Consider the following 278,108-nt stretch of genomic DNA (forward strand, 5'->3'; position numbering starts at 1 on the left):
ATCTTATTAATTCAGGCTGTCAAAGTGGGAGCATTCAGCTCCAGCCCTTCCCTTCTAGGAAGCCTGCAAGGAAGAAGAGGAGGGGATGAACCTAGAACAGAGAACAGTTTCTCTGCTCCAAAATCCAGCTTCCTTTCTTCTGTTGCTCCTGTCCCTGTCCCCATCCCCCCAAGTCCACAGTTCAACATTCTTTTTTCAGCCCTAGTGTATACTGTACATCATAAAAGTATGCCTTGAGAGTCTGATTCTATATATGTCGCTACAAAATTGGCGCCAAATGGTGCAGTGCTAAATGCAATACTAAGCAGCATTACATTTCACTAGGTGTCCTATCTTTGAGATGCATCATATTTATGCCAGGGTTTTCTCGGACTAAACGCCTGTGCCTAAGTTGTGCACACAATGATGCCTAAGTCAAAAATAGGCGCATATAATTCAGAAACATTTCCATGATCTGTCCCTAACCACACCTACTTTTAACTATGTGCTTTGGACTAGGCATACACCACTGTGTTAAGCACACGCTTAACTTTCAGATGCCAATAATGAGGTGTTAAAAATTGCCGATTATCGGGGCTGATTTAGCCCATTAATCAATTAAGGCCTCCTTTTATCAAGATGCGTTAGGGTTTTTTTTATCGCTGGCCCCTACAGTAAAAGCTCCAACGCTCGTAGAATTCCTATGAGCTTTGGAGCTTTTACTGCAGTGGCCAGCAATTTAAAAACACCCTAATGCGGCTCGATAAAAGGGGGCCTAAGTTAGGCACCTACATTAGCTAGGCATGCCAATGTAGACGCCTAACTTTAGACAGAGTTTATAGAATTTGGAGGAACGATCTGAGAATTTAATACACTCACTTCTCCATGGAAAAAAAAACCACTTTTGCAATCAAAGGAGGCTTATAAAATTATCCCACAACATATACTATTTTAACTTATGAACTTTATTAGCTTCGCAAATAACTCTTTTCTATGCATTGTTTCATGTTGGCACTGGTCTTATTTGCATATAAGTTCTGGTAGCAAAATGCCATCTAAACAATGGAAATACTGTACTGCAACTGTTCGAAGCGTATTATTTCACTAGGCCGAAAGACCTAAAGAGAGAAGAAGGGTGAGCTATAGAGGTTTAAATACCTCGGATGTAAATGACATCCAAGGGAAATATTTTATAAAAGTAGTCATGGTATGAGGCTGAGAAGTGATGGGCTCAGCATGAGATAGGTGCAGATCCTTAATTGCAAGTAAATAAGCTTAGAGCTAGGAGAGTTCAAATGGGGAATGCATCCAGGAAGGGAAAATGGGCATCTTAGATGAGGCCTTGCAGTCTTCATTGGATGTCATAGTTAGTTTCCATGCAAACATTTTGATAAGTGTTAAGTCTCAAATCATCAGTGTGAATATAACATTTTTGTTGTTGTTGTTCTGCTGACACTCGTATATTGGAAAAGAGTTTCTAATTATCTTTTTTCCAAACTTTTCTAGCAGATGTTCAAAGTAAAGTTAATTAATATCATACAACGTAAAACATCTTTACAGGTGTGGAGTGGATTGTATTGATTCTTTCTGTTTTTCCTTCCTTCCTTCGACCCAGCCTTTACTCATTGATGCTTGCTGTATCGTGCTGTGCGCACCCTTTTGTTTTTAAGTTTGAACTAAAGCAACTACCTGCTTTTTAATCTTAATTATTGTTTAATTATGCAATCTTGGGACTCTAGCTCAATCCCTTGTTTTTGTTATCTGCCTTAGCCTGAATTGGTTAAGTGGAATATAAATGTCCACGTTAGATTAGATTAATTTTCTTTAGCATGCACTTTATTTTTACCACACATCAAAAAAGCAACTTTAGAAAGGTTACATGTGTGAATTGGTGTACATATGTAAGAAGTATTTTTAGAAGAGGTGCTAATTATATACATGTACACAGGGAGCAGGCATAGATGTAAGGGACGTGTGATCTGGGCATGACGTGGGTGGTCTAGGGAAACATACAAGTGTTTCAGATTTTATAATAGCAATACACTTATATCTGGAAAAATGTCAATGTCAGCATTTACATCTATTCTGAGTCACACATAACTGTCAGCTATCTTCTCCTTTGGACCTAAGCTTCAGAGGAGACAGTTGTGTAGCCAGGTCTGATTTCTAGTTTGGGGCCTGAGCAAAACCTGAGGGTGGCACAAGGCAATGCCAGATCCTGATACCAGTTCTCCTCTCATTGGGCTGCCACTACCGCTGACTGGGTGGGCTTGATTCTAAAGTGTGTGTGTGCAAGGAGGAGCCATGGCTTAATGCTTATATAAGCACACCTTTGGCCATGCCCCTGGGAGGAGAGCTGCATATTCCTCCCAACATTTTCTAGGGTGATTCACAGGGCCACCACCTCAATCCACTCAGAACCTCTGCTACAGGTGCCCAGAGCTCCCACCGGCCACTTCTCGGGTGCTGAGACGGTCTTGCAGCCCATCTGCATATTCCTCCCAGCATTCTCTGAAGTGACTCACAGGTCCACCCCAATCAACTCAGGGCCTCCACTCTATGACTCTTATGCCTCTAGATTTCTTGCTTTAACATCCTCATTCAATCTTCAGCTGTGTTACACTACCCCTATGCACCAGAATGGCAACTGCCTTGATCTTATCTTCTGCTCCAACTGCTCAATCATCAATTTCTCCACCTCAGTTCTTCCCCTCTCTGACCATCGATAACTTTCACAACCCTTCCCCGCCAGAACTTCAAACTCCACCAATTCATTTAGGAATCTTCAGGCTCCACTACTTACTTTCCTGTGCTGAATGTCTTTGGCTCAAATCCCGTACTCATGCTGACTTCCTGCATTTTAGATTCCTACAGACTTCATTCCAGTCTGCTCTTCCACTTACCAAGCAAGATTACTATACTCGTTTGACTAATTCTTGTGGCTCCAAATCTCATCTCTTTGCTACACTGAACTCTCTGCTCAAACTGCCCTCACCTCCAACCCCCCCCCCCCCCTTTACTTTCTTCCCAGACTATGGTTGAGTACTTCCATTACAAGTTAGTTCTCAGTCAGGCCACCTCCATCTCCCCTTCCTCAGCCCATTCTGTCAGCCTTCCTTCAACCACTGCCACTTTTTTTTCCTTTTCTGAAATTACTGAAGAGGAAACTGCACAATTTATTTCCTCCACCAAACTCAGTACCTATTTTCTGATCAGATTTTCACCCGCCAGCTCAGCACTCTCCTACTGTCATCCCTTCTATCTGTTATATCCTCTGTCATTAACTTTCCACTGCAACTGTTCCTAATGCTTTCAAACATGCTTTAGTTACACCACTCCTCAAAAAAACCTTCACGACCCTACCTGCCCTTCCAACTATCACCCATTTCTTATCCAAGCTACTTGAATGTGCTGTTCACTGCCATTGTCTTGACTTTCTTTCATCTCAAGCTATTTATTACCCTCTTTAATCAGGCTTTCGTCCTCTACATTTTACAGAAACTTCCCTTGCTAAAGTCTCCAATGACCTGTTCCTGGCCAGATCCAAAGGCCTCTATTCTATCCTCATCCTTCTCGACCCATGTGTTGCTTTTGACAGTTGATCACTACTTACTTCATGATATATTGTTCTCACTTGAATTTCAGGACTCTGTTATTTCCTGGCTTTCTTCTTATCTCTCCCATCACATCCACTGCTATCCCACTATCAGTCAGTGTACCTCAGGGCTCTGTCTTGAGACTTCTTTTTTCCATCTATACTCATTCCTTTGATCTCCTCCCATGGTTTTCATTATCATCTTTATGCTGATGACTCCCAAATCTCTCTACTCCAGAAATTTCTACAGGAATCCAGGCCCAAGCCTCAGCCTGCCTGGATGTCTCACCACCATATAAAAAAAGAATATGGCCAGATCTTTCTTCCTAAACCTACCTTTCCTCTTTCCCCCTCTCTCTGTTTCTTTGGATAACACTCTCATCCTCCCTGCCTTGTCAGCTCTCAACCTCAGAGTCATCTTTGACTCCTCTTTCTCTCTCTGCTCAAATCCAACAGCCTGCTACAGCCTGTCATTTCTTCCTCTACCAAAATCCCACCTTATCTTTCTGAGCACACTACCAAAACCCTTATCCACATTCCTATCACCTCTCATTTAGATTACTGCAACTTCCTTCTCGTAGGTCTTCCACTAACTATCTCTCTCCCCTTCAATCCATTCAAAATTCTGCTGCATGACTTATATTCCACCAGTGTTGCTATGCTCATATTATCCCTTTCCTGAAGTCACTTCATTGGCTCTCTATCCATTCCTCTTATTGACTTACAAGTTTATTCATTCTGTAGCTCCTCAATCTCTCTCCCTATACTCCTCCCCAGGAACCCCTAAACTCTGTCCCTTCAGTCTTGCTGCACCGTTTGCCTGGAACAGATTGCTTGAGTCAGTACGTCAAGCTCCATCTCTGGTAGTATTCAAATCTAGGTTGAAAGCCCACTTTTTCGAGACTGCTTTTAAACTTCTAACTCTTGTAACATTCTAATGTCTATTTTATCATTCCCTAAACCCTATTTGTCCCATTTATTTTGATTAGATTGTAAGCTCTATGGAGCAGGGGTTGTCTCTTACATGTTTAATGTATGGTGCTGTTTACATCTGGCAGCACTATAGAAATGATAAGTAGTAGTGGTAGCAAGGTTAACGAGTCCTTGAAATGGAACAAATTGAAGTTCCTTAATTGATTCCACTAGGATACAGAGTTTTGCAGTCTTCCACAGGCCTTTTCTACATGCAAGTGATGCTACTTCCATGCACAAAGCCTTGTGTGGTGCTGCTAGTTTTCTGTATGTGTATTTTGTACAATGGCTGTTTTCCTTGCCCCTGTGCATGATGCCAAATATATTTGTGGCCCCACTATGGTCTCAGAAGGTGACACCTTTTCCTCTACCCATATTATATGCCCTTTGAATAAGGATGATATGCATTGAATTGGGTTAAGCATAGGAAATTGTTCGTTACTGGTCAATAGGAACTGTTTTAATATTGAATGCTTTTGTCTAAACTAAAGTTGCCTGAGGTTGTTAGCCAGAAGCTACACAATTAACATTGACTGCTAGGAAAAATGTTCACATGAAAATAAAACCAAAAGACAACCCGGCCAATATTCAAAGCCATTTAACCAGTCAGAATCAGAGCTGACTGATTAAATAGTGCTTAACCGGTTAAATGCAAATATTCAGCAGAAGATAACCGGTTAGCTCTACTGAATATTTGTGGTTAGCAGCTAAGAGTTAATTGGCAATTTTCAGTGCTGAACAGTTAAGTGTAGTCCTATCTTTGACCACTATAAATTTAGCTGGTCAGTGCTGAAAACTGACTTAGCCAGTTAACCTTTTAATGGCCAAACCCCCTCCCAGGATATTTAATGCTGGTCACCGGAAACAGCCTGGCATTGAATATCTGCAGTCAGCACCAACCGCGAGAGTTTTGGGGCTGCCTCCCAGCAGCTGAATATCAGGCCCAATGTGTTTCTTCATGCATCTTTTGACTTTCTGAGAGCCAATAAAACTGATTTTTGCTACCAGATCAAAGCATTGGGAGAGAAGGAGGAACAGAAAGGACTCACAAGGATTCTGTGAAGTCTCAAGGGGGAGATGCTCAAAAGCTTGCTGTGGAAGTAAGACTGACTGTAGCCAGTCTTACTTGCAAGGCAGCTCAGCCTCGGATGCGCTAAAGGGTTGTATCAATCGTGGTAGCAGCCACCGAGAATCCTAGGTAAATGCATTACAACAAGCTCATTAGTATCAAAATGAGCACTCCTTATAATGCACAAAAGGGAATGCCCACCTTTCACCAAGCAAAATTTTCCAGAAGGTCTGGAGCTGCAGGTAGCTATTTGTGTGACTATTGTGTGAGTATATGTCCCGCGCCTGTAGTCAGAATGCAGCAGTTAGGTGAGGGACACACACTCACACAACAAACGCACATCTGTGTCCATATTGTAGCCAAAACAAAAAAAGAGTACCTGGGTAGGTACTCTTCTCTTTTCTTCTCTTCTTACAAGGAGCTCCAAACATTTCCCTTTTTCTCACCTAAGTAAAATCTCAAAATGTGCACTTCTTCTCATTTCATGAGTATGTTGCATAACATGCACTAGATTGTCAGGGTGGATTCGGTTTGGGCTCTAAACTCTGTAATATATTAATGAAGTGAGGCTTTCCAGTTGATTTAGATTGCCAGTGTAATTTTGAGATAATAAGACAGTGTGTTATTGTGTTACAATTCCCCTCGACCCTAAAGAAAGTTTCATATTGTCCATATTGTAGCCAAAACACACTAGAGCTCCCACAATCGGGAACTGTACTGGACCTACTCAGAACAGCTGTGCCTACCATTAGCTCTTCTGAGCAAGCGCTAGGTACAGTTCCTGCCCCATTTACTGAGCTACTCAGCACAAATAGTGTGCATATAATTTGCATGCTACTTGTGCTGAGTATACTCCAGAAAACCAAAATCCTGCCCTGAGAAAAAAACCAAAGTTCATCTAGGGCCTATCATCTGATCTAGAGACCCAGATACCATCCCCAACAACAAAAAGAGGAAGCTGAACAGACTTCAGTCATTCATCAGGTCAATAGGACCAGACAGGGAAGGAAAGACTAGCTGCTGCCTTATCTGCAGATTGTGAGTAAACAGATCCATAGGTAAACTCAGAGTGCTCCCAGCAGAGTACCTGATAAACATACAGAGTTAGTATTCAAAGGGATTCAAGTGGCCAGGAGAGGCTCTTGACCAGGGGTGCCCACACTTTTTTGACTCGCGAGCTACTTTTAAAATGACCAAGTCAAAATGATCTACCAACAATAAAATTTAAAAAAAACACAACGCACACTGTACGCATAGAATTGTTAATTATCATTCCTATTCCGGGGTTTTTTCAAAGAGGTCAAAGCAGATGACTCTATGCACTGTCACCTCAGTAACAACCATACAAAAATAGACAAATACCCACCCCCTCCCTTTTTACTAAACCACAATAGCATTTTTTAGCGCAGGGAGCTGCGCTGAATGCCCAGCGCTGCTCTCGACGCTCATAGGCTCCCTACGCTAAAAACCACTATTGCAGTTTAGTAAAAGGGGACCATATTGTAAAATATAGACAGCAGATATAAATTAAGACACATTTTGATCACTAAATTTAAAATAAAATCATTTTTCCTACCTTGTCTGGTGATTTCATGAGTCTCTGGTTGCACTTTCTTCTTCTGACTGTGCATCCAATCTTTCTTTCAGCCTGCATGCTTCCTCTCTTCCAAACCTCATTCCCTCCCCCAACTTTTTCTTCCTCTCTCCCTGCCCTTTCTTTCTTTCTCTCTTCATGCCCCCTTTCTTTTTTTCCTGTTTCTCTTCTTTCCTTCTGTCTCCCTGCCTGCGCCCCTTTCTTTCTTTCTCCCTACCTTTCCCCAAGCCACTGCCACTGCCGCTGCCATCGGGGAACAGGACCCAAATGCCACCAATGGATAACAGGCCTCAAAGCCGACACCGACGCCACCCCATGCTCTCTCTGCTTCGGGCCGATCAATCTTCCTCTCCCCGACGTCAATTCTGCTGTCGGAGAGGAAGTTCCGCCCAGCTAGGCAGCGATTGGCTGGCCCGAACTTCCTCTCCAACGGCAGAATTGACGTCGGGGAGAGGAAGATTGATCGGCCCGATAGATCGCCAAGGCAAAGGGAATCCTGGATGATCGACTCACTTTGCCTTGGCGAGCTACCGGTCGATTGCAATCGACCTATTGGGCACCCCTGCTCTTGACCATTTAAATTACTCTCTAGGGCTAACTGGGTATATTCAGTGGTACTTAAGTGGATAAGTTGTACAGGGACTCTGGCTACTACTGCAGCTGGCTTTTTCTTTTTAATGTTCACAATTTTATTAGTTTGTTACTTATTAATACACAAAACAGCTCAGCAACCTTTAAATAATATTGCCAGATGGTGCATCGCTCTTCATCCCTCTCCTTCCCCCCAAACACAGCAAGGGTCCACCCAAACTAGAGACCTGCACTTCACAGGCCCAAAGGGTACTCAGGAACAGTTTGTTAGGCTGCCTGTGTGATAGCCAGCTCATAGTACCACTATCCCTTAGCTGGGTAGGTTTGAAGTACCAAGTTATAAGCTTATCCGAAGGACAAGAGGTGAATAAGAATAAAAAGGTCCATGGCCTGGAGGATGAGCCCGAAGGATGCAGTAGCCCAGAATTCAGCTGACTGGAAGATGCGTGTTTCTCAGTACAGTGAATTTTTATGCAACATTTTTAATTTTGATGATATCCTAATGTTTATGTATTATATGCATTGGAGCACAGGTAAGAACCCTGAGTGGATAATAGCCAATAATATCCTGAAAAATGAACAATGAAAAATTGGCTAATACACCTAATCCTTGGGGAGAAAAGGTCTAAGGGAATGGGGCAAATTTGTGAATAAGTGAACAATGGACATCAGTATGAACCCTTAATGAATAAATAAACGTAAACCTCTGGCTCAGGCGTTATCTCACAAGGTGACCAGCACCAGACCACAGTCTAAATGAGAATAGCCTCATACATCATATAGTCCATGATATACACCATAAAAGTAAATTATAACACACTCCCAAAACCAAATAGACTTTTTTTACACCAAGGAGAAGGGGTTAAAGGCCTAACATATACATTCTCCCTAAAGACCCACCTTGTGAATAAAAACTTACAAAACAATACATATAATGAATGAATATTATAAATAAAAAAAAATATGTAACAGTGTCTGTGTTTAAAGTGCAAGGAAGTAGTAATAAATAATATTGAATAAATACCTCATAAATAGTTCCGAATAAATACTTCTAAAAGAGGTTCTAAAAAAATATATACAAAGTGCAGGGTGCTTTGTGCAGAGTGCTTTTTTCCCCGGTCTTAGCGTTTTTGATTTTTGTACGCTCTGGAACCGTGGGATTTTTTCAACCGACAGATTTAGCAGTCCATGTCGGTTTTTTATCCACTTTAATTATACTTTTCAAATACATCTCTGCTCCTGACGAAGTGGCGAAACGGAGCTCTGTCGAGTGGTGATTTGTAGAGTGGTGATAAGTATCAGTGACTTTTAAAGTCATGACATTCTTGAGCGATTCAAGATGTTAGAATTTTTTGATTTTTGATTGGGCTCTATCCGAGCCGCTGTGTGTCTGTGCCTGTGTGAGTGTTCAGTAACCAAAGTTATTTTTCATTTTTTGCTCGATGTGGGTGTGTGTATGTGTGTTTGTGGTGCTTTAAGCTCATGAACTTTAATTATTATTAGTATTATTAGTATTAGGTATGGCCAGTTAAGATTTGTACTTGCACTATATATTACAAGATCTTTATAATGGATTGTTAGTGAGAATCTGTACCTGCACTTTATATTTATACTCATATTTATACTTATATTGTTTTTCATGGTGTTATAGGTTACTCTCCTATTCCTAGTATGACATGATTTTTAGGTATCTATAGTGGGACCTTTTGCATCTGCACTTTGTGTTTCATTCCAGCCATATACTTTGCATTTGCACTTTATGTTTTATTCTTGTCATATATGTTATAGTCCACAAAGCACTCTGCACAAAGCACCCTGCACTTTGTATATATTTTTTTAGAACCTCTTTTAGAAGTATTTATTCAGAACTATTTATGAGGTATTTATTCAATATTATTTATTACTACTTCCTTGTACTTTAAACACAGACACTGTTACATATATTTTTTATTTATAATATTCATTCATTATATGTATTGTTTTGTAAGTTTTTATTCACAAGGTGGGTCTTTAGGGAGAATGTATATGTTAGGCCTTTAACCCCTTCTCCTTGGTGTAAAAAAAAGTCTATTTGGTTTTGGGAGTGTGTTATAATTTACTTTTATGGTGTATATCATGGACTATATGATGTATGAGGCTATTCTCATTTAGACTGTGGTCTGGTGCTGGTCACCTTGTGAGATAACGCCTGAGCCAGAGGTTTACGTTTATTTATTCATTAAGGGCTCATACTGATGTCCATTGTTCACTTATTCACAAATTTGCCCCATTCCCTTAGACCTTTTCTCCCCAAGGATTAGGTGTGTTAGCCAATTTTTCATTGTTCATTATATGCATTGGGTCATGGATTCTTTAGCTTCATTTCCAATTCTCAAATTAGAAGGTAGATTTTTTTTCAGACCTATTTCTTTATCATACTGTAATTATACAAATTTGATTGATAGTCTCATTCGATGTTATCATTGCACAATTTCTGTAAGTCTAGGAAGGGATAAATTTAATGGAAGATCTTCAAGGTATAAAGAGTCCATACAAAGTTTTAGATACAGTGGTAGGCAATTAACTATGATAAAACCAACTCTGGTACTGTTGATCTCCTCTCATACTCTGATACCCTGCTCATTGATTAATGCCAGATCAGTTTACTATAAACTAGAGTTAATAAAGAATTGGATGGAGATTCTGATATGGTCCTAACATCTATCAGGAAGTCTTGGTTTACAGAGATTGAAAGTCCTCAAATAAACTGTATTTGTCCTTTGGGATATAAATTGCTTCACTGTCAGAAGGGTAAAAATGTTTCATTGTTCTATCACAGCTGGTTGAGTATCAAATGGATTTCATCTGAGAATGGACTAGAATTTATTTTTTGGGGTATATGTGTAACTGGGTTCAGTACCCTCAAGGAGGTTTAGTGGGAAGTGAAATTAATGGCAAGAGTCATTGCATAAAATAAACAGTACAGTGTAGAAATAAGCTTAATATTACATGGAAGCAAGACTTAGAAGAAAGATGACCATACATATGCTTGGTACTAAGGTATAGAAAGATATTTTGTAAGAGCTATTTCTCTGTGTGTGTAGGAAAACATGGCTTTTCCAGAAGAGAGAGAAACTGTGGTTTACCTGCATAAATGTATGTGTGTCTTAGGCCTGGATAATGGGTGTATAGGTGTGAATAGGCAGAAAAGGAGAAAGAGGCAAAGAGAGAAATCAGTAAGAGAGGAGGAAGCCAGAAAGCAGGGGGTGGTCAAGAGAGGAAGCTTTTATAGGTTCTAAAAATAGCATCTATTGTTCTTAAATACCCATTTTCCAGTATCTTTCTGTTCATAATTTGGAAACTGTTTGAAACAATGGTAAGCTTAATTGATAAGGAAGGTGCGACACATATAGGAATGTTAGATGGAATTTGTCTGGCTTCTTTGTCCCATTCTAGTAGCATAACATTTTGATAAACAATCCAGTCTGGCTGGATGCTTAATGTATGTGGATTCTATGCAGGAGCTTTTAGGGTCTATCTGCATCAACATTCCAGAGTCAGATCAATATAATGTCCCATAGGCCTTTGCAGATATTGGTTAGGCCAGCAGAAAATGCTGACAGCTAACAATGTAAGGCTGATAATAGACTCCTCAAATTCTAAAATTCCCATCGATTTCTTTTCAGTGTATCATGCTCCTATTTGTCCACCTTAAATTACTTTGCAGAAGCTGTATACAATTCAAAAATAGCATTTTTTTTTTTGTGATTTTAATTTAAATTTAGAGGATTTGAATGATTTAAATGCAAATTATTTTAAGGAACTAATGCATTTGACCTTCATTGGCTACCTATTCCAGCTATTCAAAGTCAGACTGACAGTGAGCTGGGCCCCCAGGCAGCAAGGGTCCTGGGCCCCTAACCACTTATCAAAAATGATTAAACAAGAGGGAAGCTGGGAGAGAGTGAGCACCTAGTGCTGTGGGCCTTGTCATGACAGTGGTCAGTCGACTCATGGATCATGCAATTAATAATTTATTTCTAATCTCTCATCTGATTAAACACAAGTTTCAAGTTTTATTTTGGTTTGATAAATCGCTTATTTAATTTACTAAGCGACTTTAATAAAAAGTATAGGCATGTGATTAAATATACCATTTAATTTTTAAAATAATAGGTTAGACTGACAGACTTACAGACTAATAGATATATAAGGTAAGAAAGGGCAGAACTACAATTCAATCTTTTAGAATTTAAAAGAGAACATGAATGGAAAGAACATTAGGGAGGGGAGAGGGAAAAGTTAAAATAAACTTTGAACATAATTAAAGATTAAAAGCATCTTTAAAAAGAAAACTCTAAGTTACTTTTAAAACGACTCAAATCATTTTCCTCTCTTATATGTTGAGGCAAGGTATTCCATAGTTGCGGAGCCATTACTGAGAACATATCATGTTGACGAGTTCCAATAACTTTCAAGGAGGGGACTGCTATAAGTTTTTGATTAGTGGACCGAAGGGAACGCGACGTATTGTGAGCAGTGTTCCCGCTAAGCTGCGTTGGCCTGCGCTCGCGCACAAAATATTACATCGCAGCGCAAAGTTTCTCTTCACAGCGCACACACGCGTCGGTAAGGTAAGGGGACGCATTGGGGGGATTGCACTTCCCCACAATTGCCATGCTTCGGTTCCTCTTCTTCCTTCCTTCCTCCCCCCCCCCCCCCCCCGCGGGACCCTGCGGCACCATCAACTCTTACTCCCTCTAATGTCGGCCCTGCAGCTCCAGACTTCCTCGCACCTTCTCCCCTCCCCCTTTGGATCGCTATTATTTTAAATGTTATAGCCGCGGAGCTGTATCCATCAGTGGAGATGTCTAACCTCGGCCTGCCCCGGAACTCTTACTGCAACAGTGACTTCCTGTTCCTGCCTAGACGGGCGTCTGCTGCAGTAAGAGTTCCGGGGCAGGCCGAGGTTAGACATCTCCACTGATGGATACAGCTCCGCGGCTATAACATTTAAAATAATAGCGATCCAAAGGGGGAGGGGAGAAGGTGCGAGGAAGTCTGGAGCTGCAGGGCCGACATTAGAGGGAGTAAGAGTTGATGGTGCCGCAGGGTCCCGCGGGGGGGGGGGGGAGGAAGGAAGGAAGAAGAGGAACCGAAGCATGGCAATTGTGGGGAAGTGCAGAGCTGCAGGGAAGAGTGTTGCGGTACCCAGCTGGAGGGAGAAGGAAGATGAGGGAGGGAATTAAAGGAGATGCCAGGGCTTGGAGCGTAGGAGGAAGGTATGCCAGTCTAAGGGAAAAGGAAGGGGGAGATGTGAGAGCATGGAGGGGGAGCGAAAGATGGAAGAAAAGGAAAGGAGAGAGATGCCAGAGAATCAGGGAAGGGGAGATACCAGACTATGAGGAGAGGTGTGGGAGAGGGAAGGCGAGGAGAGAGATGCCAGACCAATGGGGTGAAAGGAGAGATGGAAGGGGGAGGCATACAGTTTCTGGAAGGGGCATAGAAGGAGAGAAGATGCCATATAGGGGAAGAGAGACGGCAGACAGTGGATGGAAGGAAGAGAGTTACAAGAAGATGAGGAAAGGAGAAACCACAGAAGACAAAGGTAGAAAAAAATTTCTATTTATTTATTGCTTTAGGAGACATGTGTCACTGTTTCTGTGAAGCATTGTATGCAGAGTCCAGCTTCTTGCTGGTTCAATTTAACCTTTGTCTATGTATTTTTATTTTATCCCCCCTTTTACAAAACTGTGAAGCGTTTTTAGCACCAGCCTTGGTGGTAGCAGCTCTGATGCTCAGAATTTTATGAGCATCAGAGCTGTTACCTCCGTAGCTAAAATCCACACTACAGTTTTGTAAAAGAGGGAGGGGTTAGTTTGTGATTACATATTCCTTACTAGGCGAAGGTGTTTTCTGTGTTCTGTGTGTTCGAAAGACATGGTTTTCTGTTAGGATTGACGGTGTAGGATTGATCTGTGCTGGTCTGGCTTGTTTAGTTTTACAATGGGTGTATTGATGTACTGCTCACTGCAATATGTAAGATGCTGCCTTTTCCTAGGTACTCATGTGTGACGTGTGGTTTGTTACTAAAAATCATGTTTTTCTTACAGATGGGGGGGGGTGCCAAAAAATGATGGGCCCCGGATGTTACATATGCTAGGTACGCCACTGTATGTAAAGATACCAGAAAGCTGGCGTAGCAAAAACTTCTAAGTTTTGAGTATTTAACCCTCCCACAATCTCACGGGCACTCGTTTCAAGTTTATTGAGATTTTGATTTAAACGCAATATCAAATATTTTCAATGCGTATAACAAAAATAAATTTGGGGAAATAAATAAAACCATTTGAACCAGTGTTCCCGCTAAGCTGCGCTGGCGTGCGCTGGCGCACAAAATATTACATCGCAGCGCACACGTTTCTCGTCACAGCGCACGATCGGAAGAGGCGTACGGCAGATGGCAGGGCGGCGAGAGGAGAATCGGGCGAGTTGGCTCATAACTTGCTGGCGCCCGATATTTTTGGCTCACGGTGAAAAAAGTTTGCTCACAACACCCGCCCGCTTAGAGGGAACACTGATTGTGAGGGATAAGTAATTTATTAATGAATTGAGGTTCATTAGTAGACAAAGTTTTAAATACTAAAAATAAGATTTTAAAAGTAATGCGGTGATTAACTGGGAGCCAGTGGGATTTGATCAGAAAGCGAGTAACACAATCATATAATGGATTTAACCGTTTCTTAACTAATTTGGTCTTATCATGCTTAGTTAGAAATTGTTTTATTTTATTAGATGATGCTGTAAAAGGCATATATTATGACAATTTGTTTAATCAGTCAAGGAACTCTTCCAAATGTGTTTTCAGGATCTTTAACTCACTAATAGCCACTGAAGATATAACCACAGACTCCTCTTCACAACAACCCGATGAAGACAGTCTTGCCCGTTATTTCCAGAACAAGATCAGGACAGTAAAAGAATCATTTATTCACACCTTAGAAGACTGTATAGAGATAAGTTCTGTAAATACCAATGGAGAAGAGGATATACCAGGTGCTGGAAGGAGTTCTTCACCATTACCACAAAGGAAGTCTCTACCTTACTAAGGAGACTCTGAGAGAAAAACTGTCACCTAGATATCTGTCCAGTTATCATATTCCCCCTGATTTTCTACGATGGTTGACAGATCCAAAATCATTGTCAGCCATCTCACTGACCCCCATACCTAAGGCCTCGGGGCTAGATTTGACTAAAGTCAAAAATTTTAGGCCCGTGGCTGGTATACCATGGCTTGCTGAGTTGTTACAAGTCTGTGTTAACATACAGCTATCTGACTTCTTAAACCAGGTTAATGGAGTCCACAATTCACAACACAGCGTCAGGCCTATGCACAGCACAGAATCCTTACTGCTAGAATTAACATCAAAAGTGAAGTTTTACCTAAGCAAAGGCAAACAAACTGTTCTGCTGCAGTTTGACATTTCAGCTGCCTTCGACACAGTTGGCCATTCTCTATTACTCCTAAAACTAAAATTGGGTGAGCTCAAGTGCATGGATTGGTATTGAAATGGTTTGCAGAATTCTTAGGAAGTAGAACGTACGAAGTAAAAAAAGGATGGCAGGAAGTCGTAGTTACCCAAATGAGACAGACAAAGCAACATAAAGAGATTCTAGTCATATTCTTCCTCAAATGTAGTATGTATTATTTAATATAGAACATGTGAAAGAGTAGTACTATGTTGGGGAGACAAGCCAGATGCTAAAAGCAAGAATCAACCCATACAGGCACTACATCAGACAAAACAAGGCAAACTAGGTTACACTATTTGTCTTGAATGTGATTGTTTCCACATAGTATAATCCACACTGGATGCAAGAAAACCAAGTGATTACTCTGTGGAGGGAAAGAAGACCCTTCCCCCCAAGTACAAAGAAATGTGGCCTAAAAATGCAGAAATATTTGTCATAGTTTTGGATGCCACAGGCTTGATCAAAAAGAATTGCCAAGCATACCTGGATAGGTTACTTGCACATGTTACATCTTATAAACTTCAGAGGGAAGCTTTCTTTGGCATGATGTGAGTTATATGGCATGTGTTAGCAATAAAATTGAGAGACTGAAGTCATACTCACATATCCTAGCTTAGGAGAAATTGCCCCAGAGAGAAACCATATAAATGTTCAGAATATGATAAAAGCTTCGCTCAAAAAGAAAAACAGAACCTCAGAATTCATAAAAGAATCTACATGAAACTTTTAAATGTTCTGAATGTGAAGTCTCTTAATCACATCTAAGAAAACATGAAATAATTCACACAGAAAGGCTCAACAAAGTGGCAGGTTTCATTTATTGTAAACTTTGTAAACATTATACCACATTGTACTGGAAAAGCATAAGAACCATTACTCTAAGAGAATTTTGGAAAATGAAGAGGTTATGATAATCTGAGACATTAACATTCTGACTGATAAAATGCTAGATGCAAAGAAGCATAGTGGTAAAAGAGGAAAACACTAGATGACATTGATTATAGAGGTGTAAAATAATATAGAATATATGGTATATATTCTATATTATGTTACAGTGTTTATTTGAAAAACTCAGGGTGTTAACACTTTAGGCTATACACTAATTGATTATAGAGGTGTCAGTTCCAAATAATAACTCTGTAAATTGTGTGTGTGGGGGGGGGGGGGGGGAGCATATCCTTAGGGCAGTACCAGGAAATGCAGTCTGAGCCCAAGAACATATAACATAAAAATAAAGAAGAATTTCCCATTTGGTTGCCACATATATGATAAAATAGAATTTCCAAGTCCACTCCTAAAACTCCTGACAGTAGATTGTAATGGTATTTGGATTCCATCTAACTCAAATGTGGAATAGGCTGATTTTCTTCCTCCTACCCAGATGTTATTTCCAAATTTATTTTTAATTTATGAGCAATTGTTCAGTGAGAGATTTTATTAAAATAAAAGCCCTAACAAAGAAAAATATCAGTAATTGAGGAAGTAGAGGGGAAATAATTTTTTGGCCCCAAATAGTTCCATAAATCAGTGGTCTACATGGCTTGCTGGCTACCTGTGGCAGAGCATAACCTCCTGCAGGCAGCAGGGTGGTATGGGGAATAGTCTTGGGGCTACAGTCTGTATGCCCATGACCGTCGGCTCTGCCAGTCCCTTGCCTAGGAGCAGAAAGTTGATGTCAGAGGACCTGGGGCTGATGGCTGCACACATGTGGACATTGGCCCTGTGATTGCTTCAGCATCCCCAGCTCCCTGCACTCAGGTATGCTCCCTGCACTCAGGTATGTGATTGCTTCAGCATCCTCAGCTCCCTGCACTCCTTCCCCTCTTTTGGTATGCTAGAGCCCCCCAAATACATTATTCATATTCAGTTGAATAGTGGTTTAAATTTGAATAGAAATAATCTGGGGCTCTACTGTGCTAAATCCTAATGAAATAAACACTTGATCTTTGATTTCACATTACTTCTTTTATTATTCTGTTAAAGCTCAATGCCCATTATTTGTATTCAGTTAAATAGTAAAATATGCTATTTGGTTCAGCTCTACTTTGTACTATCATCTGCATATACAGGGTGGGCCAAAAGTATTTATTTTTATTGTACAAGTATTGAATATGTATAACACTACTGATTAATAAGTAAAAGCAAAATTATATAATTGATACAAAAACTTCACATGAATGTTATTTGTGACACCTGTAAAATATAATGAAAAAGTCATAGGCCCAGATTCTTGAACTGGCGCCAATTTTCTAGGCCCCCCCCCCAAACCTCCATTAAAAATGCTATCCAACCGGCATTTATAACTGAGATTTGAGGCACATACTGGTGCCTAGAAAATTGGCACTGGAATCATACTAAGTAGGTGCTTTAGGCTGCCGAAAGCCAAAGTAGGCATGGTCAGTGTCGGAAGTGGTATTAGGCAGCTGAGAGCGCTTACATAGGTGTGATTCATGTGAAGATAGGTGCCAGAAATATAGGCCTGGAAAACCCTGGCCTACATTTTCAGCACCTAGCTTTCACTTCATCGCAATTCTGAAACCAGCATCGGTGTACGATTGACATACAATCGATGGCCGCTTTTAAAGCAGTTGCTGATATTGGCGCTGGTTCAAGAAACTGGGCCATAATGAATAAATACTGTATATCTACTTTTGGCCCGCCATGTATATAAAATGATAAATTCAGAGAAAGTGATATAGATCATAAAGAGCTAAAAAAAAATATTGAAAAGCTTGGGAGGCAGAGGAGAACACTAAGGTATTTTGAGTATCAGAAAGAAGACAGCTTTCTGTATCTTTTCATATGATATGAAATATTTCTCAAAAATCAAAAGAACCAATTCCAAGCCATCCTGGTAATTCCTATACTTTCTAACTTACTTAAATAAAGGAGATACACCAAAAGAGGCAAGGAACACAAAGGCCTTGTACTCTAAGAAGAGCCTTTATGGAACAAAATTCCAGTGAGATACACAAGCAGATGGCACAGGGATCAGATTTGACACAGCTGTGTTAAACTAAACTAAAACTTAGCTTTATATACCAGGTCATCAACCAGGGGAAGCTCGACTCGGTTTTAGCAATGCCTGGCTTAGAATCAAAGCTATCCGTAGAAATGCGGTTTTTCAAATTCATGACCCTTTCATTGTAGTCTGGTTTTCGTACAAATCATAGTACTGAAACAATTTTAGCTTCCATGATTGATCATCTTTTTTATCTGTTTTCCCTGGGATAAAGCGCACTGGTACTGCAGTTCAACCTGAGCAGTGCCTTAGACCTTGTTGATCATGATATTTGCTCAGATACCTTGATTTCATTGGCATTTCCAGACAGGTACTAAATTGGTTTACGGGTTTCTTTAAAAAAACGCATTTACCAGGTTTACAGCGAAGGAACTTTCTCTCAGGCTTGGTGTAATCCCTGCGGAGTTATACAGGGCTCCCCACTCTCCCCTTCACTTTTCAATGTCTATATGGCCATGGTGTGCCCTCACCTGGAGTACTGCATCCAGCACTGGTCGCCGTACATGAAGAAAGACATGGTACTACTCGAAAGGGTCCAGAGAAGAGCATCTAAAATGGTTAAGGGGCTGGAGGAGTTGCCATACAGTGAAAGATTAGAGAAACTCGGCCTCTTCTCCCTCGAACAGAGGAGATTGAGAGGGGACATGATCGAAACATTCAAGGTACTGAAGGGAATAGACTTAGTAGATAAACACAGGTTATTCACCCTCTCCAAGGTAGGGAGAACAAGAAGGAACTCTCTAAAATTGAAAGGGGATAGATTCCATACGAACGTAAGGAAGTTCTTCTTCACCCAAAGAGTGATAGAAAACTGGAACACTCTTCCGGAGTCTGTCATAGGAGAAAACACCTTCCAGGGATTCAAGACAAAGTTAGACAAGTTCCTGCTGAACCGGAATGAACGCAAGTAGGGCTGGTTTCGGATAGGGCACAGGTCTTTGACCTGGGGGCCGCCGCGTGAGCGGAATGCTGGGTGCAATGGACCACTGGTATGACCCAGCAGCGGCAATTCTTATGTTCTTATGGCTAAACAGCAACTTTGCTAGATGCCTCTTCTTCTTTCTGCCTCCTCCTACTGTTCGCATCAATTCTGTTTCTCAATTTCCTTTCATTCTTTTTCCCATCCCTGAAAATACCAGTTCAGGAAGAGTGCAGAATGACTCACATGACATGAAAAGATATGCATGGAAATCTACCTCCTTGCCCATCAGTCAAGACCCCTCTAACTAAAAAAGTCAATTTACATTTTATTTACCAAGCATATGGCTATCCAGACTGGCGAAAGAGATTAAAAGAAACAAAATAAGATTTATGGCTTGACCTTAGCTATGCTAAGATTACCTGAGTTAATGAATATGCATTTCTCCTACTCAGTACATGTTACTGAGAAACTTATAAAAACTGAACTCCTCCTAGTTTCAGCAAAGGGGGGGGGGGCCTTGCTCTCACTGACACACATGTATTTCTGTGTTGGGAGAGCAACATCACCTATGGACTTTGCTTTCTTGCCTCAGAGAACGTTTGCCAGAATTACAGATCCCTTCTCTGTCTTTGTCGGTCTTTCATTTGTAATACCTTTCCTGAAAGATCTGCATGTGCTGTATTAGTGAATGCTACTGTTCATTTCTATTTTGTATAATATTTCTTCTATTATTGTATGAAAATGTAAGCTAACCTTAATAAAGGAAGTTATAACTGTGCACAGGTTGTGTGTATCTTTGGAACTGTTAGTCTAACATAAGTGTGTGAGGGTAATGACACCTCCATGGCTATTTGCCCTCTGAAGTTTGACTATTATTCTCTCACAGTCGCTACAAGCGGGAATTCCAAGATGTTCTTTTCTGTATACTCAGTAGGTTTGCTGTAGATGTTTTAAGTGAAGAGGCAATCTTTCTAGAGATCATTTTGGGGCTGTAACCTGTCTGTTGTAAGGAGTCAGTCGGATTTTCTGGTGTTCATCTTTATTCCTTTGGTCAAAACATATACAATATTGTGTGGTTTGATAGTGCAGAATAGGCTTTTTTGTATGTGAAAAGAAGCTGGAGTGGTGGAAGTAGCTGCCTGTCAATTGGTTTCTTGCACAGAGATGTTTCTATCTAGTGATTGTTAATAGAAATTGTTATGAAATTAAATTAACATTACATTTGTAGACACAACTCATATTCTGCACATTTCAGACAATAAATTACACAGATTACAAAGTTTTAAAACACAATAAAAGTATACATTAGCTTATCTTCCCTATCCGAAGGAATCAAGGAAGAGACTGGACGTGGAGGTGGAGGAACTGGGCTGCAGCAGTATATAGGTCCTAGTCCCTGCCTCATAGGAACTTCAGCAAGCAAAGCTAGAAGAGAAAGTTAACTTTTTCAGTGAAGAAGCCAATTTTGAATCTGATTGAAGGATGGAATGCATTTTAAAAAGACCTGTGAAATTGAGTTCTTCTCCCTCAGTCCAAATCATAGTAATAGTTAAAGGGTTTAGTCCAATATGTATTTAAAATGGTCTCTTCCAATTCTACCATGAAAAGGTTGGCATGGGGTTGTACAATCCTGGGGCCCACAGCACAAGTCGTGATGTCCTTACTGAAGCAGAAGTAATCAAGGGTTTGGAGGATGACAAAGAAAAAAACATCCTAACCCACATCTTTTAATCCCATATTCATACTCTCTCCTTTCCTTAACCCTTTCAGGACCATAAGGATCGTAGGCCAATTTTTGTGGTTTTGACGACATTTTTATGGTAAAAAGGGCTTGCAGATGCCAAAAAATTGATTTTTTTTGTGAAATATCATTATTTTTTTTTTAAAAAATCAAACTTCTGGCTTATTGACAGTGTGGCAAGTGAATCTTCTCATCAATCTGGCAACGACGCTAATGAATGAATGTCGGAACCAGTTTGTTTACATAAAGGCAGTATCATATGGAATCCGTACATATCAAATTTAGAACTGTAGACTATCCCAATCAAAATTTATAGGATTTTAAAGTTATGGGACAAATATGTCCCTTGGTCCTGAAAGGGTTAACATATCTTAAAATAAGTTATCACCTCTCTTTATTTCATTTTCTATTTTCACCTGTTTGCACTTTAGCTTCTTTTCCACATTCTCTGCTTTTCACAGCCATTCTAGATATTTTGCGCAGTGTGCGCTTTTGACCCTTCACCGTACATAACAGTTACAGTAATGTCCATGGTCAAAAATTTCACCAAATGTCCCATCAAGTCATATAGATTAGTAAAGTGCCTCCTTATTATGAGCTTTTCAGAATAGTGTCAGTTAATATTTGTCAGGTACAGTAAAAGCAAAAGGCAAAAAAAAAAAAAAAAAAAGAGGATTAGAAAAATCTGTTATAATAAAAGTCCCTCTAGTGGCCACTTCCGTAATGTACAAATATATACAAGATAAGAAATATGAAAACAATAAGACAAACAGTCCACCAAAAGCTGTGTTTGGCATTAACACAAGCCTAATGCTGCTTAAAAGGGCTTACCGCAGGACACATGTAAATGTATACAGGCACCTTTTCTGTCCCTATTGGGTTCACAATGAAAATTTTTGTATTTATGGCAATAGTTAAGTGACTTGCCCAGGGTCATGAGAGCTTCCCCTGACTCAGACCACTGCACTAACCATTAGGCTACTCCCTTGGTAAATAAATAAATAAATAAATAAATAAATGCTGTAATGATAAACCTATTTATTATTTGACTAACCATCAAGAGGCTAATTTTACAGGGAGGTGCCTACTTAGTTGCTATTTTATAAAGAAAAGAAGGCTCCTACTGTTCTTTATAAAATGCTTGATTTCTCAAAACATTTTGGGAGCTGTGGCTTTCTAAAATGCTAGCATATGTAGCTTAACCTACATTTACACTGCAGGAACAGATATTTACATAAGCCCTAGAACTAGTGTAAATGCAAGGAGCATATGTAAATCAAGGTGTTAGAATCCACACATGTAACAGTGCATTCCATCCACACTTCACTCATGTGTAAACTCACCGGTTGAGTACATGCCATGAGTTCTATACCCATACTTATAAAATTGTACCCATTTACATGCACATGCGACTACAATATATGCAAATGACTAAAGTACAGCCATTTGTGTCTGTTCTTAGTGCCAAAACCCAGGTGTCTCCGTATAAAATAACCCTTCAGGTGTTCCAGAAGAGACCGCAAAACCAAAAAGTAGGGAAGTCCAAGGGACATCCAATGCACAAAAAAAAAACCGGCAGGTCAGAAGTAAATGTCAAATTTTATTAAGGATGCACCAAGAAGCAGATAAGACAGCTTCAACACAGAGCTGTGTTTTGGCAATACAGTGTCTGCTTTAGGAATCCATATGTCCATCCGTAGTTCAAAAGAAGCTCTGACAAAACTGAAATGAACAGCCACAAAAACTTCAGGTTTTGCCAATGATTTCTGCAGGTTAATAGGGAGACAATATAAAACAAAGTGCAATATCAAACAATCTGATAGATATTTACAATGCTTTAGAATTTAGTGTAATAAAAGAACACATTCTTTTTTTTTTTTAATCATTTTTATTAGAAAAGGTTCAACAGGATAACAGGAACAACACTGAGACCAAAAGTGCAAATACAAAAATGCAAATAGAAAAGGCAGGTTATATACAAGAACTTCACCCTCTTTGGAAATCTACAGAGATGGTACAATTACAGTAGAGCAACAGTGGAAAACTAGCCTCTCCCAGCAGATTGAAACTAGGAAAGAGCTGATACAGAGGGACAAGATACAGACAACTCCTGCAACACAAGTAGTGTGGAGAGGTGCAAAGCCCCAGAAAAATCCCCCGAGGGGGTAGGTAGACACAAAGAGTCATCCCATGGTACCCTGTCAGCCCCTAGCAATTTCAAATATTATTGTACGAGAAGACAACCAACCGAAGCAGCTCCCCATACAGGGGACTGCCTGTCACTACACACAACCTCAACCAACCGTACAAGCAGACATACCACAGCCACACACCCCATTCAATCTCCCCCTCTCCCCCCCCCCCCAATAATGTGCGACCAAAGGTAGCTGCAGGAATACCTTCCATAAAGCTTTATAGGCCAGCATCTCAGGATTTAAAGAGTGCTGATAATGACTGAGCTCAAAACGAGCCAGATCAGACATCTGACCCAGCTGACTTTCCTGTGGTATAGCCCCCTCCTGCGTCCAGTGAAGCAATATGGTTTGCTTGATAGCCAGGAAAGTCAAATATATAAAGCGTCGCTGAGGCTCTGTTAGGCCCTGGTCTTCCAGCAAGGTTTGATTACCCAAAAGCAATGTTTTATAATCCCACTCCAGATCTTTCTGCAGAACACATTCTAATAGGTTCCCCACTTTTCTCTCATCAACCTTGAGATAAACAATGAATAAACAATTCAATTACACACAAAATGGGTTGCAGAGATACCTGCTAATATTCAATTCCCTCTGATTCTTTAGTTGCCTATTAAAATATCATTAGATCATGAATCAACACTGGAAAACAAAAATATTACATCTTATTTGCATGTTCAAACAACTGGGTCTTAATGCAATGGTGAAAATCTAAATTGTCTGTCACAAGGTGAATTTCCTTTCTGCAATTGTTCCAAAAATATGGAATAACTTAGGAAAAGGCTTTATTACAAGCACTGAATAACTATACCCCTAAAAAAATGGCATGGCCAGCAAGCATTCATCCTGCAACCTTTAATGACTACTGAGAAAGTGGCTACTGAGCTGGTTACTAAGCAGGTTAGACCAGAAAATCCTTTTAAAACTTTTTAAAAAAGCAATAGACAAAGCTTTAAACTAAGCTTCACAAAAAAAAAGGGGGGGGGGGGACTAATGTAAATCTCTCATGAGGGAAGAGATCTGGAAAAGCACAGTCAAATACTAGTTGACCTGCAGCATTTCATAAAAGATGTTACAATTTAGATGAAAGCCCAAAATACAGCACATCGTGGTAGTCAAGGTGAGATGTCACAGCAGAATGAGTAAAAGTAGCAAGACACTGCTCACTAAAATAAGTCTTTAATTGGTGCATCACATAAAGCTGAAATTGGTCTTCTTTGCAACTCTGGTGATCTGAGAGGTCAAATCCAGTTTAAAATCTATAAGGCTACCAAGACTGTGTGAACCTTAAAAAAAATGTAGAAGCATTCAGAAACAAGTCAAGAAAATTAGACTGAGGATTTAAATGAAGCAAATGCAAAAAACTTACTTTAACTAGGCTGAATTTTATTTGCAGATTATCAGTTCCAGACCTCAGACAGATACACTGCATAAAAGTTCCAAGTGTAGCAGAAAACCCTATGGTGTCTGCATACAAATGGAACTAGATATAAAAACCTCCCACAACCCTAGCCTCTCTTTAGGAGTTTCAGGCATGTATTGAAAAGCAAGAGAGATAATATTTTGGAAATACCATAAGGTAAACATCCAAGTAAATGAGAGCAGTGACCCATAATCACCTGATATGATTTTTCTTTCCCAACTGAATAGAAGCAGTCAAGTCTCTAGCAGTTTGAGAACATAAGCACATAAGCACAGTATCTGTTTCCAACAGTGGTTAATCCAGATCATAAGTACCTGGCAAGATCCCTAAAGAGAAACAGATTTCTTTTCCCCCAGAAATTCTTAAGACACCAGAAATTTGGAGCTATAGGTCCAGAAGGGCCTAGAGGAGAGTGGAAGGACTAAGGAGCTGGGGGGAAGGGTGCTTTTTGGAGAGGGGCTATGTTGGTATAATCTTTAGAGGTTGTGTTTGGGGGGCTGTACACAAGTGGAATCTTTTGAACACAAAGGTGAGCAGAATCTTTTTTTTTTTTTTGCACTGGACTCTTTAGGATGCTACCTGGTAACATCAGGCTACAGGTTAGCACCCCAATACTCCCAGGTAGAAAAAATAATGCCAGTGTACGTTTAAAATACCTTAATCTGAGCATCTGCTTCAATTTTAAAATGTTAGATATACAGTATGTGCTATTTCAAAGGTTAGCCTATTTATGTTCTTCTGTGCGTGCCTTAGCATATGCCTTCTCAGTAACAGGTGGAGAAGCCGCTTGCGTTCATTGCGTATTTTTAGCAATATAGTGATGTGAAAAATCCTCTCCCTCTTGATTTCCCCTATTATTGTATATATGTCACAGTGACTGGTTTCTGATCTTTAAAAAAATATAAAATTAGACATAGGGAGCCTGAGTTCATATATAACACTTTTTTTTTTTTTTTTTAAACAAAGGTACCCTTTTAATAAAGCTTAATGCATATTGCACATCTTATTTTATACCTAGTGCATATTAAGCTTTAATAAAAGGACCCCAAAGTTATGTAAAAAGTACTGCCCCCCTTAGTTAATTGAACAACTGACCAAATTTGATAATTAGTTAATTGAACACAGCCAGGTTTGACTTTAGCCAGCCCAGTTCAATCTAAATCTCACTACAAATTCCGATTCTGCACTCTAAGGGTTCAGTGACAGCTCATCTAGGAAGTCACAAAACATCCACAGAGATCCATTTCCTGCTGTTGAATCTCAGTTCCAAGCAGTAAGAAGTAGCATTTCCAAAGTCTCTACAGCTTAGCTCTAAGAAAAAACACACTTACAAACTACAAGTTTTAAAGTATGATATTTTTCATAGTAAACTTTCTTTGGCATATGGCTTAATTGCAAACTTATTATGATAATGCGTGACAGGATTTCTTGAGGCTACGATTATTTACCACATTTATATGCCGCTTAAACCAAAGCAGCCTACATTAAAACATACATAATCAAAACCAGAAATAAACAAAAAACCTCACAAAACAACCTCTAATACAAAACAATTACCCATCAAGGTAGTCATGCTCAGGGGAAAGAATACAAAAACAAATAGGTCTTTAATACTTTTTAAATTGCTGGAAAGATTTTCTAAAATGTATGTACCCTGGCAGATTATTTCATAAAAACATGGACCTAGACAAAAAAAAAAAAAATCCTATTTTTTTCCTCCATTTTTGTTGCGATTTACCCCCTTTATACAAAACCACGGCGTGGCTTTCAGTGCAGTGGCCAGTGCTGAAAACCATGCTACCCCCTTTTTATAAAACCACAATAGCAGTTTTTAGCACAGGCCGGCACATTGAATGCTCTGTGTTCCTCCTGATACTCAGAGTTCTTATAAGCATTGGGAGCAATTTGCCCCCATTGGAATGGTGTTTGTGGAAAAATTGTATAGTGCCATATAACAAAATAATACCAGATAACATGAGGCTGGTCAGTAATGAAGAGGCATAGTGGAATAGGACAAAAAGCATCAAATCAAAACTACTACACACAGTAGGATGTGGAAGTTGAAGGAAGTTTAAAAAAAAACAAGTTATGCAAGGCAGCAGAAGGTGCGGCTTCGGAGGAGGCAGATATTTTTTCATTTTGATTTTTTTTGGAGGGGGGTTTCTTTTTGTCATGGATTTATTTTTCCATTTGTTCCATTCATGAAATAAAACAAACAAGAAGCCAAATAAAAAAGAATGACAAATTAAATGAAAAAATATTTAGAGGACACATCCCAAATATAAAATACAGACAGACAAAGCCAACTGAAAAGATTACTTAAAGAAAAAGAATGTTCTGTTGAGGGTAGAGAGTTGCACGGGGACAGAAATCCCACCCATCCCCATCAGGATCCTCTCCGTCCCCCCGATCCCGCCAGGATCCTCTCCGTCCCAGCCCGTCCCCATCAGGATCCTCTCCGTCCCCACCCATCCCCGCAAGGAATTACCTCCATCCCCGCCCGTCCCCATAAAAAGCAGCAATTAATTCTGACAGGATCATCAATTCCACAGTTTCTTTTGTGTTTGCGCTACTGTTTTTCTTGTGCAATCTCTTTGGTGGAACCCTTTTTTTGTTTCCTGTTCAGGTAATTAACTTATAAACCCCCTCTTTTACTAAGGAGCGTGTCCATTATATAATATGGACGAACCCTGCTTCCAAAGCCTTCCATCCCCATGAGAGTCTTGTTGGCTAGAGGGGGGACCCCGTGGGAATGCTATGGGCCAGAGAGGGGTCCCCGTGGGAGCCCCGTGGGTTAGGGGGGATTCCCACGATCCCCATTCCCGTGCAGACCTCTAGTTGAGGGGTGATAAAGAATGTGGACTATTGAGATATCACAAGGTAACAGAATATTGATTTCATGATCATTCACTTAATCTATTTTGATTTCTTAAAAAATGTTTACTTGTTTTGAAGTACTGTAATTTCCCATTGATGTGGACTATTATTTCTTGTATTTTACAAGATGTTAAATATTACAGTATAATAAACTTAATAAAAAATAAATAAGAAATAAAATACAGACAAAACCCAGAGAGCAACAAATGAAGACCCATGGTTCAAGATTCCAGGTCTAGTACTGACTGAGTTGCCAATGTGCTGAAGCATTCATTGCAGCTGTGCACTAAAATCCAATGTACAATTTAAAGCGTGCCTAAAAAAAAAGTTTTACACTTGATGCAGTGAACAAACGGCATTCAAATAGAGGGGCAAAGTCTGATTTGGATGTATGGTGCTAGTCGCTCAAAGTTAGCAGTGGGAAAATGCCCATTTTTGAAAAATACGTCTAGAATTTTTTCCCCCAGCTGCTGGTGCCGCTGAAATAGACTAAGTTGATCCGCGCAGCGGAACAGGAGTTCAGAAAGCTTGCTCCTGCCCGCTGCACCTCCACCAACGATCGGCAGAGGGCCCACTGCACCTCCACCAGATCGGCAGAGGTAGAAAGATAGGGCAGGGAGGAGGAGGGAGCAGAGCCTGGCTGTGGCAGCCTTAAAAAATTCTGGGAGGGGGCATTGACCCGAGTTGCCGTACAGTGAGAGATTAGGGAAGCTGGGCCTGTTCTCCCTTGAAAAGAGGAGATCGAGAGGAGACATGATCAAAACATTCAAGATAATGAAGGGAATAGACTTAGTAGATAAAGACAGGTTGTTCACCCTCTCCAAGGTAGAGAGAACGAGAGGGCACTCTCTGAAGTTAAAAGGGGATAGATTCCGTACGAACGTAAGGAAGTTCTTCACTCAGAGAGTTGTGGAGAACTGGAATGCTCTTCCGGAGTCTGTTATAAGGGAAAACATGCTCCAGGGATTCAAGACAAGGTTGGGCAAGTTCCTGCTGAACCGGAAAGAACGCAGGTAAGGTCAGTCTTAGTTAGGGCACAGGTCTTTAACCTGGGTGCCGCTGCTTGAGCGGACTGCTGCGGCAATTCTTATGTTCTTATATAAACTGGGACCCCCATTTTTGGGCCAATTTTTTTGGCCCAAAAATCACGGTTTATATTCAAGTATATACGGTATATGTAAACAAACTCCAGGGGACCAATCACCATGGAAATGTGTGCATTTCAATGTGTGAATGTGTATTAACAGCAGAATCAATATAGCCAACATACTGTCCATCTTTTCCCAGGTGCAACACCTTTCCCCTTAATCCTGCATTTAGCAACACAATCACCTCTGCTCCTTTTCCCCCTTCCTCCCTCCCAGCCTCCATTTATTCACTAAATTTTATAATCATGCCCTTCAATTTAAAAAAAACTGTTGCAGGCAGTTCATGTTGGTATAATAAAGGATACTGAAACAAAACACCAAACTGACATTTTACTGCTTCTTAGACTAGAAGCTAAATCTCTAGCATTAGAAATCCAAGCACTTGGGCTTCAGGTCATGCATGCATTTCATTGTAACTGTGTTTAATAGCTAATGCCTTCATTACCATTGGATTTAAATGAACAGCATGCTGATGTCTGCGCAACTCTTTGGGCACAGTTCTCTTGTGTATTAAACTCCTCTCTGCATATGGCAGCCTTAACAGTGCAGAAAATTATTCACAGAACCATATCAAAGCTCTGAACTAAGCCTCCCAAACATTGTTACACTGGCATCTAAGTTGTAAGCGCAAAACAGGAAGCAGAATTATATGCTTCAGTAAAGAAATTCTGGGTTTGTAACTCTCACTCTCCAGGGGCTGGTTGGGCCTGGGTACACTGAGGATCCAAGAGGAAAGGCAGGTGGTCAGAATAATGATCTTCAACTCAGGCAAAAGTCATTTTTCCCTAACATATGAATTGCCATACATAGTCCAATGGACAGTAAAGTCAAACTTCTCGGGGTCATCCTTGACAAGGACCTCACCTTTCATCAACAAATTAGTGCAGTTATGCAGAAATGCTTTCATAAGCTTAGGCTCATCCGCTCTCTCTCTTCTTTTCTTGATCCCCCTCTATCAACATCCTGATTCACTCTCTCGTAATTTCAACCATAGACTACTGCAATGCTCAATATCAAGGTATATCCCAGAAAGACATCCATCTCTTACAACTATTGCAAAATACTGCTGTTAAATTAATTTATCATGCAAAAAAATTTGACCATGTTACTCCTCTCCTCCGTAAAGCACATTGGTTACCCATTGCTCATCGTTTTACCTATAAAATACTTCTCCTCACCTTTAAAACAAAAAAAACTCTAACCGAACGGCATTCATTGACAAACTACTGATCCCATACTCATCATCCAGGGCCCTCAGATCTAGCAACCAAAACCTACTTTCCATACCATCAATACGCAAACTGTTCTACAATACCACTCGCAAATCCATTTTTTTCGGTCACCGCCCCCTCTCTGTGGAATGCCCTTCCATTAGATCTTCGATTAGAAATCTTTCTTGACAAATTTAAAGCTAAACTTAAAACTTTTCACTTTAAAGACCCCTATTCTCTTTAGTACCAGCTCCTGCTTCTAAAGCAATTAATTCTCATGAAGTACTTTGGAAAACAACACACTGAACTGTCCTGAAATACCAACATGCTTCTCTAGAAGCAATCCCCACCCTAATGTATCACCATTCTCCATTAACCTCCCCTTTTTTATTAATTTTACTTCGATGTATTTAAAACTTCTCCTCCCCTACTTCCCTTTTGTTCCATATTTGTCTAGTATTTTTAATAGTTGATAAGATATTACTTTTATTCACCCTTTTTTATTTCCTTTTTTAATCTCATTATTACATTAGAGATTTCTATTCCGCCATTACCTTGCAGTTCAAGGCAGATTACAAAAGAGTTATAATAGTGGATTACAATGGAAAATCATTGGTGAATTCAACCCGGAAAAGTGCCATATTTTTAATTTGTTTTTATGAAACTTTTTCACTCTGTACACCGCCTAGAAATTTGATTAAGCGGTATAAAATTTTTTTTTAATAAACTTGAAACTTGTATTTTGAAAGGATGTCCGGGTAAATCTGGACATCTGGTAACCCTTCTCATACTCATTGAACCAGATGTAGTCACAGCTTTTGAGTAAACTGACTTCCTGTCTAAAAGCAACTCAGAAATGGGGACCCCTCCCCCCCCACCCCCACCCCCCCACACACACACACACACCTTTACTGGAACCCAAAGGTTGTGGGTTCCTAAACACAAATGAACAGGTACCTGACTTCAAAATCCCATTTGGGACATATGAACTAAAAATTACAGGTCAAGGATATTGCTACACACTTATCACTTTGATCCTGAAAATTCAGATAGCCTTTAAAAGCTGCTTCCATCACTTGTGGCAACTACAAAAATCTTTAAACATCTTTAAGTATCTGTGGAGCGGGAAGAAGGTGGGAGGAGGGAAGGTATTTGTGATGTTAAGAGTGTTTCAGTGATTTCTTGTACACTGTTTAGATAGACGGTATATCAAAAATAAAGAAACTTGAAACATATAGATGGTCTATCTACTACTATTTATCATTTCTATAGTGCTACTAGACATACACAGTGTTGTACATCAAAACATAAAAGAGATTACAATCTAGTAAAGATAAACTGGACAAGAAGGTACATCAACACACTGTGCTCCAGGTGGGAAAATTACAGAGGGAATGATAAGACAGATATTGGTGCTTAGAAGGTGGTTTAGAGTTTGGAATTGAAAGCAGCTCCAAACACGTGGGCTTTGAGTCTGGGTTTGAATACTGCCAGAGACGGAGTTTGATGTACCAAGTCAGGTAGTTTGTTCCAGGCATACGGTGCAGCAAAGTAGAAGGGACAGAGTCTAGAATTGACCGTAGAGGAGAAGGGTAAAGATAAGAGAGACTACCCAATGAGTGGAGTGCCCGGGGTGGAGGTAGAGAGGAAAGTTATGAGGAGTTGCAGAGCTCTGATGCAAATATACTTGTAGGTCACCAAGAGGAATTTGAACTGTATGCAGAAATGGATAGGAAGCCAATGAAGTGACTTGAGGAGAGGGGTAATGTGGGCATAGCGACATTGGCGGAATATGAATTCTGAACAGTAGAGTTCTGAACAGATTGAAGGGGAGTGAGATGGTTTAGCGGGAGGTCAGTTAGAAGCAGGCTGCAGTAGTTTAGGTGAGAGGTGATGAGGATCTTAGCAGTGCATTCAGAAAGGAAGGGCCTGATTTTAGCAATATTGTAGAGAAAGCAATGACAAGTTTTGGAGTTTTGGCAGTCTGTTGGATATGTGAAGAGAGAGATGAGTCAAAGATTTCCCTGAGGTTGCGAACCAATAGACAGGGAAGATGAGGGCATTGTTCACAGAAATAGAGAATGGGGGAAGAGGAGAGACATAAGAACATAAGAATTGCCATACTGGGACAGACTGAAGGTCGATGAAGCCCAGAATTCTGTTTCTAACAGTGGCCAACCCAGGTCATAGGTATTTGGCAAGATCCTAAAGGAATAAGCAGTGGATTTCCCCAAGCCATCTCAATAGTGGCCTATGGACTTCTTTCTTTTTTAGGAAATTATCCAATTCTTTTTAAAATTCTGCTAAGCTAACTGACGGAGATGGAAAGATAAGGAGCTTAGTCTTGGCCATGTTTAATTTTAGATGGCACTGAGGCATCCAGGTAGCACATGTCAAGATTTCAGGTGTAGAGAGATAGATCTGTGAGTCGTCGGCATAGAGGCAATACTGAAAGCCATGGGAAGAGATTAGAGCACCATAGGAAGAAGAGTAGATGGAAAAAGGAGTGGTCCCAGGATAGAGCTTTGAGGTATACTGACTGACAGTGGGACAGCAGTGGAAGATGATTCACCACAGCAAACGCTAAAGCTGTGATAAAGATAGGAAGAAAACCATGAGATAACAGAGCCCTGAAATCCATCTAGCCCAAGGATTCTAAATGCAGTCTTTAGGATACACCCAGCCAGTTAAGTTTTCAGGATATCCACAATGAATATACATTAGATAGATTTGCATACAAAGGAAGTAGCGCATGCAAATTTATCTCATGCATATTCATTATGGGTATCCTAAAAACCTGTCTGTTTGGGTGTATCCTGATCTAGCCCAGTATCCTGCTTCTAACAATAGCCAAGAGAAGCAACATTTCACACTACTGATCCCACTGTGTTTGATGAAAGGGATGAAGGTATCTGACAAAACAGGTGTAGATTTTTCTGCCTGCACCAGTCAAGTCATGGTGCACTGTGCTGTTTGCAAATGGCTTGTGTGAACATTATTTGCATGAAATTTGTTTACTACATCAAGTGTAAAACTTATTATTAAGGCACACATTAAAACACTGTGCACTGGAAATGTAAGGGTTACCAGACAATCAGAAATAACCTATAAAACCTGTTACTACCATCTGTGTCAGGACACAGCATAAAACTGTGAAAGAGGTAGCAGCCCCTTACACAGCAGCAATAGCTCCAAAATATAATTAAGGTTTGGACTCATTTCACCAGAGCTATTACAATTCAATTTAATACAGTCTGACAGTGAATTATTAATAGAGGATACATCGTCAATTAAACCAGTGTTAGGTTTGTTTGGGTTTGTTTTTTTCCCTTAGACCTGAAAACTCAGATATTGATCAATTTGACCTTTAATAAATAAATAACAGAAGAGCAAAATCAGACTCTTCTGATATTGGAGGGAGCAAGGCAAACACTGTCTTTTCTTAGATGCACTCATCCTCCCTTCAGAAGTGCTCTAAGCACACAGGTGCAGCCATTAGGAAAAAAAACTACACCTGTTTTGTCCAATACCTTTATTCCTTTCATCAAACTCACTGCAAGACCTTTATGCTGGCTGCCATTTTAGCACTTTAGCAACCGGTGGGAGGTCAGGCAAACTGTTTTTAGCTAGAAAAGTGTAAGATCTGCAGAGTTCACTCCTCCTTCTCATAGAGCATGAGATGACAAAATATGAATATTTTTATTAAAAAGTTTGGATGCAACAGTTTAGAAAGAAGATGCTACTACTGACAATGAGAAGCAAATCCCTGTGTCAGACTGCCATCTGCTGCACAACACAGGAGAACTTCCAAAAGACTGCCCCGACACTAATGCATATCTTTCTACATTTCATCTCTCCCATGACTTCCTCTTCTGGAAGATACAAAGAATCTCAGCAAAGTACTAGAGTGGGTAGAAGTTTTGGTTATCATTTTTCAGCCCTGATTTATGCCAACCCCTAAATACTTCCCCTGTTTATAAAATATTTATGCCAGTGTAGTTTAACAGAATATCAAACATTTTAGCAGTGTAATAACAAACCCAGTTTATGCGAACCCTAAGAAATAATATTCCTGTATTTGGTAATAGGGATGTGCTTTTATTTTGATTCATCTAATTTCTTAATTTTATTTTTTAAATAGATTTAAAGTATACCATCACTTCAAAAAAAAGCCATGATTCAAGAAAAAAAGGAAAATTAAACTATGAGCTCCTTTTCTAAAGCTAAACTAGTAATTCCGGTGCAACAAATGCAATAAAGCCCATAGGAATTGAATGAGCTTTGTCGCATTTGTCATGCCAGAATCACTAGCATCACAATGTAAAAGGAGCCCTATGGAAAAACAGCCAAACAGATGAATGTTATAACAGACCACAAGAATGAGAAATAAGAAGAAAATCGCCAGCTCAGCACACCCCCCTTACTAAATAGTAGCACCCATAACATTGAGATATTTATCCAATGACATTAAGGTTCTCTTTTACTCTAGAAGCTTTGTAGGATTAAAAAGCTATAAACCACACCTTCAAAAACTAAGAAATTTCCTTGTGTTTGTGAAAAAAACTTTTTAAATGAATGCTAAATCATTGAGTAGCAGCAGGCTTACAAAGCAGAGAAGCCAGAGTTCAAATCCTACTGGTAGCGCTTGTGACTTTAAAAGTCAGTTTACCCTCCACTGTCTCAGGTAGCAGACTGTAAGCCTTCTGGAGTCAAGGAAATAGCTAAAGGACTTGAAAGTAATCCCCCTTGAGCTACCAGTGAAAAAGCATAAGCTAAATAGAAAAACATGCTAATAATGAAAAAAAGTGCCCTTCCCATTGGGTTATGCAATGAAAACAGCTGAACTACTGCCTTATTGCTCCCTCCATGGCCAGCATCTCTTCTGTGTCCCTTCCCCGAGCTACTATCCCTCTCTCTTGCTTCCTCCCCCCTATAGTCTAGCATTTCTCCCTCCCTAAGTCCAGTGGCTCTCCTTCTTTCCCAACCTGGTGCCTCTCTCTCCCTCCCTCCCTCTCCTTCACCCCTCCACCCCCAGTAGCACCTCTCACGCTCCATCTCCCCAACCCCCCCCCACACACACACTCCTCCAGATCAACAACACCTCTCTTTTCAAGCCTGTAATTCTCATTTACTTGATCACTGCCAGCACAGCAAAAGATTGCAGAAAGAGGCTGGTCGAGTAGTCAGAAAAGCAAAGATGCAAATGGAAGAAAAAAAAGCTGACATAGTAAAACAGGGGTAACATTTGTTTAGATATATTAGTGATAGGAAGAAATACAAAGGTGAAGCAGAGAAATATGTAGAAGCTGATAAAGGTAAGGCTGACTTGCTTAACAAATATTTCTGTTTTGCGTTCAAAGCTGAAACGCTAGGAGCAGGACCGCAGAAGACAAACACAATTAGAGGTAGAAGTGTAGTAGATCCTAATCGATTTTGAGAGGATTGTGTTTGTGAGGAGCTAGCTAAACCAAAGGTGGACAGATAGATGGGACCGTATGGCGCATATCCAAGTGTACTGAAGGAACTTAGGGAAGGTCTGGTTGCTCCACTGGCTGACCTTTTCAAAGTCTTTCTAGAGTCAGGAATGGTAACGGAGGATTGGAGAAGGGTGGATGTTGTCCCTCTCTACAAAAGTGGAAGTAAGGAAGAAGTAGAGAACTACAGGACAATAAGAACATAAGAATTACCGCTGCTGGGTCAGACCAGTGGTCCATCATGCCCAGCAGTTTACTCACGTGGTGGCCCTCTGGTCAAAGACCAGTGCCCTAACTGAGACTAGCCCTATCAGCATACGTCCTTGTTCAGCAGGAACTTGTCTAGCTTTGTCTTGAATCCCTGGAGGGTGTTTTCCCCTATACAAGACTCTGGAAGAGCGTTCCAGTTTTCCACCACTCTCTGGGTGAAGAAGAACTTCCTTACATTAGTACGGAATCTATCCCCTTTCAACTTTAGTGAGTGCCCTCTCGTTCTCCTACCTTGGAGAGGGTTAACAACCTGTCTTTGTTTACTAAGTCTATCCCCTTCAGTACTTTGAATGTTTCGATCATATCCCCTCTCAATCTCCTCTGTTCAAGGGAGAAGAGGCCCAGTTTCTCTAATCTTTCGATGTACGGCAGCTCCTCCAACCCCTTAACCATCTTAGTCGTTCTTCTCTGGACTCTTAAGTAGTACCATGTCTTTCTTCATGTACGGCGACCAGTGCTGTACGCAGTACTCCAGGTGAGGGCGCACCTGGCCCGGTACAGCAACATGATAACCTTCTCCAATCTGTTTGTGATCCCCTTCTTTATCATTCCTAGCATTCTGTTCGCCCTTTTCACCGCCACCGCACATTGCACGGACGGCTTCATTGACTTGTCGATCAGAACTCCCAAGTCCCTTTCCTGGGAGGTCTCTCCAAGTACCGCCCCAGACATCCTGTATTTCTGCATGAGATTTTTGCTACCGACATGCATCACTTTACACTTGTCCACGTTGAACCTCATCTGCCATGTCGATGCCCATTCTTCGAGCCATTATGTCACGTTGTAGATCTTCGCAATCCCCCTGCATCTTCACTTCTCTGAATAACTTTGTATCGTATGCAAATTTTATCACCTCGCTCATCGTACCTATGTCCAGATCGTTTATAAAGATGTTGAAGAGCACGGGTCCAAGCACCGAGCCCTGTGGCACCCGGCTGGGGATGCTCTTCCAATCCGAATATTGTCCATTAACCCCCACTCTCTGTTTCCAGCCAGTTTTTAATTCAGGTGAGTATTTCACCCTCGATTCCATGGCTCGCAATTTTCCGAAGTAGTCGTTTATGTGGAACCTTGTCGAATGCCTTCTGAAAGTCAAGATATAAAATGTCGACCGGGTCTCCCTTATCTATTGAGGAATAGTGGCTCATGGCCAGTAGGGGGCGATGTCTATGGGACGGTAATGGAATGGACATCAGGACATGAGTAGTGCAGTATCTTGTGGAGTTTTTCTACAAAAATGTTTGCTTTTCGTATGATTCTGGGTAACTCTAGTTAGATACAAGCATATGTGTTAGTTAAGGCCACGCCTAATAGAAGCGTACGAAAAGTTGGTGAATAAAAATCTAAATATGGATGTAGCCAAGGTCAGAAAAACACACTACAGATTAATATTAAGGAAAAGCATAATAATATTCTTTTTATGTACTTTGCTATTAAGCTAGATCATAGAGGAAATCAGGATATACATGAACTCCATCTTGAGGTAGTGACTCCATTTTGTTCTCTGTTTTTCTGTGTCTTCTGCTTGGCTTTACTCCATTTTATGTTCAGCCTATATCCCTAGTCTTTGTTCAGTTTTTTGCCCGCCTTGAGCTTCCCTCATGGTCTAATTGATACCAGATGGGCTTGAGCTGGGTATACTGGGCATAATAGAGAAAGTTTTCTTGCATTAAATATGAATGAAATACATGGTATGGATGGATGAAGGGGCCCCGACCGAACGGACGAATGAATGGATATATGAAAGAATTTGTATTTAAAATGAAATGTTTTATATAAGGAACACTAAGGAAAAATCCTAACGCAACATCTGAAAATAGTTAAGTTAGAATCAGAGACCTGTATCAGTCTTCAGCTAGGAAGGGGGCATTGGTAGCCCAAACTTAGGAATGTGTCAGTTTCTGTAAAGCTCAGAGCAGGAGGGGGAACAGCCCCTCCTTTCAATGGTACTAACAGGGCTATGACATTTTCAGCACTTCAAATGCAGTTTCTCCTGAAACAGATAAGTAGGTTTAGGTTTAAAGTTTTTGGCTATGTTATAATATATTTATGTATATTCAGAAATGAATGTAAACAAAAAATATGATTTTATGGAACTTTTATTCCATGTTAAAGAAAATTTCTTTGTCCAAATTTCAGGACAGCCTCTGTTAGTGGATTGGCTGACAGCCGATGATGTCAAACTGGACTGAAGGTATATATTGGGGAGCTTCGAAGTATCGGGTTGAGATCGTTATCAGAAGGCCAGCATTTTGGCAACTATAACGACCTCCCGGTGATGCAAAATTAACCCTTTTAAGGTCCATTTTGACAATAAACAAAATAACTATTTTACTTAGCGTCATGTGTTATGTGTCATTTTAATTTGCGTCATGTGTTATGTCTCATGTATTTTATATACACCGAGAGCTAGTGCGCGTGTGACCCGTGGTCACTATCTGCCTGTTTACTCCCTCAAAGAAGCGCAGCATGTTTGTTAAACAAGATCTGCCTTTGCTGAAACCGTGCTGACTGGTCCTCATCAGCCCGTGTCTGTCAAGGTGATCAATGATGCGGTCCATTATCAGCGCCTCTACCATCTTTCCCGGTCTGTAGTTTCCCGGGTCTCTCCTCGAACCCTTTCTGAAGATTGGCGTAACATTTGCTACCTTCCAGTCCTCCGGAATCTTTCCCAATTTGATCGACAGATTGGCTATTAGTTGGAGCAGTCTGACTTTGGTGGTAATTAAATTAATGAATATGCTTTTAAAATAGAATAATGATGTTTCTGGAATCCAGTAGATTACAGGACCCAAGGCAACATAGATTCACTAGAGGTAGGTCTTTTCAGACAAATCTGATCGATTTCTTTAATTAGGTACCCTGAAAATTGGAAACAGAGAGTGCACTAGATGTGATGCATTTAGATTTTAGCAAAGTCTTTGACAGTATTTCTTTCACACCGATGTCTAATAAATAAGCTAAGTGCCCTTGGTATGGGCCCCAAATTGACCAACTGTGCCAGGAACTGGTTAAGTGGAAGGCAACAGAAGATCGTGGTCAATGGAGATCACTCTGAGGAAAGGGATGTTACCAGTGGTGTGCCTCAAGATTTGACTCTTGGGCCTTTTCTTTTAACATTTTTGTAAGCGATATTGCTGAAGGGCAGTCAGGTACGATTTGCCTCTTTGCTTATGATCCCAAAATATGCAATAGAGTAGACACCCCTGATGGTGTGAACATCAGGAAGGACCTTGTGAAGCTTGAAATATGGTCTGAAATTTGGCAGCTAAGATTTAATGCTAAGAAATGCAAGGTCATGCATTTGGGCTGCAAAAACCCAAGGGAATGGTGCAGTTTACGGGGTGAAGAACTTTTGTGCATGAAAGAGGAGCAGGACTTGGGTGTTATAATATGTGACGATCTTAAGGTAGCCAAACAGGTTGAAAATATGATGGCAAAAGCTAGAATGCTGGGTGCATAGGAAAAGGTACAGACAGTAGGAAAAAGGAGGTACTGATGCCCCTGTATAGGACTCCAGTGAGACCTCATTTAGAATATTGTATACAATTCTGGAGACTGCACCTACAAAAAGATATAAACAGGATGGATCAGTGAAGACTTCTAAAATAGTTGGTAGTCTTCGTCATAAGGCGTACATAGACAGACTTAAAGAACTCAATATGTATACTTTGGAGAAAAGGTGGAAGAGGGGAGATATAATAGAGATGTTTAAATACATATGTGGCATAAATGCACATGAGGCGAGTCTCACTTGAAAAGAAACTCTGGAATGAGAGGGCATAGAATGAAGTTAAGAGGTGACAGGCTCAGGAGTAATCTAAGGAAATACTTTTACAGAAAAGGTGGTAGATGCATGGAATGGTTTCCCAGTAGATGTGGTGGAGACAAAGACTATGTCTAAATTCAAGAAAGTGTGGGACAGGTATGTGTGATCTCTTAGGGTGAGGAGGAGATAGTGGATGCTGCAGATGGGCAGACAGAATGAGCCATTTGGTTTTATCTGCCATTTTGATTCTATGTTTCTAATTACTCTTTAAATAGTTCTATATTCTTTCACAATGAAAGTGTAGAGTATGGCATGTAGACCAGTGGGAAAAACCCTTCTGATTTAATGCATTTTGAATTGCATTTTTATAGAACAGAATACAAAAAATGTGTAAGGGTGTAAAGATTTTTTTACAAGATACTTTAGATATCTTTTACCTCATTTATCCTCTTATCCAATCCTCCTTAAATATCGTGTTTCCCCGAAAATAAGACCTACCATGAAAATAAGCCCTAGCATGATTTTCGGGGTAGGTCTTAATATAAGCCCGATCCCCGAAATTAAGCCCTAGTTGCAAGCAGCAGCACTCCCCCCGACCCATCTCTCCCTCCCATCCAAACCACTAGACAGAAATAAATATCTTATAACAAACCACATGTGTCTTGGGAGGAAGAAACCAATATTGGTTCACCAGAGGGAATTTTTGAAAACAAAAATAAAGGAAGCATTAACAGTAGACAATGCAGTTGTTTAGTTCAGCAATACTACTGTGGAGAGCAATACTACAGTAGAGAGTTGAACTTCAAAGATACAGCAATACATCAAGTTCCGTCTCTGGCAGTATTCAAATCTAAGCTAAAAGCCCACTTTTTCAAGGCAGCTTTTAACTCCTAACTCCCACTCACTTGTAAAATATCTATGTCTGTTTTATCTTTCCCTCTGTAAGAATTTCCCCAACTCCTATTTGTCCCATTTGTCTGTTTTGATTAGATTGTAAGCTCCACTGAGCAGGGATTGTCTTTTACATGTTCAATGTACAGTGTTGTATAATACCAAGACTACAACACTATACATTCTACACTCTTCAAGAAATCCCTTAATAAAGCTTAATACCATGATAAAGCTTAACCCCCCCTCTTACCATCCCCTCCCTAACCCCAGATCCTACTTTTCCCTCTCTTGGAAACCTTCTCTGATCTAACATTGTAACCCTTTTTCCATAACTCTTTTTGTAATCCGCTTTGAACCGAAAGGTAATGGCAGAATAGAAATCTGTAATGTAATGTAATATAGTCAATCTACTCCAAACCATATGTCATTATCATAAACCTACACAAACCAAGTTATCTATGTCATGAACCCTAATGAAATAATGTAATCCCTAGATATAGCCAGGCTCTTCTAAATTGTAAATCACACTGAACTCCACCTGAGGCATATTAGCAATCCACAAATACTAATGTAACGTAATCTATCAGCACTATAGAAATAAGTACAGTAAAACCTTGGTTTCTGAGCATAATTTGTTCCAGAAACATGCTTGTAATACAAAGCACTCGTATATCAAAGCGAATTTCCCCATAGGAAATAATGGAAATCAGACGATTCGTTCCACAACCTAAAAACTTTAATACAAAATACTATAAGTACTTGTATTGCAAGACCTCACTCATTTAGAACAGTCACTACACTCCCACAGAATCAGAGAAAGAAGAACCATCGGCTCAGTTGTGATGTGATGAGTGTATTCTGTATGTACTTGTATTGCAAGACATTGCTTGTATATCAAGTTAAAATTTAATAAAATGTTTTGCTTGTCTTGCAAAACACTTGCAAACCAAGCTACTTGCAATCCAAGGTTTTTCTGTAATAATAAGTAGTAAAAGTTTCAAGTTTCATTTATTTTTATATACCATGTGGTTTACATCATGTTGGCTATAACAGGAGAAGATATAGAAAAGTGTTGAGGAGGAGGGAGAAAAGAGAAAGATGAAATACAGTAAATGATAGAAAAGTAATAGAAGGATGGTGATAGGAGTGGTCCTGTGTTGCCATGCAGGCCAGTATCCCATGTCTGTAAGAATGGAAGTGAAGATTACTTTAGCCAAATGCATCCCTGATTAGGAAAGTCTTTAGTACATTGATGCCATTATCTTTAAAACTTCCCACAAACTGGAGAGATCTCTTCTGACATGTGCTACAACTCAGGACATTCTGAGTGACAACCAAGATAGCGTACAAAGTCCACTTGAAGAACTATACTAGATATCATGCAACTGCAAGATGTGACAGAAAAATTCTAGTATAAGCCAATTAATGCCACATTGCCTAAAAATAAATTACCTAACTTTACAGTACAAAAAGTTGAAGAATCTAACCAGGAATTGTATCCATGGAAAGGAATATTAAAAATAATACAACTGAGAAAATAATAATAATTAAATAATAATAATTAAAAAAGGCTGAAAACCAATAAAATTTAATTAAAATTATTACAATGAAAAGTGTCCATGAGGAACCAAAGGAAAATGGACTGAATGGAATACCATGCAGTGGCAACAACATATGCTTAGTAACACCATGATTCTGGGATCCACTATGAAGACTTACTACACTGCTTGCTTTTGGAGAAAGACATGATCATGAACCAGTGTAATGCCTTACCAGAGGAGAGGGGTGGTGGGGGAGTGCCTCTTTAAAATGAAAATAGATGCCTTTCTAAATAAAGACTTGAATATAATAAGATGGAAAACTACCTTAGTTTTAAGGCAATGCTGAAATTTAAATGAATCCTTTTTCAGTTGAATGTCCCACTGAATCTGTTCCATTCTACAAGAGAATTGTTATACAGTAAATGTTTGAGACATTTGTTTCCAAGACCTAACATACAGTTTGATTTCTAATATAATAAAGCCTTAAGCGCGCATGCGCACTCCCGTTTTCCGTGCACTGTAGGGCACCGCAGGTAGGAGAGCACATGTGCGAGAATCCCCCGAGGCGGATGTCGGCCGCCGCGGCTGTCAGCGGCAGATGTCGGCGGCTGAAGGCTGCGGCGGCAGATGGCTGAAGCCTGGCTGGAGGAGGACGAGGAGGAGCTGCGACAGCTTCGCAGAGGCAGGAGGTGAGGAGAGAGAGACAGAGACAGATGGATGAGAAGGACAGAGGAGCTACTAGGGGGACCAGGAGAGATGGTAGGTGATAGGGAGAGATAGACTTCAGTGAGTGTGGAGGGAGCAGGAGAGAGAGAGGACAGAAGGGGACAGGAAAAGGAAAGATAGCAAAAGAGGTGAAACAGGGTCAGAGAGAGATAGTAGAGGGTGTGAAAGGGGGAAAGGGAGAGATGGAAATGGTAGGACCACTGCTGCTTTGGGGCACTGAGGGAGGAAAGGTTGGTACGTCAGGACTGCTGCTGCCGCCTCGGGTAAGTAAAAACCCTGCAGGAGGGCCAAAAGGGTACAAAGGAAATGGTGAAAGGTGAGGACTGGGATCAGTGGGAGGTAGGGTCTGGCATGATAGAGGCGGGGCATGGGTGGGGTCAGGGTATAGGTGGGGCTATTCTAGCACCCATTACTGTAACAAATGTAACGGGCTAAAACACTAGTCTGATTATATTTTGGTGGCTTGAATTCAAGGGCCAAGACTGCCTACATTTTGGTAGCTTGGTAGAATTAAATGAGAATACCAGTTTTCATTGTGATCCTATAAGCTTTCATAGGAACATTATGGGAATTCATTGAGACTCCAACACAAATTTCAGTAGTTTTCACTCGTAGCTCCATAAACTGATGAGAATGCCACTGGTTTTCATTTCAATGCCAAGGCCTTGAATAATAATAATTTCTTTGATTTACATTGTAGCTTTAATTGGTTTATATGTTAATACATAGCAGAAAATTCTGCAATCAGTTTTTAAGTTTATTTAAATTAATACAGTATAAGTCATAAACGGCTAATAAGCATTAGTATTGTGCATTTGCACTTCAATGATTAGTTTAAAAGGTGGAGATAAAGGGCTCCTTTTACTAAGGTGCGCTAGCGTTTTTAGCGCACGCAGGAAATTACCACGCACTACGTGGCTAGAACTAACGCAAGCAACTTGCGCTAATCTAATCATAACTTTTAGATGGTTGAATTCTGACTTGTTTTTATTAAATTATATTGACTGCATAAATATGATTATTTGCACTTGATTCCATTTCTCTCAACTAAGTCTGTTTGCTTACACTTACATTTAAAGATTGAACTGTATTGAACTGTATTTTTCCTTCTGGTTTCTTGATTGTTAATGTTATGCAAGCAAAAACAATAAAATAAAATTTGGGGGGGGGAAAGATAGGCAAGTATTTTCAGGACTAGGTTGAGCACACTTGTTTAGCAAAGAGAAGAAAAAAAAATCAGCCTATACTGTAAGTGAATAACTGTTAAAAGTAGGGGGGGTGCTACATTAAGACAAACTGTGCTGTCAAACCCTACTTCAGGATACAACCACATGAAGAGAATGACAAATCTTTCTAGTCTCCAGTGCAATATCGAAGGAATGAATGATCACATCTATATTCCCCAACAACTTAGTCTAGGCCTCTGATAAAATTATCTGCATCCTTCCTATGACCTCTATGATACCAAGAACTGAATTTGCCCTCCATCAACATTGTGAATCGTCAGCAAAATACTGCCGTAATCATTTTCAAATACTTTTCAACTAGCCCTGGGGCAGTACAATGCTATTTATAGAAAGCTCAATGAAACCACAGGTGATAGCTGTCAATTGCTCTTGCCACAGCTACTTTGCCCAAATTTTCTCCTTTGTCATTCACCACAGGAATTAGGATTATCCTTGTTTTTGCTTTTCATATTGCTATTTCAGCTGTCTGCAAACAGTTATACAGCAGTATGTTTTTGGTGGTCTTTACACTAAAATCAGATCCTCTGCTTTAATGGTCCCCCATCAATGAGGCTCTCAGTTGAAAAATAAATCATATGGATTTAAATTAGCACTGTAAAAGATGCTACCAAATATTTGTTACTATAAAGAGAGGCTTGATTTTCAATAAATGGTAGAGCTCCAGCTGGAATAAATTCATTTATAAAACTAGTCGAGAATAAAATAGCAAGTTTTGTGGCCTGCAAAAATGGTCACATGATGTGACACAAAACTCTTGGGATATACAGCTCGACAACTAGAGATTGTTAAACAATGGAAAAGTGGCTTTAGCAAAGCTTATAACATTGCAACACACTCTTCTGAAAAAGCAATCGAGACAGCTCAACTTAAGTTTAGTAATTGGTGCTCACAATCTTTCCCTCTACGACAGGGTATGCGACAGGGATGTCCAATATCTCCCCTGTTGTTTATTTTATCTCTAGAACCATTAGCTATTAAAATTTATTCAGCATCGGAGATTCTGGGATTGAGGGTAGAGAACAGAGAATGTAAAATCACTATATTTGCGGATGATATGCTGCTGTTCCTCAGGAGGGCCAGGGAATCGGTCCCTAGGGTGGTTCATCTTCTTGAATTGTATGGGGCCTTCTCGTCTTTGTATTAATTTTAGCAAATCCAAAGCTATCCTGAGGCTAAGGAAGACCCCCCACAGACCCCCAGTTCCATCTAGCTAAATACTAGAGTTAGTATTAAGAAGAGCAAAGAAAGCATAATTACTTACCTATAACAGGTGTTATCCAGGGACAGCAGGCATATAGTCTTACAGATGCGTGATGTCATCCACAGAGCCCTGGTATGGACATCACTTTAACTTCTTTAGAAGTCTCAAGACTGCCTGTACCGTGCATGCACAAGTGCCTTCCCACTTGATGGCTCGTGGAATTATCAGTTCAGTAAAAAAGCTAAGAAGACAACTAGGGGAAGCGGGAGAGTTGTGCGAATCTCAGTCTGCTGTCCCCGGATAAAACCTGTTAAGTAAGTAACTGTGCTTTATCCCAAGACAAGCAGGCAGCATATTCTCACAGATGGGACTCCCTAGGTACTAAACAAGGGATGGAAGGAATTTGGCATCTAAACAGAAAATCAATTTTGTAGAACTGCTTGGCAGAACCAACTAGTCTGGAATGAGTCTCCATACAATAATGGGATGTGAAAGTCTGAATTGACCAGGTAGCTGCTTTACAAATGACCCTCAATAGGAGTAGAAAGGAGAAAAACTACCGAAGTTGCTGTTGTCCTAACTTTATGTGCTGTAATACGATCCTCCAATCGTAGGTAGCCCAGCCCAAGCATAGCAGGAGATGATACAGCCTCCAAACCATTTAGAGATTGTTCTCTTGGTTACAGGAGCTCCCAGTCTGTTGGGATCAAATGAGAGGAATAACTGAGCTGAAGTTCTATGAGGCTTGGTCTGATCTAGGTAATAAGCAAAAGCACATTTATAGTCCAATGTGTGGCATGCAGTTTCACTAGGATGGGAATGTAGTCTTGGGAAGAAGACTGGCAGAATTATAGACTGGTTGAGACGGAATTCTGAAACTACTTTTGGTAGGAATTTGGGATGAGTATGCAGGATAACTGTCATGAGAGAATGTTGTATAAGGTGGATCAACAACAAGTGCCTGGAGTTCACTGACTCAGCGTGCTCAAGTTATGCAGATTAAAATGATCACATTCCACATGAGGCACTTGAGGGATGAAGATGCGAGAGGGTCAAATGGTGACTTCATTAAAGTGGAAAGTACGTTAAGGTCCCAACTGGTGGAGGTTTGATTGGGGATTTGGAGTGCAGGAGGCCTTTCATGAACCTGGAAACTAATGGGTGTGTAGCCAGAGGTTTATTGTTCAGAGGTATGTGAAAAGCACTGATGTGCACCCTCACTGAAGTGGTCTTTAGGCCAGAGTTGGAGAGAAATAAGAGATAATCCAGAACTGAGGACAGAGGACATGTATCTTTGAGTAAGGTTCGCTGTTTACACCCGAGAGTAAACCAAATCCACTTGTAATGATAATAGCATTGTGTGATGGTTTTCTGAAAGTGTCTATTATAGCTGATACAGGATCAAAGAGATGGAATTAATCTATTTGTTGGGAGAGAGGTACCAGGCTGTGAGAGCTAAAGAATGTAGATTGGGCTAGAGGAGGGACCCCCTCATTCTGATTCAAAAGAATTGAGAAAATCTGCAGTGGAATAGGTTCCTTGACAGTGAGTTGTAGTAGTAGTAGCAACAGGAACTAGAGTTGTCTTGGCCACCTTGGAGCTATGAGAATCATAGTGGCTGGTTCCTGTCTGAGTTTGAACAGAGTTTTTCCTATTAGAGGGATTGGAGGAAAAGCACCCAGAAATTTGTTTGTCCAATTGAGCAGGAATGCATCGGATTCTAGATGATGAAGCAAGTGTAGTCTGAAGTAGAAGTATGGAAGTTTGTGATTAATGGAAGTTTGTGATTAATGGGAGATGCAAAAAGATCTATTTGAGGAGTCCCCCATGCTAAGATTTGACATACAATCGTTGGAGCTAGTGACCACTCGTGAGGTTGAAGAAATCTGCTCAGTCTGTCCGCTAGCATGTTCTGCTTGCCTGCTAACACAGCTTTAAGATGAGTTTGTGGACATGGCCCATTTCCAAATCTTTGTTACTTTCTGACAAAGGAGGCAAGAGCCTGTGCCTCCTTGTTTGTTGATGTAATACATGGCAACTTGATTGTGCAGATTAGTACTATCTGATGAGGAGGCGATCTTGAAATGTGTGCAGCGTTCTTTGAATTGCTTGTGGTTCAAGGAGATTGATGTGAAAAGATTTTTCTTGAACAGTCCAAATGCCTTGCATGTGAAGACTGTCTAGATGAGCTCCCCATCCATGGACACATCTGTGGTTAATATCTTTTGATGTGGAGGTACATGGAACAGTAGGCCCCTGAATAGGTTTAGCCACCACTGTAGGAATTGACGAAGTAAGAAGGTAACCCTGATTGATGGGATAGTGGTTCTATGGCCTGAGACCACTGATAGGCAAAAACCCATTGAGGAATTCTGAGATGAAGACGGGCGGAATAGGGTAATATAGATTGTCAAAGCCATGTGTTCCAAGAGTTGCATCATTTGACATACAGTAATGGTTTAGAGCAGTGGCTCCCAACATTGTCCTGGAGGACCACCAGGCCAATCGGGTCATCAGGATAGCCTAATGAATATGCATGGAGCAGATTTGCATGCCTGTCACTTCCACTATATGCAATTTAATCTCATGCATATTCATTAGGCTAGCCTGAAAACCCGATTGGCCTGGAGGTCCTCCAGGACAGGGTTGAGAATCACTGGTTTAGAGAGTAGATATGTGCTTGCAGAGGTGAATCAGAATGTCTAGTCTCTACTGGGGAAGGTATGCATGAGACTAAGTCGTATCTATCAGTACCCAATGAGTTCCAGGTTCTGAGATGGTTGAAGATCGGATTTCCTGGCAGTTGATTGCAATCACAAACGCTTTAGAAAATTTATGGTTGAGTTCATTGTTGATTGAGCCACTTGAGGTGAGGATACTTTTATCAACCAATCGCTCAGATAAGGGAATACATGAAAGCCATAAGAGTGGAGTGTTGCAGCCACTACAACTAAACCACTTTGTGTATACTCTGGATGTTGATGCTAAGCCAAAGGGTAGCACCCTGTATCGGAGATGATGTGATCCCCTATTTGAAATAGCAGGTACTTTCTGTGGGCTGAAGAATAGGAATATGTTGCGTATGCTTCCTTGAGATCAAGAGCAAAAAGCCAGTCATTCTTCTCTAGAAGGGGGTACAAAGTGCCTAGGGAGAGCATGCAAAACTTCTCTGATTAAATATTTGTTGAGAGCTCGGAGGTCAAGAATCAGGTGCAGCCCTCCGGTCTTCAGTATGAGGAAAATATTTGGAGTAGAACCCCAGGCCCCTTCTGCTGAGAAGATAATGGTTCAATATTATTGCATTGCACGGGGGCCAAGAGTTCTTGTTGAAGGGAGGTCTGCTGCGAGGTAAGAGTACTCTCAGAGGATTGTTGGGAGGTTTTTCTCACTGACGAAGGGTATAACCTTCCATTTAGACTTGTAAAACCCAGTTGTCAGTTGTAATGAGAGTCCAACGATGGTGGTAATGGGTTAGTCAAACCTCTGATTGGGGTGAGGAGGTGGTTGGGTCTGATGGGGTGAAGGAGGTGGTTGGGATGGAAGAAACGCTAAGTTCTGGATGAGTGAGACAAAAGGACTGAGTTTGACTTCTGTTGAGGTTGTGTTTGAGGCTTCTGGGAAGGCTACTGTTTGGGGCACTTCTGTGGAAGAGCCCTAGAGATAGAAGTTGCTTGAGTGTAGTGCTGTTTGTAGGGTGCCGACTGGTATCAAGGGTTATAGTAACGCCTAGGAGGCTGAGGTTTTGATGATTTTGTAGATGACAGCATGGTCATGCTTTGCTCAAGCCTGGTAATTTTTTGTGTGGCTTCTTCAAATTTGTCCCTGAAGAATTCATCACTGAGACAAGGAATATTTGCTAGATGGTCCTGGACATTAGGGTCCATTTCAGACATTCGTAACCATGCCTGTCGGTGCATAGCAATAGATAATGCTGATGCCCTAGAGGTGATGTCAAAGGCAACAAAGACAGATCGGGCCATTAACTTTCTAGTCTCCAGAAGATCATGGGTGTTTTTCTGGAATTCTTCCAGCTAATCTCCTGGAATATACTGTTCATAATGCACTAGTTATTGAACCGGTTGCTTGAAGTAAAACGTCATGTAGAAACTGTAGCTGAGAAAGCAACTGGTTAGCATTGTATTCCGACATAACCTGCGGCTGAATTTCTCCAGGTTGTGGCCTTCTCTTACTGGTGAACTGCTGGCGTAGGGTTCTGGTGCTGGAGAACTTTTTAAGAACTGGTTCCACCAGTAGGGAGTGATGCTGTAGTTAAGGTTTGTCAAACCCTGGGCAAGACTGGACTCTATAAAGGGAGTCTAATTTCCTGGGTGCCACGGGGATGAGTAGAAGTGTTTCCCAATTTTTAAACATGGCTTCCTTCATTAAGTTGTGCAATGGAAATTTTAAACAATCTTTGGGAATTTGCTCAAAGTTTAGGGCAGGAGTAGGCAACCTTTTTACAGCAAAGAGCCAATTTATCCAAAATGTTTGACCCAAGATTTACAAAGAGCCGCAAGGTATTTCTTCTCTCCCCTCCAACCCCTTGCAGGTCTCTGCTCCTCTCATCCTTCCTTCTCTCCCCTGCCCCTCCTCCTAACCCAAAGCCAAGGTCCCCTGACCCTTTAATCTCCATCCCAACCCCACGATTCCCCTCCAAGGTACTTACCAAGGTACCTGGTGGTCCAGCAGGAGTCTTTGTGGCAGGATTGTCGCCCTTTCACTTTTGCCTCTTCGCTGCTGCCCTCTATAATGGCTGCCGCAGCAGCTCAAGGTATTATATGAAATGCCATGAGCAGCTGTGAGAGATCGTGGCAGCTATCTGAGAAGGTAGCTGTGAGGTGGCAGGAGTGAGGGCCACACTCCTGCCACAAAGATGCCCGCTGGACCACCTGGTACCTTGGTAGGCTTGTGGCGGGGGGGATTGTGGGGTTGGGAGGGAGATTAAAGGATTGGGGGTCAGGGCCTGAAAAGCTTCAGCTGGCTCACGAGCTGCAGGTTGCCGACCCCTTGTCTAGGGCATCAAATAGCTCAGCTCTCACTTCAGATTCTGATTTCATTTTGACCGTCAGAGCTTATCCCATCTGATGAATGATTTTTTTTTTTACCTCCTCCTTCCATAAGACTCTGAAGCAGACAGCTCTGGCTCAGAATAGGACCAATCTGTAAGGTCTGAATCGAATTCTTTGATGCCTGGAAACGGGGTATGTCTGGAGTATCAGTCTGTAGAAGCTTGACATTGCTGAGAAGATCGGCGCCTCCAATGTCAGGTGGAGCGATGAGAGGAGCTTCTATCCTTACCTTGATGCCGATCTGATATAGATATGGAAGAGGTACTGGATCTAGTAGTACGATGAAGGTACCTGAAGGCCTCGTAGAACAATGCTCGGTCTAGGCCGGTACTGATGGAGCCAAGGGAGGAATTTGGGCTACCTGTAACATAACTGCCAACTCCCTTTGAAGCAGCTCTTTTATTTGGTCCTGGATGGACTGCAGGTGGATAGTACCACAGATGTTGTCGATATGATTGGTGCTGTAGGGCATCAAGGCTTGAAGACCCCGATGAAGAGGCATGTCTCTGAGGGGACACCAACAGCAGAGACTGAGAGTGAGTCTGCTTACATCGGTGTTTGGTGTGCATCAACTGACTCGATGCTTGAGAGGCAATGTGTTTCTAGCAGGTGAGGCATGAGAATGCTTCTTAGCCTTTTTAAGGGGCGATGAAGCTGATGGTACCGCAGAAGCTGACACCAAGTGGGACACTGATGCTGGTGTTGCTGTTGACACAATCCGAAAATGGTGTTTTTCAACTTTTGATAGGGTTGATGTTGTTGATGCATTGAGTGCCCTGAATAACTTTTCCTGTTGTAAAAGTCGAGCCTTCAATAAATGCTTCTATAGCTTGGAGCAGCGAACACAAGACTCTACCCGGTGCTCAGGAGCAAGCACTGGAGACACTAATTGTGTGGGTCAATGACCGAGATGGTCCTGTAGCACAGAGTACACTTCTTGAATCTAATTGAAGGTTTGGACATTGATGGAAAAATAGCCGCAGTGAAGTCGAAGGACTCAATTGTACCAGATGCCAAGTGGGCAGGAGTCCGAAAAAGGCTCGATACTGCTGGCCTGAAAACAGGTTTAGTGGTGGCCGAAGGCCCGAAAAATGATTAACAAAATTAAAGGAAATAAATTTAAACAACAGGAAGGCAAGAAAAAAAAGACAAAATATGTGCACTTGGAGAGAATCCAAAAATACAACTTCTTAGCTCCGCAGAAAACAAAGAACTGATGGTCCTGTGAGCCAACATTGGATGGGAAGGCAATCATGCATGCACAGTACAGGCGGGCTCAAGACTTCTAAAGAAGCTAAAGTGACATTAGACTTTTGCACTGTCTGTACCATGGCTCCATGGATGACAATACCCATCTGTAAGAATATGCTACCTGCTTGTCCTGGGGTAAAAAATAAATCTACTTTGCTAACTTTCTTACATTCCTCAAAACAAATGGGACAGACTAGAACTGCACAGACTGACCACCTCCTTCTGCTGGAGACTGAGAATAGACTGACTTTAGGAGGACTGCACAGCCCACTTACACCTATTTCTGAAGTCATCTCAGTCTCCACCTGCTGGTAAAGGTGCGTAAACCCATTCATCTGTGCCAGTCTGAAGGAACGCTAGAGAAAACAGAATTTAAGTATAAACCCACAATCTCTTTTCAAACACAAGCTTTAAGTATCAAATTCAAGCTTTAAGTATCAAATTTCCCAGAAAATTACCCACAGAAGCCTTGTCTGCTCTTACTACTCCACAAAATGTTTAAATATTACATCATGTCTCTTTACAAAGAAAGAGCCACACATCTCTGCGATTCTCACTAGCAGAACAAGGCAACTCATTGCTAAGAAAGGGACGTCTGCTGATGCCATTGTACCATTACATAAATGGGTGGAATCGCTTCAAAAACTTCATAAATTTTATAATTACAATGAAAGGCAAAACATATACAGTAAGTGGAATGTTAAAAAAAACAAACAGGTTTATGTAACAAGAATTGACCCAATACAATCTGAAATTGTTATAAACAGCTTGTGTGTTTATTCTTTTGATTTTTATATCATCATATGATTTACAACATTTCAATTATTGAACAAAACTAGCATACTGGAACAAAATCTCAAGAGGACCATATGTACATAAGATCTTTTTCTATTTTGTGACTAATATGAAAAGTGCTTAGTACATTTGGCCTAAACAGAAAAATAAAGAATACAGAAAATACTCCCCCCACCTTATAAACTCCACGTGGTAGTTCTGCAATATCAGAGTCCATGTGTAATTAGTGTTTCATACCAAAATGTCTGAATCATTCTTGATATGAGGGGAAAAAAAGACAGTTCTAGGACATATAATCAGGCTTGAACAGCTTATACTTTTAGAGTTTGTTGGTTTTTTTCTAGTTGTACACATTGTGCTGCAACTTAATGCTGATCAGCTTTTCAAGAGTTTGTACTGCAGCTAAAGTCCCAGAAAAACATTAGTGCAATCAAGAGGTGAACCTGGAATACAGCCTTTAGAATTTGAACAGAAGGTATAAATTGCATACAGTACAGTACAATAACTGCAGCTAAACCTTAGCAAGCTTATTGCAATTTTCTCTCAATTTAGCAAGCCAAGCTTCTTCAGATATCTCACTGCTGGGGGAAGTAAGACTGCTGGGGGTAAGGATAGCCAGGCTGCTGAGGTCCAGGATATGGTGCTTGTCCAGGCGTTGAATACATATATGGCATGTTTTGCTGTGCATACATGTAAGGATTATAAGCAACTGGCATTGGCATGCCGAAATACCTGTGGAAAAGAAATATTTTCAAGCATGAATGGAGACCCCCATTATTTTATATAGCATTGTTGTTCAACTGTAGCAGGTACTTGCTGTAGACAGCGGGATTGATCAGGCACACAAGTGAGTGATGTCACCACAAGTCACTGAGTGAAAACAGCTCTCTCAGAAATCAGAACTTAAGCATAAAGTTCTAAGCCTGCACATACCTTCTTGCGAGTAGTAGTTTCTTCAACTTCTCAGTTTTTAAGGAAGCACAACACAAGCACATTTTTTTTCTTTTTAAAATCTGGGGCAGGAACAATGCTAAACTAAAGATTTGTTTGTTTGGGGGGATTTTTGGTGGGGGGTTACACTGGGAGCAGGGCGTGGGGCAGGGGCAACTTCATTACCAGGAATTTTTTTTTTTCCTTTAAATGACAGGAGCAGGGAAATTGGGGCATTAGACTACCAAGGATTTTAGGGGCTGATGCAAAAAGCTATATTGGGGGTACTGGGTTCAGGAATGGGTGTAAACTTGGCAACCAGGGATATTTTTTTTTTTTTATGTCACCCTTCCTATTTGGGCAAAAGTTAATTATCATTCATATATTGAAAGGAAGGAGGATATAAGAACATAAGAACTGCCACTGCTGGGTCAGACCAGCGGTCCATCGTGCCCAGCAATCCACTCATGCGGCGGCTCTTAGGTCAAAGACCAATGCCCTAACTGAGACTAGCCTTACCCCCTGGAGATTTCTGCTGCATTGTTTTACATGGCGATAACTTAATGCTCATTGATTATTGCATCGTCACATAAATTTTTTTTGCTACTTTTGCAGTAGAAACTGTGTGTTCAGCCATGACATGCACACTGTCCATTTACCTTAGTCCAGTTGCGACTTTTATATAAGTTTGTTCAATGTGAACATACAGTAGTTTGTTGCCTGTCCAGCAGCAGAAATAATATGTTAATGGTTAGATTGTGAGTCCACTGGGACAGATAGAGAAAACATTTAGGGCTCCTTTTACTAAGCTGCGTTAGGGCTTTAACACGCAGAATAGCACGCGCTACCTTGCCGCGCACGCTAGACCTTAACGCCAGCATTGAGCTGGCGTTAGTTTTTCCGCTTAGCGTGCAGTAACTTCCTGCGTGCGCTAAAAACGCTAGCGCACCTTAGTAAAAGGAGCCCTTAGAGTACCTGATTAGATTGTGAAACGCTCAGATAGCTGTACTGATGGGCGGTATATCAATAGCAAATGAAAAAAAAAAAAAAGGCTCTAAGCTCAAACAGATAAAGCACTTAAAACAAGTATTAAAGTTATGGATCTTTCTGCCACATTGAAGGCAGAGCTGGAAACCAGAATTCTAGGACATTAGGGAGGTTTTGTTTTTTAAGAGAGAAAATAAGGAAAATAACAGATACTATGAAAAAAACAACAAAAAAAATTTCCAAACACAAAATTTTTCAAATAATTAGGAGAGTTTTGTTTCATATCCATAGCAGAACAAATAAAATGAGCAGATGAAAAGATTCTGTGAACAGAAAGGTGCACATGCTCAGAACTTCATGTGAGTTTTCAGCTCTGGGAATGCTGTCTCATTATGTGACACACAGTAATATTAACCATTTGAGAGTGTCTGGCTTCATACAAGTCATAGACAGAAACATATATCCGCCAAATCTTTTCACCTAAAAGTTGTAGCTTTCCTTTAAAAAAATTTGTAAAATAGATTAAAATAAAAACATTTGTGCATCCAATTAATTATTGTTGTCATTTATAAAAGATAAATGATTTACTAGAAAACTTTATACTCTATCTATTTGCATTTATAACCAAGAACCTTGCAAATTTGGTCCCACTGACAGCCCAACAGGAATTTCAGGATATCTATAATGAATGCGCATTAGGTAAATGTGCCTCCAGTGTAATGCATATTTATTAGAAATAAACTTAAAAACACAATTAGATATGAAGTTACTAGGACAGTGTGTTACAAGGGGCACTGCAAGGTTTCTATTTGTCACCATGTTCCCCAAGACTAATTTCATGGTTATGCGAAGACAGTTGGCACTGGTTCTGCATATGTGTACTATATTTAGTATAATGCATACAGTCAGAAGACAACTCATGGCAACTTCTGTGAATAAAGATTAAAAGTAAACAAGTGTTGATTACTGTAAAAAAAAAAAAAAAAAAATATATATATATATATATATATAATGTATTTGCTGAAACATCTAAGAGATGGTCTACAAAACTCCGTGAGTATACTTCAGTTACTAAAAGGCCATTCTATGGTTACCCTCTTGCTCCCGCCAAAAGAATCTGAGACATCTCCATGCAAAGCCTCAACAAATCCTGAATTGAAAAGTTACAGTGTCTGTCTAAAGTGCATATGTGACCCTATGATATCAGGGAAACATTTAGGCAAAGGGGTGCAGATTAATCATTTGACCTCCCTTCCTGTTCAGATCTACAAAAATCAGTTGATTACTGCCAATAACTATTACTTGCAAAGACAATGAGCACAACTTTACTTACTGGCTACAAATGCTTTCTGTGACTGAGTGATTACAAATAGCCCTTACCTGCTAATTTGCTTTCCTTTTGGTCCTACCAGACAGACCAGACCAGAATTTATGTGTTATGCCTGCCAAACAGGAGATGGAGCTGGGAGCTCTGCCCTATGCAGGCATCATGCCACCTTAGTTTTTCAGTATTTTGCAAGACAAAGCAGTGGAACTGTAGTGTTCAAGCTACTACTTTTATTTTTTTTTTTTAATTCAACCTGAAAAAAAGTGAATGCAGAGGAAAAACTAACTAATGGAGTAAGACTACAATATGTAACTTCAAATGAGTTTAAAACTGCTGACATAGTAGGGAGAGCCACTGGTCTGGTCTGACTAAAGGAAAGAAAATCAGCAAGGTAAGGCCTAATTTATCCCTTCTTATCATCATCAGACCAGTCCAGAAAATGTCATCATCAGACCAGTCCAGAAAATGCGAGATATAGCAAATCAAGTCCAAGAAGGGTAGAAACTCAAATTACTGTCCAAATAAGATAAGGATGAAACAATTTTCTGCTCTTGTTTCTAGACTGATCTAGTGGTGCCTTGCAAATGCATGAAGAGAACCAGGTCGCTACTCTGCAAAAGTTTACTAGGACTACTGCACACAATGCTATCTAGGAGGTAGCTGAAAAGGCCCATTCCTCCATGTCCCCGCCCGAATGCGAAGGGAGTCAGAGAGTAGCAGTGGAGGCAGCTGAGGCCCCCCAGCACTGCCTTGGGGGAAGGGAGAGAGACGAGTGGAAGGCCGGAACCAGCTGCCACTGCTGCTAACGTAGCCGCTCGCTCTAGTCAGGGCCAACTTCCAGCGGTTGCCGGTTCTGATGGCTGCTGCTCACGCCCAGCCCGCGGGGAGTGTGTGGGAAGCAGGACTTGCTATCTCCAGCAGCAGAGTGGCGCGCAAGGCTGCCTGCCTGGTCAGCTGATGCAGCTGCCTCCTCTTCCCTTCTGTAGTGCACAGTGGCGAATAAGGCTGCCTCCCTGGTCCCACGCCACTTCCCACGAGAATGGAGATGCGGTGCGGAACTAGGCAGGCAGCCTTGTTCGCCACTGTGCCACTACAGAAGGGAAGAGGAGGCAGCCTTGTGCGCCACTCTGCTGCTAGAGAGGCAGCCACCTCCAGCGAGGGAGGGCATCAAAATTAAAATAAGGTAACCAAGGGGGTTACCCTTTTTTCCACCCACTTTTTTGGATGGAAAAAGTGCGTCTTATGGAGCGAAAAATACGGTATACTCCTCTCCCACTTCCTCTATATGAAGAGCAAACTGATTTAGCTAGAACAAAGTGATGAAACTTGGAAGACAGGACTGAATTGTCTTGAAGGAATATCTACTTCTTATATGATTACAGGAAATTTCTATACAATAAGCTTGCAGTTCTGAATCCATCAAGCTAAAAGAGACAGCTACTATAATAGCTGTCCTGAAAAGAAAATCATTGAATATTGTTCTCAAGTGCTCAAAATGTCGGAACCCAATTTGCAGCGGTCAAACTGATTTTCGGACTGAAGTTCGATCATGTGACACCTTACTACCGACAGCTGCATTGGCTGCTGATTGAGGCACGTGTGAAGTTTAAGTTTTGGTTGTTTTTTGCTTTAAGGTACTATTTGGTCTAGCCCTAAATATATAACTGACCTTTTCTCTTTCTCAGCCAACAGACATTAGAGAGATAGCTCACATTTGAACTCTGTTTCCCCTCCAGTTAGAGGATGTAAACTCAAAAACATCATCAACACTTTTTCTCACATCAGGCAGACACTATGGGGTAAAGATCTAGAACAATTGCTTACGCTTACTACTTTATGATGAATTTAGGAAACGCCTAAAAACATATCTGTTCCTGAAGTATCTATGCAGCTGACCCGCCACAACTCTTTCTCCACAATAACTGATCCCTAGAGCTGTTAATCACTAGCTTTTAACTCTGTTAAATTCACTCATTCTGTACCATCATTTAATCATTGTAAACCGCATAGAACTTCACGGTCCTGCGGTATATAAACTGTTATTATTATTATTGACACTTCATAGAAAACTTACTACGCCAGATGAGCTACGATATCTTCCAAAGCAGCCTTAAAAACCAAAGGTAGGTGGATATTAAAGAACCCTAGAGGTAATCCACTTAAATAACATTTTACAGACACATAAGGCTGTGAATCAATGACGGCAAGGCACCAAAAAAATATGGTCTGTATATGGGTCAATGATATTGTAGATTCCTCACATATACTCGGGAGAAGGAGCATCTCTTAGCCAGAAGCAGCATGATAAAGATATATCCAAGAAGCCATATCTTAAGTTCATAAATAAATAACAGATACTCCCACTTTGTTAGCTGAAAAGTCAGATCTAATGGAAGAAAAAGCCTCAGGTCTCATCTGGCAGAGCTTAAAGATCAAACCACCTCTGCCCACATCACTGGCTCAAAATACTTCCGTTTAGAATGACCTTATGCCACTAAAGTTCTTAATAGGAACTGAGATTTTAAACAACAGTGCTAACTGGTGTGTTGCTAGACTTTCATGACGTCCCACAAGCAGCCAACGTTTCACGGGTATTAGCCGTTTCTTCAGGGCTCCCAGACTGTCATTTACCTTTCACAATTCTGTAAATTTAATAAAGGGTGTTTCACTTTCATATTCCTAATCGTATAAAATATATCTAAAGTTTCTAAAATGATGTTACGCACTGAGCTGTTGCTTCTTCGATCTCATCAGCATCCTATTCTGAAAGTGGCATCTCACATTTACCGCATTTTTTTGCTCCAATGGACTTTTTTCTATGATGCCGGTACCGATCTAAAGACGACGAAGAACGTCGTCTGGAATGTTTGGAACTGGATCTCTGATGAGAAGAGGAAGGATCGGTATTGTGCGAAGCTCATTTAGATGCAGAGGAACGAGCATCAGTATGATGCAATGTCTTCCTAGGCTATTCTGATGGAAACCGTCGATGTGTCAATCGATGCCTCAATGCAGATCAACTAAAAGTGGATGTAGATTAACAATGTGTCAATTTAGAGTGGCGCTGCCTCGATGTAGACCTTGAGTCGGTACCGTGGGGCATGCATAGGTGTACAATAAATTTAAAAATGTCACAGAGATCCCTGTTAAGGAACTTCTTCAGCTGGTCACAGAAGATCTGCACCAGTACCATTGGCTCAGCCAATACCATTGGTGATGCAGGGCGTCTAGGGGTGGGTGACCTCAATGAGGATGCACGCCCAGTAGGAGACACTGCCTCCACTGAAAGAGACCATTGGTGTATGCTTTTGGCTGGAATCGAGGGACTCGATGCAGTAGAAGCCTGAGATGCTGACTGGGAAGATGGCTTCTTAGCAGGCTTTGATGGAGGTGTGGCATCCGATGTTGATGCTGGTACCGATGGACCAGCCTTGTCGCCACACTCCATCACCGAACCAAAAAGCTTCTGCTGCTGGATCCACCGAGCCTTCAATGAGCACTTCTGTAAAGTGGAACAGTGAGCACAAGTATCCAACAAGTATCCTAAACACTATAAACCACCAGCTGTGTGGGTCAGTGATGGAAATTGGGCGCTGGCACTAACACTTTTTAAAACTGCTCAGAAGTCTCACATGGATGGGAAAATCACAGCAGCGAAGTCAAAAGACTCAATGATGACTGGAAAACTACGACAACTAAGATAGAAAAAGGATCCGAAGGCGCAACCGAGAAACTGAAAGAAATTAACAATATTTTGGGATTTTTTTTTCTTTTTTTAACTATGAAAATTAGTTATACTAAAGAAAACAAGAAAAAAACAGCTAACAGGTGAAAAAACCACTGACAGGAAGGCAATTTTGGACAGAGTCCAAAACAACCGAACTTCTTCGCAACTACGAAAAACAAAGAACTGAGGAACTGTGAGCCGGCATTGGGTGGAAAGGTAATTGTGCATGCGCAGTGCGGGTAGTCTCGAAGCTTCTTAAGCTTAAAGTGACAGTGCACTTTTCACTGTCCATACTGGGATCCGTGAATGACATCACCCACATGTGGGAATATGCTGCCTGCTTATCCTAGAATAATCCAGGTTTCTCACAGTGTCTCAGTAATAAGGTCCAGCAAAGTCATCAATGCAAACAGATGGGAGTATTGTCAGGTCCTCTTCCTGGTCAAGAGCTACTACTGTCCCTTGGTCCATAGTCTCTGCCTGGACCTCTGAATCTTCCACAAGGGAAGATTCACTCTGGGACAATAAAGGCATAGAATCTGATCCTCAGTCCGGGGACCTATTCTGGATATGTGCATTTATAGAGGGCAAACCCCCTTGCGCAGCACCCAACAATTCCCCAGTGCTCCCTCAGAAGATGCCGGAGAAACCCAAAAACTTAAGTAGGCTTTCCACATGGGGCTCATAAAATCAGGGGTAAAGTCCTGACTAGACGACCCCACAGACCCATTCGGGGCTTCCCATGGTCTCCTCTCAGGCTCCGTGGCATCCACACACCTGCGCTTTGCCCGATGACATTCAGTCCCAGGTTTCAATCTGGTTGTCTGACATCACTACCTAGATGTCTCCCAGCCATCTAAAATTAAACATGGCCAAGACTAAGTTCCTTTATCTTTCCATCTAAACCAGGGATCTCAAAGTCCCTCCTCGAGGGCCGCAATCCAGTCGGGTTTTCAGGATTTCCCCAATGGATATGCATTGGAAGCAATGCAGGCCCATAGATCTCATGCATGTTCATTGGGGAAATTCTGAAAACCCGACTGGATTTCGGCCCTCGAGGAGGGACTTTGAGACCCCTGATCTAAACCTATTTCTTCCCTTCCCCGTTCTCTATTTCTGTGAACGCCACCCTCATCCTCCCTGTCTCGTTGGCTCATCTCTCTCCTTCTCTTCACATATCCAACAGCCTCCAAAACCTGTCATTTCTTTCTCTACAATATTGTTAAAATCAAGCCTTTCCTTCTGAGCGCACTGCCAAGACCTTCATCACCCCTCACCTAGACTACTGCAACCTGCTTCTCACTGACCTTCCGCTAAACCAACTCTCTCACCCCTTCGATCTTTTCAGAAGTTTGCTGCCTTATGTTCTGTCAAAATCGCTCTGCCCACATTACCCTTCTCTTCAAGTCATTCATTTACTCCCTATCCGTTTCCACATACAGTTCAAATCCCTCTTACTGACCTACAAGTGTATTCACTCAACAGCTCCTCAGTATCTCTCCTCTAACCCCACCCCCCAATGGGCACTCCGTTACTGAATAAGTCTCTCTAATCTGTACCCTTCTCCTCTACAACCAACTGTCCCTTCTACCTTACTGCACCGTATGCCTGGAACAAACTCCCTGACTCAATATGCCAAGCTCCATCTCTAGCAGTATTCAAATCCAGACTCAAAGTCCACTGAACTCTGAGGACTTTCTTAAGACATCAGATTCCACAGTGATCCTTGAGGGGAGGAATGCTGGTCTAGTGCCTAACCCTCAGTACACCTACCTGGTTCTAAGAGAGGTTGTAGAGGATCTGCATTAAAGATAGTTTTCACAGCAACCTGTGAACTACTCTCTGCACCATAGTATGGCTGGAAAACATCGTATCACCAAAGCTGCTGCTCAGGCTACAACTTCTGTCTCTGTGCAGACAGAAAATGTTACCCTGGCAGATGTCTTCAGTTTGTCTCCCTCATGAAGGAAGTAAAAGAACTGAGAGAGGAGATAGCAGGACTAAGAAGCATCCATGAGAATGAGAGGTACATCGATGAAATGGTTCTTGAGGAGTCAAAGATTTCCAGCAATGGGGAAGAAGAGGCTGTGCTGAGGAAAGGCAGCTGGAGTCAGATTATGGAACATTGCAAGATTGGTACTGTGACTCCCCCCATCCTTGAACTGAAAAACCATTATGCTGTTCTGGAAGTGGGGGAAATGAAAGCATCCCAGGGAGAGGAAGGACCAAAGCTTGAGTTCCCAAAAATTACTGGTTCCGTGAGTACTAGGAGGTGTAAGGTAGTGGTGGTTGGTGGTTTCCTTCTGAGGGGTACCGAAGCGTCCATCTGAAGACCAGACATGATGTCACGAGAGGTATACTATCTACCTGGTGCCAAAATCCAAGATGCTACGGAAAGCTTGCCAAGACTCATCAAGCCTGATGACTACTATCCGATGCAGCTCATCCACATTGGCACTAACAATACTGCCATGGTACCCCTGCAAAACGTATCAAAAGTGACTTTATGGCTCTGGGAGAGAAGGTGAAGCAGTCAGGTGTGCAGGTGGCATTCTTGTCCATCCTTCCTGTCGAGGGTAAAGGCCAGGGCAGAGAAGCTCGCATCCTGGAGATGAATACGTGGCTACGTGGACGGTGTCATCGAGAGCATTTTGGCTTCCTGGACTATGGGATAGATTTTCCAAGGGCTGCTAAGCAGGGATGGTGTGGATTATTTAGCCGTATTTAAAAAAGCATTAAAAACTTTCTTCTTTAAAGATGCGTATGATTCTTAAAGTTTTGTGTTTTTTTTGTTCTTTTTTTTTACCAAATTTAACTTCCCCTCCTATTTGTTTTTTTACCATAGTTGTAACCCTCTTTTTCTTGCTAAAATATTGTAATTTCTCCCCCATTTTTCCTCACAATTCTTGTATGTACTGTGTCTAAAACTAATATTTGTTTTAATATATAAGTATTTTTGTTTGTCATTTTTTTTTTTTTGTTTTGTTTTAATCTATAACAAAAATCAGTTTTTATATTATCACCATTGTTTATTTTACATGATTTATGGTTTTGTACATCGCCTAGTAATTTATAATAGGCGATTCATTAAGAATCAATAAACTTGAACTTGAACTTGGATCTATCAAAGAAAGGAAGAAGTGTCTTTGCCGGCAGGCTAGCTAATCTACTGAAGAGGGCTTTAAACTAGAAGTGATGGGGCAGAGTATAAGCCCAGAGGTAAGTAAATCACTGAATACCTCTACATGGATGGGAAAAGGGGGTAATGTCTGGAAAGCAGTATATACTAATGCTCGAAGTATGGGAATCAAGATTCTGGATCTAGAAGCTGTGATGGAAGAAAAGCAGTTGGATATAGTGGCGATCACGAAGAACCATGACTGGGATGTAGTTATACCGGGCTATAATCTGCTCAGGAAAGACAGGGTAGGAAGAAAAGGAGGGGGAGTAGTGTTATAGGTTAATGATCATATTAAAGCCACACAGTTGCAGGATCTGCAGGGCAAGGAAGAGGCACTGTGGATCAATTTTGGAATGAGGGAATGATGACTATATTTACATTGGTGTGATATACAGGCCTCCTTCACAGACAGAAGAAGCAGGTAGAGATTTAATAGTAGACATTCAGAATATAAAAAAAAAAGGGAAGTCTTAATAATAGGTGATATTAACATGTTGGATACTGATTGTGATATTCCTATTGTGGGGTCCTCTAGAAGTAGGGAGATCCTGGATTCTCTACAAGGAGAACTATTCCAGCAGTTGGTAATGAAACTCAAGTGGGATGGGGGTCATACGCGGACTTAGTGCTTACAAACGTGGAGTGTTTCTGATGTTACAGTGGGTAACCATTTGGCATCCAATGATCACTGCATGGTACAGTTTAATATTAAGATGGGTATAGAGAGGGCTCATTCAAAAGCAAAGGTTCTAGACTTTAATAAAACTAACTTTGTTCAGATGGGAGTTTATGTCAAGGAATTGTCTGGGTGGGAACGTCTGGAAGGAGTGGAAATGCGGTGGGCAAAACTGAAAGGAGTGACTGTAAGGGCGAAAAACCTTTTTGTTAGGCAAGAAAGTAAAATTAAGAAGAACAGAAGGCTGCTGTTACTAAGGTCCTCTTTCCTCACCCTTAGTCCCCTCATCCCTTCTCATATAATCTGGTTATCACAGCAACAGTGGACCTAGAGCCTCTCTCCCTCCCAGAAGCCATGAACATTGCTTCCACAGCATTTCCAGCCATTATTAGTTTGAGGAACAGGAGCCTGCTCCAGGAGCTGAACCGCAGTCTGCCCTCCCCACCCCCCAGTACTGTACACTGCCACAAAGCCACAGAAGCCAGCCCTCGACAGCTTGCATTTTAAACATGAAGTGGCCTTATATAGCTATCATCTCTATCCAACTAATTTGTTGGGCTTTTTATAACTATTTTGCATTTTTCCCTTCTGCTACAGGCTGTTTAATGTTGGGCATTGCGGTTTATAAATGCAGGGGAAGAGAATCCAAGCAGATGAAGTCCCAAGAGGCAGATATGTACACTTTTGTGCCATTACTCAAGCCATTCAAAAGTTAAGAAAGTAGAAACTAAAATATTAAAATGTAAGACAATAGCTAGCAGGAATTGTTGGGATTGAAAATAGCTGGGATTGAAAAAGAATACATGAATGCAGTAGAAAAATACCTGTAACCATTGGTTAACCAAGATTTTTTTCTAGTGACTAGACACTATAAAATTCTACAGCAAATGTAGCTGTGCTGTACAGTACTGTAATTTGTATTTATAGGGACTGCTACATTACCAGGGCTGGTGTTAGACATGCTGGAGCCCAGGCGGAAATTCCTCTCTTCCCTCTCACCTCCCATCCAGCATCTCTCCTTTCTTCCTCCTTCCCCCCACCCATGGATCCACCCAATGCCCTTCCGTCCAGCATCCCTCTCTTCATTTTTAAAATCAGCAGCTCCAGTGGTCCCTTGGTGGACTGGGATGTCCTTCCCTTCCCCCCACCTGGTTCCAAAACCCCCCTCACTTATAAAAATGCAAGGAGGTTGCCAATGTGGCAGCAATTATCTAGAACAGGGCTGTCAAACTCAATCACATTAAGGGGCCGAATTCCAAAACACAGGCTAAGTCGCGGGCCAGACCCGCCCAATCTCTGCTCCAGACCCCGCTCCCATAATAGTACGAATTATAACACCATTTTTCCCATTCATTTTTCATATATACACACACATAATCTTATTAACACATAATGGTTAACCACAAAATTAAACTACACAAAGCACACTGTATGGAGCAGAACAGTTACAAGTTGATCGATTTTTCACTCCGTCAAAAATTACAAAGACTAGGGGACACTCAATGAAGTTACAGGGAAATACTTTAAAACCAATAGGAGGAAATTTTTTTTCACTCAGAGAATAGTTAAACTCTGGAACGTGTTGCCAGAGGATGTGGTAAGAGCGGACAAACCTTTTTGTTAGGCAAGAAAGTAAAATTAAGAAGAACAGAAGGCCGCTTTGATTCTCAAAAGTAGTAGCTGAGAAGGTAAGGAATAAGAGGTTAGCTTTCATAAACTACAAAAGATTGCAGAAGAGGAAGACAGGTAAAAATATCTGGAAAAGTTAAGAGGGGCTGGTCATGTAGTCAGGAAAGCAAAGATGAAAATGGAAGAAAAAATAGCTTACACAGTAAACCATGGAGACAAGACATTTTTTTTAGATATATTAGTCTTAGGAAGAAGTGCAAAAGTGGCATTGTGAGACTCAAAGGTGAAGGGGAGGAATATGTAGAAGCTGATAAAGAAAAGGCTGAATTGCTTACCAAATATTTCTATTCTTTGTTCACGGCATTGAGAGGGCATAGGATGAAGTTAAGAGGTTATAGGCTCCAGAATAATCTGAGGAAATACTTTTTTACAGAAAGGGTATTAGAAGCATTGAACAGTCTACCGGAAGAGGTGGTGGACTGTGACTGAATTCAAGAGGGCCTGTGATAGGCACGTGGGATCTCTTGGAGAGAGAAAGAGATAATGGTTACTGTGGATGGGCAGACTAGATGGGCCATTTGGCCTTTATCTGCTGTCATGTTTCTATGTGTCTAAGCTTCTTTGAAGATGCTTTCAATTCCAAACTCCAACTCTCCTTCTAAGCACCAATATCTGTCTTATCATTCCCTCTGTAATTCTCCCATCTGAGTACAGTATATTGATGCACTTTCTTCTCCAGTTTGTCTCTCTTGATTAGATTGTAAGCTCTTGAGCATGGACTGTCTCTTTTGTATTTTGATGTACAGCGTTGCGTACCTTTAGTAGTGCTATAGAAATGATTATTATTAGTAGTAAATAGCTATCCAAAGGTTCTAAAGGGTTGTTTTTTTTTCCTGTACAAAGTAGCCCTCTGCAATCCTTTAGCCTTAGAGGTAACAGGAGAGGCTAAACCCAAGGTTCTTGTCCCTCCCTCACATGTCCAACAGCAAATGGGTGCTCCTCAACTATCCAACACAAACCTAGCATGAAATAGGGGTATCATAGCCTGAGGAGCCCATCCCAATTGATTTTAAATAAAATCAAATAGTTTTGAGGCAGATGGAAGCTTTAGAACAAAAATCAGGAAATCCAATATGGCCGTGCCAAAAATGTCCCAGGAAAACCAAGCCAAAGGTTGAAAAATTCTGGGAAAGGATTTTTGGTGGTGGGGACCCCATATCCACCACCCCCAGAAATGCTCCAAAACATGCACTTTAGGCCACCCCACAATTTTCTCATAGGATTCAGAAGCCTGCACTCACAGTCTGTCTGTGCTGGTGCTAACCTGCTTCAACTTTCTCAGAAGCTAGTATCCAGAGAAGACACTGCCTCAGTCAGGCAATTTAAGCCCACATGCTGCCATCTTTGGGATGCCAGTTGGACTGAGACCTCAGCCCCCACAAATCCACGTGACAATGGGGGGATGAAAACACAGCTGATACCCGCTAAAGCCTGAAAGGACCACTACAGAGGCCAAATAACCTGCACGCAAGTACCTGATAAACCAGGTTGTGAGCTAGCTTCCAAGGGAACAAACCCTGAACTCAACAAGTCCTAGTGCAGGCCTGCCAGACAGGTACCCGCAGGGTTGTCCTGCTAGCTGCAGACTTCTTTTACAGAGTCTATGTCCTCTTCTAGGCAGAGCTGCCCCAGGGCCACTGGGAATTCACTGCAAAACCTCCCGCATTCAGATAAAAGCCCAAAAAATAAGAAAGAATGAGCAAAGCAGATCAAAACACCTTCTCAACTTGCTTGCAAAAGAAAAATTTGATGGGGGGCACTACAGCCAATGTTGAAAGAGGCTAAGTTGAAGAATGTAAATTTCATCCTTCTGCAACACAACTCATGAGCAGGCGGATATTACTTATCGTCAGAACTCCTATACCCTTTGACTCAGAATTATAACTGTTTTTAATTCCTTATTATGAGTTTGTGTGTACATGCATTATTTATTTTATTCATTTAGAGCCCTGAGTTAGGCCTCGTGGGATTTGCGAGAACTGACGGCAGCCATTCAGGGAGCAGCGTGGGGGCCAGGCTTTAGTGCAAAAAGCTTGCTCCTGCCTTCTGCACCAATGGCCACAAGATATGATGAAGAAGCTGTCCAGCAAGGGAGGGGCATGATCGCGGAAAGCTCCCTCCTGCCGATACACCGCTGGACCACCAGAATTTTAAAACGTACCCAGGGGTGGGGGGGGGGGGGGGAGAAATTGTTATATTCACTCCAAAAAACACACAGACATTTTCACCCATTTTTGGGAGGCGGAAACAAGTGTGTCTTATGGAGAGACAAATACGGTAATTTTAAAGATATTTTTCAGACTATGGCATCAAATACTGGCTTAATCCCCTCCTGCTCCCCCATGTCTTTCCAGTACAACAACATATTAATTCTGGTGACTACAGGACTGGAGGAGAAGGACAAAATATGGCTATTGCCTGCCTTTTATCCAGCTTTTATCCACCTGCTGTCAGCTGGGACAGGAGGCGGGAAGGATTTCTCCTGTCCCAGCTCACCACTGGACCACCAGGGCTTATGATAGACCCAGGTGAAGCCTGCAACAGGTCCAGGAGGGGGACAGGTGGGCTCCAAGTTGAATATAAACAGAGAACCCCATTTTTGGCCTAAAAAGTCTAAGTTTATGTTCGAGTATATACAGTATTTTGTGTGTGTGTAGGGGGAAAAGGGGGAGGGGAGTCTCTGCCTATGTCTTGGGTAGTAGATCTGTTGGGAGTACCACTGTAAAAAATTCTGCTTATTTTAGACAGATGAACGGCAAAAAAAGAATCTTTATAGGGTTTTTTTTCCCATTATTCTACATTGCAAATTATATATGTTAAACAAATTACATATGTTGTATAAGTACAAAAACAAACTCCTTGTCTAAATCCCAGGAAAATGAGCAGAGTAAATCCTTTGAATAAAATTTGAATAATAACTGGTCATAATACAATTCTCATATCACTGCCAAAAGTGGTGAAAGCTTACCCAGGATATCCTGGATAGGTTGGATAGGGAGGTCCTTGGGCCTGCGAAGGTAAGGTACTGGATGCAGGTAGTGCAGGAGCTGGGACCGGAGCAGTGCCACTTGCAAGAGGTGTTGTTAGAGGAGCTGTTGGTACAGGAGCAGTACTGGCATTCGATACAGCAAAATTTGGGGGGGGTGGACGTGCAGGTGGCTGGGGCTTAGCAGACTTAGGAAAAAAAAGAAAAAGAATTCAAAATTAATAAGGCTTGCAGCCAGAACAAACAAAAAATATAATCTGATTGATCAGAATCTAAATTCAGACTAATAATGGTAAACTTTGAACATGTTGGGGGTAATTTTGTAAACAATTTTTTAAGTGCGAAAGGCTTTTATAAAAAAAAAATTACCTTAAGGATAACACATGTAAAAGTATGCATGGCATCAAGAAGGTATATACTTTCAAGCAAGAAGAGGTAGAGTTTTGGCAGAGCAGCTATTTGCATGTGCACTTTACATGAGCATGGAAAGATTAGGTTCTTACCTTGGTAATCTTTCTTGTAAACCACACTGTTTCTGAACTCTCGAGTAGTCAAATCCCATCTTGCGAGATCTCTTGTAGAAAGCCTCATTTGCATAGTTTTGCTCCTCCTCTCTTACTTCTAAATTTTCCTCCAACTCAAGTGTGTGACAAAACAGATAGTCATTCCTATAGAGAACACAGAATAGGGAGCGGTACGGGGAGAAATCTAATCTGCTCATATCAATAATCACAACAACTATCAAACATTTTTTAGGGAAAATAGACCAAACAATGAAACAAAGAGACTCGGCCTGCAGTAACATTGTGGGGGCACACGAGAAACCCCCGTGGAGCAAAGTGCACAATATTTGCAGATGGTATTCTTGGTAAGGCAGGTCAAAGAAGTCCAACCGACGAATCAGAATTCCAGGCGGCTTTAGCAATAGCATATGGTTTATAAGAAAGAAAATTACCAAGGTAAGAACCTTCCTTCTTCTACAACCCTGCTCTATTCTTGAACTCTTGGGATGTAACAGAGCAATTCTTCAAACTTAGGGTAGGACTGACGAGCCTGTAATCAATCGAAGATCTAAATATGGAATCCCTCTTGGCCGCCATATCTATTCTGAACTATTTCATGAAAGTATGCAGAGAAGACCAAGTGGTGGCTCTACAAATCTCTTCTGGGGAAACCACTGAAGATTCCGCCTACAAGGAAGTAATGCCTCATGTGGAGTGGGCCTTCACCAAAATGGGAGGCCACTTTCTAGCTCTGATATGGGCAGATAAAATGGCCATCTAAATCCACCTAGAAATGGTAGAGTTCGATGCTAATCTGCCCTTATGGGCAGCTCTAACCAGCATAAACAGATGATCTGACAAAAGAAATTTGTTCATGACTTCCAAGTATCTCAGCAAAATCCTGCGTCCATCCAGAGATTTTAACATTCTTTCATGTTTACTCGACACAGAGGGTGTGTAGGCTGGCAACAAACCTCTTGATAGATGTGGAACAGTGTGCAGGGTCATGCATGAGTCTATAATCCGAAGAAAGGGATCCCTGCAGGATGCCTGAAGGACACTCTCCAGACGGAGGTAAAGGCCACCAAAAATACCACCTAGACGGTGAGATCCATCAGAGACACTTGGTCCTGAGTACCAGGTTAAGATTTCAAGTGGAAAACAGCTGATGCAGCGGAGGGCGGAGCTGTAACATGTCCTTTAAGAAACCTAACCACATCCAGATGGGCCGCAAAAGAGCCCCCCCAAAAAAATAAAAAAGCAAGAAAGCCCAGCTATTTGAACTCTCAGGAAGCAAACTGCCAGGTCTTTTTCCAGGCCTTCCTGAAGAAAACTGAGTAACAATGGGATCAGTGCCAAGCTCTGATCTTCACTCTTCCTAGCGTATCAGGCCTGGAAACACCACCAGGTCTTTGAGTACGCTGAAATGATAAACCTCTTGCTGTGTAAGATGGTAGCAACTACACCATCTGAGTAGCTCCTGAATGCTCAAGAGCCGTACCATAAGACCAAAGAAGTCTGGATTCAGTAGAGCTATTGGGCCCTGAGTTAGAAGTCATGACAGGGAAGTTTGAGACACTGATGTAGTTGCAGATGAACCAGATCCACATACCACAGGCACCTCGGCCAATTGGGTACCACGAGAATCACCTGAGCTCAGTGAGACTTGATCTTTCGCAGGATATGACTTATCATGAGTCAAAGAGGAAAGGCATAGAGGAGACCGTCTCATGGTCACAGCTGGACCATGGCATCCAACCCTTCGCTTCCTGGTTCTCTTTGATGGTTGAAGAACATAACATAAAAAACAATTTCTAGACCACATTACCAATGTGGTTTATGAACGTTTAACTAAAATTATATCCAGGAATAGAAAAAGAAGTTAAGGGCCCAAGAATTTTAAGAATAGAAAAGCTTTCTATTGTCTCCTGAACTGCAAATAGATCCCAAAGTGCTGCCTGATATGAAAGTTTATAATCATGATACCTTTTAAATTTACATCCCCTCACCAATGGAAAAACATTAAAGAGCTTTAAAACTTTGAAAACACCTTAAAGTTGAAAAACAGAATGAATCAATTAAAGATAATCCGAGCCTCTACCATCAACCAATGCAATTCATGATAGAAGGACGTTATATGATCGAATTTCTTCAGACCATATACGAGTCTCACTGCAGTGTTCTGAATTATATGCAATCTAGCACAATTCTTCTTGATATCTGCCAAGTAAACAATGTTACAGTGCAGAGTTCTGAATTATACGCAATCTAGCACAATTCTTCTTGATATCTTCCAAGTAAACAATGTTACAGTAATCCAAATGACTTAGCACCAAGGATTGAACCAATGTCTTGAAAACTGAAAAATCAAAAAAGGCTCTTAGAGTATGTAATTTCCACAAAATATGGAACCCCTTATGGACAACCATATCAGCTTGATTTTGCATAGTTAGATTTTGATCCAAAGTGATACCCAATATTTTAACAGTTGAATGAATCGGATATTACCCAGATTTAAAAGTAATAGAATTCTCCTCAATGCTCTTGTCTAGGTGAAACAAAAAATAATTCTGTTTTCTTTTCTCAGAATTAAGCATTAATCTAAATTCTTGCATCCATTCCTCAACCATATTAAATACTGGACAACCCTACCTCCTCATTATACATATGAATGCTCTCTGGGACAGCAACAATTCCCTGGGATCCAGGGTTTAGCAGCTAAGATAATCCACTTGTATGTTGCTCACTCCTGCTACATTTGCTGCCGAAAGTGCTAGAAGATGAGTTTCTGCCCATCAAAAGAGCATTTGGACCTCCAGACGTAGGGGTATACTCCTGGTGTTCCCTTGGCATTTGGCATACGCTGCTGCTGTGGCATTGTCCAAAAAGACTCACACCACCTTGTTCTGGAGCGAACTTTTGAATTTAAGGATAGCCAATGGAATTGTTTGAAGCTCTAAGTGACTGATCGACTGTCTTTTCTGGGAAGGAGACCAGCGACCCTGGACCGGACAGTCCTCACAAATCATTCCCCAGCCATAAAGGCTGGTGTCTGCCACCAAGATCACCCATGTGGAGATAGAGGGGAAACCCCTCTGGAAAGAGAGGATTTAACCACTAGGCTAGACTGCGACGAGCCTCCACTGTCTCAGGGAGCCACTGATGCAGTGAATCCTTTGGAAGACGCCACCGGGAGATGAGCACTTCTTGAAGTAGGCGCAAGTAAGTCCTTGTTCAAGGAAATATGTCTATGGTCGCAACCATCTATGGTCCTCACCATCAACCTGTACAGGAGCATCAACACCTTCTTTCTTCTACTGATCACGCCTCTCTCTATACAGCCTAGCATCCTTCAGGCAACAGCCACTGTCTTGTCACACTGTTTCTTTGCCTTTAGATCTTCAGACACTATCACCCCAAGGTTCCTCTCCCCATCCTTGCATATTAGCCTCTCACCTCCCAGCACATATGGCTCCATCTGATTTCTAATCTCCATATGCATTACTCTGCACTTCTTTGCTTTGAATTTTAGTTGCCAGATATTAGACCATTCCTCTAACTTTTGCAGATCCTTTTTCATGTTTTCCAGTCCCTACTTGGTGTCTACTCCGTTACAAATCTTGATATCATCTGCAAAAAAGGCAAATTTTTCCTTCTAACCCCTCGGCAATGTCGCTCACAAACATATTGAACAGGACCGATCCCCAAGGGACTCCACTACTCACCTTTACTCCTCTGAGTGAATTCCATTAACCACCATCTGGCATCTGTCCATCAACCAGTTTCTAATCCAGTTCACCAATTTGGGTCCTAACTTCAGCCCATCAAGTATGTTCAAGAGCCTTCTATGAGGAACTGTGTCAAAGGCTTTGCAGAAATCTAAGTAAATTACATCTAGCATATGCCCTTGATCCAATTCTCTGGTCACCCAATCAAAAAATTCAATCAGGTTTGTTTGGCATGATTTACATTTAGTAAAACCATATTGCCTTGGATCCTGATTTTAGGAATTTCACTGTCCTTGCTTTCAGCAATGCTTCCATTATTTTTCCAATAACCGAAGTGAGGTTTACTGGCCTGTAATTTCCCGCTTCATCTCTACCACTTTTGTGAACAGAGACCACATCCGCTCTTCTCCAATCCCCAGGAACTATTCCCGTCTCCAAAAATTTGTTGAACAAATCTTTAATAGGACCCGTCAGAACTTCTATGAGCTCCCTCAATATCCTGGGATGGATTCCGTCCGGTCCCATTGCTTTGCCCACCTTCAAATTTTCAAGTTGTTCATAAACACTTTCTTCCGTGAATGGCATGGTATCTACTCCATTCTCGTGTGTAACTTTGCCAGATAATCTCGGTCTTTCTCCAAGATCTTCTTCCATGAACACAGAACAGAAGTATTTAACATGTGCACTTTTTCCTCATCACTCTCCACATATAAATACATATCTTTTAGTCTTGAAATTCCATTTAACATCTTCTTCCATTCACTAATATATCTGAAAAATTTTTGTCTCCCTTTTTTACATTTCTAGCCTTTTGCTCTTCCACTTTTCATCAGATGTATCTCTCTCTTGGCTTTGTTCAGATTCACCTGGTAGTCTTTTCTGTACTCCTCTTCTTGGGTATTTTTATATTTCATGAACGCCAGCTCTTTTGCCTTTATTTTCTCTGCCACAAGTTTAGAGTATCATTTTGGATTCTTTTTGTTTCTCTTATTTTTATTTATTTTCCTCACATAAAGGTCAGTAGCCATTTCTATTGCTCCTTTCAGCTTAGACCATTGTTTTCCACTTCCCTTATAACCTCTCATCCTAACAGCTCTTTCTCTAGATTTGCTCCCATTTTACTAAAGTCCGTACGTTTGAAATCTAGGATTTTGGCTCAACTAAGATGGCGGCTGGTTGCTTGTGCTGAAACGCCATGGGACTGCCGATGGAAATTATTGCCTTCACCATCAGTACTTTTGATGGTTAAGAGGAAATCAAAACTCTGGGTTTTCATGGAGGAATCTAATATACCAGCAGGCCCGATGGACCTCTACCTTGAGCGTGGAGCTCAAACGCAGGCTCCGGAGGATTCCTTAGCTGTGGGAGATGCGCAGGCTGAAGTGTCGATCATCTCTATTGAGGGCACCATCCTGTCTCCGGAGGAGTCCTCCGAGTCACCCCAGGGCGTTAGAGAGGAGACTTGAGGAAGAATCGTACTGGAGCATTATCTTGCCTTCCCAAAAGAGTTCGGCAAAAGAGGTCAGTGAAGTCTTTGAGACCTGAGCACTCAGAGAGTGAGAAGCAGCAGATCTCAGAAAATTTTCTTAAGCTGAAAGCGACTCCTGCTGAGGCTACAGGTACTTTGAATCAACCAGTGGGTCTTGGAACAGAATTTGCAACCTTGCAAAGACCCAAGGTCTTTAATATGGAAACTTTGTGGGAAGCAATATCTGATTTACAACTCTCCCTGGGGACCCAAATGCAGAGTTTTACGGCACAATATACTACAGTTGTTTCAAAAAATTTGGACTTAAAAAAACAGAGTATTAAGCCTGGAAAATAAGACGGATGGTCATGAGACCAAAGCTGTTGAATCTCAAGCCTTAACTTGGGTTAAAGACAGTGGGAATCTTCATTTCAAAGAAGAAATGCTGGCGAATGCGTCTAGAAATGTAATCTTCAGATTATAAATTTTCCAAAGTTAACACTTATGTCACTGCAAGAAATTTTTAAGAAATATCTAACAGAATTTTGAAAGTAGCCCAATCCTTCTATCTGCCTCTCTCCAAAATTATTATTTACCTAATAGAGATAAGGCTCAAAATCCAAAACAGCAGAATTTATCTGCTGATAGTTTGGACTTAACGAATTTCCTGGATAGTGAATTATCGGCTACTGTTACTGCTAACGTTGTATGTACAACATGCCATTGATTCCAACAGGGAATGGAAGCTTAAGCTTTTTTCCCAAATATAAGGATGTTCCATTTAGGTCTAAAGTAGTGAAAATGTATCCAGACGTGTCATGTTTAACCCAGAGGAGAAGAAAACAATTTCTTATTCTGAGGACCCAGGCCATGCATTTGGGTGCAACATTTGTTTTGAGATATCCCTGTAAATGTGTTATGCACTATCAGGGAATACATATGTATTTTTCGAACCTCAGCAGTTGTCAAAATTTATTTCCGCCAAAGGGCAAACTGTACATATCAGATGAGATCTGCTACTTGTATATTAGCTCAAGGAAGTTAAGTTTAGAGCCAGCCACATTTTTGTTTTCTTCCTTTTAATAATAATTATCTGTGAAATATTTCAGTTCAATTTGCAATATCAGAAATAGGTATTTCTACCCAGTTCTTAATTTAATAGTTTATTTTGAGGGGGGATCATTTTCTATATACTTTCATAACTGTAAAAGTTTATACTGTTACCTGTTACTGTTATGTAGCTCTTCGTGGAATTACAGTTAAACTGCTTTTCATTATTATAAGTTGTTTTTTATGTATCCATTGAAAGAGGGAATATAATAATATATGCCCCAATTATGTTGTTATAGAGTGTTAAATAAAGAAAGCATGAAATAAAATAGTGAAATGGAACTCAAAAGGAGTCTATCTAGAGCTGCGGCACCCTAATCTCGGGGCTGCAGCTGGAGGGCACCCGGAAATGTGCAGACATCAACACGATATCACGTGCATGCGTAATGTCATCACGTTAACATCCACACATGCACGGATGCCCTCCAGCCGTGGACCTAAGCCTACTATTACTGTCGGTGTGTTTGTGGGGGGGGGGGGGGTCTGCAGAAGGAGAGATGAGGAGAAGGAGCAGAGGCACCAATAAGGAGAGGCGCAGGCGCCAGCTGACTGACTACAGTCAGCACCAGCACCTCTCCTCCTTGTCGGCATCTCGCAGCACATCTGGAATCTGATGAGACACAATTTACAATATACTGATATAGAGGAAGGACTTAGAACAGTATTCTGCTCCCTATGTTAAAGAATCTATGTTGATTGCTTGAATAGCAGAATATTTCAAATCTTAACTCCAACCCACTTGCAAAGCACCCATCTGTTTGTCATTCTCTTTTTAGTCGCTTATCCTATCTGTCTTATCACTCCCGTTGTAATTCCCTACCAGAGCAGTGTGTATAGATTCACTCTTTTTATCCTATGTTTGTCATAATTAGATTGTAAGCTTTTTTGAGGAGAGGCTGTGTCTTGCGTGTTTTATGTACAGCGCTGCACCCGTCAGGTAGTGCTATAGAAATAAGTAGTAGTACAGGCAGTCCCCAAGTTACAGACACCGAACTTAAGTACGGCTCATACTTAAGAACGCAGTTGCGGCTTCATTTGATTTCACTGAGCAGTATTTCGTGGCATAGACTCCTACACCTCTCTCCTGTAGCAGATTCAGGAATGATGCATAGCCATATTAAAAACAGTGTGTGGCAGTGGATTGTGTACCTTAAAGGGAACACAGGTAGGGACAATTGGCCCTTTCATCAACTGAGAGCAGAGGTAAGCAGCAAGAATCTTGAAGGTGTGAATGAACATGTGGATAAAGGTGAACTGGTTGATGTAGTGCAGGGGTGCCCACACTTTTTGGGCTTGCGAGCTACTTTTAAAATGACCAAGTCAAAATGATCTATCAACAATAAAATAAAATAAAAACACAAAGCACACTATGCAGAGAAAATGTTAATTATCATTTATATTCCGGGGTTTTCTCAAAGAGGTCAAGGCAAATGACTCTATGCAATGTCACCTAAGTAACAACCAAACAAAAATAGACAAATATACCCCCCTCCCTTTTTACTAAACTGTGATAGCAGTTTTTAGCGCAGGGAGCTGCGCTGAATGCCCCGCGCTGCTCTCGACGCTCATAGGCTCCCTGTGCTAAAAACTGCCTGCCACCCCGAATCTCTCCTGCCCTTCTCCACACTGCGAGCCTGTGGTTTTAACCTGCGGGTTAAAACCACGGGCTCGCTGGGCTAAAAAGTTAAAAAAAAAAAAAAGTCACAGCTCTGACGGGCATGCCTAGACCATCTACAGATGGTCTGCGCATGTGTTGGGATCACACACCAGTGATCCGTGCCGGCAAATGGGGGCGTTCCTCCGATCGCCCCCATCTGCATATTGGAGGTTGAAGAATTCATCGGACCTGCCTGGATCGGACACGGATCGGTCCCAATCGGGCAGGTTCGTGAATCTAGCCCTAAGTTCTGAGTTACGTACAAATCTGACTTAAGAACAACTTTAAAAATATAACTCGTTCTTAACCCGGGGACTGCCTGTAGTAATATTTATTTTTCACTCATGCAATTGATTCCTCTCTTCAATTTGCTTATAATCTGAAGTAGTTATAAAACTTAACATGACGATTACTTATATGTTGAAATGACTTTCTCCACTTTTTGTACTTACAAACACAGTTCTAGGTGCAGGGGTTGGTGTGCTGGATGCTGTTACATTCCCACTTCCTGGAGCAGCCTGGTATGCAGGAGGAATAGAAGGAGCACTGGGTTCTCTTGCAATACTTTGCTGTAAATCCCTTAAAATCAATGGGTGGAAGGTTATTTCAACATAACAGACACAGCAAACAATTCCTTGCAGCAATTTACATAAGGTTTTTTTGTTGTTGTTTTTTTAATCAAACACAAATTCTGCATATAGCATAATTACTCACCTGTAGCAGCTGTTATCCGAGGGTAACAGGCAGATATTCTCACATGTGGATGACATCATTCATGGAATCCAGCAGATAGTCAAATAAGTATACTGTCACTTTAAACCTTTAAGACTGCCCATACCACACGCATGCTGGTGCCTTCCTGCCTGAAATCAGCTTGTGGGACCATCAGTTCAGTAAGAAAGGTAAGAAGCCAACTAGGAGAAGCGGGAAAATTGTGAGAATATCTGCTGCTGCCCTTAGATAACACCTGCTATATTTGAGTATGCTTTATCCAAGGACAAGCAGGCATCATATTCTCACATGTGGGACTCCCTAGCTGCCATGATCATACCTCTGAAAAGAGGATTATCAATAACTACCAAGAGCCTGGTAAACCAAACAGGTTGGAGGGAAGTTGGCATCCAAGTAAAGAATGAATTCTGTAGAACTGCTTGGCTGAACCGATTATACCGTCTGGAATGATTCTCCAAACAATGTGAAAGTATGAATTGAGGACCAGGTGGCTGCTTTACAGATGTTCTCAATAGAAGATAAACATAGATGAGCTATTGAAGTTGTCATTGCTTGAACTTTATATGCAGTGACACGGCCTTCAAGCGACAGCCCAGCCCAAACATAGCAAAAGGAGATACAGTCCACTTGCCATGTGGAGATGATTCTCTTGGCTAGGGTTTAGCACTAGAGAATGATATGGGGACAAAATTTACCCCAAAATCCACTACCTGCGATCCTGTGCCGAATCTGCTGAACACGTTTAGCTTAAATTTCACACATATGCTGATTTCATACACTTCAAATTCCTCCTGACATCCTTCCAGTCTCGCTTGCCAAAATATGAATACTACGCCTATTTAACTTACTCTCTTAGCTCTAATCCTTGCCGTCTCTTTGGCACATTTAACTATACTCAAAGTGCCCCCACCTCCAATTCCTCCTGACATCCTTCCATCTCCTAGCCCAGGCATGTCCAACTTCGAACAGGTCGTGATCTACTTTTTCCGGCCAAAAGTGCCAGTTATCTACCATGAAAATTAAGTTTCAAATTAATTTCAAATTAAATTTTAACTCAATAAAGTTTGAGGATTACACCCCCCCACCCCATTTTTAATGAACCTTCTGTCATTTACTTGGATGTGATCAGCTGTTAAGCAAAGTAAGCAAAAACAAAACAAGACACAAAGATCCAGTACGAACTGTGAGGGGAAATGGAAAGTACATTTTTTCTTAATTGAGTAATAACTTTCTTTAACTGTCTTAATAACTTTCTTTAACTTTTATTGAGTAATTCGTGTTAAATTTAGATCAAATATTGATCCAGGCTGATCTTGCATAATCTTTAATATTTCGCTCTTCCTCTAGTGAGACATCGGAACCTGCATTTCATCCACCAACTTTTTGAAGTTGAGTGAATATTGCGTGAGGGCCAGTTTCAGGAAATCCTGGAGATGTTCATCTGTCATGTTGGAACGTTGTGTACTCTTTGTCATGTTCAGATGGGAAAACGCAGATTCACACAAATAAGTTGAACCGAAACAGGAGTGTACAGTTTCACTGCATCTTCTCAAGTTGGGAAATTTGTCTCTAGGCACTAGCTTCCAAAATGATTCTTGCTCAGCATGGGTCTTGAGAAAAATGCAATTTTTAAGGGTTAATATTTCGTTTTCAAGAGATGGCTTGTTCAATGAGTAATTTTTATTGATAGCAGATGCAGTTCCTTTAATGTCCACATTTACTCTGAATAGGTATGACAGGTACTCCACAACTGTTCCAATTTTTGGGAAATCACAAAATCTATTTTCGAATTCCTGGATAACAGAACAGATTTCTGTCACATACTTCTTGTTGTGAAAAACAAAATTTGGATATTGTCCCAGATGGTCCTGTGCATTAGGAAAATGATCAAAAGTGTTAATTGCAAGGTCAGTCATCATTAGCTCAAATTTGCTCTTGTAGGATAAAACTGTACGCATCATCACTTCGTTCGCCCTTAAAGTCGGCGAGAAATGCCAGATCACATAACCACTCCTCATCTTCCAACTCTGCTTGGTCATCAACCCTCTGCTTCAAAAAACTTCTGATCTCATTCAGCAAATCATGAAATCTTTGCAGAAATTTGTGCCTACTTAGCCACCTTACATGTGTGCAAAATGATTTCCGCTGCCCCTTCATCAAGAGTAAAATTGAAAAGCTATCTTTGAAATGATCTTCCACGAACTGAATTTACAATTTTGAAAGTGATGTCCATGACAGTCTTTGTATTGAGTCTCTTGCTTGGCAAAACTTGCTGATGAATGATGCAGTAATAAGTAAGGAAATGTAGGAAGTCGTCATGCTGTCTACGGAGGGCTATGAAACCCTTAACCTCACCTGTCATTGCTTTTGCTCCATCAGTAGTGATGGAAACAAGTCTATGCAATGGAAGATTACACTTTGTCACAAAAAATAGAAAGAACTGAATATTTCCTGAACGGTAGTTCTCCCTTTTAAAGTAGTTCTAGGGAGCCCATAGCGTCGGGGAGTCGCCCGTTGGATCCGGCGGTGTGGAGTGACGCCGAACCGGAAGTCCCAGGGCTGGATACTACTCTGAGTCCCACCTCCCCCATCGCTGAGTGCGAGCTCCCCACGCAAATGGAGTGGGTCAGAAGCAGCAGCACTCCCTGACCGAGAGGCTGTAACACCTGGGAGCCAGCAAGGAGAAGTCTCCATGGCTTTATCAAGCCCAGAGATAGTTCCAGCGGATAGGAGATCTGAGGGAGGAGAAAACCCGGATCGGCAGATAGAAGGCAGTCAAGGTGAGCCTTCCTTAATTTTACATGAGACTTCCTTTAAATATGAAAAACCAGCTGAAGTGACTCTGGAATCAATATGGGATTTGGTTTCAAAACTGGGAGACTCACTAACTAAACAGATTAAAGAAGGAGAAAAGAACATGAAAATTCAAAAACAAATAATAGAGGAAAATAAACAGGAAATTTCCAATATTAAAGAAAAAGTAGGTGAAATTGAAAAAGAAGTAATAATGATTAAACAAGTTCAATCTACAATAATAAAAGATAATCAAATTATTAGAAGAAAATTGGAAACTATGGAAAATAATTGTCGGACTAATAACCTGCGCTTACTGAACTTTCCAAAAATTCCATCCATAAACCCAAGGGAGATGATAAAAAGGTATTTTATTGAAATATTAAATATTCCTGAGGAATCAATACCCCCTCTCACTCGGGTATATTATTTGCCTATTAAAGTAATGGATCAGCAAGCGGAGGATCAGAAACAGGAAGCACAAGACCTTCAACAAGATTTGACAGCAATTCTGGAAGCATCAGATAAAGATTTGGCTAAACCAGCAACTCTCTTATTATCTATGGCGTTGTTGCCAGATAAGGATTGGATATTAAAGATGTTTTTTTAAGAACAAGAATAAAGAATTTCTGGGTTTGAAAATTCAAATGTTTCCAGATGTTAGCAGAGAAACTCAGAACCGTAGACGTCAATTTCTTCTGATGAAAGCAGGAGTTACACAGCTGGGTGGTATTTTCTTTTTATGTTTCCCATGTAAATGTATAATAAGGTATCGAGATAATCAATATGTGTTTTTTGAACCGGCTCAACTTACAGCTTTCTTGACGCTGAAACGTTTGGAAAAGGAAGGAACAACATAATAGTAATAACAAATGGACTTGATTAAATAGAATATAAGCTCCTTAATCCAGTCATTAGATACTTTTTTCTTGTATAGAATTTATTAATTGATTTCCTTAAAGCTCACTTAAATTCTTGGATCATTTCATTGAGGACTTGAGATTGTATGATTAGAGATTTTTAGTATTATGGAAATTATTTTTCTTCTTATTTTGTGTACAATCAGACAATCTTTCTGTACAAAATGTTTGATTTTGTTAAAAATATTTAAAATGATAAATAAAGAATTAAAAAAAAAAAAATAAAGTAGTTCTTCTTTAACACTGAAGGCTTCAAAAACCATCCAGATAAAGACTAGTAACTGGGCTATGTCTCTTATGTCTGTAGATTCATCCAGTTGGAGTGAGAAAGTAACACAATTTGAAACATCCTCCAACAATTGTTCAGTTGTGTCTCCACACATCTTTTCTATTTGCTGAATGATGGTGTTTCTTGACAATTGTACATCTTGAATAGCAGCTATGATCTCTTTCTTATTTTTAAATCCTTCAAAAAGATTGTCAGTTGCTTCAAGAAAACAATCTTTTACATATTCTCCTTCAGTGATCGATGCGCAAAATTGACATATACCAAGATTCTGAAAAGGGTGCAAAAAGAATCGAACAAAAGACCCAGCATGGATAACCAAAGAAGTGAAGAAAGCGATAGGTGATAAGAAGAACTCATTCAAGAAATGGAAAAAGGGCAAAACTGAGGAGAACTGGAAAGAGCACAGGAAGTATCAAAAAGAATGTCACCGTGTGTTAGAAAAGCCAAAAGAGAAGATGAAGAAAGGCTAGCCAAGGAAGCACGAAATTTCAAACTGTTCTTCAGATATGTTAAAGGGAAGCAGCCGGCTAGGGAGGAGGTGAGATCCGCTGGATGACAGAGACAGGAAAGGAGTGGTGAAGGAGGACAAAGAAGTGGCGGAAAGACTAAACATTTTCTTTTCGTCTGTATTTACAAAAAAGGAAACATCGAACATACCGGATCCTGAGCAAATCTTCAAAGGAGCCCAAACAGATAAACTAACATCCATGGAAGTAAGCCTTGAAGACATACACAGGCAGTTAGAAAAATTAAAAACTGACAAATCACCAGGCCCGGACGGAATCCACCCAAAGGTTCTGAAAGAACTAAAGGAGAAAATAGCGGAACTACTAAAGCAAGTTTGCAATCTATCCCTGAAAACAGGCGAGATCCCGGAGGATTGGAAGATAGCCAACGTTACGCCCATCTTTAAAAAGGGATCGAGAGGTGACCCAGGGAACTACAGACCAGTGAGTCCGACCTCGGTTCCGGGGAAAATGGCGGAAACGCTGATAAAAGACAGCATCGATGAGCATGTTAAAAGAAATAAACTTCTAACCACAAACCAACATGGCTTCTGCAAGGGGAGATCGTGCCTAACGAACTTACTGCACTTCTTCGAAGGAATTAACAGATGGATGGACAAAGGGGACCCCATAGACATCGTATATTTAGATTTCCAGAAAGCCTTTGACAAGGTACCCCATGAACGCCTACTTTGGAAACTGAAGAACCATGGGGTGGAAGGAGACGTACACAGATGGATCAGAAATTGGTTGGCGGAGAGGAAGCAGAGGGTAGGAGTGAAAGGCCACTACTTGGACTGGAGGAGGGTCACGAGTGGTGTTCCGCAGGGGTCGGTGCTCGGACCACTGCTATTCAATATATTTATAAATGATATAGAAACAGGGACGAAGGGGAAAATAATAAAATTTGCAGATGACACCAAACTATTTAGTGCTGCTTGGACTAAGGAGGACTGTGAAGAATTACAAAGGGACCTGAACAAGCTAGGGGAATGGGTGACAAGATGGCAGATTAAGTTCAATGCAGAGAAATGTAAAGTATTGCATGTGGGAAGCAGAAACCCGAGGTGCAGCTATACGATGGGAGGGATGTTATTGACTGAGAGTACCCAAGAATGGGCAAGACAATGAAGCCGTCAGCACAGTGCGCAGCGACCGCTAAGAGAGCGAATAGAATGCTGGGTATAATCAAGAAGGGAATTACAACCAGAACAAAAGAAGTTATCCTGCCGTTGTATCGGGCGATAGTGCATCTGCATCTGGAGTACTGCGTCCAATACTGGTCGCCGTACCTTAAGAAGGATATGGCGATACTCGAGAGGGTTCAGAGGACAGCGACACATTTGATAAAGGGTATGGAAAACCTTTCATACACTGAGAGACTGGAGAAACTGGGGCTCTTTTCCCTGGAGAAGAGGAGAATTAGAGGGGATATGATAGAGATTTACAAGATCATGAAGGCATAGAGAAAGTGGAGAGGGACAGATTCTTCAAACTTTCGAAAACTACAAGAACGAGAGGGCATTCAGAAAAGCTGAAAGGGGACAGATTCAAAACCAATGCTAGGAAGTTTTTCTTCACCCAGCGGGTGGTGGACACCTGGAATGACCTTCCAGAGGGCATGTTAGGACAGAGTACAGTATTAGGGTTTAAGAAGGAATTGGATAATTTTATGAAGGAAAAGGGGATAGAGGGGTATAGATAGATGACTACTACACAGGTCCTGGACCTGTTGGGCCATTGCATGAGCGGACTGCTGGGCACAATGGACCTCTGGATCTGACCCAGCAGAGGCACTTCTTATGTTCTTTGCGATCAGGTTGCTGACCTTGAAGGATGCTATGGTTGCATTGACCGAATGTGACCTTGGCTTCACCACAAACTGTTGCTGAGTAGCCAATTTCGATTTAAGTTCTTTGAGCTTCAGTTTACGAATTTCACTTTTGGGTGGAAAATCAGCATCAAACTTATTGCTATGCTGAGCCTTATAATGAAGTTCCAGATTACTCATTTTTGGCAAGGATACTGGGGTGTTACAAATTAGACAACACCACTTGTCTTTCACTATGATGAAGTAGTCCATTTCCCATTCATCATGAAAGTGGTATGTTTTGCTCTTCTTTGGAACACTCATCTTCATTATACTGGGGTGGCTGGTTGTAAGGCCAAATCTGCTACGTTAGTATAAACACTGGCTGAATCTGGTCCAAAACTGTCACTGTCCCAAAGTATTAAAGAACAACAGGAACTGAAAACCTCTGGATGATGTGCAATACAAGGACTGGAGATGCCAAAAACACACATGTAGTTATAAAAGTAAAAATAAGAATTTATCATACTGGCACCAATAATCAAATACCACCAAACAATCATCAAAAAAACTCAAACACCTGTCCATCAAACCAGATAAAATCAAATACCTCCAAACAAGTTCAAATACCACCACAAGCGATTTAATAAATTCTGCACTAGAGAATGACACGGTGGCGGTTTACCCGCGGCCACCGCATTTTAGTCGCGGGTCACCCGCCGAAAACAGGGAAGAAAACTAGCAGTCGATGCGGCGACGGGGACAAGGCCATTCACCGCCCGCGGGGCGGTGAATGGTCTTGTCCCCGCAGTGAGGCATGAAGGATCGCGCGGTCCCCGCAGCTCACACCCGCCTGCCCAATCGATTCTAGTGTTTAGCCAGCTCTCTCCCTTCTCCTCACCTTAGTTTGTAGATTTTCTTTTTCGGCGACCCGCACGCTATCAGAGAGCCGCGCACCCGCTGCTGCTCAGTTTCGATCTTCTGCTCTGACGCAACCGGAAACAGGAAGTTGCAGCAGAGCAGAAGAATGAACACTGAGCAGCCGCGCGTGCGCGGCTCTTTGGGAAAGCGTGCAGGTCGCCGAAAAAGAAAACCTATAAACTAAGGTGAGGAGAAGGGAGAGAGCTGGCTAAACACTAGGATCGATTGGGCAGGCAGGTAGTGGCTGCGGGGACCGTGCGATCGCTAGTGTTCCCGGCTCAAATTGGAAGGAGGGAGTGAAAGGGAAAAGGATTCTGGGCCAAGGGGATGAAGTCGGAAAGAAAAACCCACAGCAGGAAAGAAAGGGAAGGACTGGCAGGTGAGCCAGATGCTAGAAGCAGGGGGGGGGGGAAGAAAGAGGGAAAAAAGCTAGATGGGGTTGAAAAGAAGAGACACACTGGTATGGAAGAGGAAGATAGGGGAAATCTGGACACAGGAAGGTAACAGAAAGAGGGGAAATTATGTGCATGGGGCATAGGGACAGAGACATAAAGGGGACATGCCATGGGGATGGTATATGGACACAGGGGGGGCAATGACAGATACATAGGGGAGATATTAGAAATGGAGAAAATAGGAGCACAGAAGCGAGATGGTTTGTGGGGATGGGACAGGGACCGAGCTTGCAGGCTCCAGTGGCTTGCACAAATTACATTATAACGTGCCATGAAAATAAGAGGAAGGAAGGTAGATAGGCCACGCGAGAGGAGCTGAAGGGTAGTAGAAAGGAACAGATGGTAAAGGAGGGAGGGAAGGGTGGTGGAGGAAAGGAATAGAACAGACATTGAAGGAGGGTGGAGAGGAACAGACCCCCAAGGGAAATGTGGAAGACAGAGTGAACATAACATAAGAACATAAGAAATGTCATCTCCGGATCAGACCTTCGGTCCATCAAGTCCGGCGATCCGCACACGCGGAGGCCCTGCCAGGTGTACACCTGTCGTAATTTATAGTCCACCATATCCTTACATGCCTCTCTTAAGGAGTGGGAAGAAGACAGATGCCAGACTATGCGGGAGCGGAAGGAAGAAGATGGGTGCTAGACCAATTGGGGGGGGGGTTAAGGGAGAGGCACAGTAACAGCAAATGGAAGACGCAGAGAGAAGACACGCAGTGGATGGAAGGAATTCAATGAGAAGATGTGGAAAGCAGAAACCAGACAACAAAGGTAGAAAAAAAAATTATATTTATTTATTTATTTTTTGCTTTAGGATAAAATAGTATATTAGTTGTGTTGATAAAAATTTATAAACAAAGCCCTGCCAGCTGAACATCTCTTTCTCTAGTTCAGCAGCAGGAACTTTGATTTAAAAGAAAGGAATAAGCTAAATATTACAGTACTAAGACTTATATGGATGCAGCGGGGACGGTGACGGGGCGGTGAATGGGATGGCAGTGGCGGTGACGGGGCGGTGAAAGGGATGGCGGTGACGGTGACGGGGCGGTGAAGGGAACGGCGGTGACGGGGCGGTGCAGAGGATGGTGGGCCAGTGACGGGGACAGATTTTTTCCCCGTGTCATTCTCTATTCTGCACAGTGGAGAATCAATGCAAAGGCTAGGCAAAATAAAATTGCAGAGGCAAGCAAAAGTCACAGTGGTTTGAACCAATTCAAAGGCAAGGCATAGGCAAGTTAGAATAAAATTAGAAAAGCCCACCAAAATCATCAAATTCTTGACACTTTGGTGTGTCTGCCCAAAAACCAGCACACGACACAACTAATACGGTAAGTGCATTCAGGTAAAGCCCGGATGAATGGATATCATCTGGTATATAACACACTTCTAAGGGGTGTTGGGGCGGGGGCAGGAATGGGTGATTCTAAGAGGTAGGAGACCAGGTATGATGCCGGTCCTGTGGCATATTGTTGCGGGGCATGGGCAGCGGGCCCCCTGGGTTACTAACAAACTATTGGCACGAAAACAACAAGCGCCCCCAATACACCCACAGGCAAGATTCCCGCAGGCAGGGAAAAAAGACAGGCAAAGGATCAGCAGTGGTGGCAAGCCCTCGGCAGATGACCTGCCGGCATGAGCTCTCTCCTAGCGACAGGCGAGCTGCTGGAGAGATGGAGCCAAGTGGGGCTGGCGATCTACCTCTGACCCCTCCGTGATCTACAGGTAGATCATGATATACCTGTTGGACATGCCTGTCCTAGACCATGCAACATCTCTTTCCCTCCCTTCCCAAACACTCCCCCAGCCAGTGCAGCATCTTTCTATCCCTTCCCACCTACCCTGAAGCCAATGCAGCATCTTAGTGGCCTTTCTCTTCAGGCCAACAGCAGCGTTCCTTTGCTCCTCCATTCTACCAGCACCTGATCCGAAAGCTTTCTGTCTGACATGTAAAATGCGTCAAAGGGAAGGCTTCTGGGTCAGCCGCTAGCAATATGGAGGAAGGAACACTGCTGGCAGCCTGCAGTAAAATGCTGCACAGGCTGGGGGTGGGTGGGGAAAGAAATGCTGAAAAGAGCCAGTGTGTGGTTGGATACGACCCGATGCCGAGGAAAATACCACACCCATGGGGGCCCCTGAACAAACCAATCCCATCCTTGTGGAATCTGGAGGGAATCCCCACCGCCTCCTTGAGCTGATGTCTGGTAGGAACGCATCAGCACGTGCACAGTATGGGTGGTCTTAAAGATTTAAAGTGACAGTACACATTTCTGACTGTCCATGCCATGTTTCTTTCCATGGATGATGTCACCCACATGTGAGAATACGCTGCCTGCTTGTCCATTTCTGGAAAAAGGTGACTATAAGTAGTAGATCCAAAATGTTGAAAATGGTTGAATTCTCATGTCATGGGTCCATAAGTAGTCTGAATAGCTTACATGTTTGATCTTCTCAAACTTTTACATAAAAAATATATTTCACATTAAAAATACATGGGTTTGGACTATTGCATTACAAATAGTTTGCTCTAACAGAATTCATTAAAAACTCATTTTTTGTTTCTGGCGACTTTAGTCACCTTTTTCCAGAGAGAGTTATATATTAAACAAAAATAGAAAACATAAGATTACTACATACAGTATGTTAATAAAAGCAGCAAAAAGATTTAAACTCCATAAAATAATCAGTTATATACTTTGGTACAAATAGACCAACTGCATATAATCTTTAGTTGCCAAAATGTGCTTCACTACAACTAGAATGCGTCGCAAAAAAAAGGACCATTTTAACCACCTTGCAATAGGGGTAACACAACTGGCATCTTACTGTCCTAGAGAAATTATCCAAAGTTCTAGGCCAGTAACATAAATATTTTGCAAGAGACCAGAAAAAGCTACCTCCTAAGCGGAGAGACTCAAAAAGAGTCTCCCAAGGAAACTGAAGGGCTGAGGATTGAACATATACACTTACTCAAGATACTAAGATGTTAAGCCATGAGAAATATAGCTGGTGGTATTTCTGCACCCCAAGCGGCAGATTAACAGAACAGTCACTATCTCCAAAAACATATCAGTTTTTTCTTCAATGTTAATGAACAAACAATTAATTGAGTTAGCAATCAGATGGCAATAGGTGCACTAATGCTTCACTCCTATTCTAACCCCCTCCCATTTGATTTCAAATTTAGGCAACTTACTTCAGAAGTTCATCTCTTTCCGTCTTGCGTGCAAACACAATGTCACTGCATTTGTTTTGGAACTTCACCAGGATTTCTGTCAGGTCATTGTAAAACTAACAGCAAACAAGAGACAATGTATGATAATGATTTATTATTATAGTTTTACAACTCCATCTGAGAAGAAAAATCTTGTTTGTATTCACTCTTTTTCTGGGGATTATTTTATACCTCATAGGATTAATGTATTTATCCCCTCTCTGTTTGACAACAGTTCTCAAGTCTGATTTAACAATCCTGCTGCATGCTCCTTCAAGCCAATCCAGTGACCCTCCTCCAACTCTTCACCATTTAAAAGGTCTCTAACAGTTTTAACTGACTTCATTCACTCTTTTGGGGGGGACAGCACATATAGATTTATTTTTACCCCTTTTTTAACCCTACCTTCTTATCCATGGTGTTCATATTACCATAAACTCTCTCTATTAAGTCTATGTTACTTATCGTCTTTCACCTTCATCTTATGTGACTAGCTTCCATGCAATCTTGACCACGCCACCACTGTCTCACAAGCCTCTCAAATCTGATTTGTATCACCAGTCTAGTCCTAAGAAACTCTCCCATATCCAGGATAAATCCCATTTTCCACTAAGCAGGTGCCTAGTGCATAGGTATGCGTGACGCACAAATAGAAGATTAAATTAGATTAATGCTTGCTCCTTCCCCTTCCCCCATGACTCCTGTACATCAACCCCTCCTCCTAATATTTCTCTTCACTCTAAACTACTTAACCCTCCACCACACCAGTCACTTTTTGGATTTCACCACCTCACCTTCCCTTTCAGCCTCCATTCTCTTCTCAGCCCTAAAGCTTCGATACTTTATCCCTGACCATAGCACAGCCGCTCCTAATGCTTCTCCTACATTCATCCACTTTCTCTTACTCCTTCTCTTGCTCTCTGACATTGACATCAATCCCAATCCTGGTCCTCCTAATCAGCCCTCACCCAACTCATGTGAGTCACACCACTTTCTATTTTTCCTCTCTCCTCCTCTTCTCTGCCTTTCTCATGCACCCTGTGGAATGCTCAATCTGTTTCCAACAAATTTACCAAACAAAAACTGCAGGGTATGTACAAGATGCAGGCAATGTTTATTATACCAATGATAGAATGCAGTAAATATACAACCTTATTACCACCTAGGTCCAACAAATTTACCTTCATCCATGACCTCTCTCTCTCAAACTCTCCACCTGCTAGCACTAACTGAAACTTGGATCTGCTCCGAAGACACTGCTTCAGCTGCCACCCTTTCTCATGGAGGTTACCTTTCCACATATACACCTAACCCAGTTGGACATAGAGGTGGTGTTGGCCTGTTACTCTCGCCATCGTGTAGATATCAGCCCCTTCTGCCTTGATCTCACTGCTCTCTCACCTTTGAAGATCACTCTATCCATCTACTCGCTTCTCTACCTCTCTGAGTGATGGGCTGGGTCAGGAACTGATTGAGTGGAAGGTGACAGAGGTTAGTGATCAATGGAGATTGCTCTGAGGAAAGGGATGTTACCAGTGGTGTGCCTCAAGGTTCTGTTCTTGGGCCTGTTCTTTTTAACATTTTTATAAGTGATATTGCTGAAGGGTTGTCGGGTAAGATTTGCTTCTTTATGGATAATACCAAAATCTGCAATAGAGTAGACACGCTGGATGGTGTGCATAACATGAAGAAAGACCTGGTGAAGCATGAAGAATAGTCTGAAATTTGGCAGCTAAAATTTAATGCTAAGAAATGCAAGGTCATGCATTTGGGCTGCAAAAACCCAAGGGAATGGTACAGTTTAGGGGGTGAAGAACTTACGTGCAGGACAGAAGAGCAGGACTTGGGTGTGCGATTGTATGTGATGATCTTAAAGTGGCCAAACAGGTTGTAAAGGTGAAGGCGAAAGCTAGAAGGATGCTAGGGTGCATAGCGAGAGGTATGGCCAGTAGGAAAAAAGAGGTTTTGATGCCCCTGTATAAGACTCTGGTGAGACCTCATTTAGAATATTGTGTACAATTCTGGAGGCAGCACCTTCAAAAAGATATAAAAAGGATGGAGTCAGTCCAGAGGAAGGCTACTAAAATGGTGTGTGGTCTTCGTGATAAGGCGTATGGAGAAAGACTTAATGATCTCAATCTGTATACTTTGGAGGAAAGGTGGGAGAGGGGAGATACGATAAGTCATTTAAATACCTATGTAATATAAATGTGCATGAGTCAAGTCTCTTTCATTTGAAAGGAAACTGCAATGAGAGGGCATAGTTTGAAGTTAAGAGGTGACAGGCTCTGGAGTAATCTGACAAAATACTTTTTTACAGAAATGGTGGTAGATGCGTGGAACAGTCTCCTGGAAGAGGTGGTGGAAACAGAGACTGTGTCTGAATTCAAGAGGTCCTGGGATAGGCACGTGGGATCTCTCGGAGAAAGAAAGGGATAATGGTTACTGTGGATGGGCAGACTAGATGAGCTATTTGGCCTTTATCTGTCGTTATGTTTCTATATTTCTATCCTCTTCTATAACACCATTCTCTCCTATACTCTTGATACCCTGGCTCCTCCCATTTCATGTCCTGTAAGGCATGCTAAATAGAGAATGACACAGGGACAAGTTTTTCTTCCTCCCCGCAGGAACTCATTTTCCCATCCCGTCCCCGCAAGTTCTTTTCCTGTACCTGCCCCATTCCTGCAAACTCCATCCTCATTTGCACAAGCCTCAAACACTTTAAAATTATAAGTGTTCAAGGCTTGTGCAGTTAAGGCAGAGCTTACAGGAATGGGACAGGGACAGCGACAAAACTGGTGGGGACGGGAGAGTAAATTTTGACTCCCTGCGGGGACAGAGTAAATTTTGTCCCCATATCATTCTCTAGTGCTAAACCCTAGCCAAGGCTGTCCCCCAAAATCCACTACCTGCGATCTGTGCCCAATCTGCTAAACACGTTTAGCTTAAATCCCACATATATACTGATTTCATACACTTCAAATTCTTTCTGACATCCTTCCAGTCTCGCTTGCCAAAACAAGAATACTAAGCCTATTTAATTTACTCTCTTAACTTTAATCCTTGCCGTCTCTTTGGCACATTCAACTATACTCAAAGTGCCACTACGTCCAATTCTCCCTTCACTTCCTCTCAGATGATGGCAGAGGTCTTCTACAAGGTTCACAAGATTCACGTTGAGTTTTCAACCAGGTCACCTCCCTCCCACTCTCCCTCTAGCTGTCCACTCTGCCAACCTCCCTTCAACCCCTGCCACCTTTTCTTCCATTTTTGAAATCACAGAAGAGGAGACTGCACATCTTCTTTCCTCCTCCAAAACCACTACCTGTTCCTTGGATCCGATTCCCACCCACCTACTCAATACATTCTATCTCGTCATCACTCCTATCTTTCACATCCTCAACCTATCATTCTCCACTGCAACTGTTCCCAATGTTTTCAAACACAGAAACATGCCACAGTTAAAAGTATTTCGCTTCTTCCTCTATATTATTACCAAAATCCAACCTCTTTTCAGAGCACTCTACCAAAACACTTATCCATACTCTCATCACCTCTCTCACTTAGACTACTGCAACTTACTTCTCTCAAGTCTTCCGCAAACTATCTCTCTCCCCTTCAATCCGTGCAAAATCCTGCTGCACGACATATTCTGTGAGAGCCGCCACACTCACATTACCCCTCTCCTCATGTCACTTCATTGGCTCCCCATCCATTTCTGAATACAGTTCAAATTCCTCTTACTGACCTACAATTGCACTCACTCGCTCCTCAATATCCCTCCACACTTCTCTCCCCCTATGCCCCACCCCCGTGAACATTCATTGGGCAAGTCCTTCTTATCCATACCCTTCTCCTCCACTGTCAGATCCAGACTCCATCCCTTCTATCTTTCTGCACAATATGCATGGAACAAATTGCTTGAATCACTGCGTCAGGAGCCGTCTCTGGCAGTATTGAAATCTAAGCTAAAAGTCCACTTTTTCGATGCTGCCTTCAACTTCTAACTCCTACCCACCATAAAATTACCTAAGGCCATCCTATCATTCTCTCTGCAAGAAACTTCCCAACCCCTATATGTCCTGCCTGTCCAATTAGATTGTAAGCTCTTCTCAGCAGGAATAGTCTATTTCATGTTGTTTGTACAGCTCTGTGTACATTTTTCAGCACTACAGAAATGATAAGTAGCAATTAAACTAATAAGGTTTCCTCCTCACTCTAGCTCATCAAATCTAGGGAAGACAGCAATTTTCAATCTAATAAATTCTTTCACATCAGTATTCCTTTGTATTATTAGGATCCAGTTTAATAATGGCCATCAATGTCAGTCTCCAATTGCTTTTCCTTTCAGTACTGTGGTCTGTCTGCTCCTGATGGATAAACAAGAATGAGGAGGAGAGAGATTTATAAACATTAGCCAGAAATGGAAAAAGTAGCCTACCAGCTTTAGACCTCAGCAACACACTTTAAAATTAAAAATTTTAAAACAGAGATGTACCTAAATAACAAAAATATAAGAAAACAAATATTTCCTACAAAAAAGGAAAGTATTACATTTTTAAAATGTGTTTTTAGGTGTGTCTGCTGAATTATAACAAACTGAAACTAAACACAACTAAAACCAAAGTTCTGTACTTCCATACAGCCCAGCAAATGACACCAACAAGCATCACCCTTCGATCAGGTGAAACCCTCTCCAAAACGAATCCTCCAAAATCCTAGGTTGCATACTGGACTCCACTCTAACCATGGAACTTCAAATATCTACGCCCTGAGACAATTAAGACTAATCAGACCGTACTTTCACCAACACCACTTTGCCTTAAATCGTACAACTGATGATCCTACCACAACTGGACTACTGCAACTCCATCTGCATGGGAATCAACACTGCTCTATTAACAAACTGCAACTCATTCAAAACACTGCCATAAGACTTATCTTCAACCTAAGAAAATAAGACTCAGTCACATCCTTCATCAAACAATTGCACTGGCTACCCATCTCATCACGAACAACATTCAAAATATCTTGCATCATTCACCACATACTTTATGGAAACTCTGCGGCCACACTCATCCAGCTCTTCTCAATAGCATGGTCTACTTCTCGCAGAACCCTCAACCATATGCTGCTAAATCTCCCATCCACAAAAGATCTTCGCTATAAGAGTTTTCCACTCCATGCTTATTTTTCTAGGAGTAAAAAATTTGAATGGCCTTACAGAAAGGACCAGAACTGAACCTTGCCACATCATCTTCCAAAGAAAACTGAAAACCCATCTGTTCGATACTTAATCTCCTTCACCCTCTCCTCTCTTCCCTTTCCCTCCCACCTCCACTCTCCCCTCTTTTTCTCTCCCTTTCCTCTCCCTCCTACCTATTCCACCTCCCCTCTCTCCCCTCCTCTTCCTCTCCCTCTCCTTGCAGTCGCCTTGAGCCTGTATAGGTATGAGCAACGCACAAATAGAAGATTAAATTAGATTATAGCATGCCAATCCCCATAACACTCAAAGCAGTTCATATCTGCCTTTTGAATTTAATATCTGCCTTTTGTATTTAATTTCTCCCTCTGCCTCTCCTGCCATCAAACTATCATATAGAGTCTGGCACTGGGTAGCAGAGTTGGTCCAAATTACATAGAAAATGTTCATCCTTCGACTAAAACTGTCTATAATGCATCAAGACAGACTGAATGAATATGATCTCTATGACAAATCCTTGGAAAAAAAATAATAATCTAGAGAAAAGATGTTGTATAGACAACTACAAATATTTTAAAAATTATAGTATAATATCCTTTTAATAAGCCCTGCTTTTTACATGAAAAAAAAATTAAAAATCAAACTTTGAAAGTGATAACCAAGTCTAGCAGAATTAAATGCAGTGCAACCAAAGAATAAGTTCTCTGTAGTACACTTTTTGCAACATGTGCTGAACAACCAGGATGTTCTCTAAGTAAAGGATAGTTAAAATATTATGACACTATCAATGACATTAAAGTAGAACACCTGAGGCAAACAGAAAGGATTAAACTAGACCCATGGGAGAGAAAAGATAGATAATATGGGAGCAACTTTAAAGGAAAAGTAAACGAAGAAAGTGATAACACAATAGACAGTAGGAAGATTATTTTTATTCATATAACCAGTTTCCTGTTCATGCATGATGTCCGAGTGTTTTCATTGGCGTCATAGACTGACGCAGCGTCACTTCCGGTGATGACGATTAAATCCAGCTTGAATTCTATGGAGCCATCTTTGGAGCGGGAGACGCGTTTCTCAATGAAGTTTTTTTGAAGATGCACACCGGTTTAATCTTAATCTCAATCTTAATTTGAAGTCTTTGATTTTGTTTCAGCATGATCGGATAAGTTACACCCTGAGGCAGCTAAATTGTGAAACGTTGGCCATCGTTGGTGTACCGATCAAAGAAAGACAAGATAAGCTGGATTTTTCATCTATCTTATAATTAACAATACAGTATATATTTTTTAAAGTTCAATCCAATAGAGCACAGTGCTTGGTTCATTCCAAAGGAGGTTTTTTAGCCAGTGAAGTGAACGCTCTACCATTGTGGAGGTGGGAGGGCCCCTGTCTGAGGCTTTTTCCTCCGTTAGAAATGATCTTTTGGCTTGTGCTATGGTGCTATTGATATACCATCTGACACAGTGCATTTCATTATTGTGAAAGTGTTTTGTTCAACTGCTCTGAAAGTAAAACTTGTTAAACATTTTAATTGAACACTCGAAACACTGAAATCTCCATACTAAACAGAAATATTTATGGAGCTCAAACATTCCCCCAACATGTTATAGCAATAGATCATTCTTCATACCCTTGAGGTTTGACAGGCATCAAAATCTCAGCTTTGACTTGAACTTCCTGACTGACAGTAGGCAAATGGAGTAAATAAATGAAAGGGTGGAGTTCCAGAATGACGCACCCATCTACTAGAAAAGATATTAGCAAGGTAAGAACCTAATCTCTTTTTCTAGAGCAATAGGTGTATCAGATACTCCTAAATAACACCCCTCTTCAAATAGTAACTACAACAAAAATATTGGGAGTAATACTAGATCAGGAACTCTCATATCATAACCAAATTAGTTCAGTAGTCAAAAACTGTTTTATAAGCTACGTCTCATCAGATCATTATCAAAAGTTTTAAAACCTGAAGCTCTCAACATTTTAATCCATTCATTAATCATCTCTAGGCTAGATTATTGCAATATTTTATACCATGGCATAACCAATAAAGAAATAAGAAGGTTATAGATAATACAAAATACAGCAATAAAAATTATAACAAATTCAAAAAAATATGACCACGTTACACCACTTTTACAAGCTGCTCATTGGCTACCAATCACACACAGAATAACTTTTAAAATCATACTGTTAACATTTAAAATTCAACAATCACATGCGCCGATATTTTTGGACCGTCTTTTGATACCATATTCTTCATGCAGGGCACTCAGATCAACACAACAACATTTATTAACTATTCCTTCTTTAAAAATAATAGGGACCAGGAGATCCACTATCTTTTCAGTCAAAGCACCCCAGCTTTGGAACAATGTACCACTATATTTACGTAATGAACCTTCTTTAGAAAAATTCAAGCGCTCCCTTAAAAGTTTTCTGTACAAGGACGCTTTCAAAACAGAAAGCATTATTTACCAAGTACTAAATCTTTAGTCTTTAATGAGTCTTATGAGTAGGTCGCCAAAATATTCTTTATTTTACTTTATATTCTGGTTATGTGCTCCCACCATATGTGCTTTTCCCTAAATGTTTCTTTTTCTTTCCTTTGCCTTTTGTACCAGTTTGTAATAGAACATGAATAATTTGTTTACAATATCTTGTTTTGTCCTCCCCATTTTTTATTTTTATTTAAAAAAAAAACACAATTGTTATACGCATTGAAGTATATAATATTGTGTAGATAACAAATCCCAATAAACTTGAACTTGATGGGACCTCTGTGCCTTCTTGTAACACTGAGGACTCAAAGACCATGACCTCACATGCTGCAACATCCACTCTGTAGAACTTGGAGAACATATATAGAATGGACCAGGTCATTGCCCTACAAATCTTATCAGATGAAAATCTCTCAAGCTTCTGCCCACACAGAAGCCACACTTCTTGTTGAATGTACTTTCAAGGAAATCAGCAATTACTTGCCAGAGAAAATATATGAGGTCCAACAATTAAGTTCATGAACTCATCCTAGAAAAAATGCTACATACTTCATTGTTGAATATCACTATGGCACCTTCAAAGTAATCACCTTGGGAATTATGCACTGATGCCAGTACCTAGTCCACCCTTCAAAGCAATTTTGGAACTCTTTTTCTGGAATGGTCATCAGAGCTGTCATCATATTAACCTTGATGTCCTGAATGTCATCAAAATATCTTCCTTTCAATATTTCCTTTATCTTTGGGTAAAGAAAAAAGTCATTGGGGGCCAGATCAGTTGAGTAGGGAGGGTGTTCCAATACAGTTATTTGTTTACTGGCTACAAACTCCCTAACAGACAGGGCCATGTGAGCTGGTGCATTGTTATGATGCAAGAGTCATAAGGGATCATTTTTGCACACACCTTTCTCATGCCAAGATTTTCCTGTTTCTCTACTGATGTTTACTTGGTCTGCTATGCTTCTCACAGTCAGCCAACGATTTTGACGCACAAGTCAACAAATTTTTGCAATGTTTTCATCAGTTCTGCTCGTTACTGGCCGCCCTGACTTCTTTTCATCAGTGATGCTTTCTCTCCCCTCAGACCATTTAACCCATTTGTACACTGCCATTTCCTTCATGGCATTATCCGCATAAACTCAGGCTAACATGTCCCTGATTTCACTTCTACTCTTGCCAAGTTTAACAAGAAATTTTATGTTTGTTCATTGCTCCGACATTCTCGCGACAGCACACAGAAACATGCAACAATAATAATGAATGCCACTTAGCAAGACACTGCCACAAGTTGACATGAACACAGTTATGAGACACTGATATACCAAGGTTATGAAAATATATGGAGCAATGCAGAGATGTGCTGCTACCACCATCACATTGGTAAACATGTAGGGTGCTTTAGCCAACCTAAAGGAGAGTACCGAGAACCAATGTTTTTCCAGCACATGAAATCTCGGGAATCTCCTCTGTTCCAGAAATATGGAATGTGAAGGTAGGCTTCTGTCAAATCTAGACAAGCTAGAAATTCCCCAGGAGTTACCAGTGTGATAACTGCACAGTTTCCATGCGAAAGCATAGTACCTTCAGGGCCTCGTTGATGTGTGTGAGATCCAGAATGGGTTTTTGAATTTCGGAGCCTTTTTTGGGTACTATGGAATATCTGCTCGAGACAAGTTCTTCTGGCAGCACTGACTCTATGGCCTGAATTTCTCTGAACTGTTGACAAGACTCTATATGAACTTTCTGGGCACCCCACTGGAGAATCCACAAATCAATCTGTTAAGGGATGGTCAAATTTGAACTTGTACCCTCCACAAATGATCTCCAGCACCCAGCAGTCTGACAAGATCTGCATCCAGATCTCCACAAATGCTAAGAATCTTATGCCTATCCTCAGGGGGAAGAATTCAGCCCTGGTGTCATTGCGCTTTCTTGGAGGCTGCTGTGAGCCAAGGACCAGAGGCTTGGCTTTGCCTAGGTCTTGTGAGTCTGTCTTGATTCCTGGTAAGATCTCTGAGATGAGGCTCCTCCTGAGTACTGTCAAAAGCACCTGGAATAATAAAAATTAGACTGCCCAGAACCTCTAGAGTTTCGCAGTCTGCTGTCAGGCAGAGATTTTCACTGGCCATCAGATCATCCAAACCCTTTCTGAACATCTGTCCTTTGAAAGGGAGTCTGCTGAGAGTAGCCTTGGAGGTGGAATCTTCTGCCCACTGCTGGATCCAGAGCATTCTGTGGGCTGAAATCAAATAAGCAGAGACTTTGCTCATGACTCTCATGATGCTGTAGACAGCATTGGCCACATAACCACCCCTGCTAGCATCAGCTGGGGCAAAGGCTCACCCTCTGCCACAATAAGCCCAATAATCTTGGTATGACCAGCACATGCCACATGAGAGGCTGCTGAAGCTGCTTTGATCCCTAAGGCCAAAGCTTCAAGCTGCCTTTTTAGGACCATATCCACTCTGCAATTCTGCATATCCTTTAATACTATGCCTCCCTCACTCACCAGTAACATGTGCTTGGTTATTTGAGCTACCAAGGAATCCACCTTAGGCTGAGCTAACACCAAGGAGTGATGAGTTCTAATAGCGCCAAAGGCTTAAACAGCCGGTGTACTGTGGGATCTTTCCCTTGCTCAAGGGCAACCACTGTTTTCTGCGTATTTGTTCCTGTTTGTGGCTCTATTATTGCTCAGCAGGGAGTACTCACTCTTGACAGCAAGGGCAAACAGATTAATCCCTTGCCTTCCCAGTCCGTTAGAAAGGTCCACAGGATCCCGGTCAACTAGTGCCAATAACACTGATGCATCCTTGGAGACCAAGCCCTCTTGCGTAATCCCTGGATCACTACCAGACCTCATATGAGGATCCCGGCTATCCAAATAAGCTCGCCAAATCAAATTAAGAAATTCAGGAGTAAATGTTTTACTATGCAGCACTGAGTCCCCTTTAGGTTACTCCACCTTATGTTTCTTGGGCTCTGTGGCTTCCATGCACTTATGCAGAGGCATGACACTGTTCCAGTGCTCGGGGAGGAATATTCTCCTGGCAGACCTCCCTCCCCACACACACACACAAGTTCCTCAGTCATATAGGATGGCTGCTGCAACAGCAATTTGGCGCAATTTGCAGCAGCAATTTGGCACCATAAAGTCTCAAAAACTATTTAACTAAAGATAAAACACTCAGAAAAAAGGAGTTTAGAGGTGGCGAACCCTACAGGATGTGGCAGAAACCTTCCAAAATAGGTTTTTCCAGACCCCCCCTCCAAAAAAAAAAATTTTGACTTCAGGCTGCCTCATCTCTAATAAGTAGCTTGATCTGGGAGAAGAATCAGCCATTCCTCCAAATGCTGAAATCTTTGGGCTGTCAGTTGGACTGAAGTTGGACTGATCCTCACGCAAAGAGTGGGAAGCAAAATCGCAGCTGGCATACTGAAGAGCCCTGTTGAGCCCCTGCTGATGTCCAACAGCCTGCACTCTAGCCCCTGTGATTCATTAGGCAAGCTAAGCTACTAGGAATAAGAACCCTGAGCGCAACAAAGTTTTCTGCAGGCTGGCCAAACAAGACTCCAATGAATTAAACTGATGGTTGCTGACCCAAGTCTGCTTCTTTTCCACGCAGGCAGAGCATTTCCGATAGCTGCAAAAACCAGGAAAAATCCTATATAATAAAACCCTAGCCGTGCATGCGCACTCCTACCTGCGTGTTCCATTTTCCCTGTTCCGTGAGATGTAGGTCCATGGTGGCAGGAGGGCGCATGTGCGGGTCCCCAGCCTTACAGCACCTAACTACACTCGCCAGCAGGACTGGCCGCCAGCGCTGGACTCCCTGCTCTGGTAAAAGCAAGTTCTTCACCTTGCCACTCCCCCTTTCCTTCCCTTCCCGCAGTCCCGACTCCAAACTTGCCGATTCCAGCAGCGTCTGCATCACTCTACACACACTGCTGACTGATCGACATGAAAAGGAGAAACTACCTTTGGCAGAAAGGAAGAACAGGTCGCAACACTACCCGCACCCTAGAAAACTCGAGGAAGGGAGACCTACAAGAGAGCCTGCAGCTCTGAAATACGTCTAGCAGAAGTAATACCCGCTTGAAAGATTAATCCTATACTGGTCTGAAGAGTGCTAAAGAAAAGTACTTTACCATACTTTAAAGCCTTTATAAGATATCTACTGAAAGAATATACTGTAACTTAAATACCAATGATTTAACATGTGCAAAATAAAGTTTTTCTTAGGAGAGTTCTGAAAGAGCTGTTGTTGGGGCTGAAAGGGATTTGGATAAAGCAGTAAGGATGGAAGATGGGGAAAGGGCAGTCTTCCAACTATATAAAAGCCATTCTGCCAGCCAAACCACAGAAAAGCTTCATAAGGAGATAGGAAGACCTGCTGGAAACTAAGCTGTACAAGAAACAGTGTAAATCTATAATCCCAACTATTCAGGGTTTCTATAAGCTAGTTATCCATAGAACACAGACTATAAAGTTTTCTACCAATGGTATTATATGCCACATATATTGCAATGTATGTTTGGGGTTGGGACGAAAGAATGGTGCAGGAATTGGACAGATGGGCACTTTTGTGCATATATGGTAGAAATGTCTAAACACTAAAAAATATTGGAAAGGACTGCCCAACTTAACTAAGGGCTCCTTTTACTAAGGTGCGCTAGCGTTTTCAGTGCACGCAGGATATTACCGCGCACTACACCACACGCTACGCGACTAGAACTAACGCCAGCTCAATGCTGGTGTTAAGGTCTAGTGTGCACAAATACGCACGTTAATGACCTAACACAGCTTAGTAAAAGGAGCCTTAAGAGGTAACAGAAGTGCAAATGAGATCAGACTTAGAAAGTGCTTGTTTAATGGAGAAATATTGGGGATTCCAACAAGCACACAGTGCAAATAGTCTTGGCTGCTATATGGAAACAGAGTGAAGAACCTTTCAAAGATAAAACTTAGTTAACGCTGACCTTTTATATTTAATGTCAAAACTTACTTCATTGGGCCTATCTTTAAAATCTGGGACCGTTTAAAAAAATGGAAAAGTCTTGATGGTATGTAACTTGAATGTCTTTGCTAAGGAATTTTCTTTCAATGCTGAAGATGTCCTTACTGTTTCAGGGTGCTGATACACTATCTTTAGAAAGCAGTTCTTTTAAATGCAAGGGATTTTTTGGGGGGTATGGGGGGAGCAGGGTGTGAAGAGACAAATTACATGAGGAAAATCTGTTATTGGGTGGATATGTAACAAACCTACATTGAAATGCTGATAATACTGAGATTTGATGGGAAGCCTGAAGGCTCTCAGTTCAATTTATTTTGGTTTTCTGCTTGCTAAATAAAGAAATTAAAAAATATATTAAAAAAAAAAAGAAAGACAAAAAAGAAAATGCAAGAAATGTAAGCATCACATTTTACAAATATGTCTACAAATGATGGATATTACAACTTCATTTTGTTCACACAATTTTCTCACTCTCACTGGAATACTTCTATACCTTGGTGCCTTCACGCAAATTTTTTATAAGTTCCATGTAGCTGTCATATGCCACAGCCAATTTTTTCAACACTTCCTCTCTCAGATTTGCTTCACTGTTTGACTGTTTCATCTTTGAAAACTCCTGATGTGAAGTCTGGAAGAGAGAAGGTTTCTCGGATAAATCACTCAAGTTTACTTTTCGAATTGATACATGACCCCATTTATCACCACCACAGCCACTTAACTTAAATTCCACATAACGCTTCGGAATTCAAGACAGGCTACAATTTTCAAAATTATTTATAGAATGGCAGCTTGATCTTAATCAACTACAATATTAAATATAATAGTTTAAGTTAATAATAAAACTACATACTGTAACTTACAAAATTAATTGTACCACAAAATAAAAACAAATCAAATACAAGAACATTGTTCTATTGGTTTTTGGAGAGTGGAGAATCTGCTGGAGTTGGGATTGTAGAAAACACGAAAAAGCAGCATTTGATACCATTCCATTAAATATTTTATGCTACAGTAGCACGTCATTCTCCTGCTCTGAAACTGAGTTTGCCTTTCTCACACTTCCTTAGATACTGAAGGATTTGCTTGGATGTGAACTTTACATTTGCGTTTGTTGAAAAAGAGGATGGCTATGGAGGATAGCAAGAAATTCTTACAATAGAACAAGCTTTCTGAATACAGATTAGAGAAAGACATAGGAATAAATTTTTCCCCGTCCCCACAGGAAAGCACAGTTACTTACCGAAACAGGTGTTATCCAGGGACAACAGGTAGAGCTGAAGTTCTCAACATGTGGGTGATGTCATCCACGGATCCATCTCAGTGCAGTTACTGCTTTTCATCAGCCTATCGAAGGGAAACCCCTTTCTGCTCATCTTGTGGTTTCCAGATTTATGAAAGGTCTTTTCAATGTCAAACCACCTCTCAAACTTCTTCCAGTGGTTTGGGATCTCAATGTTGTTCTTGCTCAAATGATGAAGCCTCCTTTTGAACCAATGGTTTCTTATCTTAAATATCTCACTAAGAAAGTGATTTTTCTCATTGCTGTCATGTCTGCTCGCAGGGTCAGCAAGCTACAAGCTTTAGTTGCAGACCCACCTTTCACAGTATTCCATCGTGACAAGGTGATTCTCCGTACTCATCTTAAATTCTTACCTAAAGTGATTTCAGAATTTCAGCTCAATCAATCCATTGTAGTTCCAGTGTTTTTTCCAAAGCCTCATTTCATCCTGGAGAAACAGCTCTTCATACTCTGGACTGTAAGCGTACTTTGGCTTTCTACTTGCAAAGAACTAAGCCACATTGATCTGCACCTCAACTTTTTGTCTCCTTTAATCCAAACAAGTTGGGACATCTGATTTCCAAGTGCACCATCTCCAACTGGTTAGCTGCTTGCATCTCTTTCTGCTATGCTCAGGCTGGACTGCATCTACAGAGTCGATGGCAGCATCAGTAGCTTTCCTTAGATCTACTCCTATTGAGGAAATCTGTAAAGCTGTCACTTGGTCCTCGGTTCATACTTTCACTTCTCATTATTGTCTGGATGTTTTTTCCAGATGGGATGATCATTTCAGCCAGGCAGTGTTACAAATGTTAGGAAATTCTACTTTATGGAGAGGGTGGTGGATGCCTTCCCACCGACGCAGGGCTCGCGTCTCCTCAGTTCAGATAGCTAGCAGAGAAGCCAATCAGGGGAGGTGGGTGGGTTGTGAAAATAGCTGCCTGCTGTCCCTGGATAACACCTGTTATGGTAAGTAACTGTGCTTTATCCCAGGACAAGCAGGCAGCCTATTCTCAAAATGTGGGTGACCTCCAAGCTAACCAGAATAGGATGGTGGGAGTGTTGGCAATTCAGGAGAATAAATTTTGTAACACTGCCTGGCCGAAATGGCCATCCTATCCGGAAAAAACATCCAGACAATAATGAGAGGTGAAGGTATGAACCGAGGACCAAGTGACAGCTTTACAGATTTCCTCAATAGGAATAGATCTAAGGAAAGCTACTGATGCCGCCATGGCGCTGATTTTATAGGCTGGGACTCGACTCTGTAGATGCAGTCCAGCCTGAGCATAGCAGAAAGAGATGCAAGCAGCTAACCAGTTGGAGATGGTGCGCTTGGAAATCGGATGTCCCAACTTGTTTGGATCAAAGGAGACAAAAAGTTGAGGTGCAGATCTATGTGGCTTAGGTCTTTGCAAGTAGAAAGCCAAAGCACGCTTACAGTTCAGAGTATGAAGAGCTGTTTCTCCAGGATAAGAATGAGGCTTTGGAAAAAAAAACACTGGAACTACAATGGATTGATTGAGATGAAATTCTGATATCACTTTAGGTAAGAATTTAGGAGGAGTACGGAGGAATACTGTGAAATATTGATGGAATACTGTGAAAGGTGGGTCTGCAACTAAAGCTTGTAGCGCGCTGACCCTGCGAGCAGACATGACAGCAATGAGAAAAATCACTTTCTAAGTGAGATATTTAAGATGAGATGAAGCCATTGATTCAAAAGGAGGCTTTATCAATTGAGCAAGAACAACACTGAGATCCCAAACCACTGGAGGAAGTTTGAGAGGTGGTTTGACATTGAAAGACCTTTCATAAATCTGGAAACCACAGGATGAGCAGAAAGGGGTTTCCCTTCGATAGGCTGATGAAAAGCAGTAACTTCACTGAGATAGATTCGAATGGATGTGGATTTGAGGCCTGATTGAGACAAAAGGAATAGGTAATCCAAAACTGAAGACAAGGCGGTAGATTGAGGCTCCTTGTGATGAATGGTGCCCCAAGCAGAAAATCTAGTCCATTTCTCATTGTAGCATTGTCTAGTGGTAGGCTTCCTAGAAGCCTTTAAAATGTCCTTTACAGATTGAGAAAACTGTAGAGTGGCAGTTAAGTTGAGAGGTACCAAGCTGTCAAGTGTAGTTGGGATGAAGTAGAGACCTCTGATTCTGTGTAAGCAGAGAGGGAAAAATTGGTAGAAGTAATGGCTCCCTGCTGCTAAGTTGAAGTTGAAAGGAGACCCAAGGTTGCTGGGCCACCGAAGAGCTATCAGAATCATGGTGGCATGTTCCTGTTTGAGTTTGACAAATGTCTTGAGAATGAGAGGGAATGGAGGGAACGCATAGAGAAACCAATTTGTCCATTCCAGGAGAAAAGCATCTGCCTCCAGTCGGTGAGGGGACAATATCCTGGAGCAGAACCGAGGCAGTTTGTTGTTGTGGGGAGACGCGAAGAGATCTATCTGAGGAGTTCCCCACTGAGAAAAATGTGATGAAGAGGTGAGGAATTGAATGTCCATTCGTGAGGTTGTAGAAGACGACTCAATTTGTCCGCCAGACAGTTTTTCTCTCCTTGAATGTAGACAGCTTTCAAGAAGGTGTTGTGAATGATCAGCCAATTCCAAACCTTCAGAGCTTCCTAGCAAAGAGGGAGAGATCTTGTTCCTCCCTGCTTGTTGACGAAATACACGGCGACTTGATTGTCTGTCCGAATGAGGACTACCTGGTCGTGAAGAAGATGCTGAAAAGCTTTAAGAGCATTGAAGATCACTTGAGTTCCAACAGATTGATGTGATACTGACGATCCGTGCTGGACCAATGGCCTTGAGTAAGGAGACCATCGAGATGAGCCCCCCAAGGGTAGGTCGAAGAATCTGTCGTGAGGACCTTCTGATGAGGGGGTGTTTGAAACAATAAACCTCTGGAGAGATTGGAAGAGACTGTCTCAATGAAGAAGTCACTCTGATGTGTTGAGAGAGCGGGTTGAAAGCTGAGCCCACTGAGATGCTAGGGTCCACTGAGGGATTCTGAGGTGAAGTCTGGCAAAAGGAGTCAAGTGAACGGTTGCAGCCATGTGACCTAGAAGAACCATCATGTGTCTTGCTGAAATTGAACAGAGGGAAGACACTTTGTGACAAAGCTGAAGAAGAGCATCCTGACATTGACGAGGAAGGAATAATCCAAGTTGTACAGTATCCAAAACAGCTCTGATGAACTGTAGAGTTTGAGAGGGCTGTAGCAGGGATTTGGTAAAGTTGATTTCGAACTCCACACAGTCCATTGGGCCGCTCCAATAACTCCTTGAGATGTTGAATCTTTGATGAGCCAGTCATCCAGGTACGGGAACACCTATAGACCATGGTTCCGCAGAGCTGCTGCTATTACAACTAGGCACTTGGTGAAGACTCTTGGAGATGATGCCAGGCCAAAGGGTAGCACTCTGTATTGGAAATGCAGATTTCCCACCCAAAATCTGAGGAACTGTCGAGAGGCTGAATGAATGGGAATGTGAGTGTAAGCCTCTTTGAGATCTAGAGAACATAACCAATCGTCCTGATCTAGAAGGGGATATGATGCCAGAGACAACATGCAGAATTTTTCTTTGACTAAAAATCTGAGTGCTTTGAGATCCAAGATAGGGCACAGATCGCCCGTCTTCTTCGGAACTAGAAAGTAACGGGAGTAAAACCCCCTGCTCTGCTGTTCCAAGGAACTTCCTCGATGGCACGGAGATGAAGCAGAGCTTGAGCTTCCTGAAGAAGAAGGGTGGTCGGCGATGAACTGGAAGGATACTCTCTTGGAGGAAGATCTGGTAGAATCTGGAAGAAACTAAGAGAGTATCCTTCCTTGAGGATAGACAGCACCCAGAGGTCTGATGTAATGATCGCCCAGCGGTGGTAAAAATGATGGAGACGACCTCCAATGGGAAAGGGAGAAGACAGAGGCAGAACGATGGAGGTTATGCTCTGTATTAGATGGTCAAAAAGGTTGAGAGGCCTTAGACGCAGCAGGAGTCTGAGGGTTTTGCTGCCTTTGCTGCTGCTGTCGTGGTTGTTTCTTAGGAGGCACTCATATATAAGGAGCTGCTCTCTGTGGTAAACGCATCTGGTAAGATGGAAGAGGCCTGAATCCTTTAGAGGCAGAAGGCTTAGGCTGAATGATGGAAGCAAATGATTTCTCATGTTCAGACAATTGTTTAGTTGCTGCCTTGATGGAGTCATCAAACAATTCATTACCCTGGCAAGGGATGATGGCCAGACGAACTTGAAGATTGGGGTCCATGTCTACAGTGCGGAGCCAGGCAAGCTGGTGCATTGCCACTAAGAAGGCAGTGACCCTCGAGGAAAGTTCAAATGCATCATAGGAAGACTGAAGGAGATGCATACGGAGTTGAGTCAGAATGGTAGTCACATGCTGAAACCCTGGAAGATAATGGTGAGGAATATATTTGCAAAATTCAGGTAGGATGTTAACCAAATGCTTGAAATAAGTGAAAATAAAATTGTAATTCAAAACTCTAGTTGCTATAAGATAATTTTTATACAAACAATGACCAAACTTTTCCATGGTCCTGCCCTCTCTTGCAGGAGGGACAATGGCATAAACTACGGCAGGATCGGTCCTTTTCAGAGAAGACTCCACGAGAAGGGACTGATGGGATAACTGAGATTTCTCAAAGCCCTTGCAGTGGACCATCCTGTAACGAGATTCCAGCTTTCCTGGTACAGCAGGAATGGAATAAGGTGTTTCAAGCTTCCGCTTGAAAGTTTGAGAAAGAAATCTATTGATGGACAATTTAAGAGACTCCGCAGGAGGACGGGACAATTTAAGAGACTCCGCAGGAGGACGAGACATACCCATTTCCTCTAAATACTCCATAGAGTATTTGGAATGAGTCCAAAGTAATATTGAGGTCCTTACTCATTTGACGAAGGAAAAAAGAAAAAGATATCTGCTCCAAGGAAGGGTGACCTCGAGGCGCCTCGCAAGGCAGAGAACGAAGGTGAAGCTTCTCTGGAGTACTGATACCTGAGGTCTGAATATGCAGGTATAGATGATTCACTGAGAGAATGGATAGAATCCCTCGCAGAAGAAGCATAGGTGTAAGGCTCTGGAGGTGGTGTCCTCGACTTTGGAGTTGGAGGCCTTGAAGAGTCTCGAGGCCTGGAGAAACAAGGCCTGTCTCAAGAAGAGGATCTATGCCTTGATGGATGCCTCGATTGATGTGGAGAACTGTGCCTCGAACCAGGCAGGTCCCGCTGAGAGGAACGTCGAGGAGTCTTCGCCCTATGCCTCGGAAAGGGCAATGCCTTATGCGAGGAAGGAGGGTTGGAGGCTGGAGATCGAGACAGCAAAAGGGACTGAGCTCCTTGTGTCGAGGTATCTCGAGGCACTGACAAGGACTCAGCTCCTTGAGTTGCGTGCTTATACTCCAGACGAGACACTCGCAAAGACTCGACTCCTTGCACAGTGTGTGTAGAATCCTCCTGAGGCACTCCCAAGGAATCGACTCCTTGTATGGAGTGGGTAAATTCAGCTCGAGGCACTGCCAAGAATTCGACTGCTTGTGATATTGCTAAGTGCTCAGACTGGACTGCAGGAAGCAGAGTCGGGGTAGGAATATGTTTGGCAAGCGTATTACCAAGCTGCCAATCCATAATGGTCTAGATCATAGCCTCCAAATGTGACACCGAGACTTGAGGATCTGGTACATTTGGTGTGGCTATAGTCTCCGAGGAAGAACGTCTCTTCAACTTTGACCTGAGAGAGGCAGCGAGGCAAGCATCTCTTCAGGAGAAGACTTAGCAGATTTGCCCGAGGACGAGGACCCGCCGAATGAGGAGAGTTTGATTAAGGTCGAGGTAGAAGATGGAACCCCTGTGAGAAGCTTGACTGGATTCGAGGTCGAGACCGGGGAAAGTGGATCCATACCATCAAAGAGTTTCTCCACCTGAACTCGACGACATTTGATGGCTCGAGGTTGAAGGATAGCACAGTGGGCACACAACTCCAGACAATGGTCAGGTCCCAAACACCGAACACTCCACCTATGTGGGTCAGTGAGGGAGATCGCTCGCTGGCAACGGCTACACTTCTTGAAGCCTGTGACCGGCCAGGACTTAAACAGAAAAATAGCCGCAGCAAGATCGAAGCCCACAGGCTGAGGCCGCAAGGCAGGCCCCGCCGTGACACAAAGGAAAAAATACATTTAAGTTGTATTGGGTTTTTTTTAATGAAAGCACGCAAAGAAACACAGCGACTCTGTAAAAAATAAAACACGAGCCACGGTGAGAGAAGGCACAAAGTAGAACTGAGTCTAGCGCAGAGTGTCAAAATAGGACTTCTAGGCTCCACAAAAAACTGAGGAGACACAAGCCCCGCGGGAAGACACTCACGCATGCGCGGTGAGCCAGTTGCAAACTTTCTAAAGTTCCTCAAGCAAGTCTGCTTGCAAAACTGTCTGCATCCGAGCTCCGTGGATGACGTCGCCCACACATTGAGAATAGGCTGCCTGCTTGTCCTGGGATAACTCAATTTCCCCATCCCCGTGAGTTTTGTCCTTATTACTGCCCCTGCCCTAGTCCTGTAAGCTCTGCCTTAACCACACAAGCCTCAAACGCTTATGATTTTAAAGTGTTTGAGGCTTGTACAGATGAGGACAGAGTTTGCAGGAATGAGGCAAGGAGAGGAAATTAACTTTCCGGATGGGATGGGAAAATGAGTTCCCACGGGGACAGGGAAAATTTGCCATTCTCTAATAGAGATCTTTTGCTTAATGAGAAATCTACAGTTAAGGAAGACTGGATCCTCACTTGCATTCTACGTTATGCTCCTGAGCTTTTTATTTCTTGCTAAAATGCCACCCTTTTTTTCTCACTAGATTGCTTCAATGAGGTCAATCTTGAAATAGGTGGATTCAGCAAATAAAGCACATGACAAAAATATATAGATTGCATACATAACTTCATTTGCAAAAGGCTAAAAAGAAAAAAAAACAGATACAGACCTTAGCATGGCTTCTACTTCATTGCAAATGGAGGTTTGCAGCTGCACAATGGTGACCTCATTGTGAGATCATCAAGGTGCACCTGCAAGATAGAATGCATCTGCTAAGCTATCATAGACACCTGCCTGGTAGCTGCTATAGCTCAATAAGTAAAAGCCCTGTGCTCCTCTTCCAGAGGTCATGGGTTCAAATCCAAACCAGTTCCCCCAGCACATATTTTCATGTGCTGTGCTTCAGTTAATGGATCTTTTCATCTAATTAGCAAATACCATTACTGTTTGCCCAAAAAATAGAATGTTTTGCATGCAATATTTTTGTATTGATGTGCCCTGTTAATGTGGTGGCCATAAAGCAAAAAAAACAACAACAACAAAAAAAACCAACAAAAAAACCTACATCACTTAGATATAAACATCACACAATCAAACATATATAGATACCTCAGAGCAAGAGCTTAAATCATGCATAAATTGCATTAAGGCCATAATTCTGTGGTGCCTTGTGGCACCTAGCTATTTTTCCGCTTGGAACTAAACTTTGTTAATTGGCTTATATGATGTGATAATTGAAAGCACTATTAAAAGCTAATTTTTTTTTACAAATAATTAAAGTTACACTTGGAAATTGGCGTGGCATCTGCCAGTACCTACCCTCACCTACTTGAAAAGTGGGCATGGTTAGGTGTGGAGTTTTGGCATGGAATGACTTAGGCGTCAGCAAGTATCTGTGTTAGGCATCAGTAAATTAGACCAGGAAAACTCTGGCCTAAATATACTGGCACCTAAGTCGTTAAGGTAGTCTATTCTATAAGTCTATAAATTATTGAAAATGATGTTTTAAATGAAGGTTGTGAAATAAATTAAGAAATAAAAAATTAATAAAAATAACATAATACATAAAAAAAGAAAAAACTCAACTGGATTATTTTAAGAATTAACTAATGTTCAGGTTTTTTGGCCAATGATTGCATAACGGAGCAAAAACATTCATTTTGACTACGCTGATATCGTCAGTCGGTGATATGACTTGCGTAGTGCTCCCTATTCTGAGGCCTTTTTTCTGAAATAAAATTGGATAAATCGGCTAGTTGATGCCGGATGTAGCTTGTAGACTTCCCTGCTAGAGTGGATTATCTATTATTGATAATATATAAAATAAACCCTCCAGGATGTTTGGGGGGAAAAAAACCAAAAACCAATTGGGCAGGAAAATCGAATCGAAAAATCGATTCAATAGGCTGAATTGAATTTTTTTTCCTGAATCGGGCAGCACTAGTATATACATCCTAGAGATGATCAACAATTTCATTTACCGTATTTTCACGCAAATAACACGCACCCGTATAAAACGCGCACACGTGTATAGCGCGCAGAAATCACGATGATAAGCACAAAAACTTTGGTATAACGCGCTCACGATTATACCGCGCATGCTGCCCGACTCTCCGTTCACCCCCCTGACTTCCGTGCACTGCCCCGCCTCTCCGTACGCTGTCCCGACTCTCCGTTCACCCCCCCCTGACTTCCGTGCACTGCCCCGCCTCTCCGTGCGCTGTCCCGACTCTCCGTTCACCCCCCCCTGACTTCCGTGCACTGCCCCGCCTCTCCGTGCGCTGTCCCGACTCTCCGTTCACCCCCCCTGACTTCCGTGCACTGCCCCGACTTTCCGTGCGCTGTCCCGACTCTCCGTTCACCCCCCCTGACTTCCGTGCACTGCCCCGCCTCTCCGTGCGCTGTCCCGACTCTCCGTTCACCCCCCCCGACGTCCGATTCATCCCCCCCCCCGGCAGGACCATTCGCACCCCCACCCCGAAGGACCGCCGACTCCCCGACAATATCGGGCCAGGAGGGAGCCCAAACCCTCCTGGCCACGGCGACCCCCTAACCCCACCCCGCACTACATTACGGGCAGGAGGGATCCCAGGCCCTCCTGCCCTCGACGCAAACCCCCCTCCCCCCCACCGACCGTCCCCCCCCCCCCAAGAACCTCCGACCGCCCCCCCAGCCGACCCGCGACCCCCCTGGCGACCCCCACGACCCCCCCCACCCCCCACCTTTGGTAGTTGGGCCAGAAGGGAGCCCAAACCCTCCTGGCCACGGCGACCCCCTAACCCCACCCCGCACTACATTACGGGCAGGAGGGATCCCAGGCCCTCCTGCCCTCGACGCAAACCCCCCCCCCCCCCAACGACCGTCCCCCCCCCCAAGAACCTCCGACCGCCCCCCCAGCCGACCCGCGACCCCCCTGGCGACCCCCACGACCCCCCCACCCCCCTTCCCCGTACCTTTGGAAGTTGGCCGGACAGACGGGAGCCAAACCCGCCTGTCCGGCAGGCAGCCAACGAAGGAATGAGGCCGGATTGGCCCATCCGTCCTAAAGCTCCGCCTACTGGTGGGGCCTAAGGCGCGTGGGCCAATCAGAATAGGCCTGGAGCCTTAGGTCCCACCTGGGGGCGCGGCCTGAGGCACATGGTCGGGTTGGGCCCATGTGCCTCAGGCCGCGCCCCCAGGTGGGACCTAAGGCTCCAGGGCCTATTCTGATTGGCCCACGCGCCTTAGGCCCCACCAGTAGGCGGAGCTTTAGGACGGATGGGCCAATCCGGCCTCATTCCTTCGTTGGCTGCCTGCCGGACAGGCGGGTTTGGCTCCCGTCTGTCCGGCCAACTTCCAAAGGTACGGGGAAGGGGGGTGGGGGGGTCGTGGGGGTCGGCCAGGGGGGTCGCGGGTCGGCTGGGGGGGCGGTCGGAGGTTCTTGGGGGGGGGACGGTCGTTGGGGGGGAGGGGGGTTTGCGTCGAGGGCAGGAGGGCCTGGGATCCCTCCTGCCCGTAATGTAGTGCGGGGTGGGGTTAGGGGGTCGCCGTGGCCAGGAGGGTTTGGGCTCCCTTCTGGCCCGATATTGTCGGGAAGTCGGCGGTCCTTCGGGGTGGGGGTGCGAGTGGTCCTGCCGGGGGGGGGGATGTATCGGACGTCGGGGAGTCGGCCGGGCAAGAGGGCTTGGGCTCCCTCTTGCTCCGATCGTGGATGCGGGTGCGGGTGGGAGCGCGTGCGAGTGGTCGTTCGGGGTGGGGGTGCGAGTGGTCCTGCTGGGGGGGTGAATCGGGCGTCGGGCGGGGTGGGAACTATGTTTGAGAACTTTCGTATACCGCGCTCACGCATATAACGCGCGAGGGGTATGCGCGGTAGGTAAAAACGCGTATAACGCGCGCGTTATATGCGTGAAAATACGGTAAGTATAACACTACTTGCTCAACTGATTTTCTTGTGTATGCGATCATCTATCTCTTCTCTTTTTACATTGGACAAAACTCATCAATTTCACATTAGAATGAGTGAATACAAGAGTTGTATCAAGAACAAAAGATCTGAGAAACCTCTTGTTGGACATTGTCAATGCTTATAGTCATGCTTTTTATTGTCTCAATTTTTATTGAATTTTTGTGTATAACACAGGGATGTGATGCAAAAATGGGAATACCATGACAATTCCAAAGATACGTAACACTCGTTACAATTACCCCACAACAAGTTCCAGTCAAAGATAACTTCCTCTCAATACCCTCCCAACTTCCATTATAAATCTCCTCTTTATATCTCGCATATCCAACTCCCCCTGCCTCCTAACCCCCTACCCCCAACATATAAAGGAACATGTATGGAAAACTCTTTCAGGTTCTCCACTCTTCCCCTCCTCCCTCCCATTCTCATTTTCCTTTAATTACTGGAGCAATTTATCACATATTAAAATCCAATCTCACTTCAAATCACTTTATAAGTCCGAACTTTAAAACTTCTGTGTGCATCTTTTCTCTGTTTCATAAATCAATGATTCACAGGCGTCATGCGGTAAAAGAAAACTTTCACCAGTGGTGCAATTTAGAGCTTAGTCATAGCACACAATCTTATTAACACATATAAATGGCAACAATGCCACACAGAATTTAATCTTTCGCAATAGCTGTTTCAAAAAGCCAAGCAGCAAATATTTATGAGTCAAAGAACCTGAGACCCTTGATGTTGACAGCTTCCAGAGTGCTAGAATTTTTGAAAACAGACACCCTGACAAACGGCACCAAAGAGAGGTTTACGAAGCCTCTGCCTTTACAACAATAAAGCAAAGTGCCAGGGATTCATTTGTCTAGTAGCCACCAACCACCACCGAAGATCAAGTCTAGTGTTCTCCCCACTTGCTATTAGTACTGATTTAAGTCGCACCCAAACCTGTGCATTCTTAGTATGGTTTACCTGAATGCTGTTGAGGAGCTCCTCTTGCCTTTTCAGGTTCTCCTGTATTTTGTGTGTGTGTCGTCCATAAATCTGATCCAATTCAGTCACAGAAATGGCTTCCTCATTGATAGCACCATCTTGAGCTAGTGCAGTTAGAAATTTACTAGTCATGTCAAAATTAACAGACTTTAAATCATTTTCCAGCTGTTCTCTTTCCTTCATCACCTCAGCTAGGTTGGCTAGCAAAGATTTCAGGACACCAACAACCTACCCATAGGAAAATAAATTATAGTTACTATTTTAATTTTCAAAACCTTTAAGTATATATATTTCACAACTGATAGGGTCTCTCTCTCTCTGAATTTTAAGTATGATTACGTTATTTGAAAGAGGAAATATAGAAACTAAATAAGCACAAAATACAACATAACTAAAATTTGGAAGAAACCTTAACGAGTCTGATATTCAAAACAATTTAATGGGCAGGATAGGCTCCTACCTATATCAGTTGTGTTGGTCAGTATTCAGAAGCATTTAACACAGTAGTGACACTGAGGCACTGACCAGGTTTTGCTGGGTAGTTTCGAGAGAGTTAGTGTGGTCCCACATGTTATGCACCACCAGCTAAATATTGACCCAAATATGTTTAAGCCAATATGATATCCATGTAAGGATCCTGGAAACCAATTTTTTAAAAAAATCATCAAATGCTGAACTACTCATTTATTATTAAAACTAGTCTTATAGCCCGTTACATTAACGGGTGCTAGAATATGTGTATGTGTGTCTGCATTTATTTATTTCTCTCTCTCTCCTTAGTCTGTTTCTGTATTTTTTTTCTTTTTCCTCGGCTGTCCACCACCACCCCTTGCCTGCTCCCCCTGTCCATTCTCCCTTCCTTTTACCTCCCCTGTGTCCACCACCACCCCTTCACTGCTCCCCTTATCCAGCAGCATGGCAGGAAAGTTAAGTTAAAGCGGTGGGGGCTGGGAAGAGTAGAAGGCAAAAGGATCGCTTGAGGCGCTTAGCAGTTTCTGAACTGTGTCACTGGTCAAGCAGCCTGATTAGCATGCCCGGCCCTTCTTGAAAAAAAGTGCAGGATATTGTAGCTGTGGTGTCAAGTCACCAAGAACTGACTTATTTCATTACTATGTGGGACATCCCCTCTCCAAAAAAATAAAAAGGGATATGGATAGCTTAGAGTCATTGTGTTAACCACTACCCTCCCCCTCCCTCCAACTACATTTAGATGATTATGAGAGTTCCTATTATATCTTATGGATGCTCTCTGGACTCCTGTGCTGGTCAAAACAATCTCATTGATATCTTTTGATGCAAGCGTCCAGGGAGAAAGGACAGCACTTGGCTTTATGCTCTCACGCTATGAGAGTGCCACTTACTTCTCAACGGGCTGGGCTCTGTTTGGAGGATCAGGGAAGAAACGTGATTAGCACTGCCATCACCCTCAGAGAGCTCCAACTCCCTCCTCGCCGTTGCCGGGGAAGCTTAGTGCGTTTCCACCGCGGCTTCGGCAGCCTTCTGTCTGCGGGCCGCCCACCTGTCTGTGTGCATACATCTGCGGGAGGAAGAGGAGGCCGGGGCACGCGGGATGGCGGGGAGGCTGGGGTTGCGCAGAGCAGCAATAGCAGCAGCTCGGCCGTGCAGCCAGCGCTAGGCACAGCCGGGGTCAGGCATGGACCTTGCACCACCCGGGCCGGCTCCTCACTTCACTTGTGGAGGCTCGGGAAGGCAACGGCAGGACTCCGCATTCGCTCCCTCCGCGCATGCGCACTCTTGTGGCCACATCCGACATATCACGACTCAGGGAACACGGCCTAAGAGTGCGCATGCACGCTTAGCATTTTATTATTATAGATTCATCCCTGTTGCAGTCATGTATTCCCAATCTTTAGGGTTCTAGTGTGACAAAATAGTAGTCCATTATCACAAAACTAAGATCATTAATAACATCTACATAAGAAAACTGCTTCTTAGGTGGCATAAAGAAAGTAGGAAACATATTCTGGCCCTGTGGCTCAATGGTGGTATTGTGTGCCATGCAACATTAGCCACTGTACAAGTCCATATTTCCTATTTTCTGTTCGTACCTGATACATAAATATTCTTCATGGGACATGTTGATGGAAGAAAACAGTGCCAGATCTTTTTCATGCTATGCCCCTAGGTTTTAGAATTCTCAGCCCATGGTCATTCACTGTTTTGTGTGGATTTCAGTAAGATTTCTAAAACTTAGCTTTTTAAGTAATGAGTTAACTGCAGGTGTTTTGGTGGATCTTGGATTATGTCCTTGTTTTTAGAAGATTGGTCATTAAGGATCCTTTCAGATTTACAGATGTTATTGTTTCTCGTTAATTTTCGAAGGGCTCATACTGATGTCCATCATTTAAAAGATTTTTTTCTAATTCTTTCAAGTTTATACATTCTCCCCAAGGGACGAAGAGTGTTAGCCAATTTTTATTTGGATCTGTTTGGACAATATTGGCAACGATAGTCCGAAGGGTTTTGGTTTTTTGAGCTGATTGTTTCTATATTACGTCTTCAGGCAGCATACAACAATCACCTTGACTTATATATGTAATATATCTGCCAATATGTAACAAATCTGCTCACTTACAGAACCAGGAACTAATTAACATCTTAGCAAACAGCATGTTCAAACATGCTTAAGCACACATTTTTAGTGGACTTTAGTAAATACATAATTTGAATAAACTTGGATCTTTGACACAGCTTACAGCATTATAATAGTCTCTGTCAAAGCTCACTCCAGCCCATCCTCAACTGAATGGCCATATACCAGCAGTCTCAAACATGCGGCCCCCCAGGGACTATTTTGCGGCCCGCAATCTGTCCTCTCCACTTCACAAGATTTCCGATTGTGGAAAGGATAATCGCGTACAGTCCGCGACTGCGGCTCACCTAAAGCAGGGGTCCCCAATCTGTTTCCCTTCCCTTCTCACTGCCCTCCCTTAAGCCACCACAATCGGGGAACAGGCCAGCTCCGAGGTCTTAGCTCTCCCTGCTTATCTTCCCCAGCTTGGAGCCGACCAATTCTCGCCACCCGATGTCAATTCAAATGTCGGAGAGGAAGTTCCGGGCCAGCCAATCGCTGCCTGGCTGGGCCGGAACTTCCTCTCTGACATTAGAATTGATGTCAGGTGGCGAGAATTGGTCAGCCCCGTGCTGGGGAAGACAAGCAGGGAGAGCTAAGACCTCGGCGCTGGCCTGTTCCCCAATTGCGGCGGTGGCAGCCTGTTCCCCAATGGTGGTGGCTTGAGGGAGGGCAGGGAGAAATAAAGAAAGGGGGGGAACAGGGAGACAGAAAGAAAGAAGGGAGATGGGACACAGACAGAAAGGGGCATGGAGAGAGAAAGACAGAAAGAAAGGGCAGGCATGGAGAAAGAAAAAAAAGAAAAAGGGAGCACGGACAGAGAGAGAGAAAGAAAGAAGGGGGCAGGGTGAAAGAAATAAAAAGTTGGGGGAAGGAAGGAGACAGATGCCAGACCAGAGGAAAGGAAGGAGGGAGGGAGGGAGAGAAAGGAAAGAAAGAGATGTCAGACCATGGAAATAGGGACAGAAGAAGAGAGAGATAGAAGGGAAGGTAAGACATGGAAACGTAGATTTTGAAAAGAAAGCAGAAAAATTGAATATTAAGTTAATGCCAAAGATGGATCTAAGGCAGAAAGTGAAGACGGAGAGAAAAACAGTCAAAGGACAAGAAGGCCCTAGAAACAGTTAAAAGCACAGAAAAATAAAGTCACCAGCCAACAAAGGTAGGGAAAATGATTTTATTTTCAATATAGTGATTGAAATGTGTCAGTTTTGAGAAATGAAAGATATTAAACTTTAAATGTGAGGGCTGCAGTAAAAATAATGACAATTTTGCATAAGGTAAAATTCTTTACAGTTTATAAATCTTTCCTTTAACTGTTAAAGGAAAGATTTATAAACTATAGAATTTTACCTCATGCAAAGTTGTCATTTCTTTAATAAGACATTAACTATATTTTTCTGCGGCCCTCCTAGTACCTACAAATCCAAAATGTGGCCCCACTAAGGGTTTGAGTTTGAGACCACTGCCATATACGGAACACAGACCATGCAAGTCTGCCTAGTACTGGCCTTAATTATTCAATATATAGTAAAAGCTTGGTTTGCGAGCATAATTCGTTCTGAAACCATGCTTGTAATCCAAAACACTCGTATATCAACGCAAATTTCCCCATAAGAAATAATGGAAACTCAGACGATTCGTTCCACAATCTCAAAATTTTAATACGAAATACTGTATGTACTTGTATTGCAAGACCTCACTCGTTTAGAACAGTCACTACACTCCCGCAGTGTCAGAGAGAGAAGAACCAATTGTGATGATGTGATGTGTGTATACTATATGTACAGTGGTGCCTCACACAACGAACTTAATTCGTTCCAGGAGCAAGTTTGTTATGCGAAAAGTTCGTTATGTGAAACGCGTTTTCCCATAAGAATACATGTAAAAAAAAATAATTCGTTCTGCAGCATAAAATATGCTAAGATGACATAAAAAAGATAAATTTTTTGTTATTATTTTCATTTAGATACATCTAAAAACACACATTTTTTAAATTTAAAGACAGACTAAGTAGAGTCTCATAAAATCCCCATCAGTGCTCTCAAAGGCAGCGTTTTGATCAGCATCCCCACCTCATTTAAACGGGATTTCTATTGCCAAGTTTAGTTCAGTTACTTGGTGTATTTTTTTTTCCCCCTGTAAGAAATGGAACCGGAAATTATTCCTCCCTCCCCAGTCTAACATCCCTTGGCACACAGCGACGTCTGCATTGCTGGCCCCGCTCTTCAGTACGTCTAACCCTGATGGGCAGAAAGCACCCCCCTCATATCGTAGCCATTTCTGTACTCGCAGCGATCCCCCCCCACCACTTACCTCGCCGCATGCACCCGACTACCGGGGATTAAGAGCCGTCTCTGCTGGAGCCGACGACTCCAGTGCTGTCCCTGCTACAAAAGCTTCAGCTTCCACAGGCGTTATTTCAGGAGATCAAGAGGGGGGAGGATGCTTCACCACATGAGGGGAACTGTTCTTTTTTTTTTTTTTTTTAGCATCGGGGAAGTAAACAGACTGCTGCAGGAAACAGGCCTCTCTTTTCCCCGACCTGTGTCTCCCAGTGCTCTCCCCTCCACAGCACCGCATCAGCCTGTCAAGCACCAAACAGTAACCTGGCCCCGGAGATCTAGGCGGAAGCGCCTGCCTCTCCAACCCCATCAAGAACTGCACAAAAACGGCGAGGCCTAACGGCCTCGTACCCCCGAATGCAGTCATCACTTATTCTACCCACCCCCACCACTCCGGTCACTACTTACAGGAAAAGCCCGTATGCGCATCTTGGTGTCCCTCCTGCTGCCCGTGCTTTTGCTGAGGTTCGACATGTTCGTCGGCTTTTGGAAGGGGGGGTGGGGAACAGGGAGGAGGAGGAGGCCGTGTATAACTCCGCGCGTCCTTTGTCGCGAGCAAAAGAGTAAACGTTGACTTAATTTACATAATAACTAAAAGAAAAAAAAAAGAAAAGGGGGAACCGAAACCTAGGGAAGAAGAGGCGACGAGCAGAGAAACCGTCCTGGTTTGTTTTTGTGGAGCAGAGAGGGGGGGAAGGAGGGCTTCGCGAGGCCCCGGCCCGACCTTCACTCTTCTGTCGCTTGGCCCTCCCCCCCTCTCGCACTCTGCCCGCCTCCTGGTGTTCCGTCTTCCCCCTCTCGCTCGCCTTTCTTCCGCCGGACAGCGCGTGCAGCACCCGGGCGCTGCGCGAAGCAAGCGCAGATCCGCCCCCCCCAACGCATCAGCAGTAGGCGCGGATGCAGCTCGGGCGACTTCGTTGTGTGAAACGAAGTTCGTTGTAGGGAGCAAGACATAAAGTTCGTTGTGTGAAGCGTTCGCTGTGCGAGGCGTTCGTTATGCGAGGCACCACTGTACTTGTATTGCAAGACATTGCTTGTTTATCAAGTTAAAATGTAATAAAATGTTTTGCTTGTCTTGCAAAATACTTGCAAACCAAGTTACTTGCAATCCAAGGTTTTACTGTATACTATTATTTTCAGATTAGAGATACTCTGTGTTTATCCCATGCTTTTTTGAACTTTGTCACCATTTTCCTCTCCATCATCTCTCAGGAGAGCATTCCAGGCATCAACCATCCTCTCCGTAAAGAATAATGTCCTAACATTACTCTCAAGTCTACCACCCCTCAACATCAGATTATGCCCTCTGATTTTACCATGTTCTTTTCCAGAGAAGTATCTGATAGGGTATGTGCTCACCTCACTGCCCTGCATGGTATTTGCAGGATTTGCTGAAGGAATGGCAGCATTGAGCTCTGCTTCCGGTTTACATAGAAGTACCAATGTCTCATGGTGCATTTGATAGTTCTGTTTAACTACTGCATCTGCGCTGACAGCTTTATCTAAAATAGTGCAGAAGTTGGTGCCCTCTGGGAGGAAAAGAAAAAATAGACAAAATGATTCAAAAATACATACTAACAAAACCAATTCTACAATCCAAGGAATTTTAAAGCTTTTTCACCAGAATCTCTCATGGTCTGCAGTGAACCTGGCATTTCAATGCCAGCACCATAGAAGAAAAAATTAAAAAATTTAAATTGAACCAGGTTGGGCAGACTGGATGGACCATTCGGGTCTTTATCTGCCGTCATCTACTATGTTATTATATCCAGTAACCAGCATTGAATTTCTGGTCTATTTTTAGCCAGCCAAGAAATAGCCATCTAGCTCAATATTCAGCAGCTAGCCAGCTACAAGTCTCAATGGCCAAAGACAGACCACCTTTTATGGGTGGCTTTATCTGGTGAGCTGCTAAATATTGGCAGTGACCAGCTGTAATGTGACAAAGCTTGTCACCAGCCAATCCCTAAGAGGAATATTCAGTTGGAGATAGTTGTCTATGAACATAAGAAGTTGCCTCCGCTGAGGCAGACCAGAGGTCCATCTCGCCCAGCGATCCGCTCCCCCGGCGGCCCATCAGGCCTATTGCCTAAGCAGTGGTCCCTGACTATTTCTATAACTACCTCTTGCTCCTATCCCTATAACCTACCTCTACCCGGTACTGTGCTTGGGTTCCAACTGCCGAAATCTCCATTAAAACCTAATCCAGCCCATCTAAATCCTCCCAGTCATTGAAGCCCTTTCCAGCCCATCCTCCCCCAAACGGCCATATACAGACACAGACCGTGCAAGTCTGCCCAGTACTGGCCTTAGTTCAATATTTAATATTATTTTCTGATTCTAGATCCTCTGTGTTCATCCTATGCTTCTTTGAACTCAGTCACCGTTTTCCTCTCCACCACCTCTCTCAGGAGCGCATTCCAGGCATCCACCACCCTCTCCGTAAAGTAGAATTTCCTAACATTGCTCTTGAATCTACCACCCCTCAACCTCAAATTATGTCCTCTGGTTTTACCATTTTCCTTTCTCTGGAAAAGATTTTGTTCTATGTTAATACCCTTCAAGTATTTGAACGTCTAAATCATATCTCCCCTGTCCCTCCTTTCCTCTAGTGTATACATATTCAGGGCTTCCAGTCGCTCCTCATATGTCTTCTGGCGCAAGCCTCCTATCATTTTCGTCGCCCTCCTCTGGACCGCCTCAAGTCTTCTTACGTCTTTCGCCAGATACGGTATCCAAAACTGAACACAATACTCCAAGTGAGGCCTCACCAATGACCTGTACAGGGGCATCAACACCTTCTTCCTTCTACTGGCTACACCTCTCTTTATACAGCCCAGTATCCTTCTGGCAGCAGCCACTGCCTTGTCACACTGTTTTTTTGCCTTTAGATCTTCAGACACTATCACCCCAAGGTCCCTCTCCCTGTCCGTGCATATCAGCTTTTCACTTCCCAGCATATACGGTTCCTTCCGATTATTAATCCCAAAATGCATTACTCCCTCTTCAGTGTCTACTCTGTTACAAATCTTGGTATCATCTGCAAAAGACACACTTTTCCTTCTAACCCTTCAGCAATGTCACTCACAAACATACTAAACAGGATCGGCCCCAGCACCAAACCCTGAGGGACTCCACTACTCACCTTTCCTTCCTCCGAGCGAATTCCATTAGCCACCACCCTCTGGCGGCTGTCCGACAGCCAGTTTCTAACCCAGTTCACCACTTTGGGTCCTAACTTCAGCCCTTCAAGTTTGTTCAATAGCCTCCAATGAGAAACCGTATCAAAGGCTTTGCTGAAATCTAAGTAAATTACATCTAGCATATGTCCTCGATCCAACTCTCTGGTCACCCAATCAAAAAATTCAATTAGGTTCGTTTGACAAGATTTACCTTTAGTAAAGCCATGTTGCCTCGGATCCTGTAACCCATTAGATTCTAGGAAGTACACTATCCTTTCTTTCAGCAACACTTCCATTATTTTTCCAACAACTGAAGTGAGGCTTACCAGCCTGTAGTTTCCCGCTTCATCCCTGTGACCACTTTTGTGAATAGGGACCACATCCACTCTCCTCCAATCCACAGGAACCACTCCTGTCTCCAGAGATTTGTTGAACAAGTCTTTAATAGGACTCATCAGAACCTCTCTGAGCTCCCTTAGTATCCTGGGATGGATCCCGTCTGGTCCCATTGCTTTGTCCACCTTCATTTTTTCAAGTTGCTCATAAACACTCTCCTCTGTGAACGGCACAGAATCTACTCCATTTTCTCCTGTAACTTTGCCAGACAATCTCGGTCCTTCTCCAGGATTTTCTTCTGTGAACACAGAACAGAAGTATTTGTTTAGCACATTTGCTTTTTCCTCATCACTCTCCACATATCGGTTCTCAGCATCTTTTAGTTTAGCAATTCCATTTTTCATCATCCTCCTTTCACTAATATATCTGAAAAGATTTTTGTCTCCCTTTTTTACATTTTTAGCCATTTGTTCTTCCGCCTGTGCTTTCGTCAGACGTAGCTCTCTCTTGGCTTCTTTCAGTTTCACCCTGCAGTCCTTTCTGCACTCCTCTTCTTGTTTTTTTTTTATATTTCATGAACGCCAACTCTTTTGTCTTTATTTTCTCCGCCACTAATTTGGAGAACCATATCGGCTTCCTTTTTCTCTTGTTTTTATTTATTTTCTTCACATAAAGGTGCGTAGCCATTTTTATCGCTCCTTTCAGCTTAAACCACTGTCTTTCCACTTCTCTTATGTCCTCCCATCCTAACAGCTCTTTCTTCAGGTACTCTCCCATTGCATTAAAGTCCGTACGTTTGAAATCTAGGACTTTAAGTATCGTGCGGCCGCTCTCCACTTTAGCCGTTATATCAAACCAAACCGTTTGATGATCGCTACTTTCCAGATGCGCACCCACTCAAACATTAGAGATACTCTCTCCATTTGTGAGGATCAGATCCAATATCGCTTTTTCCCTCGTGGGTTCTGTCACCATTTGTCTGAGCATAGCCTCTTGAAAGGCATCCACAATCTCCCTACTTCTTTCCGATTCCGCAGATGAAACATTCCAATCTGCATCCGGCAGGTTGAAATCTCCCAACAGCAGCACTTCCTCTTTCCTTCCAAACTTTTGGATATCCACAATCAGATCCTTATCAATTTGCTGCGATTGAGTCGGAGGTCTGTAGACTACACCCATGTAGATAGAAGTTCCATCTTCTCTTTTCAAAGCGATCCATATCGCTTCTTCCTCTCCCCAGGTCCCTTGCATTTCGGTCACTTGGATATTGATCTTTACATAGAGAGCTACTCTTCCACCTTTTTGACCATCTCTATCCTTCCTAAAAAGATTACATCCCGGTATGTTTGCATCCCATCCATGTGATTCACTGAACCATGTCTCTGTAATAGCGACAATATCTAGATCTGCCTCTAACATCAGTGCTTGCAGATCATGAACTTTGTTGCTTAGACTGCGAGCATTTGTGGTCATCGCTTTCCAGCTATTTTTCAGCGGTAATCTCATTTTTCGTATAGGATTTTTGTTTTGTTTCACTTTCCGCTGCAATGCTAAGAAATGAATTGCTGATATTGTTTATGTTGCAATCTTTATTACTATTTTGCCAGGGGTGGTCTCTATAATTGTCCTTCATACATACATCACCCCCACCTTCTAGCTTAAATGCCTAGAAACATATTGTCAAAATCCTTCTTCTGCAAGGTTTTTTTTTCCTGCTGTAGCCCATCATTGCAATATAGCTTCTTGTCCTTCCATGTATTTCCTCATCCTCCTATGTACCTAAAGCCATCTTAATGACACCAGGCTTTGAGCCACCTATTAAAGTCCTCTGTGATTTTTACTCTTTGTTCTCCCTTTCCATATGCAGGCAGTATTTCAGAAAAAGCTAAACCAAGCCACACAAGTGGACTTCCCAATTAATTATGGTTTTCAGACCCAAATAGGAGAAACAAGAAGTTCTAAATAGGTGTATACATTTGTTGGAAAACCCTTTTTCTATTTAATTTAGTTCATTTTAAAACCACAGAAGATAACCAAAAATCATAAGAACATAAGAACTGCCGCTGCTGGTTCAGACCAGTGGTCCATCCTGCCCAGCAGTCCACTCACGCGGCGGCCCTCTAGTCAAACACCAGCATCCTGAGACTAGCCCTACCAGCGCACGTTCTTGTTTAGCAGGAACATGTCTAACTTTGTCTTAAATCCTTGGAGGGTGTTTTCCCCTATAACGGCCTCCGGAAAAGCATTCCAGCTTTCTACCACTCTCTGGGTGAAGAAGAACTTCCTTACGTTTGTACAGAATCTATCCCCTTTCAACTTTAGAGAGTGCCCTCTCGTTCTACCTACCTTGGAGAGGGTGAACAACCTGTTCTTTTCTACTAAGTGTATCCCCTTCAGTACCTTGAATGTTTCGATCATGTCCCCTCTCAATCTCCTCTGTTCAAGGGAGAAGAGGCCCAGTTTCTCTAATCTTTCGCTGTATGGCAGCAACTCCAACCCCTTAATCATCTTACTCGCTCTTCTCTGGACCCTTTCAAGTAGTACCGTGTCCTTCTTCATGTACGGCGACAAGTGCTGGACGCAGTACTCCAGGTGAGAGCGCACCATGGTCCGGTACAGCGGCATGATAACCTTCTCTGATCTGTTTGTGATCCCCTTCTTTATCATTCCTAGCATTCTGTTTGCCTTTTTTGCCACCGCCGCACATCGCGTGAACGGCTTCATCGACTTGTCGATCAGAACTCCCAAGTCCCTTTCCTGGGAGGTCTCTCCAAGTACCGCCCCGGACATCCTGTATTCATGCATGAAATTTTTGTTACTGATATGCATCACTTTACACTTATCCACGTTGAACCTCATTTGCCAATGTCGATGCCCATTTCTCGAGCCTGATTATGTCACGTTGCAGATCTTCGCAATCCCCCTACGTCTTCACTATTCTGAATAACTTTGTATCGGCCGCAAATTTTATCACCTCGCTCGTTATACCTATGTCCAGATCATTTATAAAGATGCTAAAGAGCACGGGTCCAAGCACCGAACCCTGCGGCACCCCACTAGTGACGTTCTTCCAGTCCAAGTATTGTCCATTTACCCCCACTCTCTGTTTCCTATGCTCCAGCCAGTTTTTAATCCATTTATTTCACCCTCGATTCCATGGCTCGCAATTTTCCGAAGTAGTCGTTCATGCAGAACCTTGACGAACGCCTTCTGAAAATCCAGATATCCAGATTCTGAAAATCCAGCCCTTGTCTATCTGTCTGTTTACTCCCTCAAAGAAGTGCAGCAAGTTCGTCAAACACGATCTGCCTTTGCTAAAATCGTGCTGACTGGTCCTCATCAGCCCGCATCCGTCAAGGTGATCAATGATGCTGTCCTTTATCAGTGACTCTACCATCTTTCCCGGTACAGAGGTCAGACTCACAGGTCTGTAGTTTCCCGGATCTCCCCTCAAACTTTTCTTGAAGATTGGTGTAACATTCGCCACCTTCCAGTCTTCCGGAATCTTTCCCAATTTGATCGACAGATTGTCTATTAGTTGAAGCAGTTCAGCTACGGTCCCTTTCAGTTCCTTGATGACCCACGGATGGATGCCATCCGGTCCCGGGGATTTATCGCTCTTAAGCCTATCAATCTGCCTACTCACCTCCTCTAGACTGACCATCAATCCTGTCAACTTTCCGTCTTCGTTTCCAGCATATAGCCTGATGGGTTCCGGTATGCTGTGTACATCTTCTTCGGTAAATACAGATGCAAAAAATGTGTTCAGTTTGTCGGCGATTGCTTTGTCCTCTTTTAGCGTTTCCTTTATTCCATGGTCATCCAATGGTCCCACCACTTTCTTCGCAGGCCATTTCCCCTTAATATATCAAAAGAACGGCTTGAAGTTCTTTGCCTCCTTGGCTATTTTTTCCTCATAGTCTCTTTTGGCCCCTTTTACCGCCTTATGGCACCTGCGTTGATGTTGTTTGTGCTTTTTTCAGTTTTCGTCCGATTTTTACCTTTTCCATTCTTTAAATGAAGTTTTCTTGTCTCTGATCGCTTCCTTCACTTCTACAGTGAGCCATGCCGGTTCTTTGTTCTTTTTCCTCTCGGATCTCTTGTTGATACGCAGTATATATAGATTTTGCGCCTCGGTGACTGTGTGCATAAAAAGGGACCAAGCTTGCTCTAGCGTTTTTACAGTGCTTATCCTCTTCTTAATCTTCTTCCCTACCATGAGTCTCATCCCTTCATAATTCCCTTTTCAGAAGTTCAGTGCCGTGGTTGTCGTTTTGGACCGATGTTTCTCCCCTGCATCCAGATCAAAGCGGATCATATTGTGATCGCTGCTTCCCAGCGTCCCTTCTACATCTTGTGCTGGTCTTCACAGGCCATTTAGAATTAAGTCCAGAATTGCATTTCCTCGACAAGTTGTTCCTGGAAGCAATTGCCTACAGCATCCAAGAACTTGGTCTCTCTAATGCAGCCAGAGGTGCCTAGGTTCCAGTCTATTCCCAGATAGTTGAAGTCACCCATGATAACTGTGTTGCCTCCCTTGCAGTTACGTTTAACCTCATCTGTCACTTCTCCGTCAATTTCTTCGGACTGCCCTGGGGATCGTAGTAGATGCCGATCTTCATTTCCAGGCCATTTGTTCCTGGAATTTTGACCCACTGAGACTCTAATTTACCCATCAGCTGTGGCATGTTCTCTCCAATAGATTTAATTTCCTCTTTGACGTATATGGCAACGCCCCCACCTTTTTGAGTCACTCTGTCTCTGCGGTATAGTTTGTATCCCGGTAGCACAGTGTCCCAGACGTTTTCCTCAGTCCACCATGTTTCCGTGATGCCTATGATGTAAATGTTATCTTTTTGTGCCATGGCTTCTAATTCACCCATCTTATTTCTAAGGCTCCTTGCATTCATGTACATACACTTGAGTTTGCGACCTGTTCCTTTCTTGCATTTTCTTCCCTTTTGTGTCCTTTTCGATCTGTCTTGCCTGTAATCCAGTGAGTCTTTCCCTCTATCTTCTTGCACAGTATCCTCTGGGTATACCGGTTCCCGAACCATCGACTCTCTCTCTCAGTTGACTGTCAGCTTTCCCCGTCTTCGTAGTTTAAAAACTTGTCCACTTCTCTCTTGATGTTGCTTGCAAGTTGCAAGTAGCCTCGTTCTGTCTCTGCTGAGGTGGAGTCCATCCTTCCTGTAGAGCATGCTCTTCCCCCAGAATGTCGTCCAGTTGCGCACGAAGTGGAATCCTTCTTCCTCACACCAGTGTCGCATCAACGCGTTGACTGCTTGCAGCTCCATCTGCCTCTTCTCATCTGCCCTGGGTACTGGCAGGATCTCCGAGAATGCTATCCTCAGCATTCTGGTCTTCAACTTCCTTCCTAGCATCTGGAACTGGTCCTTCAGTACTTCCCTGTTGTAGTTCCTGTTGCTCACTTTGTTCGTCCCCACATGGATCATCACAGCCATATCTTCTTCTTCCACACTGTTGAGAATCCTGTCGATGCGGCTCACTATGTCTTCTACCTTGGCTCCCAGTAGGCAGGTCACCAGCCGATCAAGTCTTCCTCCCGCTATGTGGCTGTCAACTTGTCTGATGATGGAGTCCCCCACGATGATTGCTGTCCTCTCTGTCTTCTTCTGATTCTCCAGCCGCAGGTCCATGTCCCTGGTGTATGTCCATCTCTCCTGCCGCATGTCCGTATCCTTCATTCTCGCTGCTGTGCCACTCATTTCTTCCTGGTGATTGTCCGTCGGGTGATCTATACTCTCTGTAGGTTGTCTTTCGGCAGTTCCACTATTGCTTCTTGATTTTCCTGTATGCCTTCTCAATGAACTTCTCCAGCTCTCGGACTTCTTCCTCTATGGTGTCCTCTGTCTTGTTCTCTGCATCTCTGTCTCCCTCCTCCGCTGCTTGAAGTGCCTCCAGTTACAGTATTCTACCCTCCAGGAGTCTGACTTGTCTCTTCAGGCTCTCCAATTCTCTGCATCGAGCGCATACGTAAGACCGCCTCCCAGAGGAGAGGTAGTCATACATATGGCAACCGACTATTCCTCAGAGATCATTGATTCAAATTTGGGTGCAGACAATAGTGGGATATGAATATTCTGACTGGACTCCAAAAAGAAATTTGATTTCCATTACATTTTGGTGATAAGTGCTAATTACATTAAGGTGAGCCATAAAAAGCTGGTTTTTAAGCCACACAATGAAAAATGTGAAAGGTATTCAAATAGTCCTTGTGTAGAGGAAGATTTTTCTGGTCTTGCTCAATATCAAAAGTCCTCTATTTACATCATAAACAACTCTTTCACTAATACGTACATCAAGAGTGTGTGAGAGTGTGTGTGAGAGTGTGAGTGTGAGAGTGTGTGTGTGAGAGTGTGTGTGAGAGTGTGTGTGAGAGTGTGTGTGAGAGTGTGTGTGAGAGTGTGTGTGTGAGTGTGAGTGTGAGTGTGTGAGTGTGTGAGTGTGAGTGTGTGAGTGTGAGTGTGAGTGTGTGTGTGTGTGTGTGTGTGTGTGTGTTGCAAACAATCAAGGAAATGTTTCAAAAGTATACATAGCAACAGAAATTTTACATATCTCTGTCCGGGATCGATGCACCAACGATGGCCAGCGTTTCACAATTCTCTTGCTGCCTCAGGGTTTAAACTGCTCATTGATCTTCTCCTCAGGGAGTACACATAAAGCGTCTCTCCCTGCACCACACGATAGAGAAATTCAGGGCAAAAAAGGATGGGGGCCAAGGACAAATGCCTTCTCCCTTAATCTAAAAGTTTCCACCCCCCTTTTTTGTCTGTCAGAATTCAAAAAATGTGACCACAGACTTCCCCGCCAGAATTTAAAAATTGAGTTCAATGGATGTTCCCACCTAAATTCAAATTTCCCACCAGAATTCAAATCTGTGACCAACAAACTTTCCCTCCACATTTCAAAATTGTGACCCAACAAACTTTCCCACCAAAATTTAAATTCATGACCAACAGACCTCCCTGTTCTCAATCAGGTCAGTGAACCCACTATATATAAAGACAAACTGCAGACCTCAGAGCATAACCTACAGAAAACCACAGCATGATAGCTGAAACATCGGTTCTACCTACCCAGACACGGCAAGACCCAGAAACAGAAACAATCGTGACGCCAGCCGCAGAAGCCTAAGAGAGCATAGGTTATTATCCCTCGTGGTGTTCCCCAAAGCTTCCACTTTATGATAAACTATTTTTAAATACCAGTAACACTGCTGTCTGTTGAAAGCAAATCTGAGGATTAAACTCAGGCTCTTTTTATTCAACTAATCAACTTTATGACATTTTTAAGCTTATCCATAATCTACGCAGCAAAATTTCATAATTACACCAACATTTTTCTGAAGTAGACTCTCAGTATGTGTAACTACTCACCAGATGTCCAATAGAAAAATACCTTAAGTGGATTTAAAGCCTAAAGAAATAACTACAAACAGGGATTTTGGGGCCAAAAAATGGCCCAAAAATGAAGATCTCAGTTTATATTCAAGCTACCATCTGACTACTGGCATCGCTGTTCTCCTCCACTCAACCCTCAATGACCACCAAGGCTGTAGTCTTCCATGCACACGCCCCCTTCCCCGTGATAAACACCAGTGTTGTTGTCAACGATGTACACCCCCACCCCTGATGAATATAGTCCTTCAAGGATGACCTCTCCCCCTTTACTTACTGTTGAAGACAGCTGCTGCTAGTGCCACCGATGCCAAAGAAATCTGTTGCTGCAATCATTCACACTGAAGAAACCTGGATGTCACAGACCCCAAAGTAAGTGCTTAAGCAGCAAACTAGAGAATGACATGGTGGCTGATACCCCTGGCTAGCCGCAGGGAGCCATAGGTAACATGCTGAAATGGGGAGCGAAAAAATAGTAGTTGCTGCGGGGACAGGGACAAGGCCATTCATCGCCCCATGGAGCAGTGGTCTTGTCTCCACAGTGAAGGGAACATGCGTGGTCACGGATCGCGTGGTCCAGCAGCCCTCTCCCACCCGATCGCTGCATTCCGTCATCTCCCTCGTGTGCCAAAATTAATTTTTCATCTCCCAGCAACACGTTTTCAACAAGTCACATGCGGCTGCTTCAGTTTAATCTACTTCTCTGAAGCAACTGGAAACAAGAAGTTCAGTCAGAGGAGAAGATTCAACTGAAGCAGCCGCGCGTGACTTGTTTAAAGCGTGCCGCTGGGAGAAGAAAAATTAAATTCGCCACATAAGATGAGGGGGGGGAAGGAGATGGCGGGACGCAGTGATCAGGCGGGAGGGGTCTACTGGACTGCGCGATCCATGACCATGTATATTCCCTCACATAAAAAGGAGAGAGTGAAAGGGAAAGAAATGCTAGGCCAAGGGGATGAAGAGGGAGACAAATATTGAACCCACAGCAGGAAAGAGAAAGGGGAGGACAGGCATGTGAGCTAGATGCTGGAAGCAGGAGGAGAGAGAGGGAAAGAAGCTAGATGGGGTTGAAAAGGAGAGAGACACATTGGTGTGGAAGAGGAAGAGAGGGGAAATCTGGACACAGGAAAGTAACAGAAACAGAGGGGAAGTTATATACATGGGGGCCTAGGGACAGAGACATAAAGGGGAGATACATGGGGGAAATTATGTGCATGGGGGCATAGGGACAGAGACATAAAGGGGAGATACATGGGGGAATTATGTGCATGGGGGCATAGGGACAGAAACATAAAGGGTAGATACATGGGGATGGTATATGGATACAGGGGGGACAATGCCGGACACAGGAGGGAATATACAGATACAGAGGGGAGATATTAGAAATGGGGAAAATAGGAACACAGAAGTGAGATGGTTTGTGTGGATGGTTTGTGGGAATGGGATAGGGACCAAGCTCGCGGGGACGGGGATAAATTTTTTCCCCGAGTCATTCTTTACAGCAAACCCACTTTGGGTCTCTCATCCATGAACTGTGACGTTCTGACACAGGCATGACAAATTTAAGACAAGCAGGAACTTAAAAGCCTGAAAACAGTTTATTCAAAAGTGGTTATTTCAAGCACTAATCGCAGAACATAAACTCTCACAGCAATATCCACCAGTGAGAAGAGGAAGTTAAAAAAAGGAGAATATGATGACAATTTTCTTGCAGTTACAGAACTTATTTAACGACAGCTGTATTTATTCAAACTACCAACCTGCTCGTAGAGGCTTATAAAGTTCATTTGATGGTGTTCTTTGCCAGCGCTCTTTGAATTTTGTTCTTAGATCATTGTCTGTAGCTTCTTCCTCATCCAAATACTTAAGTGACTGTTATAAAAACATAAACCAAAGGCAGTGCACATAGATATTAGTGGAATGACATTTGCAATTTAATTCCTCAAAACTGAAAATATGACTCAAAAAAGGATATAATATTCAAATGTGTTTAAAAAGACAAAACTTTGCACCCATACTTAGGTATCTAGTAAAGAAAAAAAACAAAACTTAACAGCAAAATTACTTACCTGTGGCAGGTGTTCTCCAAAAATAGCAGACATATTCTCACATGTGTGAGTGACATCATCCACAGAGCCCAGTGTGAACACTGCCAAGTGTAATGCCACTTAATATCTTTGAACAATTGTTCAATTCTTCTTTTTTTTTTTTTTTTTTTTTTCAGTTCAATATTTTTATTAAGCTTTATGAAAAGATACAGTCCAAAAATGCATTCAGATACATGTACGATACCGGGATCTCGAAACTAATAACATTTAGTGTAACACAGCAGTAACTACAATCAATTGTAATTGGGTTTGAAACCTTCTAAGAGATCCAAAATACTTGGACTGCTTATAAGAAAACAGAAAGAAAGAAAGAAGGAGAAAAAAGATAAAAGAAAGAGAAGGAGAGAAAGAGAGAAGGACAGGAGTGTCTATGAAACAGATCTAACATAGGAGTCTAAGAATTTCCAAGGTGAGTTGCATAGTGTCATGTTCATGGATAGTCGAGCAATATTTTTCTTCTCATAAGCATATGATTCAAATTTATGATACATGCACAAAGATTTCTTTTCAATTCTTCTAATGTTGTCACTAACTTGACGCCTCTGAATAAACCCCGACTGGTCCATATGAATCAATGTAGGCAAGCACTTCCCCAAGACCTTAGCCAAAATTTTTGCATCTGTATTCAAAAGTGAAATGGGCCGATATGCACCACAGCTAGAGGGGTCCCTCCCCGGTTTAAGCAATATGAAAATACCCGCTTCTCCCATCGAAGGTGGTAGCATATTACCTCCCCGCACCCCATTAATAACCCGTATCAATAAAGGAGCTAGATCATCCCGATACTGTTTGTAAAAACTGTTTGTGTACCCGTCCAAACCCGGGACTTTCCCAATTTCAATTGGGCGATAACCCCTACAACTTCCCCCAAAGAAACAGGACCATTAAGATATTCCATATCAGATTCCCCCAGTTGCGGTAGAGTCACCTTATTCAGATATGCCGTGATAGACTCCGGATGTACCCCCTCCACCTTCCCATATAATTTGGTGTAAAAGGAAAGAAAAACCCTTCTAATAGCCCCATCAGTACACTGAGTAATCCCTTCTACATCCCTGAGTCGTGTAATAGTGGCTCGAGCCTGCTTCAATTTGATATACCGAGCCAGGCGCGAGCCAGCTTTATTACTATATTCGTACACAGTTTGACGCAATCATAGTCTATAAAAATCAATGTCCTCCATCTGCAGAAGAGAAAGCTCATGACGCACTTTCAGAAGCCGTGCAAACACCTCTGGGTCATGAGAACGCTGGTGCTGCCTCCCCAGGGAAATCAAACTCTCCCTAAGTAATACAACCCTGCGCTCTCGCGTCCGCTTGAGGCGAGCCCCCCCCCATTTAATAAAGACCCCTCAAATTACAGCTTTAAGAGCATCCCACAAAATGGAATCACTAACCGTGCTATTATCATTGTAATGCAGATAGTTAGCAATAGCTTCCCCCACCTCGCTGGCCACCTTCATATGCTTTAACAATGATTCATTAAGCCTCCAAAAGGTACGGTGGTTCCCCACATCCCAATAGCCTACACAAGCTACCCAAACAGGTGCATGATCAGAGATATGTATAGCTTCAATTTCGGCTGCCCTGATCCCCCCCACTGATTACGATGAGTCCAAATACTATCAATCCGAGCATAGGAACAATGAGCAGAAGAGTAATGGGTATACGACCTCTGAGAGGGGTGGAGCAAGCACCAACAGTCAATCAAACCCAGGGAGGACATCAAAGCAAGAAAGGCCTTACGAGAGGCTCGGGAAGAAGGCCGAAGTCCTCCCTGAGAGTGATCCAGCTGCACATCAGGAGTGAGATTAAAATCCCCCCCCAAATATACTGATCCCACCACAAAATTTACCAAATCTTCCTTAAGAGAGGCATAAAAGGCTGCCTGACCCTCATTAGGACCATAAATATTAATCACAGTGATGAGACGGCCCTGCAATGTGCCCTGCAGCGCTAGGCATCTCCCCCCGGAATCTCTATATACCTTCTGAACTGTGAAACCCAAACCTTTTCGGATAAGAATTGCCAGCCCTCCCACTTTTTTAGCTGACATTGCACTTTGATGAGTCCATATATGCTCAAAATGAGAGGATCTCAAGACTCCCACATGTCTGGGCTGCAAGTGGGTCTCTTGAAGCATACAAATATCCCACTGTAAGCGATTCAATTCACGATACACTATACTGCATTTACCTGGACTGTTCAAGCCATTTACATTCCATGATCCAATAGTAAGAAGTTTACGTGCACTCCCCCCCAGAAGCTGACCCCCTCAACAAAGGACCAGCCAGTCCATAGAAAGTGAAAGTTACCCCCAGGTGACTAGCCCAATCTGCTCCCCTGAGCTCTAAAACAAAACCAAGAACTACAGCAGGACAAGCAGCAAAAGAAGCTAGAAAGAAACATCCAAAAATGCAAAGTCCAATACAAAGAGTAAGACCGGAGACATCACACCACCCAGTGAGGCTCCCAGTCCAGACAGTTCAAAAATTCAGCAGAAAAGTATGGTCTGAACATCAGGTCCCCATTTTGGCCGTACGCTTTCCGGAGCGCAAAACTGTAGACCAAACTCCATTCAATCCCGATGCACTAGCTGATTCCGGCACAGGCACAGGCTCAGGAATGTTCATGCAGCCCAGCTCTTTCATAGCAGACCAGGCTTTCATTACTGCAGTCACTCTCCGAGACCTCCCATTGACTGTAAGCCATACTCCAAAGAGGAAAAGCCAGCTATACTTGTGGCCACCATCCCGCAATGCTTGTGTGACCTCCTTAAATGCCCTGCGCTTCTGTAGTGTGGACCAGGCCAAATCTTGGTATACTCCCACCTCCAGCTCTTTCCAACGGAAACGGAGATGGCGCCTTGCCATCTGCAAGACCCGCTCTTTGAGGGCATAATCTGCAAAACAGGCAATGATATGCTTAAATCCAGGACTTCTCACTGGGCCCAAGCTCCGGTGTGCCCTCTGTAGCTGAATCTCGCCAGGTACCTCAGCTCCATCCACACCAAGTAGGCTAAGACAAAACTCTTGCACCACACTCTTGCAGTCACAATACACCTCCCCCTCCGGAATTCCTTTGAATCGCAGGTTACAGCGGCGCAATCTATTCTCAAGATCTTCCACCTGCGCCTGTAAATCCTGCAGCTCGGAGGAGAGGCGAGCCGTTGATTCCTTGACCCCCGATACCGATGTAGATAGCGCTTCCACATGGTCCTCAGAAGCCAATACTCGGGCTCCCAGCTCTCCCACATCTGCACGGAGTTCTGCCAAAGCAGCTTTCACATCCACTCTTACTCCTACCATTTCTTCCTTTAGCTGCTGAAACCACATTTGAAATGATTTATGCGCTGCCTCACCAAGCTCCACCGGAAGCACCTCAGTCCCAGCGTCGGCCGACTCCGCCGGCATCGAGGGCCCCTCAGCCATTTTGAGCGGGTCTCCTGCACCCCCCTGTGCTTCGCTCGCCGATTTCTCTCCACCATCACCAAAATATTTTAACTTGTCTAGTTTTTTCCGTGTCGCCATTTCCACAGCAACTAAAGAACAATCTTGGTAACAAAATTAGCACAGCGCTGGAAGCTTAAAAGCCGTTTTTTCACCACTGCCCCTACGGAGCTCACAAATCAGGCAGCCATACACTAGGATGACCACAATTGTTCAATTCTAAGTCTTTCTTTAGATCTTAACTCCAGCAATTTCACTTGTATTATTATGAATCACTGTTCACAAAGTCATATCTACTATTTATTTGTATAGGAATATGAAGACTATTAGACACTAAAAGTTAACGAATATTTTATATATATAAAAAAAAGGAAAAATAAAAAGTATTTAATAAAGACTGGACTGATGAAAAATGTAGCAACTGAGGCAGTGTGGTGCTCGGTTGCAGTCAGAAGGCCCATACAAATAAATAGTAGATATGACTTTGTGAACAGTGATTCATAATAATACAAGTGAAATTGCTGGAGTTAAGATCTAAAGAAAGACTTAGAATTGAACAATTGTTTGAATATACATCAGTTGACATACTTTAGTGTGTTACTTAATATCTTTGAGACAGTGACTTCCCATACAATGCTCAAGCGCAGAACCATCAGTACAGAACAGAAGCTAAGACAACTCCAAGGGAAAGGAGGGTGGGGGGGATATGAGAATACTTGCTACAGTATGTAGCTTTTCTTTCTCCAAGGACAAGTGGATATAATTGTCTTACATGTGGGACTTAGTAGCTACCAGTTCACTAATTGGCAAATGAGGTTAGTAATATTTATTTATAAAAATTATAGTCCACCTAAACATAAGTGGGTTCCAAAAATACACACAAAATTAAAAACGCAACAAAATAAAATCCATGATATAAAAATACTAAACAGTAAAATGTAGAAACATAGAAACATGATGGAAGATAATGGCCAAATGGTCCATCCAGTCTGCCCACCCGAAGTAACCATTATCTCTTCTTCTCTCTAAGAGATCCCACCGTGCCTATCAAGTTTAAGTTTTAATTTACCGACGTGCACCTGGCCAGTTTACAAAGCTAAAAATATTAAAATAAATTTTAGAAGGGGGGTAGGAGGAGAAAATGTGAACATTAAATAAACAAATTACAATTACAAACACAAGTTTGAGGGTGAAGAGGGAGGAAAGTTAATAATTATATCGTTAAAATAAATTAATTAAGGGGAATGGGGGGTGGGGGCAATATCTCTTTGAAGGTGCGGCCTCCAGAATTGTACACAATATTCTAAATGAGGTCTTACCAGAATCTTATACAGGGGCATCAATACCTCCCTTTTCCTACTGGCCATACCTCTCCCTATGCATCCTAGCATCCTTCTAGCTTTCGTGTCACCTTTACAACCTGTTTGCCCACCTTAAGACCATCACATAAATCACACACCCAAGTCCTGCTCTTCTGTCCTGCACATAAGTTCTTCACCCCCTAAACTGTACCGTTCCTTCGGGTTTTTGCAACCCAAATGCATGACGTTGCATTACTTGCCATTAAATTTTAGCTGCCAAATTTCAGACCATTCTTCAAGCTTTGCCAAGTCTTTCTTCATGTTATTCACACCATCCAGGGTGCCTACTCTATTGCAGATTTTGGTATCAATCACAAAGAGGCAAATCTTACCTGTCAGCCCTTCACCAATATCATTTATTAAAATGTTAAAAAGAACAGGCTCAAGAACAGAACCTTGAGGCACACCACTGGTTAACATCCCTTTTGTCAGAGCGATCTCCATTGACCACTATCCTCTGTCGCCTTCCACTCAACCTGTTCCTGACCCAACCTGTCGCTTTGGGACCCATCCCGATGGCATTGTTTATTTTTTAGATGATGTCTGTGGGGAACACTGTCAAAGAAATTGATCAGATTTGTCTGACAAGACCTACCTCTAGTGAATCTGCGTGGAACGAGGAGCAATGGCAGGCTAACACTCAAATTGGTTGTGTATCATCTGGGCTCAAAATACTTTTCAGCCAAGGGGAACCTTTGGGCATATTTACTCCTGACGAAGCTCCTAGTGCAGTGAAATGGGGATGCTCCGTTGAGAAATTTAGCTCCCAATGGCTAAAGCTAAGTAACAGTCTTATTATTAAGAAAATTGGCTGATTGGGTAATCTTTGAAATATAAAAGTAAAAATTAAAATACAGATAAAGAGCACAAATAGAGCCACACTGGTGCAGGGGAGGTGTATTAATGATAGCTCACGTGAGGGTGATCTGGTCAGAAGCGTTTTACGCTGGGCATGTGACAAGTACCATGGCACCCCTCCTTAATGGATAGTATGGAAAATCAACACCAGCACTTTAAATGTTGTGTGAGATCCAGTAGGTAGTTATTGCAGTCATTGTGAAAAGAAAAAGGGGAGGGGGATGACATGCTCAAACCTACCACCATCACCACAAATTAAACATGCAGCGGCATTCTGAATCCCCAAATATAAGGTATTACCAATAGTCTAGCCTCTGTAACACCATACTTTGGGGAAAACGTCCTTAAGCTTTTCAGAAGAATGCCTACAAAGACTGTTACAAGTACCTTTATCTCCTGATAATGTGTCATTAGAAGTGTCTCATATTTAGAAGACAGATGAGAAGACGTTGTACATCTTAAGAATGAGTATCAGAAATGAACATCACTTTATTGGTCTTATCAATTATTTCTGTGCCAAAAGGATCCCTAGTGGTTTACACACAAAAAAAACCCCCACCATGTTTTTAAATAATCGGCTTTCTTTTTTTTTTTTTAGATAGGTGGTGTGTGATATTAAATATATGCTCTTGAGATATGATTCTGTTGGCAGAAACGGCAAAAGAAAAATGTAATACTGTCAAGTCCAATTTAGATGAGATACTAGCCAGTTTAAGAGTCGTTCTCTGTAGAATTGTACCTCTTTTTTTTCCATCAATAAAGATTTTTGGAAACATACCAATTGACCCACACTATACTTTGGACCACAAGACGAAAATCAGAAGGTGATAACATTGTTTCAATTTACTTAGAAGCCACATGTGGAAAAAAAAGCAGACTTAAACAGTACACTTGCTCATAGATAAAACTTGAGTCTAACCAGACACTTACTAGAAGCATTACAGCATCCATGTCAATTACCTTGGGTCATAAAGGATCCTTAACTACTCCTACCAGTAAAAATTCAGTTTTAGCAAGATTCAGGGCTAGTTTTGACATTCTATCCAAACATTCACTGTTCATAAACACAATGTCAATTTATCTTTCAATTCACTTCACCAAACATAGAAAAGGAAAACTGGGAATCGTCTGCATACTGTATAGACCAGGGGTAGGCAAATTCTGGTCCTCGAGAGAATAGTCAGGCAGGTCAGGTTTTCAGGATATCCACAATGAATATGTATGAGATGGATTTGCATGCACTTACTCCTTGAGATGCAAATCCATCTCATATACAGTATATTCATTGTAATGTAATGTAGTGGGCAAATGCAAAACGGACGAAGATTCAATGTCAGATAACATGATGCACGACCTACTCCTACTAGAGCGCTGGTCAAGGACCTGGCAACTCAGCTTCAATACCAAAAAATGCAAAGTTATGCACCTAGGCAGCCAAAATCCATGCAAGACTTATACCCTTAATGGTGAGATCCTAACAAGAACGGTAACAGAACGAGACTTGGGGGTGATCGTCAGTGAGGACATGAAGGTTGCCAGTCAGGTGGAGCAGGCTTCATCCAAGGCAAGACAAATCATAGGTTGCATATGCAGGGGTTTCGTCAGCCGGAAGTCATTATGCCATTGTATAGATCCATGGTGAGGCCCCACCTGGAATACTGTGTGCAATTCTGGAGGCCGCATTATCACAAGGATGTGCTGAGACTGGAGTCGGTGCAGAGAATGGCTACCCGGATGGTCTTGGGACTCAAGGATCTCCCGTACGAAGAACGGTTAGACAAATTACAGCTATACTCGCTCGAGGAGCGCAGAGAGAGGGGAGACATGATCGAGACGTTCAAGTATCTTATGGGCCGCGTCGAGGCAGAGGAAGACATCTTCTTTTTCAAGGGACCTGTGGCAACAAGAGGGCATCCGTGGAAAATCAGGGGCGGGAAACTACAAGATGACACCAGGAAATTCTTTTTCACTGAAAAGGTGGTTGATCACTGGAATGGTCTTCCACTGCAGGTGATTGAGGCCAGCAGCGTGCCTGACTTTAAGGCCAAATGGGATCGACACATGGGATCTATTCACAAGGCAAAGGTAGGGGAGGGTCATTAGGGTGGGCAGACTAGATGGGTCATGGCCCTTATCTGCCGTCTATTTCTATGTTTCTATGATATCCTGAAAACCTTACCTGCCTGTAGCTCTTGAGGACCAGAATTGCCTACCCCTGGTATAGAGGATAACTAACACACAACTCATGAAATACATCATACAATGATGCTAAATAAAGATTTTAAAAAGCACAGAAAAGCAGATTCTTGGTGTGTCAACAAATCATTTAATCCCCATTGTACCAGGTACATTAGTAGAGTGGGAACCCGCCAGGACAGTTAAGGATAAATGATTGAGTACCTGAATAATTTGTAATCCGCATAGAATTGTAGGATATGCGGAATATAAATTATTCCTTTTTTTTTTTTTTTTTAAAGTATTCTGTTACCTTGATTTTTCTATGTAGCATCCTGTAGTAATTTGACTTCAGTTTTCTCGATAGTGGAGGGAATATTTGTGAGGGGGAGGAGAGGGGAGACATGGATTTTGTTGATCCTTGCTCTGTATTATTTGTGATTTATAAAATGACAATTGTACATAATATTATTTTCTTTTTATATTTTAATAAAATAAGTTCAGTATAAAACTATTCAAGGCTTATGCCAATGGGATCAGATGGTTTGCGGGGATGGGACAGGTTCCGAGCTCGTGGGGATGGGGCGGGGACTGAGCTGATGGGGTGGGAATGGGGACAAATTTTTTTCCCCATGTCATTCTCTACTGAGAATATATGTCATAGGACTCCTTAGCCAAGAAGTCCTGTGGATCTTGTTTCATCTTCCACGAGAGGTCCAAATCTGACTCTTCAAAAGTATTCCTCTCAGGAAGTATGTGGAAGACAGTGATAGCTAGAACAGCAACTCTGCATGGAAGAGCGTCAACACTAAGGTGTGTGCTCCAGACTTGAAGAACACACCTCTGATGTTGTCAATGCAAATGTTGGTTGGGTTTGTGCTGCCTCTGAAAATCAAAACGGAGAAAGAGTGTGGAACCTCTTCCATGGCTGATGCTTCAATGCATTCTTGGGCTAGGCTGAGGCTGGCACAAGCACCCTGTAAGCCTGTATAGACTGCTTAAACTTTAGACCATAAAGAAGCAAAGGCATGGGTACAGGCTGGGAAGCCATTTGGAGGCTGCCTGTAGTACCACCTCTTGATATTGAACAGAGGGAGAATGGTCACTGAGGAATCAACACTTCCCTGGTAAAAGGAAAAAAAGGAGTATTTAAGAAATGAGCAGAGTAAAGGATGTAAATTATCCCCGTTAGTGGAAAAGCACAATTTGAAATGTCTAAATACAAATACTAGAAGCCTGAAAAATAAGATGGGTGAATTAGAGTACATAGCACTGAATGAAGAGGTAGACATAATAGGAATCTCAGAGACTTGGTCAAAGAAGGCTAGATGGACCATTGGGGCACTTATCAGGGTACAAATTATATTGCAATGATACAGCGGATCAAATTGGAAGGGGATTACACTTTATGTTAAAGAGGGAATTTAGTCACATGAAGCAGATAGTAGCATGGAATCCTTATGGTTAGAAATTCCACATGTGAAGGGAAGGAATATACTGGTAGGACTACAAGACCATTCACCAGGGCAGAACAGACAGGTAGATGAATAAATGTTTAAGAAATTAGGAAAGCAAATCTGGCAACACTATAATAATGGGTGATTAACTACCTGCACCCAGCAAAAAAAAAAAAAAGGAAACTGGGCAGAATAGAATCAATTCACAATAATATAGTCAACTATTCTCTTCCACTGAGAAAGAGAAAAATTAGCAACCAAGTGGAGAAAAAAAGACCTCTCTATGTAGCTAGGAGCAGTACAAAACAGCAACCACCGTAATCGAAGTAAGCTCACTCTTCATCATAGGTCACCAAAAACCTCCAGTTAATTTCAGAGTGGGAAGCTCGCATCAAATCCTCCACACAATAGGCAGAAGGCAACAAAAATGTTAACAGCTAGTCTCCATAACCCCAGTACAGTACCGTATTTGCCGGCGTATAAGACGACTTTTTAGTACCTTAAAATCCTCCCCAAAGTCGGTGGTCGTCTTATACGCCGGGTACAGTTTACATGCCCTTACTTGCGGGGCTGGATGTACTCAGTCGCGCGGCTCTTCTTCTCCCTACCTTCTCTGCTTGCAGCACAGAGCCGAACGGAAGTCTTCCCGACGTCAGCGCTGACGTCGGAGGGGAGGGAGGGCTTAAACAAAGCCCTCCCTCCCTCCGACGTCAGCGCTGACGTCGGGAAGACTTCCGTTCGGCTCTGTGCTGCAGGCATGGCAGGTAAGGAGAAGGAGAGTAGCCTCGCGGTACCAAGAGAGAGGGGCGGCCGCCCCGCCCCGGTTGCAGCACAGCCGGCCAGGTCCCCTTACTTTTGTGGCACTTCCCCGACCGACCGATAACAGCCCGGGTCCGACAATCATCCCTGCCCTGTAGCCGCGAATCTAAATTACCTTCTTACAGCAGCTGTAAGAAGGTAATTTAGATTCGCGGTTAAGGGCAGGGAAGTTTGTCGGACCCGGGCTGTTGTCGGTCGGTCGGGGAAGTGCCACAAAAGTAAGGGGACCTGGCTGGCTGTGCTGCACCCGGGGCGGTAGAGAAGGAGGGGGGGGAGAAGGACGCTGAAATGCCATGGTGAAGACAGGAGGGGGGGGGGGAAGGACTCTGAAAGCACTTGAAGACAGAGGAGGGAGAAGAACGCTGAAAGCACATGGGGGAATACAAAGGGGTGGAGAAGGAAGAAGGGGCCGTCTTATACGGCGAGTATAACACAAAACTCTATTTTTTAACTAAAAGTTGGGGGGTCGTCTTATACGCCCAGTCGTCCTATACGCCGGCAAATACGGTACTTATTTTCAAGCCGTTAATAGTCCAAATCCAAATTCATCTCATATGGGACTATTAATGGCTTGAAGATAAGAACTGTGTTTGTTATCTCATATATGGAAAATGACTTATATATTTTTGTTGCATGCTACCTATTGTGTAGAAGAGTAGGTGTGAGCTTCTCACTCTGAAATTAAGTACACTTCCCCCTCCATTTTCACGGTTTCCATATCTACGGTTTTGATTATTCGTGATTTTCTGCCCAAAAAATCATTTTCATTTTTCGAGCTATTTTAAGCCCTGTGAGCCCCCACTTAAGCCTTACCTGGTGGTCTTGCGGGTTTTCGGGCAGGAACGATCTTCCTACGCTCCTGCCCCGTGCAGATCGCTCACAGGAAATGGCTGCCTTGAGCTCCCATCATCTCTCGAGACTACGACGGGAGCTCAAGGCAGCCATTTCCTGTGAGCGATCTGCATGGGGCAAGAGCGTGGGAAGATCGCTCCTGCCTGAAAACCCACCAGACCACCAGGTAAGGCTTAAGGGAGGGCTTACAGGGCTTAAAATAGCTGGGGGAAGTGGGAGTTAGGGGCAGAACCGGCCAGAATATTATTTGGGTTTTTTTAATATTCATGGGCTGGCTCTACCCCTAACCACCGTGGATACGGAGAGAGAAGTGTAGAGCTTTTTGTTGACTTTTAATGAAGAGTGAGCTTACTTGACAGTGGTTGCTGTTTTGTAATGCTCCTAGTTACATTTTAAAGTTTTAAAGTGACGGTACACTTGGCAGTGTCTGCACCAGGCTCTATGGATAACATCACCCACATGTGAAAATATTATGCCTGCCTGTCCTCCGAGAATTAAGAGTACAGTCCATATTCAAAAAGGCTGATTCAGGTGCCCCAGGTGATCTCAGAATTAAACAATGAACCATTTTAAAACTGATTCCCTGATATAAACAGAGTAGTAAGTTTGCTGAACTGTCTGTGGAATGTATTAACTGTTCACTTCTAGTTGACATAAAGTCTTAAATATCTTGAGCCACTCACACCTAGATGTACATCAAATGGCTTAAAATACACAACTGAATGTTTCAATGTATGCTTTTCACCAGCTATTCTCTGCATACCTTCTATATTAGTTTGAAATACTTACCTCATCCAAGATCTCTCTGTTTCTCTGTAGCAGTTCAGGTAAATCCTTGATCAACTGATCAACTGTCTGAATGCCTCCTTGCTCTATCACAGCTTTAGACTTTTCTAGTATAGACTGAGGAACAGTATCTCCCGACATATCCTCAACAGCAGCAGGAAGATTCAGAGAAGCCAATACCCTGAGATGATTTTGAGAAAATAAACATTTCTATTAAAAAAGTCTCTCTCAGAAGACAGAAAAATTTAAAGTAACAGTCCAAATATCAAATTGTTTGTTTATGGCTATCATTCCCTCTATGGATCTTATGTTACTATATAAAAAATAACTATATTTTCTCAGAGTACATTCCCCCTTCAAGAAACTATAGCTACATGTTAAAACCCCATATTATATTCTACAATAATTTTGATAAACATTTTAACTAAATACCACTAATTTCTTTAAAGCAGCCTTTAAGAAACATCTCACCATTAGTTTCATACCAATTAAATATACACTTACTAAAACACTAAAATACTATGACAGAAAATCCAGTGATTACTAGTCATATCATGTATTCTAGTTAAATAAAATCAATGAAAATTCAATATAAATGCTATAAAACTTACAAAATCGATTAGTTATGAAAATCACAAATTAGCCATGGAAATACACAGTATGTTTTTACCCTTACTGATATCTGCGGTGAGGGGTTTCCAGCAGGAAGAATTAGGCAACCTCCTGCCAGCGATCTTAAGCAGGGGTTGGGGGTATTCTGGTAGGAGGGATTGGGTATCCTCCTGCCGGCGATCTTCAGGGGTGGGTGGGTGGTGTTCCAGGCAGGAAGGATTGAGCATCCCTCCTGCTGTGTTCTTTCAGGGGTAGGGGGACTTGGTAAGACTTATGACTTATAACTTATTTGAATCTCAGACACTCAATTAAGAAAATGTTGTCCTATCATAGAACCCACCATTTCTAAGATATGATTTGCATGCATAGCCATTGTCATGCCAAGAACAGCAGAATAAAAGATGTCCAAATATAGACTGCATGATATCCACCTACTAGTCTGCCCATCCACAATAACCATTATCTCTTTCTCTATCTGAGAGATCCCTCGTGCTTATTATCCCAGGCCCTTTTCAATTCAGACAGTCTCTTTCTCCACCACCTCTTCCGGGTGACTGTTCCATGCATCTACCACCCTTTCTGTAAAAAAGTATTTCCTTAGATTATTCCAGAATCTATCACCTCTTAACTTCAACCTATGCCCTCTCATTGCAGTTTCCTTTCAAATGAAAGAGACTCGACTCATGTGCATTTATATTACGTAGATATTTTAAACATCTTTATCATATCGCTCCTCTCCCGCCTTTCCTCCAAATATACAGATTGAGATCTTTAAGTCTGTCCCCACACGTCTTTTAGTAGCCTTCCTCTGGACAGACTCCAGCCTTTTTATATCTTTTTGAAGGTGCGGCCAAAATAGGTTTGACACAGCGTAAATCCTCAGTCCAAAAGGAATACACTTTCAGGCATTCCCACCAGATATGAAAGAAGGTCCCCCTGGTTTCAGATGACCTCCGGCAAAGGTCTGAGCTATTTGGGAACATTTTATGCAAACGGGCTGAAGTGAGATACCACTGATAGAAAAATTTAAAGCCATTCTGCAACTAAGAAGCAGAGACAGAGTCTTTGAACAAATGAAAAAAAATCTAGGTCCAACACTGTGCAGAATATTGTTGTCCCAAACACCGTTCCCAATGAGCTGTATTAAAAAAAAAAAACCTGAGGATTCTGTTGGACCAATAAAGCTTGATACAATTTACTAATACCCCTTTTTCCCAGTGCCGGTTCACAAAGACTTTTCTATCATGGCCTCCGGAAGCTCTAATTCCTCCCTCCCGTTACGTTTTATGAAGGAACTGAGCTGATGATAGAAGAAAAGATCCTGAACAGGAATTCTATATTTGGCATTCAAATCTCAAAGAAGAGAATTTTTCCCTCTACCTATATTTGATCCAGCGTTTTCAAGGAGCATTTAGCCCAATTAAGGAATGTCCTATCTTGTTGATTTTGGGGGAAATCCTGTAAGTATGAGATGGCGGTGTAGAGAAAATAACACCACTCGGGAAACAACTTGGCACGATAGAGAATTCAAGTGGCCAAAGGTTGTCGTAGGAGAAAATTAACATCAGGAAGCAACTGATGTAGGCAATACCCAAGGAGGAATGGTCTCCAACAAGTACTGATCCAAAGATAGCCAAATTTTTGAGATTCCTAGTATCCATTCACCACAATCTGTAATTGTGCTGCCTTGAGATAAAGTGCAAAATGTAGGAGACCCATTCCTCCTCTAGATTTAAGTTGATAGAGAATTGTCCGCTGCACCCTTGGAGGCTTTTTCTTCCAAATGTAGGAAAACAGCTTCCTATTCAAAACAAAGAAAAAAGTTTTGGGTATGTCGATGGAAAGTGCCATAAACAAGTAGAGGAGTTTAGGTAGGACCACCATTTTGATAGCATTAATCCAGCCTAGCCAAGAAGTACTCAATCCCCCCTCCACCCATCAATCAAGATCAGTCAATCTCTTTAAGCTTATCAGGGAAATTGTATCTGTAAAGCTCATGGGCAGAGCTAGTCAAATTAACACCTAAGTAGCAAATATATTTAGATGCTCATATAAAGGAAAATTGAGATTTCAGCTACTGCATTTCCCAATCAGGCAAAGTAACATTAAGGATCTCCAACTTATTCATGTTAACTTTAAATCCAGAGACTGAATTATAACAGGCTAGCAAATCAAGAAAACAATCAAAAGACCACCTCGGATTGCTAACTGTCACAAAGATATAGTCTGCGAAATTCAACAGCCGATGATCATGACCTCTCTTTGAAATTCCAGTTATGTCAGAGGAGGTGCGAACAAGATGGACTAGTGGTTCTAAGGAATGCACAAAAAGCAACAATGAAAGGGCACAACCTTGTCTCGTTCCTCTAAACATCTCAAAGGGCTCCATATAATGATTATTAATTTTCAAAGATGCCAGAGGATGCCTATAAAGCACTTGCACCCACAGCAGAAAAGACCCCAAAATTCCAACTCTCTCTAACACAGCTAATATCGGGCTTAATGTTTCCTTAATTTATGGGCAATACGCCGACTGGTCCTATTATCAGATTCAAAATGCTCCTGTTTCAATCTATTGAGTTGTTAAGCAATATCCGCAAGTTCAAGTTCGTGTAGTTGCAAAATAGAATTACATAGTTGAGCTCACAATTCGGGAGTACTCTCCGAGCCCTTACAAGCCAAATCTAGAGAAGCAACCTGCAACCATAAATGTTTCTTTATCCCATTTAATACACACTTGTGCTTGCAATGAAATGAGGTGCCCCTCATAACTACTTTCAATGTTTCCCAAATTGTAAATGCCGATACTTCTGGGGTATCATTTAATTCTAAAAAATCCCAAAGATGGACCTCCAGTTGTGAAACATGGAAAAATTATGTTCTTCTTCATGCTTTACTTGATGTCATGGAAGCGGTTGGCGGAATGACTTCATAACCATTCAGCCAGAGCAATGGTGGCTACTTGGACTCAGTCCAGAGGTTTTTTCCTTGGAAGAGTTTTATTACGTGGCTACTTGGTCTTCCAAGAATACTTTATCTCAGCATTACTGGTTGGATATGGGGGCGCATGCGGAGGCTGCATTTAGTGCTTCGGTTGTTGCGGAGGCGGCGTTTGCTTTCCACTCATATTGAGGATTGCTTTGCTACATCCCATTGGTCTCTGGATTTATCTGCTTCTGTTGCTAAGGAAGGAAAAATTTAATTTTCTTGTTAATTTTGTTTCCTTTAGACGCAGCAGATGAATCCAGAGACCAATGGGATAGCACACATTTACCAGCAGGTGGAGATAGAGAAACTTATTAACAGGTGGTCCTATTGGCTGGCAAGCCTCCTGCATCTTCAGTATTGCTCCTTGCCCAAGCATCCGTAACCATCAATATGCTTAGCATGTAAAAAAGTTCTTTCCCATAACAAATTTCAAAAGGTAATAATACAGAATACAACTATCAATAATAACAGACTTCGAAAGTTGAAAAAGAAAAAAACTACAGTCAATATCCAGAAAGGGTGGATAAAGTATTCTTGGAATACCAAGTAGACGCGTGACAAAATACCATTCAAGGAAAAAACCTCTGTACTGAGTCCAAGTAGCCGCCATTGCTCTGGCTGAATGGTCATGAAGTCCTTCCGCCAACCGCTTCCCTGACATCAAGTAAGCATAAAGAATGTCCTCCTGGACCCTTCGAGCGATGGAGGCTTTGGACGCTGCCATATGTTTGTCGCGTCACTTGAAGAGGTGATCTAAACGACTAAAAGTCATTAGAAACCTACAGATTGCGGAGAATGCTACGCACTTTTAAAAAACGCAGTGAAGAAAAGCTTGCCTCCCCATCCCTCCTCCCAGGAAGAAGGAAGGAAAAGTGAGAGCGGCATAAAAGAAAGGATGACACCACCTTAAAAAGAAATTGTGGTACTGTCCAAACTGACACCCCAGAATTTGTAAATCAGAAATAAGAATCCCTGCCGTACAAGGCCTGCAAATCAGAAAACCGCCGAGCTGAAGCCATGGCCACAAGAAACACCATGTTCAACGTCACAGCCTTTTAGAGTCTCAAAAGATAAGGTTGAAACGAAGCCTTCTGTAAATTGCGAAGAAGTACCTTAAGACTCTGGACAGGGCTTCTTAAGAGGTGTACAAATATACTGTACTCCTTTTAGGAACTGAACTACATGAAGCTGAAAAGTAAGCGAAGAGCGAGATACCTAGCCCTTGTAACAAACTAAGATTGCCACTTGAAGCTGAAGGGAATTGAACGCTAAGCCCTTGGCAATACGCTTGTGCCAAAAAAGAAAGAATATAAAACACAGAACTCTGGAAGGGTGCCAATGTTGAGAAGTACCCAAGAAAGGAAAAGCCTCCGAAAGGAAGCATAAGCCACAGGTGAAGATGTCTGTATCGCTTGGAGAAGAGAAGAAATAACCTGCTTTGCACAACTCTGACACGTCAGCCATGACTTTTCATAAGCTAGGTCGTAATATCAAAGTAGGATGAATATCCATGTTGACTGGACCCTAGGTGAGTAAATCCGGAGATACCAGGAATCTCAACACCAGGAATACCAGGAATCACCGTCAAAAGACTCATCAGATCCGCATAGCAAGGATGGCGCAGCCAATCCGGAGATTCTCTAATTACTGTGCCCTGAAAGCAAGCTTGAGATGGCAAATCCATCCAATTATCAGCCAGAGGAAAACACTTAAAAAGAGAAACCAGAGGCGAGAAAGAAGCAACGCTGCTACCTCCTCTGACTGCCATTCCCTGTGTCTGCTGAAGAAGCTAGGAAGCTTTGAATTTTGAGACAAGGCCATGAGGTCTAGTTCTAGGAGATCTCACCTTTATACAAACAGCTGGAACGCCTGAGAAAATAGTTCCCAATTTCCAGGATGTACAGTGCTGTACATTTTAACATACAATAGACGGTTCATGCTTAGATTTTGTGATGAGAGTCTATCTAAACCCTTTTCCTGTCCTGTAAAATGATGCACTGACAGAAGAGGAAGATGAGATTCCACCCACTGAAGTAGAACCATTACTTTACTAGCCAACTGAGTACATCACGTACTTTCCTTGCTGTAGAGAAATACCACCGTCATAACACTGTCCTAAAAGAACTTTATCGTCATTCCAGAAGAATGGTCTGAAACTCCTGAAATGGTAGTCTGACCGTGCTTCATTCCAGAAGAATGAATGAGTACTGACTCCTTGTGCTGAGGATTGAAGGCACTGAGCCCCCCAACCTGACAGTCTGGGATGTTTGGCGATTTTGAGCCAGTCCAGCAAAGACCGAGGCATGCCTTTGGAAAGATTAATCTCGCTGAGCCACCAAATTATATTGAGCAATGCTCGAGGAACCTACTAGATACTACAATTGGAGCCTTGAGATACAGGGAACCACTGGAACAAAAGATACTTCTCTTGCATACTCATGTGAAAGCAAGCCGAAGTTCCCAGTGGAGTCACCATCATATATCCTAGAACCTGTACAGAATCCCATACTCTTGTTCTTGGTGACTGAAGAAGGCAAACCTGAGACTGTAACCTGTCACCCCGGTCTCTGGGAAGAAACACATTCCTCTCCTACGTGAGCAACATCCCCTGATATTCCAATAATTAGTATAGGAGAAAAGAGCTCTTTGGAAATTTGAAGATTCACATCCAAAGAATTGAAGAAAGAAGTTCAAATAAAAGAAATAACCCGTTTGTGTCTGACAAATTGATCTGGCTGGAAGACATCCGAATCAAGCAGTCATCTAAGAAAGAAAGTACCTGAATCTGTTTGCGCCAAAATGCCACTTCTGCCCTCATTTTCTAAAATGTTCATGGAGTCGTGGCTAGGCCAAATGGCATCAGCCAAAAGTAATAGTGCTGCCTGATGAGAGCCAAGCGAAGATAGTGCGAATTTGGTGTCTATAGGGAAATTGTAAATATTCTCACAGTTTTTCTCCGGAAATGTCTAACTCTGAGAAACTAATTTACCAGAATGAGATCCAGCCCCTGTCTAACCAATTCCCCATCTTAGGCACTATGAAGTAAATGGAATAACTTCCCTTAGTTCCAGAAGAACTAAAACTACTGCCCTGAGTACCAGTAACATTTAAAAGGGGTCTCGCACGAACTTAACCTTTGGAAGCTCAATACATGGTGACCCCAAGAAAGAATCTGAAATGGGAGGAGGATTCAAAGTTGCAAGCATCCTGAAAAATGCCCAAAGCCCCTTCACCTGACATCATAGTGTCTCCCCCCTCAAGAGAAAGCATAAAGAGTTATCAGAGGAAGTGAAGACCTCTTCAGAATGAAGAACAGACAGTTGGGGAAAGGCTGGACTAGAGCTGTAAATTCTGGAAGAAGAAAGGAACTTTTCCACAAAAAATCCAGCTTTGAAATGTAAGATGGAATATGTCAGAATTCTGAAAACAGTACTAACTCCATGCAATGTTGCCAAAAATTTACTGCCTTTAAAGTGAAGACGTACTAGACGGAATCTAGAAGCTGCATTGACCGCCCCATGGGAAACAATCTGCATCCCAATTGTTATCAGACAAAGCTCACATCCCTAAAGAGAGCTTCAGGGATGATTCCAACAGCTATATAGCATTTGCTACTCTGTGGGTTTGGGAAAATAGGTAACTTGTCCTGGTTAGAAGGAGCCACACAGCTCTTTCTGCCAGTTTGAGGGACTGTCTAGCAGGTGCCATGAGAAGATGGCAACCTGAGAAATCTGTGCAAGAAGCTTTGAAACTTGCAGTCCCTGGCACCCTAGAAATAGAAAAGACAGTTCAGGAATCAATTCTATAGTGCTACCAGACACACCCAGCGCTTTAGTGCTACCAGACACACACAGCACTGCACAAAGAAGAAGAAAACCTCTAAACTTCCATAGACTCACTCTTCATGGACACCGAGAGAGACAAGAAGATACCCATATGAAACACAGGGTACTCTCATGCCGCTGACATCACTGTGCAGCAATTTGCCTTCTGCTGACCCATAACAGCAAAAAAAAACGAGATTGGGCGGCTGAGCACAGGGCAGAATCTCTTTCTTAAGCACTGTGAGGCATAACAGTACAGTCGCAATTAAAGTAGTTAAGTTTTTTCAAGCAAAGAGTGGGGAAACACACACACAAGATATATCACTGCAACAGTGGCAAAAGCTGTTGAAACACTCCCAACACATAGAACTCTGAAAACAGGGAAGCCGTGGGATAGTGACCTGTCAGCTACAAAATAAAGTCCGTGAACACTGCGGTGCTCCCGCTAGCGCCGAAGACTCAAGCGCATGCCTGTTTAATGGCAAAATGAGCTGGTTCTATCAAAAATACATTAAAAACTTACCCAGAGCCAACCATTAAAATATTTTTCCCACTATCATGGTATAAAATGCTTAAAATGAACATTGGAGAGAAATAAATGAATGCTGCTTCGTTCTCAACTTAGGAAAATAAGTGCATGCCTCTTGCGCTCAGTCAGTCAGTGAAGAACATAACCGGAGCCATCCAAATATTTACCTACACCCGGCTGCGGGAAATGCCAAGCAGAGTCCGCCTCGGGGAGAAATCCCACTACCGCTGTGGTGCTGCTGCCAGAGTATGAAAACAAGAGCGCGCCTATAACATGCGGGAAGGCATTAGTTCCGTCAATGGAGCTCTATTCATACACCCGAAGCCCTTTACTGAATAAACTTCATACAAATGTAAATTTACTTGTCAGTCACTAAACCATTTGCACAACTCTGCAAAATATAGCGTTTGATAAAAAATATATTCCTTCTGTAGACTCACAACGAACCCGCACCTCCGCCACAACCAGAAACCAGAAAAGAAGTGCAAATAAAACATATACTCACAACTTTGTTGATAGTGCCGGGAGATGCCAGTTGCTGAGCACTAGCAGGGCAGAATTGTTTAATAGTCACTGTGGTCTCTCTTTTTTTTTTACAGTGAAGGGAAAGAAGAAAAATTGAGACCCAGTCACATCCTCTATCATTGGAGGGAGGGTGAGGCAGGGACCTGGGGGGGCCCAGGTTTAACCCCTAAAGTCGGCACCGTTCAGCTGGACACCCATGTCTCACTGAAGAGAAACCTCAACAGGAGAAATAAAATTGCCATCTCACTGAAGAGAAACCTCAACAGGAGAAAATAATTTTCCAGTCATAGCCAGAATTTAGGAGCTAGTTGAATAGCGACCATCACCTGCTGGGAGTTAGAGCATACTGAAGATGCAGGAGGCATGCCAGCCAATAGGACCACCTGTTAATCAGTTTCTCTATCTCCACCTGCTGGTAGATGTGTGCTATCCCACTGGTCTCTGGATTTATCTGCTGCTGTTGCTAAGGAAGGGTCGGGTCCCTGAAAAGAGTGCCAGGAAGATGCCAATAAGAACATAAGAATTGCCGCTGCTGGGTCAGACAAGTGGTCCATCATGCCCAGCAGTCCGCTCACGTGGTAACCCTCTGGTCTAAGACCAGCACCCTAACCGAGACTAGCCCTATCAGCGTATGTCCTTGTTCAGCAGGAACTTGTCTAACTTTGTCTTGAATCCCTGGAGGGTGTTTTCCCCTATGACAGACTCCGGAAGATTGTTCCAGTTTTCTACCACTCTCTGGGTGAAGAAGAACTTCCTTACGTTTGTATGGAATCTATCCCCTTTCAACTTTAGAGAGTGTCCTCTCACTCTCCCTACCTCGGAGAGGGTGAACAATCTGTCCTTAACTAGCAAGTCTATTCCCTTCAGTACCTTGAATGTTTCGATCATGTCTAGGTTCCTGACTATCAAAAGCTAATATAAGAGTTATTGTTGCATGATCAGTCCACGTATTGGGGTAAATATAAGCCTGATTAACTGGACCCAATAGCCTTGGGCAAGTAAACCACATATCAATCCTAGAATGTGAGGTGTGCTTGGCATAGAAAAAAAGTGTAATCTCTAGCAGTAGGGTTAGACCAATGCCAAGCATCTACCAAACCTCACTGGTCGAGAAAGCAGCACCACCCTGCTGAGCATAGCAAATAGTGAGATAACATGAGACTATGGGAGACCTAGTTTTTGCATTTTGCTGAAGTTGCTGAAGTCACGGGCATGAACAGACTTGTTTTAGTACAGATGCTACTGTGTGGCCCAAATGTGAGTGTGAAGATTTCTTGCTGTGAAGAGTTTCTCAAGGACACAAAACAGTGCTGAAAAGACAATGAACAGTGCTAGAAGGAAATGAGCATGTCAGCAGGACACTCCATATACGGGCACCCTGGCTTTAGGAAACTAAAAACTGATAAAGCTCCAGCCCCCTCCCCCAGTATGCTATGGCACACGTTACACAATCGCTGATCAGCACAATCAAAGTCCACGTTCAACAGATTAGGGGCTAGGGAGTCCATCCCAAAAGATTTTCAGTCAAATCGAGGTGTTTTTGAGGCAGAAATAAAAGTTAGAAAAAAGATCGATTTTAAAATCCAAGATGGCCGCTGTCACAAATTCATACCAAAAATGGCAAACATGTGGTCTGGGGAGGTGAGGAACTTGAACTCTACCCTCAGAAACTGAAAAACAATTTTAAAATCGTTTTTCAAGCCACCCCCGAAGTTCCCATAGGAAATAATGGAGATTTCACAACATGCAATGCCAGACTGTCAGCAGCTTTAAACAGCATTAGAGTGGAGGAAAAGGATTTTCTGCCTCAGAAACAGCTCCAAATGGATCCAGACTTGACATGTTCATACTGCCAGCCAGCCAGAGACCGACTACAACCTCCACCCCCATGGATTCTCATACATGCGGTCAGGGGTGGGATAGGCAGCCTGCATTTGAAACTTATGACAAGGTCACCAGCAAGCAGACTCTCAGGGGAAGGGACCCCGAGTCTAGAAATGGTGGCACACAGCAGGCTGCCTAGTCCACCTCTTCGAGAGTGCTTTCAAATCCTAACTCCTCTCAGCTTGAGTTCTGCATCCCCAACCTATGTGTCATGTCTGTCTGTTCAAGTTAGATTGTAAGCTTTTTTGAGCAGGGACCATATATAAATGTCAAAATGTACAGCGCTACGTACGCCTTTCAGCACTATATAAGTGATTATTATTAGTAGTAGCCTAGAGAAAATCTTTGGTTGCTTCCAAACAAACGGACTAGTAGCCAACAGGGAAAAACCAGAACTACTTCTAATCAACAAACAGGGTGAAAACAGCTCAAGTTACTAACAAACTCTGAACGGCAACACCATAAAATCATCCATGGAGGGAGAAACCTAGGAGTATGGCTGAATACAAACCTAGACATGACAATACAAATCTAACGCATCGTGAAAAACGCCTATAGCAAACTCTACTGGGTTAAAGGACTAAAACCTTACTTAACCCATCAAGCGATGTCCAATGTAATAATATCCTTGGGTACTCTCAATCTTTGACTACAGTAATGCAGTCTTGCTGGGCGTTCCAAAGTACATGATTAGGCAGATCCAAATAGTACAAACCACATCAGCAAAATTCCTATGAGTAAATCAAAGCAAATGAGTACCACCCTGCTACTGAAAGAGTTACACTGGCTCCCAAATCGAAAGCAAGGTTAAATTCAAAATCATGTTGCTGATACACTAAATCAGTCATCTTTCAGAACCACAATACCTAGCAACCAGACTACACAACCATACACCAACATGTGCCCTGCAATTGAGCCAGGAATACCTACTGGAAATACCCTCCTTCAGAGACATCAAATACAAAAGCGTCAGGACAAAAATGTTCTCAGTGATGGCTCCAATGTGGTGGAACTCCCTTCTGAAGGAAGTAAAACTAGAAAAGAACACCAGAAAGTTCATGAAAGTAATAAAAATCATCCTTTTCATAGACCATTTAACTAATAAACATTCAGGGGAGAGTAGCAAAGAGGAGGAAATAATGGTCAAATCCCCACTTGGAACAAGACAGGATGAACACAGGAAAATTCACAAATGCAAAGTGTATGATAAATAAAACACAGATGATATTAGTATAATGTACATATATATATAAAATGAATGTATTATGGTATAAATAGGTAGGATAAATGTAGATATACGGTAAATATAGTAATCCAAATAAACACATATAGGGTGAAGATAGCATATAAATACTATACACTGAAGGGATATGTAAATGTACCACACCAGGATGCCCAAAAGCACCTAAATCAACAATAGAACACTTCTGAAGCTCAAGTAGGGATAATCATCACAGAAACACCCTAAGTCTGTACTAATATATCGTAGCTCATACATTGTAACACCATTAATGAAGCTCGTGTATCATAACATTATTATAATAGCTCATAAATCGTAGCTCATGTATTGTGACACCATTATAAAAGCTCTTAAACTGTAGCTTCCCACTTCTGCAGCTAGGATAAAAAGAAGTGAAAGGCACACAAAGAAAATCCAGGTAGCTGAAAATCAAGTCTAGCAGCACCTGAAAAAGGGCTGTTGGAGCCTAATACTGTATAATGATATATTAAGAAACTGCTAAATAAAATATATACCATATTTTTTGAATTATAAAATGCACCTGACCATAAGATGTACCTAGATTTAGAGGAGGAAAACAGGAAAAAAAAACCATTCTGAACTAAATTGTGTACTAATATATACCAGGCTATGCTCTCAGCCTCCCCCCCTCACTCCCTGTCAGGCTCTGCACCGTACCTTTGTAAACACCCCCCCCCCCCCCCCCCCCCCCCCGGTCACCTGCCAGTTAGGAAGCAGTTTTGTTGTGCATGACAACCATCCAAGAATCCTACAGCAGTGAAAGAATGGAAGTAAAAAAGGCAGAGGGGAAGAGAAAGAGAGAGTTGTAAGCACAGGCCAGAATGAGAAGGAAGGTGCAGCCTTGTCTTCTTGGATGGGAGTGGCTTATGTGAATTTCCTTCAAGGAGACTGTTACCTAGCATAGGAAGGGTTCATAGACAAAACCGCAGAAGACAAAGGCACGTGCCGACAACTGAGCGCAAGACGGAAGCGCGCACCAAAGAAAAAGAGTGTTTTTAGGGGCTCCGACATGGGGTTTTGTTGGGGAACCCCCCCCCCCACTTTACTTAATACAGACCGCCACGGCATTGGGGGGGGTTTGGGAGGTTGTAACCGCCCTCATTATACTGGAAACTTAACTGTTTCCCTGTTTTTTAGGGAAAAAGTAAAGTTTTCAGTAAAATGTGGGGGGTTACAACCCCCCAAACCCCCCACAACGCGGCGCGATCTGTATAAAGTAAAGTGGGGGTGTTCCCCCCCTCACACCCCCCGTCGGAGCCCTTTAAAACAATCATTTTCTTCAGCGCACGCCTCCACGTTGCGCTCAGTTGTCTGTGCACGCCTTTGTCCCGGTGCGCTTTTGACCTGACACCCATAGGAAGCATTCTCACTGAATGGCTGGGAAATAGGTCGCAGGGATCCCAGGGTGTCATGCACATTTCAGAGCTGTGAACTACTGACTACTCATTTAACTGCTTCTCTTGCCTGTCTCCCCTAGGCTGTAAGAAATTAAATCTCTGCCAAAAACACACAACCGGCTATACTCATAGAAACATAGAAAGATGACGGCAGATAAGGGCCATATAGCTCATCAAGTCTGCCCACACTATTTACCCACCCTCTTAAATCTTCTGACCCCTTAAGTATAATTGTAATTATACTGTCACTCTACTGACCCGCTCGTTCAAGTCCTAGTGACCCTATCCCTTGGCATGACCTCGTAGGGATCCCACATGGGTATCCCATTTGTTCTTGAAGTCTGGGATGCTGCGTGCCTCGACCACCTGCACTGGAAGCTTGTTCCAATGCTCGATCACTCTCTCCGTGAAGTACTTCCTGGCGTCTCCACGAAACTTCCCTCCCCTGAGTTTGAGCGGATGTCCTCTTGTGGTCGAGGGTCCCCTGAGAAGAAAGATATCGTCTTCCACCTCGACCCGTCCCGTGATGTACTTAAATGTCTCAATCATGTCTCCCCTCTCCCTACGCTCTTCAAGAGTGTAGAGCTGCAATTTGCTCAGTCTTTCCTCGTACGGGAGACCCTTTAGCCCCGAGACCATCCTGGTGGCCATCCACTGAACCGACTCAATTCTGAGCACATCCTTACGGTAATGTGGCCTCCAGAATTGCACACAGTACTCCAGATGAGGTCTCACCATGGCTCTGTACAATGGCATCATGACTTCAGGTTTCCTGTTGACGAAGCTTCTCTTGATACAACCTATCATCTGCCGTGCTTTAGATGAAGCCTTCTCCACTTGAGTGGCTGCTTTCATGTCAGCACTGATGATTACTCCTAAGTCTCGTTCTGCCGTAGTCCTGGTTAAAGTTTCTCCATTCAAGGTGTAAGTTCTGCAAGGATTTCCGTTACCGAGATGCATGACCTTACATTTCTTGGCGTTAAAGCCCAGCTGCCATATCAAGGACCAACTTTCTAAAGTACGCAGGTCTTGCTCCATAGCATCCTGTAGATTATAGCTGTTTACTATATTGCATAGTTTGGTGTCATCGGCGAATAAGGTTACTTTGCCTTGAAGCCCTTGAGTCAGATCCCCAATGAATATGTTGAAGAGGAGTGGGCCCAGGACCGAACCCTATGGCACTCCGCTAGTCACATCCGACATTTTAGAGAGGGTACCGTTAACTACCACCCTCTGAAGTTTGCCATTAAGCCAATCTTTAACCCATGCAGTTAGAGTCTCTCCTAATCCCATCGATTTCATCTTGTTCAGCAGCCTGCGGTGTGGACGCTGTCGAACGCTTTGCTGAAGTCCAGGTACACGACGTCCAAGGACTCTCCTGAGTCCAGTTTTCTTGTTACCCAGTCAAAGAAGTTGATTAGATTGGACTGGCATGACCTACCCTTGGTGAATCCATGTTGGCTGGGATCCCGGAGATTTCCCTCGTTCAGGATCGTATCTAATTTATACTTAATTAGTGTTTCCATGAGTTTACACACTATTGAGGTGAGGCTTACCGGTCTATAGTTTGCAGCCTCAGCCTTGCAACCCTTTTTATGTAGAGGAACGACGTTGGCTGTTTTCCAGTCTAACGGAACTTTCCCCGTACTTAGTGAGAGATTGAAGAGCACTGCCAACGGTTCTGCCAGAACGTCTCTTAATTCTCTGAGCACTCTTGGGTGTAAATTGTCTGGTCCCATGGCCTTGTTTACCTTCAGCCTTGCCAGTTCGTTGTAAACGTCCCCAGGTGTGAACTCAAAATTCTGAAACGGGTCATCCACGTCTTGTTTTATCATCAACTGTGGTCCGTGTCCCGGTGCTTCGCAGGTGAAGACTGAGCAGAAATATTCATTTAGTAGTTCTGCTTTTTCTGAATCCACCACCGTGTAGTTTCTGTCCAGTTGTCTAAGGCGTACTATACCGTCTATGTTCCTTTTCCTATCACTGATATACCTAAAGAAGGATTTGTCCCCTTTTTTAATGTTCTTTGCCAGAGTTTCTTCCACTCGAAGTTTGGCCTCCCTAACTGCTGTTTTGACCGTTGCAGATCTGGTCTTATATTCTACTTTAGTTTCTCTTCTCTGCGTACGTTTGTAGGAAAGAAATGCTTTTTTCTTCTCCTTAATGAGGTGCGAGATCTCTTCAGTGAACCATTGGGGTTTGTTGTTTCTTTGTCGTTTATCTACTGATTTTATGTATCGATTAGTTGCTTCGTGTATGGATGATTTCAGGTACGACCACATAGTTTCCACATTGCCGGTCTCTGCTTGGTCCTGCAGCTTCTGATGAACGAAATCCCCCATGCGTGCGAAGTCGGTGCCCCGGAATTGGAGCACCTTTGTTTTTGTAATTGATTTAGGGGATCCTTTCCCAAGGTTGAACCATACCATGTTATGGTCGCTGGAGGCCAGCGTATCTCCTACCGAGACCTCTGAGACGCTTTCCCCGTTGGTGAGTACCAGGTCTAGGATCGCCTGGGCTCTAGTGGGTTCCGTTACCATCTGTCTGAGATGTACTCCTTTTATGGAGGTCAAAAGCCTCCTGCTGCTGCTGGTTGTTGCTGAAAATGTGTTCCAGTCTGCATCAGGTATGTTGAAGTCCCCTAGCAGTACAGTGTCGCCCCGTAGAGTTATATTCTCTATGTCTTCAATTAATTCTGCGTCCATGTCTTCCGGTTGTCTTGGAGGTCTGTATACCACTCCAAGATACAGGCATTTTTTGCCACCTCTTGCCAGGTTTACCCAGAGGGATTCCCCGGTATACTTGACATCAGTGATCCTGGTGGTCTTGATGTCCTCTTTAATGTATAGTGCTACCCCTCCACCTAACCTGCCCTCTCTGTCCTGACGAAGTAAATTGTACCCCGGTATAGCCATATCCCACCCATGTGCGTCCGTGAACCAAGTCTCGGATATTGCCACCACGTCCAGGTTGGCATCCCTTATTTCAGTTTCCAGTTCTAGAATTTTATTGCCTAAACTGTGTGCATTAACATACATGGCCCTCCACACTTTGTGTTTGCTGAGTCCCTGTAAGGCTATTCCTGACTGAGTCTGTGTGGCTCCTAGAGAACTGTTTGCATATTGGGTCCTTACCTCGGAAACAGAGTGTCGACTCGTCCCATCAGGATAGTTCCTTTCCACACCAGTATTTGAGTAGGTCCCCTCCCCCAACTTACCTAGTTTAAAGCCCTGCGAAGCAGGCGGGCTAGTCGGTGTCCGAAGACGTTCTTACCTCTGCTGGTCAAATGGAGTCCGTCTGGTCCCTGTACTCGTGCAGCTCTAACATATGCAGGATATAACTGAACTTCCTTTCTAACAAACTGGAGTTCTCTTACAAAGCAAATGCACAGCATGTCACACATATAACTCCTATATAACATAGGAGTTCTTATAGTGCTCTAAAACAAGCAGCACATAACCTGAAGCTCCTCTCTAGCACAGTGCTGGAGTTCTCAAAGAATGCAAAAATAAAGCATATCACCTATAACCCCCCTCCCCCCGTCGTACCTTTTTACATGTCGCTTATAGCCTGGTGGTCCAGTGGTATATCAGCCAGCAGAGCAAGCATTCCGCGCTCCTGCCTGGGCCAGCGCACCTTCCTGAATGGCTGCAGTCAGTTCTTGCAGGACTCACGAGAACTGACTGCAGCCATTCAGGAAGTGGCGCTGGCCCAAGCAGGAGTGTGGAATGCTTGCTCTGCTGGCTGATATACCGCTGGACCACCAGGCTATAAGCAGCATGTAAAAAGGTATGACGGGGGGAGAAGGGACATTTTTTAAAAGGTACTACGACGGGGGGGGGGCATTTAAAAAGATACAACTAGGGGGAGCTTTTAAAAAGGTACAACGGGGGGGAGCGTGTAAAAAATTATCTTCGCTGCACCAACATTTCCACTCACTTTTGGGTGGGAAAAAGTGCATCTTATGGAGCGAAAAATATGGTAATATTTTTGAGTAATGTTGTTTCTATCTATAGTATATCCTCTATAATAAAACCCTAAGCGTACATACGCACTTAGGGTTTTGTGATCCCTGACAGCATGCTGTGTCCTGTGTCCTTCCGTGGCCTTATTCTATTTACGGCACATGGTGGCTTGAGGTGAGTGGGGAGGCTTGCAATGGCTTGCGGCGCGATGTAGGGAGAGGGAGAAGACAAAAACTCACCAGCACCAGAGATGCGAGAAAGGGGAAAGAGATGGCAAATCGCTCCAGCCACGAAGACACTGCTTAATGCAGCCGTGCTGCCACTCCAGGGACGTGGCTTCATCGCTCCTCTAGCACTGGAACCGAAGCCGGAGGAATAAGGGAAGCTGCAAGGAGCCGGGAATCCACAGGCAACCATCTAACCCATAACCAAACAGGGAAGAGGTGCTGCTGGACAGGTGGGGGGGGTAAAAGGAAGGGAGAAGGGCTGCTGCTGGACAGGGGGAGCAGCGAAGGGGTTGTAGTGGACAGCCGAGGAAAGAGAGAAAGAAAGACACACACACACAACTATTCTAGCACCCGTTAATGTAACGGGCTTAAAGACTAGTCTATATATAGAATCCTAATTCAGAAGCCTCACCCATTTGAGAGATTGGTAGCCTCCCTCATTTGAGCTATTGATTTGTTAACTAGATCAGCTTTCCTTTGATTGTAGAGACTCATGGACTGCTGAACAGCCAACGGAACCATCTTCTCAAATAAGTCTGCAATTCAAGAATTATTTCATTCAGATTTATACAAATTCCTTTCTTATATTAACCCTGTTTCTGTCTAAACTAGAGCAGAGACAAAAATCCTTTTTTATACACAGTAAAAACCATTTATGAAAACAGAATTTAAAACACCTTTCATGTATATAAGGGGAAATTCTATAAAAGGTACCAACTATAAATTCTATAATGCAATCTAGGCAACCAGATTCCATTACAGAACATTAGCATAAGTCTGCATTTAAACGCCAACATTTAGGCACAACCAAAGCCACTGCCTATTGCAAGTGTAAATGTATGTGCTTAAATGTGGCATTTTAGCACGTAAAGCAAAGTTACTCATTTGTAGCAGATATTCTCCAAGGACAGCAGGATACACATTACCATATGAGTGATGTCATTCAAAGGAGCCCGGCACATACATTACCCAGTCTCCTAGAAACTTCAGAAGCCTTTGCCAACCCCATACCAAGCATATGCAGCTATCTTCCCATCCATCTCAATCATGAGAGATCAGCAGTTAAGAAGAACCTTTGATAATTCAATTCCTAGAGGAGGTGGGAGGATATGTGGTAACATGTGCCATCCAGTCCTTGGAGAACATATGCTATACTTTCTCCAAGACAAGCAGGACAACACTTACCACATGTGGGAGTCCATAGCTACCAGAGACCTTTCACTGATACTGCAATTACACCACTGTATGGCAGGGGATATTAACTCACAGAGTGGACAAGTAAGCCACCTTAATGTAGGTGGGAAAATTCCGCTGAGTCAAGGGTTTGGGACTCAGGCAGGGAGTTCATATGTCCTAGAGTGGAGTAGTTTGGTGAGGCCCTGGAGCAACAGGTCTCCAGAAAAAGAAATCTTCTCTAGCTATGGATTGAGGAAAAGCCTGGAGAAAACAGAGGGGCTGTGAGAAACACTGTCAAGGTGAGCTGTTCGTTCTCTGCTTGGGTGAGGTAAGTCAACTTCTTATCCTGAATATATGTGGACTTTACTCTGAGGTCTGGCTGATGCCACACCATGATACCTGACTAGAGAAAGACTGTTGCAACCTGTGTTCGGGACATGGCAGTCACTGGCCACAAACGATATCTTGGGTCCTGTAAGCCACAGATCCACTTCAAGACTTTGCCTTCAAATTAAGAGACTATTTTGTCTTCCCCTGAGCCTGTGAAATAACAGGGCTCTGGTCTCTAAATTAAATTACATTAGTGACTTATATTCTGTCTTTACCTTGCAATTCTAGGTCGATTACAAAAGAAGTAACTTGGATATTACCAGGAGAGATACAGAGTTAAGTACTGATTATAAGATAAGAGTTAATAGAGGTACTGCATTAGTTTGTCTTGAAAAAATTTTTGAATAACAAGGTTTTTATTTCCCTTTGAAGGGTTTTGTAATCAGGCGTTGTTATCAGTAAGTTGGAGAGGTGGTGGTCAAGTTTTACTGCCTGAATTGCTAGTAGGCCATCGTGCATCTTCTTGCGCAGTATGCCTTTGATTGGGGGATGAGTACATGAAGTTTGAGTCTTTCTTGGCATGGTTGAGTTGTTCCGGATGAGGCAATCATTCAGGTAAGTGAGGGCAGCTTATTTAGGGCTTTGAATAGTAGACAGTAGAATTTGAATAATATTTGTGCTTGCATTGGGAGCCAATGTGAGTCTAGGTATGCAGTGGAAATGTGTTCATATTTGCTTAGTGAGTAAATCAGTCTGAGGGCTGTGTTTTGTAAAGTCTAATTGTCTGATCATGCCTGCAGGGCATGGGAGGTGAAGTACATTTAATAGTCTAGAAGTCCCAGGACTAGGGATTGGACCAGGAGTTGGAATTGTTCCCTGTCAAAGAATTTTTGAATTTGCCGCAGGTTGTGCATGACTGAAAAGGATTTTTGGATGGTTTTGTTGATTTGAAGTTTTATGGTATAGAATCTGTCTATCATCACCCCAAGTAGTTTTAGGGCAGGTTGAATGGGGTATTTGATGGAGTTTATTCTATTTCTGTTATGGTTGGGGCTTTGTCTTCTTCGAGCAGTAGGAAGTTTGTTTTGTCTGTGTTCAGTTTTAGTTTATTACATTACATTAGAGATTTCTATTCCGCCATTGCCTTGCGGTTTAAGGCGGATTACAAAAGAATTACAAAAAACGTATTACATGAAGAAGATATCTGGTAATTTCTAGAAGAGAAAGAGTAGATGAGGTTGCTTTGGGGAATCGGGAAGGTATTGGGAAGTGGGAAGAAGCTAGCGGTATTAAGTTGTTTACAGGAATTTCTTGAAAAGTAGAGTCTTTATTTATTTTCTGAATGTTTTGTAGTCTGGGGTTATAATTAATAAATTGGAGATTTGGTTGTCACGTTTTGCTGCTTGTGTGGCTAGGAGGCCATTTGACTTCTTTGATTGAGGGGTGTGTGAATGGAGTGTGGGTTTTCCTATGTCTAGTTGATGTAGTTTGGATGAGGCGGTTGTTCAGGTAGGTTGGGCTGTCGCCGTTTATGGTTTTAAATAGTAGACAGTAGAATTTGAACAGTATTCTTGCCGGAATTGATAGTCAGTGTGAGTTGAGGTAGGCCTCTGTAATGTGGTCATGTTTCCTTAATGAAAAGATAAGTCTCAGTGCTGTGTTTTGGATTGTTTGTAGTTATTTTATCATTGTTGCTGGGCAGGGGAGGTAGAGAATGTTGCAATAGTCTAAAAGGCCTAGGACTAGGGATTGTACTAAGAGCCGGAGTTTATGAGTCTTTCATCCATTTTTCAACTGTTTCTATTGTCTTTGGCAATTTTTCTGTTATGATGGGAGTTGGATGGGGGAAGTGACATCATTGGGCTCAATGGAAGTGTGATTTGGGAGCTCCCCAGAGCCAGACCTGTAATTCTTATTTAATAAGCTTCAATCACGGTTTACGCATATGGCAATAAGTGCATTTGGCTATTACTGAAGTCGGGAACCAGCGATGATTTAAAAAAAAAAACATCACATCACAGATGGATTTGGCAGCATTTGGGTTTCAATCTGCCGCGAAGCAGGCCCCAGCCGTGGAGAAAATGGAGTTGGAGCATGCTTTCACTACTCCGGGTGAGGCTGATGGTATGACGGAGGCAACGGAGATTCTTACACCCTGGTGCACAGGGTTCTTAGTAGCTGTAATTCTGTAAGCGGCACCTGTCCGTGCTGACATGTGGCATGCACCCATTTTCTAGGCACCGCTTATAATCAGCCCCAAAGGGTGTAGATTTAGGGAGACAGAGATTGCAAACTTAATTTGAAATTGTCAAACACATGTACCTCAAAAAAAATCAAAACACAGGCAAGCAACACAGTCATAAAAACAAAAATTTCACCTACAACTTGTTCATGCGACCCTTACTTTCAAATATCCAAATGGACTAACATGGTAACAATTGTTTGTGAAAAATTTATATTAAATTTAAAACTGAGTCATATTAATATTTAACTTCTAACAGTTTGGTAGTGTATTCTTAACTTCATATTTGTGCCCTAATCACAGTGTCATCGAGTATCCTCTCAACTCACCACAGCACTATGGGGTTAGAACACAAGCATAGAAGAAACATAGAAACATAGAAGATGACGGCAGAAAAGGGCCATAGCCCATCAAGTCTGCCCACTCTAACGACCCCACCCCCTTGAATTTACCCCCTAGAGATACCACATGTGTATCCCATTTCCATTTTTACCCCCCTAGAGTTCCCACATGTGTATCTCATTTCCTTTTAAAATCTGGCACGCTGCTGGCCTGAATCACCTGAAGTGAAGTTCATTCCAACGATCGACCACCCTTTCGGTGAAGGAGAACTTCCTGGTGTCGCCATGAAATTTCCCACCCCTGATTTTCAGCGGATGCCCCCTTGTGGCCGAGGGACCCTTAAGAAAGAAAGTGTCAAGGAAGAGCCTCATTTATGTAAGCACTGGCCATATTGTGTTGGTGTCTGCATAGCTAAGCAGGCAGACGACTTGTCTTTTGTGTGGCATAGGAGCCAATTTTTCAAAATGATTGGGGGTGCTCAAGCTCTGCCCCAGACCCCACTCCCATAATAGTAGTACTAATTGTAATGCAATTTTTCCATTCATTTTTCATATATACACACAATGGTTAACCAAAAAATTAAACTACACAAAGCACACTGTATGGTGCTTCTCAGAATTTATTCTTACCAGAACACCTGGCCTTGGTCACACATGCAGAACAAAGATAAATGCTATGCAAATACAGGACCACAAACTAAAAGTCCTAACATACATAAATGAAACTCTAAGATGCCAGAATCTGAATGCAGTACACCACTAGAGAAATAGAAAAAAATGCATTTCTTGAACTGGATGGTATACATCCCAGGGTACTAAAAGAACTCAAACATGAAATTGCTGACCTGCTGTTAGTGATCTGTAACCTGTCGCTAAAATCATCTCTAGTACTTGAAGATTGAAGGGTGGCCAATGTTATGCCGATTTTTAAAAAGGGCTTCAGGGGAGATCCGTGAAATCAGACCGGTAAGCCTCACTTCAGTGCCAGGTAAAATGGTAGAAACAATTCTAAAAAATAAAATTGTGCAACACGTAGACAAACATGATTTAATGAGACGGAGTCAGAATGGGTTCAGCCGAGAGAGATCTTACCTAGAGAATGCCACAAGGGAAAATTTTGTCTCTACCTTGTCCCGTCCCCGTGAGCTCAGTCCTCGTCCCCGCAAACCATTTGATCCCATCCACAAAAGCCTCGAATAGTTTTATACTGAACTTATTTTTCTTAAGTATAAAAAAACCATTATTCTGTACAATTGTCATTTTATAAATCAAAGTTCTGGCTGCTGAACTATAGAAAGAGATGTTCAGCTGGCAGGGCTTTATTTATAAATGTTTATCAACACAACTAATATACTACTTTATCCTAAAGCAAAAAAAAAGAAAAGAAAAATAAATAGAATTTTTTTTCTACCTTTGTTTTACTGATTTCTGATTTCCTCATCTTCTCATTCAATTCCTTCCATCCACTGTCTGCCTTCTCTCTGCCTCTTCCATATGCTCTATTACTGTGCCTCTCCCTTCCATCTCTTCCTCTACCCCTCACTATTGGTCTGGAACCCATCTTTTTCCCTTCTAGCATCTTCTCCCCACTCTCTCTTCCCCATTTCCCTTCAGCGTCTTCTCCCCACTCTCTCTTGCCCATTTCCCTTCAGCGTCTGTTCCTCTCTACCCTCTCTTGCCCATTTCCCTTCAGCGTCTGTTCCTCTCTATCCTCTCTTGCCCATTTCCCTTCAGCGTCTGTTCCTCTCTACCCTCTCTTGCCCATTTCCCTTCAGCGTCCGTTCCTCTCTACCCTCTCTTCCCCATTTCCCTTCAGCATCTGTTCCTCTCTACCCTCTCTTCCCCATTTCCCTTCAGCGTCCGTTTCTCTCCATCATTCCCTCTTTCCACCCCCCTTCAGCACCCTTCGCACCCAGCAGCCCCCTCACCACGATCCAAGCATCTCCCTCCCTTCCTTCCCCTTAACTTTGTGGCGATTTTTAATTTTCTTTCTACAAGCAGCAGGAGCCTTGAAGTCGTGCAAGTCTGCTGGAAACTTCTTCTCTGACGCAACTTTCCGTTTCCGGTTGCATAAGAGGAGAACTTTCTGACAGCCACATGGCTCCAGCTCCTTGTAGAAAGAAAATTAAAAATTGCCACGAAGGTAAGAGGAAGGAAGGAAGGGACATGCTTGGATCGTGGCGAGAAGGAGAGAGGGGGCTGCTGGACCGTGCGAAGGGTGCTGAAGGGGGGTGAAGAGAGGGGGTGGTGGAGGGAAGAGAGGGAGATGCCCGGACGGATGGCGGCAATCATTAGGGAGGGGCTGCTGGTCCGTAAGAGCAGTGACTGCGCGCCATCAATCCCTCCCTTAACTACAGAGACAGGGCAGTGAATGGCCTTGTCCCCTGTACCCGCGGCAACCACTTTTTTCCCCCACCGTTTCGGCAGGTTAATAGCCACCGTGTCATTCTCTAATCTTACCTCACCAATTTGCTTGACTTCTTTGAAGGTGTGAATAAACATGTGGATAAAGGTGAGCCGGCTGATTTAGTGTATCTAGATTTTCAGAAAGCTTTTGATTAAGTTCCTCATGAGAGGCTCCTGAGAAAATTAAAGAGTCATGGGATAGGTGGCAAAATTCAGTTGTAGATTAGGAATTGGTTATCGGATAGAAAACAGAGGGTAGGGTTAAATGGTCATTTTTGCAATGGTGGAGAGTAAACAGTGGAGTGCTGCAGGGGTCTGTACTGGGACTAGTGCTATTTAACTTATTCATAAATGATCTAGAAATTGGAATGACAAGTGAGGTGATTAAATTTGCAGATGGCATTAAACTGTTCAAAGTTGTTAAAACGCATGTGGATTGTGAAAAATTACAGGCAGACCTTAGGAAAATGGAAGACTGGGCATCTAAGTGGCAGATGAAATTTAATGTGAACAAATGCAAAATGATACACATTGGGAAGAATAACCTAAATCACAGTTAGCGGATACTAGGGTCCACCTTGGGGATTAGCTCCCAAGAAAAGGATCTGGGTGTCATCGTAGACAATACTATGAAACCTTCCGCCCAATGTGCAGCTCAAAATTTCCAGTATATATCTGCCAAAGCAGCAGCAGGTCACTTCATAAAATACATCCATGTCCCATAAACCACTGCAGCTGCACAGATAACCAAGCAAACATACCGTCACTCACTAACCTGTATCTCCAAGGATTGCCTCACTGTTTCCTCTCAACTTTAAAAACATCCCAAGAGCCTCAGGCTTTAAAATGGTGCAACCAAATAAAGCAAAGGAATGGATGGACAACTACATCATCACTCTACATATCTCTTCTGGTGTGATCTTCTTGGGGTTGTCCAAGTCCTCATTGTGGGTTTGCATACCTGGAGGCACCAGACAATTTCAACAAACAGATGGCATCTATGGCCACTTTGATCTAATGTGCCATAGTGGCCTTAGAGGCCTCCTGGCCCTTAAAAGGGCCAAGGAACAGAACAAAGACGATTGGACAAAGTTCATTGGTGTCCTCCAAGCAGTGGAGCAACTTCTTCATGACATCTTTGTGTACTTTCTGAGGCAAGAAACAAGTCCCTCCTCTGGAAAGGAAAGCTAAGACTAACCTTGGGCAGAAAGAAGGCAACTGTGCGGACAAACACTGAATCCCACAAAAAGAGAAAGTACGGGTCTCAACAGGACAATGGCTACAACTTCAAGACTCTTCAAGTCTTGAGGATGAGGTTCTTAACTGAGGTGCCTCTGATTCAGCTGCCAAAAACCTAAGACATCAAGAATCTGCATCTTCCAAGGTGACCGTGCCTGCTCAGCACACTGATTTTCAAAAGCGTTCCAGACCCAGACATAAGCCAGTGACATGGAAGACTTCTGGGATTCAAGCAAAGTAGAGGTCACCATGGACAAAAAGCCACACCTAGGTAAACGCCTCCATCCAAGGGCCAAAACGGTAAGCGAGTAGAGATCTAGATCTTCCATTTCAACTGGCCTGAGTAGAGGATGTGGTACAGCCACCAGTAACTGAACTAAGTCCATGTACCATAGCCAATAAAGACAATCCAGAGCAACCAGAAAGACAAGATGAGGACAGAATACAACAGGCAGCCTATTAGAGACCACAGAGAAAGGACATACAAGGGCTTCAGCAGCTGAAAATTCATTCTATTTTGGCACTGGAGCTTGGCCATTGTCAAACACTGGCAGCCCCCAACAATTCTTAATGGGAAAGTGCAAATAGGCCTCCATAAGGTCCAGAGAAGTCAAGAATTCCCCTGGTTGAACCAAGGAAAGCGAAGACCAGAAGATTTCCATTCAAAACTGCTGCATGTGAAGGCAAGTCTTCACTTCCTTCAGATCAAGGATGGGCCAAAGGAACCTCCCTTCTATGGAATAGCAATCCAGACTAAGCTCTGCCAACATAATAAGTTTTGATACTTCCAGATCAAGCAAGTATTGTAAGATAAGGGCAACTGCCTGTTAATTTAGCTCCAAATCACCAAGAAGTATTTTGATACTGCAACACCACTGAATGAATTGGGCTGATCAACTCAACATCTAAAGCAGATTATGAGCAAAACCACCTTACAAAAGATATAAAACATTTGCGACTCACATTCAAACTCTTTCTTAACTTTACCATGGAAAAAGAAAAAGCTTTTGTAAAATGCTATTTTTCACTGATTGTAATTCATAATGACCCTCTCTATTTCCTCCTCATGCAATTCTAACAATCTTATTTATCAACATGAGAGGGGAAAAACCTCACATCCAAGTTATTTGCTCATCATCCCTTCCTAGTGCAGTGCATTTATTCCCCCAAACCTTTCACCCACCTTTCTTACCCATACCTATTTTTAAAACCCATTTCTTCCTCCTGCTCTATTCTGACATTCCCTTCCCTCTACATACAGGCTTATGCTTTTCCTTTATTTTTTTCTTTTTACCCTTCTTAGTTAAATTTCTCACTATTACCATTACCCTTAATCCTGCACAGCACTCTCTCTATCCCCCAGTTACAATCAAATGTATTCTCTTTAAAATTACTGAATGTGCTAGCCACTAACAGACCATGAGAAGTACTCATACAATGCAGAATCTCTGCCTACAAATCCTTCTCACTTCCTAGTAATCAACTTATTTAGCCTACTTGCCTTCTCAGTGCTCTCCCCTAGAACCTTCTGAATGGGTATACCACCCAGCTGATTTTACCAAACACCCAGCTAACTTAAAAAATATATACTATTATGAGGTACTCCCCTATCAGCACCCAATTTCTCCCTCATGACACCCAACTAGCAAAAATTTCTAAATAGAACACTGCTTCTTTTCTTACTCCTACCCTTCAGAAATTTTATTTATTTCATTTTTTTATATCGTTCTCCCAGGGGAGCTCAGAACGGTTTACATGAATTTATTCAGGTACTCAAGCAATTTTCCCTGTCTTTCCTGGCGGGCTCACAATCTCTGGGATTTGGTGACTTGCCTATGGTCACAGGGAACAGTGTGGGTTTAAACCCACAACCTCAGGGTGCTGAGGCTGTAGCTTTAACCACTGCGCCACACTGCTTATGTTTTTCACTGCCTCAATTTTGAGCATTCTACCTTTTCTTTACCCTGAATAAATTCACTCTGAAAATATACTTAACTCATTTATGCTCTACTATTTTAAATTGCCAATTTAATTAGGCCCCCTTTCACAAAGAAAGGCAGCCAAGTGCCACACGGCAAATGTTCTAACCATTCAATTCTTATGTGCATCAGAGCATTTACCGCACAGGCCAACACTGCCCGATTTTGTAAAAGAGAGGGTTAAAAAATGACATCAAATCTGAAGTTAAAAAATCATTATTTTAAACTTAATATCCTACCTATTATAGAGTGAATACTAAAAATGTGACTCAATTTTAACTTATAATACAAATTCTTCAGCAGAGTATTATTGTTCCCATGTTAGACCATTTGTATATGTGAAAATAAAAGTTAACAAGCTATAGGTGATGATATTTAACTAAATATATCTGAGACCAGCTTTTGACAGTTATCCTCCCTTCATCAACTCAGTGAAGAAACAGTAGTTACAATGCACTTTAACAGCACAGAGTCATCTAGATCTTAGGCTGTGCCTGTACCATGTGAATTCAGAACTTACCATTAAACTTCTGACTCAAGGGGATGTTGATTGGGGTAGATTTCACAAGTGTAGCTTTGCCAATCGACTCCAAGTCTTTTGGATCTGGAACTCGATCATGATAAATGAAGTCATTATCTTTTTTAGCAGCTGTGAGAGCACGGTTGATTTTGTCAGATAAGTCTTTGACATTTATATATTCATCGTATCGAGAAGCCACTGTTTTTACCAAATCAGAGGCATGCTAAAATAAAAATCAACAAGTACAGTTAAACGCTGTTAATTATTCTCTTCATTTTTTCATTGCCTATTATTTTGTACTAGCAGAACCTAACAAATCATTTGCATTCAAAATTGTAACCCTACCACAATATGTTTTTAAATACAGAATTTATAATTATTCTTTCACAGAAGAGTAATAGAATCAAAACATCAAAAGGAGGGTGGGGACCAATATCTCCCTCCCTAGCTTGTCTTGCTTTCTCACTTTACCAACTTTTCCTTACCACAATCATCTTTCTCTCTTCCAAATCTTCATCTATTATTCCCTCTTTCAACTACAATTTCCCCTCCCCCAAGTTCCTGTTGCCTTCTCAAATACAAACACATCCCAGTACCAATCCCCTCATAGACACATTCACTGATCCCTCGCTCATCCTTGCTCCAATCCCTCTGACCTTTCTCTGAGTCTCCCACACTTCCTTATCACATCTTTCACATCCTCAAAATTCTATCCTCCCTCAAACTAACAGGAAGAGAAGGACTAAAATTTAATGCTAACAAATGCAAGGTCATGCATTTGGGCTGCAAAAATCCAAAGGGAAAGGTACAGTTTAGCGGGTGAAGAACTTTTGTGAACGATAGAAGAGCGGGACTTGGTTGTGATTGTATGTGATGATCTTAAGGTGGCCAAACAGGTTGAAAAGGTGATGGTGAAAGCTAGAAAGATGCTAGGGTGCATAGGGAGAGGTATAGCCAGTAGGAAAAATGAGGTAATGGTGCCCCTGTATAAGACTCTGGTGAGACCTCATTTAGAATATTGTGTACAATTCTGGATACCATATCTTCAAAAAGATATAAAAAGGGTGGAGTTGGTCCAGAGGAAGGCTACTAAAATTGTGTGTGGTCTTCATCATAAGGTGTATAGGGACAGACTTAAAGATCTCAATATGGATACTTTAGAGTAGGGGTAGGCAAAGTTTTTTGACTCGTGGGCCACAATGGGTTCTTAAATTTGCCAGAGGGGCCGGGCGACCAGAGGGGGCGTGTCTGATGCGCCCCACATTTTCAAAAGAGCAGCGTTTCAAGGCCGCCGCAGAACAATGATGGTAAGAGAAAGGGCTAATTCAGAAAGAAAGAACCCCCCTTCTCTGTCTCTCCCCTTTCCCTCATCTGATCTCTCCATTACACCCCGACCCCCTTCCCCTCCTCTAATCTCCCTGCCAGCTGTTTCCTTCGTTTTTTCTTCTTCCCCTGTCCAGCAGTATCCCTTCTCCCTTCCCTCCTTCCCCTATCCAACAGTAACTCTCTTCCCTTCCTCTCCTCCCCTCCCAGCAGCATCTCTCTTTCTCCCTCCCTCCAGGTCCAGTAGCAGCTCTCCCTTTATTTTCCTTAGTCCAGCAGCTTCCCAGCCTCCAACAGTGGCTTTCTCACCTTCTCTCTGCTCCCCTCCCAGCAGCTCTCAGTACTTGCCTGCAGCAGTGTCAGTAGCATCAGCAGCAGTGATTCACTTAGGCAGCTCTTGGGTCCTTTGATGGGTCGTGCCCGCCTTTGAAGAAAGAGGAAATTGCTTCACCAGAGGCCGGCCCCAACTCAGCAAAAGCTCCAAGGCTGCCTAAATGAATCACTGTGCTGACATTGCTGCAGGCAAGTACTGAGAGATGCTGGGAGGGGAGGGGAGGGAAGGAAGCCACTGTCAGAGGCTGGGAAGCAAAATGTCAGAGCTCATCGGGCCCCTCTGATCTTTCCGGCCCTGCATGGACCAGCAGGAAATTTCTGCGCACCGATCTTGCCGGCCCTGCACGGACCGGTAGGAAATTTTCGGCAGGCCAGATTAAAACACTAAACGGGCCGGATATGGCCCGTGGGCTGTAGTTTGCTCATGTCTGCTTTAGAGAAAAGGTGGGAGAGGAGAGATATGATAGAGATGTTAAAATACCTATGTGGCGTAAATGTGCATGAGTCAAGTCTCTTTCAATTGAAAGGAAGCTCTGGAATGGGAGGGTATAGGATGAAGTTAAGAGGTGACAGGCTCAGGAGTAATCAAAGGAAATACTTTTTTACTTAAAAGGTTGTAGATGTGTGGAACAGTCTCCCGGAAGAAGTGGTGGAGACAGAGACTATGTCTGAATTCAAGAAGGTGTGGGATAGACAACCCCCCAAAAAACCTGGTGATCTAGTGGGCTTGGGTCAGACCTCCCAGCTTAGGGACACTCCCCTCCACTTCTAAATTGAAAGATCAGCAGGAAGGATGCCCATTTCTCCTGCCCCTAGCCCCCCCCCCCTCAAATCGCAAACTCCCAATCTCCCACCCCCATACCTCTTAATTTAAGATCAGTAGGAAAATGCTCATCTTTTTAAATTAGTAGGCCTTCCCCTTCCCGGTGCATTCTAGATCCAACTCCCACAAAAAAACTGTAATAACCTCAGGTAGATCCACTGGTCAAAACAGCTTGCGCAGCTTAAGATCCTCTCCCTGCTCCAGGGCAAACAGTTGTCCGTACCAAGCCAAGATATAGAATCATCCAAGGAGGACGCATGATGGGAGGGCAGCAGAATCACATAGGACCCTAAATCATCCCAGTCCTATTCCAAATGTACCTCCAGCTCCTGCAGCTCTAAAGGCTACCACAAGACCTCTCTCTGAGAAAGCAAACTCATCTGAGCACAAAAATATGCTATGTCTTCTGGGTCATATGGCATCCACTGTGCACGTGTCCTCATTTGCACACCTCTATTTCAGAATACCTCAGAGGATTCCTCCCAGTGGTCTCAAGCCACGGGACCCTCTTGGCTTGCATTCAGCTGATCCCCCGATCTTTGTCACTCTCTACAGTAATGATGTTTCCTTCCAATCTCACCTGAGGTCTTCTGTTTCAGCCCCTTCATCAACAGAAACTGCTGACCACAGATGCCTCTGTGCTGGGCTGGGAAGCTCATCTCAAAGGTCTCCAAACCTATGGATGGTAGACTTCACAGGAAAAGAACCTCCATAATCAATTTCCTCAAGCTGTATGCGATAGGCAATACACTCAAAACATTCCAAGACCATCTACTTCAACAGACACACAACCAAGTTGCCCAAGTCTGTCCCTCCTAAACAAATGTATATGGATCTAGATTGCTCTGTATATATTTAGTATAAACAAACTACATTACATGTATAGCAACCGATAACCATCCTTGACTATTTTTTATGTACGTTAACCTGTAACCCATTCCGAGCTTGTTGGGGAGGATGGGATAAAACTAAATATATAACTAAATCTGGATAAAAGACCTGTCCTAGAACCTCCAGGGACCTCTGTAGGTTTACCACTTCTCCTTTAAAGTCAGGGGCATCATTGCAAGAGAGCTTCACTGGCAACACAAAGATGTGATTTAGAGGCTCTAACAGGGCTGTACGACCCGGATCTCAAGCTTCCTACCCCTCCTGACCTGTGAAAAAAAACCATGGCTCTCCCCTCCCCTTGCATGTCCTGTGGCCCGCAGAACAAGGGTGCTGCTCAACCAACTATCGAGTGCAAAACTGAGGAGTCCATAAGATTTTATTTCCACCAAAACCGAGGCTTCTAAAAATAAAATCGGGAAGCCAAGATGGCTGCCGCAGCATTTTGAAGCCAGAAAACAGCCAGTGGGAGCAAAACTAAAAGTTGAACAACACTCAAAGAGATTAAATTCTTACCTTGATAATATATTTTCCAGTAGATAGAGAAGGTATGCTAAACCACAGAGTTGTCCCTCTGTGCTCGTGAGTATACTGCAGAAGATATCAACCACAGATTTTCAACTTTTCCTCCTCCACAATCTCTGCTGTCCCCTTCAGTTCACACCAAACCCAGTGACAGCCCTACAGAAGATGAAAGAAGTAGGAGGGGTATACAGAGAATTTCCCCAACCAGGTGACTGATCTGCTCAGATTAATTTAAATAATCCCTGAATAATGTAATTAACAAGCCTCTGAGAGGAACAATGAAAGTAAAAAAAATACAAGTTAAACAAGAAACAAACAGCCCGAACATTTATGGAGTTCAACCATTCCTCCCTTGTAATCTAATAGTATGAAATAAAATATTAGCTATGGAACAGACCATTAAGCTCGAGTCAGAAAGCAAATGCATCAGATAAATTGCTAGGTGGGGGGGTTCAGCATACCTATCTACTGAAAAAGATATTATCAAGATAAGAACCTAATCTCTTTCCAGTGTAATAGGGATCATATACAGAATCATAGGACTAAGCAGTCCCCAAAGTCTAGGGTGGGAGAGATAAGCCTGCACATAGTACTGAGGACACAAAAACAGCATCCTTCTGTGCTGCTATGTCCACCCAGCAGAATTTGGTGAAAGTATGAAGGAAAGATCAGGTCACTGATCTACAAATCTCCTCAGGATGAATTGCCCTCGCTTCTGCCCAAGAGGACGACACTCCTCTTGTCAAATGTGCCTTCAACAAGATAAGAGGGTATTTGCCACAACTGATGTATGCAGAGGATATAGTTCTATGAAACCATCTAGAAATGGTGGCCTTGGAAGCGGGTCTGCCTCCTCTCGCCTGATTGGTTAACATGAAAAAATGATCTGAGAGATAAAACTCATTGGTCATAAGAACTTACTGGATCAGAGCTCAGTAGCACGTCTTCATGGTGGCCAATCCAGGCCACAAGTACCTGGCAAAAACCCAAATAGTAGCAATATTCCATGCTACCGATCCAGGGCAAGCAGTGGCTTCCCCCACGTAGGTCTCAATAACAATTGATTTTTTTCTCCAGGAAATTGTCCAAACCTATCTTAAGACCAGCTACTGTGTGTTAACCACTCTTACCATAACTTCTGGCAATACATTCCAGCGCTAACTGTTCTCCGAGTGAAAAAAATATTTCCTCTTATATTGGTTTTAAAAGTATTTCCCTATAACTTTATTGAGTGTCCTCTAGTCTTTGTAATTTTTGGATGGAGTAAAAACTCAATTTACTTGTACCCATTGTACACCACTCATGATTTTGTAGACATCATTCATATCTCCCCTCAGCCATCTCTTTTCCGAGCTGAAAAGCCCTAACCTTTTTAGTCTTTCCTCATACGAAAGGAGTTCCATCCCTTTTATCATCTTGATCGTTCTTCTTTTAACCTTTTCTAGTTTCGCTATATCTTTCTTGAGATAAGATTACCAGAACTGAACTCAGTAGTCAAGGTGAGGTCGTACCATGGAGAGATACAGAGGCACTATAACATTATTAGTCTCATTAACGATTCTATTTTTTTTTTTTTTTTTAAATAATTGCTTTTTTGGCTGCCACCACACATTAAGTGGAAGGTTTCATCATATTGTCCACAATAACACCCAGATCTTTTTCTTAGGCACTAACCGCAACTTGGACCCTAACATTTGGTAACTATGATTTGGGTTATTCTTCCCAATGTGAATCACTTTGAATTTGTTCACATTAAATTTCATCTGCCAGTCTTCCCATTTCCTAAGTTCTGCCTATAATTTTTCACAATATGCACTCTTTTTAACAACTTTGAACAGTTTAGTGTCATCTGCAAATTTAATCACCTCACTCGTAATTCCAATTTTAAGGTCATTTATAAATACAGTATATGTTTCAGTTTTCTATGGGAGTAGTTTCTGAGCTCCTTTGAAACCTTTGTTAGCAGTTAACATTACTGTTTGATTTAATTCTTGAGCAGAATAGTTTGGGTTTTTTAAGCCTGTTGCTACAGAGGTGCCTCTACTTCACATGTATTGGGTTGCTCTCAGTGTTCGGGTACTAACTGCAGGTGGAGCTAAAGAGCTCAGTGAAGTACAGCAGAGGAAGTGGAAAAATCTGGAGTGGATTCCTTCTGCAGGTACACGCGACTATAGGGATATTATCCATCTGTCTAGAATATATCACCTATTGCACTAGAATAAAAATAGTTATAGAAATGTTATTTAATCTCACCACTCCAATTAAAGAGAGCTGGAAAGGAATAAGGAAAGTAGAGGGCAGGAGGAGGGGTGTTAACCTTGAACATACTTCTCTAGTCTTTAGGCTGTTTAGCTCACCTGGGTAAAAAGTTCTCCAAGCAGACTAAAAGGCAGCTTCACTAACACAGACAGATAAAGGACACCCATCACCATCAGCTAGAGACAGAATACAGGCTAGCTGTGGCTGCACGAAAAGCGAAGATACTTACTATAGCAGATGCTCTCCGAGTACAACAGGCATATATTATCACATGCGTGTATGGGCACTGCCTAAAGTTTTCTAGCAACAGTGCACTTGGCAGTGTCCATACCGGGCTCCATGCATGACATCACCCACATGAGAGAATATAATTCCCACTTGTCCTCGGAAAACCTCTTATACTGAAGCTCTCATTGTTGTTTAATCTAAACTAAACTAAAACTTAGCTTTATACACCGGGTCTTCAGCCAGAAAGGAGCTTGACTCGGTTAATAGTAACAAAAAAAAAATACTTAAAAAAGTAACAATCAGAAAATATTAATATGACTAGTTTCCAAAGTGTTTGGCAAATAAAATAGTTTTTTAACATTTATGAAAAAGTTGAAAAGAACCAGGACCCCTTAAAACCTCTACATCACATTCTGGGCTGATCTGGATAGGACAAAAATAAAATGGTAGCTATCTGCCATCATTTTCTAGGTTAGGTATTTTGCCACTAAAGAAACTGTACAATTTTTCAACCAACTCAAGAGTACCAACAATCGATTTAAGCTGCTCTCATGCTAGATCAAGAATTAAAAATTGTTTTGTTGTATTGATGCAAATCATTATAAAGACTGATGCTACAGCAACCTATAAATATTAATATAAATTTCAGTGACATGAATAGATTTTGACCTCAAGTATATTATTAAATAATATGATAAGAGGTAAAGGACAGGTGAATTATATGGGTTGGTAAACACTTACTAAGGAAATACTGACTGGTTTAGCAGAAATCTATCTAAATCAAAGGTACTTCATTAGAGCTGAATTCATGGCTAAGGAGGAGGTAAAGGAAACAGAGACAGCTGTATAACTCTAATATAAATGGAAATTTTCATGGATTATCAATGACAATTTGTTAACTTACTTGTAAATTATTATTCTTGGACAACATGGCCTTGCACACTCTTTGTTTGAATTTTGCATTGTTGGAAGGACTTATCTAAGGTGGAATTTATTGTATGGTGGAACACTGTATGCATAACTACTAAATTTGAAAGTGTTATTGCTGAAAAACATCACTCTAATTCATTCCATAGAGTATGTAGCCCTGTCCAATCTTATTGTGTTTTAGATCGTTGACATATAGTATTTCAGAATAAAATTTATAACACATAACATAACATTATACTTCTTAACCAAAAGATTATAAACTAAAAACAATTTAAGGATGACAAAAGTAAATAAAAAAGGGCCACTACTCGGACTGGAGGAAGGTCACAAGTGGTGTTCCGCAGGGCTCGGTGCTCGGGCCGCTGCTATTTAATATATTCATAAATGATCTAGAAACAGGGACGAAGTGTGAGATAATAAAATTTGCGGACGACACCAAACTATTTAGTGGAGCTCGGACAAAGGAGGACTGCGAAGAATTGCAAAGGGACTTGAACAAACTAGGGGAATGGGCAACGAGATGGCAGATGAAGTTCAACGTTGAGAAGTGTAAAGTATTGCATGTGGGAAGCAGAAACCCGAGGTACGATGGGAGGGATGTTATTGAATGAGAGTACCCAAGAAAGGGATTTGGGAGTAATGGTGGACATTACAATGAAGCCGACGGCACAGTGCGCAGCGGCCGCTAAAAGAGCAAATAGAAAGCTAGGTATAATCAAGAAGGGTATTACAACCAGAACGAAAGAAGTTATCCTGCCGTTGTATCGGGCGATGGTGCATCCACATCTGGAGTACTGCGTCCAATATTGGTCGCCATACCTTAAGAAGGATATGGCGTTACTTGAGAGGGTTCATAGGAGAGCGACACGTCTGATAAAAGGGAAGGAAAACCTTTTATACGCTGAGAGATTGGAGAAACTGGGTCTCTTTTCCCTGGAGAAGAGGGGACTTAGAGGGGATATGATAGAGATTTACAAGATCATGAAGGGCATAGAGAGAGTAGAGAGGGACAGATTCTTCAAACTTTCGAAAAATAAAAGAACAAGAGGGCATTTGGAAAAGTTGAAAGGGGACAGATTCAAAACAAATACTAGGAAGTTCTTCTTTACCCAACGTGTGGTGGACACCTGGAATGCGCTTCCAGAGGAAGTAATAGGGTAGAGTACGGTACTGGGGTTTAAGAAAGGATTGGACAATTTCCTGCTGGAAAAGGGGATAGAAGGGTATAGATAGAGGATTACTGCACAGTCCTGGACCTGTTGGGCTGCCGCGTGAGCGGGCTGCTGGGCACGATGGACCTCAGGTCTGACCCAGCGGAGGCATTGCTTATGTTCTTATTTGACCAAGTATTTTGAAAAGAGATAAGTTTTCAGTTGAGCTCTGAAATATTTATAAGAACAAGCTCCAAGCAATAACAATCAAAATTCTCTGTCGTGTGAAGCAGCTTGGAATGCTAAAGTATGGTCCAGAAATTTATTTCTTTTACAGCCCTGTACCGACGGAAAGGTGAATAGGGCATGAAACTTCTACTATTTTTATACGATGCTAGAGAGAATCTATTAACCATATAAAATGGAGCGGTACCATACATAACCTTATAGCAAAAGCAACCCAACTTAAACAAAACACGAACCTCCATTGGCAGCCAATGCAATTCACAATAAAATGGAGTCACATGATCATATTTTTTAAGACGGTAGATCATTCTAACCGCTGTATTATGAATCAGTATGAGTCGAACCATATCCTTCATGGCAAATATTACAATAATTCATAAGTTATATATTGAGTCACTTATTTTAATTTAAGCCATTTTCTGATGCTTACTGGGAACTCTCTTCCATACTTCACATGCATATTCCCAGCTGAAATTCTATGTACTGGCTTTGCCATATATGTTTGAGATGAGATACTGGTTGCATTGTCTCATAATCAAAATTCTTCTCCTGTATATTAACTGTGATATGTACAACTAGATGGTCTCATGTTTTAGTTAATTTCTGTATATTTGTATATTTCTAGTAATTATTTGTATATTTTATTTATCTTGAAAAATTAATAAAATATTTGAAAAGGAAACAAAACAAAAACTTACTTGTAGTCTCCCAATTTCTTCACCAAATTTCTTCTGCTGTTTCGCCAAAACCGACTGGTGATATTCTGCATGGGCTTGCATTATACAGTGCTTCGCAGCCAGCACTGGAAACACCTCCTGGAAATAGAAATACTAACCAGGGGAGAGTCCAACCAGAAATAACCAGACACACAACATGGGATGCAGGAAGAAAAAGGAAGAAGATAGGAAATTAGAATTGACAATTAATTATGAAGATAGGTTCGTTAAACCAAGCAAAGTTCTAAGGATTTTACACGGATTGAATTCAGTATATGTTTCATTTTTCAAACTGGCCAGTCCAAAATGTACTTTTATCACTTCTGCATCCCCGCAGACTAACATTCACTGGAATCAAGCCGTGAAGAAGTCACCGTATATTAAAGAAACTATAAATATATACACACACACACATAGAAGTTTAGGCATGCATATCCAAAGAGTGAAGAGACACATTCATGAAGATGCACAAGGAACAGTGACTTAAAATATTACATTCTTCCCATCATACCTATTTTACTTAACAACTCACCTCACTGAGATGAGACGAAATCTAACAGGAGGGCTTGAGAGATCTGATGATTATGCAAACTAATTATTTTAACTTTGACAAAATGCATGATTTAGTAAAAAAATTTCCTGTGTGCTAATTAGGGAAAATAGTTTAATAAATTAGATATTGAAAAATTTGGTTAAATTTTAAACCCCCTTACCAAATACACAATTTTGAAGTCTTATTTCATCTTAAGATCTCTGTTCAATATCTATCAAAAATAAAAATGCTTCTGCAAGTGTCTTCATATCCAAAATGCATAAGCCCCATTACTACTGGCATTACAGTTACAGATCTTATATTCTGCTATTAACTGTTAAAGTTTTGTTTATTGTTTAGCAGAAAAGAAAAGAATTACTAGATCGGTTATCTAGGAATTTCCATAATACATTAGTAGGTGCCCGCCAAGTACAGCAGATATATAACTGAAGATATATATTGAACTGCTTGTGGTATTGCAGTATACAAAATAAAGTTATTATTATTATTATTATAAGTGATACATAGTAGTATATATTCTCACATGTGGGTGATGTCATCCACAGAACCCAGTACAGGCATTACCCAGTACATTGTCACTTTAAATCTTTAAGCAGCGTCCACATCATGCACATACAGGTGAATTTATGACTGACAACACACAGGATCAACAATTCAATAAAAAACCTAAGAAACCAACTAGACAAAGTGGTCAGCTTGTGAGAATATATGCCTGTGGTCCTTGGGGACTTCCTGCTATAGATAAGTATCGTCACGTTCTCCAAGGACAAACAGGCATTACATTCTCACATGTGGGACTCCCAAGCTGCCAGGATCATGTCTCTGAAAGAGATTAAACATTGAATTAAGAAGATCCTGGCGAAACCCAACAGTTGAAGGGAAAGTTGTTGCTCAGATAGAGAAAAGGTGTAAATAAAACATGTGGATAAAGCAAAGCCGGCTGACAGTGTATCTAGATATTCAGAAAGCTTTCGGTCAGTAGTGTGGCGGGGACGCACTTCTGAGCCCCCCTCCCCCACCACAAAAACAAGGACCCCCCTTACATCCTCCCCCCCAACACCAAGTGTTCCCTCGTCCCCTCCCACAAAACCCTGGTGGTCTAGTGCAGTGGTTCTCAATCCTGTCCTGGGGACCCCCCAGCCAGTCGGGTTTTCAAGATATCCCTAATGAATATGCATGAGAGAGATTTGCATATAATGGAAGTGACAGGTATGCGAATCTCTCTCATGCATATTCATTAGGGATATCTTGAAAACCCGACTAGCTGGGGGGTTCCCAGGACAGGGTTGAGAACCACTGGTCTAGTGGGCTGGAGGGGGATTCAGCTCATACTCCCCAGCTCAAGAACCCTCCCGACAAAACCCCCACCCCTGATACATTTTGCCTAAAATTAGGCAGGAGGGATTCCCACTCCTTGTGCATCCTGGATGCACTGGAAGGAGCCTAAGATCCCAACTGACTCAGGCACCTAAGGTTCTTCCCCCTAGGACAGGGCCCACTCATCTAGATCCAAAGTCTGTCTGCTGAGGAAGTCTAATCTAATCTAGTATTTGAGCGTCGCACAATACTTATATAGGCTCAAGGCGACTTACAGCGAGAGAAGAAAATACTTTAGAACACAAAAGGACCAAGGAGGGTAAAGTGGAGGAAATTAGCAAGAAATTGCGATTAGGACAATACCTAGACATTTCAGTTTGAAGATTCTTAATAATAGGGAACCATTTCTATGTAGAGGAGTATTAGGTCAAAGATCTTTGGTCCAAGCACGGATGGAAACATTGTACATGTTGAGATCTTTAATAGTTGGCAAGAAGTGGCGTGGTTGGTGGAGGTATTGAGGTAGTTGGACTTGGACTTAGATTCATGTATAGTTCAGATATCAAAAATAAAAGTTTTCAGTTTCTTCCTTAATATGGTGTAGTTAGGTTCTGTTCTGACGGTTTCTGTGAGGTCATTCCAAGTTTTCAATCACAAGAAAGTGAGCATGGAGTGGAATATTTGTTTGTACATGAGATTTTTTGTTGTGGGGAAGTTCAGTTGTATCCTGTTAAGATTTTTGTGAGGCAGACCATGTCATGGAGAATAGGTGAATAAGTAGTGCAGCCAAGTTTCCTTAGAGTATGCGCTGTATAATGTATGATGTTTTGAATTTTATTCAGGATGGGATGGGTAGCCAGTGAAGTTCTTTGAGGTAAGCAGAGACAGAGTTGTATCTTTTCAGTTTGAATATGAGTCTTAAAGCACTGTTTTGAATGAGCTGCATTTTGTGGACAAGGGTGGTGTTGATTCCCATGAAGGCAGAATTACAGTAATCCAGTTATTCTATACATTGTGCCTTTTTTTTCAGGAGCTACTTGAACTGATAGAGGTGTCTCCCTATTCTCAAATAGGGTATCTCAGGACTTTTATGGAAAAGTATTTTGATACAGTCATTTCTTCAGAATTCCATTACTCAACGGTTTTGTCTTCCACTCATATTCCCTTGTTATTCATTCTTTACACATTTATTATGTCCATATATTTTCTTTTAAATTTTTCCATATTTAGTTTTAATTCAAAAAATTTTATTTTTATTTAGTTTACTCATTTAATTATTACTGAGTTGTACACTTTGCTTTAAATAGAATTATGACCTTAGAAAGATCAGTGTACTCTTGTTAGGATGTTTCATATCTTGTTTATTATCTCTGTCTTTATTTTTACTCCTACTGCTCAGTAACTGTCTTCTAGGTACTTTAGTTAGATTGTGAGCCTTCGGACAGTAAGGGAATTCCAAGTACCTATTCTTTATTTATCTTATTTTTATTGTATCCTTTAAAGTATATTTCTCTGTAAACTGCTTCGAACTTAACAGATTTAGCGGTATATAAGAAATAAATTACATTACATTACATTTGGAGGCGATTCATAGTCAAGAAGCTCAAAAAGCTGAGAGCGAGGTTCTTCCTCCATCTCCATCTTAATGGGTAATATTTGACCCATTTGCCTAATACTTCTTCTCCGCCAGAAAATGTATGTCATAGGATTCTTCTGCTGTCAAGTCTGGAAGATCCTCATCTATGTGGCTGGCGATATGTACTAGGTGAAACAGGGGGTGTGCATCAAAAGGCATATCAATTGTGCATCGAGGCAGAGGTTGATACTCTGACCCAGGAAATAACTCCTATGCCAATGGCAATGCATGCATGGAATGTGTCCATGCCAACCCCGATGCTGAGCTGAGGCAGGCATAGACACCTTTAAAGCATGTGAAGACTGCATCTGCAGTAGCCCCAAAAGCTCTTCTTTGAGCATTGCCCGGATCTCTTCTTGAAGAATAGGCATCTGCACCAGCACCAGAGTATACATTGGTGTGGAAGCAGTCTGTGGTACCAGTTGTCTGGGAGTGGAAAACTTCAATTTCGAGGCACGCCTGGTAGGAGATGTGATCTCTAGCGATGGAGAATGATCCATGTTGTATCAACGCTTACAACATGTCAAAGAGGTGTATGTCTGGGAAGATGACATTCAGATGCGAAGGAGTGGAAAAGTCAAATCCACAAACACATGCCAAACCCAGAGGAGGAATGTGTTATGTGGCATAGCATAGGTGCACAAATTATTGATACTGATGCTGGTGCATGTTGAGTGTCAGGCCCCAAATATCCCGCTATGCTCAACACCAAACCAAAAAGTTTTATCACACTGGATTTGTCGGGCTTTCACAGTGGCCCCTTCTTGCAAATGCAAACAGAGTTCACAAAGAATGTACTGATGTTCAGGACCTAGACACTTGTGAGAAATGAAACTCATAATATATTTCTAATAATGTTAATTATTGCAGGATGTAATAATATATAGAAACAGTAAGAGAAAAGTATTAACACATAATTTAGGGAATAGATAACATAACACAAACTCAATGATACATTAATAATGTGTAGTAATGTTAATTGAAAAAACTAGTGTTAATTATTGTAAACTGCAGAGGTCTGCATAAAGTACAGAAACTGCTGGTAAATTGTTGATAAAGGACAGGAAGGACATTTTTGAAGGAAACAATGCCTCCAGTAACTGTAAAGTATGATGATCCTGCAATAAGACATAAGGGCTTTGTTGAAGTAGCTATCTGAGAACACAGCACCTCCAAAACATCCTGCATGTATGGTGAGAACTTAAGAATGTAGCTGAAGGGATGGACACATGAATAACCAAATATGGGAAATAGGGTTGAGGGTCGGCATGAGGGTAATGGGAAAAATAAGCAAGGGTACAGAAAATGGAAATATAGAGGGAAACATTTCATAAGTTGTGAACTGTTACTGCTCTAACCAATGAGCAGACAGGCAGGAGGGACTAAGAAATTTGTGGATTAACTATATAATAAATAATCATACTGAGCTTTGTATGTCTAGTTTATGTTGACACCCTCTTGCAAGAACAACTAATAAGATCATCTGCTTTATTCAAAGCCTTTCCAAATTATCCTTGTGAGCAGTTTCTTGTTTCTCACACTCTGAACACACCAATTGTGGGAGTCAGAGTCTGAAATGGTCCAGTTACATACATTGAGTACATTTATTAAAGCTGCTCAGCTACCTCTGACACTGAAGGAAAAATGGCAGGCAGAAATCAAAAGTCTCAATGACCCAGAGAGTTTGAGTAAAAAGTATACTAAAAAAACGTCAACACTCCCTGGGCCAAAAAAGGATCTCAAAGTGGCATAAAGGTCAAAAATTGACAGAATTTAAACAAAACAACTGAAAATCAATAACAATGAAGAATTATGTAGAAAACAAAATAATATCAGGAAGACACAAAAAAAAAAGATTTAAATGTTTGACACAGCTTCTTGGCTCCATGGAAAACTTAAAACTGTTGGTCCCTCATGCCAACATCAGGCAGGAAAGCACCTGTACATGCTCAGTATTGGCATTGCCTAAAATATTTAAAGTGACAGCACACTTGGCAGTATCTATAGATGACATCACCCACATGTGAGAATATTTCTTTTTGTCCTTGGAGAATGAGAATTTTAGAGATCTAGTTTATTGAAAACACATTACCAGCTAGCTTGTTAATTGCTAAAAAGAAAATCTCCATTATATTTTTATTTATCTATGCCCCAGCTAATAAATAAATACAACAAACTGTCCTTGAACTAGAAATTACCTACAAACACTGATTTTCTAAAACCTGGCTCATTTTCCCACTTTTAAACCACCACTTATTGCACTCCTTAGGCATCAACATGAATGTAAAACCTTTATCAGATTAAAAATACCCAGTGTTTTTTTGTTAGTAGAAAGACAAAAAGATAAACAGTAATACCACCAAAGATCCCTGGTCCATCAAAATTGAACTATAAATCAGAAATATTAGTGTAAGAATTTCAAGAGAGTAAATACACAGCCTTGTTATAGTACAGTCCTTTATACTTCAGACAAGAGATTCTAAAATCATAATGTTCCAAGGTTGCCATGCTACAGATACAGCTTAGGGCCCTTTTAGAACCACAGAAGAATGCAGTAGTTTATTAGGTATCAATGCATGTATTGTTGATGCGGGCTACAACAGTCCAAGAAATGTGGTTTTGACTTATATCTGTTCACTGGGACCATCTTCAACAAGTCTGGGAAATGGCAGCTCTGCCATAAGCCCTGAGAAATTGCCTCATCAAAGAACTTGCAGCTGCATTCACTATGCCCACAGAAACAGAATGGGAAAAGTGCCTTAATAATATAGGCCTTTATTAGCAGGTATGAAATTGACAACAGCAGTCCAGCAAATAACAAACTCAAGAGGGGTATGTACCAAAATTTATCTCAAAAATCCTGTTGCATTGATAAATATCAATTTTGGATTGAAAAATAGACTTGAAAGTTAGATGACTATGTGTGCTATTTATAGCTAAGGTTTTAATACATAAAAATAATAGCTATGTGTGTCATACTTCCCCCCTTTGGGCTCCTTTTACTAAACGGAGTTACTAAACACTAAAGATTAGTGTGCGCTAAATGATAAGCCACCCATTTTATTCCTATGGGCGTCTTAGCATTTGGCACAAGCTAAATGTTAGCGCACCTTAGTAAAAGGACCCCTTTATTCATTGGCAGTAACTGGTAAATGCTAATTTTTTATATTAAATTTAAAAGGGTTTATTTCACATAAGACCAAGATGGAAGACCAATAAAGTAATATTTTGTACACATTTAACTGTAATTAAGGCCTTTTCCTTTTCAACATGGTGGCTGAAAATCCTGTTTACTTGTCAAGCTGAAAATAAAATGATTAAGATAATTAAATTAGTGGTAATAAAATTAAAAATATAAATAAGCCAATATGAATTCTACAGTTTTCTGGGATACAGTTTCCTTTAGCTAAAAGGTTCCCATCCTCTGCCAATAAAAATTACTGTATAGGACCAAAGGTTTCAACTTTCAGTTAACTATCTAAACTACCAATCTACCAATGAAAAACAAAGTACAGTAAAACCTTGGATTGCAAGTGACTTGGTTTGCAAGTGTTTTGCAAGACAAGCAAAACATTTTATTAAATTTTAATTTGATATACAAGCAATGTCTTAGAATACAAGTACATACAGTTTACACACATCACAACTGAGCTGATGGTTCTTCTCTCTCTGACTCTGCAAGAGTGTAGTGACTGTTCTATACAAGCGAGGTCTTGCAATACGTCCATACAGTATACACATGTCACATCATCACAACTGAGCTGATGGTTCTTCTCTCTCTCTGACGCTGAGAGTGTAGTGACTGTTCTAAACGAGCAAGGTCTTGCAATACAAGTACGTATAGTATTTTGTATTAAAGTTTTTGGGTTGTGGAACGAATCGTCTGAGTTTCCATTATTTCCTATAGGGAAATTCGCTTTGATATATGAGGGCTTTGGATTGCAAGCATGCTTTTGGAACGAATTATGCTCGCAAACCAAGGTTTAACTGTATTCTTAAAAATTAGTGTTTCGGTTGGACAAATGGTAAAGTGGGCTGTCATGATGGTTCACCTGACGTGCTGTATGCTGCCGTGCAGCTAATCTGGGTTTAAATTCCTGAGCCCGGCTCATGAGCCAACACAGACTTCAAATCCCAAATACTGTGCAATGGTGCTTTCCATTCTTGAAATCCCTTCACTGGTTCCCTGTTCCTTTCCGATTTCAATTCAAGATACTTTGCATAGCATTCTTACCTCTCTAATCTGATTTTTTTATACCCCTTCTAGATCACTCCATTCATTAGACTCGAATCATTTGGTTCTATTGCCCCACCTCCCTGTCCAAGGCTTATTATGAGTTGACCAGGCACTCGGCCTTTTTATAGCTCCAAAATTATGGAATGAACTTCCACAATTTATTTTCAACATTCCAACTTTTTAACATATTTAAGAAAGCTTTGAAGACATTTTATTGCGAGAAGGCATTTAGTCAGTCCTCTTTGTATTAGTTTGGCATAGCCCTGCATCATGAGTACTATTTTTTTTTTTAATTATTTACCGCATAAAGTATTTGGACTTGTTGCAATTATCACAGTGGTCAAAGTGTAGTGATTGAATAGTAAAAGTACAATTTTTCAGGGTTTTACCCTGTTTGTGATCTTTACACCATTGAATTGGTTCTGAGCACTACTGACACCTGCAAGTTGGTATTATATGTGCAATAGTGGGTGGTCTTTTGTATTCTGTATAGAGCCCTGTATCAGATATACAGTATATGACTTGGGGGGGGGGCTTTTCTAGCATGGTTGACTCTCTGCACTTTCAAGACTTAATATGGAGTTCCTTTCTGTCTATCATATTTTAGATTGTAAACTGCTTTGACACAGGAATTAAGGTGTAGCAAGTACTGTAAGTAAATAAATAGATACCAGGTTTAGAAGGTCACTATGCTCTAAATTCCATGGCAAAGGACTTCTGCTGCAATTGTTAGACTAGTGAGGGGAACAAGGGTTAACACATAGATAACACTTGGGTAAGCTGTGAAGGAAGACTAATGATGCTGTAGAAGCTAATAACCTAAAAACCCAAAGCAGCAGCAGTAGAAGGAAAACTGGAACTTAGCACACTCTACTTCTGGAGAATGAGGCTGTCTACGGGTCAGGCATTTCAGTTGACTGTAATAATTAGTCAGTTTCACAAGGCTGTGTATTTATACATCCAGTCAGTCCAAAAGGAAGACGTACTATGGATTTATCAGGAAAAGCAGATAATGAATTAGGAAAAGGAAAGAAAAAGAAAGCATCCCTGGATGTGCTTTCACATATCTTCGTGTTTCATGCTACAATTCTTGTGCAACAGTAGGCTGTACTTACTGTAGTTTCACAAGTATGAAATTTGCAAAATATCAGCTTCTTCTGCACTATTCCTGTAACTGACTGTTAGTACCACAACATACTCTTATTTTCAGAGCCATGATTTCGGTGTTTTCCACAGCAGATACCTCACTACACTGTACAACTGTCAAGACCACATTGGTATAGGAGTCCCTCTAAAGACTGCACGTAGGTAGCTGCCTGTGACTTCTGAACTACAAGCTGGGTATCATACCCAATGGGTATGCACATTCCAGAGACAGAAAAATAGAAATTTCTTGGGAGGAGAGTGGGGATTAGGGAAAAACACATACTCCAAATAACGCACTACTCACATTCACACATTTAACTAACCTTGGGCAGGGTATCCTTGTACTGACACTGTTTGAATGCATCACTATAATAATCTGCTGCTTGATTAGCCAATTTTGCTATAATCCCATCTTTCATTTTATCTGAAGTAAAACACAAGCATAAACACAAGAGTTAAACAATTATTTCTGCTGCATCAAATTATCCAACTAAATCAGCTTCTTACTGTGATTACTTTTAACCTTACTGAAACAACCATTTTCCCAAACATGAGCAGTGGCTAATCCAGTGCCTGAGATATTTTGCCAAGAGAAATTTATTTTTTTAGTAAGCAAGACAGCCATATAAAATTTACAAGGAAAAATGAAGCGACATACTCTCTGTAGTTCTGGAATTTAAAAGTTAATGAAGTAATGTCTACACTGTAACCATCAATTATCAAACAATCATACAAGATATGGAAACCCATTTTTTAAATTAAATGATTAGGAAATTATATCACTAAGTATTTAACATATTTTGCGTGTGTTACATGCCTGATTGGACCTGAATGGCTTAGACTCCTCGCCTTGTATCCCAGGATAGAGGGAGGAGCTTAAGGCCCTGATTGGCTTAGAATCCAAGGGGTTGGGCCTTAGGTATCTGAGCCAATAAGGGCCTTAGGCCCCTCCCCATGCATCACATGATGCACCAGAGGGGGAAGTTCCATCATTCAGAAGCGGCGAACCTACGAGCAAGATAGACTGAGCTTCTCTCCTGCTCCAACGTCTCTGAGAAGATACAGAGGATGGAGTGTGCAGCCCTTCTGTCTTATTTGGGGGGATAGGGGAGGGTAAAGGATGTTTGGGGGGCACCTGGCACGGAAGTGGGCATCCCAACTGCCGTATCACTGCCACAGGGGGAAGGGAGGGGGAGTCACATTGGCAGGAGGGAGTAAGCATCCCTCCTGCAATTTTTCTGCCCTGTTGGTGGTGGGGGGGGTCGTGGTGCCCTAACAGCAGTGACAGGAGACTGCTTCCCTTGTCACTGCTGTTAGGGGTCTGCGTATGTGTCAATTGCTCACTGAGCGATTGATCTGTCGAGTTTGCATGCAAATGATTTGCATGTAAACTTGGTAGTATATTGATCGCTAGTTCAGAATTGGCCATTAGCGATCCAGTTGGTATTACTGACTATCTTTAGTCAGGCCTTATCCCTATTAATTCCCAAAATTAACTGGATAAATGCTTAACACTGTTGCTCTTATAGAATTCAATTGACTTCAAACCTCACAATAAATTTTAGCTAGGTGTAGAAACTAGTGCTTTTAAAAATACTAATTGATATTTTAGTTGTGTTTACAAATCATATGGAACAAATACATTCTATTGGTGCATTCTGAAGATATCTTACAGGGAAAGTACTAACATTTATTAGAATTGTCAAGATATTTTTATACCTTTAACACATAGCACAGTATGTGGGTGCTTGCTATTTACTAGTTATTTGATTCTATAATTAAAGTACTTACAAAATATTTCTTGGTGCTCTTTGAAATAAACTGCCATAAATAACATTATTTGATTAAACATTAATGTTTATGCTAGCAAAAAGCTATATTTATCTTGACAAGTGTTAGTTTTCTAGTAACCTGCAAAGGAAACAAGTTACAAACTTTGTAGCCAGAATTGTGAACAACTGAGTCAAAGCATTAAAGGGTTTTATTTAACAGCTGTTTCACACAACACAACCTGACCATAGATGGCTCTTAATACTTGGGGATAAATACTATCTTAAATCTGGTGAAAGTGGGTAATAAATACTAAATAATTTATATCAATGCTCCACTATCTAAATTGATGATGTGGGTGGTGGAGGTTTGACCATTTATGCTCTGCCTAAAATAAAAACCTGAGGCTTTTTCTTCCGTTGAGATAGTGCTCTCAATTTAGATAGTGGAGCATTGATATAAATTATTTATTATTCTTAATACTTAGGCCCATTGTACAGTTCGGATGGTGGCAAATATTTCATTGTATATGTTCCATTTAAAGCTGGAATGAAAATGACTGGGTTTTTTTAGTACAATACCAAATAGAAGTGTTTACTCAGTGGTGTTAGGGCTGTACCAATACAATACAGTGTGGATTGGCTGTTCATGCATTATTATTAAGGTGCAATAGGGAATCTATTGAAAACATGATGGATATATATCATAAGTAAGTTGGGGCCATGTTTTAAATTGAGCTCGGTTTTATGACAACTTTTCCATACTGAAGTATACTTGTGGGCTGGGTGACTTGTGGATCTTGGGCTTTATGGGATTCAGTGTGTGGGGTGTTGTGTAGCTGGCGCTTTGTATAATAGGGATTGAGTGGACATTGACAATGACATTGAATGTGGGGTGTTTGAATAAAAAATGATAGAAGTGGGAATGAGAAGGTGGGGAAAATATTAGTTTTCATATTGGCTAGAAGGATATTTAGAATATAGAATTTACAATTACTGAAAGGTATTGATTGTAGTTAAGATTATTATTATTATGCAGCAAGGAATCTATTGAAAACCTGACAGATATATATATATTATAAGTATGAATTTGGGCTATTTTAAAAGTGAACTCTGTATTATGGTAACTGTTCCATTCACATATCCTAATTGGAAGATTATATTTAGTCCCTACGTCTTTCCTTTTATTTCTATAGTACAGTTTGTATGGTGGCATATATTTCATTGCATATATTCCATTTAAGGCTGGAATTAAAATGACTGTTTTTTTGTTTGTTTTTTAGTACAATAGCAAATAGAAATGTTTACTCAGTGGTGTTAGGTCTGTAACAATACATGTTTGGGTAGCATGCAAATCTCTCTCATTCATATTCATTAGTAATAGCAGCAATACATTTTTATTGTACGAGGGCTGTTCAAAAAGCTAGGGAAGCATGGTTTGGTGCACATATGTAGGCAACTGTAATGTGCATGCTTGAATTTTTTCACGCCTACAGAAGCTGTCAGTCACCGGCAGACCGCCGATGAGTGAGGAAGTGTAAGTGAGTGCCGTCGGATTTTCGTTTTTGAAAAAATGACAGAAAACGTTGAACACTACTGCATTAAATTTTGTGTAAAGCTTGGCAACTCCCAAGTGGAAATGATCTGCAAGATTCAGCAGGCCTTTGGGGACGAAGCAATGGGCACCACACAGATAAAGGAGTGGTACAACCGCTTCAGAGATGGCCGCACATCAGTGGAGAGTGAAGCACGTTCTGGTAGGCCCTCAACATCCAGAAATGAGATCGTCATTGACCAAGTGAGGACCCTGGTGATGCAGGATCGTCAAATCACGATCAGAGAACTTACAGATGAGGCAAGCATCAGCGTTGGATCCGTTCATTACATTTTGACTGAGGATTTGGGCTTCAGAAGAATTTCAGCGAAGTTCGTGCCAAAGCTGTTAACGATCGAGCAGAAGCAACTCCATTTGGAGATCGCACAGGACATACTGGAGACTGTGAACAGTGATCCCAACTTCCTCAGCACAGTGATCACTAGAGATGAGTCCTGGGTTTATAGGTATGACCCAGAAACCAAATTCAACATCCCCGAAGCCAAAAAAAGCAAGGCAGGTCCGCAGCAATGTCAAAGTCATGCTGACCATCTTCTTTGACTCAGTGGCGTCATTCATCACGAATACGCACCACACGGCACAACCGTCAACAAGGGGTACTACCAAGAGGTTTTGCGTTGCCTTCGTAACACTGTGAGACACAAATGGCCAGACCTGTGGGCAGCGGACAATTGGCAGCTCCATCACGATAACGCACCTGCCCATTCTTCACATTTGATATGGAGTTTCCTGGCCAAAGACAACACACCTGTGATTCCTCAGGCAACTGTCCGCTACATAAAATCGGTAAATAAACAACAAAGAAAAAAGAAACCCCGATGATTCACTGATGAGGTCTCGTACCTCGTCAAGGAGAAGAAAAGAGCGTTTCTTTCATACAAACGAACCAGGGAAAAAGAAGCTAACATCGAATACAGGACAAGGTCTGCAGCGGTCAAAACAGCAGTCAGGGAGGCCAAAGTTCGAGTGGAAGAAACTCTAGCAAAGAACATTAAGAAAGGGGACAAATCCTTCTTCAGGTATATTAGTGACAGGAAAAAGAACACAAACGGGATAGTATGCCTTAGAACACCAGACGGGAATTATGTGAAAACAGATTCCGATAAAGCCAGACTACTGAATGATTACTTCAGCTCAGTCTATACCTGCGAGGCACCAGGGCACGGGCCACAGCTGGAAGCAAAGCAAAGCAAGGAAGACCCATTTAAGAATTTTGAGTTCACGCCAGCTGATGTTTACAGCGAACTGTTAAGACTCAAGGTGAGCAAAGCCATGGGACCGGACAAATTGCGCCCAAGAGTGCTCAGAGAGCTGTGTGATGTACTGGCGGAACCGTTGGCCATGCTCTTCAATCTCTCCCTAAGTAAGGGGAGAGTCCCCCTGGACTGGAAAACAGCCAACGTCGTTCCTCTGCACAAAAAGGGATGCAGAGCAGAGGCTGCGAATTACAGACCAGTGAGTCTCACATCAATAGTGTGTAAACTCATGGAAACACTACTTAAAGGTAAATTAGACACGATTTTGGACAAGGGGAATCTAAGGGATCCCAGTCAACATGGATTCACTAAGGGTAGGTCATGCCAATCCAATCTTATCAGCTTCTTTGATTGGGTAACAGGGAAGCTAGACTCGGGAGAATCTCTGGACATAGTGTACTTGGATTTCAGTAAAGCTTTTGACAGCGTCCCACACTGTAGACTGTGAAGCAAGATGAAATCGATGGGATTAGGTGAGACACTAATTGCATGGGTTAATGATTGGCTGAGTGGTAGACTTCAGAGGGTGGTGGTCAACGGCACCCTTTCTGAGACATCGGATGTGACCAGCAGAGTGCCACAGGGCTCAGTCCTGGGTCCATTCCTTTTTAACATATTCATAAGGGACTTGTCCCGAGGGCTTCAGGGTAAAGTAACACTATTCGCCGATGACACCAAAATATGTAATATAGTAAGTGAAAGCAATCGGCAGGATAGTTTGACGCAGGATCTGCTTACGTTGGAAAACTGGTCCTCGACATGGCAGCTGGGCTTCAACGCTAAGAAATGTAAGGTCATGCATCTCAGCAGCGGAAATCCATGCAAAACTTACACCTTAAATGGAGAAACACTAGCTAGGACTTCAGAAGAACGAGACTTGGGAGTAATCATCAGTCCAGACATGAAGACTGCCAAACAAGTAGAGAAGGCCTCATCCAAGGCAAGGCAAGGCAAATGATGGGATGTATCAGTAGAAGCTTCATCAGCCGCAAACCTGAAGTCATAATGCCACTATACAGAACCATGGTGAGACCTCATCTGGAATACTGTGTGCAATTCTGGAGGCCACATTACCATAAAGACGTGCTTAGAGTTGAGTCGGTTCAACGGATGGCCACTAGGATGATCTCCGGGCTTAAGGGTCTCTCGTACGAAGAAAGACTAAACAAATTGCAGCTCTACACTCTAGAAGAACGCAGGGAAAGGGGGGACATGATTGAGACATTTAAATATATCACAGGTCATGTCGAGGTGGAAGACGACATCTTCTTTCCCAAAGGACCCTCGGTCACAAGGGGGCACATGCTCAAACTCAGAGGAGGGAAATTTAATGGTGACACCAGGAAGTATTTCTTCACAGAAAGGGTAGTAGATCACTGGAACAAGCTTCCAATGCAGGTGATCAAGGCCACCAGCGTGCTTGACTTTAAGAATAAATGGGACATACACGTGGGATCCCTACGAGGGTAGAGTTAAGGAACTAGGTCATTAGCACTCAGACTTAATGGGGTGGGTCAGAAGAGTGGGCAGACTTGATGGTCTATAGCCCTTTTCTGCCGTCATCTTTCTATTTTTCTATTCTCCTGACATGGCTCCATGTGACTTCTGGCTTTTCCCCAAGCTGAAAATGCCCCTGAAAGGGACCAGATTTCAGTCAAGATAAGACATCATGCAGAATGTGACAGGCCAGTTGCGAGCAATCTCAAAAGAGGCGTTCCAGCGCTGCTTCCAACAGTGGCAGAACCGTTGGAAGAAATGTGTGGCAGCCCAAGGGGACTACTTTGAAGGAGATTAGCATAAGATTGTTGTATCTGAATACGAGTATTTTTTATGAATAAAGTCCGATACTTTTTGAACAGCCCTCGTATACGTTAGAGTGCTCTTCTGATTGCTGAAGGCTTGTTATATGCATAAAAGCTCATTAAAGCTCATTAATCTGAGAAAAAAAAATACTTAGGCCGAGATGCACAAAGCTCTGTCAACCCAATAAAAAATACCAGGTTGGGAGCAATTTACTTTTACCGGGCTAAGCTCACAAAACTAGCATGGAAATCACATCACATGCATGCTATTTGTACAGAGCAGCTCAGAGAAAGAGGGGAGAAACTGTGCCTGGCATCTCTCAGAAGAGCAGATCTCTAGGCACAGCTTATCCTCCTGCCTGCAGTTGCTATTCTCTCCCTCTGCCCAGATGATGGCGGTTCCAGAGTAGCGAACAGCTGAGAGCCAGCAGAGGGGAGACTGGTGGCTTCTGGCTCATCCGATTCATGGTTTCTCCTGCTCTGGAGCTGGCAAGGAAAGCCTCAGTTAGCTAATAATGGCTCCAGAGCTGAAAGGGGAAGACTCAATTCAATTGAGCCAGCTGGTGCCACTCTCCCCTCTGCCAGTGCTGAGCTAATTGCAGCTCCAGAGCCACCATCAGATGGACAGAGGGGAAGAACAGTGGCTGTGGGCTTGGTTTTGTTGGGGGGGGGAGGTTGGAGGGTGAAGTTGTTATGCATGCACAACAGCTACCAGCAGCTACAGAGCTGCCAGAAAATTTTTTTAAAAAAAGGGGTGGGGCATTCTCTTTTGTGCATCACAAGGACAACTCATGAAAATACCAATGAGCTCCTTGTAATACATTTGCATAGGGCTCTCAGGGAAAGATTCTCTAATCTTCGCAATAAAATCTGATATGGACCTATCACGGCCACTATTGTAACAATTTCAAAAAGACAAGTCATTCTTAAAAAAACCATGTGTGCAAAACGAAAATCAGCAGGAGGGATGGCCACTCCCTCCTGCTGCTGCCATCAAACAATCCCCTCCTCCTCCTGACAGCAGGATGGATGCCCACTCCCTCCCATCATCACTGTCAAACAACTCCCCCCCCCCCCCCCGCCGTCACACACACCCTTGGTAGCGGGACAGATGCCCACTCCCTCCCACCACTGTGCCCCCGGCAACCCCCTTCCCTTCTTCAGAAAGGCTGGCCAGAGGGATGCCTACACCCTCCAGCCGGCAAGTCCACTTCTTCAAAATGTCAGGTCTTCCCTTCAAATTGCATCCTGGGATGCACTGGGGAGGGGCCTAAGGCTCTGACTGGCCCAGGCACTTAAGGCCCTTTCCATAGGAGGGGCCTTAAGCAACCTTTGTCAAACAGTCTTAGGCCTCTCCCCAGTACATCCCAGGATGCACCGGGAAGGGGAAGGCCTGCCTGCCATTTTGAAGAGGCGGGCCTGCTGGCCAGAGGGAATAGGCATCTCTCTGGCCAGTCTTCATAAACAAGGTAAGAGGGGTGGCCATCTCTCCTGCTGCTTGGGGGGGAATGGTGGGAGGGAGTGGGCATTTCTCCCACTGCAGAGAGAGTGTGTCAGAGGTTGCTGGACGGTGGCAGGAGGAAGTGGTCATCTCTCCTGCTGCCAGGGGGGGAGGGGGATTGCTTAGCAGCGGCAAAAGTTTCTAGCAGGTCTGGGCTGTCAAGCCTTACTTTCCTGTCAATGCCTGAGCCAATCAGGGCTCAGACACTGACCAAAAAGTAAGGCTAAGACTGCTCAGACCTGCTGGAAAATTTTGCTCACAAATGTAGGACAGCGAGGTTAGAGAATCACCCGGCAATAATAGATAATCACCCTGAGTGCTTCTTTATATATTAATGACCTTGTTGTAATACATTTGCATGGCGGAGTTGGACACTGCTAGGAAAAGACAGCTTGGAAAGTGCTTGGAAAAGACCATGGTAAGCTGTTTTAATAATTTGCCACTAAAATACATGGATGCTAAACCAGTTGGAATTGGTTTAGTGACCACGTTAAAGTTTTGAGAATCTTCCCCTGAGTGACAGAGACTTGAGTGGTGTAGTTTAATTATTCTGGTGCTGATATACTTTTAAATGACTTTTCATGGTAATATGAAGCTTCCTTTAATTCACAGGAAAAACAAACTATTACCTCGTGTAGCTTTTAGGAAAAATACTTCCTGGGCCTGAGCCAACATTATAAGACTGAGGGTTCCAACGGTGTCTGGAGAGATGTCTACTGTAGGCTCCCGATTTAGAGCAGATAAGACAGTGTCTTTAATGTGACAGAATGCACCACTAGCCAGCTGATTAAAAAAGAAAATGATTATTACTATCAGCCATATAATGTACAAATAAGGCAAACTAAAAATAAGACCTTTTGATTCAAATGATCATCACTAGGTGGTGACCACAGATCCTTATGAGTATTTTCCTGGGCTACAGATAGAAACTAAAAAAATATCTTCTGACCACACATTTAGAATACATACTGGCTCACATATTTCTTACCACCAAGTTTGGGCAAGGTTTGCACTTATTAAATGACCCCATAAACTGGAGTAAGCTGTAACGCCTAAATACAAGTCTAATTTTGGTGAAGCTTTTCAGGTAGGAGCAATTTTATATTGGTACTTATACATAATATCTGCTACACAAGGTTAGAAAGACTATTAATAAAATTACCCCAAGTGACAAATCCTCAAAGAAATCAAAGGCATCTACCAAACCTATTTAATATGTGGATCTTAAGCCATTTAGAATCTTTTCCTTTTTACTGAAGCTGTGTTAGCTTTTTAGGGTTAAATTTATTGAATCAATATGAATCCAAGATAAGAATCATGTTGTCAATATAAAGCATCCGTTTATTTCCATTTATTTTTCCTTATTTAATACTTATTCTTACTGATTGTAGTCATACTATTCCACAGGGAGGGTGGGCTATTAACACACCTCAACAATTTCAGTATGGAAAGATTAGGTTCTTACCTCGATAATTTTCTTTCTAGTAGACAGACACTCCATTCCTGAATGTGTGTATAGTCAACCCTTCTCATGAGAATTCTTGTAGGGAGCTTCATTAGCATTCTTTTGCTCTGCCTCCCATCCTTCTGGACTGTCCTCCAATTCCTCAGTTCATATCAAAGCACAAGGTGAGCCCTGGAGAGATAACAGATTAGGGAGGAATACGGGGACACTCCCCAAGAATGACCAAGCAGTATTGTAAAATTTAATTTCCTAATGGCCAACTCTTCCTCCATCCCATCCCAGTAAAAGCCAGGGAGTCCCACATGTGAGAATATGCTGCCTGCTTGTCCTGGGATAAAGCATAGTTACTTACCATAACAGGTGTTATCCAGGGAGGCAGATAGTCTCACATGTGGGTGACATCATCCACGGAGTCCCAGTACGGACAGCTTTAAAAGTGCATCGCCACTTTAAGTACTTGAGAAAGTTTGCAAATTGCTTGCACCGTGCATGAGCGAGTACCTTCCTGCCCAATGCCGCTCATGGCTCCTCAGTTTGGTAACCAAGCTAAACAGCCAACCAGGAGAGGTGGGTGGATTATGAGAATATCTGCCTGCTGAATTGTATAAAAGCTGGTAGTGAAAATTCACATGTAAAAAATACATGGATTTCTTACCCATTTAAATTTCTACCTGCTGTTTACCTGTCAGCACTTAAATGTTTTAAGTTACATATTCAAAGACTGAGTTTTATCACAAAGATTTCATATGCCCTCGCTATGCACCAAACTACTCTGCTTTTCTAAATACAAAATTGACCAAGTTCTATAAAACAGCTGCTTAAACAAAGAAGTAGGCAAGATTTTTTTAAAGTACCGTATTTGCCGGCGTATAAGACGACTTTTCAGTACCTTAAAATTCTCCCCAAAGTCGGGGGTCGTCTTATACGCCGGGTACTGTTTAGAGAGCTGCACGGGGACGCCCCTAGGGTCGCGGGGATCCCGTGGGGACGCCCCCTAGGGTCGCGGGGATCCCATGGGGACGCCTCCGAGGGTCGCGGGGCTCCTGCGGGGCTGGATGCTCAGTTTTCTGGATGTACGCGGCTCTTCTTCTCCCTACCTTCTCTGCTTGCAGCACAGAGCCGAACGGAAGTCTTCCCGACGTCAGCGCTGACGTCGGGAAGACTTCCGTTCGGCTCTGTGCTGCAGGCAGGGCAGAGAAGGTAGGGAGAAGGAGAGTGGCCTCGCGGTACCAAGAGAGAGGGGCGGCCGCCCCGCCCCGGTTGCAGCACAGCCGGCCAGGTTCCCTTACTTTTGTGGCACTTCCCCGACCGACCGATAACAGCCCGGGTCCGACAATCCTCCCTGCCCTGTAGCCGCGAATCTAAATTACCTTCTTACAGCAGCTGTAAGAAGGTAATTTAGATTCGCGGTTAAGGGCAGGGAGGTTTGTCGGACCGGGGCTGTTGTCGGTCGGTCGGGGAAGTGCCACAAAAGTAAGGGAACCTGGCCGGCTGTGCTGCACCCGGGGCGGTAGAGAAGGAGGGGGGGAGAAGGACGCTGAAAGGCCATGGTGAAGACAGGAGGGGGGGGGGAAGGACTCTGAAAGCACTTGAAGACAGAGGAGGGAGAAGGAGGCTGAAAGCACATGGGGGAATACAAAGGGGTGGAGAAGGACGCTGAAAGGCCATGGGAAGGGTGGGGGGGGAGAAGGACACAAAGGAAATGAGGAAGAGAGAGTAGGAAGAAGACAGATGCCAGACTATGGGGGGAGCAGAGAGAAGAAGATGGGTGCCAGACCAATTTGGAAGGGGGAAGAAAGGGAGAGGCACAGTAACAGAGCAAATGGAAGATGCAGAAGGAAGAGAGATAGTGGATGGAAGGAATTGAATGAGAACATGAGGAAAGCAGAAACCAGGCAACAAAGGTAGGAAAAGAATTCTATTGCTTTAGTGAATTAATTAAAATTGTTGAAATAAATTCTGATGTTCTTTTAAGTTTTATTTGTCGTGCAGAAGGTGTGCGGAAGAAGGGGTAGTCTTATACGGCGAGTATATAACAAACTCTATATTTTAACTGTAAAAGTTGGGGGGTCGTCTTATACGCCCAGTCGTCTTATACGCCGGCAAATACGGTACATATTTATGTGGTCAGCACAGCTGCTCACTGTATAAATATTTTGAAAATCATCCCATTAATATATGGATTTTAAACTTAATGCTAACAAAAATGTAAAGATGCAAAATTTCAGATGAAAGCTCTCCAACACAGTTTAAGTTGTAAACAAATCAATATTTTCTATTGCAAAAGTGACTGAGGAACTGTTATGCCACTATTCCAAGGTCATTATCTATTGGGACAAGGCAAACTCACAGCAGCAGTTTACTATACAAAATTCAAGACCTGGCTGCCAACTCCAAGAAGAAAACGGAGATGGGTTTTGTTTATCCTTGTTCTGCATTTGTGATTTATAAAGTGACAGTTGTACAAAATATTGTTCTTTTTATACTTTACAATTTAAATTCTACTGCCTACTATTTAAGACTTTATACGGAGACAGTCCAAACTACCTGAATAACCGCCTCATCCACAACACTGCAACCAGACATAGGAAAACTCACACCCCATTCTCATACCCCCAATTAAGGAGGTCAAACGGAAAAAACTATATGATGGCCTCCTGGCCACTCAAGCAGCCAAACTAGACAACCAAATCGCCAATCTACTGACGGCATCCCTCGACTACAAGACTTTTAGAAAAGAAATAAAGACCATACTCTTCAAGAAAACTCTGAAAAAAGAAATAATACCGCAAGTCTCAAACTCCACCTCTCACTAAAGCCAACTACCCCAAACAAATAACCTTACCCATTTCTCACTCTTTTTGAAAATGGCCAATTTATTTTTTTTTTTTTTGTAAGTTCTTGTTGTAATACATCTTGAATAATTATTTTGTAATCCGCTTTGAACTGCAAGGTAATGGCGGAATAGAAATCCCTAATGTAATGTAATGTAACTTTAATAAAATGGGTGGGATCAGACAGAGTTAGGGATGGAGACAAACTTTGTCCCCGTTTCATTCTGTAGGTGCCACTTTCACTAATATAAATATCATGCTAACAAAATTGCCTAAGTCAAACACACAGAACACAAATACTAAATCCATAAGAGCTGACCAAAAATGATAAAACGAATTAAACCAAAATCCCAAGATGCCACACCTTGCATGTAGTATACAGCACCTACATAGACATATAAATAAAGGAGTCTAAGTCGAAGTGGAGATACCATAAATAAAGAAGTCAAAGCCCTGCTTGGTTTTGCTGTAAATAAGAACCACAAAATCAAGTATTAATCACCAGTATTAATCGGTAGCATGGAATGCTGCTACTCTTTGGGTTTTGGCCAGGTACTAATGACCTGGATTGGCCACCGTGAGAACGGGCTACTGGGCTGGATGAACCACTGGTCTGATCCAGTAAGGCTATTCTTATATTCTTAAATGATACTTTTTTAGCCCAATATATTTTCATACCTGATAAAATTTTGCAGCAGTTCTTAATCCTTCATCATTATCGAGGTTCTGCTCTGAGGCAATCTGACTAGCCAGTGCTCCAGCATTGAACAACACGCAGCTCTTCTCATATCCGATGCTAGGTAGTGCTTAAAATAAATAAATAGAAAGTTGGCTTGTGCATCATACTGTTACTGCTAAAATACATTTAGGGAGGGAGTGGAATAACTGTAATTACTACTATCAATTACTTTTGTCTACAGGCTAAGTGCATTTTGATTTTCATACCAAAACCAGCCTGAAATCTGTATTTGGCTTGGTTTTAATTAAGTCTCGAATAATGATGCATTTTCAGCTGAAAGCATTTTTGGTCCATAGCTCCCCCACCAACAAACTGAAACAGCTCACCTTCCTCACTCCCCCTCCCCAAAAGCAGCAGCCTTCCCTCCCAAATTCATCCATAAGCCTCACGCTGTGCCAGCTCCAATCTTAAAATAGCTGCTGTGACCTCCAGTTTCAATTTCATGAGACTGCTGCTGGAAGTCATGGCAGCCATTTTGACTATGGAGATGGCATGGCTAGGAGAGACTAGAGCTCACTCATGCCCCTACAAGCCACCAGACTACCAGCATGGTACGATAGGCCCAAGTGGGTCGGGTGGGGGGGGGGGGAGGGTTGTTTCCATTAGGAGGATAGGCCAGGTCAATTTCAACCGCCATCTACTTTTGTTCTATATAAAGTTATTTACCTGCTAACACCTTTCTGCCCCTTTATCTACAATCATTCAGACCCATTTAAATTCAGTAGCTCTTATATAACATAACAAAAATGGAGCTAAACATATTACATAAGTTACATCAAGAGGCACAAAAATTATTGCATGCTTAAAAAGGTAATAAGTCTCTCAACCTTATTTTATGTGAAATGTCTTCATTTTCAGAAACAGCAACACTGATGAACTAATGAATGAAGCCCAGCTACATAGCAAACACCAGACTCAAAGCACCACCATCATTAGTGATGTATTAGGCAACAGATATGGGTTACCAGTCAGAGGAACAAGAGAAGTCAAACATTGTAGTTGTTACAGACTAATGAGCAAGAGGAAAAAAGCAGTTACTCACCGTAACAGGTGTTATCCAGGGACAGCAGGCAGCTATTCTCGACCTCTGGGTGATGTCATTCCCGATGCGGACAGCTTCGCAAGCTGATTTGCTTGCAGAACTTAGAAAGTTTGCGACTGCTGCACCGCACTTGCGCAAGTGCCTTCCCACCCACGCAAGGGCGTGCGTCTCCTCAGTTCAGATAGCTAGCAGAGAAGCCAACCAGGACAGGAGGGTGGGTTGTGAGAATATATGCCTGCTGTCCCTGGATAACACCTGTTACGATAAGTAACTGTACTTTATCCCAGGACAAGCAGGCAGCCTATTCTCAACATGTGGGTGACCTCCAAGCTAATGATAACGGATGGTAGGAGTGTTGGCAATTCAGGAGAATAAATTTTGTAATACTGCCTGGCCAGAATGGCCATCCCATCTGGAAAAATTATCCAGACAATAATGAGAGCTGAATGTATGAACCGAGGACCAAGTGGCAGCTTTGCAGATTTCCTCAATAGGAGTAGATCTAAGGAAAGCTATTGATGTTACCATGGTTCTGACTTTATGGGCTGTGATTCGACTCTGTAGATGCAGTCCAGCCTGAGCATAGCAGAAAGAGATGCAAGCCACTAATCAGTTGGAGATGGTGCGCTTGGAAATCGGATGTCCCAACTTGTTTGGATCGAAAGAGAGAAAAAGTTGAGGTGCAGATCTATGTGGTTGAGTGCGTTGCAAGTAGAAAGCCAAAGCACACTTACAGTCCAAAGTATGAAGAACTGTTTCTCCAGGATGAGAATGAGGCTTTGGAAAATACACTGGAAGTACAATTGATTGGTTGAGATGAAATTCTGAAAGACCGTCAGACAAATGGTTCGACGCTGAACTTCTCCAACTAAAAAAGCTCTGCAGACAACTAGAAAGAGAATGGAAAAAAAAGAGCCTAGAATACACAAAAACAGCATGGAGAACTCAAATCAACCAATACAAGAACAAACTCAAGGAAAAACGGAAAGCCTACTACTCCAAAATGATAGGCACGGAAACCCTAGACACAAAAAAGCTATTCAATCTAGTAAAGAATCTCACCGACACCAAACCTCACCTAGCTACACAAGGAAACCACCCACCGACAGCTATCCAACTAGCAGATCATTTCAAAAATAAGATCACCAAGATCAGAACCGCATTCAACAATACTCACACCCACCTCAACAAGATAACAACAAACCCTTCAACAGGAGAAGCCATCGCCGCAGACAGAAGCTGGACAGTCTTCCCCGTATTACATTGGTCGGATATGAATCGACTCTACAAAAAATACAGCCAAGCTTCTTGCGACCTAAATAACTGCCCCACCTACCTGTTATCAAACTCCTCCACCACATTCAGAGCCAACCTCATGCTATGGATTCAAACCACATTAACAGAAGGTCAATTCCTTCAAGACCTTGGAGAGATCATAATCACCCCAATCGTGAAAGACCACAAAGGCCCAATAGATAACCCCTCCAACTACAGACCAATCACTTCAATACCAATATATGTTAAAATAAAAGAAGGTCTAGTTGCACAATACCTCACCAACTACCTGGAAGACCATAATCTACTTCACCCCTCACAATCAGGATTTCGAACCAACCACAGCACAGAAACACTACTTGTAACACTACTAGACACAGCTCAACAGCAAATTAGCAAAGGCAAAAAGATGATGCTAATCCAACTTTGACCTCTCCGCAGCATTTGACCTGGTCGACTACTCCTTACTGCTACAGATACTTCACGCCATTGGGATCTCAGGCAAGGTCTACAATTGGTTCCAAGGATTCCTCAAATCAAGAACCTACAGGGTAAAGTCCAATAATATCAAATCAGAACCATGGTCCAACCCATGCGGAGTTCCACAAGGATCACCTCTATCACCTACGCTCTTCAACCTCTTTATTTCCTCCCTTGAAGCCACTTTAGATAACTTAAATATTACATCCTTCAGCTACACAGACGACATCACCATACTCCTCCCCTTCGAATCATCAGAGCCCACCACTACAGCAAAACTGGAAATAACCCTAGATGCAGTGGAAAAATGGATGGTAGACCACAAACTGAAACTAAACTCAGATAAAACAAAATTACTTCTGCTCGAAAAGGCCAAAACTCCCACCATTACAGAACTGAAAATTAAAAACACCAAATACCCAATACAGCCCGAACTCAAACTCCTAGGAGTAACGATAGACAGATACTGCACAATGCAGTCCCAAATCAATAAAACATCCCAGAAAGCTTTTTTAATTATGAGAAATCTATGTAAAATAAGAAAATTCTTCGACCCAGCACAATTCAGGCTAATTGTCCAATCCCTAGTCTTAGGTCTACTGGACTATTGCAACTCCCTCTATCTACCTTGTCCTGCCAACATGATAAAACAACTTCAGACTATACAAAACACTGCCCTCAGACTGATCTACTCCCTGAGAAAATATGATCATATTACAACTGCCTTCCTAGACTCTCACTGGCTACCTATGCAAGCACGAATTCAATTCAAATTCTACTGTCTATTATTCAAAGCATTAAACGGCTCCGCCCCCCTATCTAAACAACCGCCTAAACCAGATCCTTACCTCAAGACAAAGAAGAACTCCAAACCCTTTTGCCTTTCCTCCACTCAAGGGCACTCAGCGCAAAAAGATGTTTGATAACCTTCTGGCGACGCAAGCAGCAAAACTTAACCACTCCATCTCCAACCTGTTGACGGCAACGGGCGACTTCAAAACTTTTCGAAAAGAAATCAAAACCCTACTTTTCAAAAAATTTATCCAGATATCTTAACCCAACCCTTCCCCCTCCTCCTAGATAAATTCTCCCCCAAAACCTCCACTTAAATAATCTCTTCCTCCCCAAAACACCAACCAAGTATTCAGATCCCTGAAATGTAACGTAATCTTATTTGTACTCTAACTGTAATCTATTTGTTATATCACACAGTAACGTACAGTCAATTTAATATCCAATTTGCAAGTTCTTCCAGAATTAATCCAGATACCTCTCCTCCCTTGTAACCAAAAAGTAACCAAAAAAAAAAAAAAACAACCACCAAAACTGTTGTAACTTCACTGGAAATGTCCAGTTAGCTCTTTTGTAATCCGCCTTGAACTGCAAGGTATAGGCGGAATAGAAGTCCCTAATGTAATGTAATGTAACTTTAGGTAAGAATTTAGGATGAGAACAGAGGACCACCTTATCATGACAGAATACTGTGAAAGGTGGATCCGCTACTAAAGCCTGTAGCTCGCTGACCCTTCGAGCAGACGTAAGAGCAATGATAAAAACCAAGTGAGATATTTAATATGAGCTGAATCCATTGGTACAAAAGGAGGCTTCATCAATTGAACTAGAACAACAATGAGATCCCAAACCAAGGGAGGAGGTTTGAGAGGTGGTTTGATATTGAAAAGTCCTTTCATAAACTTGGAAACCACAGGATGAGCAGAAAGGGGTTGAGGAAAAGCAGCAATTGCACTGAGGTGGACTCGAATGGATGTGGATTTGAGGCCTGATTGTGATAAGTGGAACAGGGAATCCAAAACTGAAGACAAGGAGGTAGATTGGGGCTCCTTGTGATATATAGTGCACCAAGCAGAAAATCTAGTCCATTTCTGATTGTAGCACTGTCTAGTGGTAAGCTTTCTAGAAGCTTCTAAAATGTCCTGTACAGATTGGGAAAACTGTAGAGTGGCAGTTAGGTTGAGAGGTACCAAGCTGTCAGGTGCAGAGACTGCAGGTTGGGATGAAGTAGAGACCCCTGACTCTGTGTAAGCAGAGAGGAAAAAACTGGTAGAAGTAGTGGCTCCCTGCTGCTGAGCTGAAATAGAAGGGAGAACCAAGGCCACAGAGGAGCTATCAGCATCATGGTGGCATGCTCCTGCTTGAGTTTGACAAGAGTCTTGAGAATCAGAGGAAATGGAGGGAATGCATAGAGAAACTGATTCATCCATTCCAGAAGGAAAGCATCTGCCTTGAGGCGATGAGGAGAGTATATCCTGGAGCAGAACTGAGGCAGTTTATGGTTGTGAGGAGACCCCACTGAGAAAAAATGTGATGGAGAGGCAAGGAATTGAGAGTCCATTCATGAGGTTGCAGAACACGACTCAATTTATCCGCCAGACAATTTTTTTCTCTTTGAATATAAACTGCTTTTAGGAAGGTGTTGTGATGGATTGCCCAGTGCCACACCTGTTGAGCTTCCTGGCAAAGAGGGAGAGATTCTGTTCCTCCCTGCTTGTTAATGTAGTACATGGCTACTTGGTTGTCTGTCCAAATGAGGACTACCTGGTCATGGAGAAGATACCGAAAAGCTATGAGAGCATTGAAGATTGCTCCGAGTTCCAACAGATTGATATGACACTGACGATCCGTGCTGGACCAATGGCCTTGAGTACGGAGACCGTCGAGATGATTCCCCCAAGGGTAGGTCGAGGAATCTGTTGTGAGGATCTCCTGATGAGGGGGCATTTGAAACACTAAACCTCTGGAGAGATTAGAAGAGAGCATCTATCAGTGGAGAGACTGTCTCAATGAAGGAGTCACTGTAATGTGTTGAGAGAGTGGGTCGCAAGCCTGCGCCCACTGAGATGCTAGGGTCCACTGAGGAATTCTGAGGTGAAGTCTGGCAAAAGGAGTCACGTGAACTGTCAAGGCCATGTGACCTAGGAGAACCATCATGTGTCTTGCTGAAATTATAGTCAAGGAAGACACTTTGTGGCAGAGATGAATGAGAGCATCCTGACATTGTTGAGGAAGGAATGCCTCGAGTCAGACACAGCTCTGATGAACTGTAAAGTCTGAGAGGGCTGTAGCTGGGATTTGGGAAAGTTGATTTTGAACCTCAAACTTTGTAAGAACCACATAATCCATAGGGTCGCTATAATAACCCCTTGAGATGTTGAATCATTTATGAGCCAGTCATCCTGGTACGGGAACACCTGGAGCCCATGGTTCCGCAGAGTTCCTGCTACTACGACTAGGCACTTGGTGAACACTCTTGGAGGTGAAGCCAGGCCAAAAGGTAGCACTCTGTACTGAAAATGCTGATTCCCAAACGAAATCTGAGGAATCGTCGACAGGCTGAATGAATGGGAATGCGAGTCTAAACCTCTTTGAGATCTAGAGAACATAACCAGTCGTTCTGATCTAGAAGGAGGTAAAATGATGCTAGAGACAGCATTCGAAATTTCTCCCTGACAAGAAATTTGTTGAGGGCTCTGAGATCCAAAATGGGTCGCAGATCGCCCATCTTCTTTGGAACTAGGAAGTAACGAGAGTAAAAACCCCTGCTCTGCTGTTCCAGCGGAACCTCCTCGATGGCACGGAGATGAAGCAGAGCTTAAGCTTCCTGAAGAAGATGGGTGGTCTGGGATGGATTGGAAGAATACTCTCTTGGAGGCAGATCTGGAGGAATCTGGATGACATGAAGAGAGTATCCTTCCCTAATGATGGACAGCACCCAGAGGTCCAATGTAATGATCTCCCATAGTTGGTAAAAAAGATGAACGATGGAGGTTATGCTCTGTAGTAGCTGGTCAAAAAGGCTGAGAGACCTTAGGCGCAGCAGAAATCTGAGGTTTCTGCTGCCTCTATTGCTATTGTGGTTTCTTAGGAGGCGCCCTGGTATATGGAGCTGCCCTCTGTGGGAAACATCGCTGGTAAGATGGTATAGGCCTGAAACCCTTAGAGGTGGAAGGCTTAGGCTTAGGACGAATGATGGAAGCAAATGACTTCTCATTTTCAGACAATTTCTTAGTGGCCTCCTCAATGGAGTCATCAAATAAGTCATTGTCTTGACAAGGAATGTTGGCGAGGCGATCCTGTAGATTAGGGTCCATGTCAACAGGCAAGACAGGCAAGCCAGGCAAGACAGCGCATGGCTACTGAGAAGGTGGTGACCCTCGAGGAAAGCTCAAATGCATCATAGGAAGACTGAAGGAGATGCATGCGGAGTTGATTCAGAGTAGTAACGGTATTCTGAAAACCTGTAAGACAGTATTGAGGAACATACTTGAAATATGCAGGCAGTGTGTCAACCAAATGCTTGAAATAAGAAATGAAGATAAAATTGTAATTCAAAATCCTGGTTGCCATCTGAGAATTCTGATACAAACGGCATCCAAACTTGTCCATGGTCCTGCCCTCTCTTCCAGGAGGGACAGTGACATAGACCTTGGAAGGGTTGTTCCTTTTCAAAGAGGACTCCATGAGAAGGGATTGATGTGATAACTGAGACTTCTCGAAGCCCTTGCAATGGACCATTCTGTAATGGGATTCCAGCTTGCTTGGAACAGCAGGAATGGAATAAGGAGTTTCAAGATTCCTCTAAAAAGTTTGAGAGAGAAGTCTATTAATGGGTATTTTAAAAGACTCCGCAGGAGGTCAAGACATGCCCATCTCTTCTAAATACTCAGTAGTGTATTTGGAATCAAAGTCCAAATTTATCTTGAGTTCCTTACTCATTTGACGTAGAAAAGTAGAGAAGGACATCTGTTCCAAGGTAGGCTGACCTCGAGGGAAAGGTGACCTTGAAGAGCAGAGAACGAGGGCGAAGCTTCCCTGGATTATTCACACCTGAGACCTGAATATGCAGGTATAGATGACTCACTGGGAGAAGAATCCCTCCCAGGATGAAGGAGGTGTCCTCAACTTCGAAGAAGAAAGCCTCGAATAGCCTCGAGGTGTAGAGAGACGAGACATTTCTCGAGGAGAGGATATATGCCTCGATGGATGCCTCAACTGATGTGAAGAACTGTGCCTTGAACTAGGCAGGTCTCGCTGAGAAGAAAGTCAAGGAGTTTTGCCCTATGCCTCGGGAAGGGCGATGCCTTATGTGAGGAACGAGGACTGGAGATCGAGACACCACTAGAGATTAAGTTCCTGGTGTCAAGGCTTCTTGAGGCACTGCCAAGGATTCAGCTCCTTGAATAGCGTGCTTATGCTCCAGACGAGACACTCGCAAAGAATTGACTCCTTGCATACTAAGTGTGGAATCCTCCCGAGGTACTCCCAAGTGAGGAGTTTCTGCTTGAGGCGCAGCCAAGGACTCAATTCTTTGTGATACTGCTTGCTCAGGCTGGACTGCAGGAAGCAAAGTCGAGGCAGAAATATGTTTGACAAAAATATTATTCAACTGCCGGTCCAAAATGGTTTGGATCAGAGCCTCCAAGCGTGACTCCGAGACTGGAGGATCTGGTACTTTTGATGGAGTCACAATCTCTAAGGAAGAAGAGGAAGAACGACTCTTCGACTTGGAGACATGCTTCTTAGGCAGCTTGATAACCACTGCTGGCACCTGACCTGAGGGAGGCAGCGAGGCAAGCATCTCGTCAAGTGAAGACTTAGCAGATTTACTCGAGGACGAGGTACCGTCAAACGAGGTCGGCTTGATCAAGGACGAGGCCAAGGTCGAGCAGAAGGCGGAACCCTGGTAAGCTTGACCGGATGCGAGGTCGAGACCGGAGCAAGGGGATCCATACTGCCAAAGAGCTTTTCCACCTAAACTCGACGACGCTTGCGGGCTCGAGGTTGAAGGGTAGAAAAGTGAGTACACAACTCCAGACAATGGTCAGGTCCCAAACACTGAATACACCATCTATGTGGGTCAGTGAGGGAGATGGCATGCTGGCAACGGCTACACTTTTTGAAGCCTGTGACCGGCCTGGACATAGGCAGAAAGATGGCCTTAGCAAAATCTAAACCCAGCAGCGGAGGCCGCAAAGCAGGCCCCGCCGTGACAAAGAAATAAAATTAAAGTTTGTTGGGTTGTTTTTTTAAAGAACACGTGCAAGAAACAAAGCGACCCTGAAAAATAAGAAAACACGAGCCGCGGTGAGAGAAGGCACGAAGTTTAGAACTGAGTCTAGCACAGAGCATCGAAAACACAACTTCTCGGCCCCACAGAAAACAGAGAACTGAGACGCGCGCCCTTGCGTGGGCGGGAAGGCACTCACACATGCATGGTGTGGCAGTCGCGAACTTTCTAAGTTCTGCAAGCAAATTAGCTTGCGAAGCTGTCCGCATCGGGGCTCCGTGGATAACATCACCCACAGGTTGCGAATAGGCTGCCAGCTTGTCCTGGGATAAAAATCTTTTTTGAATTGTGCATGAGTCTTCAAGTCAAAAAGCATATAAGTGCAGCAATCTGTGAGAGTTACAAACAAGTCTGGCCTTCAGAACAGTCATTTGGTCAAAGAACAAGGTTAATTTATACACCACTGTTACTTGGAAAACTAGATCTATTTACAGCCCTTGAAGACTAAAGCTGAGAATCCTTAGTACACAACCAATATTAAATGAAAAAGCAAAATAGCAAAAAGAAGTCTGGACCTATGGTGCACAAAGGAAAATGCTAATCAGATAAAACCAATGTAAGGGCTATGGAGAGCAACACAAACATCAGTAAAACAGGGAGGCACAGAATTCAAAGGTCAGAACTAAAATTGATTTTCTCTGTAAGAAATGTCTTTGAAATGCAATGTTATCATTAACCCCCTCTTTTACAAAGCTGCACAGTAACGGCCCAAAGCCCGTAGATTTAAAGGGCTTCGGGGCTGTTGCAGAGCGGCTTTGTAAAATAGAGGGTAAGATTACTCATTCCGTATAATACTTCACGCTCATTAAGATCCACTGATCAAAAACTTCTAACGGTTCCATCATTAAAAGTTATTGGAACTCGTCGCACTGACATCTTCTCCGTTATAGCCCCACAATTATAGAACAGTTTACCCCAGTATCTTAGAATAGAAAGCGATTTGAAACAGCTTAAAAGCAGCTTAAAAAGTTTCCTTTTTAAAGATGCGTTTGATGTGTGAATTTTATTAAGAATTTTTATAAAATTTTTACTTTCTTTATCTTTTTATTCCCTTGTGATTTCCCCTACCTGGTGTATTTTCCATTTATGTTCTCTTTAATATATACGATTATAGTTCTACCCTTTCTTTCCTCATGTGTCTGTTAGTTTGTTTGATTTTAAGATAATGTATTAAATTTATGTATACGTTTATAATTACTCTGCTGTACCTATTTTTTATCTGTAAATCGCTTAGCAATTTAAATTAAGCGATTCAACAAGCTAAAAATAAACTTGAAACTTGAAACTATTAAGGATTCAGAGACATCAAGATTAGGGTTTAAAAAAAAAAAAGGGAAGAGGACATTTGGCCTCACCCCTGCCCTGTTTTCCCCCTCAATTCTGCCCCTATACAAACTCATCTCTTCTTCCCCGAGTCCGGGTCACATCCAGAGGGCCGCCGAGCATAAGCGGATGCAACGCGATGATATCACACACACACACGTATGCAACATTGCACTGCATCCGTACATGCTCGGAGGCTTGCCAGACGTAGCCCTAAGCTCAGGGTCTTCCAAAACCTAGACAAACTGCCAGGTTTTGAAAATCCATCTGGGCACTCAAACAGTCCTCTAAAAAAAAAAAGAGGACATGTCTGAGTTTTCCTGGACATATGATAACCCTAAAGAAGATGTTCTTGCATAGTTTAAGAACTAATTTAAAAAAAGAGAAATTTTAGTGGTACATAAAAGATATTGAAACCAAGGCTACAGTTATAAGAAGCATCATTCATGCAACAGGCCTGACTGCATTCCCCTCTTTTTGTTTTAAATTATTTACTTTCCATTACACAAAATACCCACAGATGTTCCTTCTATGGAACAATCTTACCTAACTTAACACCTCTGAACAAATTTTCTAAATTTTTTCTCTCCTCCCCCATTCCAATACCTTTCCCTCCCACCAACCCCTAAACATTACAACTTGCCATATTTCTTCACATTACTTTACTTTCCCCCACTGTTACAATCAGAAACTTCATCCTCCACTAAACACTTGTGGTTCATGGTTTTCCTATGCCTCATCTTTCCTCCTAATTCTCTCCATATATCCCTGTTCCCCTCCCTAGTTTATCTATAAAGCAACTCTCTCCACCACACTTTTTTTTGTCTCCACCCCTCAAATGGTCCCCACAAGATCCCATTTGGCCATTCAAGTTTTCTCTATAGGCTGTAGTCTTAGCCATTCTAACAATATCATCAAAATTTCAAACCACATCTTCCCACTGGGTTAATGTTCTGTTTCCAAAATGTTTTTACTGTACACTTCACAGTGACCATTCAATGTCGTACCAACCTTTGCTCTTTTTTAAATTCACTTCCTATAATATTCAAGGTTCTTCTCCATCAGGATCCCCAAACTTTCTAAGACCATACCTACCTACTGCCTCTCAAAATATCCAATTATGCTTGGCAAGCTGGATAGCCAAAATGGCAGCAGCTAGATAAATGCAATAGTAAGGCACCCCACTCCTTTTCCTCAAAGATCCTTATTTTCTAACCTGATGGATAAGAAGCATAAAGGCAAGCAACAGAGCACAAGACAGAGAGTGGAAGAGGGAGAGAGTGGAAGAGGGAGTGAAAGAAAAACAGCAGGGAAAGAGTGCAAGGTTGAACAGCAGGGAGATGGCAAGGGAAGGTGGAGGGGGATTGACAAAAAGTAAGAAAAGGAACAAAGAGTGAGCATAGGTAAACAAGGGAAGATGCAAAGAGAAAAAAAACAAAAAAAAACCTTACATGCCCACCATGCTGGATCCTGAGGCATCTGACATCCTGAGGCCATTATCCCCTAGCAGCTAATCGAGTATAAAGACTTCTACTCTTTTACAGCTGCTGAAATCATCCCCTCGGATGATATCATCATCCTATTGTTCAAGCCAGGCTGAAAAACTTGAACAGAGGGGCAGAAAGAATTTCCAGAATGAGTTCCCTCTCTAAGGGTCAAATTCTCAAAACAAAATCTGCATTTAACGTGCTTGCTAAATAGGTTCAGCTGATTTTAGCGGCGTATTTTAGCAGTAGATTATCAAAACAGTTTATCAAGGTCTTTTGCAAGCTATCTACCAGTCTCCAACACTGCTATGCAAATGGGCTCTTCAATATTTAAAAGAACACTCCAGTGGATTCTTAAAAATCGCCAAATCAATGACTGGTCCGGGGATACTCGTACAGTGCCAGCACTGTGAAAAACACATCTCTGGTATGTGTTTTGACATGCAATTTAAATTTTTTTTTTTTTTTTAAATCCCAAATTGAAGTTCGGCAGGAGAGATACCCTTTCTCTCCTGCACTTCACCAACAACCAACACCCTCCCCAACCCCCCTCAGCAGTTGAGCCCAACTAAAACTATAAATAAAATATGTTATTTTTCAGTGTTCCCGCTAAGCTGCGCTGGCGTGCGCTGGCGCACAAAATATTAGGTCGCGGCGCACAAGTTTCTCGTCACAGCGCAGGACCGGCAAGATTGACTCATTTGAACTTCTGCAAGATCAGCATCGGAAGCGTGCACTGGGCCGGAGAGATCTTGGGGAGCCTCCGACAGTGGCTTTCTCCCCTCTCTGCAGCTCTCCTTTACTTCCCAGCGCAGCGATTCACGAAGGCAGCCTCGGGGCTTTTGCTGAGTCGCGGCTGCCTCTGATGATGCAACTTCCTCTTTCCTCAGAGGCGGCGCGACACAACAAAGGACCCGAGGCTGCCTTCGTGAATCGCTGCGCTGGGAAGTAAGAAGAGCTGCTGGGAGGGGAGAAAACCACTATCAGTCTGGGAAGCTGCTGGGCAGGGGAAAAAAGGGACAGCTGCTACTGGAAAGGGAGAAGGAGAGATGCTTCTGGGAGGGGAGGAGGGAAAGGAAGCTGGGAAGCGGGTGGGCCAGGAAAAAAAAGGGACAGCTGCTACTGGAGAGGGAGAAGGAGAGATGCATCTGGGAGGGGAGGAGGGAAAGGAATCTGGGAAGCTGCTGGGCCAGGAAAAAAAAGGACAGCTGCTACTGGACAGGGAGAAGAAGGAGAGATGCTTCTGGGAGGGGAGGAGGGAAAGGAATCTGGGAAGCTGCTGGGCAAGGAAAAAAAGGGACAGCTGCTACTGGATAAGGAGAAGAAGGAGAGATGCTTCTGGGAGGGGATGAGGGAAAGGAATCTGGGAAGCTGCTGGGCTAGGAAAAAAAGGGACAGCTGCTACTGGAGAGGGAGAAGGAGACGGAGAGATGCTTCTGGGAGGGGAGGAGGGAAAGGAATCTGGGAAGCTGCTGGGCAAGGAAAAAAAAAGGGACAGCTGCTACTGGAGAGGGAGACGGAGAGATGCTGCTGGGAGGGGAGGAAGGGAAGAGAGTTACTGCTGGACAGGAGGCTGGGAGAAAGAAAGAAAGGGGGCAGGCAGGGAAACAGAAGGAAAGAAGAGAAACAGAAAAAAAGAAAGAAAGGTCAGGGAGAGAGGAAGAAAAAGTTGGGGGAGGGAATGAGGTGTGGAGGAGAGAAAGCATACAGGCTGATAGAAGGGAAGAAAGATTGGATGCACAGTCAGAAGAAGAAAGTGCAACCAGAAATCACCAGACAAGGTAGGAAAAATGATTTTATTTTAAATTTAGCAAAGTGGAGGCAGTATTACCACAGTTTTCAAAGGAATTTGCCCAAATAACTTAATAGTTAACTGGGTAAATTCCCAGAGATGAAAACTTCCCTTCACTTACTATGCACAGTTCTGAATTTATATCTGCTGTCTATATTTTACAATATGGTCCCCTTTTACTAAACCGCAATAGTGGTTTTTAGCGCAGGGAGCCTATGAGCGTCAAGAGCAGTGCTGGGCATTCAGCGCAGCTCCCTGCGCTAAAAACTGCTATTGTGGTTTAATAAAAAGGATGGAGGGTATATTTGTCTATTTTTGTATGCTATAAAAACCAAATACAGAGAGAGACAGAGCTGTTGACGAAGAGCTACGTGTGTGTCTTTCTTCCATTCCAGCCAGAATATCAGCTTTGTGTTCAGCCAAACAGGCCCAGGTTTCGCACTGAATAAAGTATTTTATAATTTTTATAATTTTTATTTCATAATAAAGTAATTATAAAATACTTTCTTTGTGTTTATTTGATTCCTATTCAAGAGAATTACTTTATATATAGTCAATATAGGCAGAGAGTTAAATTTTTTAACATTTTCTAATGGTGGTGTGCCTCGTGATTTTTTTCATGAAACAAGTGTGCCTTTGCCCAAAAAAGGTTGAAAAACACTGGTCTAGAAATTGAAAGCATCAAACGTATTGTCTTCTGGACTGTTTTTAATTTACAGTTTACACATATGGATGTAACAGACATAACTACATTTGTTGTAAAACATTTATTAAGATATCATTTCATCCCTACAATTTCTGTGTTCTTAAAAATATTATTTAACGTTATTTAATTTAGCGTGTAGGCCTAAAATTCCTTTGAATACCTCGTCCTCATGTATCAGCAACTTTGACAACATATTTATTTGGCTCATAACTTGCTGGCGCCCGATATTTTTAGCTCACAGTGAAAAAAGTTTGCTCACAACACCCGCCCGCTTAGAGGGAACACTGGTTATATTATATGTATGTGAAGCTGATTTACAACACAGTTTAAATACCACTCTATCCTAAGTCCTAGGCAGTTTACAAAAAAAAACAAAAACAAAAAAACACCAAGATAACACAATACATTATTCTAAGAACCAAAATAATGAACAAAGTTAGATAAAATCAAGAAATATACAGAAGAAAACAAAATGAAATACAAAATGAAAGAGAGATTAAATTATCCAAAAGCCTGACAGAATAAACTGCACAACTTCACTTCAATTTTACAAATATAAAAATTACTTACCAAGTTTCACAGATCCTCCAAAAAGTGAACCTTTATCAAATGCATCTTTCCAAGTAAAAGTTAAACAGAGCTGTAGATGGGACAAAAGAAGAACAGATTAAACTCCCAATTTAAGAACGCAAAATGGAAAACCAATTACCATTTATTTTACAGAACACACACCATAAACTACTTCCCACTCAGAACAACATAATTTGAACACAAGTCGATAGCACCTAACAACAAATTAATATACTAGAATAGACAAAAGTTGAACACAGGTTAGTTAACCTTTTCATCATTATTATTATTGCTGCATCAAGCCCTTTAAGAACAAAAGCACACAACTTTGAGGGGGTTTATTTTTAAATTAAACTTTTAAAATATTAACAATGCAATAAACAAGTAGGTGAACATATAGCAAAACAAGATAAGCACATTTGTCTTACAACATATCAGAGCAATACTTTTAACCCGCCCACCCACCCATTGATTAATCAATAAAAGCACGAATACATAAATACATTCAGTAACTTTCCTTTCTGTAAAATAATAATGCAATCCTACCCACCTCCCACACACCCTTTCCCCCTTCCCTGGATGTGCATGTGAAAATAAACAAAAAGTTAAGACACAGAACCAACTAAACTGAAGGGTATTTTTAAACTATACTGAAGTAATGAAAGATGTCAATGGGCTCCAAACCAGTTTAAAAATATTGCTTTGCCCCAACATACCAGCATTCATTTTCTCATATTTATAACTGGAGCATAAATTTGCCCACTAAAAAATTACCTTTATTAGTCTAAAGCGCTCACTTATGCCACCGCAACATAAAATGTAATAAACCTTCCCCACGGTTCACAGAAACACTAAGAAAAGAAAACCTGCCAAAGTCTGGAAAGACAATGGCAGAAAAGTAAGATGTCTGACCACAAAATAACATGGAGAGAAGCAATCAATAAATATAAATTTAATATAGCTGAGGCTAAGTAAAAACTACTATGCTCAAGAGATAGAAAATAAAAACCCGGATAAGAAATTATTCCACCTCGTACGCAACCTTTCAGCACCAAAGGAAAAGGGCACTCATGAATCATAAGTTTATGTTTTATGTTTATGTTTTATTAACATTTGATATACCACTTAAGTATATTACAGATCTAAGCGGTTTACAATAAAATATTCCACCTCACAATTGCGTACAGACGCAGGAAAGCACTTGCGTAAGGTTACAGCAGTGAGGCAGGCAATGTTACAGAGCAATGGTAACATACCAAGGGCCTCAAAATAGTACCTGGCGGCCACGAGTTTGAGACCACTGTCCTACATGGAATAGTATTCAAGCCTACAACCCTCTCAGTTTGGTTTCTGACCACAGCACAGCACAGAGCTCCATCTACTAGCCCTTACCACAAATATTAAATAGATACCAAGCACAAGTCAACAAGCAGCCCTCCTTCAATTTGACATCTCTGCAGCCCTTGATTCTGCACCACCTTCTCCTAATGAAACTCACTGAAACTGGAAATCACAGGCACCACACTCAGCTGGTTCAACGACTTTCTAGAAGAGAGAATACATTTAGAGTCTTCTCCAACAGATGGAAAGCATTCTGTGGAATACCCCCTCTCCCCAATATTGATCAACCTATTCATGAGCTCTCTCGTTAACATTACATTCGTCAACAATGAATGCCAGTTATCTTACGCAGATGACATCCTCCTGCTCATTCCCATCCACAGGATTCCAGAAACTTGATCATTCTCTCTTTTAAAAGCATTACAATTAATTTGCTTACCACAGAAGTCAGACTTATCGGCCTGTAATTCCCTACTTCTTCCTTATTTCCACTTTTGTGAAGAGGCACCACATCCGCCCTTCTCCAGTCCTCCGGTACCACTCCCGACTCTAGGGACTCATTGAAAAGGTCAATCCTTCCCCAAGTTCCTTCAGCACCCTCAGATGTACACCATCTAGCCCCATCATTTTGTCTACTTTTATTTTAGCTAGCTCCTCACGAACACAACCTTCTGAAAATCGATCAGAGTCTATTACTCCTCCATCCTTATTCACATTTGTCTTCTGTGGTCCTGCTCCCGGCGCTTCAGCCGTGAACATAGAACAGAAATATTTGTTAAGCAATTCAGCCTTTTCTTTTATCTGCTTCTACATATTCTTCCCCTTCACCTTTTGAGTTTCACAATGCCACTTTTGAACTTCTTCCTATCACTAATATATCTAAAAAAAATGTCTTGTCTCCCTGTTTTACCGTGTCAGCTATTTTTTCTTCCATTTGCATCTTTGCTTTCCTGACTACACAACCAGACTCTCTTAATTTCTCCAGATGTTTTTGCCTGTCTTCCTCTTTCTGTGATCTTTTGTACTTTATGAAAGTTAACCTCTTATTCCTTACTTTCTCAGCTACTACTTTTGAGAACCAAAGCAGCCTTCTTTTCCTCTTACTTTTACTTACCTCACAAAAAGGTTTGTCGCTCTTATAATCGCTCCTTTCAGTTTTGCCCACCGCATTTCCACTTCTTCCAGATGTTCCCACCCAGACAACAATTCCTTGACGTAAACCCCCATCCGAACAAAGTTTGGGTTTTTTTAAAATCTAAAATCTTTGCTTCTGAATGAGCCCTCTCTATACCCATCTTAATTTTAAACCATACCATGCAGTGATCACTGGATGCCAGATGATCATTCACTGTAACATCAGAAACACTTTCCCAGTTTGTAAGCTCTAAGTCCAGTATGACCCCCATCTCGCGTGGGTTCCATTACCAACTGCTGGAACAGTTCTCCTTGTATAGAATCCAGGATCTCCCTACTTCTCCTACAATAGGGATACCCCAATCAACATCCAGCATGTTAAAATCACCTATTAGTAAGACTTCCCCTTTTTTAGAGATATTTTGAAAGTCTACTATTAAATCTCTATCTACTTCTTCCATCTGTGAAGGAGGCCTTTATATCACACCAATGTAAATATATTCACCATTCTCTCTTTCCAAATTGATCCACAGTGCCTCTTCCTTGCCCTGCAGATCCTGCAATTGTGTGGCTTTAATATGATCTTTAACAGATGCTACTCTCCCTCCTTTTCTTCTTACCCTGTCTTTCCTGAACAGATTATATAGCCCAGTATAACTACATCCCAGTCATGGTTCTCCGTGAACCATGTCTCTGTGATCACCACTATATCCAACTCCTCTTCTTCCATCACAGCTTCTAGATCCAGAATCTTGTTTCCCATACTTCGAGCATTAGTATATATTCCTTTCCAGACATTGCATCCTTTTCCCCATCTGTGTAGAGGTATTCAGTGATTTACTTACCTGAGGGCTTATACTCACCTAGAAGCTTTGATCACCCTGTCCCATCACTTCTAGTTTAAAGCCCTCTTCAATAGATTAGCCAGCCTGCCGGCAAAGACACTTCTTCCCTTCTTTGATAGATGACCACCATCCCTGCTCAGCAGCTCTTGAAAAATCATCCTATGGTCCAGGTAGCCAAAATGCTCGCGACGACACCATCCACATAGCCACACATTCAACTCCAGGATGCGAGCTTCTCTGTCCTGGCCTTTGCCCACTGCATTTCTACTTTTTCCAAATGTTCCCATCCAGACAACAATTCTTTGATGTAATCCCCCATCCAAACAAAGTTTGTTTTTTTAAAGTCTAGAACCTATAAGTGCTCTCTCTATACTCATCTTAATATTAAACCGTACCATGCAGTGATCACTGGATGCCAGATGATCATTCACTGTAACATCAGAAACAATTTCCCCGTTTGTAAGCACTAAGTCCAGTATGATCCCATCTTCTGTGGGTTCCATTACACACTGCTGAAACAGTTCTCCTTGTAGAGAATCCAGGATAGTAATATAGTAAATGATGGCAGATAAAGATTCGAGTGGTCTATCCAGTCTGCCCTTCCATACATGGATCGCCCTACTTCTAGAAAACCCCGTAATAGGGATACCCCAAATAACATCCGACATGTTAAAATTATATGAAGGCCTACTTTCTCCTCAGAGAAACAGAACTTCTGAGAGAAGTGTTCCTGGAGGTGGGGGATGGGGTTGGGCCAAAAAACGCACTTACACACACTTGAATTTCTCAAAGTATGCACACTTGAATACTGCACACAGTTTTGGTCGCTGTATCTCAAAAAGGAAAGTGGGATTAGAAAAAATTCAAAGAAGAGTGAACAAAATAATAATAAGGATGTAACATCTCTTGTATGAAGAAAGACTAAAGGGATTTAGGGCTTTTCATCTTGGAAAAGATGTTTGAGGGGGATATGATTGAGATCTACAAAATCCTGAGTGGCTTAGAACAGGTGACTCAGTATTTTACCATTTCAGAAAGTACAAATACCAGGGGACACTCAATGAAATTACATGGAAATACTTTTAAAACAAATAGGAAAAAAATATATATATATTTTTTCAATATCTTTATTAAATTTTCACAATAGAAAACAGCCAAAGGCAATACAGCAAACTGAAGCAAACAAAAAACAAAAAAAACAGCATATCAGCTCCCAAATCAACAAGAAAAGCAAAAATCAACATAGATACAAATCCTCCCCCTCCCCCCATCCAAAACCCCGATAGGCCTACTTCACAAATCAGAACTAGGTAGCCAGAGGAGGTGTTTACAGCAATTAGCGTAGCTAGATTTAAGAAAAGTTTGGACAAGTTCCTGGAGGAAAAATTAATAGTCTACTCTTGAGATAGACATGGGGGCATCCACTGCTTGTCCTGGGATGTTATCAGTGGTGCCTCAAGGTTCAGTTCCTGGGCCTCTTCTTGTTAACATTTTTGTAAGCGATATTGCAGAAGAGCTATTTGGTAAGGTTTGCCTCTTTGCAGATGATACTCCAATATGATAGGCAAAAAAACCCCAGACACAAAAAAGCTATTTAATCTAGTAAAGAACCTCACAGATACCAAATCTTACCTCTCTACCCAAGGTATCCACCCACCAACAGCCATCCACCTAGCAGACTATTTCAAAAACAAGATCACCAATATCAGATCTACATTCATCAACACACACACCCATCTAGAAAAGATAACAACAAACCCATCAACTAGCGAAGCCATCGTAGCAGACAGAAGCTGGTCCGATTTCCCAATTCTAGTCTGGTCGGATATGAACCGACTCTACAATAAATACAGCCATGCTTCCAGTGACCTAAATAATTGCCCCACCTACATATTATCAAACGCCTCCACCACATTCAAAACCAACTTCATGCTATGGATTCAAACCACATTGACAGAAGGCCAATTCCCACTGGACCTAGGAGAGATCTTAATCACTCCAATCATAAAGGATCACAAAGGCCCAATAGATAGCCCCTCCAACTACAGACCTATCGCCTCAATACCATTATACGTTAAAATAATAGAAGGCCTAGTGGCACAATACCTCACCGAATATCTGGAAAAACATAACCTACTCCACCCCTCACAATCAGGATTCCGAACTAACCATAGTACAGAAACACTACTTATCACATTACTAGATACAGCCCGACAACACATCAGTAAAGGAAAAAAAATGATATTAATACAATTAGACCTCTCTGCAGCATTTGACCTAGTTGACCACACCTTATTACTACAAATTCTCGACGCCATAGGAATCTCAGGCAAGGTCTACAAATGGTTTCAGGGGTTCCTCAAATCTAGAACCTACAGGGTAAAATACAATGATATCAAATCAGAACCATGGACAAATCCCTGCGGAGTTCCACAAGGATCACCTCTCTCACCTTCGCTCTTCAACCTCTTTATCTCCTCCCTAGGAGCCACTTTAGATACCCTAGATGTCACATCTTTCAGCTATGCTGATGACATCACCATAATCCTCCCCTTCGACCCATCAGAGATCACCACCACAACAAAGCTAGAAACAACCTTAGACACAGTAGAAAAATGGATGATGGATCACAAACTAAAACTAAATTCTGAAAAAACAAAATTCCTTTTGCTCGAAAAAGCCCAAACTCCTACCATCACTGAACTGAAAATCAAAAATACCAAATACCCAATACAACCCGAACTAAAACTCCTAGGAGTTACGATAGACAGATGTTGCACAATGCAGCCCCAGATCAACAAAACAACCCAGAAAGCTTTTCTAACCATGAGAAATCTCCGTAAAATCAGAAAATTCTTTGACCAAGCACAATTTAGACTAATCGTCCAATCCCAGTCTTAGGTCTGCTGGATTATTGCAACTCCCTATATCTTCCTTGTCCAGCCACTATGATAAAACAACTCCAGACCATACAAAACACCGCCCTCAGATTGATCTACTCACTCAAAAAATATGATCACATAACAACTGCCTTCTTAGACTCTCACTGGCTACCCATACAAGCACGAATCCAATTCAAATTCCACTGCCTGATATTCAAAGCATTACACGGCTCTTCCCCCTCCTATCTAAACAACTGCTTAAACCAAATCTCCACCTCAAGACACAGAAGAACCTCGAACCCTTTCGCCTTCCCCCCACTCAAAGGCACACAACGCAAGAAAATGTTTGACAACCTTCTGGCAACACAAGCAGCAAAAATCAACCATTCCATCTCCAATCTTATGACAATATCAGACAACTTCAAAACATTCAGAAAAGAAATCAAAACCCTGCTTTTCAAAAAATTCATCCAAATATCTTAACCCCTCTTCTTTTACCTCCAGAAGATTCACCTACCTTCAGATAACCTTCCCCCAAATTACCCACCTTAACACCTTCCAATTAAACAAATACCATAAATAGATTGTAACCTACCCTCTCTAACTGCATTCCATATGTATTTTTCATACAGTTCTTCACTGTCAGTTTAATTTCCATCCTATAAGTTCACATAGAATTTTTCTTTTTTCAACCATCTTTATTTTCTCTTCTTTATTAATTTCCAGGTACTTTAGTTAGATTGTGAGCCTTCGAGACAGTAAGGGAATTTTTTAAGTACCTTCTTACTTCTCATTTATAATCTTAATGTATATTTTCTTCAAACCGCTTAGAACCTAACAGATGTAGCGGTATATAAGAAATAAATTACATTACATGATACCAAAATCTGCAATAGAGAAGACAACCCCTGATGGTGTGGATAACATAAGGAAGGACCTGGTGAAGTCTGAAGAAAAGTCCAGAATTTGGCAGCTAAAATGTAATGCTAAAAAAAATGCAGGGTCATTCATTGGACTGCAAAAACCCAAGAGAATGGTATGGTTTCGGAAGCGAAAACTTTAATGTAGGAAAGAGGATTGAGACTTGGGTATGATTGAATGTGATGATTTTAAGGTGGCTAAGTAGGTAGGAAAGGCAACAACAAAAGCTAGAAGGATGTTTTGGTATGTAGGAGAGGAATGGCCAGTATAAATAGGATAGAGTGGGTCCAGAGGATGAAGACATAAATGGTCAGTAGTCTTCATCAGGAACAAATTTAAAGAACTCAATATGTATACTTGAGGCTTGGAGGAAGCCTCTGCTTGCCCTGGATTGGTAGCATGGAATGTTGCTACTCTTTGGGGTTCTGGAATCTTTTGTTATTCTTTGGGATTCCGGAATCTTGCTATACTTTAGGATTCTGAATGGAATATTGCTACTCTTTGGGTTTTTGCCAGGTGCTAGTGACCTGGATTGGCCACCGTGAGAATGGGTTGCTGGGCTTGATGGACTATTGGTCTGACCAAGTAAGGCTATTCTTTTGTTCATAAACTTTTACAAAAATGTACCAACACAAAAATAGTCAGAGAAATTACATTGACAAATCTGAACCCAAATTAAAATTTTCAAAGGTAACTTTTTTCTCTTTGAAAAGAAATGCAACATCTACAAGTAAAAAGCATTTGCAGACTTCACATAGGAGGAGGCACTTTTGTTTGAAAATTTCCTTCACATGATTACCTCAAATATTATAAACTAGTGTTTAAGCCCGTTACATTAACAGGTGCTAGAATAGATATGTAAACCTTTATCACAACGGGGCGCTGAGGCCATTCTTTCTTTCTTTGCTTCCTGCTCCCCCTGTCCAGCAGTAGCCCTTCTCTCTTCCTTTTACCTCCCCCCATGCAACAGCAGCATTTCTCTTCCCCCTTCTCTAGTCTTCCTTCTGCCTCTTTCACTCTGTCTCCCCAAAAGGGTGCTGCAGCAGAATTCCCCCCGCGGTCTCACACAGCAGTCGGCAGCATTCCCCCCCCCCCCACAACGGTCTCACATAGCCATCGGCAGCATTTCTCATTCTCTCTCCCCCATCCCCTCCCAGGTCTCACACAGCCATCGGCAGCGCAGCATTCACAACTCGCTGCTCCTACTTGCTTCAGGCCTTTGTCGCTGCCAGGTTCCACCTACTTTTTTTTCCACGAAGGCAGGACCCGGCAGAGGAAGGTCTGAAGCAAACAGGAGCAGCAAGTTGAAGTCTCCCTCCCTGCCCTATCTTCCACCAATGCCGCCCTAGCCAGGAAGCGACTTCGCCCATGCTCCGGGGGCTCTAACACTGTGCTTGCCGGCTTCGCTTCTCCTCTCTCCCCCCTCTCCAATTTTGGAGGAACAGGGTAGGGAAGCCGGCAAGCACAGCATAGTCAGAAGTCAGCCGGCGTCGGAGATCAGGAAATCATCGGAGGCAGGCACTGCGCATGCGCGGGCACGGTGCTATGGACCCACCAAGTTTGAAGTACGCATGCGCGCTAAGGCCCTGATTCTACAAAGTGCATACTGATTTTAGGCAGCTGTAGGCATCCTACAGCTGTCTAATCAGCCAATCGGGATGCACGTTTTTAAAAAAAATGCTCCCCAGGCAGGCCGCTATATTGAAGGCGCCTCCGGGAGACTAGGGAGGCCCGCAAGACGCCTAAGCTCGCCTAAGGGCCTTAGGCGGCCCTATGCGTTTCCCTAGTAGAGGAAGAGACGCTTACAATGTAGGCCAACAAAATGCTGGTCTACATTGTAAGTAGACGCGGCCGCTATACTTATTGCTGCAAGGGATCTCTCTGCCGCTATAAGTATAGCGGGCCGCGGCCGCCTGTCCGATTGCCGGCAGGAGGGTGCCCAAACCCTCCTGCCAGAAGATGCCCCCCCCCCCGACACTACCGATCGCTGGCAGGAGGGTGCCCAAACCCTCCTGCCAGAAGATGGCCCCCCCGACACTACCGATCGCTGGCAGGAGGGTGCCCAAACACTCCTACCAGAAGATGTCCCCCCACGACACTACCGATCGCTGGCAGGAGGGTGCCCAAACCCTCCTGCCCAAAAACGCACCCCACTCCGCACCCCCCCCCCCCCCCGCACCCAAACCTCTAGGCGCCTGGGCCAATCAGGCCTTAGACTTAGTGGGGATGGGCGGACCCACTATGCCTTAGGCCTGATTGATTCAGGCTTCTAGAGCCTGGGCCAATCAGGCCTTAGGCTTCGGCGGGATGGGCCGGGCCCGCCTCATTTCGACGAGGCGGGCCCGCCTCATTTTGATGAGGCGGGCCTGCCGGCTGGACGGGCAAGACCCATCTGGCCAAAAGAAAAGGTTAGTTTGGTGGGGTGGAGGTTTGGGGGCTGTTAGCGCGGGGGGGTGCGGAGGGGGGGTGTCTTCGGGCAGGAGGGATTGGGCACCCTCTTGCCAGCGATTGGTAGTGTCGGGGGGCATCTTCTGGCAGGAGGGTTTGGGCACCCTCCTGCCAGCGATCGGTAGTGTCGGGGGGGCGGTCAGTAGTGTCGGGGGGGCCCGCTATACTTATAGCGGCAGAGAGATCCCTTGCTGCGATAAGTGTAGCAGGCCGTGTCTAATCTAACCTGATTCTCTAACCAGCGTCTGTAACATGGACGCCGGTTACAGAATCGGGGTTTAGTGTAGGCCCGATTCTGAATAGGACACCTCTCCCAGGCGTCCTATACAGAATCAGGGCCTAAGGGTTTTATTATTATTAATAATTTTGTCCTAACAAAATATATAAAAATTACCTGATCAGTGACCACACAGTTGAAGAATGCCATTTGGAAGAATGAAAGACATTATTGGGATTGGGGGGAACTATTGTACACCAAAGGAATCATTTCTAAGGAAGAGGGTTAAAGGGACAGCTGTTTAAGACAAAGTAGATTCCTTCAAGCAATTTTATCAATTATAAAACAAACCAAAAAATAAGCACACCATTACCTGACTTTCAGAAAATGGAAACTTTGGTTCTATGGAACACAGCTGATCATAATACCTGTACAGAATAAACAAACATGACATCAGTGGATATGCATAGAAAATCTTTAAATAAATTTTAAAAAAACGTTAATGAAGCACTGCTGCAATTTAGACATATTCCCTTCAACATAGTGTTGCATTTCTGAACCACTACACATCAAAATCTTTTTTGTTACCATCTTCCACAGAACTCAGCCGATTCTTATGAAATTTAGTGTCATGTTATGAATTAACTTTATGTAAAATGTAAATATTTCCCATCGCAAAACACTACTTTGTGAAAATCAATTGTTGCAATGGGATATGTACAGAAGCAAACAATAGTTTGTAAACAGTCTCTGTATCAAAATGGTTTTCACTGTAGAAGACAGAATTCTGATGAAGAACTTGATACTAGTAAAAGGTAACAGCAGTCAATGATTGTTGAAAGAGTTCCCACAGAAGGGATGGAACAAAACCAGCCTTGATGTGCTGCTATACAAGATCCGAGCAAAGGGCACTGTGGATCCTAAGCCGATGACTGCACTCGATTCACACATGATTCGCACACAAGAGCCAGGAGGACACACCACAAACAAACCAAACTTTCCAGGCCAGACAACTGTGGTTAATTCATGACGATCTGAAATGCAAGTGTATTAAAAATCATTGTGCCCAAGGGGAATTACCCTCTTAATTAAGTCATCATGCCACTGTATCGCGCGATGGTGCGCCCGCATCTGGAGTACTGTGTCCAATTTTGGTCACCATACCTCAAGAAGGACATGGCAATGCTTGAGAGGGTTCAGAGGAGAGCGACAAAAATGGTAAAAGGGATGGAGAACCTTTCTTACGCAGACAGGTTGGAAAGGCTGGGGCATCAGCTTCATCTGGTTTACAGATGAAAAGATATTTACAGTAGCTCCACCAATTAACACACAGAACGATGATCGCCTTTGCGGGCCTTAAAGACTGAAGCGCGAGGTTAATGCCAAATGTCTACTATGGACACAGCCGTCCTTCAGCCAATCAGTCATGGTCTGGTCTCTGTCACAATCTCAAAACTCAGATTCACAAATCTGTTCTTCATCGATCCTGGGGTTAAGATCAACAGTGCATACTACCCGATGTCCTCTTGATGCAGAAGCTGTTGCCAGCGATCCATTGCGTGTCAGGAGACTACTTTATCTTCCAACAGGACAATGCAACAACCCATCGGGCAAAGGACACCGTAGAACGACTACATTGGGAGACCCCAGACTTCATTGGTCCAGACCGCTGGCCTGCAAATTCACCAGACCTAAACCCAGTTGACTACAGGATCTGGGGGCCGATATAAGAACGTGTCTACCAGACAGTGATATCTGACGTCAAAGACCTTAAACAGCACCTCATCTCTGCTTGGGCTGAGCTTAAATACAGCATTATTTTTTCATTTAGTTTTATACCCGCCACTTCATGCGGCTACCCCCGGTTTATTCAAGCTGCAGTTTCCCACCAGTGCAGTGTCTTTGTTTTATATTACTTTCATTTTCTTCTTTACAGCTTGCCAGCAAGTCTACCTGAGTGCATGTATGCACTGTGCCGTATTCAAGCTAGGTACCGTCTATGCTTCATTTATTTATTTCATTCCTTTTTGATTACGTCTTCTCTCATGTTCATTTTCATATATTGTTTTTCTTTTAGTTCCACCACTGCAAACTACCAGCAGCCACCTGCTTCTCGCTTTGTGTTTTTATTCACGTTTAGCACTTCTTAGCCTTCAATTTGCATCTTCTTTTTGTTATGGCCCACACATCAGCACCCTTTTCAGTAGCCCATTATGACCAAAGCATTATTTAATAACTCAAGACATACATTCCCCTCTTACTCACAGTGCCATTCTTCACACTCAGACCTTCATACAGTTTTTCTCAATCACCACTGCATTCACTTACATATCTCTTTCGCTTTAACATAACACATTCATGCACAGTTATCCAGTCCCCCTTTTTTCCTTTTTGTGCATTGACTGCAAAGAAAGTGGCTTATCCTCCAAGCCACTTAGGAATATTCCTTTTCACTTTCATCTGTGTATTGATATTAATGTGCATGGAGGTTTTTAATTCAATTCCCTATGCAGGTGTTTTATTGCGTTGTCCACATTTTATCAGGTCATTTAATTTATTTTACTTTTGTTAGTTAATCCACTTTTTTTCCATTACCTTTTAATGTATCCAATATATCTCTTAATTGGTGGTACAGTAATAACTTTTGTACTGTTTTTTATTGCTTGCTGTTGTGCTCCCTCATATTGTCTGTTATTAAACTCATGTATAACTTATTTACATGTTTAAAATTTATGCCTTAAATTCTGTTTTGAATGATGCCATGGACTATGAGATTTTCTCATTTATGTGCTTTTGCATATATATTTTTTAGTATGTTTTTATTATGCCATGATATATAGTTGTTATGCTTAATATCTCCATTTTGATTGGCATGGTTTCTTTATTGCTCTTGTATTCGCCTCTAATAGCTCAGCTCCTCTGTTATACGTTTATATGCTTTTATTGTGTTTTTAATCATGCCATGCTTCTATTCATGTTGTTTTAAATGTCATGGTTTTATCTACACTAAGAAAACATATTCATACATGTGTTTTTATCCTTTTGTTTGGTTTTATACATACTTTCTTTGAACATGCTTCAAATCACACTATGGGCTCCTTTTATCAAGCCGCGCTAGCGGGGTTAACACGCGCAATGTTTCATCACACTTTAACCCCCGCGCTGGCCTAAAAACTACCGCCTGCTCAAGGGAGGCATTAGCGGTTAGTGCAGCCGGCGGTTTAGTGCGCAGTATTATGCGCGTTAAATCGCTAGCACGGCTTGATAAAAGGAGCCCTATGTTTTTATTCACGATATGTTTTCATTCATGTCATGTTCTGATTATTTGATGCTTTATATGTTCATTATGTTTTAGTTTTGTAATCATGTTTTATTTTATTTTAACATGGTTCCTTAGACTCTTGATAAAGGCACAGATGCCATAACACTGCCAGTGTCAAGTCTAATGACCCATTGTGGCATACCCATCAATAAAGTGATTTCTTGAACAATACACCCTTGGCTGATCTTTTGACATCCTGCCATCACGACTCCCTTGTTGTATAAAATAAACCCAACTGGATGTTTGAAAAAAACACCCAATTGGGCAGGAAAATCGAATCGAAAAATCAATTCAATAGGCTGAATCGAATCAAAAAAAATTTTTCTGAATTGGGCAGCACTAATATGCAGTTCAATAAAAATTTAAAAAAAAGTCATCTTACTGTTGCTATTTTAAACAGGCTGTAATTTGTATGGTCCTTGAACACTGCATTTTGCAGTCAATGTTTTGCTCATGGTAGAAGCCATGCAGCTTTCTGCATAAGTCCCTGAGGAAAAAAGCTATATACAAAATATAATGGAAACAAGAAACCACACATAGAAAAACTTGCATGGTGTCAGGGACAATTTACCATATTTTTCGCTCCGTAAGACGCACTTTTTCCACCCCCAAAAAGGGGTTGGAAATAAGGGTATGTTTTATGGAGCGAAGACCGCCCCCCCCCCCCAGTATCTTCATGTAATCCTGGCGGTCCAGCGCTGCATCAGCAGGCTCTCCTGTTGGACGGACGCCCGAGTCCCCATCTGCCACGACAGGGAGAGGCAGGTGCGAGCCCTGAGCGCGCCTGCCTTGTCCCGTGCTGCATCCACCCTAATGGTGTCATCAGCTCAGTTCAGCACTGCATCGGCAGGCTCCTCCATCTGGCCTGGAAGTTAAAGGCAGGCGCGAGCCCCGAGTATGCCTGCCTGGTCCTATGCTGCCGCCTGAATGGTGCCGCTGGTTCTCGCGAGACTCGTAGGAGCTGACGGCACCGGACCAGGCAGGCACACTCGGGGCTCACGCCTGCCTCTCACTGGAACAAAAAATACGGTATTTCTGTTCCTGGAGCGCTCACAAAAAAAAAAGGGTTTTTTTTCTTGCTTTCCTCCTTTAAATCTAGGGTTTGTCTTATGGTCAGGTGCGTCTTATGGAGTGAAAAATACGGTATTTGCTACATTTTTAAAGATCCTTTAAAAAGATTCAGTTTCTTCAGAAACAAACCAAACTACTAATTGACGGAACAAAAAAAAAGGGAAAATCATACATCCCTTGCCCCCTCCTTTACAAAACCACACTAGTGTTTTTAGCGCCAGCTGCAGCGGTAACAGCTCAGACGCTCATAGGAATTCTATGAGTGTCGGAGCTGTTACCGCTGTGATTGGCACTAAAAATGCTAGCACACCTTTGTAAAGGAGGGGATTAGATTGTGAGCTCACTAGGAACAGAGAAAGTAGTTTGAGTTAAACCAATTTGACTGTGCCACAGAAAGGTACTAGGGTATATCAAATATAGAAGCTGACCAAACTTTACTTTTGGATTTCGCTCCAAAACCAACCCAAAATTTGGGTTTCAGCCATAACCCAAAACATGGCCCCTTCCTGCTCCTTCCAATCCTAATTCCAAAATGGTGGCCATGACCTCTCGGCTTCCCTATTTAACAAAGGATGCTCTTGCCCTGAAAAAGCTATTACACCACCAAGGTCTTTAGAAAGTAGAATCAGAGAAGGCCGGCAGGGACCAAGAGGGCAGCCCAGTGGGGGGTTCTCTCTCAGGAGGAGTGAGAGGCTGGTTCAAGGAAGCCATCTTGTGGAAGCAAAGAAGCCACATTTTCAATTTTGGCTCACTGGTAGGGCTGCTGCCTCTGCTCCCAGAGATTGTGAGATCTAATCCCAGCGCTGCTCCTTGTATCCCTGGGCAAGTCACTTAATTCTCCAGTGCACACCACTTTGAATGTCAGTTTTGAATGCCAAAGCCTCAAAAAGGCAGTATACAAGTCCCCATTCCCTTTTGGTAGGCCTATAATCAAAATCCTTTGCTATCTTAACAGACAAAATTAAAATTTTGATACCCGATGTTACTACTGCTCTACCAGTACAGATTCAACCATTTTTCTGTTTAATTAAAAAAATTAAAATTGGTATTGTAAAACCAAATTACAAGAAATGGTTAAGAAAAATTCCAAGTCTTCAGCATTTTCATTCCTCATGGTGAAGTTAAAAGCATCAGGCAAATTATTGCAACAAAAGAAAATCCCTTTAAGATATTTAATACTGACCACAGCATCATTCGGAGAATCAGATTATTAGGCTGAGGCCTCTGATGCTCAAAAGGGGTTCTTTATCAATTGATTTAGCAGCCACAGAGAACCCTATGCAAATGCATTCCAATTAACTCATTAGTATTTAAATGAGCTCTCCTTGTGATGCACAAAAGGAAACACCCACCTCTTACCAGGCAAAATTTTCAGGGAGGTTTGGCTCTGCCTGTAGTTGTCTGTGCATCTGTTACGTGCATGTACATCCCATGCCTTTAGCCAAAACATAGCTGGCGCAGGCCATACACTATTGTGTTCATATTAGAGAATGACACGGGGAAAAAATCTGTCCCCGTCACTGCCCGGTCCCCGGCCCACCATCCCCTTCACCGCCCCGTCACCGCCATTCCCTTCACCGCCCCGTCACTGTCACCGCCATCCCTTTCACCGCCCCATCACCGTAACTGCCATCCCATTCATCGCCCCGTTATCGTCCCTGCAGCATCCATATAAGCCTCAGTACCGCAATATTTAGCTTATTCCTTCCTTATAAATCAAAGTTCTGGCTGCTGAACTAGAGAAAGAGATATTCAGCTGGCAGGGCTTTGTTTATAAATTTTTATCAACCCAACTAATATACTACTTTATCCTAGAAGTCTATCCACGGCAGAAGGGAGGCCTCCGGGTTAGCTGCAACCTAATGAAGCAAGCCTTATTAAGGAGAAGAGAGTACAGGGAGGAAGGAAACATGTTGGCATAAGGAGAGGGGAGAGGAAGGAAATATGTTGGCACAAGGAGATGGGAGACATGCATGGTGAGGGTAGAGGGTGAAATGTTGCATATAATAAAGGAAGGAAAGAAGGAAGAGATGGTGCATGGAGAGGGACAGAGAGGTTTGACCCAGGGCACAAGGCAGGGGGAGATGGTGGACAGTAGGAAAGAAACAGAAATGTTGGATATGGCAGTGGAAGGGAGCATGGGGAAGAGGCATACGGGAGGGAGAGAGAGAGGTGTTGGACATGGGGTGGATGAGAGGGTGGGATATACATGAGGTGAAGGAAGAGAATGAGAGAGATGTTGGATCTATTAGAATGGAGTGATGAAGAGATGCCTGGCAATGGGAGTGCTGGAAGAGAGTAGGAGAAATGCTGGACCATGGGGGGGGAGAGGGGGAGAGAGTGCAGGAGGACAGAGAGATGTCAGGTGCTGGACTATAAGGGCGAAGGAAGGAAGAAGAATGGTAGAACCCTGAGGGGGAGGAGAGGATAGATATATGGTAATTGGGGGTATGTTGAAGATTAAAGGGAATGGAGGACTGAGGAAGGAATGAGATGAGGAATGCGAGAAAAGATAGAAATTTGACAGGTAGCTGAAAATTGAGGAGAAGAAGGGTAAGAAAGAGGCAGAAGGAATGATCAACATATCAGAGGTAGGTGTAGTAAGTAGACAGGAGAGAGGAAAAAAGATAAATGGATAGCAGCCACTTGAAGAATTCGAAGACGACAGGAAAGTAAAAAAGGGAAACTGGAACCAACATGATGGAAAAATAAAACATCCAGACAAGGTAGAAGAAAAATATTTTGTGTTAAATGTTTTAAATGGAATATGGATAATAATTAGCAAAAATATTGTTTAAATATTGACAAACTTGCAGGATTTACCAATTTTCCTCCTCTTTTACAAAGCCTAATAGCACAGACCACTGCGGTAACTGTCCTGAAGCCCATAGGGATTTTAAAGGGCTTTGGGGCTTTTGCTGTACAGCAGCTGCTAGTGTAAAACTAGGGGGGGGGGGGGAAGGGTTGCACAGAATTCCACCAGGAGTAAAATGGTAAGAAGTAGTACTGTGACTATTTGCTTACAGAGTTTAAGATTAGCAAAGTGCAGCTTTTATTTCTGTATCTTTACTTGTGCAGGGTAGAAAAAAAAGACAAGTTTAGAACTTTCCAAATCTAAGCAGTTAAAAAAAGCATGGAATTAAACTTTATTATTGTAGAAAATTACAATTCACTATCATTTTCAGAGTGCATATTGGCAACTTGCCCTTTTCTTGAGTGTCTCACTTTACTCGTTTTCCTCCATACTGCTACAGCAGAGAAATGCAATAAGATTAGCCCATTCTCTTCCTCAGACTCGCAAGGTATCTGCGAAGAATCTGCCTGGTCAGAAGCACTGAGAAGAGCAGCCTTGAGACCTGAAATCTAGCGATCCTGGCTCCCCTACTACCTAAACATGCATGAACAAGCCCAGCAGCACATACACTCAGGCTTCGCTTGTGTCCCATAGTGGAAGGTCCCAGCAAACATGAGGCGTGGCCCAGGAGCGGCTGCAGCCTGGTGGGGGTTTGAGCCGGTTCAGAGGCAGCAGGGGGAGGTGCTTCACCAAGAGGAGGGAATTTCTAACCGGGCTGCTATTCAATCTTCTCCTCTGACGCAACCGGAAACAGGAAGTTGCAGCAGAGGAGAAGATTGAATAACTTGAACAGCCGCACATGTGCGGCTCTTTGAAAGCGTGCGGCTAGGTGAAAAAGAAAGCCGGCAAACTCTGCATCTAAGGTGAGGTGGAGGGAGGGAGATGGCGGAACGCAACGATCAGGCGGGGGCTGCTGGACTGCACGATCCTTCATTGCCTTGTCCCCACCCCGCAGCGACCACTTTTTTCTTTCCCCGTTTCGGTGGGTTACCCGCGGCTAGAATCACCCTGTCATTCTCTAGTTCATATCTTCTACTACTACTACTATTTATCACTTCTCTAGCACTGTACATTTGATATTTAATAGACTATCCCTGCTTGGAAAAGCTTATAGTCTAACTTGGACAGACAAATACAACATATAGAGTTGGGGATGCTGAACACAAGATGAGAGGAGTTGAAAGCAGTCTCAAAGAGGTGGGCTCTTGACTTGGACTTAAACACTGCCAGAGACGGAGCCTGCCATAGGGATTCAGGCAGTTTGTTTGTTCCAGGCATACAGCGCAGCAAGGCAAAAGGGACAGAGTCTGGAGTTAAAGTGGAGGAGAAAGGAATAGATAGGAGGGACCTACAAATTGAGCAGAGCTCACGTGGGGAGGGGGAACTGACATTTGGGGAGATAAGTAGAGAGAGATAACGAGGGACTGCCAAGTAAGTGCATTTGTATTTTATTTATTCATTCAGTTTTCTATACCATTTTCCAAGTGGAGCTCAGAACAGTTTACATGATTTTATTCAGGTATTCAAGCATTTTTCCCGGCAGGTTCATAATCTATCTAATGTACCTGGGACACTGGGGGATTAAGTGACTTGCCCAGGATCACAAGGAGCAGCGGGTGTTTGAACCCACAACCTCATGGTGCTGAGGCTGTAGCTTTAATCACTGCACTACACTCTCCCCCTAGGTCAGAAGTTTGAATTGTATTCAGAAATGGATGGGGAGAGGGGTAACGCGAGTATAGCACAGTGTCTCGCAAACTTTGCGAAGCCACAGCACACTAAATTGATGGCCACTGTTCAAGAGCATCTGGAAGTATGTGGAAGTCGAAGCAATGATGTGACACGCATGCATGACATCATCATGTTAACATCTGTGCATGCATGAAGGCCCTCCAGACAGGGCCCTGAGCCACCATACGGGGTTCTCTAAGGGAAGAGGTGTGGAGAGGCACTGGCGTCAGCTGACTGCCTACAGGATGTGCTTCTCGCCACGAGAGACATGTCCTGTAGGCAGTCAGCCAGCGCCAGCACCTCTACTCCCTACCATCTCACAGCACACCTGAAATCTCAGGCGGCATACAATTTGCAATACACTGCTATAGCAACTCTCACGGAATGAGTGGTGCAGCTGAATTTTGAACAGATTGAAGGGGAGAAAGATGGCTAAGCAGAAGACCCCAAAGTAGTGAGTTGCATATCGGGTGACAAAAAAAAATCACTTCTAAAAACTGCTTACAAGCTCCAACAATGGATAGCTGTACTGGGCCTGCTCAGTAATGGGCCTGATTTTCTCTTTTGAGCAAGAACCAGGAACAGTTCCTCCCCCTTTTACCGTGCTACTCAGCATAAATAGTGTGCAAATGATTTACATGCTATTTGTGCTGAGCATAGCCCGCTATAGTAAAATTACTCCCAACTCTCTCTCTCTTTTTTTTATTTTTAACCGGGTTGCCTGAGTTTTCAGCATCGGGCCCTGGGTCTCTTATCCTACTACACTCGCTGGACCATTGCTAAGCAACATCAACTTTTATAATTACACCTATAGGACGTAGCCTTAAGAAATAACCTCAGCCGCCCCGAAATAAGCCATCCTTCCACACAGTGTGTCAACCCCACAAGGGCTAACATTTCCGGGTGACTTCACCCTGTATTCTCACAACAGGCGGCAGCACAGGCAAAAAGCTGAACCTGCCGCGCGCGAACATATACCCCCTTCTCCCCCCCCCAAAAAAAAAAAAAAAAACCCAAACACCTGCTACTACCTCCCGCAGCGCCTGTGACATCACAAGCCTGTCCCGCGCCCCTCTCACAGACACATGAACGTCCACATACGAGAGTAAAGCTGCTTTGCCCATCCTTCCACCCGCCTCACCCACCTCAGAACGGTCTCGAGCGAACTCTCGTGCTTGTCCAGGGGGCGGCCCACAGCGCTCTTACGCAGCTTGCTGAGCTCGTCCGCGGCTCGACAGTACTCGGCCTGCTCGTCCCCGGCCGGGTAAGTCATGTTGATAAACTTAGACAGAGGTTTGCCGAGATCCACCTCCGAGGATTTCTTCAGCGGTACCGAAATAAACGCTGTCATGGTACCGATTCCACCAACCGCAACACGGACACAAAAACACAGAAGCTCTGCGAACTCCCAAGAAACACAGTAAAACGCTGGCCGGTGGGTTGCAACTACACCAGCGACTGCAACTTCCGGGTGGGGGAAGGCACGGCGTTGTGACGTATTGCGTAACGTTTTTTGGCTCGCTCGAAAGGAACGTCAAATGGGGTGTGTGAGAATCATATTCGTCTGCTTGAGAACCTTTATGCTTAAGTAATCAGAAACGCATAGAATACGCAATGTTTCTGGTCAAGAATTAGCTTAGCGACGTTAGATAACCATGGATCTGACTTTCAGAGTAATCAGATAAAATCTAACATTTTGTTGTTGGGGGGGGGGGGTGTTCCTGAGATTTACTCTCAGGTATTCCCATTGACTTGGGTGGGGTCTGAAGTTTTCCGTCAAAAAAGTGAAACACTGCTGGCTGGACTGGGTTATACTGCCTCTTCTCAAACCTAAATATTTGCACGAATATCTTTCAAACTTTTTATTTTAGTGTTCATGTCAACACTACCTCTATAGTTCAACAAACTCATTATTACACATGTAGTCCCTCCTGCTCCCTCCGTTCAGCTGATGCTAGCGTCCTCTGACTTCCACGTATATGGGAAATTCGTCGTCTTCACGATAATCTGTCTTATCCTAGGCCAGTGATGGCTAACCTTTTTGAGCCCGAGTGCCCAAACTGCCGCACAAAACCAAAGAATTTCCTCAAAGTGCCAGCACGTCAATTAAACCTTAATAACAAGATTTTAGTATCTAAAAACTCTTTATAAAGTTGCCTGAACTATGTAACATCATTTTTAAAGGTTGGAATCTTTGTATTGTCAGAGAATCAATTTGATTCACAATCCTTTGGTTTTCATTTCAATTTATTGGCAATTTATAATGTTTTAATGATTTCATTCATGGGCCGAATACACACATACTTTTCTCTGTCGCCGCACTCTTTGACCAAAAGATTTGTAAGCCTGCAACCACGTCAAGGTAGACTCTTTCAGCAGCTCCCCTCCCTCCCCCTTACCTTTGTGGCCAAGTCAAAATGATCTACCAACAATAAAATTTTAAAAACACAAAGCACGCTGTACGCAGAGAAAATGTTAATTATCATATATATTCCGCGGGTTTTCAAAGAGGTCAAGGCAGATGACTTTATGCAATGTCACCTCAGTAACAACTATACAAAAATAGACAAATATTCCCCCTCCCTTTTTACTAAACCGCGATAGCGGTTTTTAGCGCAGGGACCTGCGCTGAATGCCCCACACTGCTCTTGAAGCTCATAGGCTCCCTGCGCTAAAAAACGCTATTGCGGTTTAGTAAAAGGGGGCCATAGTGCAAAATATAGACAGCATATATAAATTCTCAAAACGGACACATTTTGATCACTAAATTGAAAATAAAATCATTTTCCTACCTTTGGTAATTTCATCAGTCTCTGGTTGCACTTTATTCTTCTAACTGTGCATCCAATATTCCTTCCTTTTTTTCAGCCTCCTGTATGCTTTCTCTCCTTCAGACCTCATTCCCTCCCCAAACTTTTTCTTTGTTTCACCCTGCCCCCTTCTTTCTTTTTCTTTCTCTCCATACCCCCTTTCATTCTGTATGTCTGTCTTTCTCTCTCTCTCCGTGCCCCATTTTTCTTTGTTTCACCCAGCCCTCTTTCTTTTTTTTTTTTTTTTGGCTCCCTGTCCCCCCCTTTCTTTCTCCTTGCCCTCCCCTATTCCACCACCATTGGGAAAATGCTGCCACCGCCACTGGGGAATAGGCTGCCACTGCCGCTATCGGGAACAGGCCAGTGCCGAGGTCGCCCTGCTTCTCTTCCCCACGGGGCCGACCAACTCTCGCCACTTGACGTTAATTCTAACATCGGAGAGGACGTTCTGGGCCAGCCAGGCAGCGATTGGCTGGCCCAGAACGTCCTCTCCGACATCAGAATTGACGCGGGTGGCGAGAGTTGGTCGGCCCCACAGGGAAAAGCAGGGAGAACTTGGCACCGGCCTGTTCCCAATGGCGGCGGTGGCACTCAAGTGGCTAAAGAGACGCAGTTTGCCAGCCTAGGGAGAACACTGGAGGGTGGCCAGCTGTGCACCCCCTTGGGGCGTAAAACCGGGGCAGACCGCCCCCACCCCCACCTTGGTATGCCACTGTCTGTACCTCACTCCCTCCCTATGACCAAAAATTCTCCTTTCTTCTATTCCCCGTGTACACAACCATCTCTTTCCCTCCCTTCCTCTCTCCCAAGTCCTTGCCTTCTGTGTCCAAAAACACATTCCCTCCCCCACCTCAGCATCTCTTTCCCTCCCTTCCTCTCTCCCAAGTCCATGCCTTCTGTGTCCAAAAACACATTCCCTCCCCCACCTCAGCATCTATTTCCCTCCCTTCCTTTCTCCCAAGTCCATGCCTTGTGTCCAAAAACCCATTCCCTCCCCCACCTCAGCATCTCTTTCCCTCCCTCCCTCTCTCCCAAGTTCATGCCTTGTGTCCAAAAACCCATTCCCTCCCCCACCTCAGCATCTCTTTCCCTCCCTTCCTCTCTCCCAAGTCCATGCCTTCTGTGTGCAAAAACCCATTCCCTCCCCCACCTCAGCATCTCTTTCCCTCCTTTCCTCTCTCCCAAGTTCATGCTTTCTGTGTCCAAAAACCCATTCCATCCCCCACCTCAGCATCTCTTTCCCTCCCTTCCTCTCTCCCAAGTTCATGCCTTCTGTGTCCAAAAACCCATTCCCTCCCCCACCTCCGCATCTCTTTCCCTCCCTTCCTCTCTCCCAAGTTCATGCCTTGTGTCCAAAACGCACTCCCTCCCCCTTTTGTGTTCCCCGTTTGTCTCCCAGCCCATCTTAGCAACTTTCTCAGCAAAATGTAGCTCGAGCCGCGTAGGCTTGTCTTCTATTTCCTGCCTGTCCCGCCGCGCACACATAGCCGATCGGAAATCTTCCCCGACTTCAGCGCTGACGTTGGAGGGCGGGCTTTGCTTAAGCCCTCCCTCCGACGTCAGCGCTGACGTCGGGGAAGATTTCCGATCGGCTGTGTGAGCGGCAGGGCAGTCGGAGTAGAAGACGAGCCTCGCGGCTCGAGTTATATTTAACCCCGCGGGTCCCCCATTGTCCCCGTTCAGCTCTCTCTCCTGTGCACCCCCTGGTAGTACTGCCCTGATGGCGGCCCTGCGCATGCCAGCTGCAAGGCCTTCACGTGCCACAGTTGGCACGCGTGCCATAGGTTCGCCATCGCTGTCCTAGGACAAGCAGGCAGCATATCTCTCATGTGAGTGAAGTCATCCACGGAGCCCAGCACAGACAGTGAAAAGTGAACTGTCACTTTAAGTTTTGCAAAGCTTCAAGACTGCTTGCGCATGCGCAAGTGCCTTCCTACCTGACATCGGCTCACGATTCCTCAGTTCTTCGTTTTCCACTGAGCAAAGAAGTTCTGTATTTTTGGACTCCATCCAAAAGTCATCTATCTCCAGAGTGTATGCAATTGCTCCTCCACGCCGTGAAGGTCGTACCAAAGATAAATTTAGGTGTTGTCTTTATCAGAGCTCCATGTTAACAAATAGAGTTCTTAACTACATCTTCCACATGACATTTAATTTAAAACAACTTCTAAGAGATCACATGACGCAATGGAAGATACTACTAATTGTGCCTCTCTTGCTACCCTCTTCAGAAGCCCTCCTTATTAGCATACCCCAGTATCGTGATTGAGATAATTACTGCTAATATCCTATTTTTATCACAGTGGGTGTATTTGGGGCAGTAAGAGCTGCGGCAATGTTGATGAAATCAGCAAAGAAAGTCCATGATTGAAGCAAACCAGGAGAATCCAAAATGGCGGCGTTCCCAAACCCAGTGGAATCTAAAGTCGGGTCATCGTGGATAGCAGAGATCACTACGGAGGTTACTGCCGCAATGGAAACTATTTTAGAAAAGTGCCTCCTCCCCATCAATCTTAAACTGGAATTCATGCAAGCCAAACTAGATAGTATGGGACAGGAGGTCACAGCCTTCCAACAGAGGGTCAGAGATCTGGATGATAGAATGCTGCATGTGGAGGAAGCCCAGGCCCAACATCAAAAGACCATCGCCACGTTCAAAGAGCGCATAGAAAATCTTGAAAACAGATCTTGACGGAGTAATCTCCATTTTGTCTGGCTTCCGGAAGAAATTCCAGAGGATGACCTGCAAAGCATGTAATCCAGTAGACAAAATTCCCATCCATGCCATATTCCTTTAACACCCAGAACAAGTACTGCGATGATATACTATCAGAGGCCTTTTCCATATCAAGATCAATGATCGCGGTAGTGCCACCATTACCTCCGTGCTAGAGGTCTGCACGGGAACGGGGATCGCGGGGATCCCGCGGGTCCCGCGGGGATCCCGCGGGTTCCCCCCCTGGCCCACGGGACTCCCACGGGGACGCCCCCTGGCCCACGGGACTCCCACGGGGATGCCCCCCTGACCCACGGGACTCCCACGGGGACGCCCCCTTGCCCACGGGACTCCCACGGGGATGAAAACAACCTACCTAAATTCTGGCGATGCAAGCATGCAGATTACAAGTCTGGCGTCGTGTCGGGAAATAGCCATGTTGAGCAGTGAGCTCAGCACGTACACAGATGAAAGCCTTGCTTGCTGATTGGTCCGGCGGCCCCGCCCCACCGTGCCGCCGGACCAATCAGCAAGCAAGGCTTTCATCTGTGTACGTGCTGAGCTCACTGCTCAGCATGGCTATTTCCCGACGCGGGCATTAAGCTGTTTTTTGTCATTTCGGGTGGGGGATGGCAGCGGCAGCAGCAGCCTGAAAAAGAAATCATCCTGGCCGGGTTCGGTGTCATGCTCCGGAGCTTCTACAGCCTTCCTATCTCCCTCTCCCTTCTACCTGCGGCTCTCTTCGGCAACTCAGCAGCAGCTTCTGACGTCGGGGCCTACCCTCTGCGAGTCCCGCTTGTTTCAACTTCCTTTTTCCACAAAGGCGGGACTCGTAGAGGGAAGGCCTCGATGTCGGCAGCTTGTCTTGATCACCGCTGCTGACGAGTTGCTTAAGAGAGCCGCGGAGCAGGGGGGTGTTGCCAGGTGCAGGTAGAAGGGAGAGGGCCAGATGCAGGACTCGTGGGTGAGAGAGGGGAGAGAAACAAAAGGAAATATTTCATACTGGGTTGGGCCGGAGTGGAGGGAGGGTGGAAAGATTCTGGCTACAGGGTGCATTAACAAAGGAAAAGGGGGGAAAGCTGAAAATGGAGATAGTGGCACAAAGAAGAGAAAGAGTAAGCAGGACCTACTGAATAAGGATAGAGATACAGAGGGGACATGAAGAGGAGGTGAAATAGAGACATAGAAGTAATGCTGAAAAAGTGTGTGTGGGGGGGGGGGAGATAAAGACATTGAAAGGGCAAATGGTGAATATGGGGTAAAGACAAGGACAGAGACAAATGAAGATTCTGAAAAAGTGGTGAGATAGGGATATAGGTGAGATGGACACAAAGAAGGGTGATGCTGGAAAATAGGTGGAATGGTAATTCTGACAGACACAGAAGGGAAATGCTGGATCAAGGAGAGATGGGGCTCAGGCTGGATGGAATGAGGAGAAATGCCTTGTTGGCCCGGAACTTCCTCTCCTACGTCAGAATTGACGTCAGGGAGCGGAATGCTGGTCAGCGCGACGCTTCTGCAGGGAAAGCTTGGGACAGCGGTGGCTTGGGGACTATTCCCCGATGGCGGTGGCAGCAAACCGAGTGGCTTGGGGGAGGGCACGGAGAAAGAAAGAAAGGGGGCAGACAGAGAGACAGAAAGAAGGGGGAACAGGGAGACAGAAAGAAAAAGTTGGGGGAGAGAATGAGGTCTGGAGGAGAGGAAACATACAGGAGGCTGAAAGAAAGGAAGAAAGATTGGATGCACAGTCAGAAGAAGAAAGTGCAACCAGAGACTCATGAAATCACCAAACAGCAAAGATAGGAAAAATGATTTTATTTTCAATTTAGTGATCAAAATGTGTCTGTTTTGAGAATTTATATCTGCTGTCTATATTTTGCACTATGGCTCCCTTTTACTAAACCGCAATATTGTTTTTTAGCGCAGGGAACCTATGAGCATTGAGAGCAGCGCGAGGCATTCAGCGTAACTCCCTGTGCTAAAACCTACTATTGTGGTTTAGTAAAAAGGGAGGGGGTGTATTTGTCTATTTTTGTATTTTGTTACCGAGGTGACATTGCATAGAGTCATCTGCCTTGGGAAATGTATATGGCAGATATCTTTGTTTTGTGTTCAAAAGAAAAGGAAATGCATTTCTGGTTTTATTTCTACAGTGTTGAAGTACTTGTTGGCCCTTGCTGTGACTGGTGGGGATCCCCAAGCACCGCCAGCAGAGGACCTCCTCTAGAGATGGTCAGAACTCCCCTCCACCAAGCGCAGCAGTCGCTGGCAGCATCCATGAGCCACTGAGGTGCCAGCATCTGTGACTCAGGGACGCTACTGCTGCCTGCCAAGCTTGGCAAAAGGGACCCCAGGCCAACTGCAAAGGAAGTCCTCAGCTGACAGTTTGTGGGTTCTCATCAGCTGAGTATTTATATTTTATATTTACATTAGAGGTTCTGGTAGAAACCCATTTACAAAGTATGTATTCTTCCCAATTAATATTTCCAAATTAATAGTCTCTTTGCTTATTTGTAAATGGGTCTCTACCAGAGCCTTTAATTCAGTAGCATAATTAAATAAAATAACTATTTCTGAAGTTTATAGGGAAGGATGGTGACGGAGGGGATTCCTCGCGGGGACGGGTGGGGACGGAGGGGATTCCTCGCGGGGACGGGTGGGGACGGAGGGGATTCCTCGCGGGGACGGGTGGGGACGGAGGGATTCCTCACGGGGACGGGTGGGGACGGAGGGATTCCTCACGGGGACGGGTGGGGATGGGTGGGATTTTGGCGGGGACGGGTGGGGACGGGTGGGATTTCTGTCCCCGCGCAACTCTCTACTCCGTGCTAATGCATTGCTGACAGCATCTTAAATAAATTCATAGATGTATAGCACTAGGGAATAAACCCCACCTGGTCTTCCCCAATAAGCTGCGGCAAAAACAGATTCAGCCAAGCCACCAAAATAGAGGCCAGTAACTTGACATCTTGGTTCAGTAACGAGATAGGGTCCTTCTCTGGTTTGGTGAGCAAGGTATTATGAGCCAAGTTACTCCGAGGGCCCACAGTACTAGAAGATAAATAATGAAAATAGTTGTCCAGGGGCTGAGCAAGGAGATCAGGCAAGAGTTTGTAATATTCTAGACCAAACCCATCAGGGCCCAGAGATTTAGTGAGTTTCAGCTTCTTAATCCCCAGGCGGATCTCTTTTGCCGAGATGGGCTCACTCAGCTGCCCCGCCTGCTCCGTAGTGAGCCGTGGAAGAGGAAGGCCCCAAAAGATGTTATCCCTCTCCGCTTCAGTGAAATCCCGCTGTGCATAGAGCTGTAAAACTCCATAAATTGGTCCCGAATTTGAGACTCCTGAGTGAAATGCACTCCCTGCTTGTTCTGCATGAGATGAATAATTTCCCTTTTTCTGGAATAGGCGTAACAAATTTGCAAGCAGCTTACCCGCCTTGCTCCTCCATTGATAGAGTCTAAATTTCTGATAGTAAATATCTTGTCAAGTTCTCTGATCAAGAATGTTATTGATTTGGAGGCGAAGCTCAGACATAGCCAAACTCGTTTTGTGACGCAGGCACAGGGCTTCCAATTTCATGAGAGGGCTAGGAGCTTCTCACCCTGTTTCTTACGTTTTACTAGCTACATATTGAATGATATGACTGCGCAAAACCACCTTAGAAGCCTCCCAAAAAATTTCAGGATCCACTTCTGGGGTATGATTGTGAGAGTCATACTCGAGCCACCTAGCTCTGAGATAAGTATGAAACTCCTTGTCATAATATAAGGCGGTGGGGAACCTGCAGGAGCGCTCCCCTCTCTGATCTGTAACCCCCATGGTAAGAATCACCACCGAGTGATCCGATAATGGTATATCCTCAATGGTGACTCTATCTACCCGAGAAAAAAGAATGGGTGTCACCAGCAGATAATCCAGGCGTAAATACAATTTATGAGGATTAGAGTAGAGCGTGAACTCCCAGTCAAATTGATGAAGGGTTCTCCACGCATTCACCACCTCTAGGTGGCCACACAGAAAATTCACTCCCTTCTGATCATGATTACGAGGCCATGGCTTGGCAGGGGAGCAGTCCAGAGTAGGATCAGCTGTAATATTAAAATCCCTACCAACAACCAGGATATTGTGCTATCAAACCCAGCAGCCCCAAGTAGAATTTGTGACTATGGGGCTCATAATCAAAAAGCAAAGACGTCTAAAAAAACCACACAAGTCAGAGTTTGGATGTTTTACCCGGCAAAATGTAGAAGCAACCATAATCAAAAATCAACCAGCTGTACATCCTTCGACGCAATATGTCCAGCATAAGTCGTACAACATGGGGGCGTTCCAAGGGCAGGTTTAGGCCCCAAACTTACAAATACGATAACCAAAACTAAATCAGTTTGCTCTGTGTGTTTTAAGTAGCATTTCCACTTAGACCTACTTCCACAACGTCTAAGCTGTTCCTGAGTATGTGCTGTCCTCTGTACAGGTAATGGAAGTGTGTAATTTTGTGTGTGTATCCCCTCACTCTGACCATCTCTATCTGAACCTCCCTACTTATTTTCTCATTGACCTCTGCAAAAACCCCTCTCTCATCCCACATACCTCCTATCAGCATCATCTTACTCATTCACTGTGGTCTCTATCGTGTAGCAGGAGCTGCACAGGAGTGAATGCTCTGCTTCACCACCTGGCTTAATCCCTGGGGGGGGGAGGTGTCGGGTGACTGCCTGGCTGGGGCCTGTTTAGACTCTAATGAGCTCTTCTTTCTTTGGCAGGTGGTAGTGGCCTGCACCTCTGTGGGCAATGGAAGGGTTCAATGCTTTGGTTGCAGTGGAAATCCTTCTGCAGGAAGAGGAGCGGGATTATGAGAGGCGCCATCACCGAGCCCACCACAGGAGGGTTTTTAGACCTCGCTCCTGCTTCCTTGACCTGACAGACCAGCAGTGCCTGGAGCAATAGCGCTTCGACAAGGCCACCATACAGGATCTTTGCCTCCAGTTGCACCCCCTGCTACAGACCTGCACTCGGCGCAATTACTCAATCCCAGTGCATTTAAAAGTAACAGCAGCCCTCACTTTCCTGGCAACTGGGAGCTTCCAGTCTGTCCTGGCAGCCAACACTGGGCTCACTCAGCTTGCCATTTCAAACTGCCTCACCCAATTTCTTCGTGCCTTCCTAACCCACACCCATGACTACATCTTTCTCCCCACCACTCCCCAGGCCCTACAGGGCAGTATGAGGCAGTTCTACAATGTGGCACAATTCCCCTCCGTCATTGGGGTGGTAGACTGCACCCATATTGCCATCAGACCCCCTCAGGCAGATGAGGCCAGTTACAGGAATAGAAAGTCCTACCATTCAATGAACATGCAGGTGATGTGCAATGCACAGGGAGAGAGCCTGGATGTGTGTGCCAGAAACCCTGGCTCAATACACGACTTCTACATCCTCCAGCATTCTGGCCTCCACAGGAGAGCAACCCAGGGGGAATTCAATGGCGGTTGGCTTCTTGATAAGCACCTCAGGGACATAGCTACCTGTTCCCTCCCCCCCCCCCTGCCCCATCCCAACACTCTCTTCCTGCAGCTGCAAATCACTGCCACTCATCATTGTTCCCTCTCTCTGTTTCTCTATCTCTCATAGGTGACAGGTGGTATCCTCAGTGAGTGTGGCTCATGACCCCAATTGTCCACCCTCACACTCCAGCTGAGGAGGAATACAATCACTGTCACAGAGCCACTAGAAGCATGGCCAGTTAAAAAAACGATTTTGATGCCTGGATCGATCGGGGGACCAGCTGCTGTACAAGCCTGAGAAGGTGGCTCAGATCTTCATGGCATGCTGCATGTTGCATAACCTTGCAGTACACAAACGCCAGCCACTGCCAGATCCCCCACAGAAACACCTTCAGCAGCCACCTGATGCCGATGATGAGGAGCCTCCCCCACCCCTACAGCACAGAGCCAAGTAGAGTGCCTTCCAGGAAGGGGTCAACACCAGGCACCATTTAATACAGACCCACTTCCTGTGAAATGGACACTACCCTAGCCACCTGACAGTATAGCAGTTCAGTGCTACTTAACTGTACTGCAAAATACTATTGTGAGCTTCAGTGGTAAAAAGCATGGACAATAGTCAGCTTCAGTGTAGATAAGCTGAAGCTGGTAAACAGCACGGACAATAGGTTCTTTTAAACAAACACCTTTATTTTCCCAAATTTTGTGCACAACACCACCCCTACATACACATATCCTCACCAAACCCACCCCCCTTCCCTTGCCCACATGGCCTCCCACAACCCCTGACAGCCCTCCCAGCTCCCCCTCTAGATAGAGCTGAAGCTTCTGGACCAACTGGGGCCACATCAGTGTCTGAGCTGACACTATCACTGCTGGAGTCAGTGTCCTGATGTGCCTGCTGTACAAAAGCTGGCCATTTTACTGGAGTGGAGGAAGGCAGGCGTGGAACAAGCCCCAACATCTGGAGGTGGTTTCTTTTCTCCGTGGCTTTGCGTCCTATTGCCACTGAGCCAGTGCTGGAGGGTGGTGCAGGTACCTGATGAGTGTGCTGGCTTGTGGAGGGAGGACGGATCCTAGCTCTGAGCTCACTATGGAGGCCTTCCAGCTTTGCAACAATGCCAGTGTTGGCATGCAAAAGCTGCCTCAGAAGTTCATTGGTCTCCCGTTGGGCCTCCAATGACTGCTGTTTTGCCTCCACACCCTGTCTCAGAAGCTGGAGCTTCTGCTGCCGATATTCCTCCAGGCTCAGATTGTGCCCCAGTAACTTCTGGGCCAGTCTAAGTAGGTGGCGACTGGGTGCCTAAAAAGTGGCCAGGCTGTGCTCCCTCACTTCCCTCCTCAGTAACCGCAGCCACATCGGCAAACTGCTAAGGCGGTGGTGGGAGAATTAGCAGGTCCTCATCCCCATTGGCAGGCTCCTGTGTTTGGGTGAGGCTCCTGCTGGCTAAGTGTTGCAGCTGCCTACACATCTGCCTCATCCTGCTGCCCCTGCACAGTTAGTACGTCGATGGCACTACATCCTGGCTGATCCTCTTCAGAGCTGCCATCTGCATAGGGGAAAAGCACATATGGAAGTCACAGCATACCACAGTTTGTCCTACTCCCTCCAGGTGCGCTACCTATGTCTCGGTGAGATGAGTTGGCAGTAACATGCATCCCAAAGGTGTGTGACTACATACCTAGCTACCATAGGGAGGTGTGTTGGTGATATGAAGGGGATGGAAGGAGTGTATGTGCAGACACCTTGCCTGAGCACACTTGCTGATCATAGCAAATGTTCCAAATTGTCAGTATAAGGGTGTAAGAATCTAATTCCATGCTCTGGCACCAGCACATGGAGCAGTACCAAACAGGTGTTATGTAAATGTTTGAACAGCAGGTGTACTCACTGCCCCATTAGAGGAGTAGGAGAAGAAGGATGAAAGAGAGGTCTCTCAGAATATGGGACATAGCTATGAGACTGGGGATTAAGACAAGTACATACCAGAAGGCTGTGCAGGTGCGGCAGCTGATGTGTCCTGTGTGCCTAGGTGGAGGTTGGTGACACAAAGGTGAGCACCAGCTGCTCCATGGGACTGAGGTCTGCCATGTCAGCATCTGGAGGCTAGTTGCCCACCTTAGCTCGGACCTCCCTTTTGATGGCTCTCCATTTTTTTCTTGCAGTCCTCCACATCTCGGTTATGGTGGTGGACTGCATTTAAACGCTCATCTATTCCCGCCCAGACTTTGCTCTTCGAGTATGCCCCAAGTCTTTCTCCTTGGGGCGAGAAGAGCTGCTGGTGGTGTGTTTGCACCTCCTGCAACAGCATTTCTGTCTCAGCCTGGGAGAAGTTTGGCTTTTGGGACAGAGGTTTGACTGGTTTGGGAGCTATGGTGTCAAAGTACCTACACATTTGATAATATGAGGTTAGACATTTTTATTGACAATTAAGCACGTCCAAGAAGTCGTCCGCTGGACGATTTTACGTAAGATGTCCATGTGGTCGATTATGGACAAATAAGAAAGACGTCTAGGCAATTTTCTGCCGTCTAAGCCACATTTTGGGTTCATTTATTGATACGTTTAAATCCAGGGGGCGGGATACGTCTATCTACTGATGCATTCCTAACTCGTTTGCTGGCTCTTACAGATTACATGGTCTGCCTTTTTAAGCCTGTTGCTGTATTCAGATAAGCAACTATTCCTGCTTCATCTGTGATGTTTTAAATGCTTATAGAAATGTCTGGGGCTCAGGTTGCTGGTTACCCTCGGAAAAGCTTTTTTGAAACAGCGTTTAGAAGAGCGGGGGGGGGGAATCATTCTGTATAGGGGCCATAACAGGGTAAGGACAAAGACCGTGAGAAGTTCCTGGAAGAAAAGTACTGTGTCCGCAGTTCACAGTCATGGGGGTAAACCACTGCATTTCCTGGATAGGCAGCATGGAACGATGCTACCTTTGCATGTTTTGCCTGGTACCTATCACTTCTATTAACTTCTGTGATAATAGCATACAGGGGTATAGGGCCAATTGCTGTGATCCACTATTGTTATGGGGCTCTTATACTGTGTAGATCCCTCTCTCTCTCACACACACACACATACACCCTGTAATATTGCACATGCAGCTGTAAGATGTCCCAGCAACTGCAAACCTCCTTCTTCCTTTTCAGGACCTGGCTATTGTATTGAAGATGCTACAGACACTCACTATAGAGGAACACCTGCATATCATTCCTGGGGAACACACCTCTTCACTCTCCCCTTCCTCCATCCCTGCCTATGGTGGTAGGGGCTCCTTATTCCACAATGCCACCTCCTTCCTCCAATGATTGCCTCACCGTACCCCCCCCCCTCCCCTGGGATTCTTTCCTTACACATCCTTGATCCTGGCCACATGTGTATGTGTGGCCTTGTTGTTGGCTCCACTGCTACTGCAGGATGCTTGTGCACACTGCATTTTTGTTTCATTGGGGGAGAATACCCTCTCAGTTGACACTAGTCTGCTTCCTGGTGCCTCACTTTGCACATGTGTAGCTCTTATGGGATCTAACTGATTGCATATGATAGGCAGCATTGCACAGCAGTCACCAGCTCTCCTTTACATGAGTCCTCAATCATAATATGTCCCTTCAGTCTAGGGTTAGCAGAGGGCTCTAGAAAGAGGAGTTGCTATTCAGACAGTCAGGTGTTACATCCATTGCAAATCATGGAACTCACAAGCCCACATGTCTACATCTCTCCCCTTTTTCCTGAACTGTGACTAACACAACCTCTGTCTCAGGTCCTGCATGTGACATGGTCCTGTTCTCAACCAGATCTGTCTCTCTCCCTGACCCCCCTGTCTGTCTGTCTTTATTTCTGTCTCTCTCCCTTGCCCCCCTGTATGTCTGTCTTTCTGTCTCTCTCCTTGGCCGCTATCTGTCTTTCTTTCTGTCTCTCTCCTTGGCCTCTGTCTGTCTGTCTTTCTGTCTCTCTCCTTGGCTGCTGTCTTTCTGTCTCTCTCCTTGGCCACTGTCTGTCTTTCTTTCTGTCTCTCTCCTTGGCCACTGTCTGTCTGTCTTTCTTTCTCTCTCCTTAGCCGCTGTCTTTCTTTCTTTCTGTCTCTCTCCTTGGTCGCTGTCTGTCTATCTGTCTTTCTTTCTGTCTCTCTCCTTGGACGCTGTCTGTCTGTCTTTCTTTCTGTCTGTCTCCTTGGCCGCTGTCTGTCTGTCTTTCCTTCTGTCTACCTCTCTCCTTGGTCGCTGTCTGTCTGCCTGTCTCCTTGGCTGCTGTCTGTCTTTCTTTCTTTCTGTCTCTCTTCCTGGCCGCTGTCTGTCTGTCTTTCTGTCTCTCTCCTTGGCCACTTTCTGTCTTTCTTTCTTTCTTTCTGTCTCTCTCCTTGGCCCATGTCTGTCTTTTTTTTCTGTCTCTCTCCTTGGCCGCTGTCTATCTGTCTTTCTTTCTGTCTCTCTCCTTGGCTGCTGTCTGTCTGTCTGTCTTTCTTTGTTTCTCTCCTTGGCCTCTGTCTTTCTGTCTTTCTTTCTGTCTCTCTCCTTGGCCGCTGTCTGTCTTTCTTTGTCTCTCTCCTTGGCTGCTGTATATCTGTCTTTCTTTCTGTCTCTCTCCTTGGCCGCTGTCTGTCTGTCTGTCTGTCTTTCTGTCTCTCTCCTTGGCCACTGTCTGTCTCTTTCTTTCTGTCTCTCTTTCCGCTATCTGTCTCTCTTTCTTTCTTTCTGTCTCTCTCCTTGGTTGCTGTCTGTCTGTCTCTCTCCCTGGCCGCTGTCGGTCTTTCTTTTTTCTGTCTCTCTCCTTGGCTGCTGTATGTGTCTGTCCTTTTTTCTTTCTCTCTCTTTGTTCTTTCTATCTCTCTCCCTGGCTCCCTGTCTTTCGGTGTGTCTGTCTTTCCTTCTGCCTGTCTGTCTGTCTATCGCCATGCCCCGTGCCTGTCTGTTTCTCATGCCCCTTCTCCCACCTACCTTTTTGTTTAAAACGTATAGTTAGGGAACAGTGTCCGACACAGGCTCGTTCTATAGATAGTGCAGCCACCGCACACAAACCACTGCAAGCTCCAGCTGGAGAAAGTTGAGGAAAGCACCACATGTGCTGCAAACTGCCTCAGACTGTACCGTCGCACACTGTTCTGCACCGCATGTCTGCCACGGAGCTACAGATCAGGGACACAGGGATCACGAAGTGTGAACTGCGCATGTGCGGTAAGAGTTTTATTATAGCGGATGAGGTCTCACCAGAGTCTTATACAGGGGATTCAACACCTCCTTCTTCCTACTGGCCTAGCATCCTTCTGGCTTTGGCAACATAGTTTTATATGTGTTATGGTTATTTATTTATTGAGGACTTACTATACTGCTTTTAACTACAATTGCAGAGCAAATAGTTTACAATCTATAAAAATTAGTTAAAAGAACTGCAATGTCAAATAGGATAGAGTCAATCATACCTAGTACATTGAATTTGATAAACATATTGTACAAAAAAAAGAGATTACCATTAAAAGAAAAGATAGGCTAAACTAATTTACAAAATAGTAATAGTAACATAAAATTGCAGTATAGAGAATAGACAAGAAGAAGAACTATTCCTAGGTTCTGGTGTTATCTGTACTATAAAACACTCTCTTCCAAAGATGTATTATCATAAAGGCTAGGAAAAGTAAGATCTCTCAAGCAGCCTCTCTCTCAAGTAGAAATTTATTCAGAGGGTAAAGTTGTTGCCAGCCCAGGTACCAACTGATAATGTCATATAAGTGGACCATACCTTTCCTATCTGTGTATCAAATCTTGAATATTAGCTCTTAGGATAAAAAAGTGAAATACTGATTGCATCCATAAACTGATATTATCAACTGAAGGAATGTAAGTGAAGTTCTCAACCTGTTTCCACAAACTGTCAAAATAAGATGATCATTACAGTAAATAAAAAAGCATCAGAACTGATGACATCTGGGGAAGCTTATAAGAGTTATACAAATTACACTCTCCAAACACTTCCCAGTATTTCTAAATCTGATAGCTATTCCAATATATCCCACCAGATGGCATTACAGTACTAGTCTCTGAATGAACGCAAGCTATGGAATATCTTGTATGACTGTATGGCCTTGGGTATGATCAGATATTGCACAAACTCCACTTAAGTGTAATAATGGCATACAAGAAAAATTGGCAATGAATATTTTTAATTAAAAATAACTTACAATACAGTATAAATAAAAGTGCTGCTTTCAGGACTGGTACAGTACATAGATATTAGAAGCCCTAAGCAAACCTTTTATCCTTACACACTCCTCAATTACATTCGTTTACTTAATCTTACAAATTTAGTATACCTTTCTTCAAGGTAGATCCTATCAAAGCAACTTATAATTCTAAAAATTACATTTATAAAAAATACCTTTGTGGGAAAAACACAGAACTGCATCTAGTACCCAAAACATTCAGCTACTGAAGACTAGAGTAGAGGAGTGGCCTAGTGGTTAGAGTAGCTGCCTCAGCACCCCAAGGTTCTGAGTTTGATTGTCACTGCAGCCCCTTGTGACTCTAAACAAGTCATTTAACACTTACTGCCTTGTGTAAACTGCTTTGATTGTATAAACCACACAGGAAAAATTGGTATATCAAGTCCCATCCCCCTTTTGCCTACTTGCCAGATGTTTAAACCCAACTTTAGCTATAGACATTTCCAACCTCAGAGAATGCATGAACTGATTCCAGAGGGGAAAGGGAAGGAAAAGCAAAGGTAGCTATATACACTTCTCCCTCCGTATTCGCGGTGATAGGGGAATAGCAAGACAGCGAATACTGAAAAACCGCGAATAACTTTTCATATGTTATTTGCAGTTTTCTAGTAAAACTCATAGCGAATAAGGAGAAATTGCGAATAACAAAAAATATGAGATTCACGATTTAAGTTGAAAACATTTATTGCAACTTTTGAATAACACAGTGCTGTACATTAAACGTGAGTGAACCAGTACTGTACTGTATAGGGAATCAGCAATTTTCTCTGTGCATTGCTGGGAATCAGCGCTTTTTTTCTGTAAACAGTGTTAATTAGCGATTTCCTCTGTACTGTACAATCGCTGGGAATCAGTGATATTCTCTGTGCAATTTGGAATCTGCGATTTTCTCTGTAAAAGGTGTGAATCGGAATTTCAGTGATGTAAGGGGGGGGAGCCAGCATACTAAAAACTGCAAATAATCGAAACCGCGATTGACGAAACTGTGAATACGGAGGGTGAAGTGTAGTGCAATTCAGAATAACAACAGCAGGGAAGTGAACAGACAACTTCAGCCTTGAGAGTTGTGCAGGGAAAAGGACATATATGGAGTTGAATGTTGAGCAGTCAGCAAGATAAGCTGTATTAATTATCCTATTAAATAATTTATTTAGTTTTTCTTCTTTGGGGTTTGTTCCGTAATAAAAGCAATTTGAATTTATGCTAAAAGACAATTGGAAGTCAGTGGGCAGAGGTCAAAATACACAACCTGATCAAACCTAAAGACCAGCACTATTTACAATCTCTTTAGCAGTAATTGTGAAATTGCTGGGTTTGGATATGAGTGGTACTAACATGTGCTGGGTAGTAACTATGGTAGTTAAAGTAAAACTAATTACTTTAATTAGTTACATTTCTGATTAACTATCAATGTACCTAGTTACTTTTTGATAAGTTTGACTAAATTAAGTGGTACTTTAGTTTAGTAACTACCAACAAAACTTACAAGTTACTTTTGCATTACAAGTTACTTTTACACAGCTTGCAGAACAATTGATGATGAATTTCCATTGAAGCTATTTTACTCATTAAGCCTCCAATTCATCTTGTTTATCTTGCCTTGCCACTAAACTAAACCTTAAGTTTATATACCGCATCATCTCCACGGGAGTGGAGCTCGACACGGGTTTACAAAGCTAAAAATATAGGAAGAGAGAGGGGAAAGATTTACAAGGGGATATATAAAGAGGGGATGAAACAGAGGAAGAGATGTTATATGTTAGAGAAAAGCCAGGTTTTCAGTTGTTTTCGGAATAGTTGGAGGGAGCCCAGGTTCCGCAGTGGGATAGTGAGATCGTTCCAAAGGCCCGTGATTTTGGAGAGGATGGATCTTCCCAGTTTTCCTGCGTGGAGGATGCCGTGCAGAGAGGGGAAGGATCGTTTATGTCTGTGGGCTGATCTGGTGGTAGCAGGCGTTAGGGCGAGGAAGGATAGGGGGATTAGAGGTGGAAGGATGCCGTGAATTATCTTGAACGCCAGGCAGGAGCATTTGAAATGAATTCTGGAAAGTACTAGGAGCCAATGAAGATTGGTAAGTAGTGGGGAGACGTGATCAAATTTGCGTTTAGCAAAAATCAGTTTGGCTGCAGTATTCTGGATAAGCTGGAGTCTGCGAAGACTTTTTTTTGTTAGGCATAAATAAATGGCATTACAGTAATCGAGTTTGGATAGGATAATGGATTGTACAAGGATGGTGAAATGTTTTTGGTGAAAATAGGATCTAACTCTCCTCAGCATGTGGAGGCTGAAAAAACATGATTTTGCCAGGAAATTCAGGTGATCGCTGAAGGAGAGGGAGGAATCGATAGTGATGCCGAGGTCCTTGCTTGAGAAATCAAGGTGCAGAGCAGGGCCTGTGGGTAGTGTGAAGGGTGGGCAGGTGAACTAATTTTGGGCTGAGCCAGAGTAATTTTGTTTTTGATTCATTTAATTTCATCTGTACAGAGAGGGACCAGGCATGAAGTCTCATTATGCATGAAGTGATGTTCTCTTGGAGGTTTGTAAGGTTCTGATCTGTTTCGAGGAGGATAAGGATATCGTCTGCATATGTGTATAGTGTTTCAAGGGGGGATAGTTTGAGGAGCTTCAGGGAGGTCATATACATGTTGAAGAGAATAGGAGATAGGGGAGAACCCTGTGGGACACCACAGGAAGGTGTCCATGAAGCAGATTTGGAGCCGTTTGCGTTGACAGTGTAGGAGCGAGTGCGAAGGAAGTTAGAGAACCACTTTAGGACAAAGGAGTCTATTCCTATCTCAGAAAGTTGGTAGATTAGTATGTCATGGTGCACTACGTCGAAAGCCGCAGAGAGATCAAACTGTAGAAGAACGGCAAATTTGTTTCGAGCGTGTAGTTGTTGCACCTTTGAAATTAAGGAAACTAGGAGGGACTCGGTGCTGAAATTGGGTCTAAATCCGTATTGGAAGTGTTGGAGAATGGAGAATCTCTCTAGGTAAGAGGAGAGTTGAGTAGCGACTATGGTCTCTAGAAGTTTTGTTAAAAGAGGGTTGTTAGCTATGGGGCGGTAGTTCGATGGTAAGGTGGGGTCTAGATCGGCTTTTTTCAGAAGAGGGGATAAGGCAATGTGCCCCATTTCTGTGGAGAACAGGCCCGATAGTAAAGCTTTATTTATAAGGTTAGTAAGGGAAGAGATGGCCTGCGCAGAGATGTTTTCGTAGAGGTAGGATGGGAAAGGATCTAGGATGCACTTGCAGGATTTGAGTTTGAGGCAAAGTTTGGAGATCTGGGGCTCGGATACGAGTTTGAAAGTAGTCCATGATCTGTCAGCAGGGATAGGGTCGGAGTCCTTCGGAGGAAGAGAGTTGTAAGAGATAGCTGGGGGGAACGAGCTCTTTATGGTAGTGATCTTATCATTGAAGAATTTGGCTAGGTCATTTGGAGAAGGGAGGGGGGGTGGGGGAGGATTCGTTTTTAGAAGTTAGGTTTCGCCAGATGTGGAACAGTGTACTGATTTGATTTTTTGACCTGGAGATTTTGTCCCCATAGAAATTCTTCCTAGCTTTTTTTAGTACGGAGTTGTAGATTTTGATGTTTTCTCTCCAGGATAGCCTGTCTGAGGGGGATTTCGATTTTTTCCATTTTCGCTCCAGGACTCGACATTTCTGTTTTAATTCCCTGTGCTAGGGGAGATACCAGGGAGCCTTATGAGAGTAGGAGATGGGTTTAGTGGCTAGGGGGGCAAGAGCACGGTATGTGGTTTTGGAAAGAGTCACCCAGTTGTGCCAGATTGAGTCTGGGCAGTGGCGTACCAAGGGGGGGCGGTGCGCCCCGGGTGCCAGCCCTGAGGGGGTGCTCCCGGCCTTGCCATTCAGTCCCCCCCACCCCCGAAGGACCGCTCGCCCCACTAACCTTCCTGCACCAACTGTGAAGCAGGATCGCGACGTCAACGATCCCTGAGCTGCTTGGGCGCTCCTTCCTGTGCTGCAGTCCCGCCCCTCCTCTGACGTCAGAGGAGGGACGGAACCGTGGCGCAGGAAGCAGCGCCTAAGCAGCGCAGAGATCGCTGACGTCGCGATCTTGCTGCGGCTGCTTCATAGGTGATTCGGGGAGGCCAGGGGGGCGAGCGGTCCTTCGGGGTGGGTCGGGGCATCAGGCCTTCAGGGTGGGGCGGGCGGGCAGGCAGGCAGGCAGGCTTTCAAGGGTGAGGGGGGGGACAGGCAGGCAGGCAGGCCTTTAAGGGGGGACAGGCCTTCAAGGGAGGGACAGGCCTTTGGGGGGGTGTGCAGACCTTCAAGGGGTGCAGCCCTTCAAGGGGGATGGACAAGCCTTCAAGGGGGGGCAGGCAGGCCTTCAAGGGGGGGACAGGCCTTCAAGGGGGAGACAGGCCTTCGGGGGGGGTGCAGGCCTTCGGGGGGGTGTAGGCCTTTGGGGGTGCAGGCCTTTGGGGGGGGTGCAGACCTTAAAGGGGGTGCAGGCCTTCAAGGGGGGGGACAGGCCTTCAAGGGGGGAAAGGCAGGCAGGCCTACAAGGGGGGGACAGGCCTACAAGGGGGGGACAGGCCTACAAGGGGGTGGGACAGGCCTTCAAGGGGGGGGACAGGCCTTCGGGGGGGGTGCAGGCCTTCGGGGGGGTGCAGACCTTCAAGGGGGTGCAGGCCTTCAAAGGGGGGACAGGCCTTCCGGGGGGGGAGCAAGCCTTCGGGGGGGGGTGCAGACCTTCAAGAGGGTGCAGGCCTTCAAGGGGGGACAGGCCTTCAAGGGGGGACAGGCAGGCAGGCCTTCAAGGGGGGACAGGCCTACAAGGGGGAGGACAAGCTACAAGGGGTAGGACAGGCCTTCAAGGGGGTAGGACAGGCCTTCAAGGGGGGGGACAGGCCTTCAAGGGGGGGGGACAGGCCTTCGGAGGGGGGGTGCAGGCCTTCGGGGGGGTGCAGACCTTCAAGGGGGGGACAGGCCTTCGGGGGGGTGCAGGCCTTCGGGGGGGTGCAGGCCTTCAAGGGGGTCAGGCCTTCAAGGGGGGAACAGGCCTTCAAGGGATGGACAGGCAGGCAGGCCTTCAAGGGGAGACAGGCCTACAAGGGGGGGGGGGGGACAAGCTACAAGTGGGTGGGACAGGCCTTCAAGGGGGGTGCAGGCCTTCGGGGGGGGTGCAGGCCTTCGGGGGGGGGTGCAGACCTTCAAGGGGGTGCAGGCCTTCAAGGGGGGGACAGGCCTACAAGGGGGGGGGGACAGGCCTATAAGGGGGTGGGACAGGCCTTCAAGGGGGTGCAGGCCTTCAAGGGGGGACAGGCAGACCTTTAAGGGGGGACAGGCCTTTGGGGGGGACCCTGGTTTAGAAGTACACGGAGGGAAGGGGGTGTTCAAAGAGACGTGCATATGCCAAACTTTTTGGGGGGGAAGAAATAATGGGTCTGAAAATAGAGGAGAGGGAGAGAGATGATGGACCATGGGATTTAGGGAGGAAAGGAACATAAAGGGAGAGAAATTGGACACAAGGGATGGTGTGGAAGAGGGATAGAGATACTGGATAGGAGGGTAATTAGGAAAAGAAAGGGAGAGATGGTGGACTCTGGGGTGGTGGGGAAGGAGGGAGAGATGCCGGATGAAAGGGTAGTTAAGAAAAGGTGGATCTGTGGAGGGAGATGAAAAAAAGGAAAGATACCACACTTCCTGGGAAGGGAAGGGAAATGGAAAGGGAGGACAGAGTTGGCAGATGGATGGTTAGCATGCAGAAAGAAGGAGACCCTGGCAAGCAAGTTATCAGAAGAAAACCAGAGCCTTGGACCAACAAGATTTGAAATATAACCAGACAACAAAAGGTAGAAAAATTAATTTTATTTTCTGTTTTGTGATTATAATATGTCAGATTTGAAATGTGTATCCTGCCAGAGCTGGTGTTGGACTGCAAACGTGAGCTAGGATTTAACAGAGAGAGGAAAAGTCCTTTTTGTTTCTTTATTTTATTTACACCACAGCGCCAGTGTGGTTAGGAGAAGCCAAAGGGGGTGAAAAAGCTATAAAACCCACCAGGAGTTTTGAAAAAAATCACCCAACTGGGCAGGAAAATCGAATTGAAAAACCAATTCAATAGGCTGAATCGAATCAAATTTTTCCTGAATCTGGCAGCATTACTTTGCGCTACTGTCTTAGACTTTAGGACCTGGGATTGGGGAGAGATGGCATCCTCAGTACTTTATAATGCAAGTGAAACGAGGATTTGGTCAGACTTTTGAAGGGTCTGCAGAAAAAAAATATTGTATAGGCCGGGGACATGAGACAGCAGGAAATGGGAACTTTTCTTCCTTCTATTTTTGTGAATGGAAAGACTGAGGATGTCAGAGAGTTCAGTTAAAATATGTGCTTTATAAGAAAATATAATAATGTGTTTTATAAAGTTTATAGCATAGCTGGCCTACCCAGTGAGGTGTTCCTAGTGGTGATGGTGGCAGCATGTCAATGTGTTGAGAGGAAGAGGTGGTCTGGGAAATTCTGCTGAGCAAACTCCGGGCCCATTTCCACCCCCCAATTAGTCCACTCCACTCAACTGGTTCACACACTGAGTGGGTCTTTGGGTGTTGTTTTGGGATCTCTTCCAGTGGTTTATCAATATCTCCTTCTGGTCCAAGGAAGGAAACTTTGTTATCCTTAGCATTGACCTACAGAATATGTTTTTAACAGCGCTGCTTGTGTGGCATTAGGCTATGTAGTGATCGAAAGAAAAAAACAGACCTTTGCACATTTTTGCACTATATGGTGGGTGTATGAGGAGATTCACATTTCCTGCACAGCTAAGTCCATGTGAAGTTACCTTGTGCTGTATTTGACATCTAGCAAGGTCTCTGTTTGAAAGGAAAGACCTAAACTTAAAAATGAAGTGGCCAGAAGTTATGGTAAAAGCAGATAGTGTAGCTGGTTTTAAGAAAGATTTGGACAAATTCCTGGAGGAAAAGTCCATAATCTGTTATTAAGACATGGGGGAAGAGTCTGCTTGCCCTGGATCGGTAGCATGGAATGTTGCTACTCTTTGGGTTTTGACCAGGTATTAGTGTCCTGGATTGGCTACCATGAGAATGGGCTACTGGGCATGATGGACCATTGGTCTGACCCAGTTAGGCTATTCTTATGTTATGTTCTCATCTGTAGGGGTCTTTGTTTTCACTTCTTATTTTAATGTATTTTTTTTCTGGGAACTTATCAGTGTTTTTTATAATGGGAACAAAAATGGAAGAGAATTAATGTGTGTGGGATGAGGGGGTAACTAATTTCTTCAGCTAAATAATTCAATCCACTTCAAACAGACATAGGAGAACTCACGCACCATTCACACACCCTCCAACCAAAAACGTCAAAAGAAAAAAACTGTTCGACAACCTCCTAGCCATTCGAGCTGCAACACTCGACCCCCAACTCTACAACCAATTGACATCGACCACAGACTGCAAAACCTTCAAAAAGAAATAAAAACCCTTCTATTCAAAAAACACATAAAACCGAACTAACACAATCAGAACTGTCCCAAGCATCACCTGCAACTACTCCAACTTCTGATGTCATGACAATTCAGACATAATTTATGTTATGTTATGTTTGGAATATAAGAAAATTTTCACTGCCTGTTTCTATTCTGACCATTTATTCCGTTTCATGGTCATTACAAAAAATATTTTTTTACAGGGGGGGGTGTCAAAAAATGATGGGCCCCGGGTGCCACATACCCTAGGTACGTCACTGAGTCTGGGTCCGTATGATTGGGAAGAGGAGGGAGTTTGTTAAGAAATTGGGTCCAGAATAATTCACTTGTGATTTTTTTACGGTAGGTGATGGAGTGTGTGGCTCGGGTTGGGGTACCAAGGTCAGACATGAAGACAGGGAGGCAGAAGGAACCTAGGAGGTGATCGGACCAGGGGACATGTTCCCAACGGGTCCCATCAGTGGAAGTTTTGTGCTCAGTCAGGTCGAGAAAGCTGATGATGTCAATGGAGTGTCCCTTTTCGTGGGTAGGGGTAGGCGGTGGAGCAGTGAAGCCTAAGGAAACGAGGAAGTCTTTGAAATCAGATGTGTCCTTGTTGGTGTTGTCATCTAGATGAAGGTTTATGTCACCAATGATCAGAAGTCTTTGGAATTTTAGATAGGCCCTTGTTATGGTCTCAAGAACAAGGTCAAAGGATTTGTTCCAGGGGGTGGGTGGGCGGTAGAGTAGCAGGATGCCTAGTGGGTGGGGATGAAGTTCGTCATTAATTGAAGCTAGCATGAATTCTAAGAAAGGATGGCTGCCCTTTTCGAGGAGCTCAACATTAAAGAATGATTTGTAGAGAAAGGCTAGACCTCCTCCTTTCCGGTTTATTCTAGGAGAGAAAAGACCATGGTAGCCCGGGGGACAGAGTTCATTTTGAGTGAGTAGGTCATCTTTTTCGATCCATGATTCAGTGATGCACAAAAAACCCGGATCAAAATCCTCGAGTAGATCTTTTACTATTTGGGTCTTATTTCTGACGGATCTGGTGTTACAATAGAGAGTAGGGACTGGGGTGAGAGAGTTTGAGGAAAGGTTGGGTAGGTTTGCTGGGGGAACAGGCTTTAAGGAGGTGAGGTTTACTCACCCATGTACTGGCTATACATGGTGACAGCCAGCCAAATGGGCTCTACTAAACTGAAAGAATTGCTTCATAAAGAGCTGGACTGTTTTTGCATATTTAAAGGAACTAAAGTGCAAACTCATTTGCATGTACTGTTATTAATAATAAAAAGGGTCTCTGAAGTGCCTAAGAAGCCCCTAAACACTGGGAAGAGAACCCCAGAAGGGTAGGGGAAGTATTCCCCTTCCCTTCCAAAAGGAAGCCTCCAAAAAGGACTACTGTGGACATAAGATATTCTCACCGTGAGATAAAAAGGAGGCAGTGACAAAGACCTGTGGACTGGAATAGCACCTTGTCAGAATCCTAAGAAACTGGGATTCTCTGGGTGACACTTAAGGGGATGAATGCTGATTGCAGCCTAATCCACAGTAAGCCCACAATGGAGAAAAATTATAATTGCAATGCAACCTCATTTGAACATTCATTTTTCACTGAATTTTTTTTTTTTTTTAACATTAGTAGGGTCAGACAGCAGAAATATCTGTGTATGTTGCAAACTTTGTCCACCACCTTCTAAGCAGACCTATAGCAGTAACCAATACTATAGCAAATCTTAAGAAGAACCTGCAAAATATCTACCTGGCTGTGCATGATAAACTGCCTTTGTTGAAGAGATCAGCAAGCTGTTCATCAGATCAGGGCAGGATTAACCAATAGGCCAAGTAGTCATGTGGCTAGGGCCCGAAATGGTCAGGGGGGCCCGATGAAGGAGGGCATCAACATTTTTTTCCAAACAGCGATGGGCATCGATCGGCAACGTGGGCCTCCCCCCCCCAATCAGCAACACGGGCCCCATCCCAATTGGCAATGCGACCCCCCCCCCCATCGACTGAAAGTAAGACAAGCAAGCAACGCGGGTAAGAAAGACAATGGGAACTGTAATTGTGCAAGCGGTGCTGCTTGCCCAAAAATTCCCTCTGATGCAGCTTCCTGTTTCCGCCTGGGCGCATGGTGGGGTGGGGCAGGGCAGGGGGCTCAGTGTACTTCTGTGCCTAGGGGCCCTCGATGAATTAATCCTGTCCTGCATCAGATGCATCAAAATCCCCTCAAAATAAATAGCAAACATTGGCTGCTTCGTGGAGCAGTAACGGGCATCATTGTGTCACAGAAAAGGGTCAACGATTTCATTACGAATGTTGTTATTTGGGACATATAAGCCTTCTCAGTGGTCATCATCAGAATTCAATCAGTTGTTCACTGGTCTTCAGCCAGGTAAAACTGTATTGACTCACAAAGCTCTAACTGGACACGTTGAGGACCAGTATCGTAAGATGGCAGACGAACTTCAGAATAAGCTGTCACTTGTGACTTAAGTCTGCACAACAGCTGACATATGGACTTCCCACAATAGAAGGTTTTTTTTTTAGTTACCATACACTGGATCAAAATTAGCACTTTGAAAGTCTGCAGCATTGATATGTTCACATTTGTGAGGACGACACACTTTCAACCTGATTTGCATCCACACTTGAGAAGATTCACTCCAAATTTCGTATCACTGACAAAGTTCTCTGCACAGTTACTGACAACGGATCAAACTTTGTTAAGGCATTCTCAGAGACAGAAACAATGTTCATAGAACCAACGCAAGTTATGTCCTCACAAATCGAAAACAGAGAGGTGACCTTCACAAACATTGCAGACATCCTAGACAACCAAACAAATGCAGAAGCAACAGAATATCACTTCCATCTCATCATCATTGTAGTACCACACAATGAACTTGATTGCTTTGTCTGATTCAGAAGGGGCAATGAAGATACAAATTACAAGAAGTTAAGCCATAGAACCTTGATGAAATGCAGTGCCCTCTGAAATGCAGTAAAAGTCCACAGGCAGCTGAAATAGTATACGAAACTTTATAAACCACACTTGCTGTACCAAATGTTACTAGATGTAATTAATTCTATTATGCTGTTGGCAAAGTGTAATGTGCAGCCTCCTGTCACTGCTGTCAGGTCTTCTGTTGCCCTCCCGCCAAACTTATGGCAGGAGGGATGCCTGGTCCCTCCTGCCATCGGCACCATTGGCCCCCTCCTCCCCCACTCGCTCGCCCGCCAAACACCTGCACTTCTTTTTTTTTTTTTTTTTTTGGACTAACCTGATAAAAAGTACATTTTATTATTTTTTAAACAAAGGAACACAGCAAAAATATTTGTTTTACCTAATATGCACCCCCACAAAACTCAACAGAAAGAGGACAGCAAATGATTTGTCTTTAGGCAGGGAGGCCATATAGATTTCTCTACTTTTGTTGTGTATGTACAATTCTATTTCATAGAAATAGTTAAATAAGTCTGTTATGCATAGTGCACTCCAAAAATAATGCCTTAGCTCAAGATTTCCAAAGCCATGACAGACAGAATATGAATTAAAATAAGTACATTTCAAAGTTAGAAAGTACAAAAAGCACTACAAAATTCAAATGACTTTAAAAGGATAAAGTGTTACAGTACAAAATACCTGTTGTCGTGTATTCTTTTCTTTCAACAGTTTTCTGGACTTTCTAATTTTAAAGATATTAACCAATTAACACTGGCTTTTACTAAAATGTAGAAAAGCTTCTTACCACAGGCTGGCGAGATAAATGCTTTGACGCTCACAGGAACTGAATCAGAATAGGAGCATTTACCTTGCCAACTTGTGGTAAGAAGTTCCTCCACGGTTTGGTAAGAGGAGCCCTAAGTTTCTACAGCAAGACTTAAAACTGTATTAAAACTTTGGTGTCCACACCACATGTTCAACTGTAATACATGAAGATCTGCCTGCAGCTTCTGTGGATGGAGGTATTGCAGTGTTTGGTTCGTCTTCAAATCAAATGTACTTGATTGGGTTGTGGGCATTTTAGACATGGAAGTCTGAAGTTCTGCTAGTTTTCTGATTAGAAAAAGTTTGTCTCTTCCTTCCAAAGCCAATTGTTTTCGGAGCTGCATTACAACTCGCTTATGTGCTCCAGCCAAGGCAATGAAATAGAACAAAATGAGGCAGAAAAGCACAAAAAAAGGAACAGCAAAAGCTTCTGATGTTATACCATTAAAGACCTTCTGGAGACCAGGTGGCATCCTGTTCACAGTGTATCCAATAATATCCCATGAGGTGTTAAAAGCAACAAACGGTCCACTTCAAAATATGGCAGGAGGGATGCCACTCCCTCCAGCCATCGGGTCCACTCCCTCCCCCCAAAAAAAAACATATAGAAAAAGGGATGCCCACTCCCTGCTGCCACCACACAGCGGATGCCAACTTCCCCTCCCCCTCCCTGTACCTTAAGTTGGGAGCAGGAGGGATGCATTGCCGGCCCAGTGCATCATGTGATGCATGGGGAGGGGCTTAAGACCCTAATTGGCTCGGGCTCCTCCCTTGGGAGGGATCTGAGGCACCTGAGTCAATCAGGGACTTCCTTAGGGAGTTAGGTTTTAGGATAGTATAGCACTTATGTTTAAATGATTTTTATTATTCCAGCAGTAAGAAGCAAATACAAACAGTAGTACCATTCAGGAAATAACATTTTCAACAATATAATCAGTTCCCCTCCCCTCCCCAAAAATCCATGGCCAGTCCAACAGCTGAGAGTGGGAATAAAATCTTAAAGATTCAAAAGTCTACTGCGAGCACGCGGTGTGAGGTCCTGCCAGAAGTGCTCCCACACCTGACAAAATTTGCAACCCTGGCCAAGAGTCAAGTCTCCCACCATGCGTCTCTCCAGTGTTGCGTGCACTATCATTAGGAATCTCCATTGTGCATATGACGGGGGATCACGAGAGAGCCAGTTGGTGAGGCTGGCTTTTTTTCCCATCAAAAGGGCTCTGGAGATATATGCTGACATTTCCCTGGGTTTGGGCGAGGCTATATTATAAAATCCAAATAATGCTCTCGGTTGCGGAAGCCATCGCCGTCCCCAAAGCGATGTGGTATATAGACCCAGATGTCTCCAAAACTGTTGGATTGCGGGGCAGGCCCAAAACATGTGACTCAAAGATGCGTGAGCCTGATTGTAATTCGGGCAAGAATGTGACGCAGTAATCCCCATCCGGGCTGCACGTTCCGGTGGAATGTAAAGTCTAAGAACAATTTTCAATTGCATTTCCTAGTGAGTAATATTGGGTGACACCTTCTGAATGTTCTTCAGGACCCGTTGTAACTGTTGAGCAGTCAACTGGCAATGCAAGTCCTCAGCCCACGCTGTCGCTAATATATCCAGATTCGTACTTGGTTGGCAATCCCAGATCCCCACAATATGAAATCGTAGAGGAATCCTCTGTTGTGCTGAAAGGCTGAAGAGTTCCGAAAGCGCCTCCCTGCAGACTTCAGTAAGGGCAGCCACTGGGAGGGACTGAACATAGTGACGGATCTGGTAATAGGCGAAGAGATCATTAGCCTGTAGGTCAAAAGTCCGTTGCAGTTCGACAAATGTGACCAGGCTCCCCTCCTCCGAAAACAGGTGAAAAAGATATTGTAGACCTTGTGCTTGCCACCTAAGAAAGGTGGCATTTTGCATGCCCGGCTGGAAAGCTCCATTGCCCTGTATAGGCAAATATAAAGACACCCCACTAGTGTGCCGCGAGATGTTGCCTGGTGTGCCGTACAGTGCAGACACTGATTAGGCCTCAGGCTGGGTCCCGCACGCGCTCCCATGAGTCTCCCCCGGTCCCCGCTGCTGTTCAGTTTCGATCTTCTGCTCTGACGCAACCGGAAACAGGAAGTTGCAGCAGAGCAGAAGATCGAACACTGAGCAGCCGCGCGTGCGCGGCTCTTTGGGAAAGCGTGCATGTCGCCGAAAAACAAAACCTACAAACTAAGGTGAGGCGAAGGGAGAGAGCTGGCTAAACAGTAGGATCGATTGGGCAGGCGAGTGGTGGCTGCGGGGACCGTGCGATCGCTCGTGTTCCCGGCTCAAATTGGAAGGAGGGAGTGAAAGGGAAAAGGATTCTGGGCCAAGGGGATGAAGACGGAAAGAAAAACCCACATCAGGAAAGAAAGGGAAGGACAGGCAGGTGAGCCAGATGCTAGAAGCAGGGGGGGGGAAGAAAGAGGGAAAAAAGCTAGATGGGGTTGAAAAGAAGAGACACACTGGTATGGAAGAGGAAGATAGGGGAAATCTGGACACAGGAAGGTAACAGAAAGAGGGGAAATTATGTGCATGGGGCATAGGGACAGAGACATAAAGGGGACATGCCATGGGGATGGTATATGGACACAGGGGGGGGCAATGACAGATACATAGGGGAGATATTAGAAATGGAGAAAATAGGAGCACAGAAGCGAGATAGTTTGTGGGGATGGGACAGGGACCGAGCTCGCAGGCTCCAGTGGCTTGCACAAATTACATTGTAACGTGCCATGAAAATAAGAGGGAGGAAGGTAGATAGATAAGCCACGTGAGAGGAGCTGAAGGGTAGTAGAAAGGAACAGATGGTAAAGGAGGGAGGGAAGGGTGGTGGTGGAAAGGAATAGGACAGACATTGAAGGAGGGTGGAGAGGAACAGACCCCGAAGGGAAATGTGGAAGACAGAGTGGGAAGAAGACAGATGCCAGACTATGGGGGAGCGTGGGAAGAAGATGGGTGCTAGACCAATTGGGGGGGGGGTGAAGGGAGAGGCACAGTAACAGCAAATGGAAGATGTAGAGAGAAGACACACAGTGGATGGAAGGAATTGAATGAGAAGATGTGGAAAGCAGAAACCAGACAACAAAGGTAGAAAAAAAAATTATATTTATTTATTTATTTTTTGCTTTAGGATAAAATAGTATATTAGTTGTGTTGATAAAAATTTATAAACAAAGCCCTGCCAGCTGAACATCTCTTTCTCTAGTTCAGCAGCAGGAACTTTGATTTATAAGAAAGGAATAAGCTTAATATTACAGTACTAAGGCTTATATGGATGCAGCGGGGACGGTGACGGGGCGGTGAATGGGATGGCAGGGGCAGTGAAAGGGATGGCGGTGACGGTGACGGGGCGGTGAAGGGAACGGCTGTTGACGAAGAGCTACGTGTGTGTCTTTCTTCGATTCCAGCCAGAATATCAGCTTTGTGTTCAGCCAAACAGGCCCAGGTTTCGCACTGAATAAAGTATTTTATAATTTTTCACTATTCTGTTTACTTAATATTTCATAATAAAGTAATTATAAAATACTTTCTTTGTGTTTATTTGATTCCTATTCAAGAGAATTACTTTATATATAGTCAATATAGGCACAGAGTTAAATTTTTTAACATTTTCTAATGGTGGTGTGCCTCGTGATTTTTTTCATGAAACAAGTGTGCCTTTGCCCAAAAAAGGTTGAAAAACACTGCTCTAAACCAATCATTAATATGTCTCATCTGCCAAGCCATAGCATACCAACGTACATTTAATAAACCATAGCCCCCCTATCCCTGGGCAGACACATCCGTAGCAAGGGCATACGTGGTCGCTTACCACCCCATAGAAAACGCTGTAGCTCTTTCGTTAAACGAATGTTATGGGCATGGGACAGCAGCAGAGGTAAAACCTGAAAGCGATATAACCATTTGGGAAAGAGCACCATATTAAAAAGGGCTACCCGGCCTGCCACCGATAAGGGAAAAGTTGACCAATTCTGTAGATGTTGTGAGGTGTCTTGAAGCAATGGGGTGATATTGCTGGTGTACAGGGTCATAAGGTCTCGGGGTATCTGTACCCCCAAATAGCGAATTGAAATCTGAGCCCACGTAAATGGGAAGTGACCGCTCTATGTCTGTTGTAGTGTCATGGGGCTAGCTAGGGCCATAGATTTCTGGTAGTTCAACGTAAATCCCAAATAAAATTTGAATTTGTCAAGCGCTTGCAATAAATATCGAACAGAGTGAGCGGGGTCAGTTAGCAAAAATAATAGGTCATCTGCAAAGGCCAACACTTTGAGTGAATGAATCCCGAAGTCCACACCCACTATGTCGGGGTCCTGAGACACTGTGCGAAGAAAGGGTTCGAGGTACAATAGAAATAAGAGGGGTGACAGGGGACAGCCCTGTCGAGTTCCCCTCTCAATAGGTATTGGGTCAGTAATAATGTCATTGACAAGTAGTCTTGCTGTTGGAGTGGAATATAAAGTGCGTAATGCCGAGGCGAACCAGCCAGATATCCCCATACAATTTAACACTTCAAAGAGGTACGTCCAATCGACCTGGTCGAATGCCTGTGCCGCATCCAAGCTGAGTAGAAGCATAGGAGTGTGATGGAGTTGCGTGTGCACTAAGGCTATCAATGCTTTACGTATGTTATGTACTGCTTGTCTACCCTGTACAAACCAACTTGTGTGGATGCAATCACATCGGGGAGAAGGGTCGCTAATCTATCAGCTAAGATTTTGGACAGAATTTTGATGTCTACATTCAGCAAAAAAATTGGGCGATAGGACTCGGGAGCAGAACTGTCTTTGCCAGGCTTCAATATCAACGTGATTAAAGCCTCATTTGCTTCTCCAGGGAAATGTTCATCCTGGATTACCTGGGAGTAATAGTCCCTCAAAAAAGGACTAAGCTGCCCTGAGAGCAGTTTATAAAATTCTGCCGTAGAGCCATCCAGCCCTGGAGCCGAAAAGTTTCGTTGATTGTGGATAGCTTTATGTAGTTCTTTAGGGGTGATGGGTGCATTAAGAAACCTAACATCCGAGTCAGAGAGCGGCTGTAAACCGGAATCCGTGAAATAGTCCTTAATAAGGGGTTCAGCTCCCGAGTCCCAGCACCCATATATCTTCCCGAAGTGGGACTGAAAAAGTTGTGCATTGTGTTCAGTAGTGTGGTGAAATTGGCCCGTACTATCCTTCAATCCCAGAACATAACAGTGACCCCGCACCTGGGAAGTCAAGCGGGCTAATAACTTCCCTGCCCAATTTCCATAGCGATGGTAGCGAAATTTTTGATACAAGAGCATTTTCACCGTGCGCTCATGTATATAGGAGTTGAGGGTCATTTCCATGGAAGTTAAGTGTTCCCTAGCATGGCGGGTTGGGAACAGGGTATACTGACGCTTAGCGCTTGCTAGTTCTTTTTCCAACCGCAGTATTCCCCGGGACAAACGGCGATTACGCGCTATTACATAAGCTATACAATCTCCTCTGAGCACCACCTTAGCCGTGCTCCAAAACAGTGTCGGATCATTGCTATGCTGACCATTAAAGTCTAGGAATTCACCCCATTTAGTCGTTAGGTATGTTTTGAAATGGTCATCAGAAAATAGATAACTAGGGAAGCGCCAATGTCCAGGTCCGCGTAAACCAAAGCCCACATTCACATCTAGCCAGATCATTGCGTGATCTGAAATCACCGCCAGGCCTATTACCGCTGCATCCACATTTAGAAATGCTCTGCGCGTGGTAAGGATGTAATCAATCCTAGATTGTGTGTTATGTGCTCTGGAGCGGTGTGTGTAATCCCATTCAGTGGTATGGAGAATTCTCCACGGGTCCACCAGATCTAAAGTGGCGCAAAGATAGGGCAGGCCTCTGGTATGAGATATACTCGCACCAGGTCCCGGCTGAGAACGATCACAAGTCGGGTCAAACAACTGATTGAAATCCCCTGCAATGTATACCGGATCAGTAACCCGCCCAAGAAGCATGGCAGTGAGACCCTCAAAGAAGGAATGGTCATAGGTATTAGGTGCATATACATTCATCAAGTAAAAGGAATATGTGCCTACTGACAACTGCAGCAAGAGGTAGCGGCCCTGTGGGTCCGAGGCTACTACTTTTGCAGTGTAAGGCAATGTCTTACTAATCAGTATCGCCACCCCTGCCCGCTTATGAATTGAAGATGCTGCATGCACTGCGGCTACCCAGGACTTCCTCAATTTCTGATGTTCCAAGTCTGTAAGTCGGGTTTCTTGCAGACAGGCTACGTCTACCTTATGTCATTTGAGCTGTGTTAAAATTTTTGTTCGTTTTATGGGAGAGGTAATGCCCGAAACATTCCAGGATACTATTCTCAAAGTGTTAGCCGGCAGGTACAAAAGGGGCTAGTACAAACATATAAAATGCTAAGTGCGGAAAAAATCCACCCCGGGTTCCCAGCCATACCCAGGGCAGCCACATGATGCTCAGGACCTGCCCGAGCAGCACCAGTACCATGGTAAATGTCAGGTGCAGGAGTCTCGCAGCAGGGTCTGATCCCATCCTTCCCAATAATCGAAAGAATACCAGCAGCAACCACGTAGACCAAGGACTCCCCCCCCCTAGAACCCCAACCTCCCTCCCTTCCCAACCTTCTCCCCAATTGCATGGTTGTGGTCACAGTTTCAGGTTCGCCCTAGGCGGTCCCAAATGTGTGAAAGATCACAAAACAATGCCACTCCGGGCCCCGAGTTCCCATACAGTAAATACAATAGTCATAAGAGCAGTCTGCAGAGCAAATGAACGTTAGGATGAGCTCAAATATACAGTCTATCAATTTCTGAACTAGAACAGGAAAAAACACAAAATTGTAAACAAACTTAAACCAGAATAGCAAGTAACAGCCATATTATCTGAGATCCAGGCTTCTCCCAAACCAGGAGATCCCGGTGCATCCACAATGCCACAGGCACACAGGAGCATGTGACAAACAAGGAAGCACACCATGTGCTCTTTCATGTAAGGTCCGACTGGGGCAACACCTGAGTGTTCACATAAAGGGCCGCCTCAGCCGCTGCCTCAAATACCTGCCAGCGTCCCTGATGGTAAATTTTTAAAGTGGCTGGATACAAAAAGAGAAAGCGTATTTTTTTTCAGCCAAAGAGGAGCAAAGTGGGTAGAATTGCTTCCTGCGCTCCGTTAGGGCCACAGAGTAGTCCTGGAAAATGCGCACCTCAGACTCCTCAAATGCTAAAGTCTCCCGAAGTTGTTTATATTTGCGCAAGATTTCCACTTTATGGTTATAGTTTAAAAGTTTGGCTATTACCATGCGAGGCCTCGCCTCTCTTGCTTGTTCTCGGCCTAGCCGGTGTGCTCTCTCCAGTCGAATAGGCCCCAGGCCCTCCTTCAAGGGAAAGGAACTGGTCAGCCAGGCCTCCAGCACCTGCAGGAGCTTAGGACCGGGTACTGTTTCCGGAATCCCTAAAAAACGTAAGTTAGATCTTCTGGATCTATTTTCAAGATCATCCAGTCTTTCTGCTTGTTTTTGAGTCAGAGCCTGCAGTTCCTGTAACGTGGTGTCATGTGCCTGCTGTGTATCCTCGACGCTGGAAACACGAGTCTCCAGCGCTGTGGTGTGGCTAGTAGTCTCCATAAGTACATTTTCAAGCTTTTGGAGCTGTTCAGAAAGTTTTTCTATGCTGGGTTGCATTGCCACTGTTACTGCTTGAGTAAGGGCCATCAGCATCTCCGGCGCTATTTGCTGAATCGCAGCTGTGGAGGTGACCGGCGCCATTTTGTCAGCGCCGTGCTGCGGGCAGTCCCGATCCTTTTTTTGAGTGCGGGTGGACATCGGCGACGCAGGAGAGGACAGAAATCTGTCCATATATTGTGCACAGCAAGCGCTGCAAAGCGCTGTCTCCCGGCTCACCTCCAAAGGCTAGTAACAGGGCGCTTCAGGACTTGGGGCCCGGGAGCTCAGGCAGCCTGCTTCTACCTTGGCTCAGTGCATCACGTGATCTCCAGGTTTTAGGATAGTAAAACCCGATGCAAAATAGCCAATCAAATGTTAGTGAATCAATCGCTTGGCTATTTTGCATGGGGTTTTATTCATTTGCATGGTTTGGGTCAGATGGGATTGGAAAACACGCAATGGGCCGTTTAGTGGATCGGATGGGTAGCAGCAATCATCGCAAAACACCATTAAGCAGCTTGTTTGAGTGTCTCTCAAGAAGAAAACCTTTTCATAAAGATTAAAATCACCTTTTGGCTGCCCAAACATTCTTTTTAGTGCGGCTGAAAATCTAGCTGTTTAGTTTCTTGATGGAGGAGCAGTATATGTGTTCACTTCGAAACCAAGGAACCAACCTTTAGCTAAGTTTTTCTTCATTTATTATTTTTTGTCACAATATTGATATGAGTTATGAGATTTAGAATTTTGACTGCATGATTTTTTGGTAGTATGGAGGATTCAGTATGGAGGATTCAGCAATGATTGAGTGGTGAGGTGGTTGGGGGTTTCCTCCTTGTTACCCATCTGTGTCTCTGAGCTAATCTTCACATATGTAGCATTAACTTTTAACATTCAACTTTCTTTCATTTTTTCTGCTTTCTTCTCAAAATCTATCTACTTTTCCATGTCTTCCCTTTCCATCTATCCATGTGTACCATCTCCTCCCTCTTTCTTCTCTTACTCCCTTATCTCTTCCCTGCAGCACCCATTGCTGTGCACCATCTCATCCCTCTCACATGGTCAGACAACTCTGTCTTCCCCCTTCCCCCCTCAAATGGTATGGAATTTTCCTCCTCTCCTTCCCATAGCCTGGAATCTCTCTCCTCTCCCATGGTCTGGCATCTCTCCTTCCCTCTCTCTTTCTGAGGTCTAACATCTCTCTCCATTTTTCTTCTCCTTTCTGCAGTCTGGCATCTCTCCACCCTGAAGTCTGGCATCTCTCTCTCCCCTACTTCCCTTCCATTCTGTGGTCTGACATCTCTCTCTGTCTCCTTCTAATTCCAGTGGTCTGACATCTCTCTTCCCTCCTTCCATCACCCTTTTCTGGAATCTGACATCTCTCCCTTCTTTGAGTCATCTCTTCTTCCTCCTAGTGTAACATTTCTGCCTCCCTCCTTTCCACCACTATCATGTCCAACAATTCTCCCTCTTCCCCCATGTATACCGGCTCTCTTTCCCTCCCTCTCCACATGTCTATGTCCAAGAATTTTCTTTTTCTCTTCCCTTACCCACCGGCAGCATCTCTTTCCCCTCTTCCTAACCCCCAGTCTGTACAGCCTCTGTACTTTCCAAACCCCTCCCAGCCCATGCAGCATCTGTCCTTCTTGATTTCCCAACCCCCCTCCCCGTGCAGCATGTCCTTCCCTCATTTCCAACCTCAGCCCTCCCCTCTCAGCTGGATCCTATGGTACGACAGTCTCCAGTTCTCAACTCTCCCACCTACCACCTCCCTGCCACTGAAATTTAAGATCTTCGGTCAGCCGAAGTGAAGTCAGACTCCTGCCATCAGCCTGCCCCAGAAGTGTCTTTCTGCAGAACTTCCTCTTCCCGCGTGGGTAGGACGCTACAGAAAGAACACTTCCGGAGCAGGCCAACGGCGGGATGCTGCCCGAAGATTTTAAATTTCAGCGGTGGGGAGGTGGTAGGTTGGGGAGTCAGGATTCGAGGAGGTTCCTGGAGAGTGTAGTGTCAGGTGCACAGTCACCGCGGGCCACATAAAGGAACCAGGTGGGCTGGATTCGGCCTGCGGGCCTTGTATTTGACACATGTGCTCTAATTAATGGAATCATTAAGCACTTTGGTCCACTTGAAGCTAAGGATGATTTGATAGTCGCAAGTGTTTTATATTCACAGTTCAAGCTGCACTGGATCTGTTCAGATGCTGTCAGAGTTCGGTCCAAATACTTGCTAATGCAAGCTCAAGCTGACGCTGCAAAAAACAACTCCTGATGCAGCACCATCTTCCAGTGAAGACACCAGTTTCTTCTGCTTCTATGAATAAAATAAAGGGAACAATGCTGTGCAGTCAGAACTAGACCTCTTCTTGAATGAGGCTACATGTGATATATCCAGTTTCCAGTGCTATCCAACTGTGAAGGAAGTGTTTATTCTGAAGAATACGAGCCTTCCCTCAAGCGCACCAGTGTAGAGACTCTTCAGCATGGATGGACAGATTCTTACATCACTAAGGAACAGTTTAACAGATGAGCATTTTGAAATGCTATTAATGCTCAGAGCCAATATGAAATGAATTTAAAAATAAAGTACTTGTTTTTGTAATGTTCATATAACTCATACCTATAGTTACTGTATAATTAATAAACAAAGTAACTATTAACTACCTAGTTAATATTTTTAGTAACTAGTAAAATAATTATTTACGTTTAACCCCCCCCCCCTTTTTTACAAAACCGTAGTACAGTTTTTAGCACCAACTGTGGCGGTAACGAAGCCGATGCGCATAGGAATTCTTACACGTTTGAATTTACAGCTGACATTTGTGGTTTTGTGTTGCATTCTCCATATAGGCATTGACTTTCCAGGTGTTACCGGCTGAATATCGACCCCCATAACTTATAGAATACTATAAGTTACATCTATTAGACATGCCTATTTAAATTTTTTTTTTAAATTTATCTATTTATAAGATTTTCAATTTTAGATACAAGCATTGCTTTACACGATGCTACAGATCCAGAAATTATATTCAATAAGAGTTATAAAGGAAACATTAACTATATCTTATTTAGTCCACAAAAATGAAGATCAAGAAAAGAAATAAACTTCCAAATAGAAATAACAAAGTTAATTAAGGTCACGGCATTAGATTCCCAAATTACAGCCAGCTGGTAGGTCATACATCACTAGACATGGTTACCAATCTTTCTTTTGATCCAATAAATTCCAAAAGTTGTTTAGGCTCAAAGAAAAGAAAATTCTTATCTTGATAAGATACATAATACTTTGCAGGAAATTTAACAAGAAACGTAGCCCCTAAGGCTAGAGTTATTGGCCTCAAGGACAAGAACTCCTTCCTATGTCTCTGAGTCCTCTGAGCTAAATCTGGAAAAACTCGAACATTAGAGCCCAAAAAATTTATCATTTATATGACAAAAATACATAAGAAGAATAAATTCCCTATCACTCTCCAAAGCTAGAGTCAATAACATGGTAGTTCTCTGAGTGACAACCTCAAGGGAATTTTCCAAAAATGAAGATAGATTCATATCCACTACTTTATCCGCTAAGGTTTCTGTAGGAGTGGATTCCCCTTGTGGTGTCTTTATATTCAAATAGTAAGCTCTAACAATTGGAGGTAAATTTTCTGGTGGAATGGCTAAAGTTTCACGAAAATATTTCCTAGCCATCTCAACTGGTGATAAAATAGGACATTTTGGAAAGTTCAAAAGTCTTAAATTATTTTTCCTCAGTTGATTTTCAAAGTTCTCCATCTTGCGGGAAACATAAGATCTCTCCTTAACCAATTCCATTTGTACCTTCTTTACATCATTCAAAATATTTTCCTCTTCCACCAACTTTTCTTTCAAATTATTAAGAAGTACCCCTTGTTGTTCCACCTTGGAAAAGACAGTTCCATAATCTGTTTTAATTGTAGATAAAGTAAATTTGAGATTGGAATCCATGACTGATATGGCCTGCCATAGCGCCTCCATATCTATCTTGTCTGGTTTCTTCATCTCCCCAAAACTGATAGTATTCCCTCCCGAAGTGCCTCTCACCTCTTCCTCTAAAGTGCAGGGAAGTTTCTGATGGTTCCCGTCTCCTTCTTCCGAAGGGCTTAGTGGGATTGTCCCACCTGTACTGAGATCAAGCTCTCCCTCTCGGGGCCGCTGGATTCCAGCCGTTCCCTGCACTAGTGCACTTCCGGGCTGGGGAGGAACCAGCCTCTAGTCAGGACTCAGCGTAGCCCGACTCTCTGCGCTGAGGTTCCCCGGAGATTCCGAGCTTCCTCCCGAAGTAGTTCGGGTCTCCTCACCCGAACAAGCAAAGACGCTCATTAGCGTCATCTGGATCAGCTGTTGAGGGGACTCAGCCGCCGGAGGGACCAAGCGGGAAACTCCCTTCCTCTTCCCCATATCGCTACCGGCAAGGAATCTCACAACGCGGGTCCAGGAGCAACGAGCAGCACAGCTTGCTCAGGCGTCCGCTCCCAACGCCATCTTGATCATCACCACTTATTTCCGACACACCTATTTATTTGCCTGTCATTGGCCTGGTGTAAATTGTAGCACGTACATTTTAGGCACATCTGCCTGCTCTGCCGCCATCTTCTGTCTAACACTGGCGAATCCGAAAATGCTAGCGACGTTGCTGGGATTGGTCGGAGGCGAGCAATCATGTGAGAGCTCCAACAAGAAACAGCGAAAAGCAAATTGCCGACAGCCGCCTTGCCTCGAAGCCCTCCTCCCGGCAGCCGCGTCTCGTGAGAGGACCCACTGCAACGGCGTGAGGTGGAGAGTAGGGAGGCTTGTCTGGCGCACATGCGCACTCTTGTGGCTTAGCGCACATAGCTTTTTAGTGCACGCTAAACCCACGCTACATGGCTAGAACTAACACCAGCTCAATGCTGGCATAAGCATCTAGTGCGGCATGCAGTTTAACGCTCGCTATTATGTGCGTTAAACTGCTAACGCGGCTTCGTAAAAGGAGCCCTGAGTGAAAAAATATTTCCTCCTATTGGTTTTAAAAGCATTTCCCTGTAACTTCGGAGGGGGTGGACCGAAGCAACAGAGAGGTGCAGAAAGGTCCCATGGCAGAGTAGGACGGGAAGTTCTGGACCCAGTGTGCCTGCTGTACACCCCCTTGGGGCATGCACCCGGGGCGGACTACCACCCCCAACCCCAGCTCTTGGTATGCCACTGCTCAGGGTGAGGAAGGGTCTATACTTCTACTAAGACTAAGGGGTCCTTTTACTAGGGCATGCTAGCCGATTTAGTGCGCACTAAAAGTGCACGTTAACGTGCCCATAGACTATAATGGATGCGTTAGTGTTTAGCATGCACTAAATCAGTTAGCATGCCTTAGCAAAAGGACCCCTAAGTATCTTAATAAAGAAATTGGCCCTCAACTTAGCCTGTGTTTTAGATTTTGGCCCCTAATGTAATTGTTTGACACCGCTTCTCTAGCAGCAGGTGACCCCTCTACTATCGGATGACGGAACATTTTACAGGACTTGCTCAGTGGCAGGTATATCTTTATATGCTAGGGAAGATACATTTGTTGGGTAGGAGCTTATTTCGCCAGAACCCCCCTGTACCGTTTTGCCCATTTTTTTAGCTCGTTGTGTCTTTATATCGGGTTTTCCCTCAAACCAAGTTTCATCCCATTAGGTAAATATTTTGAAAAGTTCGTTTGTTCCTAGACAGTGGGGTACCAAGGGGGGGGACAGCCCCGGGTGCAAGGCCCGAGGGGGTGCACAGCTGGCCACTCACCGGGGAATAGGCTGCCACCGGGGAAAGGCTGCCATTGCCGTCATCAGAAAGAAGCCAGCGCCGAATTCTCCCTCCTTTCTTCTCTTCCCCGAGCCGACCAACTCTAGCCATCCGACGTCAATTCTGACGTCGGAGAGGATGTTCTGGGCCAGCCAATTGCTACCTGGCTGGCCCGGAACGTCCTCTCCGACATTAGAATTGACATCGGGCAGCCAGAGTTGGTCAGCCCGCGGGAAAAGAAGGAGGGCGAATTCGGCGCCGGCCTGTTTCCGATGGCCAGTGGCAGCCTTTCCCCGGCGGTGGTGGCAGCATGGTGGTGGTAGCGGCGGTGACATGAGGGAGGGAAGGGAGGGAAGGGAGAAAGAAAGAAAGGGGGGGGAGTCAGGGAGCCAGAAAGAAAGCAAGGGGGGGGGAGCAGGGATCCAGAAAGAAAGAAAGGGGGCAGAGTGAAAGAAAGAAAAAAATGGGGCATGGGGAAAGAGAGAGAAAGACAGACATAGGGAAAGAAAGGGGGCATGGAGAGAGAAAGAAAGAAAGGGGCAGGGTGAAAGAAAGAAATGGGGCACGGAGAGAGAGAGAAAAACAGACATACAGAAAGAAAGGGGGCATGGAGAGAGAAAGAAGAGGGCAGGGTGAAACAAAGAAAAAGTTGGGGGGAGGGAATGAAGTCTGGAGGAGAGGAAGCATACAGGAGGCTGAAAGAAGGGAAGAAATATTGGATGCACAGTTAGAAGAATAAAGTGAAACCAGAGACTGATGAAATTACCAAACAAAGGTAGGAAAAATGATTTTATTTTCAATTTAGTGATCAAAATGTGTCCGTTTTGAGAATTTATATATGCTGTCTATATTTTGCACTATGGCCCCCTTTTACTAAATTGCAATAGCAGTTTTTAGCGCAGGGAGCCTATGAGCGTCGAGAACAGCGTGGGGCATTCAGCGCAGCTCCCTGGGCTAAAAAACTCTATCGCGGTTTAGTATAAAGGGAGGGGGTATATTTGTCTATTTATGTATAGTTGTTACTGAGGTGACATTGCAAAAAGTCATCTTCCTTGACCTCTTTGAAAACCCACGGAATATAAATGATAATTAACATTTTCTCTGCATACAGTGTGCTTTGTGTTTTTAAAATTTTATTGTTGGTAAATCATTTTGACTTGGCCACGAAGGTAACGGGGAAGGAGGGAGGGGAGCTGCTGAAAGACATCTAGTAATCCTTGCAGGCTTG

General features: G+C 43.1%; 1 protein-coding gene across 2 annotated transcripts; it reads right to left on the bottom strand.

Annotated features, from left to right (window-relative positions):
• Positions 1-52,036: 52,036 nt before the first annotated feature.
• PDCD6IP (programmed cell death 6 interacting protein) lies at positions 52,037-236,488 on the bottom strand. 2 transcript variants are annotated; one of them, XM_033930347.1, is made up of 18 exons: positions 236,109-236,488; positions 226,359-226,413; positions 216,198-216,267; positions 201,377-201,504; positions 197,029-197,182; positions 188,780-188,880; positions 179,550-179,666; positions 170,146-170,368; positions 160,325-160,448; positions 142,704-142,881; positions 130,597-130,708; positions 119,257-119,426; positions 112,939-113,187; positions 100,909-101,043; positions 87,673-87,767; positions 76,504-76,630; positions 67,568-67,773; positions 52,037-52,814 (listed from the first exon to the last, which is right to left on the bottom strand). In XM_033930347.1, the coding sequence occupies exons 1-18, from the start codon at positions 236,312-236,314 to the stop codon at positions 52,658-52,660; spliced, it is 2,607 nt and encodes an 868-aa protein (XP_033786238.1). In that variant the 5' UTR covers positions 236,315-236,488; the 3' UTR covers positions 52,037-52,657. The 2 variants fall into 2 exon arrangements, with proteins under 2 accessions (XP_033786238.1, XP_033786237.1); XM_033930346.1 differs by having other exon boundaries at positions 179,550-179,681.
• Positions 236,489-278,108: the final 41,620 nt, after the last annotated feature.

The sequence above is a fragment of the Geotrypetes seraphini genome, chromosome 2, assembly GCF_902459505.1.
Source record: "Geotrypetes seraphini chromosome 2, aGeoSer1.1, whole genome shotgun sequence".
NCBI lineage: Eukaryota > Metazoa > Chordata > Amphibia > Gymnophiona > Dermophiidae > Geotrypetes > Geotrypetes seraphini.

Excerpts from the sequence above, each read along its gene's own strand:
- PDCD6IP (XM_033930346.1), bottom strand. The coding sequence starts at position 236,314 with ATGACAGCGTTTATTTCGGTACCGCTGAAGAAATCCTCGGAGGTGGAT. Across the intron at positions 226,414-236,108 it reads TCGCTCGAGACCGTTCTGAG|GTATTATGATCAGCTGTGTT; the intron begins GTGGGTGAGGCG and ends TATTCTGTACAG. Across the intron at positions 216,268-226,358 it reads TTCCATTTTCTGAAAGTCAG|CTCTGTTTAACTTTTACTTG; the intron begins GTAATGGTGTGC and ends TCCCATCTACAG.